The 288358-nt window shown below is 38.0% G+C and overlaps 1 long non-coding RNA gene across 5 annotated transcripts; it reads left to right on the forward strand.

The window, feature by feature from the left end:
- Positions 1 to 45670: 45670 nt before the first annotated feature.
- On the forward strand, positions 45671 to 157331 carry LOC148213692 (uncharacterized). 5 transcript variants are annotated; one of them, XR_015794017.1, is made up of 6 exons: positions 47333 to 47413; positions 104879 to 105031; positions 109945 to 110003; positions 110427 to 110458; positions 118873 to 119030; positions 155275 to 157331. It is a non-coding gene; the product is annotated as an uncharacterized LOC148213692 (long non-coding RNA). The 5 variants fall into 5 exon arrangements; XR_015794018.1 differs by lacking the exons at positions 47333 to 47413; positions 109945 to 110003; positions 110427 to 110458 and adding an exon at positions 45686 to 45790; XR_015794016.1 differs by lacking the exons at positions 109945 to 110003; positions 110427 to 110458.
- Positions 157332 to 288358: the final 131027 nt, after the last annotated feature.

The raw sequence follows: 288358 nt of genomic DNA on the forward strand, positions 1-288358 counted from the left end.
CTGTGTAGCTCCTTGGTATATGTCTCTGCTGGGCATAATACAGTAAATTGGGAGATGGTTAGAACAGAAAGAGAGAAAGAGAGAAAGAGAGAAAGAGAGAGAGAAAGAGAGAAAGAAAGAGAAAGAAAGAAAGAAAGAAAGAAAGAAAGAAAGAAAGAAAGAAAGAAAGAAAGAAAGAAAGAGAAAAAGAAAGAAAGAAGTTCAGTCTGAACATAAAACAAGAGCTCATGATTAAACCTATTCTGTAGCAGTGATGGCAGGAAAGCAGTACTTTTCAATCACCACATTGATCTTCAGTGAACCTTTTCTGTGTTTTGGATGTCTTGAAAGAAATGAAGAATTCCGTAATAGTGTGCTGTAGTATGTTTGCCATACACTTCAAAGGTATGTTGGCTTTATTGGCCTTCAGGCTGCATTTCCACACACAGCTATGAGAGCTACAGGGTCATGACTGGTCTAATAGAATGACAGGAGGAGGGTAATCCCTAGGTGGCTCTTGATATTGCTGATGACAGTGTTGTGTGCTTGGATGGAAGTTCAGCTTTGCAGTGCTTCTGCTCCCATGTTTCTGCTTCTGCTCCCATATTTCCAGGTCATGTTGTAGCACCTTCCCTATGGAACAACCTCCTACCTGAGATATGGAAGACCCTGACCCTTCTGGCCTTCCAGACATCTGTGAAGACCTGGCTTACTCCCTGGATGCTGGGCTGGGGTGCTAGATGATATAGGCATGGCTTCTATGGTTTTCAGATACACATCTTATCAACTCATATGTTGAAACATTTTCACTAGTTGCTGGTTGTTTTTTGACTCAGTTCAGGATGCTCATTATGGTATATAAAACCACTTATAACTTAATTCAAAGCAATTTAACATGACTTAAGTCCTGTATCATCTGTCCTGCACTCTTAGTTCAATTGGGAACCTATCATATATTCCACCAAAACGATGTTTGATATCAATAGTTCTGCTTTCTTCATAGCAAGCCTATATTAAAGTACAAATGTCACTACAGTTGAAACAACCTCCCTCTTTATTATCTATCTGTCTGTCTGTCTATCATGGTTTAGGATATGTCTAGAAACATTCAATCAGGTCCTTTAACTTTTTAATGTTTCAAACTTAAGTGTTTATTGCCTTAGATTTTAGTGTATATTGCTTTTAATGACAATCTAATTATTGTTTTATTGTATTTTTGTAAGTGTCCCAGAGCTGTTAAAGGAATTTTCTAAATAGTTTTTGAAATATATATAGTTTTGATCTTAGCTATCAATTGATATCAATTCAAATTCTGTAGTCTTAACTAGTAGATAAATTGATTGTATCCTCAAATGTCCCTCTGTGAATTGTAGATTGGGCTAGAAGTGTTTATTAAAAAAAATGTTGATGAGATCTTGGCTGGCTTGAAAGAATCCTTGAGGTGTGTCCTTTATTTTTCAATGAAATGATCTGGAAAAGTCCCATACTTCCTCTAATGGCTGTGGACAAGGTCTTTCACCTGAATGATAACCATAATATTATTTATCCAAAAGCTGAATGAGAAAGAACAACCTAAAATTTAATCTGTGTAAGTTTCCGTGATTTTTCAGAACCTACAGATCTCGATGGGGATGTATACAGTTTGAGAGTACTCATAGATACATATTGTCTGATAAGTCTCAGGAATGCTTTTAGGAACTTTAGTTTGTATTCTGGAGGTGCATTAATTACTTCCAAATGCAAGTTCTGCAATGGATGTTATATGAGACTGCCCATAAAGGTGGTCCAGAAGCTACAACTGGCACAAAATGCAGGTGCTAGGATGCTTGTACTATCCAGGAAATACGAAAACTTAAGTCTCACTTTGCACCAGCTATATTGATTATAAAAGATTCCAACTGTATCCACCATCCTTAATATTTACATCTTAAAGTAGCTGAAGACTGATATTTGAAGAACTGTTTTCATCCATATAATATTATCTATATGTTCTTAATATTAAGATTATTTAGTTGTACAGATTGTAAGTTTCTAAACCCTCCCAGCAGCCACCAATGTCATGGAGTGTATCATCACTAACTGATAGCCCTAATAATTCCACTGCTGTTCCATGTTGCAAACATGGTAGGCAATTTTCATGAATGAGGCTAATTTATAAAACAAGACCATTTTAGAAGCTATAAAGTCAGTACAGAGTCTGTGTAATGAGAGATGAGGGACTATTTCCACTGTCAGCTCCAAGAATTGACTATGTGTGAATGATGTTCAAGTTAGCATTTTCTTAGGGAAGAATGGGTTGTCTCCAGCCTGACCTATGTACAGTTCTTCAGTTCAAAGATCTGAAGACTGAGCAGGCCTATGTTTTTCCAATAAATATGCATAAGCGACAGAACTTGTGATCAGAATCCTGCTGTCTCCTTTTACAGATGTCCAATTAATTTGAATTGAACATCTGTGAAGCTCTCATTGCTTTATATGTTGAGCATCAATCCTAATAATAGAAACATAAATATTTTCATCAGGAATAAAATATATGGTGACAAATAACTTTGAGAGAGAAGGGAAACAACTCTGAAATATTTATGTGGTGATTTATAGATCTAGTAATTGGTTTCAAATGTAATGAACTAAAAATAAAACTTCTGACTGTTTGATAGCTCTAAAATGAATTAATGGAAAATTAATTGGAGCTGTAGGCCCTAAACTAAAATGTTTAGAACCTTGTGGGCATTACTTGTTTACTGATGGATAATGCTACTCTTTGTGAATTAATGGCTAGTTCTAATTATAGGCCATTTATTTGACTTATAAGTTATGCAGTGGACAGTCATAATTCTCTCTTCTTTGGCAGCTGCAATCAGACCTACCAATGCAATAATTAGAGATGATCACTTGGATTTTGATACACTTATGAATCACTATTTCCCAACAGCTGAATAGACAGCTATAGTAAATATCCTTCCATCCATCCATCTGTTTTGATGTGGGTTTAGAAATTTAATAGAGCCACTGCCAGAAAAAGTATCCATATTATTCCACATCCATTTTAGAAAGATTATATCAAAGACAGATAAGAAAATAACAAAAAAAGTGTATTTGTATATATGTGTGTGTATGTTTTTTGAGTTTTGGAGTCTGTAGTTGTGTTAAGAATGATATTAGTGAAATTGTAACAACACAAAATCCTTATCCTAATAAAAAAATACTTTCATATTTTTCAGTGGCAATATTACCTTGGTATATTGTTTCTTACTAATATTTTCCCTAACATCTTGTACTCTTTGTTTATTCTGTCTTGCTGTTTTTCTCTCATCACTTCTATTTTAAGTAAAAATAGGAGAAGACCTTGGTAATATTACAGGAGGAATAGAGGAATGGGTGATAATAATGTCATTGGTGATGCACCATCCTTTTTCCTGCCCATTTGCTGTTGGCCTGAGGAAGACAATAACAGATGGTGGTACCATAACTAGCTTTAGCTCCTGACATTTCCCAGCTAAGTGCCAATAGAGGAGAATTGCCTCGGCTGTCATAGGTAGCTTAAAACCTTGAAGAGCTTAAAACCTTTCGTCTGCGTAGGCATTCCCAATCAATCTGAATCTATAATCTGATTCAAGAGCTGTATTTATTTAGAAAAAGTGTATTGTTACAAAGATGATTTTCATTCTATTCTATGTCTATTATAAGGCAACACGGCCATAAATTATTTGAAATCTCAGTGATTATAAGTGAGACACTTGGGTATTTAGATTTGCCATGGTATATTAATTATACCTTTAAAATGCAGTGTTTCTATACTATATTAAGTTAAGTTTTTAAAGCCAGCATATTGAAATGATTATACTTTAACTCAGGATTTTCCATATAATGAGTCTTCTACAGGGGCTTACCAGGCTGCTTAAAATTCAGCTTGGTGTCTTAGGCAATACATTTTTTATTCAGGAAATTCAATTAAATTAGATCTACACTTCTTTGCTCTGACAAACTACCTCAGTTCACATCTTTCTCTCTGTAATTACCTTAATGGTTTAGCTGCCTACTATTATCCAAGGCAAACTAAAAGTGCTTTAGCAGGTTTATCTTGAAAAGCTTCTAGCAGCAAAGGCTTGTTAACCCAGTGTCAAGGCTCATTGAAATTTCAGTTAGACACTAATAACGCAAAAGAAGAGAGGGAAAAAATTACAAGAAATAAGATTTGTATTGTCATTACTATGGAGATATATGTTTCAGAAAGAGATCTGAGCCATTGACAATTTGTATAATGATTTTTAATCTATGCTACAAATAGACCTTGTTTATGAAAAACACCTGGCAAAATTCCATGTTTTCTTCATACGTTAAGAGCAGAGCTACCAGAACTGGGCCTCAAATCTCAGATGATCACAAGATGGCAGGAACTCTCTTTGTTGCTATCCTATGGTCATATGGATTTTTGCAATCCAAATTTGATAGTCCTATGTAAGAATTTAGAAGGATTGATAATGAAGCTCAAGCTCAGATACTTCGGTCACCTAATGCGAAGAGAGGACTCTTTGGAAAAGACCCTGATGCTGGGAAAGATTGAAGGCAAAAGGAGAAGAGGACGGCAGAGGATGAGATGGTTAGATAGCATCACTGAAGCAATGAGCATGAAACTGAGCAAACTCAGGGAGGCAGTGAAGGACAGGAAGGCCTGGTGCAATATGGTTCATGGGGTCACGAAGAGTCGGACACGACTTAATGACTGAACAACAACAACAATGTAAGAACTTAAAGGGGACACCTGATTTATATATCACAATGGCCTGTATAATCAGAATATATAAATAATCCTGTATAATATAATAAGATAAAATCTTAGTAGTTCTTTTTATCATAAGAAATAGAATAGGCATTAATAATAATAACAATATTCATTGATCATAAGGACAATTACTTGGTAGAGCTACTAGGTCTGGGTTGCAAGAATTTTCTCTACTGCTTTGCTGCTAACTACTGGATTTGTGTGTCATGGATTTGGTAGCCCCAGCAAGGGGCTAGCAAGAAGCAAGGGGCAACTTCTTTAGCCACAGATAGCCACAGATAGCCAGGCTACCAGAAATGGGCATCCTTTTCTGTTGTGATGGAAAAGGATGTAGGGTGGAATTTCTTTACAGGGGTCAGCAGCTCAGAAAATGAGAGAGAAGAGCACAGTTGTGGGTGGAGGTGCTGAGGGAAATAAAGAGAAACTTTCCCCAACCAGTCTTAATTAACTATCAGGTAGGAAACATTCTCCCTTAATTCAAAGTTTGTATTTCTGATCTCTTGTGATACCTCCAGGGCTGAGATGTTTGCTTTTTAAATTCTACTCCTTCAATTGTGTAGTTGTTCTCTGGTGTCTTTTCTTCCTTTTCTCTTGCCACTCCTTAGTTAGCATGCTTTCTCACAACATCTGTTTAGGCTACAGCAGTTTGGTGTTACAGCTGTTTCCTCCAGACCCCTTCTCAAAACAAGCCATATCCTTGAGGCGTTCACTTAACCCACTAATTTGTTACCCTAAGGAGCCTCATTTTGTTATACTTGTCCCTACTGAGCTTCCTCCCTGCCTTTCACACTTAGACTGAAGATTGTTTATGATATTCTGTGCGGTGGCATTTACATGAAAAACAGATGGATAAACTCCAAGGGGAGATCCAAAGCAGATATCCAGTGTTCTTTATTTATCTCTTTAAGGAAGAACATTGAAAACAGTTTTTTTTCCCTACACACAGAGCAACAGGGCTATTCACTCTCTTTCCAATCAAATGAAATACTGTCTTCTGAAGAACTGATTTCCCTTTTAAGAATACTTACAATAGGCAGTTTTGCAACTGATGTATTTCACTTCCTAAATTTGTATATAATATGTTTGCTGGCTTTAGCTGCCACCTTGTGGTAGGTTAGCTTTATCTCAGGCACAAACCTCCAACCCCCCCCCCCTGCAAAAAACCTCCATATTTGATATATTTTCCATCTCCCCCACAAAGTACCAGTTAGTTTTGAAGTGATTTTACTTCTATGAGCCTTTGTGTAAAACAAATAAATTTGCCTGTAGTATCTACTCATTGATATAAAGTAAAAATAAATCTGTAAAACCAGTCAACTGCAATAGCTGCTCTAATTCTTTGGGTAACAGAGTTGTTCAAAGAAGTCTATACCATATATATAATGAAATATGCATGTTAACCATGTAGAATTATCCATCTGGTGGATATTTATAATATTAATGGTAGTATCTTGGTAAATATTTTTTCCTATTTCAGTCTATATGAGCTCAATCAAAGATTACAATTTTGGTTTATTTGGTTTATTTATTTGGTTTGTTTATTGCATTTATTTCCTATCTTTTCTATGAGATAACAAGACGGCTTAGAAAAAGAATTTTTCAGTCCCCCACCCCACCCCACACACACACTATCAGTCTTTTGAATTAGGTTGGACTAGGACACAGTGAGTTTCATTGGCCCAAAGACACCAGTGAGTTTCATTAGGAACTTGAACCTGGGTTTCCAGTTTAAGTCCAGCTCCTTGATCACTCAGTTCCATAAGTTTAGTTCACTTATCAGATATCTGATGGAGAGAAGAACAGTGAAGTGTTTACCCATATACCTACCATATGCCTACCTGGAAATTCTGGGAAATTGGAGGAAAATCTAACATGTTTTCCTCCAGTGAGCAGGATACCCTAGTAAACAAGAAATGTATATGGGCACTGGTAGTGAAAGTCAGTGAAATTGCTCTGTTAAGAATAAGTGAATATAGACGGGCTAAATAAAGGTAGGATATAAATCTAATAATAAAAGGAAATTAATTAAAAATGAACAGCTCTCTGTGAAATGATGTGTCAAATCAGCTGAGAAACGGAAGGGAGGGAATATATTTCTATATAAACAAGCAAAAGCACCAGGAGATTTGGGACCAATCATTGGAATTGTGTTTGGTTCAAAATAGATCTTACCAAAAGTCATGTATTGTTTCTTTTGAAGTGTGACTTTTCTCCAGGAAAATAGCTGAATGAGCAGTAATGTGTTCCAGTAGAGATAAAAACAAAAATTCTACTTCAGTAGTATTCAGAAGTGAGTTGCATTAATGTTAGGATGTTCCATGTGTGGACTGTTCTATGCTGATTTTGCACGATCCATGCTCAAACTAAAACAGGTGTACTTGGGGTATTTTGGTCCTTACACAAAACAAACAGGATAGTTTTGTTCTGAATATGGACCAAAAGTGGCTGTTCTGCATAGGAATGGCTGGAGTGAGTAACAGTGGGAAAAAACTAAGGCTGAGGGGTTCCCAGTTGACAGCATGTACAGGTAGTCCTCGTTTAGCAACCACAATTGGGACCAGCAACTTAGTTGCTAAGTGAAGCGGTCACTAAGTGAAACTGCAACTGTGTTTATGATCTTAGTTCAGCTTTCCTCTCCTTTACAAACCTGTGAAGGTCATAAATGTGAAGAATGGTCACAAAGTTGCTTTTTCATCAGTGTTGTAACTGTGAATGGTCTCTGTAAGAGGCAGTCACTAAACAAGGACTACCTGTACAGACACTGGGAGGATGAAGAGGAAAAGAGAGAGAAAATACAACATGCACCACCCTTGCCTTACTTAACCAGACAAATTCTGGGATCTTTCTGGATTGTCTTTGTTCAAAAATTAGAGCAATCAAAATGTTCCACGTTTTGTTTTCATCCAACCCTGACTAACCTGAAACAATTTGACAGAACTTCTAGAATGTGATGTTTGTTTCATGTTTGAAACAAAATGTATTTGCTGCTTTATGTGCAACCTTAGGCTAAAATGAGATTACATTACACTTTTTTTTTTTTCCCCAGACAGGCATAACTAAATTTGCCTGTTTCCCTGTTTTCTTCTCTCATTTCAAAACTGTTGTGTTTAATTCAAATATGATCACTTGACTTTACTAACTGGAAGGAGAAAAGGATGGGAAGTTCTTTAACATCCTTGTAGCATACTGGGAGGACTTTCAATTTTTTAAATAAGGAAAAAAAAAAGAAAAGAAACATTCTTCTCCTACATATGCAAGGCAACTATCTACAGAAGAAAGCCTCTGCTATTGTTGGAGTCACTTTCAGAGATTTTAGAATGACATAAAATTAGGATTATAAGATGTCAAGGACAGACAAGATACTGTCATCTGCAGCCATTTATTGTCTCTCATAGAGAATAGTGTGACAGCATGTCATAGCCCACGGCTGTCTGCCATCATGTCACGTGAGCTGGCAAGCATACATACATATATTAGTTAATAGCAGAAGCTGGGAGCAGAAGAGATAACAAACTTTATCACAGATATAAGAATTTTCTCATAGGAATTGTGGGTTCTATTGGGCTGGCAAAGGGAAAGAAGAAAACTAGAGATTTAAAGAGAGATTTCTGGGAAGGAGGAAAAAAGAAAAGGTGCCTATTGATCCTGGGATAAACCAGGCAGTTTTGAACTGCTGAAAATATGTTGGTTTAAAGGTAGGTACTGGAGAAGACTACTGAAGAGTTGTCTTCAGTTATGGCCTGAACAGAGGAGGAGGAGGAGGAGGCGGCAGCACTGAGGGATATTTTTATTCCATCAGAAGCTGAAGAGAGTGAAAAGCCCTATCCTCTTAGCCCAAGAGAGAATGCCAACTAGTGATATTAACTATAAGAAGGAAGGGAATCTATAAATGCACACATTTGGTCAATACTATAGGTTGCCCATGTATCCAGTAGAGAAGGAGTACATTTCAAAATGCTTGGCCATAAATCAAGCCTTTGTATTAATTCTTTACAGTCCCTTATCAGAGAGATTGTAGGAAGGGAGGAAAGTGGGGGGAAAGAATCCAGCTCAGTTGCCTGAACTCTTTACCTGCCCGAAAATGAAAGGAAGAACTTGTTTTGCCTTGCTTTGTTAATTAAAAAAAAAAAAAGGAGGGGGGATCACAAGAAGGTACTGTGTGCTGTACCAATTCTGAGTCAATTTCCATGAATCCACAAAGCTCTCGAGATAGTAGAAAAATGGTGAGGGAGGTGACCGGAGAGGAGGGAAGGACTAGCGTGCTTGTCCTCATGCCCTCCTCTCCCAGGGAAAGCTCATACCCAAGGATAAGGTTGGAGGAACTTGTGTTTTTTCCTTTTTTATTATTGTGAGCCGCCCAGAGTCACCCGTTGGGGGAGATGGACGGCATACAAGTTTGATAATAAATAAATAAAATAAGGACTGAAGAGGTCTAAGGACTACTACCAAATGGTTCAGATTCATAGTTCTTTCATCATGGGCTGGGGGAGGGATGAAAATGAGCGGACTATTGCATTTCGTCATTTAGTACAAATCCTCCATTTCTGCTTCTCGTCAGTTACATTCTGCTAGCCATAAACAGGCCATGGCTGCTGTTGGTCACACTTAAATAAATAAAAGAAATAGCTCTAATGCAAATAAAAAAGGAGAGATGTATTTTATGATAATTTCTTTATATAGCACCTACATTTTATGAAGCTGATACTTGGTACGGCTTTTTTGTTTTTTGATGCCTTTGAGTCAGTGCTGACTCCAGGCAACTGCCTGGACAAGTCCCTGCAGTTTTCTTGGCCAGGTGTTTGGGAGTGGTTTGCCATTGCCATCATCTTAGGGGTGACGGACCCAAAGTCACCCAACTGGCTTTGCGCCTAAGGCAGGACTAGAACTCACAGGTTTCTAGCCTGGTGCCTTAAACCACTACACCAAACTGGTTCTCTATGTGTGAGTATTAATATCTTTTTTTTTTTTTTTTTAGTTATTACCAGTCACAGATGTAAGTGTAAAACAATACTTGGAGTTGACAGCTGAATGTTACTGATTTTAAAAAGATCATTTAAAACTCTTCTAGATGCTTTCATTTTAGGAATTTATTTAACATACCACTCACGTAATAATTAATTTTTATTGAATATTTGGAAGTTTTGGAACTTCTAAATTCAGGCATAATTTATTCAAAATCAAACCATTTATATGTCCATAAATTTCTGACAGAACTGGAAGAAGGCGGGATAGATAACACAACCATAAAATAAGATGCTGCATAAGCATTATTGTAAACTATTAGAACATTTGGTAACCTTTTAAAGCAAGGAAGTCCTTTTATATCTGTGTGCACAAAACAACAGACAAGATTTTGTTAATTAGTTTAATGGGAAATTATCTTTTAATGAATATGTGAAAGAATGCTCTTCTGGGCATACACAATTATTTTAAAGTGGAGATTCAATTTTGGGAAAACAGAATTCAGCTCAGTTGTTTAATTCAGCTCAAGGCAAAGTTGAATCAAACCTTTCCTTTATTTAAATTTTAATGAAGCCCCAAACTATTGGTCTCAGGTATTAGAGGCATGAATAAGTGTTGGATTGTTTTCATTAAAAAACAAAAAAAAAAGTCACTGAACAGCTCATTTGTTTTTGTTTTGTTTTCTGTTTTGCTTTGCAGATTTGTAAAACCTGGCCAGCAACTGATTTTTCTAGATGGCCATGTTATGCTAGATTTAAAAAATGTCTTTTTTTTTTAATGTTAAGACCAACCACTTCTTAACATAGTTGTGTCAAAAGTGGCATGACAGGGAGACAAGGGAGACAAGTCCACAAGAATTCTTCAGATAATAGGTGAGACCAGGAGGGCACTGAGAAGGATATGACCAGTCGATGGTTCTCTTCTTCAAGGCCAGAAATGAGAAAAGGTCAGAGAATACTTGTAATACAGTGAAATTTCTCATCTCCATTGTTCAAAATAGCAAGAAAAATGATGCATCCTCTCCTCAAATTCTACTAATAAAATGAAGAAAGTGTGAAATGGCATGGATTGGTTGATTTATATTTATCTATAAATCACATTTATAAGACAACCAACTTGTAACAACTCTGGGCGGCATAGAAGTAAAAAATAATATTAAATACAATAAAAACTAAAATAATGTGAAAACCCAGGGACTAAAACAGTGATGCATTGATAAAATCCACCCCCGCCCAGGCACATACTACCTAACCCTGCACTTGAGGAAACAGCCAAGTCTTCAAGGCTTGTTTAAAAAACAGGAGGGTCAGGATAACTGATCCTCTGGAGGAATGCTGTTTCAGGCAGCAGGTGCTACAACAGAGAAAGCACGCTACCTAGGTCCCATCAGATAGCACTGTTTTAAGGATGGGACCTGGGCATGCCCACTCTGTCCAATCTTACTAGAAGGGCAGAAACAACAGAAGAAAGGCAGTCCCTCAAATAGCCCAGCCCTATGCCATGAATAGATTTATAGGTCAAAACCATCACCTTGAATTACACCTGTATGTTTACTAGTAACTAATGTAGTTTGCATAGCAGAAGTGTTACATAGGCATACCAAGGTGTGCCCATAACTTCCCAAGGTGTCACACGCTGGACCATCTGCAACTTCTGAGTGATCTTCAAAGGCAGCCTCATGTTGAACACATTGCAGTTGTCCACATGTGAGGTGCCATAAGAAATGAGTGACTCTGAGATGTGATTCCTGGTCCAGGAAGGGCACATTTCACACATCAGACAAATTTGGGCAAAGGCTACCCCTAGCCACAGCTGGCAGCTGTTCTTCAAGCTGAATCTGTGAGTCCAGGAGGATCATCAATTCCGTCCAGGAGAGTGCTACCACATTCAGAACTAAAGGTGGAAAATCCATGTAACTAGAAGACCCAAAAACACACAACCATTCAGGCTTGTCAGGGTTAAGCTTGAATCTGTTCCTCACCATCAAGACCCCAACAGCCTTCAGGCACTGGGACAAGTTTTCAGCAGCATCACTTGGCTGGCCCAGGTTTCAAATGAATAACTGGATTTCATCAGTATATTGATGATACCTAGCCCTGTGTCAGCAGGTGACCACATCCAGTGGCTTTATGTAGTTGCTGAACAGAAGGGTGAAGAGTGTTGAGCACTATGACACTCCAGAAATCAGGGGTCTATAGCCTGACCTCACCACTCTTAACATCAATTGGAATTAGCCATGAAGAAAAGAGGAGAACCACTGAAGCTTGGCCCTTCCCACTCCCAATTCCCAGAAATGATCCAGAAGGATACCATGATGGACAGTATTGAAAGCTGCTGCATGATCAGGGACAATCAAGACAGCTACACCACCTTCAACATAGGCCAGGAAGAACAAGAACATAAGCCAGGAACAACAAGAAAAACAAGAAATACTAGAACTCTATTTTGTTGATACAGGATATTATAAAAGAATTTTGAAAGACTAACTAAAGAGTCAAGGCAGGATTATCTTGAGTTTATTTCTCACTCTTTCCTGTTTTTATGGGCTGAATTCATTTTTTTAACAGCTGCTGCATATCTTCTTCAAGGCTATCTTGATATTCTTCTACACCCAGTTCTGCCATAGGTCATTGACAAGTGTAAAGAATGCTGTCTCCATACTATGTCCTGACCTGAAGGCCAACTGAAAACGGTCCAGATAATCTACTCCAATGAGGGTCCTCTGAACCTACTACCTAATCACCTTTCCTAGCAACTTTTCCTAAAAAGGGAAGGTAGGAAATGGATGAAAATTGTCAAGCATCATTGGGTCCAGCAATGGTTTTTGAGCACTATTGCTTCCTTCAGGGCAGGCAGAACCAGCCCCTCAGTCAAAGATGCATTCACCACTGCATGGCCCCAGCTTCATATCGTTTCCTGGGCAGCCTTAACTAACCAGGAAGGAGAAGCATCTAAAAGATAGGTGGCTAGGTTAGCATTCCCAATAATCCTGTCCATTATTTTCATGAATTAGGATCTCCATTCAGTTCACATAGTCAGAAGAAAAATGCCTACAAGTGGATAAATATGGAAGATGTCCATTGAAAATCACACTGCTATCCTTTTTTTTTTTTCCATGCAAGATATTACCAAGTTTATTTGGAGACTGAAGTGAAAATGTAAATATATGTGTGGCTGATAAGACAAAGCCTCTGAGAATGTGACATTCTGTAGGTCAGTCACATTCAGTGCAACTACATTTCCAACACATCCCTTTATCTCTCCACTCTTATCAAGTCTGAATGCCTGCACAAGGATCGGTGCATGTCTTTTGTTCCAAGATGAAGTCAGTGGATCTCTAGTTAAAAAAAGAACCTGCTAATCTGTATTCTGTCCTTGCCATAGGTAATCCAATGTAAGGAAATCAAAGTAGAGATCTGAGTGGAAAGGCAACTTCTCAAGCAAAGAGTGTGCAAGAGCTGTGAGGTCTGCACTGTGGATACTAGTTTCAGGCTGCGATTGTAAATTCGAGAGACAAGGAGATTTTTAAAACTCTCATAATAACTTTTTTGTCATTCTTTATTTTTCAGAAGGCTAACTCACAGCAGCATTTGGATGAAGGAATTGCAAATCATAGAACTGTACCTCCCTCTAAACTGAATAATATAATTATTATTATATAATTTTTAAAAATTAAATAATATAATTAACTGCTTGCCAATGACTTAAATGTATTGAGTATTTCTTAGGATCTTTTCCATTATGCTTGGTGTATTGTAAAAGGTTAACTCTGTAGTGAGATGGGTGGTGACAAATTTGAATAATCAATCAATCAATCAATCAATCAATAAAACGAAGATATTTAATAGATTACCAGTGTGGCTTCTGATTAGATATTCCACCATAATGTATTATTTCTCTTCTGTAATTATTTAACTGCTGCTATTGTCTTGCATTTGGGGATTCTTGTAAATTTAGGATTTTCAACTTTGAATATATGAAACTGTCATTATTTACCCCTCTCAGATTAATGAGAAGGGTGAAGCATTTGGTTAAGCATTATCCTTCTGGTATCAAACATCTCTGGTGCAAGACATCTTCCAGATTTTTTAAAAATGCATATTTTCAGAAAGAATAGGTTTAGAAAATTATTCTAAGACAAAGTAATTTCAGATATCCATATTTAAGTATCTGAGGGAAAAAATAGGATATATGAAACAGAAAAAAAATGGAGTATAAATGAATACATATGAAGGTAACACAAACAGGAAATAAGCTTATTAAAAGTGAATAAAATATTGTTATTTCAACAGTTTGTGTGTATAAATAAGTGAAATGGCTTTGCAGTGTTGATGTAAGAACATTTTTCAGTGACAAAATGGTTTTCAACAAGTATTTCCAAGAAGACACACAGGAATTTCCTTCCTTCCTTCCTATAAATATTCTTAGCAGCAATTTGAATTTTTTCTTTTCAATATTTTTATGTTGAATCAAACTGACCCAGCATAGATTCCCTAGTTCAGCCAACAACAGAATGATACCAGATTATTATCCATATATTGCAATTAAGATGATAAAACCAGAAGTCTAAAAATTCAGCACAAATTAGATAGTCAAATTCAGTACATTTCGTATTTCATCAAGAAAACAAAAGATCCTCAAGAAAAGTAGATTTCGGGGTAAAAAAGAAATTGTAACAACTCTCAGAGTCTGTCTGTCTTTCTCTCTCTCTCTCTCTCTCTCACACACACACACACTCACACCTATGCAGACATCTAATGTGACCTGATCCAAAATAATCAGAAAAATGCAGTGACTTGACAAATATATATATATTTATATTTTCCTGGTAACCCTTAAGTCCCTTTCCCCTGAATACAGAGGAATGTTCTACAGTTTAAGAATGAGTTCCATTCCCAAGGTCTGTCCTTAAGACAAATTTTATGTAAGCCAGAACAGTATTATTGTATAAGTAGTATTGTGTAATTAACTTGAACCATTGTGTATTTAATTCAAATCATTGTGTATTAAACTTGAATTTTGCTATAATAGGCTGTGTTCTTAACTATGGGTTGTCCTTAAACTGGACGTTCTTAACCTGGGGACTATCAGTACTTCTTTGAATTATACAGTCCTTCTTAATGACGTATCTTACCAATGTCTTACTCCCTCTTAAATACATAAATGGTGTAGAAATAAACAACATCAACCATGGAAATCAAACTCTGGTTCCTCTAGTTCATTACTGACTATACTGATTAGCCGCTAAAGTCCTCCAACTTCCTGCCCACATGCTTCCAAAATCTTTCCATTTCCAGCTAATTGGTATTGCAACAAGATAGTTTTTATGTACTGTGTGTAATTTGGTATACCTGATACAATGGAGTATAAATATCAACTCAATTCCTAGGTCCAATAATCAGAATGATCTTTTGCTTCTGCAAATGTTACCACATAAATGTCAGGGTGCAGAAATTAGTGTCAAGAAACATTTCCTTGGATCAAAAATTTTTCTTCCTTCCTCTTTGCTTAGTTTTTAGTTCTGTGTCATTATATTTATTTATTTGTCTATTTATTTATGCATTTATTTTAGTGCTTGAACAAACAACTCAGATCGTTCATGGTTTTGAAGAAGTATGGACTTACTCTACTTCATAGGGCTTTTTGTTTTCCATTTGAATGACAGTAATGCGTCATGACCAGTTTCAACCGCAACGTGTTTGTTTCCTTTTCTTCTTGTTAAAATACCATACTTCTGAATAGCCACAAAGCCATGTTTCTGCTGGCTAAACACAGTGGGCTAAAATGGGGGAAAAAAAAGGAATTGTAAAAACATACTCATGCTTCCAACACGCCAATATTAAATATTATCCTGACCTAGTTCTTAGCTTTATAATTTGTAAGCCATTTCTTCTATATCCTCATTTGGATTTCTCAGGAGGGTTTAAGCCCAGCTGAAAATGTAAAGCATGACCTCAAACATAAAAGTGCAAAAATAACTATGGAACCAAGCAGTTAAGCTATGAACCAAACAACTTAATAGGAGACATTTTGTTTTGTTTTGTTTTTGTTTTTTGTTTTTCCTCTTGAATAAATACATGAAAACTCCAATTATCAAATTAGAGAAACTTCCTACTTTTTTAAAAGGATTGATATTGATTTGTTTGAAGGACATGTCCTTTGGTGCCTGAAAATACCAAACCTGGAGGACAAACTGCTTTATATAGTACTTCTCTAATCTTCAGTAAGCAGAACATATCTGGGACCATAGTGTGTTTTCTGCCTTGAACATGCCATTTATCAACTTAAATTTTATAAGAAGAAGGTTAAGTAGTCAGACATTCCTATTATTCAACATAATTTTCCATTATTTAATGCCAGTTTCAATACTTCTTAAAGCAGGTATACAAGTGAGCCTATATTGATGCTAGGGATTGTGATGATAATCATCAAACCATCTGGGAATGAATTTGGGCATTATGCTACTTCCTGATGATCATTAATGGGATTTTGGCTTCTAAGAGGCATGAAGCTTGGTTGACATTCTTCCCATGCTATGTCTTCATGTCAGACAGAATCTGCATATTCACAAGGCACTTTTCGTGTAGGCACAGAGAGATATCCCCAGATTTCCTTCATTGTAAGATGGGGAGAAAGTTAGTCCTTTTAAAATCAGGCAGAAATATGTAAACTCTGGATTGGGGCACAGAAAAGAAGGGACTCACATCACTACCCAAATTAGAGCTGGACATGCCAGCAACCTTGAGATATCTAGGTAATCAAGACAGACGAAATATCTGTTTCAAGGGAATTCTAGTTCTAGAATAATAGATAAGAGTTTTAGGTAGAAATTTATTTTACAATGTGGTGTAAAGTCTCCTGTCCTTATTTCTCTGTATAAATTATAGAACTGGCTGTTTAACTGGATACTCAGTCCATATCAATTATTCAGGCTGAGCATAAAGGTAATAATTTTATCTTCCTGTAATCCATAAAAAAATTCTCAAAGCCTCTCCTGTCTCTACTTTATAAAAATTGTGGTGAGGAGGAGGAAGAGGAGGAAAACCTGTTATAGCAGAGTGCAGCATATATTTGACTTCTGTATCTTTTCCTCTCCACCCCCCTCCACTGATTGGTAAAGTATATCATTGTGATTTGAACAATTCTGTCACTTAGCTCCTATATATGTGAATGTTTGTCTTTAATTCTTTAAACATTAAAAAGAGGTCTTATATTGCATAATTTCTTTAATAAAGTTTGGTTTTACTTATCTCTTGTGTAATTGGCCTGTCTACCAAAAAGAGGAAAGCCTGAATCCTCTAAGCTACACCACCAGGAGTTTGCATTATAGAATTATTTCATTATCCACCCCTTCATATTTATCATAATGTCTAGAATGGCAGCACAGATGGTGAGAACACTACATCTCTCACACATACTAGGGTTAGGGGAAGGATAGCAACAGAGGTGACACCTGAAAAATAGGTGGAAGCAACAGTAAATGCCAGGATGATGGAGCAAGAGAGTGGAGCCACAATGTGAAGATCTAGAGGATATCTAGAAAACCCAATCTAAGGGTTCAGCCACTGCAAAACCACTTGTTATATTTAGATGTATAAAACTGCCCCTTCCTGCCATGGCGAGTTGAAGTTCTTCATTCAGGGTCTACATCGCCATTTGTGCTCTGATCATTTCAGGAAACTGCAGGAAAACCAGCCTATTATACAGAAAGTCATATTTGCTGCTGTGAGAATGGAGAACATTTTTATAATTAAAGACAAAAAATTACACAAGAAACTTGAGTCATAAATCTAAAAAAAAAAAAAATTTTTTTTCCCCCTTGCTCCCCACTACTAAATGATATGGAAAGTTTCCCTTACGGTTCTTAAACTAAAAACTAGAAGGGGGGAGGAAGGAAGGCAGGCAGGCAGGCAGGCAGGCAGGCAGGCCTGATTGGAAGTTCTCACCGAAATGGGCAGATAAGCCAAGGAATATCCTAGTCCACTCATCCTTATTTGGAGTACTGAGTTCCTTGTAGAAAGACATACAGTGAGTGCTATTGCAGTATTATTTGCAAAGATTTATTTCTGAAATAACTGTGTGAGAGCATTGTGATATTAGAAGAGCTGTTTGCAGAAGATTATACTGGCTACAAATATAACAAAGTAATAACTGATAAGTGGACCCCTTTAAATAAAAAGTAATTTTATTTTATTGGGAGAAACTCCTCCAAAATTAGCATTTGCATGAATAATCCTCTTTCATTGGGGATGATTTTTTCACATCAGGTCTGGTCTACATGAATGTTCCACATGCATTATTCACCCTTGTCCATTCTATCCTCATTCTGCAATAATCTGCATCTCTTGCCTGTATGGGAACAGTCATGTAAATATTTGTGCATCGTGAAATATATTTTCTTTCAAAATATTTATTTTTAATCATATTTTATTCCAAAGTTTGGGATGGGATAAATTCATTTGATTCATATGTTAATGCAAAGTTACCAGATATTGTTATTATATTTTATATACATAACTGCAAACTGTGTCCCTGTTCTATATATCATATAGAAAATGTATTGGAGATAAGTGCAAATAAAAATTGACAAACTCTAGAAAATATAAACAGATACAGAAATTAGAAGTTTGTAAAAGTAAGAAACAGAGTAATGTTGAACTTGACAGGCTCATATTATTAGACAAAAGGTACATTTCAAAATGTAATTTAATGCACATTTTAAATCAGAACTTTAAAGAAGTGCAAAAACTAATACTCAGTTCTTATTCATATATTAGTCTGAAAGATGTAGAACATGTCATCAATTATATAAGGATCCCTACTTAATATCAACATTGCCAGTAGTTGTCTTACCACAAGATATGTCTAATGGCAGGTGAGCCATGGATACAATTTGTGTATCCAAATTGGCATAACTGATTCAGAAAAGGCTTAAAAAAGGGCATTAATCATTGGTATCCTTGCTTTGATATCAAAAGTGGAAGGCATGTTGATATTCATTATTATTATTATTATTATTAGTGGTGGTGGTGGTGGTGGTGGTAATAATGATAGTAATAGAGAGCCAATGTGTGGCTATGGAAGCTCACTGGATGACTTTGGGCCAATCATTCTGTCTCAGCCTCACCCATTACATGGATTTGTTGTGGGGAGCAATAGGAAGATGGAATGCTATGTCACCACTCTGATCTCCTCAAAAAAAGATGGGATGTTAAAATATATTACTTTAAGGCCATTATAGGCCATTGGCCTTCTGAGCTAAGACTTTGGAGATTTAGGTTCAAATCTCTACTCAGCCAGAGTAACCTTTGAAGGAAATGGGTCACCATCAATCAATCAATCAATCAATCAGTCAATCAATCAGTCCTGACAAATCCACTGACAATTCAAGATAATTAATTTGGTATATCTGCAGTGTGACAAAAGTAGAAATGGCTTTCTTCTCACACACACATGCACACACACACGCACACACAGACTTACCTGAAGAGCAACTATAAATCATGCATCACATTGATAAGGTTCCAGCAAAGTGTTCTCTCAAAGTTGCTTTATGAAGCAAGCAGATGTCTTGTTTCTAAGAGAAAAACGAATTTACCCATTACTTAGCTTTGTCAGCCTAGTAATGCTATGCCCACTGAGGCAGGTAAAGCACCTGAGCAAATCAAAGCAAATTATGTCACCAGTTTTGCTAAAAAAGAAAAAAGAAAAGGAAAAAGAAAAGAAAAAAGAAAAAGAGAGTTCTTTGTTGAGGCAAACCCAAGTTGCTTTGCACAAACCTATTTTTTAAAATAGATGTTTTTCAGGATAGCTATAAATTTCATCCTAAAATTCTCCAAATGCTGCTCATAATGAACAAAGATGCATCTGCAAAAGGTGATGTTTAAACATGATCTGTGCCAGTCACGGGATCTTAGCAAATATTGGAACATGAGTCTCTGGAGCTGCCCCTGCTTTGCTGAACTTTGTGAAAGTGGGAATATTTCCTTTGACAGTGAGATGATTCAGATGAAATACTGGTTACAGACATCTCTGCAATTAACTTTGACAAGAGTGCTTTAAGTTCACTCTCACAGAAATGACTGCCAGTTCTACTGCTGGATTCCTTTGGGTACCATGTTCTGGGGATAATTTACTTGGTAAGATAAATGATATGGTAAGTTTATTATAAACTGAGCTCCTCAATATCTTGGAGAAAGGGAGAAATAGATGACTGACAAGTGGAATAAGGAGTTGGAATTGTATTCAGTGAATTCATTTATAATAGCCTGTTGGTTTAACAAATCATTTTAAAGCATATTGATATCAGGCCAAATTAGGAACCTGACATCTGCAACAGTCGTTATTTTACATAATAAAGGTGTGTGTGTGTGTGACCTCATTCAATGGGAAGTAAATGTTTTGGAATTCACAGAGGTATGAAAGTCTTACTTTGGTTCGTCTTTTTTAAAGAGAGCCTAGAAGTGGCATAGCTACAGATTTCTTATTTTGTCATATTTCACTGTTTGCAAGAGTGATGAAGGAAAATGAGATGCCCTGAAACTTATGTCTTAGAAGTGTGCATGAATGCCTTTTTAAATAAGATAAAAACAGGTTGACTTCTGCTCCCCTGAATTCTAATTGATACTCAGGAGATGGGAGAGGAAGTCAACCTATCTTTGTTTTCTTTAAAAGGCATGTTTGCACACTTAATAATGCAATCCAGTCTGCCTGCCTGCCTGCCTGCCTGCCTTCCTTCCTCTTACCTGACTAAGCAATGGTAGTCACATCCCATTTTTGTCTCCTTTAGGAAGGCTATTATATATTTGGATAAGGTTATTATATATTTTGTTCTGCTTCCTGTTAAGAAGAAAAAGGACAAGTGTCAAGTCATCTTCACTCTGAATTTCTGTCAGACTTAAACTGTCTTTCTGTTTGCTTCATTTTGAAGTGGACCTTTTAGATTATAGGTTGGCAAAAGCCACACTTAAGCTTAGGGAAGAGAAGGATCATAGAGGGCAGTAGAGCTGTATTACATACTTGAGGAAATTAAGATTCATTCTTTCCTCCTGAAGCTTTGAGTAGTGGGGATTTGGGAAATTTTGGATTTTTTTACTGAGAAAGGGTTTCAGAAGTCACAAGAACAAAAATTTTAAAAATGGCTCAGGACTGCCAATTGCCCACCCAGGTCTTCCTTCCTTGCTTGCAGCTCAGTAATACAAGGGTAGGTTGACCCTTATTGTTTATCCACCTGAGTGGCTATGATCAACTACTGAAGGACAAATACTTGATTCTACAAACTGTGGTATAACTGTAATATATTTAATTATAATGACTGAGAATCTATAACATATAATTGGTATACCTGTCTAGGCATGTGTGATGAGCAGACAGTGTTCCTAGATGTCTTAAGGTATCCAAAATACACCGGGAATTGTATATTGGCCATGGCTAGTGACCCCAAGCGCTATTCCTCAAATCCTACCTTGAAATCAGGGAGGAGGATAAATCCTTTTGAACAGGCCAGTGACTGCTTACTTGTCAATGCCTGGGGGTAGAAAGAATATAATATGAGAATTGTTCATTTACTGTGGCAAAGGAAGGTTCTAAGAGTGGTGTCCCTGCCACTGGTGAGGCAGGAACTAGCATCTCCCAGACTAGAAAGAGCATTATGTCAGTATAGATCAGGTACCTTTCAAGGCCACTGAAGGGATGACCAAATATCCATTGATTTGGAAAAGTGAGAAGAAAAGGCCCAAAATCCAAATCTAGAACCACAGACTTAAAGAAAGGGTTTGATTTCTATGTATTGCAGTGGACGCTTCTGTGTGTAAATGGCTTCATTTTTGTCCACAGTAAGGATACTAAATTGCCAAATAAGTACATTTCCACATAAAGGGTTAAGTATCAAGAGTGCTGACATTTATAGCTTTAACTGCATGAAGCTGACTGGCATGAAAAAAGAGTCCAGTAATTCAACTGGGAATGATTACAGATAATCACCTTTATTGTAGAAAGCAAGTTTGTAAAAGCGAGGGCTGGATACCTCACTTAACATTTTTGGGTGAGTCATATATATTACACACTTCAGAAAATATTTAAAGAAGGGTAACCTTCAATTCCCTCGCTACTGGATATATAGAGAGAGAATTAGAACATTCACTCACATAGATGGGTTTGTCTCATTATTGCCATAATTTGAGTTGAAATCAGGATTATTAATAAATGGATATTAAGGATGCATATATTCATCTTGGTTACATCTGCAGTATTTAGAATCGATCTCATTAATAATGGTGGATTCAGCACATATAGGAAATAATAATAATAATAATAATAATAATAATAATAATAATAATACCTGGAGACAGCAGAATAGAAGCAAAAGAACTGGAGAAAATCACAAAATATAAAGACCTGTAAATAGAAGTAGAATGACTATGGCAAAAGAAAGCAAAGATAGTACCAATAGTTATAGGCACCTTAGGTGCAATCCCAAAATACTGTATCTGGAGCACCACTTGAACACCATTGGCATTGACCACCATCAGTCAATTGCAAAAGGCAGCTTTACTGGGAACATCCTATATCCTGTGACAATACCTTTAACACCATCAAACAACAACATCTACCTATCCTAGGTCCTTGGGAAGGACTCGATAGGTGGATAAAAATGCCAAATCCACTCTAAACATCTGACTGTGCAACCAACCATAATAATAATAATAATAATAATAATAATAATAATAATAATAATGATGCTGTAATATCAAATATAAGCACCAGCTCATGGCAAGAAACAAACCAACTGATGTACAGCATGGCTGCAGTTATAACTGAATACCTTGGATGCAAAATCAACAAACAAGAAAAAAAGCCACAGTGCACCACCAAAATGGAAGATCAGTTTTGATCTTCCAAAATGGAAGATCAGCATGCTAAGATCAGATGCAAGCAAGCTAGAACAGATGAAAGAAAAGAAGCTGAAGAACAAAAAGACCAAAGAATACCTGATCAAGAAATATCACCTAGAAACAAGGAAGATCATGGAAGGACTGGAAATAATAAAACAGAGAACAACAGCCATAGCCAAGAAGATTACCAGATATGAAGCTTGAATTGCACATTACAGGTAGAACCTCCCATTTTAGTCGAATCACAAACATTTCTACATTTCTACATCATCAATGGAGAGACTGGAATGAACAAGTCAAAACCTGACAAAGATGAAACAGTGCAGTTCTGGGCGCAGCTGTGGAAGTACCCAAAGAAATACAACAAGAATGCAGCTTGGATAAAGGAGGTAGATAAGAATAAAAAAGAAGCTGAAATTAAATGGAGAAAAGGGAAAAGAAGATCAAGAATTGGTCAGCACCAGGTGAAGATGAACTGCATGGTATTTGGTTGAAATATCTGACTACTCTGCACAGTCTCATTGCCAAGCACTTTAACAACATAGTGCAATTGCAAAAGGCAGCTTTACTTGGAAGAGCTGACATCCTACAACAGTATCTTTAACACCATGAAACAACAACATCTGCCTATCCCAGGTCCTTAGGAAGGACTCGATAGATGGATAAAAATGCCAAATCCAGTCTAAACAACTGGCTGATTGTGTGACCAACAATAATAATCTGGATTTGATTTGTAGCAATTAATTACTGATATGAGTAGTGTGCCAACCTGCGAATATTCCATTGTTATCCAATACATTCACACACTTGGGTTGGTTTGTTTGATATAATAAAATAATAATAAAGATATTTTTGGAGATGTTGGGGAAGAAGTTCATTGGAAGATTATGAAAATGGCTCTGTCATACAGTATAGGTGTATAGTACAAGAATTTCTGGCTTTCACAGCCAGTACTTTTTGGGCAGTGTTATAGTTGCAAGCTGGTTGCCAAGTGCCCAAATTGCAATCACGTGACTTTGGGGATGCGATGGCCACAAGTACAAAGACCCGTCGTAAGTACTCGTTATTCAGTACCATCATAATTTTGAACAAAAAATTCGAGAGAGAGAGATAATTAATGAAAGCAAGAAAAAGGCAAAGCACATTTCAACCATTAAATCCTTTCCAATATCACTTCATTTTTAATGGATTCTTGTGGGTGGGGGAGTTGACATAATCTGATGCCATTTCCTTGAGCTCCATCTGATCACCACCCTCTGAAAGCCTTTCTCTCTGAAGGCAGAATTAGTTTTTTGGAAGGGTGTTGTGCCTGTTCTTACTTAATTTGGATAATATCCTCAGTTTCTATGGCCCTCTATCTAGTGTTTATATACTCCCCTGGTTATTCCCAGAAGCCATAAGGATATATAGGAAGAAACTTGTGGTCATTGGGATCTCCTTACTATTTCCACAGAAAGTTGAGAAGAGAACATGACATGTACTACTTTTGCCCTCTTAGGATCTTTATGCTCTGCTGAAGACATGCATGTCATTAACCTAATTAATCTAAAGATGGTCAGTATTAATATTCCTTGATAATGGATTTGAGGTAGTGAAGAAGTGGCAACAATTCTAAAACATGGAAGTGTGTGTGTTTAAACTCATTTAAACAAGTATTTTGTGGAGTCTCGCTCTACAATTTGAGCACAATGCTAGTAACCTTATCATACTGAGCTATATTTTTAGCTCTGATGTCTTCAAAAGACAAGGTCAATTGCATGTTTCCTCTCATCTGGCTATTAAACTAGATCACAACTATAACCTTTGTAGCTGCTTTTATCCAGGATTGTCTACCCAAGAACTTCCCCTGCTGTCTGGAGCTAACAAGCCATGGCTGTTGAACTTCATGTCATTGCTGTTCTTTTGCAACCAACAATCTTTGTTCCTGACCTCACACATTTCTTTTTATTTCCTCTCTGCCATTGTTTCCAAATGTGTGATAGTCTGAGAAACTTAAAGGGGTAGTAGGCTTTTTAAGAAAGCAGAATTTGGCTCGTTGAGTTTTTCTGTTCTTCCTTTTCCATGACTTTCTCTTCTGGAGACAATTCTATGTCAGGCCTACCCATTTTTTCTTCATCTTCTTGCTTTATCACCCCATCTTTTAGAAGCATTTTACCGAGTTTTTGTATCCTGTATGGAACCTCTTTACAGTTTAATATATTACAATGTTTGTTATACATGATGGTGCAAATTTTTGAAAGAATACTTCCCTTCTATTAAAATGAACCTCTACTTTGAGCCACTCTACCAAGCACATGCATGCCCAACTTTTAAAGTTAAAAGTGGAGTTCCTGCTGTAAATGTCTTCACCTGTTAAAAGTGAAGTGGGAAAAAATTATATATTCCATGGCTTTTACTCATCAGCAAAGATTACTCTAAATGCATAGAGACAGCCAATCAAATGAGATTGGCCATGCTTTGTATTTTCTGGAGGCAGGATATCCATAAGGCAATGCACTAGTGGAAATACAACAGGGAAATACGGCCAACCAAGTTTCCTGGTTATGTTTTCTCAAGATCTAGATAACATTACGTGCTGGAAATTTCACTACTATTACAGAAAATATGATTGCTATGTTTCATGCAATGTGGCTTTTGTGGATAGACCTCCTATTTGAAGTTCTTTTAACAATAGAGAGACTGCTTGTTAAAAGTATGGGTAGTCCTCAGTTAATGACTGCCCTGTTTAGCAACCATTCCAAGTTATGATGGCATTGAAATAGTAACTTTATGACCAGTCCTTGAACTTAACGACAATTGCAATATCCCCATGGTCATGTGATCTACATTTGGGCACTTTGCAAACAGACGCATTTACAACCATTGCAGCATTCCACAGTCATGTGATTAACATCCAAGTACTGTACGTCACAACCGGCGTGCATTTTTGCTTGCGATGAGCAGAGTGAATACCTGTATAGTACTATATTACAGTATTAAGTTCTATAGTTCTTCTAAATACAAATGGAATCATTCTAAAGGTATGCATTTCAACTTTTTGAGAGTTAAGTTTGTATTTTTATTTTATTTTATTTTCATTTTGTTTTAACTTTTTGAGACTTTTGAGAGTAATCTAGATTATTTAAAACAAACATGCATTTGGCTGAATGCTCTTGCATAGTACTGTAGATACTGCATTCAGTGATATCTGCCTATGAGTTTGCAATTGTTCAGGAAGAATCATGTAAATCCATTTTACTTTCAGAACATTTTACTGCCATTTATCTGATATGAAGGTTGGGGAGGTTAATGAAGCAGGGAATGTCAGTTTGTAAAGTGATGATTACTGTATGCATGTGTTTTTTCACTTAGTGACTGCTTCATTTCACTTAATGACCAAGGGCAAAATACCGCAAAATCACAAGCCCAGTCACAGTTCACTTAATGACTGCAGTGATTTGCTTAACAACCATGGTGAAGAGCAATGTTGTAAATTGGGCACAATCATGTGATGTCTCACTTAATGACCACATTGCTTAATGATGGAGTTTCCAGTCCCAATTATGGTCGTTAAAGGAGGATTATGTGGTTTAGTGATATGACTTGTGGAGATTGTTTGGGCATAGAGAATGAATAGAGTATCTCTTTGTTGGAAGGGGCAAAAGAGAATGACTGAAGTGAGGAACTGGAGGATGGAGAGAAATGTGGGTGTGACACACTTAGGAATGTATGTGCAGACCCTCAAAGGACATCTTATCCATGCCCCTTAAATTTGGCAATGTTGTTTTTACCAAGGCTATTACTATCACCCATAGTGCTATCTCCTAAGTTAAAGTGGAAATAAGAACACTTTTATTCATATATGTCTTTAACAATAATTTGAATTGTAAAATCAGTTTGTGATGGTTTATAGCATGGAAATAAGTATCATGTCCCTGTTAACTTCTGCTGATGAATGAAACTATTTTTAAAAAGTTGAAATATATGCCTTGTTTTCCTCTTGTATCACTTTAGAATTACAGTGCATTTCATAATACCTTGCCTTATCCCCAAAACGTATTAATATTCTAAATATTTTGATTTTGAACCTAAACAGAATGAGAGACCCTACTACAAATAATAGAAACATGTCTTGTAGTTAAATGTTCATACCTTTCCAGTCAGAACTTATGCAACAAATGTGGTCCAATTGATATGGAAATAGCGAGATTTCTTATTTATATGACAGTGGTCCTCTTAATTCCATCATCACAGCTATTCCCTATGCATGGGAAAAATAATTTCATGGAGGAACTAGAGGGGAACCAAATTTCCAAAGACTTTGTTGCATCAATGAACCATCCCCCAAAGCAAAACAATGGAGTGGCTCTAACGTCTAAGTAATGGTTGTCCCACTTTGCGTTAATCACTCTAATGGTTTCTGCACATGAACAGCACATGAACAGTTTTATTTGACATACAACCACTAGTTTAGACAGTAACCCTTCTGTGATGCTCACTTTGCAAAACCTTATTATATGCATCACTCATTTTGCAATGGTGCATGGAATTAGGCGTACAAATGCTCCCTGAGTGCACTCAGTCTGATTGAGGGCCATTCAGAGCTGTATAAAGACAGAACAATGGGCCAAGAAACCAGTAAAGTGCTAACATTAGAAAAGAATTGGAATAGCTAAGTGCACAGTGTGAAGAGAAAGCATTAAAATAATCACTGTCGCTTGCGTACATCAGCTCCAGCACACTGAGAGGGATTATCAACTGGTGGAAGAATTTATGATTGAGCAAAATTGTATGAGATGTAAAAGACATGAAAAGTATGCTGACAGCGCCCTGACCAAGTGCCCACTTGACGGGACCATGCTCAATTGCAGCACATGTATGGAACTGAATGCACATTTTACATTTTTTGTGTGTATATTTGTGGGGAAGGGGAATTATCCACTGCCTAAAAACCTGTAATTGTGAGAAAAGAGCCAAATGTGCATGCAAATGAGTATGTGTAACAATCCTGATCTATGTGATATGCTATATTAAAATAAAACTAATTGGATTAAAAAAACACAAAAACAGGATGCAGTACTTTCCATATTTTGCACATTATTTTCCTTTTTAATCTTATAAATGTCTTTTCACCATTGCTATGTTGTATATAACATTTAGAGAATGAAAATAAGGGTTTGAGGATGTATATGTGAAAGATTTCATTATTGTGATTATTGTGGGGGTGTTTGTGTGTATACACCACTTCTTTTGCAAGTTCAGTGCCCATACTGTGTGTTCTTTCCCATGACAATTTTAGCTAATTAGGATCGTGTAGCCAACATGATTTAAACTGGGGTTGAAAAAAATTAAACATTCAGCATGAGGGAAGGAGAGATTGGCTTCCTGACAGTTCCATGGCACGATTCAGGTTTGACACGTGAATGAATGCCACCTTTCTGCACTCACTTCACGCTGAATGAGTGGATACTTTGAGTTCATTTTTGCAGAGATCTTCAAGAAAATACCCAAGTAGAGATTTTTCTGATGGAAGAGTAAGAAATTGTTCTTAGTTTTGGTATAATTTTAAGAAACAAATCAAATTGTCTGCCACAGAGCCCCTGGAATCTGTACATATTAGAAATTGTGCTGATTTCCACACCCTAGCCTACCCATCCACTGTATGCTATTCTTCATGATCTTACTCAGTAGGAATGTCTACTTCTGTTCTGACAGAGTTCCTCAGGGTTTAAAGCAGTGATTCTCAACCTTTTTGAAGCTGCCGCCCCCCTAAGGAGCAGAAAATTTTTCAACACCACCCTTTGTGAAAATCCTGTAATTTAGGGTATGGGGGGGGGGGGAGTTACTGAATTATAAAAGGCAAAACTTTTAAGTAATTTAATTCAAACAAATCTGAACTTCAAGTACGTGGAACTGTATTGACGACACTTCTTTTTATTAACCGACATCGTTGGTGGCTGCAAAATATGATGAGGGAAAGATAACTATTTCTCAAAATTAATAATTCACGACCACGATAAAGAACTAATAAGCGCACTTACCTAGCCGACTGGCCAAATAAACAATGAAAGTAAATCGAAACTGAGGGGAAAAAACAGAAATGAAGCGAACAAAAAGCAACTCAAGAAACATGGGTCAAATCAAACATTCATATTGAAAGGACGCTCAACGCACGCACTGCGATTAATCGCGCGGGAAGACAGCTGACGCACGCGCTGTGCTGGTTGGGATCGGAGAAGAATCGTAGTGCCGAGTTCTTCAAGGTCAGCCTACCTAGAATACAAATTCGTCTCATCATTCTTAGAAGTGCGTGAGGGCAGCCGTCGCGTAAGTTCGTTTTATTGCTGGTACAAATGGTGTAAACCATTTGTTTGATAATCGATTTAATAATTTTTTTGGGGAGTTTTAAAATTAAGTTCGAATGCCAAAACATGCTCATTGCCCCTCTACCACCCAAAGCATGCCCACCGCCCCCCTACCGCCCAAAACAAGTTCACCGCCCCTCAGCATCCTCCCACTGCCCCCCGGGGGGCGGTACCGCCCCCGTTGAGAACCAATGGTTTAAAGTCTCTGAGTCATATCAGAATTGTAGCAAGTTCATGTTATTCTGAGATACTGCATAAGATGACATACTTTGTTTATCATATTCATTTCTTTGCCTTTTATCAAGTCATTTATAGGAAGATTCTATTTCTTTTACTATCTTTTTAGTGAATTGCTAATCATTTATGCACACCATATATATAGTTACAGATAAGCCTTCGTAATACTGTCATTTTAGACACCGTCATCGGTATCTTCCTCATCTTCATCTTCAGCACTGGCATCTGCTCTGTCCTCTTCATATGTTGTATCATCTTCTCTTCCATACATGGCATTGTTGATGCCACACTTCAGAAATGAATAGCAAGTCATACCCCCCAAAATATCTTTCCCTGCCTAATTTACTCATTTTGCTACCACCTCTGTATCTCGTTTCTTTAAATTGCCCCCCTTTGTTCATTCAACCACAGCAGATATCATCCATTCCTGCCACATTTTTCTGACTCTGTCTTTAAATGGCTTGTTCAAACATATGTCAAGATACCAACCAGGGTCATCTTTAATGATTTCGCTTTATTCTTTATATTGCCCGTGTTGTGTGCTCTGAACATGAGAAGTGAAGGTTTCTTCTTGAGGGCAGCACCAGATCATTTGTCCCAAACATCCCCAAGTAGTCTTGTACTATCCTTGTCCATCCAGCCCTTTTCACGGCAATGCACAATCACCCTCCTTGGAAATTTTGCTTGCTTTGGGATCTTTTTCTGCTTAAAAATAACTGGACGTAACTTAGTTCTGTTCACTAAACATGAAAAAATCATAGTAAAGTGATTTTTTTCATTCTCTGTCAATCATATGAAAGCTGTTTTTTTCGCCAATACTTGTCACAGTTTGACTGTATGGTACATCAAATGTCATCAGAGTTTCACACATATTTCCAACATCAACAAGTTTGTACCTATACAGATTATGTTGTTTAATAATAAATTTTTGAGAAGAAAAAATCTTTTCTTCAAGATTTTGGGTAGCACTTGAGAATTTTTAGTTTACTGTCTTTAGCAAAGTCCATACACCAGCCAACAGAGGCACAAAAATTTGCTATGGCCTCAGCCTGATACTTTTCAGACTTTGCCATCTGAAGTGCACACAGATGAATATTAGCTCTGGTAACAGCATTGCCATTTTGCTGACATTCCATTACTCAGCTGTACAAGTCATTTTCTAGAGCTGGGAACAAAGACCATCCAAAAACTTCTTCCATTTTTGCATACCTTCTCAACTAGCTTTCCTTTTCTCCTTTTCACGAACTCGTTTTTCATTGATCTTGAATTCTCTGGCAGCAATCAAATTGTTTGTCTCTTCCACTCTCCTAATAATTTTTAGCTTGAAAGCTGCATCACGCGATAACTATTGGTGATTTCCAGACATGGTGATTACCTATCTACTGGAAATGTGTGCAGCAACAGGTGGGAAACTGCATATTGTTATGTCATCATTTACAGCACTGCACAGTTTTAAATATGGTAAATGTGCTGAGACTAATTCAGTTGGAAGACCATTTCCATGGTGTAAAATAGAAGATTTAAAACCAAGTAAGTATATCCATTCATAGATGTTAATGATTCCATCAGCTGATTTTACTGTCTGAGGATACAAACACATTTACAGTAAATAATCCTATAACTCATATATCTTTGCCTTAGGTTTGTCTTTTGTTCTTCCTAAGAACAAAACTGTACATGGCCTTTTCTGGCCATTGCATGTACAGTTGGCCATGATGGTCTTTAAAAAAATAGCTGAGTTCTAGTTTGCAGATAGGCCAAATCCAATTTTGGGGTTGTATTTTGGAGCCTAAAATTCTCAGCTTATCCACATGTATATACAGTATATTTTTGCTGTTAGAGTCTTAGAATTGCTTCCTTGACTTCTACTGCGTCTATGCAGTTTGATAAGCCAGGAAGATTAATGTCTTAAGTGGATTCAGAATAACTGTTTGGACAAACACAGACATCTTTCTTTTTATACCATGTTTAAAATCTTTCTCATTATATAAAGCCAGATCATCTCATTTTGCTGGGTAAATTTAACTTTTCCATACCTGTGCTCCTAACTTTTTGCTTCACAAGTATCTCTGTGTGAGGGAGTATGGTCTGGTGGCTGCTGCTAGAGACCCCACCCCCTCAAAAAAACAAAAACAAAACTGGAGCAGCCTAGATATGCCAAGGAACATGGTAGCTGTTGATACCAACCCTCCCAACCTTGTGGCAAAGCTGCATTGGAGCAATCTGACTGACCAAGCCTCACCTTACCTGGTTCCATGCAGGTCACCATCATTGGCTATATCCCACCTTCCAGGGAATGTGACTCTACCCATAGTCATATTGTTTGCCCCCACCTCACCCCAATCAAGCCTTGATAGTAGAAGGAAGGGCTATTTGGGAAGAAGGTGAATTTGATTAGGGGGAAGTGGATATGACATTGGAGCAGCAGCAACAAGGTCTATCCCAATAACAGCAGGGGCAAAACTGCAGGAGGCAAAAGAGTTATAAACCACAACCCACTGTATCCCTAGCCCAGAGAAGAGAGGGAATCCAGAAATGAAAGTGGATAGTTTCCCCCATTCCAAGTTTGGGAAGCCTGGCAGCAGCTTTTTTGAGCTCAGACTGAAGCTTGGGAGCAATTCAGCTTTGCAACTTCACAGCAGGAAATGTCCTCAAGGAATAATAACCACCAAAGGCAGGAGTAAAAACTGCACCAGGCCAGGAGAAGACTAAGTAAGGCCTGGAGCCGTGGCCAAGGGACAATGATAATCAGTTAAGTTGACTAATGGTAGTTGGGAGGGTGATAATAATCCTACCAAAAATAAACTGCACTCATAGGGGTAGTGGGAGAAAGAAACCAGGAAGCTGTATTTGAGAAGCATTAGTCTGCCAAAAGTCTAGAAAAGCAAGTCCTCAGCCTATTTGTGTGTGCTTCCAGTCATTCTCCAAACAATCCACGCATTTTGATACAACTGGCTTCTGTAGGCTTCTGAACCGCTCCAGAATCAAATTAACTGATATAACAGTAACACAAATTTATGCACCATTTCTAAAGATGTTTCTTTTAAACCTCCTTCAATTCTATAAAACAACCCCCTTCAGCCCAAATAATCAAAGTTCAAATAATGAACAGGATTATTCATTGGAGGTTTTGTTGTGACATTGCTGGTATTTGTTCTGGCAGAGTTCCTGTATTTTTAAGTGTTCCATGACATGCAGAATGCAGTTTTTCTTAGCAGAACATTAATGTCATAAATAGGTTACACAGATGTTACACAAAGTTACACACTTCGACAGAATTGCCTTCCTTAGCAGCATGTTAGTGGCAAAATGTCCCTTTAAGAATTCAAATAAACAAAACAAAACACCCTGCTCCTCCTTCAAAATATTGTAAGGACTCTCAAACACAATAAAGGGAATATTTTACCACATTTTATCAGAAAAACATGATCCTAGAGAACCTAACTTCCTCCTGCTATACTTCTGAAACCTGTTAGGTTGCTCAATTTATATAATGTAGTAATTGACATTATAAATTTTTATAAAGCTCTGACTTCATTGCCACAAAATTCTAGCAAAGTGAATCACAAATAGGTACAATGTGGACAAAAATAAACCCTAATTAGTTCACTATGGCTAACTTTCAGCTAAGCATGCATAGTGCAGAAGAACATAAGCAGTGCCCTGCTGGATTGGACCCCTGGTCCACCATCTAGTCCAGCAGTCTGTTCTCACAGGGCCAACCAACTGCACGAGGAAGCCCACCAGCCTCCCAGCAGAAGGCCTTCAGAGGCAGCTATAGCCATTGATCCCCATGACCTCCATGAATTGGTCCAGTCAGCCAAGCTGGTAGCCAGCACCACATCTCATGGTAGCAAATTCCAGTTTAATTATGCCTTGTATTTCCTTTTGTCTGTCCTAATTCTTCCAGGATTCAATTTCACTGGGTGACCTCTGGTTCTGTTATTTTGGGAAGAGGAAGATAGCTTTTCCTTGCAAACTTCATCTACACTATGCATAATTTTGTACAGCTCAATCATGTCCCTTCTCATTCGCCTCCTTTCTAGACTAAAAAACTCTAAATATCACAACCTTTCCTCATAGGGAAGCTGCTTCAGCCCCTTGATCATCTTAATTGCCCTTAGTATTGGGTCTTAGAGCAGATTTTCTTATTATATAACCTTGTATTGAAGAAATATTTTGTATTGTACAGTATCCAGAGTTGTTATACTCTTTTCAGCCCATATCATATTTAAATCATTTTCAAAAGAGTTCCCAATAAAGTCCTGCAATTGTGATTTCTTGATAACATGGAAGTCCCATCTACCTCACAATGGTTATGCAAGATTCCCAGGTTGTCATCCTTCCAGGTTTTGCCAGATTCAAACTTCAGTTCTGCATGGTTTCTGCATCACCAGCTGGATTAAAAACATTTACCCTATAAACTGTATGCACCTCCACAGCCTCCTTTACATAATCCCTTCCAGAATCACCCACCAAGTTTTGAATGCAGCCTGCTGAAAACTCCGACCTTTCCTTTCCAGAAATGTCACCATATCACTGCTACACCAAATGATATCCAATCATTTTCTTATTTATTTTCTTAAAATCAGTCAATGCAATGAATTTTGTAGTTTTAAAATCAAAACCATTACTATAAAACTTCTTTTTCCTTTTCTACCTTATTTTGCAAGATATGTTCAAATATAACTTTGAATGTTAATGCTATTCTCTTGGTAAGCTTTCTGGTTTCAGTTTTTCAAGGAAGAGAAATACAGTGGGGCAAAAAAGTATTTAGTCAGCCACCAATTGTGCAAGTTCTCCCACTTAAAAAGATGAGAGAGGTATACCTCAACTATGAGAGACAAAATGGGGGGAAAAATCCAGAAAATCACATTGTCTGATTTTTAAAGAATTTATTTGCAAATCATGGTGGAAAATAAGTATTTGGTCACCTACAAACAAGCAAGATGTCTGGCTCTCACAGACCTGTAACTACTTCTTTAAGAAGCTCCTCTGTCCTCCACTCGTTACCTGTAGTAATGGCACCTGATTGACCTTGTTATCAGTATAAAAAACACCTGTCCACAACCTCAAACAATCACACTCCAAACTCCACTATGGCCAAGACTAAAGAGCTGTTGAAGGACACCAGAAACAAAATTGTAAACCTGCACCAGGCTGGGAAGACTGAATCTGCAATAGGCAAGCAGCTTGGTGTGAAGAAATCAACTGTGGGAGCAATAATTAGAAAATGGAAGACATAACAAGACCACTGATAATCTCCCTTGATCTGGGGCTCCACACAAGATCTTACCCTGTGGGGTCAAAATGATCACAAGAATGGTGAGCAAAAATCCCAGAACCACACGGGGGGACCTAGTGAATGACCTGCAGAGAGCTGGGACCAAAGTAACAAAGGCTACCATCAGTAACACACTATGCCACCAGGGACTCAAATCCTGCAGTGCCAGACGTGTCCCTCTGCTTAAGCCAGTACATGTCTGGGCCCGTCTGAAGTTTGCTAGAGAGCATTTGGATGATCCAGAAGAGGATTGGGAGAATGTCATATGGTCAGATGAAACCAAAGTAGAACGTTTTGGTCTAAACTCAACTTGTGTTTGGAGGAGAGAGAATGCTGAGTTGCATCCAAAGAACACCATACCTACTGTGAAGCATGGGGGTGGAAACATCATGCTTTGGGGCTGTTTTTCTGCAAAGGGACCAGGATGACTGATCCGTGTAAAGGAAAGAATGGGGCCATGTACCGTGAGATTTTGAGTGAACACCTCCTTCCATCAGCAAGGGCATTGAAGATGAAACGTGGCTGGGTCTTTCAGCATGACAATGATCCCAAACACACCACCCGGGCAACGAAGGAGTGGCTTTGTAAGAAGCATTTCAAGTTCCTGGAGGGGCCTAGCCAGTCTCCAGATCTCAACCCCATGGAAAACCTTTGGAGGGAGTTGAAAGTCCGTGTTGCCCAGTGACAGCCCCAAAACATCACTGCTCTAGAGGAGATCTGCATGGAGGAATGGGCCAAAATGCCAGCAACAGTGTGTGAAAACCTTGTGAAGACTTACAGAAAATGTTTGACCTCTGTCATTGCCAACAAAGGATATATAACAAAGTATTGAGATGAACTTTTGATATTGACCAAATACTTATTTTCCACCATGATTTGCAAGTAAATTCTTTAAAAATCAGACAATGTGATTTTCTGGATTTTTTTCCCCATTTTGTCTCTCATAGTTGAGGTATACCTATGATGAAAATTACAGGCCTCTCTCATCTTTTTAAGTGGGAGAACTTGCACAATTGGAGGTTGACTAAATACTTTTTTGCCCCACTGTATTATGATTGCTTTAAATACTGAAATGCCCTTCACATTTTTAATTTGCATCACAGTGATTAACAGCCTTTCAGAATTGAAAAAGGAACTGTAGGCTGATACTTGAGAACTTAACCCTTTCCAGACCAATAATGATTGTAAGGGGAATAATGTTTTTTTTTTGGTAACTAGCTTTCTTAGAAGATATTTTTGAGAACATTTTTGCAGGTTTTCACCATCCTGCAATAAGACTATTTTGCAGAATTTTCTCCAGATGTCATTGATTCTCTTTCTTCCCTTTCCTCCTCTTCCTCCTCCTCCCTATTAGCTGACATTTTTTCCAGCAATGTTGTCAGCCTCAGGTTGACAACAGATGTCCAGGATTGACTGTCTGATATTGTAGGAGATATAAAATAGATGTTGGGATGGCAACATTGTAGCAGCAACAACTTTTACTGCTGGAAACTTAAAGAAAAGAAATATGTCTTCCCAACTATGAATATTTACAGTAGTGAGCTCTACTCCTGAAAAACTACTGGAGAATTTTCCTTCACTGACAAAATTCAGAGAAGTGGTTCCTTAAATTTCTCTTACCACTAATGCAATGGAGTGTTTGAGAAGACCATTATTACCCAGCTACAGACTAGTTACTCTTCTCTTAGGCAATGCTTTCTGCTCCTCGTTTAATAATGTCTAAGAAACTATGGATGGGCTCACATATCTCTTTAAGCTAAACCAAGCAAACCTATAGCTTGGGGAAAAAACCCAAATATATAACCAAAAGTCAAAAGATCTGTCTTTGTTCAATTAAAGCAATTGCCTGAAACATAAATCTATAGAACATAATGAACTTTTCAAGATGTGAATATTGGATCTTGTTAATGTTATTTTGGATTGATTTTGGAGTCCCCCTTTAAATAGAATAACTAACAGGAAGTACAATTGTAAATCTCAGCAAGTTCTATGGAACTTAATCTAGGAATGTAGAATCCATGCTATAGATTTAATCCATCACATTGGACCATGCTATTCTGACTTTGTTTGGGTAATGGTTTTACCATTTATAAATGCTCAAGACAGCAGAATGTTGGCTTTTGAGGTTGTTAGCTCATACCCATTTGTGGAATGAAATTTACTTCCCCAGATGAATTGAGCCATGTTGCAGTAGAGCTGAAAACAGGTTTAATTTTATCTGGGAGAACAAGCTATAGGTTTCTGGGTGCAACCACCAAAGAACAGCCTGAAGTTATTTTAGAGATTGATGTGGCAAGTGCTACTCAATGTGTACTTGCTTCTACTTGTTCTATCTGATATTACTTGATATTACCAAAAACAAACAAATGAAAGCAAAATATCACAGTTCTCGATTAACCTGTCTATGTAGAGCCGTTGATTTTATAAAAATCACTTCTTTCTGCTGGGGAAGAACACTAAATATTTCCGTCAAAGAAACTGAACCTTCATTATGTATGTCCATAATGAAAATAATCAATATTCTTATTGATCAGGATCTCCTAATTTCACATAATAAAAAATGAATTTGCATTTATTAAAGAATGTAGCTTGGTACTACTATGTCTAACCCCAATTTTTTTTTAAAAAAAATTGAAGTTCAAAAAATCAAGAGCAACAAAACTGGAGCTCTTACTGAGCTTGTGAATTAATTTCCTAAATCTCTTCATGCTGATATTAACATAGCAGAAGCCTGAACTAAGATGAAATGTTTCTCATATACTTTAAGACTATTACAGATTCACTAAGACAGATAAATTACTAGAAGAAAATGTTTACCTTTCCTTGGCTGATTCATTATCAGATTTAATGTTACAGATGCAATCTATTATATTTCTTTCTCAAAGAAAGCTTCAGTATATTTATTTTACTATGACTGTACTGTACCTTAATTTTACTGTACATTTATATCATGGCAAGTGATATAAAGTTTAGATACTGCTGGCAAATAAATGATACTACTACACTTTTTTTACAAACTCAATAATGGGTACTGATGGAGAATTTCATATAAGGTAGAGAGAACTGTTTAATTTCTGATTTGTGATAAATTTGTATTTTATAGTCTTATTTTTTATATCTAAAATTCTGGAGACTTGTTATTTGGAGATGATAGATAGATAGATAGATTTCAAGCTGGCATCAAACTTTAAAAAATCTGGGCATGATGGGAATTGTTTATTTCCTTTTCTGTTTATTGATTAAAGATAATCCTTAAACAAGTTTACTAAGTTTTTTTAAGCTAGGAGAGTTTGTATTTGTAAATTTTATATTTAACATTGTCACTGTTAAGAAAAACCCCTGAGAGGGAGTTACTTCTGAGCAAACACACATACAAAGGTTGAATTAAAAGTAATGCCTTAAATATTTAATGTCACCAACAAGGGCAATACTGATGAAGCTCAGATTTGTTATTTAGCATCTGTTGTTTCACTTCATTTGGTGGAGGTTGCTGTGAGAATATGTGTTGCTACTATTTGTAAATGGAAGTCTTCAGTGAGTACTTGTCAGTGTGCTTTTAAGCAATGCACCATAAGTGAATTTTTGACTACTGAAGGATTCCCTCCAACTGAAATTCACCACTAAATGCAGGTTGTTTATGATGATAACTATGTTGATGTTAGCACTGTGCATCACTGGGCTAAAAAATGTAAAACCTTTGAACCTGGAAAAGCTGATTTGTGTAATCAAGAATAAACTGGACAGCCTGTGATAGCAACCAACACGTTTCACACAGAAAGGTTGATGAACTGAGTAAGGGTAATTGGTGGATCACTCAAAGAGGGAATTTGCTGTCAAGCTTTCACAGGAACATGTGAGTCACACTGATATTCTTCAGTATCAGAAGGTTTGTACAAAATAGGTTTCCCCTAGGCTGTCATCACAGATGGAAGCTCTAAGAGGTTAAAGTTGCCTGCAATTGTTGTCACTCTGAGAATAAAGATGAGGAATTTCTTCACAGTATCAGGACAGCTGAAGAAACATGGGCTCATCATTATGATCCAGACAGTCCATGGAATAACACTAAAAAGCTTCATTTGCAAAAACAAAATAAAACCCAGACTTCAGCAGGGACACTCACTGTTACTGTTTTTTTTTTTTTTGACATGCAGATAGTGTTATTCACATGGATCTCCTTGTAAATGACACCACTACTTTGAAACAGCAATTAAGCAGAGGAAAGAAATTTTGTTGCAACATAACAATGTTAGGCCTCACACCTCACAAGCCACTAAAGAGGCAATTGCAAAGTTGAATTTCACTGTCTTGTCCAATCTGCCATACAGTCCAGACCTGCCACTGTGTAACTTCCACGTTAGCCCAAAACTGAAAGAATACATTTGTGGCCAACTGTTTGACTCAAATGAACAGGCAGAAAGGATTGTCAAGAACTGGTTGTGAAGGGCAAAGTGGAGTTCTTTCATGATGGCTTTTTTTAAAAAAGAACAAAGAACTCTTTTGGAGTATAATTTTCCTGTTTCATTTATTAAAATAGCCCTATTTAAACTAAAATTATGGAGATATGGAGATAGAGGCATTACTTTTCATTCAACCCTCATAAAACAGTATGTTGTACTTACAGTTTCATTACATGTTTAATTATGGACAAGCATAGTACAATAAGCAACAAATGAATTATTTGCATATTTATAACTCTTCCCAAACCATATTTAGAGTGTGTGTGAGTGGGGGTTGTGGGGGGAGGAAGCCTGTCTGCTGGTTCCTTGTGATTGGTTGTTAGGCTTTTTAAACATTCATGTTGGGATCTTAATGTACAATTCCTGTTGGCTGATATTACAAGCAAGTGAGTTCTTAAAAACTCTTTTCAGGGCTAAAAAAGGCCTGGTAAAATCTTAAATGTTGGCGACAAGGTATTTAATTCCACGAACTTAAAGTAAAGTGAGTAAAAGATTGGTAGGAACCTGTTTCCTGCAACCTGCTGGAATTTTCTTAATATTTCATTTCAGATCCCTCCATCATAATGGAGCACATATGTACTGTTGACTGACAGACTGCTTCCCTGAGTTATGTGCAAGTGACTCACAATGCAAGAGGACAACCTTGCAAGGGGGCAGCTTCATGAATGGATTATGTAAAAAATTTTTCCCTTTAAAGAAGTATAACATTTTGTGAGATACTTAAATGGGGACCCAGAGTTTACTAGACTAGAGGTACCGTATCTGGGTTGTAAACCACTAGAGAGCAGCAAAGATTTAAAATTTTCTGTTCCTCTTTGCTGCCTTCTTGTGGTCATCTGGATTTCTGCTGTCCAGACCTGGTAGCCCTATCTCAACTGAAATACTACTGGCTCCACATACTTATGTGCAAGTATTAAAAAAAGGGGGCTGTTTTAATGAATAGCAAAGAGGGGCTATGTTCACACGGAGTCTGGAGTACTTCTTCCTAATCATTTTTAAAATGTGCATATCTCTCCTAAACTTTCAAAACATACAATTGATGGAGAACTGTTTTTCCCATTATGAAATGGAGTGTGTCTTCTAAAGTTAGAGTGAGTAATGAAGTACACCCTCTCCTTGTTTAGCTATTGCAATTAGTTCCCTAAATGGGAAGCAAATTGGTTGTTAAGCAATATGGTCGCTAAGCAAACCATGTGACTGAGAGAGAGAGCTAAGCAAACCATGTGACTGAGATCGCTGATTGCTGCCATCCCATTTAGATAAAATTCTGTTGTACAGCTATGCCAGCATTAGTCTCACTCTGGTATACATTGTTGTCAGGTGGAGAAATTTGATCGTAAGTGCATGCATTGGTCAGAAAATGATTTTTTTAAAATTTATTACTACCATCATTATTTTCAAAGGATCACCAAACAAGGTGATCAAGGAGTGGCTGTATCACAAGATCATTGAAGACAATTGAAATTTGTTTTTTAAGAAGAGTCCTGCAAATAACCAGTAAGAAAAGAAAAGTACAACTAGAGTTTAAAAGTACAACTGGATGTGACCTTTAAACAATTATTAAGAAGAAAAACCATTTCCTGAAGAGATATAATCCTATGCATCAGCAGGCTAGTTGCATTCATTTATCTCCCAGTTGTAGGCCTTCACAGGAAAATGACATTGCAGAAAGTGAAGAACTAAAGTGGGATCAGGAAGAAGATTGCAAAGAGCACATCAAGATGACTAACCAAAGTTAGCTGACCTGTGAAAATGTAGGGAACTTTGAAAGAGTAACACAGTTTGGAACTGGTCATAGCAACATGATTAGCTATGGACAATATGGGCCGCTTCTTGTTTTATGTCTGTAGAAATCTCTCTTTTTCTCTGATTGCAGAGAACAAATTGATCCAATATTGCCAAAATAAAAAATATGGAAAATTCTGGGAAGAACAAGATTGTAGGGTTGTGGGAAGAAAAATAAACAAAACATGGTTCCTTTTCTTGACTCAAGCAGCTGTGGATAGAGAAAAGCAAGTGAAGAATCTTTCATACTTTTTATAATATTTTTATTATACTTAAAGATGCGGGACCCTACCAGTGATAGAAGATTATTGTTTTGCAGGTTGATTTCAATTTGTATGATTCCAACTAGCTACACCTGATCAAATCTGAATGGATTAAACCCTATGGAAAAAAAGAACAACAAAAACTATCTATGCATATCACCTGTATGTCAGTTTGAAATATATAAAAATTTCAAATTAGATGGATCATTTTTTTATTCGTTTTATTTATTGTTATTTGTTATTGATTATGTTGTTTTAAATTTTTATTTCTAGTTTGCTTTTGTAAGTTTTTATAGTCAGTCTGAGTTTTTGTGTATGGGTATGTTTATTTAAAAAAAACTTGTAATAATATAAATAAGTAATTTTAAAAAAAATAAAGCATCTAGGGAAGGAAATGGAGTTATAGCAGAGTGACTGAGTTAGACTTGATCGCTTTGAATCCATTTCTGCTGTCTGGCCCTTCAAATCAATTAAAAATATAATAATAAAAAAGTAAGAAGAAGTAAGAAGTAAAATGGGCCCTTTTAATAGTTTCATATAGGATTGTCTCTGTGGTACAGCAGTATGAAGTAGCCTGCTTTAGGAGATATCATAGGAATGGAGGAGAGAAAGATAGATGTAGGAAGGAATTGATTTCTGTATAGCATACCTTTTGGGAATTTGGGCCATAATGGTGTAGTGCCATTTAGAATCTGCTTCAAGGCAACAACAGGTCTGAGATTCCCTTGGATGACCAATCTATAGCTTTGGTGCTTCTTAATAAGCTCATAGCTCTTATTTGGGCAATTCAAGACATTTGTAACCAAGAATGACCACTGGGCAGCCAAGTTAAATTAAGAACATGCACTTGAAAGGATAATGTTATGACCAAATAGACCTTGTCCTGATGTCCTGCTTTGCTTTCTGCACAGATAATTGCCTGTCTGTAAAAGTGACAAGGATAAATGTCATTAGCACCATGATCTTGAGCATGTCAAGCTGAAAGATAATTTTAGCCAGAGCTGAAGTCCTGTAGATGTCTTTGTGCTGCCCTTGTCTCCAAGAAGTGTTATTGAGGCAAACAACTAGGCAAATAAGTTGACTCTTATGAAAAATTTAAATAAGGGAGCAAATTTCATGGCCTTTCTAATGAAGTAATAGAATTATTTGAGATATAGCCATGGTAAAATTAAAACTCTGCTTATAAGGGACATAAATAGAGCTTTCCTTCTGTTGGCTAAATAAGGAAAATGAACAAAAACCATAGTGATGTTGTCTTCTTTATTACAGCCAAAGGCCAGCATTGATAACCTGGAAAACAAAAACAAGCAAACAAAAAAACAGTAATACAGGGCACAGTAAAAATGAAAAGCAACAAAAAGGCACCAGAAAATTATGTGCTTAACTTCTATAGAGTCCATATTTGTTTGATAGGAACAGCCAAGTTAGTTGACTGATATGTTTTCAGTTTGTTAATCAAATGGAAGAGAGTTGTATTAAAGGCATAATGGTAATGCCAGATTGGTTAATAATAATATTGTAGCTATCCAGGACTTGATCCTGGATGAAGAAATCACATGGTTGTACATTAGCATTATGGGATTAGATGAAGCAGGTGGGATCATCAAATCTTTATTACAGTCAAAGGCCAGCATAAGAAGGGTGGGGTACAGTCAATAAAAAAGCATAGAAAATACATCAGAATCTAAATAATAAAAAGTTTAAAGATATAAAATAGAAAGTATATATCTAAAAGGAATCTAAAAGGAGGAGTAGGAACATTAGGTGGGTGTAGGGGAGCATAAAGGCTAGTATATGGCAGACTATATCAAATTACGGAGCATTCTAATATGACGAACTAGATGCTCATTAAGACTAGTTTAAGGCACAGGTCATCATCTGATGAATTTTAATTGCTGCTGCGCAGAACCTGGCAACATTATACATTGTAGCAGGGTTGGTATCTGAAAGCAGCAGAGAGGTGTAGAATTGTCCTGTGCGCCCTGGGTATTTATGCAATAATGGTGAGATGGGTCTAGAACGAATGTCTCTGTAATGCAGGCACTGGAGAAGCACATGCTCTGTTCTTTCTGCATGTCCAGTTACAGGGGCATTGTCTCTTTGGGTAAGGAATCTTCCTGTATTGGCCTTCAAGGACAGCTGAGGGTTGGGCATGACATTGTGCCAGAGTAAAGGTCCTCCAGTGGTTAGGTACTTTGAGTTTAAGTATGTCACAGGGGAGACAGAGTATCTGTTGGATTCACTGTTAATAAAGGTTAGGGACCTGGCTAGATCCAATTGGTGCTCTGTGCCTGCTACACACTGTTTGATGAGTGCTTTGGTCTGGTCATATCCCATGCTAAGTAGAAGGCCTGGAGAAAAGCCCAAGGATGAGATTTTAGTTGCTACTGCCTGTTTCCATGTGGACTGAAAATCATCCTTCATAGTTAATAGGGCATGGCCAAGGGGAAAAAAGGAGAGTCTGAGCCAATAGTTGAGTATGGTCACCCACACTCTAGCCTCCACTTTCATGAAGCATGTTTCTAATCTCAGGGTAGCATTAGAGACACATTTTGGGATTTGAAGCGCCAATCTTAGAAATTTGGATTATACAAGTTCTAATGGTACAAAATTGGAGAAGGGGCCCAGCTGGACACCATAAAGAAATTGTGCTATTGGCTTGGCTTCAAATAATTTGAGTGCTGCAGAAATATTTATTTTTTATTTTTATTTATTTTATATTATTTTATTTATATTTCAGATTTAGACACTGCCCATCTTACAAGGAAGTGACTCTGGGCAGTTGCCAAACCATCTGCCATTAAACCATTAAACCACTCTTACATGTCTTTTTTGTGTTTATAGTGGCCACCTCTTGTCTTGAGGAATTTAAGGATGACAGATGAGCTCCTCTGTGCATTTTTAGCAATGTAGTCCCCATGGGCTTTCCTACTGGTGGCAGAATGAAGGACTATTCTCAGGTATTTGAAACAGGAGACCTGCTTAATCTTGTGGCCATCTATGCTCCCTGAGTAGCTCTTGGGCCTTATGGCAAATGCCACAATTTTAGTTTTCTGATAATTGAGTTCTAATTGGTATTCCTTGCAGTACTGTGTTAGTGCTCTGAGTGCTGTTTTAAGGCCAGTAGGTGCTCTTGAAAGAATTGCTGCATCGCCTGCATAGAGTAGAACAGAGATGTGTCTTCCACAAGTTTTGGGGAGTGAAAGTTCATGTTGAGGAGATGGCCCACCATGGAGTTGATATAGAAATTGAATAAGAGTGGGACCAATATGCAGCCTTGCTTGATGCCTTTCTCAGTTCCAGTAGTGCTGGTGAGATGGCCCTGGGGGTTACATCTTACTCTGAGTGAGGTCCCTTCATGAAGCATACATATTAGGTGAAGTAAACGTCAGTCCATTGAGGAGGTCTCCAGTTTTTCCCACAGTTTAGCTCAGAATATGGAATCAAAAGCTGCTTTGAAGTCTATGAAAGTGGCATAAAGGGAGATTGTGTTGTGGGAGGATTATTTTTCAATGAGATGTTGGAGTACTAGGCACTGATCAATGGTGGATCAGCCTTCCCTAAAGCTGGCTTGCTCCTCTGCAAGTATGTTTTCTTGTTTCAGCCAGCCCTGGAATTTCCATTGTAGGTGTCTTGCATAGAGTTTTCTGATTGTGTTGAGGAGGCTGATCAGTCTATAATTGCTGATCATCCTTTCCCCCCTTTTTATATATACAGACAATGATTGCAAGCCTCCAGTCCTTGAGGACTCAGCCATAGGTGTCAATGCAGGTGAAGAGTGAGGCCAGCATGGTGGCCCAGAAGCCAAGTTGTTTTTAATGGCCTCTGGAGGGATTAGGTCTTCTCCTGGGGCCTTCCCTGATCTTAGTTGAACAACAAGATTCTTGATCTCTGTCACTGTCACTGGTGCCCACACTGGCAGATTTTCTATAGTTTGGCTAGGGCATACACTTCCAACAGAGCTGTCCATGTAGAGTTCCTGAAAGTATGCCTCCCAGGTCCCATGGTGACAGTCCACCATGGATGGGCCATTGCTCTGGGAACTTGATGTGATATGCCAGAAAGAGGCTGAGCCATTGGATTTGACTGCTTGAATGAATTGTGTCCAGTTGTTTTTCGTGGCTTCCTTTTTCTTGTGTGCCAGCATTGTTTGTAGCATCTCTTCTGCTGGAGGAGGTCCAGTGCAGCTGTCAGTGTAGTATTGGATGCATAAGCCTGGTAAGTGGTAGCAAGAGCTTTTTTGGCATTAACACAGTCCTTGTCAAACCATGGCTTGGAGTGGTGTTGTTGCTGCTTCAAGGGTGAACTGTTACTACAAACTAGATGCTGGTGAAGCTCTTTGGTAAGGGAGTTATAGTTCTCCAAGAGTGCATCAGGAGAATCAGTTGATGTCAGGGCAGACTGTGTAGGTGATCTGTAGGCCAGTAGCTCAGTTATCATTTGATTTAGATTGGAGGGGTGGGGGTGCACTTGGCTCAGCAGTAAGTTTTTCCTGCTGGCATTAAAAAGGGTTGGTAACAGTCCCTAGTAGGTGTTTCTTGAGTGAAGACATTTAACTGGAGCAGGATTGGGAAATTATCACTGTCAAATTTAGGCATAACTTCTAGGGCCTTGGCAGAAGGGAGAAGTTCCCTAGAGACAATTATATAGTCAATAGCACTAATTCTGCAACCAGATAGGTAGATGAATTCAGCTCGATGGTCACTTTCAAGAGCACCATTTAGAATATGGAGGTTTAACCTGAAGGCTGTTTGAGCCAGGCAGAGACCTGCAAAATTTGATTTCTGATCTTTTGAGCAACAGGTGAGGAGGAATCCATCATCTTCAGGATTGGGAGGGGGACATTTGTGCCTTGCATAGAGGGTGTGGTCATTGGGACCCAATCTGGCATTGAGGTCCCCTCCCAGGATTACAAATGCACTTGAATTCAGCAGTATAAGGTCAGCAGCATAAGTTTTTAATTTAGCCCACAAGGCTCTGATCTGGGGTTTCTGCCTGACTGGGGCATATAAGCATTTATTATCAACAGGGCACAGTGATTGAAATGGATTAACACTCCCATGGCATATGCATTGAATGGGGGGAGGGGGCTTGATATGGCATGTAGTGGAGTGGATACTAGGACTCCCAGGGCCCCTTTTGCTCTTCTCTGCTTTACTCCTGGTTGTGCCTCAACTGAGAATGAATGAAATCCATTCAATAGTAGTTTGTCAGCAGTCCATGTTTCCTGAATCAATATGATGTCATGGTGGGAGAGGAAGTCAGTAAAACAAGGATCTTTGGTGGATACAAACCATCCAGCCAGATTCCAGGTTAGAAGGGTGACCTTATGCTGGTCACTTGGATGTCAAAGGGATGCACAGTGAACCAGGGGCTGGGTGGGTAATTTTGGCAGGGGCAATAGCTTCATGCTAGTTGTTGGTTCAGATGGTTGTAATTGTGTCTCCCTCTGTGGGGAGGAGGGTGGGGTACCATCAAGTTCCTGCTCTCCCTTCTCTGCCATCTGCTTGTCCATCAAGCCTCCCTTCTTGTGAGGGTGCAGGGGACCTTGTAGTTCTGGCAAGGAGACCTGAAGGATCAATGCAGCATGGGCAGCAAAATGTGGATCATTGGCAAGCAGAGATCCCAACTCTTTAGTAGGGGGAGCATCCTTTGGCTTGTCCAGTGAAAGAGGAGGGGAGGGGAGCTGTTTCTCCTTTGTCAGGTTCCTGCAGGGCCAGGGCAGGCCCCTCAGATTTGGAAGCAGATGAAGGTATACCTCCAGATTGGGTTTCTTACTGCTTGGCTGAGGTTTGTTTTGTTTGCAAGGTGGTTTCTTTTGGGTGTCAGCTGCTTGGGGTTGGTTGCATGACTATTGCTGGTGTAGAGCTCTCTGAAGAGTCAGTGTCAGTGTCATTTTCACTGTTCTTGGTGAGGAAGTCAGAGTCCTGTGCTGACAGCATTCTGCATGTGCAAGTCAGAGTGTGTGAGAGACAGTGGTGTGAGATGATTTAGAAGATGAACAGCTCAATGGGGCAGATGTGTTAAGTTGGTGCTGGACTTCCATATCATTACCAGCACTAGGAGAGTATCTCAGAATTGTTTTGATGTCTGCTAGTTTTGTTTTTTTGTTTTTTTTTTCCAGATTAATGAGTTCTGTGTTTATAGATTTAGCTCCCTCCCTTGAAGTGTGCTTAGGCTCTTCGCTCTTGGCGTGGCTGGCAGATTTACTGCATTTGGAGCATAGGTTTTTATGGCTCTTATCTGCAGGGTCATGGCCATTTATCACTTTCCCAGTGATGAGGTCACAGACTAACACGTCCTTAAAGACTCTGACAGTTTGGATGCAATGAGTCTGCCATAGGAATTTGCTCATTTCTGTGAGTCTGGTGGGGAGAGATGGCTGGTTGAAACTCAGGTGTATGCATTTAACATTTCTTAGACTGGGTAAGTAGTGAAAGTCTTTCAAATCAATGGTTCTATTTTGGCAGTTTAGGAGCTGAGTTAGGGTGGTCACAATAGTCTTGCAGCTATTTCATCTGTGGGCATTCTGATGGATTTCTAGGAGGAGTTGCTTTTTCCGTAGCACACAATGGTAGTTGGCTATGCCAACTGCTTCCGGATGCCCTGTTGATGTCATAGGACAGGCTACTGGAATGCCGACATGGCCAACTTCTGCTGGAATTTTAACCCCCTGATTGCCATGGAGGATTTGCCGATCAAGAGCTTTTGTTGACAACATTTTTTGTTGTCTCTGAGTTGGGGAGGTAGGAGTCAATCCTCATCTGTTTCTCTGCTTTATTGGATTTGTGGGCCCCAATATCATTACTGGGGCTGGTCCAGGTTCTTTTCTTGTCTCTGGATGGCAATTTTGGGCTGTAGGACCAAGCCAGAAGGGGTAAGGCCAGTCACAACCTGGGAGCTTATTTCAGGAACTGCTAGTTTGTCACCTTCTTGGCTCCACCCGAAGTAGGTAGGATGAATTTCTCCCAGCTTTGTCCACCAGGATTCAAAGTCTGGCAAAAGCTAAGACTCAAGAGGCTACAAGTTAGGCTTGTATGATAATATCTACATAGTGCATTACCTTATCTAATTGCCCAGTTCAAGAATCACAAAGATTTACCATAATCACCATGAACATTGATATCAGAGTACAAAATCGAACTGTAGTTCTGTTGGTATGCTAACCACCCTATCTTCCATCAGCCTCCATGCCTACATTGTTTGGGTTGGCTATGCAAACTCCATGTCATACAGATGCATAATTAGAGGAATTGGGACTGTTCCAAATTGTAGAGTAAATATAAAACTCTTAACAGGGAAAACCATTATGACTGTATATGTTTATATTAAATTAAAATATAGGATTTGTGCTGGCACCTCCCATGAATTTGACCTGCTTCTCCCATGTATTTGACCTAGAGTTGTGCCATAGAGAGCCAATGTGTGTTGGCTGGAAAAAAATTACACAACCATTTGATTGTTGATATTGAAGGAATTTAATGTCCATGCTGTGAACCCACTAGGAAGATATAGCTCAGAATTTCATGGCTGGTGTGGCAAATGTGAGTCTGTCTTAATATTTGCAACCAATCTATGTGTAATTCATGAAAGTTAAAATCACTTTGCTCAAAAATAAGGATCAGATTAAAAAGCACCAAGACATCCATTAGTGAAGCTAACTGTTCCTAGCCCCATTTTTGTGGTTCGTAAAATGCCGCAGGATGGTACTACCAAAATTTGGAAGCAAAATGGCAATTTTCTTTTTTATATTAAATATAAAGTAGTAGGTATAAAGTAGCTGAATTAAACTTCTGCTAAGATTTAATCATTCAATTTGCCTTATTCACTTTGCCAGCTCCCCAGAAGTAAAGCACCATCCCTTCCTGGGAATACCGTCATGTAACCACTTTGTCTTTTGGAGGCTATGAAATTACCAAAGGAACAGATGTGGCCCATGGATAAGGAAATATATTCCTTATCCTTTGGGTAAACAAATCCCTGAACAATGAAAAATAGTCCTAGGTTATGAACTATCATTACATCATTCAGCACATTCCAGAAAATATATGATCTTTCACTTTTCAAATTCATTTCACAATATCTTCAGAGATGGCTGGGAAATAATCCATCTTAAAATACTGAAAGTTACTGCCAATTAATATAGAAGAGCTTTCCCCAATGTGATATCCTCCTAGTATTTGGACTTTGGGTCCCATAATTGTCCAGACTGACTAGGAATTCTGAGAGCTGTAGGTCCCATGTATACAGAGGGCACAATGTTGAGGAATGCTGCTATCAATAATAGTCAGCTAGATGAACCAAAAAAACCCCTATGAGCTTCATTTTTTTTTTTTGAAGAAGTGTTTAGTTTCCTCTTTCCTTTTTCCTATATAACATCAGTGTATCCCATAATACAGAATTAAATGCTGTTGAGGGAAACGTTTGGACCAAAATGTGAATTTACTTTTGACCTTCTCATAGCTGCAAATTAACTGGCTTAATTTCCCTAAAACTTGCACATTCACAAGTTTCATCCCGCTGCTTGACAATAATGCAATAACTAATTCTGGCTGTCTAATCTCTAGGGCCCAGAATCTTTGCTTCTTCCTCAGCCTCTGTGGTATTAAAGCTGCAATTCAGATTGAAACCTCTAAATGAAATGTATGTGATTTAAATCTGTGCTTGTGCTGGGTCGCCACCTGCTATCCAGTCTATCCTTTTCAGCTTTCCTCTCCTGTAGCAAGGCATTTTGCAAAGCATCAGAGTTCATCAGTTCTTCATCATTATTTGGTTACTACATCCCCATATATTACTTTTACAGGGAAGAAGAAGAAAAAAGAGCGGTAATGTTTGCCCTTTCAATATCATGTTTTGTGTACAAAGGATAGCAGGATGTGTAGGAGTGCTATTACCTTTCCTGGTTTGTTTCTTCTGCTATTTGCCTTCTCAATATAAAATGTAAGGATTTATTTCCTTCACTCTTCCCTGTTCTTTCATTTAGCATTATTTTTTGGGATGGTATAAACAAATAAACAGGCTGCTTTCTTTTCTCTGTAGACATTAAGAGCACCTTATTTGCAGAAATGCTTTGTGATATTGCTAAAGTAAGCCCTTAGCAGTAAATTATTTATATATATATACACACACACACACACACACACACACACACATACATACACACACACATACATACATACATATACATATATACCTACATACATACACATATACGTACACACACACACACACACACACACAGAAGATATAAAAGAATCTTGTAGTGTCTGGATATGATCCAACTCTCTAATTCCAACCCATAGGTACACAGAATCAGCACAGAATTTTTCTGCTTCCTAGCTGATTTCGTCTCAGATATGCACAAATGGTGCATGGGACAATATTTTCACTGGGAAACTTGTACATCTCAAGGATTCATACAGCAATAAATATAAGCCAGGTTGTTGCTTCAGGTACAGACAGTTCTAGAACATCTATCTCAGCTATGTAAAAGTCTGGAGATACTGTAGCTATTACTTGCATTTTTGGAGTCTGAGTGAATGCAGACTCATCTGTCTCCATCAACTGACCAATCATGGATAGAATGGTGAAATGGAATTAGAAGAGAAATGATAGAATATGGTATCCTAGTTAGTTTCGGTAATTCAAAATTCATCTCATACCTATACACCTGGGAGTTAGTTATACTAAAGTCAGTGGGTTTTATTTCAGAATGAATATTACAGCTGGGCAAATCTCTGTGAGAATCTTGCTTCAATGATGCTTCAAGCAAAGCATCACTTTGAAGAAGCTTTGCAAAGCAAACAGCAGAAGAGTCTTCTGGCTATTTGGAAGCCTCTTCCAGCAGTGTCTTATCAGGAGAATTGCATCACCCTTGCAGCACAGAACACCTCACCAGGGCAAAACGAAACCACCTCCCATGGAATGGGAGTTAGGAAACTCATAAAAGAATTTATGATCATTGTGCTATTATCATATGACACTGTGTAGCATAACGTCTAAGGAGGGGAGCAGTAGTGCATTGTCTAGGGAAGAATCTGTCGTATCCACCTAGCCCCAAGACCAGCCTAAACACTGTTGCCTGATCAAGTAACAAGCTGGCATCTTCTTTGGCCATGTAGAAAAAGTGACTGGTGTGAACCACTGGATGATGGAGCAATATTCTCCTCTGCACCAGAAATTAGCAGACAACCTGTGTAGTGACGGATACACCAGCTATGTCTTTCAATCAGCATCTGTTGCTTGAGGTGATTGCCTTATTATGTCTAATAATGGAGTTTGCCCTGCCTATTTATCTCTCTTCTTCCCAATGATTCCAGCATGTGGATCCTGCATTCTATATGGGTGCACATGTGTGTGCACAGAAATTTGGCATTTGACAAAAATATTTTTTTGGAATTTTGAGCTTCTTCCAAACTTTTGGCCTTTGCACAATAGATTTGTCTGTTAATTTCTCTATGCTTATGTCCATACCTTATACCCACTCCAGTAATAGAATGGTGGGGGGGGGGACCCTTTCTAGAATATAGTCTTTTGGAGAGGGTGGCCATAATAAATTTTAAAAATAATAATAATAATAGTTATCCAAGTCTAAAAAATTATAATCTTTAACATTTCAAAGTAAACCCTATTTTTCTTCCAAGACTAAAAAACTGTAATCTTTAACATTTCAAAGTAAGTCCTATTTTTCTTACTCAATTTGATGCCCACCAGATCTGTTGAAACTCCATAATCCCCAGTGAAAATGCATCTGGCGTTTGACTGGAGGGCACTTGGTTGGGGAAGTTTGCAGTACATGTTCATCTCAATCAATCACATTCTCCGAAAGATTTCAGACTTGGAAACCAATTAGAGTATGAATGAAATGATTGCTAGTAGTGTATTAACATGTGCCATTCAATCAAAACTAGATTTCTATTTGGAAATGTATCATAAACTCAAAAGGACTGAAGGAGAACAACATTTGATGCTCTCATTCTCTCAGTTAATGATGTGAGAAGAAAACACAGAGCAAACAACTGTGCATCATTTGGAAATATGCATTAAATTATCTAGGTTTCTATGAATAACACATTTGAATGGACTAAATATCATAGAGCAAGGCCATAGGAGTCATCATATACAGCTTGTTTCTGGTGTTATAGATCGGATCCTGCATGAGGTTAAAAAAGATCAAGGGTCTTGTTGGGCTGAAATCCAGTGTATACTTAGGTTGCTATGGCTCAGTGAATTAACTGGGATTTAAGCAGTCTGTGTGACGGACTATAGCCTGAAGCATTTTCCATTCCCTGACTTGGTTTCAGTAACTTTATCAAGTTGCTGGCTGTAGTTTTGCAAGTAGTTTGAATTGTTTACTGCCATTGGCTTGGCAACTACTAGAGCCACTATGCATAACCTAAAACAAACTTGAGTGTGCAGATGCCATTCTGTTCATATGAAACATTTGCAGGAAGTTCAAAAGACATTGACAATAGAGTTCATGCTTTATAGAAGGACCCAGTTCCAGGTATAACTGATTGTAGAATTTGGGGAACATTTGAAAGATCTACAAAATCAAGATAGAGATGGGGGACTAGATGGATAAATAGTCTGATCTGGTAAAAAGGAGGCATCTTTTGAGAGAAAGACTATAGCTTAGTGGTACAGTAGAACAAATAGAGAACATCACTGATTCTGAGCTGATCTTCATGTCTCACATAGACTTGTCTTAAAAAAAAAAACAGAACTAGTGGTTGTTTATATGCCTACTTTTATATGTGTATATTATGTGTGTGTATTCACAAAGAGGAGAAATTGATCACAGAAATTGAGCAAAGCCTAGAGAATTTAGATTTGGAGAGGACAAAACATTGTTCTCAGCCAACCTTGCTCCCTAAATCACTTGCTTGTTCTCCTTTCTGTTGGGGCTCATCTCTGGGGTCGCCTTGTGGCATGAGCCATTCTCTGTTCTCTTCCTCCTTTCTAACTTCAGTTGCAGGCAGCAGGAACAAATTTTAAAAAATTAAAAAAGGAAGAAAAAAAATAAGCAAATGGAGCTCTACAGAGTTCTCCTGGATACAAAGAAGAGATGAATCTGTCTCTCCCTCACTCACAAAATAGCATTATTCCAGAATAGTGTTAAACTGTATCTAAAAGCAGCCTGAAGGACACACACACAAAATTGCAGCTGTACAAAACACTTTCACAGAACGAGAACAAGGTTTGACAGATGGCCAAACCTCCTCAGAAGTCACTTTCTCTCCAGTCCAAATCCACAAGGAGACAGATGGATGGATGTTTTTCCCACCAGTTCATGACATTTGGTAGGAGAGCAAATTAAGCCTGGGGAATCCACCATTTCACGGAACCTGTCCTGCATTAAAACTATAAGAGCATCCTTGTTACTGAAGCATAAGAGGATTCAGCAAAGATGGCAGCTGAAAATAGTCTGGCATCTCAAGGACTGAAGGAAAGCACATTAAGAGGAGGAGCTCTCAGTCTTTGACATTTCCAGATAAAGCTGAAGGAATTCCAGCTTTAGAGCTTGAAATTCACTGCTGGCAATGCTGGATTTGAGAGGCAATGTCCGACTCAGTACAGGATAGTGCTCTAGGTCCCTTACGGTTGCTTGTTTTCTGTTTGTATTTATAAGAGAGTAAACTGCATAAAGTACAGTATACTATGCATCCACTTAGAATTTGCAGTGAATTGAGAAATCTGAAATGGAACAAATAGCAGAGACTTGTAGTCTTACAAATACAGTCCAATTTCTGCATCATTTTGAGATATTTTTGATCCTTAAAAAGCAAATATTTATTCTATTCTATGCATCTATGCTATGTGCCCAATCTATGCATCTTAAAATTCATATACACATACAACATGCAATTGCAAGTTATTTTCCCTTATTTATTTATCTACACGATATGCTGCTCAGCTCCCAAGAGTTCAGGCAGTTTACAATATTGCTAAAAGCAAATATACTTAAATGAGACATCACTCAATAAAAACAGTAGCCAAAATGCCATTCATTCATAACAGCAATGCTAAAATCAGCAAATGCTGGCTACAATAAAACCATTTTTTACAGCTCTGTAGAAAGCAAATAAGGAGACTGCCTTATCCAGGAGTAAGGTTTTCCATTGCAAGGGAGCCACTCCAGAGAAAGACTGCCTTTGTGTCCATGTCTCTTTGATCTTTCACAGGGGCAGAACCCTGAGCATCCCCCCTTCACTTGCATAAACAGGCTGTGCAAATTCCACCTGGAAGAGATGATACCTCAGACATACATAGTCTTGGTGTAAAGCCATACAACAATTTATAGGTCAAAAAACAGCACTTTCAATTGGACTTGGATGCCTGTTGATAAATATGAGTTTTTGTGCAGTTTCCCCTAATATACATATTTAAAAAGACACTTTCTTCTAAGGTAAATGTTTGTACGCATATAATCATTTTTCAGGGACAAATTGCATAGTAAAATTCTAAAAAAAGCGAAGAGTTCAATTTGGATGTGTGTATTGACAGTTTTGTGCCGTCTGAACTGGGTAGCTTTTCATCACATTGTGAACTGGATAAATATCTTCTTCCTTCCCTAAGGGGAGAAAATGATGCACTGGTTTTATTACTAAATGATGCAAAAACACATTTTCCTTAAATAACTGCTATTTCATTTTCTTATGTTTCTTCCTGATTACTTTATTTTGTGCATACATGGACACACACCGATACACAGGAAGAGAAACAGTCTCACTGTTGTCAGCCAGAATTAACTTTGATTAACATGAATCAATTAAAGGTGTCTGTTAAAAGATTCTGCCTTTTCATGCTATTGGAATTATTATTGATATTTTAAAGCAGTTTATTTGATGCCTTTTGAACCTTCATGGAATGAAAGTCTGACTTAAAAAAAAAAATAACAGCATGGCTTTGATCTGTTATTTTGCCCAAGGAAATCAAAGCCCTTTAAGATATTATTCTGCCTTTCAACATTTCTTTTGAGGAAGGTTACAGAAATCCCTGAAGGCTGAATACATGACAAGGTAAATTCATTTCGTATTCATCTCTGCAGTATTTTTTCCATTGGTATTCTAATGAATTATAATTAGGGGAAGAACTAGAACTCCTCTTCAGAAAGAGAAAAGTGTAACTGAAGGATGGATCTAAAGCATCGGGGACCATCTGGCCATTAAGAGCCCACAGATGCCACCTTCTTCTCCAGCTGTGAGAAACTCTGGACATCCGTTGCTGGGGAAACCATTAATTTGAAGGAGATGTGGTAACTTGTGTCTATCCTGAGGCCTGTTTTGCCCAGCACATTAAACCATATTTTGATTTGCTTTTAGAGGTTTAGTGTGTTGAGTGAACCATGGTTTATGATTTGGTGTGATAAGTGAGAGCTTCCAACAGGGTTTATTCAATAAACAGTGGTTAAACAAACCTTAGTGCAATATGTCAACTAAGTGTGAATGGTCACTAAAATTGAGATGCTCTTCTTGCATCTACCTCTTTCTTTACCGATGACATCTGGAGGAGATATGGCCTTTTCAAAATAGGAAGGCCCTGTCCATGGATACCATTCCTTTGTCATTTATTTTTTTAATACATTCATTACTCGCATTTTTACCACTTCCCAGATTTTCCTGCTTAATCTTTACTCTTTCTTTTTATGCCTTGTACTCCTCCTCCCCTTCCACTTTTCCTGTCCTCAACTGGAAGAAATAGAGAGAATATGATTTGTGGCCAAGGATGACATAATTTTTAAGATCGGGAAGATGCAGGTACAGATAGATTTCCTGATGGACCTATCACTAAGGAATACTTTGGCTTTTTTTTTACATTGCAACCTGTTATTTTGCAAAACTGGTATCTTTTCCATTACAGATGAGCTAGCAGAACTCTGTTACAGGGATAAGCAAACACAGTCATGAGATTACTGCTAGGTTAGAGGTAAATTGTTCAAATGTTTGGACAGAAAATAGTCAGAATATTTCTTAAAAGAATTTCTTCTGAGATATTTTGGTGTGATTAATATTGAATGAAGCCCCATTACTTTCTTCAAGAATATTAAAATGTATTGGCATATGACTCTTCTGTACATCCTGCTTATGTGGACAGCTCACATATTATTTCTGGAGGACAGGAATATGTGACATCATCCTTATCATGTCTCAGCCTGTTGAGAACCTCCACACATCTTTTCTTCCGCATCACAAAGTGTGCAAGTGGTCTGCCTACTGTACTTTACTTTATCATAGACAAATGCTCCCATTTCAGTTGGCTAGTGTGTGCTGTGGGAGGCCCTCCCTCTGGTCAATGATCACTGTCCTCCATTGCTGTTTCATACTAGTCTGACTTCCCTCTTCCAGAGTGGTCTTCCTATGTAAAGGGGTCTTTCTCATGCTTCAGGCAAGTGATAGCTGGTAAGGAAGCACAAGTAAACTGCAGGACCTTCCCACATATACCAATAGAACCATGAAATTGTGAACCTTTTCTTTTTTTAACTCAGTTCACTGGTAAACCAGTGAAACAGTAGAATGTTGAAGCAGCAGAATCATAAACTCCTTTTTTTAACTAGTTCACAGATGGACAAGTAAAATGATGGAATGTTAAAATACCTTTTCCCCCTCCAACTGTGGATGAAGATCTGTCAGTTTCCTCTTCTTGCTCAAGTAACAGCAGCAATAGTAAAAATGTCTACAGTCTTCTGCTAGACTGCTAAACAGAGGAGGCACTCATGGAATTGTTGTGCAAGTGCAAGCCACATGTTCTCAAAAACTGCCCACAGAAAGGAACATAATAAGTGCTTACTTTCCTGAAACAGGTAGGAAGAGAAAGAAGCATGGAAATTGACCATTTGGGGCCCACAGTAAGCACCATCTGGACATAAAGTCTAGCAGGCATAATTGCCAAAGTTGAGGAATGGATTACAATTCAGCCATTTCTTAAACCTATAACATCTTCTAGTCTGTCAACTGTCCTGCTTTCACTCCTTTTGTAATTACCAAAGATAATGTTATGGGGAAAATGCCCACTTAATTAAGAACCAAAGCATCTGGAGATAAATGCAACAAAGGATCCTTTATTGGCATGCACAAACCTACAAAGCAATGCCAAAGAACCCTGATGTGTACAAGGTTACATATTATATACCCCAAGGAGAGGAGACAAAGAATTACAAGGTAATATAAATTATTATAGCACCCCTAAGTCAAGAATGCTACATCAGATAAGAGGAGGAGGTGACCTTACAATTGAGGCCACTCTGACCCCTTCAAAGTCTACATTTTCATAGATGGCTGTTCATCCATCCTCCCTTCCTGATGCTAACTTTAATTAACATAAATGTTTGTTCTTTCTTATGCTCATTTTATTGGCCCTTTTCATATTTAACACAAAATACAACAGCCTGCTTTGTATTATCATTCCCTTTTTCCCTTTAGGGTCATCCATCCCATAATTTTGGTGTTACCTGTTCACTCAGATCATTGTATAATGGTCATTTTACAAAAGGAACTTCTTTATCCTCCTCAGATAAGTATTTTCATTTTTGGTTATATCAGTATGGCTAAATATCTTCTCAACGGTAAGCAACATTTTATTTGATTTTATAAATGTATAGGGACAGGAATTTTCGAGACAGATATACACGCTTCTCCTTTAATTAGCCTAATATTTAACATATACAGTGGCCTTAGCCTAACTAGCTGTGCATATATGTTCTGCACAGACAATGTCAAATGTAGTCTCTTATCTGTTTCATGCCTTCCTCATTCATGGAGCATCTTTTTGTGCTTTAATTTCTGTGGTTTCTTCTATCTCAGGGAGGAGAAGAGGAAGAGTGAAAAACAACTCTTCTCTGGGATCTTGACAATCATTGCCAAGTTGTCCTTGTGGACCTCTGGTCTGTTCTCTGAAAATCATAGTCCTTTCCACCAACCAGTTCACTCAGAGAATCTCCCTCACTTGCATCCTGCTTGCCTCTGTTGGGTCTCTAACTACAGATTCCTCCTCCTTGATACACACAGTATCACCAGTCCACATTGCACAAAAAGCCCTCCAGAAGTACCCAGCAACCTTCCCCTCCATTGCTTCTGCTCTTTTATATGTTCATAGCCACAAGGCAGGTGTTTGAATCAGGCACAAAGTTTCCCAGGATCTGCATGAGGCTGAGACTGATTTTGGCTTTCGGGGGTGGGGTGGGAAAACCATTGCATCACCCCATGTCCATTGGTAACTCAGTCTGCCACAGTAACTCAAATAATTCTCACATATTTGATAACGTGTTGCATATTTTACCCATTGCTTTGTTTAGAACCTTTGTATTTCTGTTTGCTGCATTGACTGATAACAACAACAAGAATAGAGTTCAGCACAGGAGACATGCAACTTAAAGTTGCTATATTGATGAGTCCTGAGATCCATGGCTGTACCTTAAATTATCTGCCCAATTTAGTGTGTTTCACCAAATATCCTCTATTCCCTAATGGACATATTTATGTATTATTTTTTAAATAATATTAGCATTTTAGTGCACACTTGTAGTATATACTAATGGGCACATATTTTGTGACTGGAGAAATGTGCTACGAAATATAGAAAATATATATTTTTAAATTTTTATTGTACTGTGTTGGGTTTAATGTACATGATCTTGAAATGACAGAGTTAAAATCTTTCCTTTTGATAAACTTGTTTTCTGGGATTGTGAAAAAGCCTGTTCACTGTCACTCGTGGTAAAAAGAAATATCTGTGTGACTATTAAGGTTGTATGGAGCTTTCAAAATCTCTTTTTCTTGATATTTGTGCAAAATGCCTTTTCCAAATGACATTCACTTCTAATCAAGCAAAGTGGAACCGCAGTACCACACTGAGGTAGATCAGACTTGCCTTAGTTCTTCATTGTTTCAATTCTTCATTGAGTTGAGAAGCTCATTTCCATGAGGCATTTCACCATGTCATGTCGATCGGAATTGGCCCACAGAAGTCTAATGATTTGTACTAAACCATTGTTGCTGTTTTCACTGCACTATTAAATTGGAACTCTGTTTATACAGCTATTTGTCATCTATGCCTAAGAATATCTGAAGGACTTGTGGCATGTCAACTAAGGATGGTTCAAATGTCCTGTCCTATTCAACAAAATAATGTGAAAAGGAGTTATAGGACATGTAGCCTTGTCATGATTCAACACACCCTGTTTGAGGCAGTATAATATAATAATTAATAGGGTAGACTTCAAAGAATCTAGCTTCCAAGCCCCTACTTTACCATGATGCTCACTGCATGATTTTAGGGCAGTGACTCTTTCTACCCTACCTATCTCATAGGGTTGTTGTGTGGGGTTATAATGAGTGGGGAAGTTTCTTGTACTCATTTACTTCTCTAGCCTTGGCAGCCAATGAGCTGTTGCCTTTGAATCATGTAGCCAATGATGATGGCCAATTTCTTCAGCTCACAGCTAAGATAGGAGGAAACTCTTCTTTAAAATGGTGCACACATACATAGCTGCTGGTCTGGGGAAGAGGAGCCAAGATAAGGGGACAAGAATTTTGATAGCACACAGCAGAATACTATGAATCTGGGGATGCCACATTATGAACATGTGCTATACACTAGGATTTTACATTTCCATTTCTTGTGAAAAAGAGCAATAAACAAAGCAATTTGAGGTTTCATCTGTTTTTTTTTTTAATAAAAGAGATAAAAACAAAATCAAAGGTATTTGCTTTCCTCAATATCATTGCAAACAGTTATAAGAGTAAAGTGAACAAGTGTTTACTTCTACTTGTATAAATCCTTTTATAACCCTGGATTTTCAAAATAAAAATTCTTAATTAGAACCTTTCTCTATTACCCAGTTCAGATGGTCATATTGTCCAAAAAGCTATTTTCAGTGTTGAATGACATTTACTAAACCTGTTTTTGGGGTCATTTTGACTCAAATTGCATCTGTGACTGTTTATATGTAACCTGCACCTTCACCACAGGAGGTGTCTAGATTTAATGGCACAATTCAGTCAAGGACCTTTAAATGAACCCTTTTCTCTATTTGCAGAAAGGTCTTTGCAAAAACTGTGGTTCAGTTTTGCCCTCAGGCATCTTGTAACCAGCCAGACCTGGGTGATAGAAAGGTAGATCTACAATATATGGTATTATAATGTGAGGTGGAACACAGTGTAACTGGCCTTCTTAAATAAAATAAAACAAAATAATTTTGAAAGCCCACAGTTCACCCCTGTGCACAACTCTTGGGTTACTTTGTGCAATACTTAGTTTAAGGCTGTTCAGACTAGACTAAAATGTCCAATAAGGCACTAGTCACCATGTGAATAGTTGAAGTACTGCATTAAATTCTAGCTCTGTTCTGATACTGAAATATTTATATATTTATGGCACTGAAATATTTACTTATGGCACTGATATGCATCTCTGGGGAAGGGAGAAGTTTCCATAAGAGCTCAACATCTAGGCCAGACAATAGTGAATGGACTAAGAGCTTATTTATAGAGTTCAGGACAAACTTAGCAACTGACAACTTTTGCACTGCTATAGCCAGAGAATTAGTTAAGAAAAGCCTTACTTTCTCTGGCACATTGGGAAATAGAAACAAAATGTTCCCCTGAGTTCCTTGCTCAGAAAAGTGTCAACAGCATCATCACTGGCTTTCAAGAAGATTTGACATTTGTAAGTTACGTGCCAGAAAAAGGAAGCATCATAATTCTTTTTTTCAACAAATAAAGATCCAGTAGTCACAGACAGCAAATCCAAATCTGGGAGCATTCTTTATTATCATAAAGCTAAAAATGGGGTTAATACCTGTGACAAATGATCATCTTCACATATATGCACATGATTAAGTGGTAATTAATATTGTTGCCCCCCCCCCCAAATATATTGGACCTGGCCAGTTTAAATGGCCGCATTATTTGGAAGCTAAACAGTCCATGATGGAATGGCAGCCCCAAAGAATGTCCCTTGCTGCTGGACCCTGATCAAGCCCTGAAATGAGTCAAGCCAGCTTGCTTGGAACATAGAGAAAGGCAGGTTCAGCCCTAGTAGAAGCTAAGACCAAGAGAAAAGGTAAATGCAAGAATAAAACAAAGCAGGAGAAAAATGCTTCATGTACCTGTGCTGTCATCTGTCCAGCTCATGCTGTTGTGACATATGGTAACCAAGCATTTGTGTAGTTTCTCTTAGGCTTGTGAGTTTGCAATATTGGTAGCTTTTATAAAACATTCAGAATTTGTCATGATTGCACTGCTATACCATTTTTGTTAGTTATGTCACTAATACAATATCCTGCTTCAAAAATAGCAGGGCCAATTAGACCCTGCACGTATCTTGTAAGGATTTGTGCAGGATACAAGTATTAGATCTCTGCAAGAATTACAATCCTTTACTGAAACAAATAATGCTTATTTGCACATATAGTCTTGCTTCCTTTTACTCAAGTGTATTATTTTTATCTTTTTGACCTCAAACCAATTTGATGTGGTAATTTCCCACAGATTGAGGTTGATTGCCACTTGGAATTTCATTTGGAATTTCTAACAAGGCTGATGAAAAAATTATTCCTGGTTGTGGTGGCCTTGGTGGACTCTTATTTCCTGGAGAAAAATGGTTCACTTCTTTCTAGGCACGACTCCCTGAATATGCTCAGAATTGAGCGCTATTTGCAATTTTCCTCCTGGCTATACTCATGCTGGTGACAGCTGCCACCTCTATTTTGGTCTGAAATTTCTTCATTTGGACACACATGTATATACATGTGTTATTCAAAAAAAAAAAAAATCTATGTGTCTCTTGCTTTTACATAGGCTCTCAGCCATATTTCTACCAAAACAGATCATAGATTTTTATGTGTATTTCACTTTTATGGTAGTAGCGTTTTTCTCCTGCATGTTTCCAGAGTGGGCAGAATAAACATTCCCTGATTGATTTCAATAAAACTATATTGTAAATTTGTATTTGAGGCTTCTCTGAAATAGCCCTTTTCTCTATTTTTCATGTTTTGGCTTCCATCACAATACTTTTATCCAGCTTTAGTTCCAGCATTCCAAGAGTCTCCATATGTGTTCCTATAACTGAAACAACTAGCATATTTTACCTTAGATAAGATAAAGATGATGATGACTGGATATGAGCCAGAAATGCATTTTTGGATATTATTAGTAAATCTTATAAACCAGTCAGACTTCCTTAAGCAAGTGAATTGCATTGGATTGGCGAGGACATGAGGCTCAGAGACAAGCTGTTTCTCATCAATAAGTCTGCAATCCCTTGCTAAGAAGCTTTACTCTTGAAACTCTCTTAGGTTTACTAAATTAATTTAAAGCAATATATACTCCAAATCCCATAACAGAATTCACACGTAAGCCAAATACACTAGAAAAATTATGTTACTTGTGAAAGACAAATTCAAATGAATAAAAAGGGAGGGGAGTGCATGTATGGATGCTCTGTTTCATGAGGAGTAAGATCCAGATATGAATTCTACATTTACTGGTACCTAAGCATGATGATGTCAGCACTCCATTTGCTTAATTTGTCATAGAAGATGGCCATTGACTGGATCAAAGAACAGTTTACTTTGGGTACAGTGATAAATTGGTCTACCTTTGATTCCTGCTTACCATCACTCATGAGAAGTTCTCTTTTTTTATTGAAATTCTAGACAGGAAAATAGTGTGGTCTCCAAAATGTGGATTAGTAGCTTGACTCCAGGAATCGATTGGATTGCTCCTTGGCAGCTTGTCTCCATTCTTTAGAGTACTGCAACTCCCAAATTTAGACAAGGATTTTATCACTGAAAGCATGTAAATAAAATATATGAACACTGTTGACAGAAAACTTTCTGAAGGCATGTGGCAATCATAGTGAAACAGTATTTTTCGGAAAGGTGAATGGTGAGTTCCAAATTTGGAATGAAATCTACAGCATTTCAAACCACCTGTTGTGTCTTTTCTTCTACGGTTATGCAGATCCTAAAAAAAATCTATCCAGTTCTGTTTTTCTGAAGCAGTTTTCTGCTCTGGCATATTTTTGATGGATTTTTTTTTTTTAAACAACAAAAACACAAATCTGTAGAAAAAAATGCCAGACTGAACAGGCAGATGGGGTTTGAATATTTTCAACATTTCTTTAAATGTGCAAGGTGGTTGAGGGATCCCTTTAAACTTTATTTTTTTAAAAAAAGTTTAGCATGTTTTTTGTGGGGAGGCTTTTTCCCTGTGTTTGGTGCTTTTTGGAATGACCATAGTTCTGTTCAGACATTACACATCCAGAGGATCCTATTTTAGCATTCCAAGCCCTGCCTGCCACTGACATTGCTCTCTAACGATGTCAGCTTCCTTGTGGGTATTGATGTGTTCAGCATGAATGTTTGCATGAGAGGAGCCATATTGATTTCCCAGCCAGTGAGAACCCAGATAATGAAAGCTTGCAGGAAAGTCAGTGTATGTACGATGATACATATGTAGCTTTTGGTTCTGAAGATGTTACCTGAATGAGAGTGGGGTTGCATAAAAATTATGCAGACTGCTCACGTGGATTTTCTTATTAATTTCTTTGGAGGAAAAGCTAAACACTAGCTAGACTTGGCCTACAACAACTAGCATTCATTCTACCATGAATTCATCTGAGGAGGAAATTGGCATATCTAACTCTTGGAGAAATTCATGGTGGATTATTACTGTTCTTGGTGTTGCTATTATTATTTATCACTGTCATCCATATTTTGTTATCTTTATGATATATAGTGGTTGTTGTTTTTGTTATTATTATCATTTTATTCTTGTTGCATGCCACCTAGGTGGGCAGTCTTAGAAATACTTTAAACAAACACACACATTTTCTCCCCCTACTTTTTTTTATTCCATTTTTTCTCCTATTATTAGTTTCATTTGTGGTACAAAATGATGTGCCCTGCATTCTGAATTTTATTCCATATGTTCAAGCATCCAATACCATCTCCCAGATCCCAAGAATCTTCCCATTTGACAGATATAACTTTCACACCTCCTTTGTTCTTACTCTGATTCCCATTTCTAAATATTTTTATAACTATTGGGTCTAAAAGAATTGTGCACGTCTCCATTTTGAATAAAAGTCACAAGTATTTGACTATGTATATAGAATAACAGTAATAAAGCATTTTTAAATTTCACTCTTCACGTGTGTTCAATCTATATATATTACTAAAACTCTCCTGTCTGTCTGTCTGTTTGTAACCTTCAATTGGGTGAAACGGTGCATCATAGGACAACAATTTTTTGATCAAGGCATTTATTTATTTATTTACTTACTTATTAAATTTGTATGCTGCCCATCTTCCCCGGAGGGTGACTCAAATGGGCTAACTTAAAGAATGCATCCAAAATCCAGTACCCATGACTGCCATGGAATTGAAATTTCAAGGATCTTCACACTAGTTGCATTTGCAAAGTTGTGGCCACAAGGTCTAATGGGCAAGCAGCGATTGGCTGCTTTGGAACTGAGGCTGAAAACTGAATTCTCTTAACTGGGGTGCAGTTTTCCTCATGGTCTGTGGCTCCCTTTGTTCCCCCTCACCCCAGCAAACTGGCAGGCAGTTGAGAAGGAGGAGGAGGAGGAGGAGGAGGAGGAGGAGGAGACTTAACCGGGGCTCTTCTGAGGATCATGAGGGGAGGGGAAACAGGGCAACCTATATTATATGTGGAAAGACGGATGACCCAATGGGTCATGGGTTGTCTAGTAACTGTATTCCTTTAATATTTAGTGCAATTTCCTAAGTCCAAGATCAACTGCTTATACAAGTTGTTTCATTGTACATGTATACTTTCCCCATTTATCATGTCATTTTGCTGCTTATAAAGAAGGATTTTTATCATAATTGAACGGCCACTGAGGGCACTTTTCTGTATGAACTTGGTGTGTGGCTGAGTAGGATGATGAGTGGCATGAACATGAGAAATGTAAATTTTACCAAAGCATTAATAGAGCTTTAGAGCTTGGATTGATTGATTGATTGATTGATTGATTGATTGATACCCTACCTGTCCTTCAGGAATTTAAGTCTTTTACTGTGATCTTTTTATCATTTCTTTGTCTGTAAATAATCAGTTCAAGGTTTACCATCAAAGATCATTTCCTTAACTTATGTAACAAGAGTTTATGGGATATGGTGATGCCATTGGGAAAAAAATAATGAACCAAACATAACTGAGTATATTATAATCTGCACAAATCAGCCATGTACTTAAAATGTGTTACAACTGCAATGCTTTCTTCTGCTTTTGTTCATGTCTTTTGGGAAGAAGGGAGCACTTGGGATGTTGTAAAGCTGTAAAAATCAGAAAGAAGGGGACATGGGGGATGTATACACAAGTGATACATACATTGGCCAGCCTCATATTTTCAGATGTGTTGAACTACAAATTCCATCAAAACCTGAATAAAGTATTAGCAGAAAATGAAAATAAAAGTGTGGAACTAAAATTAACACATTTGTGTGGGAGAAGATATATATTCATACATACAGCCACTCACACTATTTCAGTCAAAATAGCACCACCTACTCTCAAAAGCAGCAATGTCTGGGGAATGGTAAAAGATGTCAAGATGGTGGTTGTATCAGGACAACTGAAGCCCAGCACCTTGCACATGAGTGCATAAACACACATGCAAATGGAAGTAGAGCTTTGATTGCACCAATGCAACTGCCATCTTCACTTTATCAACTCCTCCTAGAGATGTCACTGCACAAAAGGGAGGGATCACCCTATCTTCATTGTGAAATGTTTGACAATGGAATTAAATGAAATTAGCAGAATTTCCTCTTCCTTTTGTTGCCATGGGAATTGAAAGTGTATTGCAAAACTCTCAAGCCATTACTTGTTTCACAGACTTTCCCTGGCATTCTTGTTTTGTATACTTGTCTCTCTCTCACCCTCTTCCACTATAAAGCAACTCTCTGTACCTCTATGTAGAAGCATGCATTCAATGCTATGAGCATCAATAGAGAGGATTTTCTGTAACTGGCTCATCCACGTAGAAAGTTTGGTGAACTTCTGCCAGTCTAAAAGTTGTTGAAAGATAAAACTCAGAACACCCAACTAGCCTGGCCATTGAGGAAGAATGGAATGCTGAGAACTGAACTTGAGTAACTTCTGGAGGCGAGCAGGCTTCCTACTCTGTGTATTAATACAACATGACATTGTAGATCAGATGCTATTCTAAAATATTTAAATGAAGATGCTATATATTTATTTAATAAATGAAGTAACCAAAGGGTTTGAGAAATGCATTGGGATAGATGAGATATTACAAAGAGTTAGCAACTAGTAAAGCTAATGGTACTGAATGTAGGAAGCCATGTTTCTCCACCTTTAGGAACATGTTCAATTGTATGCAAAGTGCACATAGTCACCTGTGAAGAAGTTGCCTTCTTCTGATCTTCATGTGTGCTTTGATTATTCTAAACTCTCGAGGTCAACTGGCAAATTGTGTTTAGTTATGGGACCTGTAAGAAGATTAAAGTCTCTCAGCTAATATTCCTTACTGTCAATCTGAAAGAGAAAAGACTGATGCTGCACAGCTTATCTGACCTTGTAGACAGGTGACGTTTCAACCTACAGCAAGTCTGAAACTGTCCCAGAACTTCCATGTCTCATTTGGATGTGTGAATGCTAGGTCAGGGTTACATGCTTTATGGTGGTTTCTTTCTTTGGTGATGTATGGACCTTGCAGCATGATGTATGAATTGCAGATTATTTCCTTAATCAAGGCAAACTTCAGGGGGATGAAAATAGATGAGAAAACACAGTTTTTTTGACCTCAGTGGAAGTCCTACGGTTTTTGTTTGGCTTTGTTTTTATATTCATGAGTTCATGGAACAGAGGGGTTAAAATAAAAATTCTCATATAAAAATGTGAGACTGAATCAGAATGCAATATATTTTCATCCTGAATAGCTATGGGTTTTAGTTTAACATGCTACAAAAATGCAGGTAATGGAATTGACAATGAAAAACAATTTATCTGAAGACCAAATGGTTCCTCTAGCTCTGATTTATTTCTAGTAGATTTCAGATGCTCTGCATGTAAGTCACCTTTTTGCAAACGCTGTACATAATACACTATTTTTCTGTTTATTCTTCCATAATCTTTTGAAATAAAAATATAAACAGTATGATTATGGTAACTGATGTGTACCCACAAGCCAAGTGAGATGTGCTGCTAAATGACACCATTTGAAAACATTTTCATTTGTTTTCATTTTAAATACCAGCTGCCCAAGGTAGGTTACTAGGAATTTAGCTAGACTACACAGCCTAGTTTAGGTGGGGAAGTGGGGAGAGAAATGATGTAAACATCTCTAGCTGTGATAATGACCAAAACTAATCTGAAATGTTTGGCCCAACCTGCCAAGGGATCAAAGCTATATTTCTGGAGCAATCCATCCCAGAAGAAAAATCTGTGTATACTTATTAGAGGATAACTGCCATTTCTGAAGAAATAAGCATAACATGCTATCACTAAACCATTGAGATTCACTGGCAATTTATCATAATTATTTCAAGTTTTGACTGGAATTTGCATTGTACTCCATTGGAAATATCAAGTTTCCATCTATCAGAATGCTTATATCTTACAAATGGGTAGTATTCCAACCCCAAACAAGCCACAATTCAAATAGAACATTGATTTTTAAGATTTCAAAACTAATCTTGAATTGGGGAATAGATACTGATGGTGGCAACTAAGCTAACAAAAAATAAATTGTTAAGTGTGTCTTCTATATAATTTGTATGACCTCCATGTTATTAACCATTCAGTTGTTCAGGTATCAAGGACTTCTAAAGCCTTTGCTCATATCTGGCATATTCCTTATAGCAGAGGTAGCAGTTCACATAAATATGCATATGAATTAATATACCACCTGTTTAATCCAGATATTTTGGACTACAGCTCTCACAGTCTGCTGCTACATTGGTTGAAGCTAATGACAATTGAAGCACAAAATGTCTGAAAGGCACACATTTATTTACCACTGCCATGCAGTTTGAGAACGTGTGGAATCACAATATACCATGTGAATTGCTATAATTTCCTAGTGCTGCGTACAGCATAATAGATGTTGGTATGAACATGGATGCTATTAGAGAAACAAGATGTATGCCTACAAACGATTGGAATACAAAGCTCCCACATTCTCACTAGTGAACTTTGAGGGATTTCCTGCTGTTTGTTGCTGTTTTCACCCAAGTAAGTGATTTATAAACTGTCCCAAGAAGAAAAACAAGTTCACTAGCTCTAATTATTCTATGTAGCTGTGGACATCACAAGGCATTTTCCTTCCTTCCTTCCTTCCTTCCTTCCTTCCTTCCTTCCTGCCTGCCTGCCTGCCTGCCTGCCTCCCTCCTTCCTTCCTTCCTTCCTTCCTTCCTTCCTTCCTTCCTTCCTTCCTTCCTTCCTTCCTTCCTTCCTTCCTTCCTTCCTTTCTTTCTTTCTTTCTTTCTTTCTTTCTTTCTTTCTTTCTTTCTTTCTTCCTCCCTCCCTCCCTTGCCTGCCTGCCTGCCTGCCTGCCTGCCTGCCTGCTTGCTTGCTTGCTTGCTTGCTTTTTCTTTCTTTCTTTCTTTCTTTCTTTCTTTCTTTCTTTCTTTCTTTCTTTCTTTCTTTCTTTCTTTCTTTCTCCCCTCCCCTCCCCTCCCCTCCCTCCCTCCCTCCCTCTGTGCCATCTTTCATTTGCGCCACAGAAAATGAGTAGATGGAGAAGAATGCCAGCCAATTTCAATCATACAGTGTAAACCTATTATTCACAAGCATATCCACTCTGTTAAAAAATGTCTAGATGTGAAGACTAGCCTGTTCTTTGTATTTTGAAATATCTCCCATTTAAATATTTGCACTAATCAGATTTTAATAGTTTTCTTTTTGTACACCTGTTATGTTTTCATAGGCAGATGGATTAAAACTACTGTATGTTTGCTGTGTGGGTGAATATAAGAAAGAAAAATATTCTGGTTGGCTACTTAAAAATAAAAACATATTGGAGTAATTACTGTACACCTTGTTTGCAGGAAAGAAGATTAAAGCTTTAGTAAAGCTTCCAACTATTTTGTTCTGTCATAGCCAACTTCATCTGTCACCAGTACAATATATTCTGTTGGAAATTACGTAGATTTGGATGCAAGGTTCCAGCCCATGAAAACACTAGTGCTGCTATAATGGCTGTTACTTCCTGCTGATTAAATTCTAAAAATCAAATGCATGTTTATCCTACTTTGTGTAATGTATTGTGTAGAGCCCAGTTTGAGATTATGCTATTAGTAATTTACAGCACTGAAAGGGATTAATTGCACCTTTGGTTGAGTAGTCATATAGGTCCCCAGTGGCTAAAATGTTCCCTTGTTATGACAGTTGTAATCCAAACATATTTGAGGGCCATCTTTGGTAGCAATTGCTAATCATGGAACCATTCACTGCATTGCTTACATGAGGACTTCGCTAGCAATTATGCTCCCTATGATTAGCTATAGCACCTTGGAAAGATCATAGACCAAAGGATCAGCTGGATAAAGCAGTAGGCTAAAGCAGTCACACAGGAATTGAAGAGAAGCCCCATGGCTCATTTATAGAGGCTTATGACTAAATTGACAAAATGGAGGAAAGAAAATGGTCAGCGAGATTACTATATGCACAAAGATGGAAAGATTCAGGACTACCCACCACGGAGGAATGGTTGATGAAATTGATAGAACTTGCTGAGATGGATAAACTGACTTCTTTGATTAGAGAAAAGACAATATTTACATTTACTGCTGACTGGAAACCCCTTATGGACTTTTTGTGTAAAAAAAGAAAAAAAATGAACTTGTGATTTATGGTTTTGATTATTAGACAGGATAGATTATAGAAAGAAGAGAATCATGATGTAACTTTAGAGAGAGAGGTTAAAATATAATTGTACGTATAACTGCTGTGAAGAATATCGGAAGCTACTCCTTTATACTTTATATTTTTCTTTATATCTTTTTTCCTACTTTCTTCTATTTTCTTTTTTATTGCACTTTTAGCTTCTCTGTTATTTCTCTATTTTTCATTTTTTCTGTTCTAATTTAGTTTGTATTAGTTCTTATTATTGTTCTTAAATTTTTTAATAAAAATTAGATTTTAAAAAATGGAAGAAAAGAGTTTTGCTGTCATTTTATGCAGAATGGTATTGAAACAAGGCTGAAAAGGAAATTATGTACACATTCAGATAGTTTTGCTATAAATTTAGCCTTTGTCTATGTCATCTTTCCCCAACTTGGCATACTTTTGGTGGGACTGCAACTCCCAGAATGACCAACCAATAAGCTTCCCAGAATTGTGATGGAGTTGGGTGGCCTAGAAATCTCATAAATTTTCAAGGGTCATAGCCCCAATGATGAAATCAGACTCTGAATGGCAGGTATTTACAGCATCCCCTTTTAAATCACAATGAGCTTAATTTTACTGATATCAGAATAATAAAAGCTATTTCTATTGCATTTGGATGCCCTCATGTTCAGTGGAGCCCAGGACTTTTTCTTGAAAGTCCTGCCCTGATGGCACCACTGGATGGCAGCAAAATATTGTGGGCTAGCACTGCAACCTAGAATATGATGGTTTTTATTTCTTTTTAAATCACTCAATAATGTATCTTCTTATTCACATTTAAAAGATGGAATTTTACCACTAGCTTATCTCTGTGGCAGAACACTGGACAGTCTCTTAAGATCCATTCAAGTGATAATTATAGCTGTCGCTTGCTAATGTGAACATGTGAACCACCAACATCAGTTATCCTGTGATCAATCATCATGGATCATTTGGCTCAGGCAATTATTTCATGCTAGAAGGTCATAAATCTACCTTGGGGTAGCTATTACCCAACTCGTATTAGCTATCATTCAACTGAATGTATCTATTAATCCCTTTTCATTGTAGCTATTAAATTGATAGCCCAACACCCCTTTTACTCAATCACTTTTCCATAGAATTGTATATGTAGTGTAGTAATTGTACTTGAGTTCAGTCCACATTATAATGCTGTGGCTCTACCTGCCTTCTGGATGAAATATAACCGGCAGAAGGAATAAGGAAGCCATGGGAAGCGGGTTTGAAAATCAGGGTGCCATCACAGAAAAAGCCCAATCCAAGTCCTAGTTGATCACAAGGGTGAAATAGATCAAGGCCACAAGCAAAAGGACATGAAATATCTGGCAGTTCTAAGATGAGCATCATGTCTGAACTGTGTCTTTAGAATTTTATAGCATGCATGTGCAGAGATTCAGTTTCTGAGGGTAAAATGGAGTACGTTTGCAAACATGGCACCTGTTGGGAACATCTTAAAGCAGCTGTGTTCTGGCTCACATAGGTATTCTCTACAGATGGCACATAATCCTGGGAAAAGATACATTTGGTTTTAGCTGTTCCTCACAGGTGCTCAATGCATTCCCACATACACTCTGAATCACATTTTGCATTTCAGATTGGAAAATATATGCTCCTATTCTATAGTTCCCACCCCAATCTACATCCTTTTTGTTTCAGCTCTTAGTTCATTCATCCAGTTTCCAGATCATTTTGCATTTATTTAAAATGTACATTTATGCTTATACAGAGTTTTCCCTAAAATAGTTTGGATTCATCTTCCTTTAACATAAAATTTCCTGTGCACAACTGTCCCTAATATGCCTCTTTTAATGTTATTTCAGAGCTGAGAGTTGCATCACAAAATCCAGAAAAGTGAATTGTCTTAAAAAATATATTATTATTTACAATTTGCATATTGGTCAAGGAAGCAAGGAAGAGGCAGTTTGGTGTAGTGGTTAAGGCATCAGGCTAGATACTGTGAGTTCTAGTCCTGCCTTAGGCGCAAAGCCAGCTAGATGACCATGGGCCAGTCACTCTCTCCCAGCCCTAGAAAGTAGGCAAGGGAAAACCACTTCTGAAATCTTGCCAAGAAAATCACAGGGACTTGTCTGGGAAGTTGCCAGGAGTCAAGACTGTCTTGGTGGCACACGCGCACACACACGCACATACACAAACAAAATTTGGTCAGCTCAAGAATCTTTCAGCTTTCTACTGCTGTCCCAGTGCAAGAACTGTTTAATGTTTGTGAAAACCAAGATGGAATATGCAGCATTCTCTACTTTTCATTCTATTAGCATCTTTCCTTTTCATTCTGCTTGTAGGTTTTTATTCTAATGCCAATCAATCAAACTGAGAGAAAAGTAATAATTCAATCAAGCATCTTGTACATTTACTTCAGAGTTATTAAAAATACTCCAAAGATTTCATTTTTAAAAAGTGCTTTTATCTTAGATATTAAGATTTACATTTGTGGGCAATCCATTGAGACTTTTGGGTCATTTATTTCCTTCAATTTGTAACAAAACATTAGGAGAAAAGTTTTACTCTCACTATAAAGGATGAAAGAACTATACAGCCATCAATTTAAAAATGATTGCCCAGAAATAGATAAGGAATGTATTAGCTAACATTGGAGGAGATTGTATTTAAAGTAATTGTACTAGGTATTATGCATGCTTATTTATGAATTTTTAAGCATTACTTTTCATTAAAAAAAATCAGAGTAGCGCTTAAAATAATTAATTATTCATATTGATGGAAATGGCGAAGTTGGCAAAGCACTCTTTTGACCTTTAATTGAAGCCAAACTATGAAGCAGCTCAACAGCAGCATACATTTATTCCACTGCTAACACAGTAAGTAGCAAAGGTTTGGGTTATGCAACACTAAAATATAAAAAGGAACCCAAAAGGTATAAACAGGCCACAACTATGCCACTGCTGGAAAAGTGCAAAACAAGTTCCCAAATGCAAGATCCAGACAATATTAGCTGTGTTTTTAAAGGAAATAAATGTTTAGCTCATATGATTGCAAAGATATGCTTGAAAGTGCCTGGGCTAGCCACATTTCAGCAATCCAGAAATAATCTAAGGAGACGGTCTAGGTGTTAGGGAATAGATTTCCATTCTCCAATTAGCTGAATGACTGGTGCAGAAATGAATACATAAAGCCGCGTGAGGGAATTGTTTATTTAATTTACCAAAGGAACCAGCATTTCCTCAAGCCATATATATTCTAAATTTTTAGAACATTATATTCTAAAATTTTCCATGTCACCAGTTTAATCTATACTGAGAAATGTGCTGAGTCTCAGGACTGGGAGAAACTTACTTGATTCATGTTTCAATTTGAATTTAACTAATTCACATTTATTAAACCAATATGCATCCCAAAACACTTCTCTATATTTTGTGAAGCAGTTCTTTAATAAGCAGAAAATTCACATAAACAGGAAAATGTACACCATTGATGTATAGTAATAGAAATGATTTAATACAACATGGCAGGGGAAGCAGCTCGCAATTTCCCATGTTGAAAGCAAACAAAATACACATAGTAGTAGTTTAGGAGGAATATACACCCAAACAAGCAAAAAAACAAAACAAAAAACAAAACAAAACACTTTTGTGTGTGTGTGTGTGAATATTTAAGTTTCAAATATAGAAATAGGATGACAAGATTTAAGATTGAAAAATGAGGAAAATCAAACAGCAGATTGCCCCAAGTCTGCAGAATAATCAGGCACTGAATCTATGTATTTCAATATTTGTTGTCATCTTTGGAACAGATTGTTTAAAGAGCTTTTCTTTCTCCTTCCTCCTTTATGTGCCTCTCTAGAATTGAATTGACTTATAACTTGTTACTGAATTTAATGCAGTATTTTGTAGATGATGACATAAGGATGGTAGAAGAGTTAATCAGATTTTCCAGATTTATAAATTAGTGGGATAATGAACTGATAAATCAGTTATGAACCTATTCTATAGAGAAATGACATTTTCGGCTCTCTTCATTAAGATTTGTATCTCTGGGAGGCAGAAAGATTTTCTTAGACTAAGCCCTCTAGAAATCACTATGACCTAGTTTTGAGAACAAAATTCTGAAAGATAAACTTCTTTATTTGAAATATTAAGGCACCGCAGAGGGAAAAAATGTCTGACAGAATTAAAATGAATAGTTGGTGGTGGCTGAAGCAATAGCATGCAAACTAGGGTGATGTGAAGTTTGGAGGAAAATTTAGACTGAACTTTAGGTGCCTCTGAATCCTTCAAGAGAGATTCAAAGAGGGTTGAGAGATTCAGGGAAAATTTTGGCTTTGCAGAGTCTTAAACATTGTTGCTGCTTTTCTTCCATGTGTGAACAAAGCCAGAATGGAACTGAGTGGTGTGATGAGCTCTCTCTCATATTGACATACAGGAGCTCAGCTAGGGTTAGAGCGCTTGAGTATCTACTGTGCCATTTCCTTTTCTCACTATTCTGCTTGAAGATATTTAGGCAGGTTCAGCTGAGGAAAAAGAATGTGACAGAGTTACTTATATTTATTTTGCTTATCTTTTCTATCTTTCTTGGGTGAACTACCACTTTTCCCAAAATCCATAATCTTTTATCATCATCCTTCCTGAATTCTCAAACTTTTTGTTTGGTTTTTAATACAGATTCTTTCATTCTCTGTGTAAAGACTGTCTATAGTTCTTCAGTTCATTTAGCCCTATTCCCTCCTCTCTCATTAATCTTCCACTCACACACCCTTGTCTCTGTCTTATATTGAGTAAGACTTCTTTATTGAATGAGTGAGTCTGGATGAGATGTGTCCTGCTAAACAGTTGGATATAATATAGAGGTTCCCCCCCCCAAAAAAACTTGAATGCATTATAAATGCAACAGTAATAACACCTGCACTCTCAGACTTTTTTTTTATATGTTGCACAAGCAGCATATAATAAATCATTCTCTGGAAGATCAACCATGCCACCAAACCTGACAGTCAAGAAAAGTGAATGGTCAGAGTATGGTAGATTCGGTTATGTTACTGTTTAATAGAAGCTGAATGTTGAAACACTTTTTACATTAGTTCAGTGCAATTTCTCTATAAGCTTTTTACCAGTGAATTTGGAGGCTGCTGAGATGTTCTTCCTCATTCCAGCTAACTGTGTCTTTAAGGAGGATAAACAATTTGGTTGAAATTTTGAAGGGTTAATGTTCTCTAAAGAGTCTATAATTGCCTCTATTTTTCACTTCATTGCAAAAAAAAAGCCCCTTGAATCAACTGAAAGTATTTTGAGGGTCACCCATGAATCTTTTTATCAAATGGAAACTTGAAATGTTAAACTCGCCATCCTTGAACAGTGAGAGGGTGACCGTATTGTACACTCCTAATATTGGCTACTTGACTTAAAGGTGGGAAGGAGTTTGAACATTATTGGAGACAGCTAAAAATAATGTTTGCTAAAAGCTGCAATCCCTTACAAACATGTAGAAATAAGTCCAATTAAGCCTTTATTTTGACTTCTTTGGTTACTTATCTACTTCTCTCTTTTTCATATGAAACCAGCATCATATCATTTTACAGTACAGCATACACACAGAATGATGAGATAAAAATCCTTTAAATGCTTTTACAAATAAACATGTTGCCAACTGATCAGAAGGAAATCATTTTGGCAAGCTTAAATGTCTTTAACAAAAACTTGGTCACCAGAAATTCAGAAAGAAAGGATGTTTCCATGTAAATTCTGTCCTTGCCATATCATTCAAATGAAACTAGTCATCAGAACTGTGATATCAGGACTGATGCTCATGTGTCTCTGACCACGGCACAGATCATTCGTTGGTCATCACTGTTATATGGTACCCACTCATGACATTGTCTTCATCTCATCCCCAGCCCAAAGGCACCTTAAAGTTATCTGATCTCAGTTTTGAAGTAGTGTTTTATCTCTTCTCCTGAGACAGTTTTGACTGTGGACATTATCTAGACCACTTCATCAACTATGTAGTGGATAACACAGTCAGTGTTGGAGTTTATCCAGTTCCTAGTGGCAGCCTGAGGCTGCTTCAGGCCCAGCTTCTCTCCTGCAGACACTGGGCACAATCCTCCATGGCCATTTTGGAAACCAGGCATCAGGCTTCCACAGAGGCATCTGCCAGTGTAATACCTGAATGGTGTTTTACAAAGCACTTGTCAGATATGATTTGGTTCCTTAGTATAATCACTTCTAATGCTCTTTTCAAAGAGTGCTAGATCTGTGTGAAAAGAAACAGGACTAGTACCCCCTTGAAAAAGCACTAGCTCTGCACAGAAGGTCAATTTAATTGTACGTTTTCTGCTGCTTCTGCATGGCCTCAATCAATGAGTGTGGAGAGGAGAAGAACCTTAAAGCTCTCACTTTCCATCCCTCTCATCAGATCTGGAAACATTGCCTTGGGAAATAGAACATGTTAGGCAGAGTGGTATGTCAACTACAAGAGGCTTATTGATAAGAACTAGCCACATTCAGAGACAATTCAAAGTTCAAGGAAAATAACTTTATCTGGTTCAGCATCATTTCATAAATTATACAGAGATTATTTAAATAGATCTTTTTGATAGAACAAGACACCAGAGAGCTGTTTATAAGAGCTGAGAGACATTTCCATTGTAATACCTATTCCTCAGAGCAGAAGAAGGCTGACCTTGCGTTTTTTTCCCCTCTCATGAACATAGGAATTAACTTCTTTTAGTTTCAGGACATTCTTGAGCCAACTGCTGTCATCATTCCAATCAAGGAGAACCATGATTTAGCTCTCTTGGAGCACTACTTTGGATTGTTATTGTTGTTGTGGCAATCCCACTGCAACTTTCCTGTGGTCTGCTATGGGGATGGGGGAATGAAACTGGAATCCTATTTTTCCCATTGTATTCAGAACCCCAGCACAGGAATCTAAGGTGACCACCATCAGATTGGATCCACTGAGGAAGAAGGAGGCAATGTTTCATTCTGACTGAACATTCACATTCTTGTGTGTCACTCCAATTCTTCTCCTGCTGCCCACTCTAATTTTCAGGGAACGTAGAAGCTCCCATATTAATAAAGATGATACTCAGGCCTAGTGTTTTAGTTATAGCATGTTTATTATATAACTATACTACATAACTGAATACTGTATATTCAATTAAATAAGCTTTCCATTTATTTATTTGATTGAAAGAGTCAGAGGGGACAGGAAGTCATGCAGGCATGTTTGGAGATATTCCATAAAGATCCATATTCCTGATCTTTATAGCTTATAGGACTTAGAAGAATAAAATCATAGAGCTGGAATGGGCCCCTGGGCAATCAAGTCCAACTTCCTTTTCAGTGTAGGAATCTAAATTAAAGCATCCCAAGCTAATGGCTGAACATATCAGTTGAAGAGGAACTCATCATCTCTCTGGGTAATTGGTTCCACTGTTGAACTCATCTTACTGTTAAGACTTTTCTTCTAACATTCAGCCAGAATCTGCCTTCCTGTAACTTAAATTCATTATTCCAGTCCTGCTGCCTAGAATAATTATGGAAAAAATGTCTTGAGTTTTTATATGATACACTTTAGGTATCTCTTTTCACAGGACTTAATTTCTAGTCCTTGGATCATTCTCATTGCCCTTCTCTGAATCTGACCTATTTTCTCTGAATCCTTTTTAAAGTGGGGTGGCTAGAACTGTTTACACAACTATAGCTCTGTTGATACAGCTTAACATTGCAGTTGGCTTTTTTTTTTGGCAGCCACATCACTCTGCTGACACATATTCACATTGCAATCAACTACTATTTCAACAACTTTTTTCACAAGTACTATGACTAAGAAAGGTATCTGGCATCCAGGAGTGTCCACAGTGATGATCACTGGCTTCAAAATGGCAGCTGTGACTGGGTGAGCTGTCCCCACCCCATCTATGTACATGAAATATATGCAATACATGTTTTAAAAGAGGGAGCTTTGATTGCCCTGTCACACCCACCACTGTAAAACCAGTGACTATTGCTACAGATGTCCCTGCTGCCTTCCAATATTTGTGCAATTGATTTTTGCTTCATAAGTGAAAAATTGTGCACTTGTTTCCAGTTCCATTCTATTATTTTCATCTCATTTTTATAAACTATCAAGATAATTTTGAATTTATTTCTGTTTTCTAAGGTATAAAATAACCCAACCAATTGTGTAGAAATAAGCATTGTTTAATTTAAAAAAAAGTGGGTAAAAATGAGATAGTTAATCAGTTTTGAAAGATTACAAAAGGAATATAATTTACAAAAATAGCTGAATGACAATATTAATAGTTAAAGATTCTGTAATGTTCCTTCTTTGGTCTGGGTGCTTTGCCATCATCAGAAACTCTAGTAGTTTTGAATATATTAGAGTTTTTGTTTTAATAGACATTAAAGCAAAGTCCAATATTTGGCCATGTCCATTGATAGATCTTTGGGATTAAACCTTATTATTATGGTTATAATGGTCTTTGGGAAAAAATTAATCTGTCATTCAATTGTATTTCCAACATTTGGAACTTGTTTATTTAGTAAGAGCTTTGGATATGTCATATCTGGACTGTTGCAGAAAAAGGTGACTGTGTATTCTTGAAAGGATGTGTGAGTACCAGTTCTAAAGGCTGGCTTACCAAAATTTATCATCTCTCAGCTCTGGGACTGGTCCTATATTGACAGAAAGAAAAGATTGGATAATATGGTTTCATGTAGTCAAAGTTAAATTTCTTGTTCAAAAACTGAGTTTTTAAACTTATCTGTACATAAAGATGTGGCTACCATTCTTGTACTATAGAAAAAACAAAGTTTAGCTTTGGGGGTTTGTTATTTTTCTTTCTTTTTTATTGTATTCCTTTTTCACATTTGTTAGCTCTTTTTCTAGATAGATTTTTATTTATAGTCTTGGTTGAACTGTGTGATTTGTATTGACAAGCTTTGTATTTTTTACTGTTTGTTTATAGTTTTTTTTAAAAAAAATAAAATTGTTATTTAAAAAAAGATGCTATGTTTGTATCCCTGTATACTATGAAGCATCTTTTTGGAACATCTTTTGGAAAAACCCACTTTTTTATGTCCAAGAGACATGTTATATTATGTTATTTTAATTTAAAATCAAGAACACATACACTTTCTTTGGTCTCTTTCCTCCATAGGTAATACCTGTTATTTCTCCCTGTTCACTTAATAAGAGACTTAGTCTTGAATCTTCCATACTGCACATGCCATCATCAGATGGAAATAAAGTGTTGCTGAAATGTATTATGGAATAATTTGAATTGGTTGAGAAAGGCTGACTATTTTTATCAGGGTAACAACAATCAAACAGAGAATGTTTTGTAAGTTCTGACTGCTAAATTAGACTAAGTGGAAAAACTGGCCAGAGGGAAGAGATGAATGGAAACAAGCCTTGACATGAATTGGCCTAACAGTCAAGGATCAGAATTGTTCTCATTGTTAAGTTACAATTTTTATTTTATTTTAATGCTTTCTTCTTCTCTCTAAAATATAATGTGTGAGGGTAAATAAAATGCAAACAAAAGCACAATACATTCAATTAGAACTATATTTTTTTAAAAAAAACAGGAGATTGAAATAAAACACTTTAAAATGCCACATACTATCAGAAAACAAGAAAATTAACAAAATAAAAAAGTAACAAAGACTTTTGGTGGTAGAGAAAGGACAACAGGGTGGGCACATGGGGAATCATAACTGGGGGTGCCAATGAAAATTCTGTTCTTAAACCCTAACCCAAAATCAGACTTTATAAACCACTCAGTTTATAAACTCAGATTATAAACTCTAAGAATTATCTAAGGGCTCAAGTAGGGAATATACATATATGGGAAGAAGCACTACTTCAAATGTGATGGTCTAAACTATGACCATGGACCAATATGATATGACAAAAGTCAACTGCTGATGACTTTGGGGGGACTTAGAAGTGCCTGATGTTTTGTTTTCTTTCTGTGAAAGGCCCATAGTTCAGTTGGTAGAACAGTTGCTTTGCCTATTCATTTACCTATTGGAAAGTGGCTTCACTAAATGGTAACCCCATTTGTGCTCAAGGTTGGATGTAAGTCACTAACATCTCAGTATAATTGTCCATTGTTTCACTGCTACAAAAAGTGCTTACATCTACTCTTTAACCATTAAAAGCTACTCATTATTTTACATAGCTGTAAATTCTAAAATGAATATATAAGCTGGCATGCCTTACTTCCTAGAACCTAATTTCCATTCCTTCCTTTCTGTTAATGAATGGATTGGGTCACTCAAAAGTCCCCTTTGAGTTCTCTTGCCTTTCTGACAATAACAGGGGAAAATGTGAAAGCCATTGGATATAGTTTCACTTCCTGCCTTGAAAATGACAGATTTACATCATTATTAGCATGGCACTCATTAATTAGCTCATTGACTCATCTGCACTTTTATCATCATGACTAGTTAATAGAGTTACTTTTTTAAACGCTCTCTCATATAGTGGCCCATTGTTCTTTACCTGTCCCACTATGTATCTTCTCTTCTACCTTACTATTCCCATGGACAATCCAAAGTGCGCACACTTGGCAATTTCTTTTGTAGTCTTGTAATTATTTCTGTATTCTTCCTCCAAACCAAATTGTGCTGAGAAGGATATGAAATCAGCCTATATTTTTTGCCAAGGGCAAAAGTGACCTTTTAGCCATGCACACAGTTGTCATTTGTCCGCAGCCAATGTCATCTCAGTTAAGAAAGCTGTCAGCACTCCAATCATTTTATTTCTTGATATGCATGGTTACCTTTTAGCGTCTCCAGCGCAATAATTTTAAAAAGGCAGAGCTTCTGGATTCTGAAATGTCACTTTCATCACTTTTACAGATTTTGTTTGTCCTATCATTCCTTTATTTTTATCATAAAAAACATTGTATGGCTATAACTATATTCTTCAGCTTTCTTCCATGGGAGTAAAATAGTGGTGCTTATTATGAGTAAGCATGAATGCTAAAGTCTTATGCATTGTAAGGAGGGGAAGGTCACTGAGTCAGGTTTGTGAATTGGATTTTTTTTCATCAGCACACAATTTGTTAAAGGGAGATAACTTTTTTCCTTTATGAATGAGAGATATATTTCAGAAAACAATAAAGACATAACAGCCAATTTTTGGGTTTCAATATAAAGTAGTCCATAATTTCTTTTTCTGAATTTAGTGAACTGAAATACATATTCTGAATGAAAGTAATTTTCTACAGTCATGTTGCTTTGCAGTTCTATGTTATAAACTATGAGAGCAAATGAATGAATGAATTCAGACTATGAGAACAAGAATAGAATTCTGGAATTTTGATCATCTACGCTTAGTTATCAATCTGTGATAGAGATTGCCTTGGCCTCTTTTGGTTTAAACCTTAACTTTATGCCTTAATATCTGAAGGGACTATTGTTTCAGAAATATACATTCTTATATTAAGAGTGGTTAAGAGGTTAAGAGAAAGCAAAGTTACACACTAAAAGTTACACACTAAGTTGATCTGAGGGCTGAATCCCTGCTGCTGTGTAATCCAAAATGAGATTAAGATTGCCTATGTTTGAGTGAAAATTACCATTATGGTTAATTACTGAAGGTGTTGTTGTTGCTTTTATTAAAAATTCCCCTCTCACCCCTATGGGTGTTATGCATCTTCCTCAATCTCGGGTCCTCTACCAGAGGCCTGGGAGTTTGAGGGTTCTGCGCAGCATCTTAGCTGTTCCTAGCCCTGCACTCTTCTGGACAGAGTGCTCTTATTTGTTCCTGGGGTCTGTTGGAGCCACTCTCCCAGCTTAGGGGTCACAGCCCCGAGTGCTCCTACCACTGCTGGGACCACTTTGGCCTTGACTTTCCACATCCTCTCTATTTCCTCCTTCAGGCCTTGATACTTCTCCAGCTTCTTGTGCTCCTTCTTCCTGATGTTGCTGTCACTTGGCACTGCTACATCTATCACTACCGCTGCCTTCTGGTCTTTGTCTACTACCACGATGTCTGGTTGATTGGCCAAAAACAATTGGAAATACAGCTAAACAAACAGTACATTTAAAATGCCCATGCAAACAAAGGAGTTCTAAGGTGGCAAATGAAAAATTGCAATTTCAGTGTGCCACTTGTAAAGGAGAAGATGTTTGGCAATCAGGGTATCAGAGTCACCAAGGCTGTCTTCCCTGTTCCCTTATATTAGCCATGTTTTTATGATATGTGAAACTTCGCTTAGCACAGACGGATTTAACCATGAATGCTATGTGAGATGATATACAATCTACAGCTAGCTGTGGTTGGCTAGTCATCATTACTAAAGCCAACTCTGCATTAACCAGATGACATTTCCAAATAGATTTCTTTTTCATATTTGGGAGGGAAAATAAGGAACCCTTTGGTTGCCCAATTAACACCAAACGCTTCAGAAAGCTTACTTCTCTACCTGTGTGCAATGATCTCAATACAAATCAGACACAGGAATTAACCATAAGTTGTTATAAGAAAACAAAAACCTGTAGTGTAAACTGTGGCTATTGTCTTCTACTTTAAAACAATATCAGCTATGGTTCAGCTTTGGCTATCATATTAAACTTAATCATGCCATGACTTGACTTAACATGTGTACCAGATCAATGGACAAAAGTCTCCCCCCCCCCCATGTATACACATACATAGTTTACCAAATGAAGATATAGGCAGCTTGCTTGACAGATTAGCAACTCTAATGCTTGAGTGGGGCATGGAGTAAATATACACCAATTCATTTCTTTCAGAGTCAGGCTATGCAAACCCATGGGGCCATACCAAGTAAAATTGGGCAGCTACATTTTGCTCTAGACAGAGAAATCTGTAAACAATTGTGACGAGACCCCCCAAAAATAGGGTCTAGCTGAGAAAAGTCTCCCATCCTAAAAGGAGCTTGTTGCAATTATTGCCAGCAAGTGTACATTATCCAGATTGCTGCAGATGGAACTGAATAAAATCTCAGTAGCTTCCACTGATAGCTGGCAAGGCAAAAGACAGCTAACTGTATGTGCAGCATTGTTATTTGGTTTATAACTAAGTCCCCCTAACCCATTACTTGAAATTTACACTGAGCAAGATGCAAACTCAGTAATTTTCACCAAGTTAATCAGCAAGTTAAGACAGTAGATCTCAATAGGAGGAGTCAAAGAATTAGATCTTAAGAACACTTAAGCAATGCATTACATTAAATTGTTTTTAACTCAACTGAGGAATGGTATATTACTAACAGACCTGGTCTGTCACTGGGTTCTAAGCTGGGAAATGAAAAGTGCCGCCTGGCTTTCCACTTAGACACACCCTGAAGAGGGAATATATCTTCAGATGTTTCTAGAGCATTCAGACATTGAAAGGAAGTGTGTCAGTAAAATATATTTAATGACATTGGCATTTGGAATAAAAGAAAACCTTGATGCGGAAAGCGACATCCACACACCAACAAATATTTTTCTTGCTGTTGTTGAATGGAATGTTGTTAAATGGTATAAAGAACATATTAAACTGTAAGCATTCACTTTTTACATCTTAATGTACTTTGTTCTGACATATTGCAAGGAGTGACACCCAGAAAGGAAATTTGGAACTTGTAATTAAAACAATCAGAGCTCTGAAGGCATCTACAGTATGTAGAATGTGCAGTTAAAAAGTATGCAAATTCCCTGTACTATGTGTGACTTCAAACACTTAGTCTATTTATGAACATAAATTCTCCATTCTCTACTTTAGACCTTCAGGGAATTACAAATCACAACAGAAGCGGAAGAGTGCCAAGAAGAATGAAAGCAAGGTCTTTGAAAATATAAACATCACAAACATAAAAATCATGTTACTTGGGAGTATTCATTATTGTTACAGTATTTGCTGTAAAGAATTGGAATACTCTTTACACTTATTTGCTTACTTATAGTAACAAATTCAGTGCTCCCATGTAAGATGTTCCTCTCAAAACAAATGGGAAGGCATCTGTATGAAATAGTTAGGGAAATTCCAGAAAATCAGCTTTGTCATCTCCTAGATCCTTCTGATTCTAAATTATCAGGGCATGATGAATACATTTTCCCCACTCTTTGCATTCAAAACAAAGCTATACCTTTTGCTGATTATTTTCAGTGGAATTATGATAATAGCTTTGCATCAGGACTCTTTGATCCAAATAAATCAACATGCTAGCATAATGGAACACTGAAACCTGGAAGTGGAATGAGCCAATACTCCTCCAGTGGGAATGGAGATCACTCACTGAATAAACACCTTAATGCCTTCTACCTAAAAATGGCTTTTCTCCATGTATGGAAATAAAGGGGACATCAGAACTTTCTGAAGTTACAAGAATCTAGTTACAATATTATTTGATCACCAGATCAGTTGATGCCAGGGCTGGTCTGGAAGATAAGTATGACAAGATATTGATAGGACAGGTCATTTATGCAAGATTCAAGTTTCCAAAATTGTAGGATAAGTTGGTAACAGTATTACATTACAGAATGGCTGAAATGTGCCTTGAAATTTAAAAGCACCATGTTGGCTAAATCTAGAGTGGAGTAGAATGATCCCATGTGCTTGGGAAGAAAAAGTTTATATTTTCTCTACCTGTGTGCATTAAGTAATCTTAATTACTTACAGTAGCTTCAGGGGGAACAACAGCTGTGCATATTCTACATATCATATTGTTTAGCCCTTAGTTAACAAATGATATGGGCAAGATGCCTAGTTGTAGGCTATCATGTGTAGAATGATATCTGCCCACTCTTTGTAAAACTAATCAAGAAAACCTTTCTCTGTGCTGAATGAAAGAATACTGTCAAAATCTCTTTATAGGAAATGTGTTGACAGCTGTTCTTCCTTTGGGGCAGAAGCTTCCAATTGAAATCTTTAGGGATGAATTTTTATGAAACAGAGATAGATGTTGACTTAATGGTAGCAAAGAAACAGTTTTCACAAGTGTTTCCTAAATAGAGCAGCCTCACTTCTCACCCCTAAACATCAGCCAAAGGGATCACTTCCATGCTTCCAAATTGTCGTGGAAGTATCTTTTTCTCTTTGAACATAGGGAAAAACAAAATCTTATTTAAGTGAAAATCCACAAATATATACGGGAAAACATTTAAACAGAGTATGTAAGGCCAGCCATGAAATAATCATTACCATTTTAAAACATAGCGTAACAATGAATGTATAACTTGAAACAAGGGTTGTATGATCAAGGGAACTCCATTAGAGAATGTCCATCAAAAGTAAACAAAATGGTTAGCTTTCATTCTATCTGGGACTAAAAGAGGAGGACAATTATCTATCCAACTTCACCGTCTCACATAAACTATATAGATATAATTAAAAAGTTGCTTACACACAGGAATAGGCTATGCCTAATGGCATGTAGAAATTGAAAGCTTCTGTTTTCCCTCCAGCTCTTTTTAGACTAATGAGAATAAAACAACAATCATCTGAAGCAGGCAAGTTTAGTGACTGAAGTATTGGTATCCTGAGAAGTAATATATATAATCCCATTGCCCTGTACTAGCACAAACACTTTCATCTCAGCTCTATTAGATCATACCATAGTTTGTAATATGTTAGTATATGGCTAGCCATCATGGAAGGCTGAACTTCTCTTATGGCAATATTTTTATATTATTATTATGGTTGGTTGCACAGCCAGCCAGATGTTTAGAGTGGATTTGGCATTTTTGTGTACCTATAGAGTCCTTCTCATGGACTTGGGATAGGCAGATGTTGTTGTTTGATGGTGTTAAAGGTATCATCACAGGATATAAGCTGTTCCAAGTAAAGCTGCCTTTTGCTATTGACTGTTGGTGATTTTGTCAATGCCGATGGTGTTCAGGTGGTACTCCAGATGTTTTGGGATTGCACTGACGGTGCCTATTACTATTGGTACTATCTTTGCTTTCTTTTTCCACAGTCATTCTATTTTTGTTTCCAGGTCTTTGTATTTTGTGATTTTCTCCAGTTCTTTCTCTTCTATTCTGCCGTCTTCAGGTATTGCAATGTCCACTGTCCAGACTTTTTTGTCTTTCTTATCAACAATTATTAAGTCTGGGGTGTTGTGTGGCAGGTGCTTGTCTGTTTGAATTCTAAAGTCCCAGAGCACTTTAGCTTCTTCATTTTCTAGGGCTTTGTCTGTTTTGTGGTCCCACCAGTTCTTGCTTGCAGGCAAATGGTATTTCTTGCAGATATTCCAATGTTCCATTGTTGCTACTTTGTCATGCTGTTGTTTGTAGCCAGTCTGTGCAATCTTCTTGCAGCAGCTAACTAGGTAGTCCACTGTTTCTTCAGCTTCTTTGCAGAGGTGACATTTGCTGTCTGTTGCTGTCTTCTCAATTCTGGCTTTCTATGCATTTGTTCTTAAGGCTTGGTCTTGTGCAAGCAGAATTAGCCCCTCTGTCTCTTTCATCAAGTTTCCTGCTATTAGCCATTGCCAGTTTTTGCTGTTATATGCCAGTTTGGTCTCTTTGGTATTCAGTAAGCCTTCATGGTGTAGCTTCAGTGCAACTTCTTCACTATCCTTCAGATATTCTTCCAATGCCCTTTTTTCTTCTTCAACTGTCTGGTGTACTTGCAACATTCCACGCCCACCAATGCTCCTTAGTAAGCAGGGTCTGTCAACGTCGCTGCATGGATGAAGGGCATGATTTAGTGTCATTATTTTTTCTGGTCTTCCTCTCCAGGGCTTTTTATTCACCTTGAGTCCAGTCCACTATTCCAGCTGTATATCTAATGATTGGCATTGCCCAGGTGTTAGTTGCCTTGATGGTATTTCTGCCACTGAGTTTGGACTTTAAGATCTTCTTCACTCTTCTGATGTATTCATTACTAATCTTCTTCTTGACTTCAGTGTGCTTGATGTTGTCAGCCTGAAGGTCGCCCAGGTATTTGTAGCGATCTTCTTCATCTAGACTCTTGATGTTATTTCTGTTGGGCATGTTTATTCCTTCAGTTTTCACAATTTTCCCCCTGTTGATAGCAAGAGTGGTACATTTGTCCAGTCCAAACTCCATTGCAATATCTTGGCTGTATATCTGTACAGTGTTGAGCAGTGATTCCATTTCAGATGGTGTTTTTCCATACGGCTTCAGATTGTCCATGTAAAGGAGGTGGGATTATTTATTTATTTATTAAATCTACATGCCGCCCATCTCCCCCAAAGGGTGACTCCGGGCAGCTCACAATTAAAATCCAAAACAATAAAAACAATAAAATATATAAATATCCATATTAAGATCAGCTACAACAATTCTATATAAAAATACTATATACAATTCAAGATGATGGAAGGGAGTAGTAATGATTATCCTGCCAGCTAATTCCAGCAATGCAAGGCCCTATCAGCAGGAGGAGGAGGAGGAGGAGGAGGAGGAGGAGGAGGAGGAGGAGGAGGAGGATCATCATCATCATCATCATTCCAGATCAGCACCTTCCAAAAAAAGTGACACTATGAATGGATGTTTAGTGTTACAATGTTACATATATACTTGGAAGTAAATTCCATTTAATTCACACATAGTGCTTAACATTAGTATTTATTTTTAGTTTTAGCCATCTCAGGCTAAAGCTAGATTATCTCTGGAAATATATATATATATATATATATATATATATATATATATACACACATACATACATACACACACACATACAGTGGTACCTCGGGTTATGAATTTAATCCGTTCCGTGACTCTGGTCGCAACCCGATTTGTTCGCAACCCGAAGCAAATTTTCCCATAAGGTTCAATGTAATCCACGGACCACGCATCAAGGGCGGAAAAACGGCCGCGGACCGCGTGGCACGGGCGGAAAAACGGCCGCGGACCACGTGGCAGGGCGGAAAAAGGCCGCGGATCCGGTTCATACCCCGAGGCAGAGTTCGCAAACCGAGGTAAATTTTTGCAGCCGGAGCTGGTCACAACCCGAAAAGTTCGTAAGCAGAGGCGTTCGTAACCCGAGGTACCACTGTACATGACAGTGCCTAAAAGACCACTTAAAGAAGAACTGATAGCAAAATAGGATGCCCCTTCAGTTTCCATCAGTAGATGGGACTCTGAAGGAATCCATTGCAAGCTGATTCAGAAATAATTTCCTACTATAAGATTAAGGTCATCTATGAAGTAGCATTTTGGTCCATTGCCCAAGGTAGGTGTGGCTGAAGGGAGGTGGAATCCAGTCACATCTGGAAGCTCACAGGTTTTACATGCATCCTGCTCTTTTCAATTGCAATAACTTCTGAGGAAGTGTGTTTAAGGTTATAGCATAATGGATGTATGGTTTTGAATGCATTCAAGCTTCCACTCCCCTCCATCCCTGAAGATATATAAAGCAATGGGGAACCCTTGTTATTTTATTTATAACGGACTTTTAGAGGAAAGCTTAGAAAGTCCATACCTGAGAAGCTGCTCAGTTTTCAACATCTGCTTGTCTCCAATGTTCCCCGGATTCTACACCTTTTAAAAGTTGAAGGAGTGGTAAAGGTATCATATGGAGAAAGGGCTGCCAAAGGGACATATTTAGCTTTCTATAGCAAAAACTGTAATGGAGTCCTCTCAATACTGGTTCAGCAAGAAATCAAACTGCTACAAAACTTCTCTCAAAATGTTAGACAACATTTCAGGTACTTGAAAAGTCCATCTTCTTATCCTAAGCTCAAACATTCTCTATTTCCTTGCTCTCTCTTAAAAGTCTAGCTAGTTTAGTTTAGTTTTCCATTGGAAAAATCTTTGAAACATTTTTTTTTTTTTTGGAATCCAGCCAAATTTTATCTGACCAGCTTTCTGTATGGAACCTGAAAATGTAGGATAAAAATCAAATTAATAAATAAGAACAATAACTATGATAAAATATCAGAGGTGGAATCCAGGTGACAGATAGATTTGTTTACTATCTCTGACAGAAGCCCTAGTTTTAAACTGCAAATCCAATACAACATTTGTCACATGAAAGGAAGATCTGGGATTTCCTTCTAGATTCAACCTCATTGGTATGCCATTGGAAACTGACACTTGTGGAATATGGGTAGGACAGCTCCATTTGGGATGGTTAATATCAGGCTGGCCCCCCATCATTTTTTTTTAAAATAATGGTGAGAGTGTATTAGAAACTAACTTCTCTGGCATTGCATAGAATCATGGGTTGGAAGCAGTATCTACAGAAAACTGTAACAATGTTTGATAACCAAAATGATAACCTCTGCACACAATGACATCATCACACAAATGCTGCAACTTACATACTTATGTCAGGGGTCAAAACACAGGTAAGTAAATTGTGACTTAATGACACAGTCACACACATATTGTCATTTGTTCCCCTGTGGACATTAGATTCTCAAGCCTATGCCATGTTCCAAACAGGAATTCAAATTAAAGTTTCCGTAAGAGATGATTGTCTATCTTCTGTTTAAACCAACTTGTAAACCATGACCAACCACTGCTGAACTACAGTGGAACCTCGAGTTACGAATTTAATCCATTCTGTGACTCTGGTTGCAACTCTAATTGATCGCAACACGAGGCAAATTTTCCCATAAGGTTCAATGTAATTACCATTAATCTGTTCCGGCGTCCGTGGACCACGCGTCAGGGGCGGAAAAACGGCCGCGGACCACGTGTCAGGGGCGGAAAAACGGCTGCGGACCACGTGGAACGGGCAGAAAAATGGCTGCAGACCATGTGAAACGGGCGGAAAAATGGCTGCGGACCACGTGGAATGGGCGGAAAATGGCCATGAACCACGTGGCACGGGCAGAAAAATGGCCCCGGACCACGTGGACGGGCGGAAAATGGCCGCAGACCATGTGGAACGGGCGGAAAATGGCCGCGGATCCGGTTCATAAGTCGAGGCGAGTTCACAAGTCAAGGTAAATTTTTGGGGCCCGAGCTGGTCATATCTCGAAAAATTCGTAAGTAGGGGTGTTCGTAACTAGAGGTACCACTGTATTTCTATTACTATATATGAAGCATTTCTTGACAGCCAGAATCTGTTTTCCTGTAACTAAGCCCATTATGATATAGAATAGGTCATGGTTTGGACCTCATGTCAGGTACTTGAAAAGTGCCCTTCCCCATTTTCAAATCTTAAGCCAAAACATTCTCTATTCCTTTGCTTTCTCTTAAAAGGGGAGGTTATATCAGTGCAGAACTGAGTGGACAATTTCTTCTGTTACTTAGAAACTATAGTTTTGTTGGGGCCACATCATGGTGCTGGTTATGTGTGTGTGTGTGTCTCCAAGTCAATCCTGACTCCTGGTGACTACATGGAGAAGTCCATGCAGTTTTCCTGGTAAGGTTTTTGGAAGCAGTTTGCCATTGCCTTCTTACTGCCTTTGTGCCTAAGGCAGGTCTAGAACTCATGGTCTCCTGGTTTCTTGCTCAGCGCCTTTAACCACCAAACCAAAGCGGCTCTTCTTTAATATTTACCTTGTGATAAGCATTTGCAGGCTGTTTTCAGAAGCTTTATTCCCAAGTCATAGGCTTTTCCCTTCTCCCCCAAGCAGAGATGTAGATTTAATTTAGACTCCTGCCACAAGGCAGCTTTCCACTTCCGACCTCCCTCACCAAACTGGGTAGGGGGTAGAAGTTCTTCTCTTCCCCTCAAACAAATAATATTGGATGAAGCTCAATTGCTAGGCTAGAAATAAATGGGCATGTTTGGAAGGGGGAAAAAAAGTATGCTTGAGAATGAGATATTTCATTCTCTCCTTTGTGCTTTTTGACTGATGTGTAACATAGCATCATTATAAGTGGAACTGAAGAGCATAGGTTGGGAAGTAGTCAGGAAGCGTGAACACATGGGAAATACACAGAGTGAAAGAAAGATTGCCAGGAAGCATTACTTGTCAGACACAGAAACAAAACTGAAAGTGTAGATAGGTGACAGAGGCATGTACAGATTAAATTAGATAATACAGTAAACTGACCTGAGCTTTTTTTCTCTGAGTGAAAGTATATGCTACTTGAAACATATATGTGTATATGCTACCTAGACTCCATTCCCGTCTTATAGTTGGAATATCAGCTTTTTAAAATTAGACAGATAGATAGATAGATAGATAGATAGATAGATAGATAGATAGATAGATAGATAGATAGATAGATACCCTGGATGTTGAACAATTGGATGGAAAATTTTGTACATAGTTCCCCAATGTCTGTTTAATGCACACTCAGCCTCTGTCAATTTGGGCACTCAACACTGCAGTCTTATTTGGTAAGTTTTCAGGGAGGCTAACATGTTTTACTTTAGCAATGCATAACCCATAGAGTTGTTTTTTGAGCTGGGCAGCCATACAAATCTTTTAAATAAATAAATATAAGAAAGATAGTTTAATTTACAGAACATGCTCAGTTTAAAATCAAACAGCATCTTTCTCTTTCTGAAAAGAGATATTTCTGTACCACAAGCTTCTTCTATAAACTTGGTAACAAAAAGCAAACTTTAGCACAAAATATGTGTCTTTCTTCTTTCTAAGGTTATTGTGTGTATGTGTATGTATAATGATTTTTTTTTTTAAATTAGAACATTATTTTTGTACTGTCGATGTTTCAAAACTTGTTACATTTTAAGGGGTTTTTTTTTTGCAACTTGTGTGAGAAGTCTCCTTGATTTCTGGATAAGTTTGTGTGATTCAATAATTTCTACTGCTTGTCTTCCTGTGTGTCTGTCTGTAGTATATTCCCCATAGTTTTATTTGTTGCTGAAGCAAAGAGAGAGTATTATAATTTTTGATATGCCAAGGACATATAAAGAAATGCCAAGGATATGCAGAAATATTCCTGTGCTCAGGGGGTCTTTCACATAAAAAAGTGGGCAAATGATTGCAAACATCAAAGCAGAGGAAGAAAGGTGGAACTAAATTCAAGGCTGACATCTATAAAAAGTGCATGAACAAAAGATCTCTCTCTCTGTCTCTCACTCACACATACACACACACTACACATATACAAACACACAAACCTAGAATTGAAGCTACCCAAGGTAAGATCTGTGGATAACCTTGGAATGGCCAAGATATCTGAAATCATTAATATTGACCTCACAGCAGCAAGAGATACTCCCTCAAATCTGTTTTTCTTGTCTGTGCAATCATAAGCTATAAAAGGAGCAATTCTTAAATCATGTTTACTATACACAGTTCCTTGGAGCTGATTAGGAGAAATTGAAGTCTGTATCAGCTTGCTGGGGAAATTAGCACATAAATTATATTTCAATCAAGTAATTAATATAACACTACAGAAAAGTATTTCTGTATATATTATATGATGTAAGATTTGTGGAATCAACGTACTACAGATTCATGCTGCCAGGGCCTTGTAATCATTTCCAAGGCCTTTTAAACTTTCTTTGAAATTTCAAGTTAGATTTCGATAAATTGTTTTTAAGTGGTATGTTGCTACAGTAATTATTGTTACCCTATTATCTTCAGAAACATTGTCACAAGAAGTCATTACTAGACCCCTCCATTCTGGACAATTATTGTCCATTCTCCAATCTTCCCTTTGTGGGGAAGTTGTAGAGAAGGTGGTTGGACTGCCACTACATAGGATCTTGGGGGAAACTGTTTATCTGGACCCATTTCAGTCAGATTTCAGGCCAGGGTATAGTACGAGACACAGCATCGGTCACACTTGTCAATGACCTTTGGGGGAGCTAGCATAGGGGTGGTGGATCCATCCTTGTGCTACTTGATCTCTCAGCAGCTTTCATTACTGAACCACAGTACCCTTCTGTGGGTTGGGAGTGGGAAGCACTGTGTTATAGTGGTTTGACTCCTTCCTTGGTGGTTGGTCCCAGTCGGTGTTGATGAGGGAGAAAGATCGCACCTGTTTCCCCTTCACTTGCAGGGTGCCACAGGGCCTAACACTTTCCCCTCTCCTATTTAACCTCTGCATGATACTGCTAGGTGAGTTCATCCATCAATCCAGTGTCATCAGTATGGTGAAGATACCCAACTTTATCACAACCCCTGACTGAGGAGGTGGAGCTACCGACCAGTGGAGGCTGCTCAGATCTGGATGGGGCAGAACAGACTTCTGGTCAATCCTGACAAGACTGTTTTTCTGTGGCTGTTTGACCACCATGGATCAGGGATGTTTTCACTGTTGGTCTTGGATGGGGTAGCACTGCACCATTTGAGACAGGGGTGCAACGTGGGAGTCTTCTGGACTCATAGCTACTCCTCAAAGAGCAGATGGTAACTGTGGCCAGGAGGAACTTTGCACAGGTTCATCATGTGACCAGTTTAGCCCATCCCTTGACCAGGAGGTTCTTCAAATGGTTACTCACACCCTGGTCACCTCACAATTGGACTACTGAAATGTGCTGTACATGGGGCTGTCCTTAAAGACCATCCAGAAGCTACAGCTGGTTCAAAATGCAGCAGCTCAAGCAGTGCTTTTGTTATGCCCATGTGTCAGAAGCGTCATTGGATTCCAGTCAGCTTCTGGGTGCAGTTCAAACTGTTGGTTGTCACCTATAAAGCCCTTCATGGCTTAGGGCCTGGATATTTGAGGCACCATCTATCTCCAATTCTTTCTGCCCACCTGGCACATTCTGGCAGAGTAGAAAGGACTATAGGTACTTTCTATTAGACATTGTCATCCGGAAGGACCAAGGAAGAAGCCCCCCCCCCCCCAGCATGCCGATTCTGGAAAGCTTATCATTGTTGTTGTTGTTGTTGTTGTTGTAGTTTACACAGTCAGCCAAATGATTAAACTGGATTTGGCATTTTTATCCACCTATCAAGTCCTTCCGAAGGACCTGGGATAGGCAGATGTTGCTGTTTGATGGCATTAGAGGCATCTTCATAGAATGTAAGCGGTTCCAAGTAAAGCTGCCTTTTGCAACTGACTGATGGTGATTTTGTCAATGCAGATGGTGATCAAGTGGTACTCCAGATGTTTGGGATTACACCCAAGGTGCCTATTACTATTGGTACTATCTTTGCTTTCTTTTGCAGTAGTCATTCTATTTGCAGGTTGTTATATTTTGTATTTTCTCCAGTTCTCTCTCTTCTCTTCTGCTGTTTCCAGGTATTGCTATGTCCACTATCCAGACTTTTTTGTCTTCCTTATCAACAATTGTTAAGTCTGGGGTGTCGTGTGGCAGGTGCTGGTCTGTTTGAATTCTAAAGTCCCAGAGCACTTTGTTGTTGTTGTTTAGTCGTTAAGTCGTGTCCGACTCTTCGTGACCCCATGAACCATATTGCACCAGGCCTTCCTGTCCTTCACTGCCTCCCTGAGTTTGCTCAGTTTCATGCTCATTGCTTCAGTGATGCTATCTAACCATCTCATCCTCTGCCGTCCTCTTCTCCTTTTGCCTTCAATCTTTCCCAGCATCAGGGTCTTCACCAAAGAGATCTCTCTTCGCATTAGGTGGCCAAAATATCTGAGCTTGAGCTTCATTATCGATCCTTCCAATGAGCAATCAGGGTTGATTTCCTTTAAGATTGACTGGTTTGACCTCCTAGCAGTCCAGGGGACTCTCAAGAGTCTTCTCCAGCACCACAGTTCAAAGGCATCAATTCTTCGGCGCTCGGCCTTTTTTATGGTCCAGCTCTCACAGCCATACATTACTACTGGAAAAACCATAGCTTTGACTATGCGGATCTTTGTCAGCAAGGTGACGTCTCTGCTTTTTAATATGCTATCTAGGCTTGCCATAGCTTTCCTCCCAAGGAGCAAGCGTCTTTTAATTTCATGGCTGCAGTCTCCGTCTGTGGTGATCTTGGAGCCCAAATAAATGAAGTCTGTTACTGCTTCCATTTCTACCCCTTCTATTTGCCAGGAATTGATGGGTCCAGATGCCATGATCTTAGTTTTTTTAATGTTGAGTTTCAAGCCAGCTTTTGCACTCTCCTCTTTCACCCTCATCAAGAGGCTCTTTAGTTCTTCTTCACTTTCTGCCATTAGGGTGGTATCGTCCGCATATCTGAGGTTGTTGATGATTCTCCCTGCAATCTTAATTCCGGCTTGTGATTCTTCCAGCCTGGCATTTCTCATGATGTACTCTGCATATAGGTTAAATAAGCAGGGTGACAGTATACAGCCTTGTCGTACACCTTTCCCTATTTTGAACCAATCGGTTGTTCCATGACCGGTTCTAACTGTTGCTTCTTGGCCCGCATACAGATTTCTCAGGAGACAGGTAAGGTGGTCTGGTATTCCCATCTCTTTAAGAATTTGCCACAGTTTGTTGTGATCCACACAATCAAAGGCTTTTGCATAGTCAATGAAGCAGAAGTAGATATTTTTCTGGAACTCTCGTGCTTTCTCCATGATCCAGCAAATGTTGGCGATTTGATCTCTAGTTCCTCTGCCTCTTCGAAACCCAGCTTGTACATCCGGTAGTTCTCGGTTCATGTATTGCTGAAGCCTAGCTTGTAGGATTTTGAGCATAACCTTGCTAGCATGTGAAATGAGTGCAATTGTGCGATAGTTTGAGCATTCTTTGGCGTTGCCCTTCTTTGGAATTGGAACGTAAACTGACCTTTTCCAATCCCGTGGCCACTGTTGCGTTTTCCAAACTTGCTGGCATATTGAGTGCAGCACTTTAACAGCATCATCTTTTAGTATTTTAAATAACTCAGCTGGAATACTGTCATCTCCACTAGCTTTGTTGTTAGCAATGCTTCCTAAGGCCCACTTGACTTCACTCTCTAGGATGTCTGGCTCAAGGTCAGTGATCACACCAGCGTGGACATCAGGGACATTAAGATATTTCTTGTATAGTTCTTCTGTGTATTCTTGCCAGCTCTTCTTAATCTCTTCTGCTTCTGTTAGGTCCCTGCCTTTTTTGTCCTTTATCATGCCCATCTTTGCACTAAACGTTCCTTTCATATCTCCAATCTTCTTGTAGAGATCTCTAGTCTTCCCCATTCTATTGTTTTCCTCAATTTCTTTGCATTGTTCATTTAAGAAGGCCTTCTTATCTCTCCTGGCTATTCTCTGGAAATCTGCATTCAGTTGCTTATATCTTTCCCTTTCACCCTTGCTTTTCGCATTCCTTCTTTCCATAGCTATTTGTAAAGCCTCATCAGACAGCCATTTTGCTTTCTTGCATTTCTTTTTCTTTGGGATGGTTTTAGTTGCTGCCTCCTGTACAATGTTACGGACCTCCGTCCATAGTTCTTCAGGCACTCTGTCTACCAAATCTAATCTTCTAAATCTATTCATCACCTTCACTGTGTACTCACAAGGAATGTGATCTAAGTCATACCTGAGTGGTCTAGTGGTTTTCCCTACCTTCTTCAATTTAAGCCTAAATTTTGCAGTAAGAAGCTCATGATCTGAGCCACAGTCAGCTCCTGGTCTTGTTTTTGCTGTCTGTATAGAGCTTCTCCATCTTTGGCTGCAAAGTATATAATCAATCTGGTTTCGGTATTGACCATCTGGTGATGTCCATGTGTAGAGTCGTCTCTTGTGTTGTTGGAAAAGAGTGTTTGCTATGACTAGCTTGTTCTCTTGACAGAACTCTATTAGCCTTTGCCCTGCTTCATTTTGTACTCCAAGGCCAAATTTGCCTGTTATTCCGATTACTCCTTGACTTCCTACTTTAGCATTCCAATCCCCTATGATGAAAAGGACATCTTTTTTTGGTGCTAGTTCTAGAAGGTGTTGTAGGTCTTCATAGAAGCGGTCAACTTCAGCTTCTTCAGCATCAGTGGTTGGGGCATAGACTTGGATGACTGTGATATTGAATGGTTTGCCTTGGATACGCACTGAGATCATTCTGTCATTTTTGAGGTTGTACCCCATTACTGCCTTTCCCACTCTCTTATTCACTATGAGTGCAACTCCATTTCTTCTAAGGGTTTCTTGCCCACAGTAGTAGATATAATGGTCACCCGAATTAAATTCACCCATTCCCGTCTATTTCAGTTCGCTGATTCCCAAGATGTCAACGTTCAATCTTGTCATCTCATGTTTGACCACATCCAGCTTGCCTTGGTTCATAGATCTTACATTCCAGGTACCTATACAATATTGTTCTTTACAGCATCGGACCTTCTTTTCGCTTCCAGATACATCCACAGCTGAACGTCCTTTCGGCTTTGGCCCAGCCGCTTCACTCTTTCTGGAGCTACTTGGAATTGCCCTCCGCTCTTCCCCAGTAGCATATTGGACACCTTCCGACCTGAGGGGCTCATCTTCCGGCATCATATCTTTTAGCCTTTTAACATTGTCCATGGGGTTTTCTTGGCAAGGATACTGGAGTGGGTTGCCATTTCCTTCTCCAGTGGACCACATTTTGTCAGAACTCTCTGTCATGACCTGTCCGTCTTGGGTGGCCCTGCACGGTATAGCTCATGGCTTCACTGAGTTACGCAAGCCCCTTCGCCACGACAAGGCAGTGATCCATGAAGGGGCAGAGCACTTTAGCTTCTTCATTTTCCAGGACTTTGTCTGTTTTGTGGTCCCACCAGTTTTTGCTTGGAGGCAAATGGTATTTCTTGCTGCTGCTGCTGCTGCTGCTGCTGCTGTTATTCTGCCCATCTCCCAGTGACTCTGGGCAGTTTACAATTATCAAAACCTTTAAAAACAAAGAACAATACAAAAACACAAAAACAGCACAAAGCAAAAGAGAAATGATGGCAAAGAGGTAAATAAATAAACCTAGAGGGAAACAGAAAGGAAGAAAGGGGCATGAATTGTTCTCTCCAAAGGCCTGGGTGGAGAGCCAGGTCTTTCAGGCCCTTTGAAATCCCAGTAGGGTGGGAGCCATTCAAATGTCTGGGAGAACCTCATTCCAGAGGGCAGGCGCTGCTACAGAGAAGGCGTGTCTCCAGGGTCCCAACAGGTGAGATTGTTTAATAGATGGAAACCAGAGTGGCCCAACCCTGCCAGATCAAACCAGTCAGGCAGATACTATGGGAGACAGGTACTCCCTCAAGTAACCAGGCCCCATGCCATATAGGGTTTTATAGGTAGTGACCAGCAACTTGAATCACACCTGGAAGCAAACTGGCAACCAGTGCAGCTCATGAAGCAAAGGTGTTACATGGGCATACCGAGGCATCCCCATCACTGCCCGAGCTGCTATATTCTGGACCATCTGAAGCTTCCAAGTGGTCTTCAAGAGTAGCACCACATAGAGTGCATTGCAGTAGTCAAGGTGCGAGGAGACCAGGGCATGAGTGACTGTCTGAAAGGCCCCCCAGTCTAGGAAACAGTACACCTGGTACACCAGATGAAGCTGGGCAAAAGCCTTCCTGGCCACAGCTACCACCTGCTCATTGGGCAGGAGCTGTGTGTTCAGGAAGACCCCCAAATTGTGCACCATCCTTGAATGGGAAAGTTCAATCCCATCCAAGGCCAAAGTTGGAATATCCCCAGATCTGGGCAGTCTAGACACCCACAGTCACTCTGTCTTAGTAGGACTGAGTCAGAGCACCTGGCTTTGGTCCCAAGCCTGGGTTGAATGTGTATGTTAGGGCCCTGTTGTGGTTTCCTGTTACTGTTATTGGTATTTCTTGCTGCTGCTGCTGTTTCAGTCCAGCCTGTCTGTGTTGTTTTATGTTTTTAACTTTTTTTGCTGCTTTTGAATTTTGTAAGCCACCCAAACTCTGCTGGAGTGGTATGCCATAACAAATCACCACCACCACCACTTTTTTTAGCAAAGTTAAGCATCAACAATTAAGTATAAGCCCAAGATCTTCAAGTATTGGGGATTTCTCAGGGGAAGCCTACCATTATATCCATGATCTACATTAAAATTAGTACTTACTTCTTGATTTGTAAATTAAAAACACATCAGTGAGCCATGGAAATTCTATTTTTTTTTAATAAAACATTTTTTAAAGTTAACCATCAAGAGTGGTCCTTTACTTCCTACAATACAATATTTTACAAAAGATATCAATTATTGTTTCTTTATTGTGTATGATGAACTTTCCTTCTGCTATTTGAAATTTTCTTTGCAGACTAGGGTTTCCAGATGTGGCTGCGAATAGCTAAAAGACAACCAGATGGCAGCAAATAATTAGTTTTGTATCTCTTTGTTGCCATCTAGTGGTTACCTGAATTTTTGAAACCCAGGTCTCATTTCAGGCACTATTTCAGTTACTTTTAGTGCAATCTATAGATATTCAATTCAATGAGGTTTTTCCCAGAACTTAATGGAAACTTTGAAAACCACACTGATGGTTAATAATAGGATGAAATGAGACTTAGATATCAAACATTTATACACGGGAACTGTATTTCATACAAAGAAAAATGATTGTATATAAAGAAAATCTTTAAATTTCTTAAGTTTCCTGCATACTTTCAATTTCTTTTACCAAGGTTAGAGACTTTCTGAGATTTCTTTTCCAGAGCTCTGAGAAAAAAAAATGTCATAATCTCCCAATCATTTTTTTTAATGCTCTTCTATAAGAATTTAATGTTTTCTGCCTCTAAAGAAAATATAAAGTATCACTGCACAATTTTCCAAAGGCACAGTATTTAAGTGACAGTCCTGAAAGTTTAGAAGCTTTGGAGTAGCTAGTTAATGTAATCTTAGCTTTATAGCAATTCTTCAGATATTAACCAGAATGCATGAATAGATTCTCCCCTTTAGCATCTAAGTAAAATTCAAAAAGGAGATGGAGGGAAACTCTGATTGTTTATGCAGACACAGTTCTGAACAGAGTAACTTCTAAAGTATAGTGAATGCAAGTGGTGCTTAACCTAGATATATTCTAATGACAATTTCCATAAAACCATAACAATAATAACAACAATCTCCAACTCATCTCAGAGTGCTGAGGGACCCTGTGTGCCTCAGTTGTACCAGGAGCTATGGTGGTGATAGGTTAACTACAGGCAGGTTCATAGTGAAGAGATGTTGGTGGAGAAGTCAGACAAAGTATGACCCAAACCTATGCTCGATAGTGAGCATAGAAAATAAAAGAAAAATTACATCCTGGATTGGTCATCACTGGGTCAATCAGGACCACATCTGGTGCTTTGTCTTCTGGAATGATTAAAGAAACAAGCAAAGAAGATTAAGAACCAGAGTGCTCCAGGAAAAGATGAAGTACATAGATTTTGGTTTAAACATCTGTTGACTTTCCATGAAAGATTGGCCACTCAATTAAATGAAATTGGAAAAGTTGAAGAATGGGTGACAACTGGTAGAACATTTTTAATAACTAAAAAAAAAAAAGACAGAAACAAGGGTCAGTTATAAGAAATTATAGAACAATTATTTGCTTATCAACAATGTTTAAGCTGCTGTCTGGTACATTAACAAGAGCAATTTTGAGTTAAATATTTTAAACATTAATTGTATCTACTTGAACTCAAAGGTAATTGCCAAAAATGATACTAAAAACACCAAGGAAGAAAAATTTACAAATGTCTTGGATTGATTGCAAATATTATTTGATTCTTTTCCAGCCAATTGGTTACAAAAATGTTTGAAAATATTTGACATTAGTGCAAACATCCAGAATTTTGTAAATGAAGCTATTAAAAAAAAGAAAAGAAAAACAACTTAGATGGTAAATAGAAGAAACTGGAAATGTAAATATCAGGAGAGGAATTTTTCAAGGGGATTCATTCTCATCATTGCTGTTTATATCTTAATGATATCCCTCACTTGGATATGAACTGTCAAAATAAAGTGGAAAAAAAAAATCCCACTTGTTGTAGATGGGTGATTTGAAGTTATAAGGAAAATCAAAACCTGAAATTGAATCCTTAATACTGTAAGGATAAATCATGATGTGATGGTATCAACATGGAATTTGGATTTGATAAATGTGTGATATTTGCATAAAGAAAGGAAAAATTGTTGTAATTTAATTTAATTTAATTTAATTTAATTTAATTGTTGTACGCCACCCAGAGTCACCTTGTGTGAGATGGGCGGCTATGTAAATATGATAGATAGATAGATAGATAGATAGATAGATAGATAGATAGATAGATAGATAGATAATTGAACAACATGAAGATGTACAACTGGAGGACAAGCTGTCCTATCATCAGCATAATCGTCTTCAGTATCTATTTTGTCCCAATTTTTATTTCTGAATAGAGTTACATAGGACTGTGCGGTAAATTAAGAGTCCAAACTGGTGAACATGCTGATGGATCAGATAATTCTAGACACCCATTTCCAGTATCATTCTGCTAAACCAGTTCTAACATATTTAGAGTTTATCATCGTACACATTTGTTAGAGCAAATGTTTTATCCCTAAGAAAACTACCAAATTATGTCTACTGCTTTATCAAACATTTGAAATGTTCAGAGCATTTAATTAATTCTTTCTGTAATTCAATCTATTGAAAAATTTAAATTAAGAAAACTGTGTTTCAAGATAAATTATTGCATTGGTTTTGCCTATGAGATTTCATTTGCTGGAGAGCTTTTATTGAACATTTGTTTAAATTAATTTATGAAGAAAATTTGTCACAGTAAAGATGCTTTCCTTGGAAAGATATAAGGAAGATTTTGGAGAAGTTCCCCTTCCCCTATTAAATGTATACATACATACATAGATACGTGTGTGTGTGTGTATTTCTTTCCCTCACAGATTTATTCCAGAGTAGTCACATTAAATAATTTCATTCCACTTTACCAGTCTTTGTGCCAGTAATATTTGTATAGAAGAGTATGCAAAATCTAGTTATTATCTATGAAGCCCTTCATGGCATAGGACCTCATTATCTAAAGGACTGCCTGGCCATCTGCCTGGCCTATATGAATGTGCAGAGTTGGCCTGCTCCAAGTCCCATTGTTCTCTGTTGCAGTATCTGCCTGATGATGATGATGATGATGATGATGATGATGATGATGATGATGATGATGTATTAAATTTGTATGCCACCTGACTCTCAATGACTGGGCAGCTCACAACAATCAAACAAAGAAATTACAATAAAATCAACGAAACATAAAAAAGAAAGAGAAAAGATGGCAAGCACAATGAAGCATGGGGTCTTACCCTTCCTCGCCAAAGACCTGGGTGGAGTAGATACCATCTGGATCTCAAGGGAACCTTGTTCCAGAGGACAGGCAGTGCTACAGAGAAGGCATGCTTCCGGGGTCCGGATAGATGACATTGTTTAATTGAAGGAACCTGGAGCATGCCTTGATTAGAGTATTGTTTTCTGCCTGAGTATATGAGTAAATTGCAAATACACGTAATGGCAACAGGCTAAAATGCGGCATTCTTTGTGCTCCTTGAGCTTGGTTGTTTGCTTCCAGACATTTCATTACCCAGCTAGGTAACATCATCAGTGCTAATAAGAGTGGGATTTGCTGGGTAATGAAATGTCTGCAAGCAAACAACCAAGCTCAAGGAGCACAAAGAATGCCGCATTTTAGCCTGTTGCCATTACGTGTATTTGCAATTTACTCATATACTCACTTTGTGGTACACAAATCGGTACTTGGTTTGGGGAAAAGCTGTACAGAACAATTTTTTTCTGCCCACAGCATGTCAGAAATTAGAACACTGCCTACAACCAGCGGTGTCTGCAGAGGGTATCAAATGATGAAAGCAGGACCAGCATTATGTTCAGAAGGGGTGGAGTTTGCAGCATGACAGTGTAATACACCCAGAACTGGTGGATGCCCATGCACACCACTAGGAGAATATGCGACTGTGTATAGGTATTTGTGTGAGTGTGCGTATGTACAATAAATGCACATGTAAACATATTTTTTTACCATTGTACTGAAACGTCCCTAATTTATAACCATTTCTTCCATTTGACAGAAAGGAAATAGCTTCTATAATTTTTTTTCAGAGGAAATAACTGTTGTGGGTGAAATGTTCCTGCAGTAAATTTGCCCTTGTCATTAATATAAGAGTGATGCTATGCATGTCTACTCCAAAGTATGCCCCACTGATTACATGATTTCAGCCTACATGGCTGAAAGTGGGTGTGACTGTCCTGCCTTTCAATGTACAAAAGAATCATCATTAATCTTTGGTCTCTTTCAATTAAATACCAGAGATGTCAGGAGGTAGCTTATTTTCTTTCTTTCTTTCTTTCTTTCTTTCTTTCTTTCTTTCTTTCTTTCTTTCTTTCTTTCTTTCTTTCTTTCTTTCTCTCTCTCTCTCTCTCTCTCTCTCTCTCTCTTTCTCTCTTTCTTTTTCTGTTCCTTTTCCAAATCAAAAAGCATAGGCAGTGTGATGGAAAGATGTATAATTACATGAAACAATCATATAGCAACCTCTACCTTCTTATTATAATAAGGTAAGAGTAAAAACATCATCCCCAAAAATTAAAATCTTAAATTGCTCTGAGGATGAAGTATAAACACAGAAACTTCTCTGATAGGAGAAGACAACTTTTAGAAAAATGGGAGGACAGATTTAAGTAAAGTACGTGCATGGATGCCTCTCTCTCTAAGCGATATATTCTTATTATTCTGATTGTTGTCCTAAAATGATTTGGTTTTAAGTTTTTAAATTATTGAATTGTTTGACTATTTCCATAGTAGGTTGCATTATTTTTAATACTAACATTCCCATCCTGACTGACTATTCAGGTTTGGATTGCTTTTTCATATAATTAATTATCAAAAGTACTATCGAAGACACCCAAGCGATCTTGTTACTGGCTCAGAATGATAGAAAGCATTCCATATTGTTATTCAAATCAGTTTCATGCTGGCTTTCAAGACTGGGATGACATGTGCATGAACTTTCATTCAATCCAGAAGAAGGGTTCTATTGTTTAATTTTGTTTTAATTTTCACTGAATATGGTTTCATTGTCACTGAAAATAAGATAATTGAACTTTTCTCATGAAATGAGATGGTGACTTGCATTCAGGCAGGCACGATTCATTTGAAGAAACTTCAAGTACCAGATTTTCATTCTTTTTTACTTTGCTCTGCCAACTTTAACCTTTCTTCTCTTGTGACATTTAGTAAAGTTGCTTTGCATCTATTAAATTTTCCTAGCAGTATAACAAGGCATATTAAATCATTCCTGGAACTCATACAAAAAGTTTCAAATAGCTGTCTGGAAAGGCAAATGATGCTGTATCCTGAAATGTCACTGCCATTTTGTACCCCCTTTTAAAGATGCTTGAATAAATTCTATTTTATCAGATCAAATAGCATTTAATACTGTCTGCCAAAATAATTTTAAACTAAAAATAATAATAATAATAATAATAATAAATCCTGAACTGACAGATGATGATGGAGGTGTGGTAGTTATCCCAAGCCTTTAAGGAATTTAATACTTTCATAAAAGTGCTTTTTATTAGATGCCTAAGAGTTTTTTTCCCCCCATGAATGCTTTGTAAATAGTTCTATTAACTCTATTTTAGTATGTAATTCCTTAAACTATACCTGATTCAAAATAGTTATTGGTTTTTTTCCTTGTCACTCAATGAAACATCTAGCCAATTTTTAAATGTCCAAATTCAATTCCTTTATAAAAGCCAGAGTGGCAACTGTTGCTCTGTAGAGTAAGTATACCTATTGTCCCACACTTCGTTTTTCATTTTTCTTCCCCTTTCAAAATCTAGTTAACATTTTGTAGTCAATAAGCATGCTGATTCTCACTGAGTTGTTTGACAAGGCCCATCCCATGGATTGGATATGGATATGGATATGTACAGAGAGTCTCAGTGTACTGCAGTGATTAAGGTGCTGTTCTAGTGTGGAGACACCCAGGTTCTAGTCTTTCCTTAGGCATGGAAACTGACTAGGTAACTTTAAGCCAGTAACTGTCTGTCAGCCATAGACTGGGAAGTTGAAAAATATCTATTTACCAATCTGCACTGGACCAGTGTGGTAGATTCTAGTCCATAAACTTCAGTGAAGAAGCCTTCATTAGACTAATTTGAGCTGATATCTGTCTGTCTGTCTGTCTGTCTGTCTGTCTGTCTGTAAATTATTTCGGGTTCTCCAAACTCTAAGATCTCCCTATTGAATTATGTGACCTAAATTTGGCTCACTTTCATTTTTCAGAGGAATTCACAAATCTTTGATTAACTTTCCAGTGATGGTCTGTCATCTGTTCTTACCAAAATTATTTCATATTCTTTCAGCAATGACTTTGGATTGGGTTGGAGAAATTTTGCTTCAAATGCCTGCTCTGTTTTACAACTGATCAGTTGACTTTGGATTGTCTGTCTTAGCCTGTTCTGCCACATCAACTTATTGTGAGAGGCAATAAGACCACTGAGTTTCCTGGAAATAAGGTAGAAGTATATCCATACTTATTGCAATGGGAAAAAAAGTAAACCACTGTATAATTTTATTTAAGGAACTGGAGATCCTGAAACCTCATAATATACAATATAGCACATTTCTGAATGTCTATAATGCAGGAAATATAACTAGAACATCCACTCCATCAGACTACTAGTGCTGTCCTTTCTATAGAAAGCTGATATATACAAGTGATGGCATATGGAAATTAAATGTGGGTTCAGCAGTCTTGTGAAACTCTAGAATTATAGAGGAGTGCCAGACTCCTGTCAAAGTGCCAACTGTGGCAATTACATCCTCAGAGTTCTTTTTAGTCTTCTGATCTATAATATTTAGTTGCCATATATCACAGTTGATGTTGTTTTGGAGAATTTGTAACAATTATCAGAAATAAAAGCATAATAATAACAACAGCAGCAACAACAACATTGACAAAATCACCATCAGTCAATTGCTGCAGTTTTACTTGGAACAGCTTACATCCTGCAAGTATACCTTTAACACCATCAAACAACAACATCGGCCTATTCCAAGTCCCTGGCAAGGACTCGATAGGTGGATAAAAATGCCAAATTCAGTCTAAATATTTGGCTGACTGGGTGACCAACAATAATAAAATTAAACCTGTATGTCACCCAACTTATAACCCAGGTATTAAATGAGGGAAGAAAGGTAGTGCATGATAGTAGTTAAAAGGATGGGTTCTGACAGGAATCATGGACGTTCACTAGGCAACATTAATCCTGTCATTCTGCCTCAATCCAATGTATAACTCAAGTTTATTGCTGTGAGGAAGAATGGAGGAGGGAGTCCTCCAGGCATTGCCTTAAACTCCTAGAGAAAAGGTGAAATGTAAACCTGACACAAAAAGGCAAATTCTCTTTGCATTTTCCTCAAACAGGGATGAATTTGTTCCAATGCCATTTTCCTTTGAAAACACAAAAGCTGTATGTTTTTGTGTATGTTGGAAAGCTTTAACATATGTTAGTCATTAACTATTAGGTACCCTAGCAAGTTGGCTGTCTGGCTAGTAAAGCAAACATCAAGTCAAATGAAGTAATGGAATATTGTTATTTCTGAATTTTGTTATAAAATCACAGTGTAGAAGGACCAGATGGTGAGGGAAATGAGAATTCCCATGCTACAAATACCATCTGACATGAAGAAATAAAACCACCTGTTATGGTGTGCAAAAACAATGTTTAGTCATCTAAACAAGTCAAATGAAGCTGTGCCTCTCTTGATTTTTTGATAAGTCTGTGTAGGCTTATTATTCCATCCCTGCATTTTATTAGGGGAATTTACTGGTACCCAAAATGCACAATTTACTTAATATAGAATGTTTGCTTTTTTGGTGGAGGGATTAAATACCATATCTGTTTCTTTTAGTCATTCTTTTGTTTCCACATTTTTAAAATCATAGTCTATCAGTTAGTTTAGAAACTTTTTACTTCTTTTTAAAAGATACATACAGAAGAAACCTCTCTAACATTCACAATTGCTTGGGAATTATTAATAGCTCTCCTGAGAGCACTTGTCTTATTACATATTGCCACTTTATCAAAAGGTCGTGTTAATTAGAGGACCCTTGCTGAGAATACATCAGTGTGTCATTCAGAAGGACCCACAATGATGCTTTCAGTTGGGAGATACACAGCCAGACTTACACCAATATACATATACACATATACAGAGCATAGGGGGAAAAACTGGCAAGACAAACATAAAGAACAAATAGGCATTGTGTATTCATAAAATCACAGAGTGACCTTGGAGGCTTTCTAATCCAACCACTTGCCCAGAACAGGAATCTTCATAACATCCCAGACAAATAGTTTCCAACCTTTGCTTGAAAACCTCCAGTGATGGAGCACCTATGACTTCAGCAGACAGGCTGTTCCACTATTTAACAGCTTTCATGGTTAGGAAATACCTCTTTAGTTTGAGTTTGAATCTCTTTCTGTGAAGTTTTCACCTGTTGATTCCCTCAGGGGCTATGGAGAATAAATCCACACTCCCTTCCCTATGACTGCCCTTAAAGTATTTGAAAACTCTTTATCATACTCTTACCATAAGAGAAGGTTTCTCTTCTTTAGGCTAAACAAAGTTCATGTAACCATTCTTCATAGGAGTTATTTCCAAGCCTCTCACCATCTTTGCTGCTCTCCTCTGCATCCTTTATAGTTTCTCAGCAACCTTCTTGTATCATGGTCACCAGAACTAAACCCAGTATTCCAGATATAATCTAGTGTAGCATACAGCAGAACTATAATTTCCTGTGATGTTGACACTACAGCTTTATTGATGCAGCCCCAAGTTGAATTAGCTCTTTTTTTGGGCAGCTGCACATACTGCTGGCTCGTACTTAATCTGTGGTTTACTAGGACATTCAGATGCTTTTCACAAGTAATACTGCTGAGCCAAGGGCTATCTAGCTAGTACCTGTGATTCTGGTTTTCCTTCCCAAGTGTAGAAACCTAGATTTTTCATCACTAAACTGTATTTTGGTTGATTGAGCCCAATGCTCAAGTCTATTAAGATTCTTTTGAACCTTTAGCCTGTCTTCTGAGGTGTTAGCAATACTTCCCCCATGCCAGCTTTGTGCCTTCTGCAAATATTTTTTTAAATATATTTATTAAAGTTTATATATATAAAAACAAATGTAGAATTAAAAAACCTATAAACAAAAAAAAAAGAAAGAACAGAGAAAAGAGAAAGAAAGAAAGAAAGAAAGAAAGAAAGAAAGAAAGAAAGAAAGAAAGAAAGGATGACTTCCCCCTCCCTCCAGACAAGTATATGTATTATCAGTAATTTAACACCTTCTCTATTATTACTAAAAAAAAAAAAACTCTTCATCCCCTTGCTCATCCCCAAACAATAACCTAATTATAAAAAAATATTCAACAATCAATGTAATCAGCAAAAGCATTAAGAGTGCCAGTAATAATAAACTATAGATTTTAAGCTTAAACAAATACTGTAGGTCTATTTTACATTTTAGCTTCTAAGTTTTTTCTGAGAGGTGAAACCTGAAAGATCTCTCCCCTTAAGTATACAAAAGACCAATAATAATCAAATATATGTTTCAAACTAAACCAAATAAATCACTTTTACAAGTATAAATCATTTTCTGACAGTCCTGATCAGAAAAAGAAAGTTCAGTCTTAACAATCCAAGATCAAAAACATGGACAATTTAACCTTGATCTGATAAATCCACTTTGAATTCCTTTCTCTTCTTTTTGAAGAGCTCAGTCTTCAGTCTCTTCTCCAAATAAAACCCCAAATAACAATCTCTTATCATTCTCTTACTATCTATTTTCAGAAAAGGTTTCAGAGATTTGGTATTTCCCTTCTGTAAAATAGAAGGGAATGTCCAAAATAGGATAATTCTCCACGTCACTCTTCCAGTCCATTACAGCTTCTTTTTCCATATCATTCTCATAATCAAACAACGTTTGTGGATCTTCAGATCCACAGCAACTTTTTCCATATCTTCCATGTCTCCCTTATAATCTGGCATTTCTTTAAAGTCCATTTTTGAATCCTTATTCAAGTCATCCTCCATTGCTATTTTATCCAGTAAAATCTTTTCTTCTTCTACAACCTGTTAGTCACAATTTTACAAATAGTTCCTGGACACACTGATTCCAACAGCTAAAAATTCTTTGAAAGAAGGGTAGTCCTCCATTAGGTTAAAATGTCATTCAACAAGATGGGCAGTGACAAATTTGATATATAAATAAATATAAATTAAAAATTAAAAAAAGATAAAAAAGAGATATATTGTTAATCTCTGTTCCTTTTGATCTTGAAAGTTCAATCTTATTTTGTGTTTTTTTTCAGAAGCAAAACTTTCCCAGGGCAGATTTTCTTGCAATTAAATCCAAATTCACTTACTGTATTTTCTTAAACATTTAAAACAATTCTTTAAGAAGTTTGAAAAGTTTCAAATCCATCTAGCCTCTTAACTGTACCCAATCAACATTCTTAATTCCCTTTCATTGTTTCCAAACATTAAAGTATTTATTTTTGATCTTTAAATTTACTTTGGTCTTCTTTCTCCCAGAATGGTAGGAAATTCTCCCAGTGTACAGCAACTTGTCTTTCAGGAGGTTTTTAATTGCCAAATAAGTCACAAATAGGCAATTTACGATGTTAGTTAAAAGAGGAAGTAAAGCAAATCGAGTGTCCATTTGAAGGTTCCGCACCACAGCTTGGGCTCAATGTTCCCAGCGACTCCCAGAGCACTCCACCCAGGAAATCTCTGTAAGGAATACCTGTGGGTGATGCTGTCAATCTCTTTTATCTAGAGATGATTCTGAAGAGCTGGACCAAGGCCAGCTCCTCTAATTGCTGTGGGCATCAGCTCCACAAAGAACGGAGCTGTGTTCAATCAGCCATTTCTTCCCCGGAAGCCGTGACTTCTGCAAATATGATAAGCATCAATTCTGTCTCCTCTGTTGTGGGAAAAATGCCCATTTAAAGTAGGAATGAAAGTGACTGGTGTTAGATGCAACGAAGTTTCTTTTATTGACATGTACAATTACAGTGGTCACTGGACTCCTTATTAAAGGATCATAGGACAGCCCCAGGCCCGCAAGGTTATAGGTTATATAGCCCCTGGAAATGATATATAGGACTTACAAAAGAAGTGTAAATTATGACATGGCCTTCACTACAAGAATGTAGGATCTGATAGCAACATGGGATGACCTTACTATGGGATGACCCAACACCTCTACATTCTGCTCTTTTAAAGAGGCTTCAGGCCCACCTTTTCTACTGATGCTAGAAACTTCTAGTATAAGCAGTGTCCTTTGTTGTGCCCATATATTAACTCCCTTCACACCAAGGAAAAAGACAACAATCTGATTTTCATTACCTATCTCCTTCCCTTCCAGGATCACCAAGCAGCTTCAGTTTGCCTACTCTGCTTAATATGGACTTCAGCCTTGTATATGTAAGGAGAATATTATTTGTCTTCCACAACACATACTATTTCAAAATGATGAAGAGCACTGGGCCAGGACAGAACCCTTGGGTCTCCCACTGGATACCTCCATCCATGTTGATATGGAACCATTAAGGACCACATGTTGGGAATAGTTTTTCCACTTGCTGAGAATCCATCTGGTAGTAGGACCATCCAATCCACGTTCTTCCATTTTATCAAAAGGAAAGCTATGGCCAACTTTATCAAATGCCTTACCAAGTCTAAGAACACTATACCCACAGCATTCCCTTAGACTACTAATCTGGTCAGTTTGTCAAATAAGCAATAAGGTCTATCTGGCATTACTGTCTTAAAAACCCCTTGCTGGTTTCTAGTAATCACTTTGATCCTTTCTAAGCACTTGTAAATCTGTCGTTTGATCTTTTCTAGAATTTTCCCAGGTACCGGTGTCAAGCTGACAGGTTTGTATTTTCTTGGGCCCAATTTTTCTCCATGTTTAAAGTTATAACATTAACTTTTCCAGTCTTATGGCATTTCCTCTGTATTCAGGGAGTTGTCCAAGATTACAGTCAGTGTTTCTGAAGTGACACCCTCCAGTTCCTTTAGCACCTTGAGATGTAATCCATCTGGTCCTGGGGACCTACATTCATTCAAGGTTTTAAAAGATCATTAAACTGTTCTTAATGGTTTGTCCTCTGTTTGGTCTAGAAACTAACTGCACAGTTTTTGTTATCTTTCAGATTTCTGCCCCTAATAATCCAGGTTGTTGAAAATAATATTCAGCGTGCTTTCAGTATATGAACCTAAATGATGAAAGACTGTTTAGCTAGGCAAGCAACTGAGGACAATTGAATCTGCTGCTTACAAATATGCAAATGGATGCCAATTCACTGCAGAGTTCAGTTCACACTAACAATTTCCCATGGCATCAAGGTTCAACTCTTATTGTTTTAAATAGATTGTTATAGCCAACCACCATTAATTGAGGAGAAATAATCAAGCCTTATTGAGTTAAATGGATAATTATGATGGGGTGCTCTAAACTGAAAAGGAACAATTTAGCCTATATCAAATGTTCACTAGAGCTGGTATAAAAGGATTGCTTACAAGGCCCCCAATTAGTTACAATGAAAACATGAATTGGATTCAGTATTTCCACTGAAATCACTGGGACAGACCATTCATGATAAATTGATTACAGTGGTTTTACTTTAAGCATCACTAAATATGGATCAAAATTATTGCATTTACAGTGCTTACACTGTTATTATTTCTTAGTTAGGCCTTCTCTTTTATTATCTCATTCTAGTAACCCAAACATAATTTAAATAAAGAAGACGAAGTCACAAATTTATACAGCCAGTCAGACTGGATATATATTAAAATGTCTAAAGACAAATAAAATAAAATAAAATAACATTTGAGGGATATACTTCCTAACAATATAAAGAATTTTCTTATTAACATCTGAATGATGCTTCCAAATAGAATAATGAGGACAGATGAAATCATTAAGACTGATATTTCCTGAAAAATTGAATAATATTGTTCCTGTTCATAACAATTCTCAAAAGGCCATCAAAATTGCAATTCTTTTTGATGCCAATAGTAACTAGACTGAAACATCCTTAATGTACCACATTCTTCATTCAGTAGTAGCAACGTATTAAATCTAAGGGCAATTAAAACTGAGCTGATTCCCCTAAGCATCATTTTTCAAACTCATGAGGAATCCTGAAGGAAGATATGGCTGCTTTAAAAGGTGCTGCACTTGTATTATGAAGTTCCACTTCTGAATCATTTTTGATGCAAGCACAGGCTTAGTATATAATTATGAAAAGACACTTGTCAAGCTCTATTCCTGGAGTACATGAGCACAAACACATAGTTTACTTGGCAATAGTATGGAAGTGACAAGGCATTTATTTGGGATAGGGTGTTGGGAATTTGGATTTTGTGCGCAATAGTTGGGGTGGGGAAAAATATTTACATTTAATGAAATCTTATCCAATTCATACTTTCTGAAACCATGTGCCAAAGTTTTTTGAACGCTGTGATGCAGCCCATAAAGATTTAGAGAAAATGGCACGTGTTAGGAAAAAGTACATACACTTTGAGAAAAAACAGCTTGCAAAAATAAGTTATGATAAGCAAACCTTATACGAGAATATATGTATTAGAAGGAAGTGCAGGAAACTGGGTTCAGATTTTTTGTGGCTAAATTATAAACGAATGTATTCCATAACCTTAAAGGGATAGTACGATAGTATATATTTATGTATCTATGTGTAAACTAATTTGGAAACAGAATAGAGCAAACTATAGGTTGGAAAAAGTGAAATAAAAATTAAGAGATTTTCCATTTAAAAGAAATGATAAAAGAAAACACAACATCCACTATAAATATTATCTTTACTATTCCCTCCCTTTTCCATATTAATTAACACTTTTACAACCCTTAAATTCAGGTGTATTATGTTGATTCAAAGGATTCTGAGTCACGTAATACATAAACATTCTTATACAGAAAACTGTATTAATCACTGTATTACAAGAAGATTTGATTGAGGTTTAATTTATGTGCTAATTTTCCCAGCAAGTTAATGCAAGGTTCAATTTCTTCTCATCAGCTGCAAGCAACAGTGTACTGTAAACATGATTTAGGCATTTTCCTTTTTAGAGTGTTTCATTGCAATGGAAAGAAATAGCTTGAATAGCTGGTCTTCTGCTACAGACAGCTTAATGTATTAATTTAGGATTCCAAGCCAAAGAGACTATGTGAACCTTTGGGCTTAGTCTATAGCTGACATCAAGGAAAGATAGATGCAGCTTGCTGATCATGTAATGCTTGTCAAGCAGATGCTTGACAACGTCCTATTTCTGCATTCTTGGGGTTGCAGCAAGTAAGCAGTACTGAACAGATGGTTGACTGCCATATGTGTCAGACTGACTTCTGCTAGGCTGGTTGGGGCATAAGTCATAAAGGCCTTTTCACTTCCATGAGCTATCTATGGCCTTGCCTTAACATTTTCCTGCTGAATGCAACAATAGTATCTGAGATTTAAAAATACTGTAAGTGTTGAGGTATGCCACGCCACTTGTTTTTCAACAGTATGTTACTATTTGCTTTTGTTTCATTTTGTTGGTTTTTTAAATAGCACTTTTCAGCACAGGGACCTAAAGGTTTTTAAGAAGAGGCTAATTAATGTATTATAATGTAATCCAAAGATCACAACAGGTGGCAGGATCTAGCTGACTTTGATTGATCTTGAAAAAAGTAAGCAAGGTTGGAACTAGTTAGTTCTTGGTTGAGAAACCACAGGAAATCCCAGGCTGTAAGCTAGCTGGGAAGTAAATATATACTGGAAGAAGACATTATCAAACAATTTCCGGATTATGGCCAAGAAAACTAAATAGAGATGTCCATATAGTCACCAGGAATCAGTTCCATGGAGTCTTTAGGGAGAGCTGTTTTGCTGTTTGTCTCACCTTTCTCCTAGAATTTATTTAGGCAGGTTCACTTGGAGAGAGAAAAATTAATTCTGCTGCTTTGATCTCATTTAGACAATCTCATATTTACCTTTTGGAAAATCTTTACCTATTTATCTTTACCTATTCTTAACTCTCAATTTATCTGATGAGTAGTATTATCCCTGGTGATTTCTGTCCAACCTGTTCACAGTTCTTCAGCTCCTTTAGTTCTCTATTTCATTACTTTTTCATTCACCTCAATATTCTTTTTTAATGCTACTTACCTATCTTCTCTTGTAGTCTCCTTCTTCATTGTGTGAGAGGGGCTGAGATGGTGTGCTTGCTGTTAGATTATACATGTAAAAGAGAGTATTTATTTCTATTAAAGTGTATTGTACTGCATACAAATAGTGGTGTCATACATTCATTTCTCAGACTTAAAAAAAAAAAAGCAATTTTCACACAGCACTTGAAGTGTCATTCCCAGAAGACAAATGGCAATGAGATGTGCCAACAAGCCTACCAGCCCAGAAAAGGAAGTGGTTAGAAATTGGTGTACTCTTATTTCTGGGTGAGTCATGGATAACTGAAGGCATCTTTGAACAGCAAAGACAATGACTGCTGTGAAGAACAAAGGATCAGCGAGTAAACCAGTCCTTCGGAATCTCTACAGAGAAGGGAGATAATGGGAGATCAGGTACAAGCACCCTGAATGGCAGTTCCTTGCAAGGGGACCATAAAACAGTAGTCTCCTGTGGGTTTGAGTGCCAGGAGCCAAGGGAGATGACATTTTTGCTCTTAGCAGTGGCAGAGCAGGACATTAAACCAACTAAGCTCACCTTCTAATCACCTTCAGAAATGTTCAATTTAACTACTTTATGAATATTATAGACCTTCAAAACAGCAAACTTAACTTGACACCTGGTGAGTGTTACCTTCTTCTTTGGATTTAAGGGATTTTAAACAGACACTGAAGAGTTTAAATAATATACAACTGGCAAAAACCAAAAAAAAAAAAAAAATTGATTTAAAGAACATTTTAAATGGACTGGGAGACCAAAGAGATTTGAGATATTGTTACTTTTGCTGTAAGATTTGAAAAACAAGCATATAGTTAAATAATACACCTGTGGGAAATAATTGAAACAGAACTAAACCCATATTAGGAACTGAGGCTTGATGAAGGTTGCAAATGGACACTAGAGGGAACTAAAGGACCAAGCAGAAAAGAGTTAAACTATGTAAGCTGGCTGTAACTTTTACTTGTCTCAAAGAATCCTTTAAAATGTGGACTGAGATATTAATAACTAATATCTCAGAAATGATACAGATTTCAAAGATGATGAGAATTTTTTTTAAAAAAACAACAGCAACAACTCTTACCTGATGCAGGATTTGAAGGCATGAAAGAGAACAAAATTGAGATTACCAAAATGGGAATACAAAAGACACATCAAGAAAAGGATCTGGACACAGAACACCTGTGACAAGAAATCCTGGATGCTGCTGCTTTATGGGATTTACAAAGCTGGTGAAAACTTTGAAGACTCCTCTTGAATGCCAAAGATTGATGAAATATCATATCCTGTGATGCCGTTGGAGTGACTTAAAGTTCAAGATTGTGAAGAGCAAAAACAAGGAATATAAAGTTGGACTATTTGATCAGGGATAAACTATATGTTTGATATTTCTGGTAACTCCTAATGGACTTTGCTGAACGATGGTGATTTGTGGACAGTGCAAACTGTGGCTATGGGAAGAAGAAGAAGAAGATGATGATGATGATGATGATGATGATGATGATGATGATGATTTGTAATTTTAAAAGAGGGTGAAAAGGTTATTATATTAGCTTATGCTTGGTGTGATAAAGATTGGAAGCCACTTGTTTATTTTCTTTGTTTCTTTTTCTTTTCTTTTATCTTCTACTTTTCTCTTTTTTCTTTTCCCCTTTCCTTGCACCTTCTGAACTTTTCTTTTTCTTTTTCCTTCTTATTTAGTTTGTATTAGTTTTTACTATGTTTACTTAAAACTTCAATAAAATTATTTTTTTAAAAAAAGAAGTTGGTATACTCTCTATTAAGAGCTTGCTTTATAAACAGCATTTGAAAATGTCTGTTTTAAGTCATGGTAGGAGACTTTATACATTGGTTATGCACAACTTTTCTCTTTTCTGGATAATTTGGAAAGGGATGTGCTGCCATTTTCATCCCTGCTATGCCTGTCTTAAAGGAGGTACAGAGGGAATATTTCAAATATATATTTCTGTGAAACCCTTAAAGGGATCTAACTGAAACTTAGCAAGTTAATGTCCTCTAAAACTAGGGTTTTCAAACTTTTTCAGGCTATGCAAACTATTATTTCAAAAAGAAAAAAAAATTGCAGAACCTCTGATCAAAAGGTAAGTAAAGAGAAAAATATATTCAGGTGACTTAAAAAAATGCCCTTAGGCTCTCACAGAACCCTATCAAATTGAACACAGTCTGAAAAACCCTGCTTTAAAGGATCTTCCATCCCATTCATACATACATTCCCATCACACTAATCCCTTTCAGGGTAAGCAGTATTATGCAGAGCACAGAAAAGGAGTAAGAAAGAATAACCCAAAGAATTTAAAGTTATGAGATCAGAAAAAGGAAACATAGCTAAAATTAGTTTAAAACAACATTATTCACTATATCAGCGGTATCCGCATGAAATGATTAAAACAGTTAAGATGGCATCTGTGACAGTGTGATTGAACCTCTGCCAGTTTTTTATGTGCACTGATTATACAACACACAAAAAAAACCAGGTGAACTTTGATCACACTGTTATGGCTGTCATCTTGATTTTTTTTTTTTTTTTTACTATACCCTGTGGCTATACCACTCCAATTTTGCCATCTTTGAATCTTGAAACTCAAATATTGAATCACTTCTTGGCTGATATGCCTACCCTTTATATCTAGAAAGTCAAGGGTTAACAAGGGTTGTATAAAACTCTCACTTTTAAGTCTTAGTTTTGCCATTGTAGCTGCCTGAATAGAGTTAGATTTCTTCTGATTATTTCAGGATTCTTTTTCTGTCCTCACAATATGCTTTTTATTTCTTCATCTACAGTATGATTCCACTGCTTGTTCTGCTTCTTCATCTAGCCACTTGACTTAAACCAAATACCAGTCTTTCCAATCTACTGCCTTCTAGATGTCTAGGCACTCAACATCAAGAAATCCCAGAAAGCTGAGTCCAAACTGCACATTTTTCCATAGCGTTTCTGATTTACTGTTTGATCATTATAAATAATTTTTACCAACTTTCATTTTTTTTTAAAAAAAAAGCAACTCTGGAATGGTTAATATAATGATGAATAAGAGAAAATTTTCTGCTAGTAATGAACAACCATAATAAATAACCACATGTAAGGATATCAATGTATTGAAAGCTAAATAAGGATAATCAGTAGGGATAAATTAGTATGTTGGACTATGACCAATTTTCTAAGAGTCAGTAGCCATGGATAGAATTATCCTGTTAAAACAGGAAAATCTGTCGAGTCAAGAGGACGACAAAGTGTGTGCCAGGTGGACCTTTCTAAGGATGATATTTCATCCAGTTTTAAAAACTCTATGACTAACATTGAAGCATATTTTAGTACTCAGTCAGTCCTTTGTTATGGTCAATGACCAGAATTGATATTTTAGTAGATGTACACTCTTCACTAGGCCCTACAACTTCATCTGTGATATGATGAAACTACATTGCTAGGAGACATGTTCTAGCCTTCTGTTACATAGTTGTTTTTATGTTTTAGCATATAATAATGAAATAGTTTCATTATTTTTTAAGGAAAAAATTAGCATGCATCCAGGATATAGTTTAAGATCAGAAACTACACATTGTTCAAGATTTGCATTTGGAAACTCATGGCTAGCCAGAGTAGATAAGATAAATTACTATGTACTTTAAAGCATTTTTCTTATATTCTGGTTAATTTGATATAAGTTATTGTCAAAGAAATTAATCAGTGTGGCTAATGAGGTATTCTTTTTAATTATTACAATTTTCTAAGGAAAGGAAAATTATTCAAATGGAAATGAGATTTCCACTTAATGAACAAAGGCACACTACCAGTCTTGGGTGCAAAGAGTGTGTAGGGTGGGGGAGGGGAGAGATATTTGTTTTGTGTTTCTAACTGATAAAAATGATATATTTGCTTCTTTACCATCCTTGGTTGGTTACATGTATGAATAAATAAGAAAAGCTGAAATAGAAGAAGGAAATAACTTTGGGGCATACAATATTACAGTGGGGCAAAAGATACAATTTCACCTTGCCAAGCCTGCTGATCCTTTTTAACCATAGGGCAATTATGCTTTTGTATGGCTTAAGAGAAAATCTTACAACTTGTGGAGAAATGTTTGGGGCTCTGTCCTTCAGGAATAGGCAAAGGTAAAATTCTTTGGACCACCCTTTCAACCCTTTAATTAGTAGAGATATTCTTTGGTTTCTGACTTGCTCATAGAAGGGGCAGCTTAGAGGAATATGAGCCACTGATTCTGTTTCTCTCTTTCCACATTGGCAGACTATTTCTGTGTATGGAATATAATATCTGCCTCCCTCAACTTTTTTTTCCCTCTCTCATTTCATAGAAATAAAATTTCAAGCAGATTGTTATTTAAAGATGAGCCTAAACTACAATATATTCAAATACCGAATAGTTAAAAAATAACTATTCTGGCCAATAGCCAAACAATGCAATCCTACATGTATATTCAGGAAAAAAATCCCACTAAGTTCAGTGGGGCTTGTTCCAAAGAAAACAGATATCAAGTTGTAGCCTAAGAGTATAATCAGAAGGTCCATGGAATGAAGTCCCAAAAGTCAGTTAGATGGTGCAGATTTCTTCGTCTATTGGCAGAGAAGGAAGTCCATCCACAAGGTCAAGCTTCACACTACAGGCAGGACTGAAACTTAGGCAGGCTCAGAAGAAATCCAAGGACTCCTGCTAAGTAATATTTATTGAAGAAAGTTAGGAAGCCATAATCAAAAAATGTAAGCAGAAAGTCCTATATACAGAAACAGAATTCACAACTTGTGTATCTTTCTCCTTCCTTCACTACTTAGTTCCCTCCTTTGAGTCAGTTAGCCTGTGTTTTTGCAACTGACAGATTTGCTTTTTTATTAACTTCCTGGGAACTAACTCTTACACACATTTAAATAGGTCACAGATGGAAACTATCCCATCTTGCCCACAAGAGAATCACTTGCAGCATGGAAAAAAGAGTTGCAAGAATTTAACACTGATTGCAGTGTAAACATAACACTCATTTGATACCTAGCACTCCCAGGAATTCTTTCAGAATGGCTTCTCAGCTTTTCTACAATAAATCGAAGTTCTTGTGTGCTTGTTTATCTCTTTCCAGTTCTGCCTGACAGGAAAAAGCTATACAGCTACCAGCTGAACTCCAGTGCTTCATTGTGAGCACTTCTGGGCATCAGCAAAAAGGAAGAAGAAGAAGGAGAAGGAGAAGAGGAGGAGGAGGAGGAGGAGGAATCATCATCATCTTGTGACCACTACCTGGTGAGAATAGAGATTTGGAGTAGCAGCTGTGGGAAGAAAAGGAAGAAGCTAGAGCGGAAGAGGGGAGCCGAAGAGCTGGAAACTGAGTAGGACAGATTTGGAAATTACTCACATGGAAGAGAGGGAATTGGGATGAAGACGGCTAGGAAAAGCTGTAGGAAACAACAAGAGAATGGGGAAGCAGAGAAAGCAGGAAGGGATCAGTTCTTTTGGGTGTGTAATATATGTAAGAAGTGTAAGGTCAGGATGATCCTGAAAGAGAGAACAAACAAATAAACAAACAAACCAGTAGGGCAAGTTGATCTTCTGAACTGAGATTGTGGACACAAAAGGAAAGGGAGAACTGTAGGTCCAAATAACAGATATTACAATTATTCTGGCTTTGGTATAGGTTTCTGGTCTATTTAGCTTCATCTTTCTTTGTGTAACTTGCCTTCTACACCTTGTTAACCATTTTATGAAAGGACCCTCTGCATGACAGCCAGTTCCTCAACATTCCTAATATGCCCATCCCTCCAAAACATTTGAGTATCCCCGGCCTAGCAGAAAATGGCTGCTAATGCAGTTACCCATATTAGATCTTTTTGTACTTTGGAAATGAAGACAAAGTTTTTAAACCTAAGGTTTCACAAAAGATATAGGTTTTGAAAAGTGCTTAGATATTGCCTAAATGTTCTGTGTGGGAATTACAGACTTAATGCCTGGCAAAGGATTGTGGGAAACCTTCTAGTAGTACATGAGATCTTTCAAAATACCCATTGACAACTTTAAACATTAGGATATACCTTATTTTACAATACTTTAGGGCAAATCTGGTAATAACCCCTTCTTTTGCATGATTTGTTTTTCATTATTCTTGCTTAGCCAACCAGAACAGTCAGAAGGTTAAAAACTGCTAAAATACAAATAGTCTGATCCATTGTCTTTGTCTGTTGCAGAGATAGAGTGCACTGGAAGCAAGTTTACATATTCAAATCCTTGAAATTATTTACTGCAATGCAACTGTAAATATATTATTTGCTTCAGCAGATAGTTAGAGGAAGGCATTTGAGTATTTCAGTGTATATACCCAAGAGAAGCTTACATAAAGTAAAGGGGAAGTGGTCCAATCATGTATCTGACAAAACCTACTGAAGGAGCATCAAGTATGTATTTTTTGAAGCCTGTAATTTACACAATGTCTAACAAATTGCTTAAGTGCCTTAATCTATTATAGTTTACAATTGAATGCTTTAAAAGATACCCCAAAATGCTCTGCATTTCATAACTGTTTAATATCAAAGCAGTGACAAATCTATTCAGATTTTCCCAGCAGACCAAGTATTTGTAGATGTTGTGCTTCTAAATTACATCCTGGTATAGCTTTGCAAATATTGAGATCAAATACAATTGGTTACATATTTGTAGGGCCAAACATCCTCCACTGATATGCATAGTAATAATTATAATAATACAATAATGGATGAATATTAATTAACAATATAAACAGTCTTATAATAAATACTTATAAATATAAATAATAAATATTTATTATACATGCAATTTATTCAGACAATGCATTATTCTATTCTATCGTATTCCCAAAGGCTTTCCAAAGCAACCCAGTTTAACAATCTTTTGGAAAATCATTGGGGAAAGAGCCACTCTTGTCTCTGGGAGCAAGCTGTTCCAAGGCACAGAAGGGCCTACAGAGAATGCCCACTTCCATATCCTTTTCTGTCAACTATCTCAATAAGAGAACCTCCACAGGCTATCTCTTCTTGGATGCAATGAGGGGGCATATTCTATGTGAAACAGGCAATCTTAAAGATAATCTGCACCTTAAATTGTACCCGAAAACATACCGCTAGTCAAAGCAGTCCCTACAATATAGAAAGGAGGCAACATGCTATTCATATTTGTAAGTACTATAACAATTTGTTGCTGGTATTAGCTTCTGCAAGACAGATCCAGTGATTGGAACTGAATAAACTTTTTCTCGTTACCAATTACTCATTGGGCATGGAATCATTTTTTGGTAACAGAAAAAAGATCTGATGAATTATGTTATAAATAGAACCACACCACAAACATTGACTGTTTTGCTTCATTGCCCCTGGCAATGAAACTGGCCAAAATATAAAATGGTTAGTTATATTCTAAAGGAAAGAAGGGCCATGGGACTCTGATAATAGGGATCAATTCCCTATTCCCTTGTCCATGTTTGCCGATTTCGTATGAGCAAACAGAAGTTTGGGACTGCATAGTGAATGGGCAGGCAAGCCCCACCCCTTGGTCACCCTTGCAGGTCATCTGCCAGGCCCTCAGATCAAATGACAAGGTGCCAGTTCAGGTATTTGAATCATCATCTTCCCACAAGCATGTACTTTAACACACACCAAAAAGAAATTCTCTAACCCCTTCTTTTCCCTGTGGAAGAACTTTTGTTCTTTAAAAAGCTGCAGTTTGAACTTCAGGTAGAAAGGAGCAAGGAGGGTGAGGCAAGGGCAGGAAGAGGGCAGGAATCTCTTTAGCCTCTGAGAAAAAGGAAAGAAAAATATCAAGAAGATGGGGATCTTCACACCAGAAAAGTAAGCAAGGGGACTTTTGCTTTGGTCATCCTAAAGAATACGTACTACATTTCAACAGAAGTATTGTGTTAGATTAGTTGTTTTAATTTTAACTGCATGTACCATACCAGTCAAATATATGTTCAGCGGCATTTATGTTCTCTGTACATGCTCGGTGAATTGTGTGCTTAAATGAAACTTGGAACCCTTTTCTTGTATCTTCACAGAATCTTACATTGTCCTTTATAGTTTTTGAATGTGAGATCCATGAATATTATAATCTGTTATTTGAACTCTATGTTTTTATCTCCTTTGCCAAGGTATGTTTTACACGTGAATATTGAGGCTGAAAAGGATGTTTACATTTTTTCCTTTCCTTCTTTTAATACAGCCTGATTCTCTTTATCTCTTGTGATTGATTTGTCTTCAACGGAGGTGAATATATGTAGCTCAAGGCTGAACTGTGGAGTCCTTGGGGTTCTCTGAGCTTGGTTCTTTTCTTGCAAACGTTTCATTACCTGGCTAGATTACATCTTCAGGGCTAAAATGGGATGGGGTTTGCTCTCTGTTTATATACTGTGGCCTGCCTTGCCAGTGTTGGTGGGGGTGGGGGTTTTGTTTTGCTCCTCTGGTAGTTCCTTGATTAACATCTGTTGACTGCTTGATTATGTGCGTAGTGGTAACCTCTGCTTATCTGGGTGATGACTGCTGGTGAGGCGATCTTCTGGTCTTTTGTCTCTTTTGTCTCTTTTGAATAGTATGTAGATACTGTTTATCTCTATGTGTCTGTGATTTATCTTCCAAAGGAGGAGGGTCTGGTTTAGCTAGTTGCAAACCTCAGCACGCAGGGCCTAGAGGTGGTGATGTAGAATTTATCTCCCCTTTCTCCTTTTATTTTTTCTTCTTACTTGCCAGTAAGGTATATAGGCCATGGTTATGAGCTGGTGCCAGCTAAGTCATCTCCTTAGAAGACACTGTAGGTGGTTGCAGCAGAAACTACCAAGCCACCACATTCAGACAGGAGGCAGAGCTAGGGAATTGAGACCCAGATGGCTTTTGAGACAGGAAATTGAGACCTCTAACTTTTTACCCTCTGGGGTCAGCCTGGCTGCTACAGAATGAGCTGGGACAGAATTTGGATCAGAACCATGTTCTAGATTAGAGCTAAATGGTCAGTTGAAGCTTTCTAAAATGTGAATAAACATATCACTATACCATTACTGATCTTTCACTGTAAATCTATCACTCAGCTTGATTCTGCATGTATTCCCCTATTCGGCATTGAATGTTTGAGTTACTTTACTTACTTTCTCTTCTATTTAACTAAAAGCATATTTTCTTGAACAAACTTCCCAAACATTATATTTTTAATGATAGAGCTCACTACTTAGCATCACACTGAAATAGCTGTACTGACTTTGAGAGCATCCAATTACTTTAAATTGGTATTAGGGGAATATACTGTGCTCTTAAAAAGGGAAACAGTACAACTTGGGGAGTGAATCTTAATGTCAATGATCACTTTGCTTAAGTTTATATTCCAGTTAAAGAATAAAGATTCCTCTCTTGAATGAGATTCATAATGTTTTATTTACAGTTCAAAATATCTGCATTTATACATCACACTTACAGCAAACTATAATTGGATATATATTTCCAACACTGAACTTCTCAATAACACTTAAAAATTATGCTGACTCCTTTTCTTATTTACTTTTATAGTTTCTTTTTAAAACAAATCAGAGGAATTTTTTTTTTAAAAAAACTCACAACTATACCATACTGTGGAAATAACATGATTGGACCCTATCCATTCTAAAATTATAAATAAGGATCATGATGCAAAAATAAACTTTGAATTGGCTAAGTATTATCAGCTGTAATTAATCCACTGCAGGAAGAAGGCCCCTTTATTCCCCCATCTCATGTCCTAATCAGTATTGGAAACTCATATGGCTGATGGGGTTGGGGGAAGGAGAAGAAAGAAATGGAGGAAGGAAACAGCTGTATGCCCCTGTGTTAAAAAGTGAATTTTGTGACACCTTATGGAGTATAATCCTGAAGAATTTCACTGAATCTTGAAATTATAGAGTTTGAATAAGGTACTTTTGGAGGTCATCAAGTCCAATCTCTTGCCTATGTAAGATCTGCAGAGCAGGATACAATTACACCCTTGATAGATGGCCATTTAGCATTTGCTGTCAGTCTTCTACTACCTTTTAAAGCAAACTGATCCACTAGCAAACATTTTTACCTATCAAGGCATTTCTCCTAATGTTGGATTGAAATCTGTCTCCTTGCAATCTTCAGCTTTTGATTAAAATTTTTCCATTTAGATAAATATCTGCATGGCAGCCCTTCAGACATGTGTGAACCATTACATTGTCTCTCTTTAATTTTCTGCTGTCCAAGATAAATATACCAAACTTTTTCATCTGTTCTTAGGATGAAATAGAATAGGAGTGTATTCTACTTACCTCTATATTCTGACCACCTTCCCTTTGGATGAACTCAGTTTGTCAATGTTCTCTTTATTGTGGCATCCATGACTGAACAATGTAATCCAGATACAATCAGACTATTCTGGGGAAACAGCTTAATCCTGAAAAATTATTTTCTGGCAACTATCAATCAAATCTTTATTGCGGTCAAAGACCAGCAATTAAGTATTAATAAATCTATTAGAGGATTTATAAGAGGACAATACTTGGACAATAATTTATCCAATTTATTATTAGGACAATAATTTATCTAGGAAAATAATTCTAATAAATAGGCATGAATGGAGAAAGTGCTGCAATTAGCAGTTAAAGCTGGTTTTGTGGGTTGCCTATTCTTTAAATTCCATATCCACAAGACAGCAGCATTAACCAGCCAAAAAAAAAAAAAAAAGATTTCTGCATATCTTACTAAAAAGCAGAATTATTCAAGGCCTTACAGTGGTAAAGCTGGTGGATAGGAGAGGGAAAAAAGCAATAAAAGAATCTCCTTATATGCCACATTTCTGGATTTTTTTCCTAATAAATGTAAATCCTTGTGCTAATGCACTAAACACTAAGCATGAATTAAATTCACCCATTACGATAATTAATACTAAAATTTGGCCTGATGGAACACTTTCCAACATAATATCTCAAACAGCTTAGCTAAAACTAATGAATGAAGCCTCCCCATGATGACCCAATTCAACAGAGATGAACATGCAGAGAGAAAGAGAGGTCCTGCAGACAAAACAAAAAACTTGTAAAGTTACAGACCTGGGGAAACAACAGATTTTGGCTGTGAGAGTTGAACCATTTGGTCCAACCCTTCCATAGACTGGAACTTGATTCTACTGGTTGTCACAGTGTAAATCAAAGCTCATACCTGTTAGCACATCAGAATAAGAAATAAAGATATATTTTGTGCATACAAAACTGTATTTTTTTGGAAACAGGCAGTGGTGTCCATAGGGAAGTTCAAAAGAGGCAACATGGAGGTTGAAGCATTCCAGTCAGAGCCTTGGCCCTTTCTATTTGCATGCAATATCAGTTTATAAAAGATCAGGATGCCATGACCAGCATCTTGCCTGTTTTGACCCCCCTGCCCCCCCCCCACACACACATGCTGCTGGAAGCAGTTTTTCCCTTAAGCCCAGTCAGTGGTATCCATCAAGGTGGTTGGACTTTGTGCATCAGTATTTATATTTCTTAGCTATTTCATTGTCTGAAAACTTTTTGCTTATCAATTTCCTGAATTTCTTTCGAAGCATATTCCAAACTATGTTTCAGCAAAAACATTCCTGAAAATGTAGTTCTGTGTTTAATGCTCTGACAGTGGGTTTATGCATTAAATTAACTGCTCATTAACATTTAGGAGCATTTATCATATGCTTGAATTTGTTTACTTGTATATCATTTACGTCATGAATCCACATGAGATATTCAGAAGTTAGAGACACGTTTTACAAAAAGCTTGTGTTTCTTTTTCCAAATCAATAACTTTATAAGACCCTTGCCCTCTGCAGTATATGAGGAAGTGAATCTAATTTCATTATGCTTTTGTTTGAATTACTGTTTGAACACAGTGCAACAATAATATTTTGAGAATAAGATCCTGTTTTGGATAATAAAAACAGCTTTATTTCATGAATCTTGGACCTAAAATATTGTTTTGGATAAGAAATGCCCTTCTTATGAGCAATCTGGAAATTAAAACATTGTTCTTGGCCTCTGATGTGTCCAAAAAATAGACTCCAATGAATATACTCAACCCTCATGGCTGACAGTTGTGATCAATATATGTGTTGATCACTCCCATCCACCCCATCTCTGCAGATAATGCTCTCCAGAGTCAAGTGCCAAGAGAGTGTCTTGTCACGTGTATGTGCTCAGGGAATGCAGTACCGCCAGACAACGAGGGAGCACTGTCTCAGATGCACTTTCACTCCTCTCCATCACAGTGTTCATGTTCCAGCTCTTTCCTCTGTGATGCCTGCTTTTGCATTCCCAGTTATTTCCACCTCCAAGACCACACACCAATTCTGTCCTATCTGCTGGATGATACGCCAACACTCTCCCCTTTGAACCAACTCTATCTTCTGTGCCATCAGAAAGCAGGATTTAGAAAGATGGGTTTTTTAGGAGTGGGTTCTCCAGAAATGGGAGAACTTGCCCATTCAAACAACAAAAAAGACACAGAGAGAACTGCTCCTGACTGTGCTCCTGCACTCTGAAGATGCCAGTCACAGGTGCTGGCGAAACGTTAGGAAACAAAACTTCAAGAACACGGCCACACAGCCCGGAAGACCCACACCAGCCAACAAAAAAGACAATTTAAATCAAACTGGGTGAACTCTTAGGAAATACAAAACTGGAATGAATTGCTTTATTATTTATGGAATCATAACCTGAAATAACTCCAGGTTTGACAGTGTTTTGCTGAAAATATATTCATTGATTTGACTATCCTCATTCAAATTACATTTTTCCCAAAGAAGGAAGTAATAGTAGTGAAATTAACTTGGATAGGATGTGGGAATTTTGCACCTGTCTTAGTTGTGAGGTAGCCAAGAGACATGTGGGAAGGTACTTTCCTTAACTGCATAATAATCTCTTTCAAGAACAGATTTAAACATAATGCTATCAAATAACCAATAAAAGACAAAAAGATGTTTCTGAAAGATAAGATATATTAGAAAAAATATGTTGTCTTTAGATTCTATTTACTAATAGTGTGCTGCTTTTTGATTTCTCAAACATTTCCATGAGAAAGGCTTATTTTTTCTCTCAGTTTTGCAGAGTGAGCTCTGCTTGTTGGAGGTAGCAGAAGGAAGCATTGTTGATGTGTTCTGTTACATATTTTTCTTTCACTCTACAGCTTTCCTACCCACAAATAAGCCCAAATGCAAAGCCTTTCCTCATGATATCTCTTTTGGTTTAACTGAAGTGTGGGAAACTAATGAACTTGCAAATGGCTGAAGAAATGATTGTGCAATGAAAGACAGGAATTCACATGCATTTTGGGGGCCATCTGATAACTAAAGAAATATCAAAATACTTTCAAATGGACCATTTCTGTCCTTTTACATAACTAATTCTTTCTTTTCATCTAAGACACAACCACTTGGTGGTTCTAATCTTGCCTTCTGAAGCCTGTCATATAGCTTGCTTAATGCCAACCAAGAGTTCTTCTGAGAAACAGAATTTCCAGCTATGAGAGAGGAGATTATGAAGAGAGATGAAAATATGCCAGGGAGAAAAGGAAGGGGGGGACCCCTTTTCACTCTCCTCTATTCTAATTGCAGGGGATCCAAGCGATAATGGAGAAAGGGCATAATAACTATTTAAAATGATCCTCTGGTTTGCCACTGACTCACAGCGCAGACTGCATTTGTTCCATGGCTTTATATATTACATTCATTGCAGCCTCCCAGAAAATGTTCTTGCCCTTATTATTTCCTCTTTGGTCAGATGCCACTAATGAGGTCATTAATTTTTCAGTCCTGTGGTTACCCAGAGGTTGTTCTCTACCAGAGCTGAGTAAATGATTTGGGGAGACTTTCTTCCATAGTGCTCCAAAGGGGAGGGGTCTGTAGATCCTGCTACAGTACAGTGCTGAATAATATCTAGGCTAATACAACACCATGCATTTCTGCGTTATCTATAGCAAGATCTTTAATGCCTGCAGGTCAAAGTGTTTGACTTTTATTTAGGGTGCATAATTTGGGTTAAATAAGTTTGGGTGGTTAAGTCTGAGGAGAAGAATTAATTTATCAGGCCTAGGTAAAACATTTTAGAGGGGGATTATTGGGGAAAGTGAGGAGCAGGGTATTTTTATAAACATACTGTGGAAGAAAATAATCCAGGCAGGTGCATCCTCTATGAGAATTAATATTTTGGACACACAAAGCTTACAAGAGCTATATTTGTGTTACTGAAACCAATTCTATTAATGTAAAAAAAGGTATTATTTATGTGTACATTTCATTTACTGCCTGGGTTTCAGCTTAAGGAATGTCTAAACTGTTGCATATTTTCCCCTCCCTTTAAACTTAAAATGTACTTGTCTATACTTACCCACACTCTTTATTAATATATTTATATTTATATGCAGTTTTATTAATATATACTGTTCATATTTGTAATGTTACTGTTTTCCCTTTAAAATGTATTATATTAGGGAAACCTGTTGGCATAAACATTAAGAAAAATGTATACCAAAGCTGATATATTAGGAAAATGTTATACAAACGGAAGTGGATCAGTTTAGGGTTGCATTCATTAATTTTTAGAGGGGAGAACAAGATTTCAGTCAACATTGCCCTGCATTGTGCAGAATTATTCCCTCTTGTCAAAGAGAAGGCTTTGATAACTATCTAAACATTACAGTGATTGCTGAGAAGTACATTGCTTTCTTTCTCTGATCTGCTTGCCTACGTTGGCCATGATCCACAGGAACTGTACTGCCAGCAAAATGCCTTGGGATAAAATGGCAAATCATCTTATGAATAAAGGGTACAAACTTGGTGGTTCAGCAAAATGACTGACAGAACAGCACAGATGTGCACTCTTGCTAAATGCTTCCCGTAAAGTGGTGCTGGGCCAATTTATGATTCTTTTTGAAATAACAGGTATTTTCACCCTGTTCGGTGGGTTAATTAAGCCCTAAGTCATACTTCTGAATTTTCTCAGATTAATTAATTACAGAACAGTTATAAAATCAATATGGGGGAAGGAAGAAACAGAATAGTAAGAGAAAATTTGCTTTGTGAGAGAGACAGATACTACTGTGAGAGGATAAAAAGCTTGGGTTAATTGCCTTCAGTAATTGCTTTTGGTGTGGAATGGCTATGAGTTCCATTCAGTTCTGATACTCAACACAAATTCCTGAGTCAGTCCTTATTTTCACGTTTGGCACCAGATTGTGGTTTGTTGTGGTTTGGGGGGTGAGTGAGGGTGGGAAGAAACTAAAGGAGGTCTCTCAAGCTTGAAATTTGTAGCCTACCACTGAAAATTACAAATATAGCCTATGGCTTAAGTATATACTCTGACAGTAAATGTGCACTTGAGAACAGGAAAACCTTGACTGGAGACTGTCTTGGCAACAATCCGAAGGGGTTTTCAGTTAGTGAGAATAAAACACTGTTGAGATTTCAAATCCAGATTTTGGAGGAGATAAATAAACCCCATTTTTATAATTTCCGTAATCAGACTCTGCTTCTTTCTTCTTCTCAATCCACTGTATGTGTTGATTGGTTTCTGTGCAATGTCATAAACAATTATTTTATTAAGGCAATTAAGAAACAGTTGCAACAGCCAAATATTAGACCAAAACAGAGGTCTGCAGGTTGGTTAATAAAAGTTATTGAACATAATCTGACCAAAGAAAAGAGTAAAATGTAATCTTCAACTGTAATGTTTGTGTTATTTATATAACATATGCCAAATACAATTTAATTTAATCTAATTTAATTTGGTCAGAATGAATGTAGAATATCTGGTATCTGATACAATGTTTTGCTTATTCACCTGGGAATGAGCATCATTGGACTCAAAAGGAAGTTAGTTTTGAATAGACAAATGTAGGATTGCATTGTTTGGCTCATTTTTATTTATATTGTAGGCAGCTCAGAATATAAATCATGTATTTCAGAAATGCAATCTAATTCAGTAAATATTTATTTAGAAATAAATCTCACAGTGCTAACTTTCCAGAAAGGGCTGGATTGCATTTTATGCTTTTAATGCTAGGAAAGTACCTCAACTGAACCTGCCCTTACTTTCAAATGAATACATTTCAAATGTGAATATTAGTAATGGGTACAATTTCAAGATTCAATATGCTGTATGGAGATGTGAATGAACTCACTTTTTACTTCTGAGCTATTTAGTTTCATTTGTATTTGTATAAAATGTCCCCAACTGGTGAGATTTGATTTTCTTCAGACAAGAGATATCCAAAGAGATCTTAGGATAGCTGATTTGTTGTTTGTTTAATATTGGAGTTTATTCACAAATACACATATTATGTAGCGTAAGCATTTGTATTACACCCACTCCTCAGTTAGCGACTGCAATTCATTCCATTGAAATGGTTGCTCAGTGAAGTGATCTCTAAGTGAACATGTGACTGAGAGAGAGAGAGAGAGAGAGAGAGAGGTTGCAAAGATCACTAGTTGCTGCCAGTTCTGTCATGCAATAACGCCAGCGTTACTCTCAGTGCAGCATGTGTTATTGTCAGACACATGAAATTTGGTCATAAATGTGTGCATTGGTCAGAAAATGATTTTTTTATTACCATTTATTATCATTATATTTGCAAATGGTTGCTATCCAAGGTAGTTGCTAAATGAGGAGTGGATGTAAAAGAAATAATCAAATTCATTGCTTCACAGCAGATTTCCAGTTTTCTCACTATTCCACAGCTTACTTCTAAGCCTGCCTGCCTGCCTGCCTGCCTGCCTGCCTGCCTGCCTGCCTGCCCACAGACACAGAGAGGGGAAAGAAACAGAGAGAGAGCAAGAGAGACTAGAGTGAGACTTTTCTGAGAGGAAGTGATACTTGCTCCATGTAATCCCTTATTTGAACAATTGCTGCTAGTTTCATTGCCATTACTATCAATCAAATAATTTATTATTTTGACCGCCAATCATAACAAATAAGATAAAACCTGTACAAAAGTGGTCAAATGTTAATAAAATACATTAAAGTGTACATACATCAGTAAAACATTAAAACAGAGTTATTACAGCAAATAAAATATTAGAAAACATTAGGAACTTTTGATAAAATATTACTATCAGCAAAAATCAGGGTCTCCCCCTTCACCAAACTGGAGCTAATAATTCTGCCCAATTACTTGCAAGTTGGTGCTTTCCCAAAGGTTACGCTAATAGGTTCAACTTCAGGGTTTTGTTGGTTGAGGGCGAAAGATCATCCATAATCCACCAGCTCCAAACTTTCATGGGTTTTTAATGGCTATATTTGTGCAACCTGCAGATTCAAATAGCAAAATATTTCCTAAGTTGAACCACTTAACCTATTTCCACATCTTCATCATTTTCAGTTGCTCAGAAGCAGTTTCACGTTGATCTGCTGCTACTTTCAAAACCTGCCAACCTCATAATGCTGAGAAAAGGGAACAAAAATTCCCGTCAGGCTCCTGCCACACAAAAGGGAATAGAATTGCTTGCACCTATGTTTTTATTAATGTTGAGTGTGTTTAATTAGTCTTATACAAAAAGATCCTAGTAGTTTCTAGAAAGGGAACCTTTCCCCTTAAAAGACTTGAATCCCAGGAATCATAGTGAGGCAGGAAATCCTGCACATGGAGGAGATTGAGCTTCATAGAGCTGCAGCTTTTCCAACAATAACAGTAGTTGACTGTGTTTTAAATACACCAGAAATGACACACATGACATACCTGAACTCAGAGAGATGCAAAACTGCTTTCAGTAGCTCAGAGTCTTTGTGTAGAAGAACCTTTAGGTGGACACCTTTGTATCCTAAGTAATGCAATAGGTCAGTGTTGTCCAAACTTGGCCACTTTAAGATGAGTGGACTTCAACTCCCAGAATTCCCCAGCCAGCCATGCTGGCTGGGGAGTTCTGGGAGTTGAAGTCCACTCATCTTAAAGTGGCCAAGTTTGGACAACACTGCAATAGGTAGACCAGCAGCTATGTTTTGTTACAATCAGACATACTTGAGGGATTTGTTTTTGTAAACTCTACTGTAAATTGACTTGATCTGTCCTTTCTGTATCAAGGTGTATTTTAGAATAGAATTATTCTCTGATTTTCATACTTCTGTGCATTTTATGATGCAATTATTTTCTAATGAAATAATTTCATAAATGTCTATTTTGTAGGAAATTATGTTCAAAATGATGTATCAAAATGTGTAATACTTTGTATACATGAATGCTGAAACTGCACATAAATGTTGAAGAAGATGAAATGTTTTAAGAATGAATATCTGCAAAATTGGCCTGGATTGGAAAAAGCTTAGTTTGGCCATCCGTTCTTAAAGCATAGCTGCTTTAACTGCTAACACAATTAGCTGAATTTGAGGTGTGTGTTTGAGTTTCTGTAAGCATTCCAAGCATGTTGGAGATTCTCACTGAAATTTGGTCCTTCTAATCTATCAGATCTATCTATCTATCTGGAATAAATATATATAATATATTTATATATTTAGTTCTATTCCAAAATACACCTTGATACAGAAATATTCAGTATGAAGAATATTTGCAGCTTCCTGGTTACTGCATTACCCTTTGTCACACTGCATTTAAATTGCTAGGTCACTAAATAGTCAGTGTATAAAACTGGGAATGAAAGAAAAAGATGGGTTTTATTCAGGCATAATACAGAGATAAAATGTAAATTTTATTTTATTCTTTTAAAAAAGGGGGAAGCAAGCCTTGAGAGGAACAATTAGCAAAAAACCAATTTTACCACAATTATTTCTTACAACCATCTTCTTCTTCTATATGGCACTCAAGAACCACTTCAAACATTCAAGTAGAATGCTTGTGGTTACAAGTGCAAATGATTGTTAACCAGGTGTGCTATTTAAAGTTAATTAGTCAACACCAGGTAATGCCAGAGGCTTAAAGCAACATCAACTTACAGATGCATGATCAGTTAGAAAGAGTCAGAGATAGAAAGAGGAAAAGGAAGAAGAAACAAAGGCATAAAGAGTTTTTTTATAAATGAGTCTAACTGAATTGTCATTGTGTCTCCAAATGGATATACAGAAAATCACATCCTGTGTAAGAAAGACATTTAAGATGTCTCTGACCCAAGTCATGAGCAAAATCATCCTCTGAGTATCTTGTCCAAATTGGATCAGGTAGCAATATTACATTGTAGTGATTATGTGGTAACAGAGGATTAGATCTAAGGACAGATCTCTCTTTATACATGCCTTACCCAGTTTCTCACTAACGCATGCTACTTTATAGTGGGATTATTGCTATCACTGAGGCAACAAATAAAGACATGTGTATGCATGTATATATGAGTGCACATACATATATATACATACATATGCATACAGATATGCACACACAAAGATACATACTTATCCTTAAGTTTGTGTTGAGTCTTAGCAGCCCCATAAGTAGATTTTCTCCAGCAATATATATCTCCAATAGATACATTTCTCAATGCAGTTTTTGAATTGAAGGCTATATTGAGACTTTCTCCATGTAGGTACTTTTGTGTGCAATATTGAACTGAAAATTGTATTGCAAAACTCAGAAAAGTGCAAAATGCAAAAGATAAACATTTTCCAATCATATTAATCCATGGCATGTAAATTATATCTGTTTGCTTAAAAATGAATAGCAGATGGCATTTTCCTAATACGTTGCAAGCTTCAATGATTTATCTTGCATATATTTAAAATTATCTTACAAGAAAGGAAAGGAAAGGAAAGGAAAGGAAAGGAAAGGAAAGGAAAGGAAAGGAAAGGAAAGGAAAGGAAAGGAAAGGAAGAGGAGTCTATGGACAAATTGTCCAGGTAAATAACTATTGATTTAGGTTCCTAAACTGACTCTTTCACTCCTCCCTAAACCATCATCATTTCAGTCCAAAAGATCTGACAAACATACTGACTGCTGTAGTGTGGTTTATAAGCACTGTTGAGAAGCTGCACGTAAAATACAGTTGGTAGCTGTTTCACAGGATAAGCTTTAGGAAACTAGAAATGTAGAACTTATTTTCATAATGGGGCTACCCTTGAAGAGTATTCGGAAGCTTCAGCTGGTCCAGAGTGCGGCCGCGCGAGCAATTTTTGGGGCCCGAAGAAGGACCCATATAACACCTTTGCTCCGTGAGCTGCATTGGGTACCAGTTTGCTTCCGGGTCCAATTCAAGGTGTTGGTTATCATCTTTAAAGCCCTACATGGCATGGGACCAGGTTACCTGAAGGACCGCCTCGCCCCCATGATTTCAACCCGTCCCACCCGATCTCACAGGGCATGCTCCGGATCCCCGCAGTAAAAGAACTTTGATTAGCAGGGTCCAGAAGGCGGGCCTTCTCTGCTGTAGCCCCCGCCCTTTGGAACATCTTGCCCCCGGGGGTGAGACAGGCCCCCTCACTCCAGGCCTTTCGGGGGGATTTGAAGACCTGGCTCTGCCATCTGGCCTGGGGCGGGGAGGGAGGATATCAAAAATGGGGTTGGCTGGCCCCTTAGCAGCCTGGTGTGGCCTCTATCGGCCTCTTGGATTTTTTAGTTTTTTTGTCTTTCTCTTTGTACTTTGGTTTTATAATCTTTTAATTATGTATTGTCGATTTTAGTTTGTTGTAAGCCACCCAGAGTCCCCCGTTGTGGAGAGATGGGCGGGGACAAATCAAATAAATAATAATAATAATAATAATAAAAATAATCCCGTTCATTTTTATAATTTAAATATCTTCTACCTCCTTTGGTTTTCACTTATTAAATCACATGCAACTCTCATTGTTCCACCCTCCCCCATGTCTTCTATACATTTGTTGTTTTACTGTTGTTTTTGCATACTGTGGATTCACTTCTTGGATTTTCTGATTTTTGTCTTTAACAGGATTCTTCCAAAGGAATAACTCTAGGGCATGCCCATAAAAATGGTTATTGCTTCCTCCTCCAGCTAAGGCTGACAAAGAATCTAGGGCATTCTGGGAAAATAAAATAATGAGCAGTAGATGATGGCTCCACCAAAGATAGCTGTTGCCATCAGAAGAAAAAAATAATAACTAGGCCATTTAGACCAAATGAGTAAACAATTGGGAAATTTAGGATTATATATATATTTATTTTGGTTAATTATAGTAGTTATTCTGCAATAAATAAATATTAACTGAATTTGTTTTAGTTTTTCATTCATTATATATACTGTTATCATGAATCTTCCTGAGTTATTATTACTCATTCATTGCTTATTTGCTTTTGGACTTAGTTCACAGTGATGATGATTTCTCTTCAAGCCTTAACCCAAGGATGCCTAACTTGTAACTTAGGTACACATGGCCCCAAAAGCTTTCTGGGGCACCCAGTTGTTCTCAATTAGTAAATTAAAATTAAAGAGATTAAAGTGGGTAGATGCTATGGGAAATTAAGAACATGTAGCCATCAACAAAACCCACCTGTCTCTCTCTAACCCTCACTCACCTCTATGGCCTATATAGTCTGTTTGTGTGTTTTAAGACACACCTCCTTCCAATTATTCTGCTTTGCCTCTGATCTATCAGCTGAAGCATGAATCTTGCCTCAGATTCTCCTGAACTAGCACGAGCAATCCCATTTAAACCTCATTTTTCTTAGAAATCATTGTTGGTGGTCTCAAAATACATCATACTTTCTTTAAAATAATTTAGCTGTTTTATTCAAGGGAAACCCACCTTTGATTTGTCTAAAAAAATTTTTTAGACAAAATTAGGTGATAATTCCATATTGACATTGGTATATACCCCATTACATTTATTTGATTTTCTGTTATCAGAAATAATCAGGTATGTAATAATTCACGCAAGAATCTCCTGTTCAAGGAAACCATCCCCCCACTTAATATTGTTTCCCAAATACATAGCTATAATACATTTTTCCTTAATGGTGACATTATAAAGACCCACAGACCAAGAGAGATGATTTCAGTAATTCTACTCCCAGGAAGTCCTTCAATATAAATTGGTTATCTTACCTCTATTTGTAAGGTGGCAATATTTTCAACAGCCATACTAAACACATATAATTTGTGGTGACAAAATGTTAACAAGAGAGAAATCTCTCAACTGGAAATTGAAAGCTTCAGTCCTCTCTGAAAGGCCCTCCTCTTTACATTAGCTTAGGAATCTTCAAGCCCTCACTAGTTCGTCACTGGGAACTTATACTAGTTTTTTCTTCAAGTATGAAAGACGGTTTTTTGCCTGCGGCACATTTAATTAAGAGAACAGCTGGATATTCAATTTTGGCATAGAAAGAAAAGGGAGTGGAAAACATTGTTAACACTCTGCAAAGTGCAGTGGAAGAGAAGTTGAGCTAGTACAAAAAGGAAAAGTGAAATCTGTCAACAGTACCATAAACATTCTAAAAAGATTTGATGGCTATGTCTCATGGCTATTCTATTCAAAGGATGCCTGAAGCATGCAAAAGAAGCAAACAGGTCACTATAAAATGGTCAAAGTGCGCACCCTATTCTGAATCATAACTGTGTAACTCTTAACACATCAAACATGTCTCTCCCAGGGAAAAGGATGAATCAACAACGCTTACAGCTGGATGGTGATCAGAGTTAAAATTCAAGTGTGAAGTCCAGAGAACCCACCATGCTGGAGAAGGAGGACCCAAGCAGAGATTGTCTTGGGCTTTGGCTCAACCCCCCCCCCAAAAAAAGTCACTCAAGAGTAAATAAAATTTGCCAGAACACTCCGTTCCTTATAAGATCCTATTCTATATTCCCCAAGCTCTAGGAGGAATGGCCATCTATGGGAAAGAAAGGTTGGCAATTTCACCAGACTGAAATTTCTTCTCCCGGGAGGTCCATTGGTCAATGTTTCCATTTGCAGTGATAAAGTCCTTACAATTTTGGAAAGCATTTGAGAAATATAGCAACTAAACTACCTACTAAGAACATATTTAATTTGTCTATGTAATTTCATTTATTGATTTTACCCTATTTGCTATTTTTTTGAATTCTTTTGAAGATCATGGTTTTCTTTTACTTCTTTTTTTTACATTTTCATTTCATTAGCTGCCTTAGAAAACAATATTGTTAAACATCATTAAATTCCATTATTCAGTTAATTTATACAGCATTAAACACAGTTTGAGAAATTTCTAACTTTTTAACACCTGACCTAGGCAAAGGCAGGCCCTGCCCCCCCCCCCCCCCCGCTTTTTCTGTGTTGCTTAGTATACCTAAATTAAAGAACTGCTACCATAGAAGGCTGCAAAACACTACCAGGCTACCTAGTGAGCTGACTGCTTGTTGGGATATGAGTAAGGAAAATTGCTATTCTGGCTTTGTACCAAGATGTATATTGCTTGTTTTCTGAGGAGTAAGGGAGATACATGCCTATTTGAAAAGGAAGTAAATTTAGAAATGCACATTCAGGGAAAATGTGTGTTAAGAATCTATATATGAACTATATATATAACTATATATGAATTTTTAGGCAGATTATCTTAAATGTAAATTTAGATTGAGGTAGAAAAATTATGAGTGGAAATATGCAAGAATGACATTAGAAATACATGGATTAATCAGCCCCTAATCACACCTTGTGCGATTTTGACTTGAATGTACATCCCTCAAACTCAGTGGTGTAAGGGTGTTGGACACATGAAATGGCTGTTCTGTACAATAGAAAGCAATTAGAGTGAGGATATCATTACAGATGGTACCACTACATGATAGTAAGGTATGAGTTCAGTGGTGAAAACAAAATATTGTGGATGTTGGCTTGAACCGCATGAATGTGTTGTAATAATTCTATGTTAGAGAAAATCATGTTGTCTTCTTAATTAGCTCTCTGTATCGAGCTTTAAATGGAGAAGGCAAACTGTATCTAAAAATAAATCTTTCAGAATATGTATTTTAATTTTGTCTTCTAAGCACTGCAATATAGTTCAGATCTGTTACATAGAAATAAGACTTTTGAAGTTGTTAACTTAGATTCCAGGTCAATGTTTCAAGGGCTGGGTATATGTAGGTTCCTGGTTAGAAAGTAATTCTAACAAAACCCTAGTTTAATGTTGTTGTGGTGATAAAGAGGAGGAGGACTTCCAATATCGTAGACAGATTTTTATCAGAGTGTTAGCCCAATCCATTCCCAATGTCAGATTCAGCATCATGCAGGCTGAACATAAATTGATTTTTTATTGATTTTTTTTTTTAAGATATACCTCCAGAAAACATTTACTAAATTTTGAGAAGATTATGGATTCCTCTAGCAAAACTTAAAGCAACAAGTTTGTAGCAAAAGCTTCATGTTCTTTGTAACTCCTAAAGAAGTTTGCCTGAAAAAGTAAAAGTTTTGCTCCTTTTAAAGGTATGCTTAGAAACTCCTCGGCAGAAGAAAACAACAACAACAAAAATTCTTCATAAAACAGTATCAAAACCTTTGATCTTCTACGTAGGTCTCCTGTGTTTTTGATTCAATTTTCTGTTTTATCATATGGTCAGGAAAAGTAAGGGTTGAAGAGTGGGAGGAATCTATCTGAATCTGAGCTTGTCAGGAATAAATATTTTTCTGATTGTCATCAAAGACAGCATATTAAAATAACTCCTGTGTCTGAAGGACATGCTTTATAGAGAGTGGTTTGCAAGCGTGCTTACAGCAGCAAAAATAAAAGCAACATTGGTGGATTTAACTGCAGGAACTAATTGATCAAATGGGATATAAATGAAACACTTCAGTTTTTACATTTTTTTCCCCCGAATCCTGGACTGGAAAAAGTTCAGTAGCAGCTAAAAGTAATAATGTGCAGGCTGGGCTACAGCCAAAGCAGTAAATAGCTGAGATGATTTGGTGTGCATGCTTAGGTTGTAGAAAAAGAAATGTTAGAACTCAGATTAGTTTGAAATCATCACTGGGTTCCAACACAAATGAAAACTTGGCTCTAGTTTACCCCACATACCCTAGTGCAGGAGTGGGCTATCTATGGCTTCCATTCTTAGAAAATAATTTTTTAAAAAATGTAGAGATCTGTAGTTTAATATTTTTAGAGGGACATGGAGAAAAAATGTTAACTGAAGGGATTATATCTTGGGAGGAATATGCAAGAAGATTAGAGAAGGCAGAAAGATAAAATACATGTTTGCCTTCTGTTACATAGGTGGCTGGTAATATCCACAAGGAAAGCTATTTTATGAATGGGCAAATCTGCCTCTCCACAGTGATCTGTGAAGTTGCTCATGACATGTTCTCAGAATTCCAAATTTGCCAGTTCAAAAAGATAATTTCTAAGGCTTCCTTAGAAATTCCACAATAATTGAAACCTCTGCCAGTTCAACATTCAAACTGAGAACTAATTATATGATTAAGGAGATGTATGACTAGTCTCAGCCTAGCTTTCCAATATTGTTCTCCATGGCCTTCTTAAATTACACACACATTGTGTGCTAAGTTTCATTTATGAAGGATATACATTTCTGCCTTAGCAGATTTAACTGAATAACCCAAGTTATGAAGCCTAAAATAGATCTCGGTTATCCTAAGAGGATCTCGGTTTTCCTTGATGTGTGAGGGTTTTTGTTTTTTTGTTTTCATTAATCAGATTTGCATGACTTGAGGGGATCTTGTATCTCATAACTATTAACTGTTATCATGAAACATTTTGAACATTTATTCTAGCTTCACTCATTTTAATGGAAGTTGGAAGCCATATTATACAGACTGTTCCCATGGGTGACAAACTTTTTTCTTACATCTCAAAATGCTTCCTCCACTCAATACCTGAATACAAAACTATACCTGAGGAAGTTTTACCCAGAAATGTGCATATTTGGTGGACTTGTGTATGATTTTGCTGTTATTTACAAGGCATAGAACAGATCAGATGAAGAATACAAATGCCTAAAATGCTAACCTGAAAGTTACCAATCTTAACAAGAGTATAATAAAAATAACCCCACAGAACCCACTAGTCAAATAAGTTGGTGTTTAAACCTTTTTAAAAGATTCTCAGCATTTCACAGATGTTAAAGGAAGGAGAGAGATGATTCCAGAGTTGGGGGGCAGGGGATGTTCCTAAAAGTCTGGAATCTGGAGCCTGTCACCTACAGCAGGGAGCAGAAAGAAGGCTCTACCCTGGGTTGTAGCGAGAAATGATGGCAGGAGGATCCTGAGGAGGTCATGTTTGGAGAGCTGTAAGCAGAAGTTTGAGCTGGGCTGTGGCTCAGATAAGAAGCCAGTGAAGAATCCTGCAGTGTTTAGGAACTTGGGAATAGCTTGGAAGGTCCATAACAGTTTAAATGGCATAGTTCTGAGTTAGGATCAGGAGTTGAAGAGAGGAATCAGGAATGCTTACCAGGGGACTATTGCAGTAATCTAAATATGAAACAACCAATGTGTGCATCAATAAAACTATACTGTAGTCTCCTTCATTAAAACATGTGGAAAATCTGTGACCCTTGCTGTCAAATCAATAAACAGGCATATAGTCAAGATCGTATAACTGTGGGCTGTTGAAGTTACTTGTTTCTACATTTGCAGGCTGATGCAGAACTTTGAATGGAGCAGAATAACATTGGAATCCATGTGATAGTAACACAGCCCAGATATAGTCTTTTTCTTACATCTCAGTTTGCAATTGCCACTGATCACTCTTTTCTCTGGAGCCTGTGGTATGTACAGAAAAGTTTGTTTGTTTTTTTCCCTGCCTTTGAAAAAGCCTAGTGGGGAAAATCCTTTCCTCCCTGAATTCTAAATGAAACATGAAGAACTTGGAACAGAGGGATGAAAAGAAGTTCTTTAACTTAAAAAAACCAACAACCTTACAGTACTGTTCAACATTTTCATATTGGCACAAGTATCTCAAATCTTAAAAGCACCAACTTCTGGGATTCCAGGATTTATTAAAAATAAAAAATAACCAGAGAGAGATATTGTGTAGATATGTTTTATTGTAGGTTCTTCCTTTAACTGGCAAATAAAGACCCTATTTTCATCACCAGAGCTTAATTGGGAAACATAAATAGCCTCTCAGAGAAATGAAGCTTTCTCATCAAAGGTGCAACTCTTCCTAATTGCCCTCCAAAAGCTCTGCAATATCCTCATATAAAATGATTTTTTTTTTCCATCAGTAAACTCACTTTTATAGGTATCCTGAGCAGTTAGCTCATAATCACACAAATCTTTCCAAATCTCAGGAAGTAATTAGGAAAAATAAATGCTCAGCTACTCTGAGTAACTGCTGATTCCCAGACTTTGAGTAGTACAGGACTGGCAGCAGGGCAAGCTAAGACAAGATCAGATCCAGAAACATTCTTATAGGTTTGATTATTTATATGGTTGAATGTCTAGCTGTTGATCACAAGGCACTCCAAGAAAAGAACACATTCACTCTCTCATCCATTCAGCTTTTCAGTGCCTCATCTGGATAACTTTCTAACCCATTTCACCATCCTCATAATTGTGAGGACATATTGAAAATTCTAGATGAATTTCCTGCAGCAAGCTCTTAAGCCAAAGAACTTACAAAAAAATTTTAGTGCCCTTTCCCAAAATGGGAAAATCAGAACAAACTATGAAAATAATGATAAAAGAAGAAGTATGCAAAATAACTGCAAAATCACTCTTATGTTTAGTTGGCAGAACCTAATACCAGTTGAAAATGGATCTTTTAGTTATTTATTGGATTGCCTTGGCTCAACATTTCTTTTTTAAAGAAATGCTATTGTTTAGACTACACACAGCCATGATTATTATGATAGAAAGCACTTGACATTATGCTTTATTGCTTATCAATGCCAACCCAAAGCTTTAATCTTCTCTGCAGTGATAATGCCTGCATTAAGCTCTATCTCCTTGTGATTTGTCAAATTAAATAAATAGGTGTGATGCATTCTGGACAAGTACTTTTAACAACTCATCTGGAAAATAGGGCATCATAATTTCTTCTCAAAATAATGTGTGCTTAAAACTGCTGCTGTGCATGTAACATCTGAAATATGCCTCCTTTTCTGATTAACTCTTTCATTGACCTGAAGAACCCAGTTCCCTTTGATGATTTCTCTGCGCATTGGGGAATCTTGGTCACGCCTTCTTAGCTTGTTTTCATGGCTCAGTTAGAAATCAACCAAGAGAAAATAGTGGGGACCTGAAGTTCCTGGAAAATTATCTTAGCAGTTTTGGGGATTAGGCATCTCCTGGGGGGGAATTGCAGTTTCATGCCTGAAGCATATTGGTTAGGGCTGTGAAGGACTTCAGATTAAAAGGCTGAAAGATAGAGATAGTGATGTGGTTCCAAGAAAAGATGTACAGTATATGCTATGCTTATTTATTTATTTATTTATTTACTTACTTACTTAGTTTTCTAGCCTTGTCTCGTGTTCCAATTATGTCTGACTCTGAGTGGCTTGTAGAACTCCAACACAGTTATGATTAAAATGAAACAAAATAGTATATGCACTTTCTGAGCAACAATTTAATATATTTTCCAACAACACTTAAAAAAATAAGATTTTTGCAAGAGTCCAATTTAAGTCTGCTATGATTCACTTACTTCTTATTTATTTTACAAAGCTTGTACATAACTCCAGTCATATCTGACTCTTAGCAGCTTATCCACCTCCCAAACAGTACTATGGCTAAAATGAAAGATAAAAATATGAAGAAAAGCATATAATAAGTTAGCAGTGTAATAAGTAAAACTCAGGTGCCAAGGAACAACCATAACGTCATCCTCACTGGGAGAGTCTGAAATAATTCCCTTCTGTTCCTGGAGGCTTACTGATGCAGCCAAGTCTTAATGGAATGTTGTCCAAACTTGGCCACTTTAAGATGAGTGGATTTCAACTCCCAGAATTCTCCAGCCAGCAGTTGAAGTCCACTCATCTGAAAGTGGCCAAGTTTGGACAACACTGTCTTAATGGTTTTGTGAAAAGCTAACAGGTTTTTGATATCAGGGTGAACAGAAAAGGATACAGTGAGTGAGAAGGCCTGATCCTGGGAAACCTGCAGATGACAGTCACTAAAGAATGGGACTTGGAGGGAACCTTTTCTTCTGGAGCTCAGTGGACAGGCAGTGTCTGCTGAGAAAATGTGGCACCTCTGCAAACTCCAAAGCATACACCTTATCCATATATATGGATTTTAATTACAGTATCTAATACAAACTAAAAGAAAGAAAGAAGAATAGAAAGAAAGAGTGAAAGGTACAAAGGGGAAGGGAAAAAAATGTAAAAAATAGGAAGGAAGGAAGGAAGGAAGGAAGGAAGGAAGGAAGGAAGGAAGGAAGGAAGGAAGGAAGGAAGGAAGGAAACCATATAGTAAAGAAAGAGAAAATAAATATATAAAGAAGTTACTTCCAACCTTTACCACAAATATAAACAATTTTTATAACTCTTCATCCCCTCTTAGTTTATAACCAATGATCTCTTCATCCCATATCCCATCTCTTATCTATAGACAAATCCATAAAGCATCATCTTTTCAGTTTTAGTGTCAGCAGAAAGTCCATTAATGGTTACCGGAAATAACAACATCTTATTTTAATGTTGATCAAATAAACCAATGTTATATTCCTTTCTTTTACTTCTAACAGTCTTAATCTTTAGTCCATTCAAATAATGTCATAGAATTTGATTTCTTTTCATTTCTTCTTTGTCCCTTCTCACAAGATTCTTCAAACCTTTAACAAGCCTCTTTTATAAATCCAATATTTAAAAAAATATATATCCAGGTCACTCTCTTGGTTATTTATTTGTATTTCCCTTTTGGTTTTTGAAACATCAACTGGTTTCTTTTGTATGTCCAGTGAGACGACGTTTTCCATATCATTCTCATAGCCTGTCATTTGTAGATCCACTTTTGTGTCTTGTTAAATAAAACTTGTTCCTCATCCACCATTTCTTCCATAACATCTTTCTGACAAAGTCTATCCATAAAAGCAAACATTGCTATTGACACTGTTGATATTAACTTCTGATTCCATTTTTCAAAAGTGTCCTTCAGTATTTTCAATGTTAAAATGTTTTATAAATCCCACTTAATTAGCTTTAATCAGGGTTGTGTATTTCTCCTTCTTTAACTAAAATTTTTAGTTCCTTCTAGTGTCCAATTTTTAAAATTACTTATCTTTATTGTGTCTTGCAAAAGTCCAAGCAAATTATTTCCCACAGGAAGGGTTCTTTGTAATTAATTCCAAAACCTTATTCCAAATTTATTTGAACTCTTAATCAGTTTATAACTTTCTAAGATCAAGGCCTTGTTTATCTTTGTGCCATTTATTTCAATTTTTTAAAAATTGCTAAATGAATTTTCTTTCATTAAGGATTGAAGGCAGACTCACCTAGTGCTTTCAGATTTGTCAGTCTGAAGGTCTCTAATAGCTTAAAAGAAGTTAATTTCTGAACATGATTACAAAAGTAAGTTTGCAAACTTTGTGTCCTTTCAAAGGTGCTGATCACGGTTACGAGCAAGACAGCTATTCCTATCGTCTCCCAGTGCTCAGAACCCACCAGGGATCACTATCTTGCAGTCTCCTTCCAACAACTGTTCAAAGCACATGTGGGAGATCTCCCATCTTTTCCTTGTTTAGAGAGGTTCCAAATAACTGGTCTACTCACCAGTTCTTCATTCTTTGCTGAAGTTGTTGGCTCTGCTTTTTGCAGAGGTGACTTCAGTCTGCCATTTCTTCCCCCAGAAGTCCCAAAGCATTTTTTTCTCCACTGAATCCTATGGCTCTTTTGGCAATATTTTGTGCCATGGATTGACTTGCTAGGAGTGTGTTGCTAGAAATACAACAATAAATAAAAATAATAACAATAACAACATCATTTATTAAGAGTCAAAGATCTAAGGAAATAAAATCATGGCAATATATTAAATCGACTGTTCTGTTTGGATCCTTGTGAGGACCTCAAACTGAGCCAAATATTCTCACCCATTTTTCTGGAGGAATGGTGATTTTCCTTTTCTATACAGGTAGTCCTCGACTTACAATTGCAATTGGGACTGGAATTTCCATCACTAAGCAATGTGGTTGTAAAGCAAGATGCATCGCTTAGTGATGGCAATCCCAGCACTCCCTATTGCTGTTGTTAAGCAAATTCCACTGGGTGTTAGCTGAGGACCCACCCCAAGCCAAGTCATTCTGGGCTTGTTCCCTCATAGCTTTGAGCTTCAATAAGGTAAGGGATTACTTCCAACTCCCCCCACCCACCTATCTCCCCCCACATCTCTGCCCTTTTGGCCATTCTGCACCCTGCTTTGTGGGATAGCAAGCTGCCCCAGAACTTCATGGCTCTGGGGCTGCTTGCCACGTTGTGGCTTAGGGGCTTCTCAGATCTCCTTCCCTCATTCATACCAGTACCCTCCTTCCCCCTTCACTTGCATGCACCAGTGCCCTCCTTCCCCCATGATCACTCACATGCACACACTGTGCCATCCTTTCCCTTCAATCACTTGCATGCACCAGCACCCTCCTTCCCTTCTTCGTTTGCTCCTATGCACCAATTCCCTCTTTCCCCTTCCCTCACTCACATGCAGATACTGTACCCTCCTTCCCTCCTTTGCTTGCTCAAGGACTCTCCAGGGGCAGTTCCGGCACTGAAGGGGTGCTCTAGGGGTGCTTCTGGACACTGAAGGACTCTCCAGGGATGCTTCTGATGCACGCTCTGCATCTCATGTTGGAAGCTGCTGGCTGTTCATGAGGCTTCTTCCTTCCTCCTGTAAAGCATTCCTCTTGCAAAGCCCCAGAGCTGCAGCTCAGCGTGAAGGGGGTGCAATGCATGCCAGTAAGCAAAGGGGAAGGAGAGTGCTGGTGCATGCGAATGAGGGAAAGAGGGTGTGGTGCGTGCGAGTGAGCAAAGGGGGAAGGAGGGTGTGGTGCATGTGAGCAAGCAAAGATAGGATCGAGTGGGTGGGGGAGACTTGCAACAATCCCTGCCAGCTTTCCCATTGACTTTGCTTGTGGGAAGATGGCAGGAAAGGTTGCAAATGGCAATCATGTGATCCGGGATGCTTGGCAACCAGTCATAAGTGTGAAGGGGTTCCCAAGCTCCCAGATCGTGATCATGTGACTGTGCGGGTGCTGCAAAGGATATAACTTTGGGAACTCATCATAAGTCCATTTTTTCAGCACCATTGTAACTTTGAACGGTCACTGAATGAATGATCATAACTTGAGGACTACCTATATTCCTGAAGAAGAAAAGCCAAATTGCAGAATTTTCTCTGAGCACTGTCCACTACTACTTTTTTTTTTTTAAGTAGCTCTATAATGATTCTCAACTTCAAATTGTGAAGGATATTTCATTCAATGTATTTATGTAATATATTTGTACAATACTTTTCATTTTGTGAGAAAGATATAGGAAAAGGCATTCCTCTAAAGAAATTCAGTGAAATGATTTCTCTAATATGTTATATTCCAACTTGGCTAGAAAGTTTGGAGGAGCCAATAGTACAGAAATCTACATTTATAATGAGAGATAGTAGTTTAAGGCATCGGGCTGGATACCAGGAGATCTAGTTCTAGTCTCGCTTTAGGCATGAAACTACCTGGGTGACTTTGAGCCAGTCACTCTCTCTCTCAACCCTAAGAAGCAGGCAACAGCAAACCACTTCCAAAAATGTTGCCAAGAAAACTGTGTGGACTCATCCAGGCAGTTGCCAGGAGTCAAGACTGAGTTGAAGACACACACAGACACACCTCTGGTCTTTTTCACATAGTCTAATAATCCACAGAATAAGGGAGGAGGCATTTGCAATGACAGCCATACCTCTCCATTCCAGACTGGGAACTAGATTTTGGGTATTGCTCAAAGCGAGTGTTATACTAGGAGGCTATGACTTTAGGAGAAGTGTTCTGCTGAGGCCAGATTGCTCAGGACCCCTGGTCTGGTCTGGTCTGGTCTGGTCTGTCCAGTCTTCTTGTTGTTGTTTTTTTAAATTTTGCCAGAAGAAAACAACCTCAGCTCATAAGAAAGCAGAGCCAAAAGTGAGGTTAAAAAGCCATGGAATAGAATGGAGACATCCCCAGAAACTCAATGTACTGAAAAAGCCATCCCAAAGAATATAAGACCTCAGGATATTAGCATATGCAGTGGAGGAAGGCAATTGAATTTCTTTAATTGCCTTTTGAACTTGCACTTTGCTGATAAATCAGCATGACCAAGGTGGATAATTATTCCAAGCTGGTTATACATAGCACAAGGACTTTGAACAAGTGGGAAATAAAATGACTGCTTTTGCAGTAGCTGACAATTATATTTTGTGGATATGAGCCCTCATTCAGAGGATGATGGTGATAAATGTTGTTTCATCTGTTAATGAAAAGTTTGCTTGATTTTTGACTGGAAAGCTGTTAGAGTACAACCACAAAGACCTTGCACGTCTTTTTGGTATTCTGTAACCTCAGTGGTTCCCTGTATTTGGGGATAAAGAAAGGTGGAGGAATAAAGGCCATTTTATGGGGGCAGCAATAGATGCAATTGCTCTTGGTCCCACAAATCAGGAGGACCCAATGAAAGCATATTTCAACATTTCAAATCACCCAGTGGCCCAATACTTTTCATTCAAAACTGATCAGCAAAACCAATCAATTAAACTACAATCCCATAAATATTAGGCTTGTGAAAATCAGCTCTGTTTCGATTCAAATTGGAAACTGAAGATTTAAAGAAGACTTCATTTGATTTGATTTAAGATTATACATTTGATAGCAATCTGATTCAGTTCAATCAAGATTAAATATTCAGTTCAGAAGAAGCTCTGTCCATAATCTATAATGGGGAAGTTTCAAAGTACCGGAAGCTGTCTGTTTTTTGGCAAAATTAGATGAAAGTAACATGGATGGGGATGAAACCATTATGGGATATTTACCCTACCAAGTTTCAGTGGAAACATTCAAAGTTTCACCACTACTTCTTCTTAGGGCAGAAGGAGCAGGACTGAGCAAAGGAAAACACAACAAACCTCCTCCACGACATTTGGAATAAAGAATTGGAATCTCCCATGTTGATAAATAATAGTTAATTTGTGATATAAAGATGAATTCAAGAAAAAGTTCTTTTGCCTGCTCATTGGAAACCACAAGGAATGTTTAGAAAAGTGTGACTGTCAGTATCATTAGGTTGAAAGTATAAAATGAAGGAGGAGACTTGAGCTTGTCCCACTCCTGTCCTGTTTTGGTTTAATATCTGTAACTTTATTAATATGATTTTGGAGAAGATGATACAATGTAGTAGGTGACAACTGCCCTCATTCAGAGATAACAACCTATTCACAGCTCCAACCCCAATAATACCTATTTGGGAAAAGCCCTTTTGTTAGGTTTCTGTGCTTGCCCATTAAATTTGCTTTGACTTCAGGTTTAAGCCTGTCCCAGACCAAAAGGCAGGCACTCTGAGATCAATGGCTTGTGTGTGAGCAGGGAGGCAGTTTCGAATGGTCCCTTGAGATAATTCAGTTCTCACAGTTTCCAAAACCAAGATTTTAAAGGCTGTTTAGATGAAGGAGTAGAACAAGTTTGTGGGGCTGCTAAATGAGAGCAAAGATATTATGTTTCTTATATCTTTAAACAAAGAGATAAGGTAAGCCATGATCTCTATCTCAGTGGGCTACCAAATTTGTCTGAGCTGCAAAAATCCGTACAATTGCTAGATGGCAAGAAAGAGATATTTCTTTGATACCATCTAGTGGTCTGGATTTCTGCACCCAAGATATGGTAGCCCTAATTCTTAGAAGGAAAACAATAACAACAATAATAATAATTTATTAAACTTGCACGCCACCTGACTCACAATGTCTCTGGACAGCTCACAAAATTCAACCGAAGAAATTACAATAAAATCAGTAAAAGATCAAGATAAAAGATGGCAAACACAATGAAATGAAGGGTCTCACTTTCTTTCGCCAAAGGCCTGGGTGAATAGCCATGTCTTCACAGCTCTTCTGAACAACAGTAGAGCAGGGCCCATCCATGGCCTCTATTCTAGTTCTAAACATTATTGATTTTGTTTAACAGCAACAATACACATTTGGAACCAATCCACTCTAGGCATTCACTTAGTACCAAGAATTTTATAGCCTGTCCAAGGCAAATCAAGGAATTTCTTTCTCTTCTACTTCTATCTTTAACTTTTAAAAAGATTGTTGGACCTCTTTTTGCAAACTCAACCAAAGAGAACATTAATTTGACAAGTACTAAATTAATTTTCCCACCTGCTCATTCCCAGAAGGAGTGACCTTTGTGAACCAAGACTCCCTCACTCAGTTCATGAATTTGAGTTCAGAGATTGTTTGATGAAGTCTGAGTTAAATTGTGTGACAAAGATTTCATAACAGTTTGTACCTGAAACTATGTACCTTGCAAACTTCTGTGAACAGGTGAAAAGCAAGACAAACTGACATACTCATCTTCACAAAAACAGTGCAGCATGCAAGAGAATAATGGGGTCACTCATTCTTCCTGAAGATCCATCTTATGGTATCAAAACAGTAGGAAGATGCCTTTAAAAGCACAACTGCTGGGACTTCAGGGAAAGCAATGATGGTCTGAAGAAGGCTCTGCAGAGAGTTGAACCAACAACTGTGACAGAAAGAGGAGCCAAAGAATGGATTGGCTCCTCGGAACTCCTTTCTGGATCAAGGAGAGGACTAGGATTACCCACAAGTTTGCTCCATGCAGAGGCTTCCCACAAAGAGATCATAAAATAATGGTCTCTGGCAGGTTTTAGAGCTTAGGGAGCTGGGTGGAAATCATCTTGCCTAAGCCGTGGTTTGTCACTTTCAAAAGGACACTGGGTTCACCCACTTCCTCTCTTAGTCACCTTGGGAAATTGCTTGTCATTGACTTTTTGGATGTTAAGGACCTTCAGAAGGGCAAGTTTCACTACACGGGGGAGTTTCCCTCTATCCTTGATGAAAGAAGTTCATGAAAGGGACATATAAATAATAAATCAGAAGAGTGACTTGGATAGCTTTCTTATCTTGGATTTACAAAAGAGATGTGTTAAACTAATGAAGGAGTTTCTGAGAGAAGACAAAGAGAAAATGATAAGAAATCAACTTGTGGAACATTATTTGAAGGGATTACTTTTTAAAAGTAAATGGAAGGAATATGAAGTTGATTTATTTGATCAGGGTTAAAATATACATATTGTGGTTTCTGGTAGCTCTTAATGGAACTTTTTTTGACCAGGACTGAATGACAAGGCTTTAAAGATTTGTTTATGGATAACAGATAAGATATTAGGAGAGATTTGTTTTGCTTTATTTAGAGAAAGTGATAAGTTGGAATATAAAATGGATTTATTTGATTAAGGTTAAAATATATATGTTATTATTTCTGGTTTCTAGCTAATAATGGACTTTTGCTGATTAGGACTGATGAGTTTTTACAATTTGCTTACTGATAAGAGATATGGGAAGATTTTTTTTTATTGAAATATTAGAGAAGGTGTTAAGTTACTGGAGTTGTTTGTACTTGTCTGGAGGGAGGGGGAGTCATTTCTTTATGCATGTATGTATGTATGTATGTATGTATGTATGTATCCTTATTTTCTTTTCATTTTTCTTATTTTTTTCTCTGCATTTTTATATTTTTCTTAGTTTGTATTAGTTTTTTATCTTTGCATTTGTAAGCTTTATTCTATAGCTATATCCATATCCATATCTATATCTATATCTATCTATCTTACAATTGCTGAACCAACTCATGATCAATGGGATGGGATGGGATGGGATGGGATGGGATGGGATGGGATGGGATGGGATGGGATGGGATGGGATATCACAACACTGCCTGCCCTGCTAAACACTCTCTTGCTTGGAATTCTGATTAGTGGTCAGTCATGTTCCTCTCCTGGGTAGCCATGGCTAAGTCATACCAGATGCAACTTTGAACTGAGAACAAAATGATTTATGTGTCCCCTTCTTCTGCCAGGATGTCTCTCTTTCACTCCATTTCTCCTATCTCCCTTTCCTCGTTAGAAAGCTTCTCTCTCTCTCTCTCTCTCTCTCTCTCTCTCTCTCTCCCTCCCTCCCTCCCTCCCTCCCTCCACCCACCACAGTATTAGTGGTGCCTACTAACACAGGAGGAGCTGTCATTCTGCTACTCCCACCTGATAAAATGAGGAGAGAACAGGGAGTGGTAGACTAACTTGATGGTTTCAAACTTAGTCTACCGCTCATCTCTGTTTTTCTATTCCCTGCATGCCTAATACAATAAAAAATGTCTGAGCTATATGAGTGCTTGTCTGTATTCTATGCACAGTAGTCTAAGTTGAACACAAACTCAGACCCCCACCCCACCTCCACTCAAGACTCATGCTTATACTCATGCCCAAGATAGATAGGCAATAAGTAGGCAAACAACAGAGGAATGTGTTTTTGGCTTTTTAAAAATGAGTGAATGAAAGGAAATCAGTAGGGGAACCAAAAGAACTAAGCAGTAGGAAAAAACAGACACAAATGGGATTTCAATAATATGGATTTGGAGGAAGATAGAATTACACACAAGAACAGTGAATTCCCTGATTTGCTGCTCCTTTCCTAAGGAGTACCTCCCTAACTGGACTCAGATTTGTGTAGTCAGAAAGACAAAAATGCTGTTGGCAGCAAAGAGCTTATTCTTATAGTGAAACCGGTATCCTTATGCCCAAGAGAAGACAACTCTAGTTGGCTGGCAAAGGACTCCAGTCTAGGAACAAACTGGTGTACTTTTGGAGACTCTTTCATGATCCCCTGGGCTCAGGAAATTCTGGTAGGAACTGGGAACAAAATGATATTAAACTGACCCAAGATTTATCTTTTCAAGCAGCATTAGGACTACAAGGCTGGACAAAAATATCTTAAGCCTTTCCCCCTTTACATTGCTGATCTTAAAGATTCAGCAGCTGCCTTACAAATGCCACCGGCCCATCTGTGGAATCTTTTTGGTAAGCAAAAGAAAGAACTTGGAAATCCTTTCAGGCTACCAATCTCTTTAATCATACTTCTGTTCATGCCTGGGAGAAAGGCCATGAGGCAACCCAAAACTTTAGACCACTGTTTCTCCCTCCATCCTTCTCCTGACTCTTTTCCTTAGGGCCTGCCATGCCCCTCTCTCTGAAGATGGGCTTGTTTGTATTAACTATCCTTCAGCTTCAATTCCCCTATAAGAGTAATATTCCTGAACATAAAAGCAAAGAAAAGAAAGTGATTGGGATACACTGCTACTGTCCTTTGTTTTGCTGTGGATTCTCCCCACTGTGAGAGAGTGCGAAGGGGCTAAGGAAGTGACTTACCTGCCCGTCCTAAGCAAAGGGGGATTAGCTGGAATTTCTAGATAAGGAGGTAGAGAGATTAGGGAGATAGGGAGATGAGTGTGTACCAAAGTCATTGTGCTGGGGGGGGGGGGCTCCAGAACAATGAGTGGATAATTAGATCACTAGACACAGGCAGCGTAGGCTTGACATGTCATGTGAGTGAGGGTGTTGTGTATTCAAAAAGACTTGGAAGGAAGAATGTGAGCCAAGCCCGTTAAGGGGGAGGACAGAGAGAGTATAAAAGGAATTGATGAATGTGGATTGGGGTTCTACCTTGCCGGGTGGAACCCGCCTTTGCAAATGCGTCAATAAACCTTCTGCCTGCTTATTGCAACTGAACCTTGTCAGCGTGTTTTCTGACAAATTTGGCGAGCCAGCCAGGAGCCCCTCCTCGTTGCCGGCGGGACTTTGCGGTATCGGCCCGTGCTCGTGCGGCTGCCTTCCGTTTGGGAAGAAGAGGGCGGGGTGCCATCGCTTGATCTTCTCGGCATTGGGGACGAGGGCTTCAACCAAGACGCTGAGCTTGCAGAAGGAAGAAGTGGCTGGTTGGCGAGGATCAGCTGGGCGAGCCCGTGGAGGTGAGTGGTCCTGCGCTGTAGTAACGAGGGGAACTTTGACGTTGGACGTCGGAAGGAGTTAGGCGCAGAGGTCTAACTGGGTGGGATACGGTGCTGGTGGTAATATGGGCAAGGGACAGTCCAAAAGGAATGTGGGAGAGCGAGTCAAGGCTCTATCCTGTCCGCGGATTCCTCCGGACTCTCCATTGGGGCAGTTGCTGCAGCAGTGGGGAACGAGTTGGTTATCCCCCTATACTCATGAGTTGAAGAAGGAACACATGCTGCGTTTCTGTGTGAAAGATTGGCCACATAACCCTCTGGTAGACCCAGAATATCCATATTTCTGGAATCCGGAAGGGGAGGTAGATCCTTATTGGATTACCAAAGAGAAGGAGTTTTTGGAGCAGCATGGGTTAGCTCCACAGATTCCGTATATTAATGTTTGGTATCATGTAAGATGGGAAGGACCCGTGCCCCCCCTGGAGGGGAGACCAGTGAGACAATATGTGCAAAATGTAAAAGAAGATACCATTGCTTTGTTAAACTGGCTGGCAGAAGAAGGGTTAAAGGTGTCAAAGGAAAAGCTTCAGTTTGTGCAATCAGAGGTGAAGTATTTGGGACACGTGCTGAGTCAAGGGAGAAAGGCAATTGATCCAGAAAGAATAAGTGGAATCTTAACCCTTGCACCTCCAAGAACAAAGACGGAGGTGCGGAAGTTTTTGGGATTGGTGGGATATTGTAGGTTGTGGATAGATGGATACATGGAGAAGGTAAAGTTCTTGTATGATAAGTTGCCTTTGGAGAAGGGTGAACCCGTGGAGTGGGACAGCGAGGATCCGAGGAAATGGGAGGAATTGAGAAATAGTTTAATAACTGCGCCGGTGTTGGCTCTGCCTAATCTGAAGTTGCCCTTCCACTTGTATGTGACTGTGGCGGATGGGGTGGCAACAGGGGTATTGGCCCAAAAGAGAGCTGGGAAATACCAACCGGTGGCATTTTTGAGTAAGATATTAGAAGCAGTAGTGAGAGGATGACTGAGAGCAAGAAATTGACGTTTGGGGGTCCGATAGTCATTAGCAGCCCTCATCAGATTTTGAGCATACTCAGCCAGCAGGCAGCTACTTGGATGACAGAGGGATGAATGTTAAAATATGAGACCATATTGAGGGTGCAAACTGATGTGATTATTGGGGTAGATCGTAATCTTAATCCAGCAGAATTTCTGGTAGGAGAGAGGAAGGAATGGGATCGGGAATGTTCACATGACTGTAGCACCATTTTAGAACTACAAACCAAGGTGCGTCTGGATCTGAATGAACTCCCATTGGAAGAAGGGGAACAATGGTTTTTGGATGGATCAAGTCGAGTGGAAGAGGGAGAACGATTGTCTGGCTTTGCTATTGTAACCACTGAAGGGGAAGTGATTGAGAGTGGAGCTTTGCCTAGAGATTGGTCAGCCCAGACTTGTGAATTGTACGCTTTAATTTAAAGAGGGGGTTGGAGTTAGGCAAGGGGCTCGCTGTGACTTTATTTCTGGACTCCCAATATGCTTGGGTGGTGGTGCACTCCTTTGGGAAGATTTGGAAGGAACGGGGATTGTTGACCTCAGGAGGAAAAGAGGTTAAAACTCACAAGCTGGTGTTAGAGGTGTTGGAAGCTCTCCTTGGACCGGCGAAGATTGTGGTGGTACATGTAAAAGGACATCAAAAAGGGGACAGTTTGGAAGCCCGAGGCAATCGGTGGGCAGATGTGAAAGCCAAACAGGCAGCAAAAGGGCAGCCCCTGACTGTTTATTTGTCAATTCCAATGATAGAGGATCCACCCCCGTGGGTTCCAGGAGAGTTAGAGCGAATACTGCTGGAACGAGAAGGGTGTGTACAAAATGAGGAAGGAATTTGGGAGACTCAAGAAGGAGTGAGAGTGATTGCCAGGGCTGCTATGCGGGGAATCTTGGAAAAATTACATGAGGGATCTCATTGGGGAGTGCAAGCTTTGGTAGACATAGTCAAGACTTTGTATTGGAGCCTGGGGATGTGGACTGAAGCTCAGGCTGTGTGCTGGAAGTGTCTAATTTGTCAAAAGACCAACAAACGGGCAATGAGAAAAAAAGCCTGGGGGGGGCGCCCATTGGCAGTCTGGCCGTTTCAAAGAATGCAGGCAGATTTCACTGAAGTTCTGATGGTGGGAGGTTGGAAGTATTTGCTGGTATTGAAAGACCATTTGACCGGATGGGTGGAGGCGATACCATGTTGGCGACCAACTACCCAGGTGGTCAGTAAAATAATTTTGGAACAAATAGTTCCCAGATATGGGATTATGGAAACTTTGAATTCCGACAGAGGGACGCACTTCACCCATAAGGTTTTACAGGAAGTGATGAAAACTTTGGGGGTGAAATGGGAGCTACACACCCCCTGGCACCCAGAGTCAAGTGGAAAAGTGGAGAGAGCAAATGGGGAATTGAAGAAGCACTTGACTAAGCTGGGAATGGAGACGGGGTTACCCTGGACTAAGAACCTACCCGTAGCACTTCTGAGGATGCGAACGTGTCCAAGGAAAGATGTGGGAGTGTCTCCTTTTGAAATGCTAATGGGGCGACCTTATGTAGCCACTCTGGGGATGCCAATCCCGGAACTTAAAGATGCCTTCTTGAGAAAGTATTTGCTGTCACTGTCCCAATCTCTTATGTCTTTAAGGAAACAAGGACTGTTGGCGCAGAGACCTCCCTTGGGAGAGGAGCAACACCCCCATAAACCAGGTGATTGGGTCTTAATCAAGAGTTGGAAGGAGGACAAACTGAAACCTAACTGGACTGGCCCATATCAGGTGCTGCTAACCACTGAGTCTGCTGTGCGAACCCGAGAGGGTGGATGGACCCACTATCATCGAGTGAAACGAGCTCCAGAGCCAGAGTGGACGTGTACGCAACATCCAGGGAACCTGAAGCTGACCCTGCGAAAGACTGGAAAGGACTCATAGTTAAACATGCTTTGCTTTTGTGTATGGGTGGGGGAGTAGGTTTGCTGGTATTAGGGTAATTGCTGTTGTGGGTAATTCACCGGTGCTTGAAGACTCAAGATGAAGAACCTGGTAATAATCATTCTGATAATTGCACCCCTGACGTGGTCATATCTAGCTTGGAAACAAAATGAATGGATCAAGATGATTGAGGGCCATAGCAGGCAGCTGAATTTGAGTGACTGCTGGATTTGTGGTAAGATAGCGCCCACTAATAAAGGGGTTCCTTGGGAAGCATGGCCGGTGAATGAAACTGAGTGGACCCTAGTGGAACCTAAAAACACCATCCAACTATATTATGAAAATCAAAATAATACTGTTACCCTGGTAGGGACCCGAGAGGTAGCCTCAGCAGTCTTGTGCCTGAAAGGGAATAAGACGAATGAGATGGCCAGTTTGAATATGGGAGAGTATCCCAAGTGCAATCTGACTTGGCAGGTGGATCCTACAGGGGAAGGTACTTGGGAAGAGTGGCAATGCAGAAAGAAATTTGGAACATATAATAACACCTTGAGAGAAAGCCCGATGTGTAAGACCCTGGGCGTTATGGCAACTATTCAATACCAAGGGGTGGAGGCAAAAGGGAAGGTGAATCAGGGATATGTTTATCTGCCACAAGGGCTTTGGTTCCTCTGTGGGGACCGAGCATATAAAGGATTACCACCTAAGTGGCATGGAACTTGCACCATTGGTAGAGTTGCTCCTGCCCTTAGGATTCTGCAGAATGTCCCATTGCAAGCCCGGGCCCGAAACAGGTGAGAAGCCTCAGGGTTGACGGCCTCCACTGGAACAGCTATTGGAAGGAGCATAATCCCTGCCATAGGGGTTTTTCTTAATTATAAAGACATACATACCTTACGTAATTGGACAGAATACATGTTCAATTTGTCTATAAAGAACATGAAGGATTTGAATCAGGAAGTTGGAGAAATGAGACATGTGGTCTTACAGAACCGACAAGTGTTAGACCAGATGTTGGCCGCTACAGGGGGAGTTTGTGCCCTGCTGCGTGAGTATTGTTGTGTGTACATTTCAGATCAGCAGGTAAATATTACACACACGATTAAAGCAATGGAAAGAGGAATCCAAGAACATCATGAGATGGGGACTGAAGTTGGACTAGATGACTGGTCATGGTTGACTAGTTGGCTTCCTGGGTGGGGCTGGATACGAGGACTATGTATACTGGCCATAGCATTTGTAGGAATTTTAATTTTGATTTGTTGTGTAATACATTTAAGCCCTGTGTTTGGAGAGTATTGTAAAGGTTGGGTTCGAAGGGACCCTCTGGAAATGCGACTCTTGCGTGACTTTGAGGCACATCAAGGAAGAAGAGAAAAAGGGGGGATTGTGAGAGAGTGCAAAGGGGCTAAGGAAGTGACTTACCTGCCCGTCCTAAGCAAAGGGGGATTAACTGGAATTTCTAGATAAGGAGGTAGAGATATTAGGGAGATAGGGAGATGAGTGTGTACCAAAGTCATTGTGCTGGGGGGGGGGGGCGCCAGAACAATGAGTGGATAGTTAGATCACTAGACACAGGCAGCGTAGGCTTGACATGTCATGTGAGTGAGGGTGTTGTTTATTCAAAAAGATTTGGAAGGAAGAATGTGAGCCAAGCCCGTTAAGGGGGAGGACAGAGAGGGTATAAAAGGAATTGATGAATGTGGATTGGGGTTCTACCTTGCCAGGTGGAACCCGCCTTTGCAAATGCGTCAATAAACCTTCTGCCTGCTTATTGCAACTGAACCTTGTCAGCGTGTTTTCTGACACCACCATCACTGACCCACTTTTAGGATAATTTCTTATATCAGCAATACCATTTTATTCACCCCTTCCCAGAAATCCTTGTTCCCCTTTCTCTTCAAGAATGGAATTACTCTTCTCTTTCCCCAGCTACACTATGCCTACTTAAACTGTCCTCCTTTAGGATAGTCTCTGTGTATAAGAGAGAGTGAGGTGAGTATAAGTTGTACATTTGTAAACCTCCTGCCTTGTAAGAGGCTGCCTATTATTTCAACCTTGCCTTCTGGCCTTAGTTAGGGTTGCCAGATATCCAGCACGTATCCTCCTTTTTCTCATGTCTTCTTCCAGCAGGCATAGCCTTAAAATCAAATATTGTCTGGCTTTTTGAATGTCTTGGTGGGTTTTTATTTTTTGTTTTTTGGGTTTTTTTGGACTGTTTTCACAACAGTAGTCATTCAAACTTTCATGTATTGTGACCTTGTAAATTGTCTGCTTCTTTCTTTCCCTGTCTATCAACAGACTCAACCGCCTAGATTTATGTTATTTAATTTATTTTCTGATTCCAGCAATTGGCTTCAATCTAGCCCCTTCAAATCTATGATCACTCTAATCCAGGGGTCCACAAATTCTTCAACTCATTGGCCCCTTCATGAAATTTCATATTGTTCAACCCTCAAACATTTGTTATATGAAAATAATTTAATAAATACTACTTTAACTAATAGTACTGCTAGAATGCAAACTTACGAGGTTCAACTCAGCTGGGAATAAACACACAGGCGGTTCCTTGAAGGACAGAGAACCCTTTATTTCCCAGAGCCAGATACATAAGACAGTCAGCTGTTGGGCAGCCACATGGGGGCTTCCAGGAATCTCCTTTTATAGGGAAGATCCTTAAAAGGTGCAAAGAGAAACCCGCCCTCTAGGATTTCTTAGAAAAGGTAATTAGCCAGGATTCCAGGAGAGAGCACTGGCCAGTGAAATTAACTATGGAGCAATTGACTAGGGAGCATTCTAAGGTCAGGCACCCTACTGCCTGGGGTTTCCTGTGTTTGCCTTATCTGATATTGTCTAATTGGAATGTAGATCTCTTCTGGAAGAAATCTTTTTATTATTCGATTTTTTGGGGTTAAGGAATGTTGGCCCTTCCTAGTTTTCTGAAGTCATTCAGCCTGGAAGAAAACTAGAAAAACCAGGTCTTTCGTTATTTAATTTTGGGCTAGGGTGGCGGACTCTTGTTTTTTTCTCTTACCTCTTAATCTTTTTAGGTGAGCCCAGTCTTACTATAATTTAGTCATATGCCTTGATTGCTGTTAAGATAAACAATGGTAGGGTGAGACAGATGGGAAGCTTTGACTTCCTGCTGACATGGGGAGGGGGGGAGAATTTTATTTCCTTCTAACAGTACTACATATAATAATGATGATACTGTGGAGTCCTTGGGGTTCTCTGAGCTTGATTGTTTTCTTGCAAATGTTCCATTACCCGGCTAGGTTACATCTTCAGTTCTAGAATGGAGTGGAGTTTGCTCTCTGTTTATATACAGTGGCTTTCCCTGCCAGTGTTGGTGGAGGGGATGGTGGTTTATTTTTATTTTTTCTTCTCCTGGTAATTCCTTCATTAGGGTATTCTTTTTTTTTTTTTATATAAATGTTTTTTTTATTTTTACAACAAACACAAAACATACATGAACAAACAAAAACATAAAAAGGCATAAAAAAAGCATCTTCCATTTTATACCGTGTGTCAACCAGTTACCAACTCGTTGGTGCCCCTTTCATAATCTTAAATTCTCATATCATCTATTCAAAATATACTTGTATACTTATCAATAAACAATTATTAATCATTCATAGCTAATCTATAGAATCATTTATTACAAGAAATTTTAACTTTCAATAGGATTAGTAATACATTTTCATCTATCGATTATATGTGTATATATATAATAGTTAATATCAAATTTCTATTATAAAATTTCCTAATCCATTACATTACTATATTTTCTCATCTAATCATTAATAAAAACAAATCCTGTGTCATATAAAATTACTTATCTTCTTACTCTAATATCAAATCTCAATTTAACTCATCTCTGCACATTCCATAATTTTCAATAACTTCCTCCTGCATAAGTACTTTTTAATTTTTCCAATTCTTAAAAGTTACAGTTCTAACCAGTATCAGTTACAGTATCAGTTACAGTTCTAACCAGGTTACAGTTCTAACCAGATTCTTCACTACATGTTTCAACAAAAATGTCTCTAGTTTAAAATCTATATGTTACTATATTCAACCATGTATAAATTTTAGTCTAATCTCTTAAGACATTTACAATCAAATACAATTTTTAACTATACATCTCAGATTTATACTTTATTCCAGCGCTTGCATAATTTTGAGTTCACCCTTTTCATTCAATATCCCAAAATATCTAGCTGTTTATTCCTTTTTCTATATTATTGGATAAGAGAAAGCAATAATAAATGTCCTTTCAAACATTCTGCTTTTTAAAGCTTCTGTCAGTTCCATCATTGTTGTATTCCCCTCGTTTTTTCTTTAAACATCTGAAGTAGTTTCTTTCAATATTGTTTTACTTCTTCTTTTTGTGCATTCTCTTAGTACGATTTTCCATTATGATCTTGTATAATCTTTTTCTCACCCTCAGTGCCAAGAACAAATCTGTCTCTCTTCATTTATCAGTTGATTAACCCTTTTAATTCTCAGTTTATAGGCCTCACAATAATTCTGTTTAATGTTTCTGATTTCTTGTACTATTTCTTCCTTTTCCATTGATCCCGTTTTATGTTTAATTAAGTCCATTTTAGCTTTAATATCTTTTTTTCTTTTTTTTTTGCGGGAATTTCTGCAGCTCTTCTTCCAGTTTTTTATAGTCATCCTCGATAGTTTAAAGATCTTTTTCTGCATTGTGTTTCTCGTATAGTCTATTATCTTGATAAACCTTCATTGAGTCAAAGGATTCTTTATCTTTGTTCTTGCCAAAAATAAGAGAAAAAAAGAAGCAAAAGGAGAAAAATAAAAGAAGAAAGAAAAAAAAAAGGAGAGGAGGGGAGAGACTAAGTCTCTTTAAAAAAAATCCAACTGGGAGGGGGGAATGGAGAGCAAAGCAGAGCTTCTAGCAGAAAAAAGAGCTACTGCCACTAATCAAGGCTCTTGTGACTAGCTCAAACTTTCCATCTTGATATTTTCAAAATCGCTTTCAACTCCACTTTCTTGTTTATAGTTACGGATGGCACCTGTATAAACATGCACATCCCACTATCTTTTTAGAAAGCACAGAGTCCTTGAGCATGCGTCACAATGGAAGGAAAAAAGCACTAAGTCGCGCCTCTAGATGGCAGTGCAACTTTCTTTCATTTACTTTCTCTTAACTCCACTTTCCCCATTTCAAAATAAAAAAATATAAATTTCTTATAACAATAAAGAAATCTTAGTAAAAAAAAAAGGCTTAAGATAAAGAGTTATTGAGTATTAAAAAGAAAAAGCCAATCCAGTTAAAGATATATTTTTTTAAAAGAAAAACATCTTGCCAATTCCACTAAAAAGGGAAAGTTGAAAAGAAAATTTTTTTTTCCCCCTTCTTTTTTTTATAAGGTTCAATCTCGCCGCTTAATCCACTTTTCTTCACTTTTAAAAATCTCTTTAAGTTACTTAAGGTGTTCTCTAAGAATAGTTGAATAGTGAAAGTCCATCTCACCCAGTTGACACCCCTCTCTTCCTTCTTCCTTTGGAGCTGTCCCGGCTTTCGCAGCCATTTTTGGCTGCCTCTCCTCCGCCGGCTTCAAGAGCTTCTCCCGGGATCGATCTGGGACTTGCGGCGTCCCTGAGATCCGCGGGACGCGCCCTTTGCGATCACCATCTCTTCGGGACGGCTTAGGTCCATCGGGACCGTCCGGGGGAGGAGATATCAGCTGCGATCCTGGGAGCCCAGGATCGCCCGCCGTATCGCCGCGACGCCAGCTCCACCCTCCCATTAGGGTATTCTTTACTGCTTGATTGTCTGGTGATAATCTTGGTATTAATCTCTGCTTATCTGGGTGATGATTGCTGGTGAGAAGTTCTGGTCTTTTGTTTTCCTTTTATTGTCTCTTTTGAATAGTGTGATGTTGTTGTTTATCTCTATGTGCCTGTTGATGGCTGCTTTGTCTGAATACCAAGCTTCCAGGAATTCCCTCACATTTTTGGATTTAGCTTGGTCTAAGATGCTGACAGTTTCCCAGTTGAAACTATGGTTAAGTCTGTCCATGTGTTGTGAGATTAAGGAGTTTTCATCGAGTCTTCTGACTGCTAGTTGGTTGTTCATGGATGTGCTCTGCTAGCCTTCTGCCGGTCTGTCCTACATAGTGGTTGTTACAGTCCTTACATTGTATGTTGTAGATGACTCCTGTTTTTTCTTCTTGGGCTACTGGGTCTTTTGGTTTACTTAAGATATTTTGGAGGGCTTTAGTTGGTTTGTGTGCTACAGAGATGCCATGATATTGACCACTTTGGGAAACCCTGCTCTAGTCTGTAGATCACATCATACAGTATGTTTCAATGGTGAAAAGCATGTCTTTGTCGATTCTATATATTGCTAGCATATTTCTTGAAAATAAAGATTTGTTGGAAAAATATTTCAGTTGAAAAAAGCCAGTCTTTCTGATGCTGGAAAAAGTAATTTCAGATACATGTAGGCCTAAATACTTTTTTTTGTTGTTGTTTTGTTTTTTGCTGTAATTTTTGTGCAGGTGCCAAGAAAGTTAAACAATCAGTGTGTCTTCCCACCTCCCACAATTGTCCTCCTTTTCTGTTGTCCATGTCCTCCTTTGCATATTCTGATATCTGGTAACCTAGGCCTTGGTGAGATTTACAATATCTTTTGTCTCAATTTTTCTGCTTCCTCCTTCTATAGCTGAACTCTGTATATGTTTCATTAAAGTGAATCAGCACTCAAAATCCACCACTTCCCATTTTTCTTTTTGCTCATGTTTCTGCCCTGGGATTAAATGTACACAGACTGCTTAAAATTGTTATGTTATCTGTAGACTTTCAAACACCCAAGATTCTGGGTTAACCTATACATTGTTGATTGGAATAACTGACTACTGTTATTGTTTGATTGACTTGAATGTTATAACTTAAAATATTATTTAATACATTGCATAGATAAATTATAGTTTATTAACAATTATATTAACTTCCAGAATACCTAAGACTGTTTAATAATTTTAGTGTTCATCACTGATGGAATTGGTGCTGTGAGAGGTCCCAGTTTGTTACACAAGCAAAGGACTTTTTATTCTCTCTCTCTCTCCCCCCTCCCCCTCCCCCTCCCCCCAAATGGATTTGAGCTTCTACAGCAAGCAAATCCTAACAGATGAAGCAAAGAAAAACAAGGCATCAGAGACAGAAAATCAAAATTATGTCTGGCTCATAGGAGCTCTGATTGGCAGAATTTACTGAGGTGATAAACTGTGTTGGCCAGCTGTTCATGTCAATGTCAGGGATCCCATCATACAACTCGCCCTCTCCCACCACCTCAGATTTTTCCAATATATAAATTGTTGCAATACTGCAAAGTATGTGTTGGAATCTCATAAATTGGGGTGGGGTGGTCAGCAATAAAATCTGCAGATTAGTTTTAAAAGAACTGGATAGATACAGAGGCATCTAATTTGATCCATTGATGGATCCAGGCACAGTTTCAGTTCGTGAATCTGATTCAGATGACTGACTCAAATGGATCTTCATTGGATCAACTTTATTTATTTATTTTATATATATTTCAAATTTAGGTACCACCCATCTCACAAAAAGTGACTCTAAATCCAACCTCTGAATCCAGTTTTTGCACAGCCCTAATATATATACGCCCTCCAGGTATGTGGATTTCAATTCCCAGAATTCTTAGCAATAATCAAGCTGACTAGGCAATTCTGGGAAGATCTCAACTTGGGAAAGAGTACTGTAGAATTCTGTCATACTAAGGAAGTTTATTCAAACCAACTGTTATTGTTGAGAGCAGGTTTGCCCATAACATTGATTTATTCCAGCTTTGTCTGCTGACATGTCTTTCAGATTCATCTCAGCTTTTAGTATATACCTGAAGGAGCTGTCCAGAACTTCTCTTTGAAGGAGTTCTTGGTTGAGTTGCGCTCCTTTGTGGTATGGAGTTCCTCCACATATATTGTTGTTCACTCTTTCTGACATAGTTTGAATGTACAGGTGATCAGGTAGAGTCAGAGACAAGGCTCTCTCACATGGTTCCATATCATTCTTCATGCTTCACGCTGCAAAAAGTGACACACGATTTTTAATAGTCTCCAGTCCAGGCAAACTGCATTTGTTCAACAATTCAGTTTAAAAATTGTTTTCCATCATAAACATTATAAGAAACTTTTTGGAGCTTGTCAGTAGAGTCTATCGATAAGAAAGAGCCCTTTATCCTATTATCTATAGAAAGTTTGTGACACAGTCAAGATATACTTAAATTCATTTGTCTCCCAACTCCCGTGTCTTGAAATGCCACAATCCTTGACATTTCAGGCACACACTGAATATTTTATGATTCTATCCACTATGGTAAGTGTAAACATTCACGAAACATAGCTCTGGGAATAATAGAGGACTAATTATGTCACACCTTGTTTGGCTATTCTGGCATTCTGTCATGAACTGCTAAAGACAGTGGCGTGCTCTACAGGAATGCAGAAGCCATTGTTCTGTGCATGGGAGAGAATCATTTTCAGTTTATTCATATTCCTGTGGCTCCTTTGTTTATCATGTCTCTGGGTGCTGCACAAAAGAAATGTAGTGCTTTAAATATATATGTGCCTATTTTCCATCTGTGACAGCAGGAAGAGTACTGTGGATCGATGATCTTGTCCACATTCCAGTTTTCCACAGATTTTCCAGAAGACATTCATTTATGTTTTTTTATTAAATTTATATGTGCCACAATCAACCAGACTCTCAGCAGGATTTTGATTAGTTACTGGTAAGGAGTTACATTGATTGAATGTCTCCAACAAACACCTCTTTAAAAAGGAAGGAACTTTGCCTTTCCTGCTTGCTAAAAAGTCTGGCCTGAGCAGAGGCAATCAAGTGACAACCATAGCCATATTTATTCTGCCTCAACACTCTGGGATCTTAGACCAGATACCTTATTCAGCAGCATGCTGAAGGGTTGATCTATAGTCTGTCTTCTTATTGCACTGGAACACCAGGTCTGGAAGTGGACAGGGGACAGTATTTTAATTACCAACCAAACAGAAGTCAGGTGAGACAAAGAGCCAATTGCATCCCACTAAAAACCTAAAAATCTACCAATCTCTGATCCAGGTCTTCAGTCTGAGCATCTCTTGGACTGTCAGTCATATTGATGATAGTAAGTCTTACTTCCAAGTAAGGAAGCTTAGGACTTGAAGCACATGCATCCAGAATAAATATTGTACTGAGGAAAAGATTTAAGAAACCCCCAACCTTTGCTCTTCTCGTTTATAACTAGACAATGGCTTTTTTCCCCAGACTCTTTTGTTAAACTCATCTTCAGCTCCATGTTTGCAGAATTCTCCTACAATTGGTTTGTGATGGTTTGAAGTACTATCAATCATCAAAATAGATTATGCATGTTGTTAGGATTGCAGTAAGAAAATGGTGATCAAAACATGATGATAATGTCATTTGTATGATAAAAATAATTATAAAACAGGATGAAGTAATAAGGCAGCGTTATAGTGCTGTTGAAACTACAGATGCTGGTATGCAGTGCCTTTCAGCCACAATTCACTCAGTATTGGCCTGCCTTTATTTCTGCCCACAATTGTGTTTGTTCCTTACATTCTTTAAAGCACAGCCTTTTTCTGTTTTTCTCTACAACATTCTCATTTTCAGGGATCTGGCTCCATCACTCTGTTGATAATCATTAACTGAGTCAGAAGGCCTGGTTTCTCTTCACAGTTCCTCTCTGAACTGCTTCTTTGTCCTTTTTTTTTTTTTTTTTTTGTCCTTTGTCTTGTCTGGGTAACAAATCAAATAAATAAATAAATAAATAAATAAATAAATAAATAAATAAATAAATAAGTAAGTAAGTGTTCAGTCTAAGAAAAATAAGACTGATGGGAAACATAACATCCATGTTCAGTTACATAAAAGGGTGCCATAGGGAAGGTGGTCAAGAATTATTTTCTATTGCCATAGAAACTAGGGCCAGAAATAAAGGGTATAAATTGCAGCTGATTTCTTTAAATATATGCAACACTTTCTGTACAACACTGCACAGTCCACCTGTGGAGGTTGTGGTTTTTCCATCTCTGGAGGTTTTTAAAAAGAGGCTAGATGGTTTAAATGGTTTTCTGCACATTGCAGAGGCTGGACTAGATGATCATTGTAGTCCCTTCCAACTCCCTAATATATCATGCCAAGTTTTCTTTTGTATTCCCTCCAAATCTCTCATGTCTCCTTCTATTTGTCTTCTCATAATCATATATTAAAACTTATATTCAGAAAATGGAAAGGGTTGGGGTTATTTTTAGGTACAGTTAATTTATTACTATGCCAGGAAGTAGTGTTTACTAGTTCTTTATGTGTACTAGGCCTATCATATCCAGGTTGCAAAAATTAGATGACGACTAGATGGAGACAAAGAGATGTAAACAGTCTTACCTCTGGTGGGCAACAAAATTTTTGCAGCCCAGATGGGATAGGCCTAACTTTAATAGGAGAACCAGTTTGGTGTGGTGGATAAGGGCACTGGCCTAGAAACCAGGAGACTGTGAGTTTTAGTCCTGGCTTAGACATGAAGTTAGCTGGATAACATTAGGCCAGTGGTTCTCTCTCAGACCTAGGAAGAATGCAGTTGCTAATCATATTACATGTTGTTCTATACCTGTTGATCTATAAGGATTGTAATAGACTGGTTTAATCAAATCTCCAAATCAAATTGACTTTTTTTTTACCACAAAGCACCATCTCCCCCCCACCATAACCCCTTAATACAGCATTTCAAATGCCTTTAATGTAATTTCACAAAGCTCACCTAGACAAATTATTAGCATTCAGACTAAAGTAATACCACTGAAACACCCTTCCAAGTAAATCAGTATATGCATAGAATCAAGTTTTAACATCCACTAGTTTTTTTAAACAACTACATAATTGTTTAAAATATGTATAATCCCTTCCTTCCTTCCTTCCTTCCTTCCTTCCTTCCTTCCTTCCTTCCTTCCTTCCTTCCTTCCTTCCTTCCTTCCTTCCTTCCCTTAAATGATATTTATATTGGTTGATGTCAAATGTATGGAAAAGGAGCTGCCTGTATGTGTATGTGTGGTATCAGTAAATGGTACAATAAAAGCAACTTCAGGTTTTAAAAGATAAGAGAATCTCTAACTAAATCCTTCTTATAACATAATTGTAAGACTGCAGTAGAAGAGGGTAGATAGGAAACAATGAACTACAATTCCCCATAAGCAGTGTAAATATATGGACTAAGCAAAGCCACAGGGAAAATAGTTTAAATAAGACTGTTTTAATGAGATAAGCTAAATGAATATGATCAGGAACTGTTCTTTGGATTCAGTAGTAAAACAGAAAATTAGGAAATATTAGATACAGCTGCATTGAAATATCTTTCTCCTAGGACAATGTGCAAAGCAGGAAAAGGTTTTTTTTTTCCCCCGATCTCAGAACAAAACAGTCCCCTTCAGAATGTTTCATCGGAATAAGAGCCCTCAGAATGTTTTGAGAATCAGAGAGTACATTGAAAACTTTAAACAAGTCCTCACTTTCTTATTTTGAAGGCTAAAACCACAAAGGGAGTTTTTGCTTATATTGTCTCTCTGGAATTTTTAAAAAAGATTAAAAAAATTTTTTAAACTTTTTAAAAAATAAAAATAAGTTATCTGTTTTGCAATTTTTTATATGTTAAATGATAGTTAGTAGCATAGACTACTATCCCACCTACTTTTATGGCTTTCTTCTTTCATATGATAGAACATTTAAAACAATATGCCATAAAACAATCTAGTCTGCCCCGAATTCAGGATTTGTTTTATTCTGGTTTTTTTCCTAAGCTTTAACTATTTATATATTCCCATTTTCCCCCTCATTTTTTTCCCCTCCTCTTCCTTATCCTTATGCCTCTTGTAACAGCCATTATACTTGGCTAGAGAAAGATTTGTTTTTTTCTGATACACAGCTACACTGTATGAAAACATTCAACTACTGTATTATATTTACGTCAGGTGACTGGTAACTGCACATTGGCATAAGTGCAATTATACAGATTACTCAGAATCTCACCATCAGTAATTTTATGGTCTGGGCTCAAGAGGTTGGTTTGAACAGAGGAAGCTTTTCTCCTTGGGAAACTTTTGTCTGTTCCTCAATTAGAAGTAAGTGATGCTGTGGCTGCCCTTTCCAGGTGCCTGGAGGCTGTGGGGGTCTGGATGGGGAACCACAGGCTTCAGCTGAACCCGGGCAAGACAGAGTGGCTGTGGGTTAATGGCTCCTCAGTCCCTAGGAATTTGCCATCTTTGGTTCTGGATAGGGTTGCACTGCCTCAGACAGATCCAGTGCGTAACTTGGGGGTCCTCTTGGACTCACGACTCCTGCTCGAAGAGCAGATGGCAGTCGTGGCCAGGAGGGCCTTTGCACAACTTCATGTTGTCTGCCAGTTACGCCCTTTCCTGGACCAAGAGGCCCTTTGAACAGTCACTCATGCCCTGGTCATCTCCCATATAGACTATTGTAATGCGCTCTACATGGGGCTACCCTTGAAGAGTATCTGGAAGCTTCAACTGATCCAGAATGTGGCCGTGCAGGCGATTTTAGGTGCTTCAAGGTCAGCACATATAACACCTTTGCTCCGTGAGCTGCACTGGGTGCCACTTTGCTTCCGGGTCCAATTCAAGGTGTTGGTTATCACCTTTAAAGCCCTACATGGCATGGGACCAGGGTACCTGAAGGACTGTCTCATCCCCGCCACATCAACCCATCCCACCCAGTCATGCAGAGAGGGCATGCTACGGACCCCGTCTGTAAGGGAATTTCATCTGACGGGGTCCAGGAGGTGAGTCTTCTCTGCAGTAGCCCCTGCCCTTTGGAACACCCTTCTCCCAGAAGTGAGGTTGGCCCCCTCCCTTTTAGACTTCAGAAAAAAACTGAAGACCTGGTTTTGTCATCATGCATGGGGTGGGGATGGGAATAGTCAGTTTTGGGGATGGCTGGTTTCCTAGTCTTACCTTTGACTGATATTATCTGGTCACAGGCTGAAATAATATCACCATCTCTTGGATTTTATTGTATTTAATAATTGTATTTTATATTTGTATTATTTATGTTTTTACTGATTTTAAATTGTCTTGTGAACTGCCCAGAGTCCCTCCTTGTGGGGGAGTTGGGCGGTGATATAAATTTGATATATAAATAAATAAAATAAAAATAATCTATCCATAGAAGCAGACATTGTCATTGATATTGTTGATATTGGGGCTGCTAATTTCTGACCCTATTCTTCAAAGATCTCCTTTAATATTTCAAATGTTATAGCATTTTGTCAATTTATAAATCCCAATACTGATCAAAACTAAAAGCAGGTTTACATTTCCATTTCTCTTTTTGCCTGGAATCTTAAGTCCCCTCTAGTGTCAAACTGAAATCACAAAGTCTCTAATCTCTGTTACGACTTACAGTAGACAAAATAATTTTGGTTCCCACGAACAGCTGTTTATTTTATATCTAGTTAGTTCCAAAATCTTATAGTAAAAGTTTCAATGTTTCAGATTTGTCTGGACCCTTAATTTGTTTATAACTTTCTTAGTTCAAAATCTTATTTAGCTTTTTGCCATTTATTTCAAATTCTTTGAGTTCTTAAACTTACAATTTGTTGTTGTTGTTGTTGTTGTTGTTGTTCAGAAATAAAAATAGACTAACCAGGTAGTTTTCCCAACTTCTTGTTCCAAAGATCTCTAGTAGTTTTAAAATGATTAGATAAGCAATTTCCAAAAGTGGTTAGAAAGTGAGGTTAGTGAGCTTAATGTCCTTTAAAAGATTCCACCACAGCTGTGAACTTGATAACTGATCCCTTCATCTCCTGGCACTCAGATCCATGGGAGACCACTGTCCTGTGATCTCCTCATAAGGATCAGCCATCTGGGGCACATGTAGGCAATCTCCTCTTCTTCTCTGGAGTGGTTCTGAAGAACTGGTCTAGTCATCAGCTCTTCGGTTCTTTGCTGCGGTTGTTATCTCCATTCTCCTGGAGATATGTTTAGCTCACCATGCCTCCCCCAGAACTCCATACTTTCCCTTAGTTCTCAATGAAAGATGAAAGAAACATTGCAGGAACAAGGACAAGGAAAAGTGGGTTGAAAGCTGGCATCTTTTTATTGAATTATTTATTTCAAACACTTGCACACTGCCTACATATAGATTGTAGGTGGTTCACAATCAGTTGCCTAAAACTGTGTAATAAACTAATTCTTAAAACATAATTGAATCTAAATCAAACAAACTATAGTAAAATTAAAAATGGTTGCACACAGCAATGGTCTTCAAGCTCCTAAAGTTTGCCAGAAAATCCATGTCTTCATCGTTTTCTGGAATATGCCTAGGCTGGAGGCCATCTGGACCTTGGATTTCTCTCGATCTGAGAAAGTTAGGTTCCAGGCTTCCCTGCCCAGTAGCTTCCCAAAGCAAGGCTACCTGTAGCATCTGCTCCTGGGCTGCACACAGGATGGACAGATTCTGCTTGAAGAAAATGGTGCTATAGGAACCTTGGGATCCAGCCATGTATAACAGTGTGTTGAAATGTTGATCATTGTGCATTACCTGCCTTCCTAAATGGTCCTTAATCAAAAGTAAGAATGAGGGATACTGAACTTTTAATGAATGAAGTATTTCATGTTGATTGAAAAAGGATTGAAAGCAGACTGCTGCTATGACATTGAGACTAAGCCAGTTAGTCATGACCAGATGATGAATTCAAATATTAGCATTATTCTTAAATTTGATACTCACAGATTGCAGTCTCAGATCTATATCCACCCAACCAAGCTGGTAGATAAATCCCTTCCTGCATATTTTGCTGTTCCCTGCATAGGCAAAACAGCAGGATTTTCAGCAGAATGTTTGCTCTTGTCCCTTGTAAAAGAATGTTCTTTGCTCCTGATGATATTGACTATAGAATTGCAATATGGCATTGTGGCTTCCAGCAGTATGGTGAACAATCATACCTTTTGTTGCTCTTCTGTGTATAACTCCTAAAACTGTCTCATAAATTTATCTTCTAGTTCTTCATCTAATGATCCTTTAAGTTTAACATTATAAATTAAACATGAAATCTGACCTTAGTTTCTGTGGTCTAATTTCAAATAAAAAAGAGTTTTGGATAACAACTGTTGTTACCCTTTATTGCATGTGCTGTAGTAAATGTAGCTCCAGATTGCCTTTTGCACAGTGTATATGTGTTTTTTTCTCTCTTTTTTAATCAACAAAACTTTCCATGTGAACCTTTGTACCTGAAGGATAATTATAAAACAAGACATTGGAGCTTTTGATGGCAATTATGATGTCCTCCTACACAAGTGAAAATGTTTTGGTTGGAGGGAGCAACAATATATATACATATAATTGTTTGATTACACATCATATACTTGCAGCATTCTTCATTTTTTCAATACAAGTTATTTCACACGTTTATGTAAGCTGCTGAATAGAAATTAATATTCCATTTGTCTGCTGAATTTTATTTGTTTTATCCTTTAGTTATTTTGAATTTGAGACCTTTTGAGAGAACATTTTTAATTCAGTATCACTTTATTTTAAAGTATTTTACTCAACATTTACTATGCTGCAGACTGTTTTTCATAACATAAGCTGATGTGATGTTTTAATTTTTTTTCCCCATTATAAAATCAATAAACAGAGTTAAGTACAACACTCAAATTTGGTGCAATCTATGTGAAGTGGCTCCCCCCCCCCTTTGAAAATTCTTATGTGTCTATTTACTTTATCCCCTGTCTTTCTGCTCAGATAAACAATCAAAGGGGTTAATGAAATTTCAAAAGCAAAATACAAAACCAAGCTAAAAACACAACGTTACATAATAAAATTGGTTACAGTTAAGTGACATGTTATGGATCAACTAAATATTGAGAAGTGGGACTCAAGTCCCCAGAACAGGAATTCCATAGTTGGGAAGAACACAGGAGAAGGCATCTCTTGGATGCCAGACAGACGAGTCTCTGATACCGAGGTCAGAGTCTCAGACCTCTCCAGCAAGGTCTTTTCCACAAATGGCCAACAGGTTTGTAATAGGAGAGGCCATTGCTCAGGTCCTCAGCCATTTAAAGATCAAAACCACAACTTTTAATTGTGCCTGGTAAGCAACTGGCAACCACTGCAGATTCTCTCCCTTACCTCAGTTAGCAGACTAACAGTTGCATATTGCATCAGTTGCAACTTCCAGAAAATGTCAAGGGAACTGTACTTAGATGCACTGCAATAGTCAAGACAAGATGTGACCAAGGTCTGGAGAACTGTCGCCAAATTTAAATGGCTCGGCAGTGGTCACCAGTGGTATGCTAACCATAGTATAGACATGGTCTCTATCACAGCCATCACAGCAAAACTAATGACAACTCAGTATCAAGGAGCTACCAGAGTCTGCAGGTCTGCACTTTCTGGAAAATTGCATGTCATCCAAGACAGTCCTCCAAATTAGTTTCCTATTTAACAACTATCTGTACCTATTCTAGTCTGTATTTAATTCCAGCTTGTTTTCTTTCATTGAGTTCATTATCAAACTTAGACAATGTTCAAAGCTATTAATTGCTTCCTCTGAGTTGGATGGTTATAGAGCAATACTGCTGGGAATCATCAAGCTTGACAAAGTTGAGTGTTTCCCAGAACGTTCCTAATCTCAGGTCTTCGAGGGAGATACCACAACACCTTGTGTTTTTATGTTATCTCCTGAATCTAGTGAAAAGGGACACAAAGCTCACGCAGTTTCCTTCTAATTCAGCCATTTCCAAAAGATAACTCAAGCAGCATTTTACATATTTGACTGTATCCTTGAGATGGTATTTTATTTTATTTATAAAAGAAGCTCAACCACTTTTTATTCATAAAAAACAATTTCAGTGTGGCCTTTCAACAAAGTAAAACATACACAGAGTGAATTAGAATCACTTAATATGAAAGCAGTTTACAGTGATTATTACCCTGCCATTCTCTTTTATGGGGACGCGGTGGTGCAGCGGCTTAATGACACTGAAAGTTGCCGGCCAGAAATGGTCGATGCTTCAGCGGTTCGAGTCCAGCCTTCACGGTAACAGGGTGAGCTCCTGTTTCCTCCCCAGTTCCTGTCAACCCAACAGGTCGAAAACTCACGTGAGTAGACAAATGGGTACTCTCACTCTGGTGGGAGGAAAAATGCTGGCGGCGCCTTGCAAAAAGGAGTTGGGAGCAGTTGCCGGTAAGCGCGAAAAACCGTGCGTGCCCAAAAAGGGCGTGAAGCAACGGAAACCCCACCTCCTGCGCGCGCCAGCTGGGCTCTGCTCTAGGAAGGAGGCTCTGGCAAACCACTTCCGAAAAACAATTGCCTTGAAAACTGCAAAGGACTCGTCCAAGCAGTCACTGCAGGGTCAGCAATGACTGAGCGCAGACAAAAAAAAAAAAAAAATTCTCTTTTATTCTTCCCCTATATTTATTCCATGTTCAAGCTTGCAAAAAGTCCAGCCTTGTCTTCTAGATGTGTGCACACCATCTACAAGCATGTGACCTTCCCTGGCTACTTATTCCTCCTCTTCAGCTTCTCCTGGCTGATTCTAGTAGTGATACTAGAATGCAGAGAGGGATTCAAGGATGCAGACCTCTGATGAGTAAGTTTATTGCAAGAACGATAGAAACCATTCAGAAAGAATTCCAGCAACTGCCTATTATAAAATACAAGTATATTTATAGGGGATTCAAAGTTTAATCTTTGCATCTCTTTCTCTGATGCAAGGGGCTAAGGTGTGGGTGTGAGGAAGGATTTCCACCTATCTCTTGATATGTAATGGACTAGTAGGACTTCACGGTATTTGCTTTGGACCCTGACACAGATAGCTTTCACAGCTGGCCTTGTTTATAACCTCTTGGGCTCCCAAGACATCCCCCACTTCCCTTGCCACTGTGAGCTCTGGTAAAGGCTGTGGGTAAAGGCACAAAACATCCACAGTGCACTCAGCTCACCACCACATTATACCTGCAATGGTCATTACAAAGTGAATAATCCTAAAATTTGTTAGTAAATTCATGTTCTGTTGCTTCAATTCGAGCTATAATTTTGCCTCCTTTCTTTGATCTGTTTTCCTCTTGATCAAGTGTACCGAAGAACCCTAACTCAAAGGCTTGCAGTCTCTAGGATAATTAAGGGGCAAAAAAAATCTGAAAAACTGGAAAGATACTTGCAGTGCCTAGATACCTTTTACAACATGCAACTCTCAGCACAAGCCCTACACTTTTTAATGTTAGTGCTGCTGATTATAGTTGTATAATGCTCACTGTATTTGGAGGTCCAGGCATCCTATTGTTCACTGTTACAAATGTGTATTAGCTCACAATGCTAGAAGTAGTCTGAGGTTATCAAACCCAACTTCACTATACCTATACAGCTGTTCCAAAGCAAATTTATCTAAACATTACCATTCTGTTGATTAAGGCAGCCAGGGTAAAATGTACTACAAATAAAAAGCAGTGTCTCCATAAGCAATGTCTAAACATCATTCCAGTGATGTGAATTTCTATACCATGGGGAAGAAAAAGGAGGGTTGTGGTGACTTTACAGTAGTATCAGGCATTAGTTCAGTGGTTTTCAGTTATCTTCGTTTATTCAGAAGTAAGTCTACTGGATTCAGTCAGATATGGGGCTAGATAAGCAAAGATTGTAGCCTGCCAGGTATACTGATTTCAACGCTCCATTCTGAATATTTAGAACAACTATACTTTTGTGTGTCCCTTTTTGTGCAAAGGGTGATGAACATTTCCTAGGGATTTCATCTATATATTTCAAGAGAGTGAAATGCATGTTTCTGTTCATTTGGTTTTATTTTGACCCTCCATTTTATGAACAGCTATCACTAATAACATAAAGGTAGATATTGGGGACTTGGCTGAAAAATATAGTTACATTTCCTTTAAAAATGAATTTCGGGGGTGGGGGTAGAGGAGGCGAGTATTCAAGTGAACTGATATAGATGCTTTACCTTTTTTTTTTTTAAAGAAAAGAGAGGAAGTGCAGTAGTGTGAGTCTGATGCCCAGGTCTGTGAATGAAAGAATATGATACCGACTTAGCTCAGTAACCTGCTTCTCTGAACTGATTTCTCATGTCTGATGAAATGCCATGACACATGGAACATGAATTAGAAACTCTATATCTTGATATTACCACATATACAGTGATACCATAAGAATGCAAACCAATTAAACCTTTTCTCCCATTCTTTAATTATTCTGGCATATGTCAGGCAAAAATGGAGGAACCTGCTGTGTGCTAATAGTTTGCCTTGAAAAAAGTTCCTATTGTAGAAAACGTACCTTACAGGGGAGAGGATCTCCTTGAGTGTTTGAGGTGATCCAAGAATTGGAAAACTTGAGAAGTATAATGATTAAAAAAAAAAAAAACCTGGGGAAAACACATGAAGATGCCAAGGGTCTCAGTTTATATTAATTTGAGGGAACTCTTGCTGAATGTTTGTGTGAATAAAATCCTGTCATTTTAAAAGACATACAAAGTATATATACGGAAATAGATTGTAATTTTTTTTTCTTTCTGTCTGCACTAACACTGTAGTAGCAGGAACTGCTTAAAATGTTGGGAATTGTGTCAGCATAATTCCACAGGGATATTTGTGTAAGAAGTGACTGTGAATAGATGGTGGTTCTACTGAGTTTCTCCTTGTATAGTTACTATGAAAAAATGGAAATGTGGGAGTTTGCTAACTCTTGCACAAAATTTTAGGCACAAATTAATCAGGGACATTTCTCAAGTGATTGGGAAACTCCATCTCTTCAGAATCCACCTGGATGCATCCCTTTCCAATCCAAGGTTGACCTTAAGACTAATGCACTCAATGCAGATCCCTAATTTATAACCTCATTTAATATACAAGACTCAATAAAGCATTTAAAGCTTATGTTATGAGGAATATTAAGCTCTTGATCCTAATTTCTAATTTCCTGGGGGTTTTGATGCATGAGTGGAAATTGTGATGGTGTTAATACTCTCACCTCAAGCTAAAGATTTTTTAAATTATTACTAAACGTATCTTCCTTGGTGCTGAAACTTACAAGTCTTGGTACCACCTACAACCAAACAGGAAGTCAATTCCACAGTCAGAATATTTGTTCTGAGAATTCTACCACCGGAGCACGGATTGTTATACAAAAGTGAATGCCAGCATCCAGCCTCTTATTTCAGTTCTGAAAGGATATAATGCATTGTATCATATATTGTATTTGCATCCTCTTATTGAAAAACAGTCTTTGTTTACAATATTTTAGACTGCCCAAGTTGTGAAATTAATGGATTTTACGTGTTGTGTTTATTGTTGTTATTATTGGTGAAAATGATTTTTATTTTGCTGATTTTCACTGTTGCGGTTTGTATTGTTCCATTTTGTGATATATGCTTTGAGTTGTACTTACACAAGTGCCATAAATGTGTTGTTTAAAAGTAAAATAGGTAAGTGCATAAATCTTTGTATAAGTAAATACATAATACTACCAGAGCATTGAGAAATCATTCCGTGAAATATCATGAAAATCAGTGCTGAGGATGAATTGAGATCTTTGAATAGTGGACTAAGAGCCACACTCCAAAAATGGATGAATGTGGCCAGAATGAAAACTAAATTTAATGTAGTTTCTAATTAAACTGATTAATAGAATTACTTACCACTCACTAATTATATCATTTCCCTTAAATCATATTAAAAATATTCAGTTTAGCAATAGCTTTTCTGTGTCTGAGTTTGGCATACAAGACTGTTGGGGTGGTGAGGCGTCTAGGCATGTGGGTTGAACAAGTTGCCACACCTTAGCATTCTCCAGAGTATGTTAGCATACTTCACATAAACCCAAGACACAAAGGAGGTTTTAGAAAAAAATCCCTCCCATGTTCAAAGTATGAATGAGGGGTCCATAGGGCCTTGTTGATTCCTGAAAGGGGAGAAGACACTGCATATATTTTTCATATAAGATATCCTCTCATGCTTGCTAAGTATGTGACTGGCAAGAGATGTGCCTGAAGATTTTCTATTTGAATATTACAGGAGGCAGTGTTGAAATAAAGATTAATAGGTAGAAGAAGCAGTGATGGTTAAATTTGCATACATAGCTGGAGGAAACTTCAAGAAATCACAAGATCAGATCGGCATTATAAGATGTGCAGATATGTTCATAATTATACCTTTATTTATTGGATCCAGACTTTGTTACTGATTTCAACAGACTGTCCGAAGAATGACTAGAACTGTGTGTGAATCTATAACTCCTGGTGGTAAGGCTCTGTGCAAAATATTTAGTACTCTTTAGTATCAGCATATGATAATTCAAACTTGTTCAGAGTTGATTTTAGTACCATCAACTTTGCAGAGACAGCAGAATAATACCTAATGAGTAGCAAAAATCAAAAGTATGAGGAGAAGGGTATGGTAGATGAGTGAAATGAGGCAAGTGTTTCTCCAGATTTAGCTCCAACCCAATTAGAAAAGATTTTTTTTTAAGCCTTCCTTTTGTAATAGCAGCAGATTATGGGGAAATTTACTGTTGCTAGTCGAAAGATTTGTCTAAGTAGATTGTAGATTGCTGAATTTGTGGAGATACACAGTAGAAAAGACACTTCTATAAGTCTATAAAAAAGGCTGTTCTGTGCCCCTTAACATTAGACTGAATTTGAAGGACCAGAGATATATCCAGAAGGTTATAAACCCCTTGGAGGAACAATCCCCTGAAGATGAAACTGCTGAATGAGTGGCATGATCCAGCCAAACTGAGCCATTAATGATGGAGATGGTTGAAGGCTCAGAAGCAGGACTGGCTCACCTGCATAGAAAAACGCCTTGGATCTATGGTACACATGAATAAATCCTTACTTCCTTCTTGCTAGCTAATTTAAAAGTCTAAGCATCAGCAGCTGAGTCTGAGAGGTGATCTGAAGGCCGGCACAGAATTCACTTTGTAGTAGACCAATATCAACCAAGAGAGAAGCTATCTTGCCATTGGTTGTTGATTTGTCAGCTTCCTGGATCCTTCCATGACTTTAAAGTCTTTAAACCTTCCAGACTGCAATTCCAGAAATATAATACATACTGTTCCTGCTTCCTTTCGTTTGCTGGTATTTGTGCTTATTCTTCTTATTCTTAATGATTCCTGTCTACAGCTTGATACATAGCTATGGAATGTGGCCTTTTCTTTGCAGCTAAGTGATGAACTTGCAAGAAAGATAAGAATTTGGAAGAAGGGTGTATATAAGGATTCCAGATTGAAAATGTTACTACCCTAGATCAAATATTTCTGAGTCCATTCCTGGTGACTGCACAAACAAATGCTCACCATCTTGACCTCTTCCCAGCAACAAATCTCACCTCCCTTTGATCTCATTCACCTACCTAATCCATTGTCTTCTACATCTGCTTCCTTCATGATCATTTGAATTATTCCACCATTCACTTGTATCACATACCCGACATATCAGTGCCTGCTGGCTGATCATTAGCATCAGAGTCAATGGAGTTGTGCAGTGTTCTGAAGGGTTGAGTCCATGACAGCGCTTCACTCCAGTTATGCAGATTCATAAACTGATTCAAAGAAGCAAATCAAAGCAGGACTTGATCTGAAGCAATAGTGCAGTATTTAATAGCCTTGCAGAGGACTTTGCAGATTCTGTGATTGTTCTACTGCTTTCGAGATTCTAACATATGCTACAGTAAACCCTGGATTTAATGGATGAAGGAGGGAAGGCAGTTAAATGTCTGTTAAATGAAAGATACATGCTAACTTAACTCCAACAGCAAGTAGGGTTAGACTGCTGAGTAGAGCAATACTGGTGTGTATCAACATCTTCCCTCAGCAATTCCCAGCACAGTATATCTCACCTATTTGCCTTCAGATCTGAAGTTCTGCACAAGCCTATAAAACAGGTAGAGAAACAATATGCATCCTTGTCTCATAATATGAACTATATTCTTTTTCCAGATTCGGTTCTTAGGGTAGTTTCTTGTTTGTTGTAAAGATTCCTCAGATTAATCAGGGGTCATCACATTAGCATATTCCACAATACAGCATGATCTAGAAGTCCAAGGCTTAGCTGTACTCAGTGAAGCAAAGACATACCGCCGTCTTGTATTATTTTACATTTCCCCTTATCCATTTTGTGATCTCATGTCCCTCTGCCTTTTCTTTCTTTTTTTAATATATACATTTTGTTAAGTTTTCCACAAAAGTTAAAATACAGAAAAATCAAGAAAAAAAGGGAGGAAAAAGGGGAAGAGGAAGGAAAAAAGGGGACATAAGAAAGAAAGAGTAGCTTCCAACTTTCCTTGGTACAGGTATAGATAGAAAATTTATTTACCTCTTACTCTAGTATCTAGAAATTTACATAGTAAAAATAGTTTTTAATCTAATATTCAGAAAGATTCCTAAAAATTATTCTATTGTCCCTCTGCCTTTTCTGAAGTCTGTCTGTTTGCTTGGCTTTTTTCACTTCAGATATGACTCTATTCTTCTTTGTAAGATGTGAAGCAAAACTCTGCTTACAGGGCGAATTAGTGCAATGGATAATTCTATTTCATTTCGCTTCTTTGGTAACAGGGGTGCTGGCAGTGATTATCAGTGGTATCAGAATGGTGGGTGGGACCAGGTGATCAGAGCCTTGCCCCTTTTTACATGCATGCAGTGTATGGGGTTTCAATTTCCCAGTCCCAGTTTTGATTTCCCTTTGCTGTGGACTCTCACTTGGGTATATATGCTAATTCTCTCCAATCTCTAAACAATAAAGTCTTGTTCCATAGTTGTTGATATGAAGCTGCTAACTGTTAGCACTTTCATTGCCACTTCTCCTACAACTTTAAACAGATCAGTGGCTACTTCATCTGCCTCAGGTATTTTCCTATTTGGCAGCCTGTCATTCCTCATTTTCTGGTGGAATTGGTTCCTGCACATACCCTCTTTCCACAGATGTTCCTATCATTCTATGATCCTGTTTATAAGGGCTCCAACACAGACTTTCCTTTAGCTTCATTTCTCTATATCAGATGTCTTTCATTATTATTCTTGAATATTCCTATGTTAATTGCAAATTTTCTTATGATTTCTCCAATCTTGAAAAGTTCTCTTTATTTTCTGCTAGTTGTTCACATTTTTGATTGACTTATTACTCCTTCTCCTTTCTTAGCTGAACATGGCAATCTTCATTCACTTATCATATATCCTTTTACTAACCAAGACTTTCCTCCTTCATTTTTCCTTTATTATCTCAATAGTTTGTTCTGGAAGCCAGATGGATCTTTTCCTCTTTGAAATTTCCCCCCAGCTTTTGTTTTCACATAAATTAAGTGTACTGGAACTGTTTCTTACACTGAAGTTATATTCTGACTGCATCTTCTCTAGCTAGAGCACACTAAGCAATAAAATGAGCAATTACTGTTCAAAATTATACTGTTAAGTGTTGCTCATATGTTTTAAATGTTACTCCATTAACCAAAAGTTATATTTTAAAGTGAGGTTAGCATAGATGTATCTAGTTTTCTATGCTGAAGGATACACATAGGTGGAAGAATATTTCATGATATGAGCCACTCATCTGTATGTATGTATGTATGTATGTATGTATGTATGTATGTATGTATGTATGTATTTATTTCCTAAACCACTTTATATAGTCACCCATCTCACCACAGGTGACTCTGGGCAGGGTACAACAAAGCTAAAAATAATCAATAAATACATTAAAAATATAAAAATCAAAATAGAGCAGAGATGTTAAAAATAAGGGAGCCACCTCACTAATTCCCCCATCTCCTAGGGTTCCCAGGCCTGCCGGCATAACCGGGTCCTAAGGGACCTCCGGAAGCTCAACAATGACAAGGCCAACCTCACCCCAGGGGGGAGAAGATTCTACAGTGCAGGTGCCACAGCAGAAAAGGCCCACCGCCTAGGACCTGCTGAATGTAACTCCCTAGGTGACAGAGCCCATAACATACCCTCTCTGCTGGATCTGGTAGGATGGACAGATGAAACCCAGGAGAGTCGGTCCCTCAGATGGCCCAGCCCCATGTAATGGTGTCAGACATGGCTCTAAACATGCTAGTAAGAATATTTATTGTCATACTATTCTTTTCGGGGCTAAGCAAAGCTAGCCCCCAAAACAGAGAAAAAAGGTAAAAAATGGCAAGTCAAAGAAATAAAGATATGAGATAAGAACATGAAATATAGCCAAATCTGTTTTCACTGCTTTCACCATGCCCGTACACCATTCACATGCTGTCTTGTTTAAACTTGTCACTTTATGCTTTTTGAGGATCTCATCAACTCTATCCAACCACAGTTTCTAAATCTTCCCCTTCCTCTTGGCTCATTCACTCTTCCTTCATTTTTATTTTATGATTTGATTCTTGTTAATTCTCTTTATTTAACAAAGCCATCTCCATGTACTTCTTTCAGACTGGTCACTCATTTTGTATGTAATCCACATTCATTCAGCATCCATTCATTCTTAATAATCTTTTTTTACTACCCTTATTTGTTAAATATTCATTCCCATTGTATTACATTGTTATTTTATATTTGTTTAACTTAATTTAAATTTAGTTAAACATTAAAACATTAAAATTTAATTAATCAAATTAATAATTAATAATTTTAATGTTTAATAATTAATTAAAAATTAAAATGTTTCCTGATATACCCAACTCTAACTTTCATATAAGAAAGAGGGATCTCATCTTTTTAATTCTACTCTTCAACATATTACTGCTATTCCCATACAAGCTGCTAAAATACTTCTTTCAGTATATTACTTGTTTAGCCCTCTTCACCCACTTGCAAAACTATTTTCTATTTCTTTCAAAATATCTGCATTTTCTCTTAACCTTAATTGTTTCTTGTTCTCTTAGGCCACATTATTTACTACGATCTTTTTCTTTCTATACAGTATCTTTCTTTCATCCTCATTTTTGCAGCAAGCATTCTCCTTTCTTCTTATCCACAGATTCTTTCACTTCATCATTCTATCAAACAACTTTTTTTCATATTTCCATTAGCAAATTCCATATATCTCTATGGTACTCTGTACCATGACTCTTTTACTCTGTTCAAGCACTTCCCATACTTTCTTTGTTCCACTTTCTGTTCATTTTTGGGGGAGACTGACATCAAATACTTTTTCATATAGGATTCATACTTTCTACTAATTCTCCTTTCATTTACTTCTTTCTTTTTCCTCCATGTCTATTTTTGCCCAAGATCCACTCCTGACACTACCAAAAATTGGCTTACTCAACATTCAGCACCTGTCTTTCACTAAGTCTATCAATACCTCATCATAAAGAATCAGACCAATCTGATTTAGGATTATATTCATTCTTTTGTCACATGTATATATGAATACACTTATGCTTAAATTAAATTTGAAAAAAACGGAACTTGATCTAAGCAGTATTTACTAAACAGTCATCGTTGCCATGCATTGCTGGGTTTCAAAATGGCCCTGTCACTTTTTATATACCTTTCATCTCATTCATCTCACCTAATGAATTCTTCCTCTCCCCCATCACATTGATTCAGAATGTTCCAGCACAATTTCTGAAAATTTTCCCACAAGAACATCCCACCCATCAACTCCACAAGATCACCCCACTTTTTTTTACTTTTCGATTAGTTTATGAAACACACACAAATATTTATTTTTTTATTGTATTTCATTTGTTAATTTGTTCCTCCTATATTCTAAGACACAGCTTTCCATATGCATGGACATTACTAGATGAGCCCATAGATACTGATTTCTTTCCCCAAGATGACATTGATCCATTAATGTTTTCATACAACTTTATTTATTTACATATTTAATAAAATTTATATATGTTCAGTTTAACAAGATACAAAGCAACTTACAACAGGAAAAAATAATAACATTAAAAGAGAAACCATAATAAGCAAAACAAAACAAGGCAAAACTTAAAGAACAACCACAACATCTAGTCTCTAGCTGGAGGATCCCACTCATCACTTATCTATTCTGAGCCTCTCTGGAAAACCCGGGTTTTAATGGATTTCTGAAAGACCAATAAGGTGGTCAACCTGATCTCAGAAGGTATGTTGCTTCAATGAAGCAATAACATTAGTAATATAGAGAAAAGTACACCAGATTACCAGTCTTAATGCTACATGCCTCATTCCCTGGTCAGTTCTAACCATTGATTGCCACAGCCACGATCAAAGCACAGTTTTATTTCAAGCATGTTTATGCTGTCCTATGCAAGCTAGGATCTCTGAGCTAGAAACTATTTTGCCAAGTCCTCATCCCCCATCTCAGAGACATATGCAATTTACTGACAGATGCTCAAGATGCTTAACAGTTATCACCAATTTATATAATTTTTCAACAAGAGTCTTGTAATGACTGGTTCATCCATATAAACTTAGTAGTTGCAACTTGAGGCAATGCCGTATATGTCCATCATAAGTACAATGTCCAGATCAGTTGTGAACCAAACACAAGAAGCTGGCAGTAGTTTTTTACTGAAGAATTTGCAATCAAAGACCAAAAAGAAAGCAAAATTAAGATGCAAAATACCCAAAATAAAAGCCTTCTTACAGCAGAAGCTGAGTATGCCTGGGTTATGTTCAGAAACTGGCATATTTTGAACAATTCTGTGAATAGTTTAAGCCTTTTCCTTATGTCATATGTACTTATGGCACAGAACATCAGTACAATGATAATATGCATAAGTGTATTACATTTTTATTACATACATCTTTGCCAGTACAAAAATTTAATTGCCACATCTCTCTAATTCAGAGAGAGAGAGAACCCACTGTAGAAATTATAAAGGCAGACCATGTTAAGTTGGCAATGTGTTTGCAAACTCTGTTCCTGTGTTATCTATAGCCAATATGGATCCAATATCTACACAGACAGAAATACTAAAATAGTAGTTTCATTGTATTCCTTCAATGAGACTTTTAAGAGAGAGAGAAGGAGATATATTTAACTGGATTAATATTCATGAGCTCCCCTATTAGCTCCATAATGCTACAGCTGTGGTGGGTTACTTGAACACTAGTTTTTAAGTGTCCAAAACATTTCTGAAAAATTTAAATAAAAGAATATTTTATAATAGGAAAATTATCTCTGCTTGTGCTTGTTTAATAAGGATGACAGTTATGCTTCTCTATTCCTAGTCCTAGATTATATCACTGTAGCTCTATCTTCATGGTCTATATCAAGGTTCCTCAACTTTGGCAACTTTAAGATGGATGGACTTCAACTCCCAGAATTCCCCAGCCAGCCTTGCTGGCTGGGGAATTATGGAAGTTGAAGTCCACCCATCTTAAAGTTGCCAAGGTTGAGGAACCCTGGTCTATAGTAGCTCTGTCCATTGAACATTCCTCCTTAAATCAAGAACTGAAAGGATTCCTTGGCATTCATTAAACTCTCTACATAATCTTAATTTAGTAAAATTATTTGAATTAATGAAAAAGCATGGATGTAACCTGAAGCCCCTGTTTATTTGTTATCTCCAGAACACCTTGTAGGTGCTATTTATTGCCCTTTCATGCTTTTAGGTGCTCTTTCTGCCATTCTGAGGTAGGAAATGCACAACAAAATTTTGTTTAAGCCAGAAAGTTAAATATATATATTTGAAAAGAAATAAAAATACTGAAATTCCATCCCAAAATTCAAGGGAAAAAACTAAAATCTCAACCCTATCTACATAGCATAGCCTTCCCGAATTTGCATCATTATCACATGCCACCAAAAATATCGTCTATCAGTTCCATAAAGGAAGATGCTAACTTCCAGGATAATCTCTAATTCCAGGAATGTCTCTTGATTATGTAGATCTCATAGACATACTTAATTATGTGCTATGAAGTAAGGGCCAACTTTTTGTGACCACACAGATAGACTTTCTCCAGGGAGATCTGACTTGAACCTAAGCTTTCAGGTTTTCCAATGTTGCACCCATCAGTGCTGTAATCAGGTCTATCAACTTGCAGCTAGTTATCCTCTTATTCTCTTTCTTTTCACTTTTCCCAGCATTACTGGCTTCTTAAGAAAGATATTGTGTGCCCAGTATATTATAATTTGAGTCTCATTATTTGTATGTCAAATGAGAACTCTGGATTGATTTGTTCTATGATCCATTTGTTAGTTTTCTTTGCTGTGCATGGTATTGTCAGGAGACTTTTCCAAAGCCACAGTCCAAAAGCTTCAATACTCTTTCTATCCTGATTCTTGAAAGTCCAACTCTCACATAGCATATCACAGGGAAAACCATTGCCTGCAAAATTCTGATCTTTGTAGATATAGACATGTCACGGCATTGAAATATCCTTTCCAAGGCGTCCATTGCTACCCTACTGTATAAACGTTTAGTGTATCCTTCATCTTTGTTTGATCTTCTTTGAATCAGCTACTATCTGCCCATTGGCATCCTTTAGCATATCAATTTGTGGTTGGAAACTTCTTCTCAAAGGAGATCTTTTGGAAAACTTTCCTTGCCTTTCCATGTCTGTTTCCTTCTTTGATGTCTTTACATATGTTGTTGTAATACTACATCTTGCCTCTTCAAACAGGTCTCTGAAATTTTTGTTAGGTTCTGTCCTGAGATCTTTGGCTTTCTTGATTCTGGCTTTTCTTCTCTTTTGGCAATTTCTACTGTTGTTCTGACATCCAGTTAGCTTTCTTCTGTTTTTTGGTCTTTGGCAGTGTCTTTTCATATTAATCATTAACAACTTCTTTGATATCATTCCACTATTCCTCTGGTTCCCTATCAATGAGGTTCAAGTCTTCAAATGATTCCTGATGTTCTTTTTTAAAATGGTGGTTATATATTTAAGATCATATTGTAGAAACTGGTTGGCTTTGCCCTTCCAGTTTAGCTCGACATGAAACTTTCACATGAGCAGTTTATAATCTGTTCCAAAATTAGTTCCTTTACACATCTTTGCTAACTGAGTGTTTCCACCTCCTTTTACCAGTAATATAGTAATTTGATTTCTGTATTCACCGTTTAATGATGTCTATATATATATGCATCTTTTTGGTGGTTTGAAGAATGTATTAACAATGAAGAAATCATTTTGATTGGCAGAACTTGATAAGTCATTATTCTGCCTCATTTCTCTTTCCTAAGGCAGACAGTCCAACTACATTTTCCTCCTTACTATTGCCAACTTGGCATTCCAGACTTCAGCTACAAGTAGCACATCTTGCTTGCATGTTCTGTCAATTCCAGACTGAATTTGGCCACAAAACATATCAGCTTCCTCTTCTTCTGCATCAGTGATTGAAGCATAAACTTGGATAACCATCATTTAAAGGATTGTTTGTGAAGTCTAATTGTTATTATTCAGTCATTTACTGCACTGTACCAAAGGATTGTCTTTGGTGTATCCTTCTTAATTATGAAAGCAACATCATTCCTTTGTTTGTTTATTTTTGATGTCCTAAGTAGTAAATAGTATGATCTTCTGATTGAAAGTGTCCAATTCTAGTCCATATCGATTGATGCCAATATATCAATGTGTAGACAATGCATTTCTCTTTCACTGTGTTGAGGTTTCCCATGTTCAGGTTTCTTATGTTCCATATTCCCCCTGTTATTCTGTCTTTTCATATTTAGATTTTCCTTTCCCACATAGTAGTATCAGCCACTAGATGTCTTGAAGGTTTAATCAAGCTGCCTCATAAATACATTAGTTATCTGAAAGATTCTCAGCTCTTCATCAGTAGCATGTTGAGTGCTATCCAAACTGAGGGGCCCATAATCTGGTACTATACCATCATATCACTTTATCTTTTCTATCCATGTGATCTTCTTGGTAAAATATAGGAGTGGTTTACAATGCCTCCTTCTGTGTAGTATGAAATGATGCCTTTGCCATTATTAGTAAAGTGATCATCCACTCCAGCTTAGTCCTATATTGGTGCTGCCTCACACTGGTATCTGCATGTTTTACATGTGCAGCTAGGATGGCTTTCACACCTTGGTGACCCTCATAGTGGGACTCAAGGGGGACAAACATACTTAAAAAATAAAAGTAGTCAGTGTATTGTTTGGGATGTTGTTCACTTCAAAGATGAGACAGTCTGGGAAATAGAAAGCATCCTGGAAAGCCAGAGAGGATGGTAGCAGGACATCCGTTCAGTTTAGTTCTACTAAATGGGCATTTGTGTCTGTCCACACCCATTATGACAGCTATTTTGGTGAATATATATCATACTATATCTTATCATATACATCGTCAGCATTATAAATATGTTCACCTACCTGAATGATTGTCCATCCCCCAAATCTCCAAGCATTTTTTTCAAGTAAATAATTGAGATTACAGTTATGAGAATGAAGAGAGGTCTATGCATGGGGAACTGAATGAGACGAGGGGGCATATGAAAAGAAATCATTTTATTTCATGGAGAAATAAGCATACAGAAAGGTCTCTGCAAAGACAGGAAGTGTGCTATGAATGCAGAGGGAAAAGCTAGTCAATAGAGAGATGTTCAAAGGATCAGATGATTGGATGGCAAGAGACCAAAGATGATGCAGAAAAAAAGGAGGGCCTAGCTCTGTATACCTGTTGTAAATGAATGCAGGGGAAGTTGGAGGCTGTGCCTAGGGATGTAAAAGAAATTTGTCTGATATGTATCTTGAAATATTGTGATCTGCAGAAGAGAATTCATGGCAGGAAAGTTTGCATAGAATAAAAGTGTGCATGAAGAGTAGTTGTGTGGAAAAAGTGTATGTCGCATAACATAATATATAAATTGTGTGCAACTCCTTAAATCAAGCATGGCTTTTCCTAGGATCATGCAGCTGGTTTAAAAGGTTGGAGATAAGTCTGTTTGCTACATGGGAGTCCCCATGCACTCTGAAGAGGTGCATGGGAGTCCCCGTGCACCTTTTTGCACTCAAATCTGAAGTGCTGCACAAATCTATTAAACAGGTATGAGGACAATTGGTATCCTTCCCTATTCCCTTTCTCATACTGAACTACTCTGAACTCAGTTGTTATAGTAGCTTGTTAGTCATTATAAAGGCTCATCAGAAGAATAATCAGGTGTTCTGACATACACATTAGATTTAATATGTTCGAGACAATGAAAGGTCTTGCTGTTGTCAGTAACACAAAGGTAACTCCTTTCATTCTCTTACTCTGTCCATTTTAATATTACCTATCTGATTTCTTGCCTTTTCTGAACCCTTTTCTGAACCCTGTCTGAACAAGCAGATGGATCCTTAACCCTTTTCTTCTGTACATTAGAGAGCCTTACGTAGAGTCTAGGTGCTACTTTAGCCTGTGTTAACATATGATGTTTTTGCAAGCCTGGAACAATGGAGCTTTCTAACTTAATTGTGATCATCCGTCCCACCTTTGCATCTTCAGCTATCAGCACAGCACAGCACAGCTTATTGATGTTTCTTCCTCCAATTTTAATTTTAAAATTATGCTCATCTTCTTCCAATCTAGTTTCCCTCAATATATATTCTGTATATACATAGGTTGGATAAATAAGGAGAGAGTATAAAGCCTTGTCTCATTCTTTTGCCAACCTGGAACCAGTCTGTTTTGAAATGTTCCTGACAGAACACTTAGACATAAGATAATGCCATTAGGAAGAGAAACTGCAACTTCTGGTTCAGAAGAAATAAAATTGCATCTTGCAATTGACTTGAATTTCAAATGATATTCAGATTCTTCTGACTTGCAAAGATACGTTGAATTATCAGGCGATATCCATGTAAACCAAGGGAGGTTAATGGGCAGAATAACAAATATTATACCACTTTGTTATTAGCATTTAAAAAGAAACTGTACAACTGAGAAGCAGAAAGCCCTTAAGAAAGGCTGTGAAAGCCTCATCTCATTCAAATATGAATCTGGAGAATTTTAATAATAATAAAAAAAACCTTTTCCAGCTGTTTCCTTCTTTGCAAAATCAATGCAATGAATTTTAGAATATTTCCACCAGATGGAGAAAATGCCCACATTTCCAAAACTGTTAATGTAATTTAGATAGAGTGAAGTTCTGAACCATACGTTAGGAAAAACAAAACATGCATCTACAGATTTTTTTTAACAGCTCTTCAAGAACCATCTGTCACCATGAACTCAAATGCAAAACGTAAGAGATTCCCCTTGCATGAAAACACCCCTGCCTCGCTGTTTCACTCCTCCTCTCTCTCTCTCTCTCTCTCTCTCTCTCTCTCTCTCTCACACACACACACACACACACACACACACACACACATACACACTGGTACCAAAGATATAGATATGATTTTGTTGATTTATATGGCTATCCTGCTTGGCACACAACTCAGGGCTGCGTAAAACATCAGTAACAGTAATGAAGACCACATAATAAAACATTTAAAAAGCTACAGCCCAAAACAACAACATACAGAGAGAGAAAGAAAGAGAGAGAGACAGAGAGAGAAAGAGATTATATAGGTATACAGTAGTCATAGATAGATCACATACACACAAAGATACACACCTCTGCAAAAAGAAAAAGGATATTTTATATGTAAAGATGTTTTATATGTATATGTAAATCATTTATATCTCAATGATTATGGGCACAATCCAGCCATAGCTAAACTCTTTGCAGTGCCATTGTTTACAAGGAGAGATGTTTAAATAAGTGTATAAAGCTGTCCTTGTCACGAGAGGAGCCTACAATTACTCAGTTCTACCTAGGTCTCACTTATATGATTTTTAATAGTTCCAAAGTCTCATTTAATGCTACATACAGATGCTCTTTGACTGGTAAAGACATCTGCTACCATTTAAATTTTCTTTTAATAACCTCCTGGCATACCAATCTGGTCTTCTAAAATAATTGTCAAACAACTATAGAGTCTAGAGATTGCATTTCCCCAAAGGTTGTTCTGATGGGCCTTCAGCCTTGGGGCACAGTTAAGGAAGCTGAGGCAGGATAGTCATTGTCAATGACCTACTGATGGATATTGAGGTGCATGGGTCAAAAAGTTCTATTTCCTATCCACTCTTCTTTGCTAACTGCCTTTTTCACTGAATAGGACCCTATAAATGATGTTAAAATTCAGTCCAGTTATTTAAGACTCACCTCTTTATCTTCAGCTTTGCATACAAAAACACTTCTTGTGATTCATGTCATGTCCTTCATGGGAGAAAAATAAGAATTTTGACAGGAATGAATGGATAAGTTTCATATAAATTTTATATGAATTTACCATGTAATCTTGTAGAATGTATGTCTACAGAAGTATACAGCTTCAGAAGTTCTGTGATAAAATTATTTCCCCTCAAGTCTGATAATAATGAATATATATTCCAGGTTCCTTGGAAAATGTGTGTGTGTGTGTAAATGTATCAAAGATATACATGTTTTGGGGAAAAGATTCATAAAAATATTTGTGAATTTTTAAACAAATCTTCAGGCACATTTTTTCAGTTGCAAAACTGATAAATAAATAAAACCAAATGTGACAGATTTGCCTACCCCTACTTAGGAAGCTCTGTCACATTATGTTGGCCTAATTCTGTCTTCAAAGATCTGCAATCGGCAAGCTGATATACGTACGTATATGTGCAGGTTCCCTGTATTTGCTGTAGACCCTGATACAGGTCATAGATCAGCCTTCTCCATCCTAGACATCCTTCACATATATAGACTCCCAGAACTGCCCAGCCAGCATGACCAACTTGGATGCTGCCCCCAATCTGGGCATCACCCAAATTGGGGAGAACATGTCAAAACAGCATGTACAGCTGGGACCTGAGATCTTCTATGCAAGATTCCGGCCACCCAGCCATGTTGTTTTCCAAGCCATTCCATTCAGTTCCATTCCTCATTCTTTTCGTTTTTCTAATTTTCTTCTGCAAACAGCCCGCCTGTTCAAGATTTGAATTCAGGAGGGACTCTTGTTAGATGATGTGCATATGCAGAGTGCTAAAAGAATACCAAGTAATTAAGCAGCAGAAAATCCCATTAAAAATGAATGTTCATAATATAGTTGCTTGGATACAGAGTGTAGGCTTAGCTACCAATGAATATTAAGAGATATTCATTATATTTGATACAAAAGTTAGAGTTATTAAGGAATGCATAAGATAGAAAACTCTCGCTTCTATCTAAGCTTCTCTTCTATTGAAGAGAGGAAAGTACAAGAGAGAGGGGGGAGAGGGAGGGAGAAGTTCCACTTTTCTCTTAAACACAGAGACTCATTTAACTAGCATAGGCCAGGTGAGAGAGACAGGCACGCATTGTGAAGACCCTTACTCTCATCTAATTCTCACTATCTGCCCTTGTGGTCAAAAGGCTTTAAAGTGCAAAGATTACAGAGGTCCAACACAACAAAAGTCATAGCCACTGTGTATTCTCAGTCCTCATTGGAATGATTTGAGGTTTCATTCTCAGGTTTCTTTTACTGTCCCCGCTTGTCCTTTGGCAAAGCTTGTTATCTTCTCTTGGCATTCTTTTGGTTACATGAGGAAATGCTTGCCATTTGTATATAGGATACTAAATGGAGAACCATATCTTTACTCTCTCTGGATCAGAGTTGCTAGTGTTTATCTGTTGGGCTTTAACAATTGCTAACTTTCATCACCAAATGTCTCCGTGAAAAAAAATAAAAGGAAAATGTAGCACCATGCTATTCTCAGGCACCAGAAAAATAGATGATGTAGTTGTGTTGGGTCAAATGAAGGCTCAGTCTTGATCAATTAATCTGAGCAAAGGTGGTTTGCTTTGAAGGAAAGTCTTTTCAGCCTTTTATCTGTTCCAGGTGGGATTCTGGAAAGTTAATAAAATCAGTCTACTCTGGCTCATTTAGTCTTACCTAATAACATATATGTACCGTGAATGTGATCTATATGACTCTAGGGCCTGATTAGAGCATTTATGGCTCTCATGAAGTAGATCCTCATAGATGGCTCATTAGTCTCTGTCTCATACACACACACGCACACACAAACACACCACCCCCCCCCCACCAATAATAATAAAAAAAAAGAGTTCATTTTTGTATGAGACGTCAGGCATACTTCTCAGTGAAGGAGTTAAATGGAGCTATTCAGCCAGTGCCTGGAATTGTGTGTGCTCTCCTCAGATGTTACATAGTGCTGATCAATCAAAATCTGAGGCAGAGTGGAGCAGAAAATACTGATAAAAATTATGGTGCATTAAACTGTCTGATTTAAGCAAACAAAATGGTTACAAGTAGGCTGGAGCAAAAGATGCTAATCAAGCTCATTGAGTTTGAGATTGAAAATGAGCCTTAAGGGCTTATAAATCTCTTCTGGAAGAAGAGGCAGATTTTATGAACCCTAAATTCTGTTCTGACTCAGCTTAACATGTAAGCTAGAGAAGAATTCCTGGTTTCTTTTCCATTCTCCATGCCAGGTCTCACTGAATTTCTTCCATCTACCCTGCCACATTGCTCAATTGCTTCTTACTATTTTTATTATTTATTTATGGCCCCAGACCAATAAAACACAGTACATAATTTATAATACAGGAAAACCAAAACTGAAACAATTAATAACAAAAAGAAGGCATGAACCAAGTTCTGCAAGGCATAGCTATTGCTAGAAACCTGGCCACCTTTATAGTGGTTGTCCAAGTTAAGTCTGCAGGAGGAGGATTGTAACCTGTTGATTAGAAAGGCAACTAACATTTCTGACAATCAGGTTGATGGGTGCCAGTTGCCATGAGAGTCCCATAGGCAGTGTAACAATACCTGGTTTACTGACTCAACCTCTGTATCTGTCAGCCCTTCAAGGCAATTCAGACTAGGAAACCACTGTCACATAGGCCAGTATTAATTTTATTGTAAAGTTATAGCAACAGAATCTTGCAAGTCTGAATGGGCTTCCCCCCTCCCTCCTTCCCTATATCTTCATGTGAACTAGGGAGGGGCTTGTCTGAGATGTTTATGGACGTTACATTCTTGCCCTGGACTCAGCTGCCTTTTATCTGACCATTGCCTTGGCAGCAGCTCTTATTCCTGTCCCTCAAGGCCATTCCCTCTTCCCTATACAGTATCTTAGCATGTATTTATTTATTTAAAGGATTTATATGGCTGCCCATCTCACAATAGTGAGTTACACATACAGTCATTGTATGGGACACTACTGTATTTGTCTATAGTCTTCATAATAGGAAGTGCACCAATCTGAGCCAAGTTAAAAATTCTCCTCTGTGAAACATGTAAGATGTTATAGAGATAACTAGGAATTGTCCATGGAGAATCTGCAATTACACTCTTTTGTAGATTTAAATCCCAAATCCTCTGTTTAAGTTTGTTTAACTTTGTCTGGGCTGACTGACAATATTGCCAGAAATGAGAAGCCATAATATGTTCAGATGTGGCAGCCAGAGCAGGTGCTGCTTGATAGAAGGGAGATAGAGAAATGGATGCTTTCTCCTCTTCTCTGCATGGACAAACGTCCCAGTAACCCACAGTAAATGAACTTCAGTTACACTAATTTCCCATTAAACATTTACCTGGTTTTCAAGACCAAATCTGCTGTCGTTGTATATTCTTTGGCTCTGAGGAATATTGAAAAGTTTGATGACCTTTCATCCCAATGGGCTGCAGATTTATGGGTCTGGATCTTATGTGAGAATTATATGCCTGTGTATTGCCATGTGGACCTTACTGGTGATTGTATGACAGCAGTTTTCCAACTCTCTTCTGGAGACCCCTGATGTTTTTCAGAAATACTCTTCAGTGCTCCTTCTCATTTCCTCCATCCCAGAGGCATCCCAAGCCATTTTCCATATTGTACCTTTATGATGAGTTTCAACAACTGCCAGCTGCTTTATAAATTAATCTTCTTGAAAAGCTCACAAATGACATGCCACTGAAGAAGAAATGATTTACTTACTCTCCTGTATGCAGGTCCAGCCCTAGATATTTAATTCCCTGAGAGAAATGGCAAAATGGCACCTTCCCCCTCCCCATTCAACATACATAAACTGATTAAATTTGAAGTTAAATCTTACTGAAGATGGAAAAACATTCTGTGCTGCAGGAAAGGGAGGTACAGGTAGTATAATCCAAACGTTCTCAGCGAGATTTTACTTCTTATCCTCCAGTATTTTGCCTGACGGTAAGGTCAACCCTCGTAATATTTATGTTAGAGTTGCATGTGTCTTTTCTCCAAGAGCTTAAGGCAACTTACACAGAGGACTCCCTTCATTTTATGTCCTATGCAAAATGAAAAATGAGAGAGAGAATGATTACTCTAAAATCACCTGGTGAGCTTCCATGGATAACAGTGAACTTGAATTTGAATGTCTCTCACCCTAGTCCACCTCTTAACCATAAACCACATGAGCTTTGGAAGTCCAATCATATCTGAAAGTCATATATAATGCTGAGGGTTTGGGAGGTCTGAATGTTTTGATTTTTTTGGCAGATAAATCAATTGGAATTTGTGTTGCTTAAAGCTAGGAAGCTGGAAAATGTACAAGTTATCAATGATAACTCAATAGTAGCAGTAGGGCCGGAGTAAGGTATTATCAAAATTAGGCAACAGCTACTTCTGTTATTAATTCATTTATTTGATTTGACTTTAATAATTTGGGGGAAGGGGCTCATAGAGGAAGTAGCTAACTTACCTTTTTAGTTTTGATTTTGGAGGGAAGATTTATTTGTGATATTTGATCTGTGCCACAGTTTCAGGGCGATCAAAAGGAGTGAAGATTGTGGATATTGTTGTTTTTGTTATTATTTCCCCAATATTAAGCACTGTCATTGTCATGGTTATTACTTCTGTTCTTATGAACCTTATCCTTGCCACTGACTTCACTGGAATAATTCTTCCAACTATTAAAAATCAGATTAATGTTCTCCATTAGTTTGACCCTTAGAAATATCACAGTGTTATCTACCACATCTTCTAGACCTCCCTCCTGCAGGACTATATTATTCTGACTTATCTTGTCCTTTTTATAAATAATTACCAGGTTGCAGCTGCCCATTTTTATTTTCTACAAAGCATATATGGATTATTTTGGGACCCAAAGGTATATATGTATCTATAGATGATGCTTATAGTGCTTCTTCTGTCTGTCTGTCTGTCTGTCTGTCTGTCTGTCTGTCTATCTATCTATCTATCTATCTATCTATCTATCTATCTATCATCTATCTATCTATCTATCTATCTATCTATCTATCTATCTATCTATCTATCTATCTATCTATCTATCTATTCATATTAGGGAGCCAAGCACTAAGCCATATTAAGCCATATTTGCATTATGCATAGTGTGTTGTATGAACCCGGCCTACTATGGTTCATTCAGTACATGATGGTTAAAGAAACATGATTTAGCATGATATGTGAACCCAGTCATAATTAATGCTTATGGTGCCTATCCATATGAAGGTATAATGTTTACCACATACTGTATATTTGTTTGCATTAGCTCCACTTAAAGGCATGGGATTTCAGGAGATCCCTGCCATTGTTTCTGGAAGCCTCCTTGACAATATAATGAATTTCAGGGTGGCTGAGATGTATCCTTCAACCACATTGAGGTACAGTTCATAATCTTATCAGTTCTGAATATGAAATTATGTATATCTTAGAATTAAAAAACAAATTCTAGGCTAAAGGAATTTGGAGTAACATTTCAATGCAGTAGTAAAACAAGCAGTTCACACACACCAGTTGGAATCAGCTGATAATATTCTGAGTGGAAAGAAGTCAACATTTAGTCTAAGGCACTTCTGCATGAATTTGATTCAAAGTTTGTAATAGTTTGATTGTGGTGGTGGTGGTGGTGGTGGTGGTGGTGATGATGATGATGATGATGATGATGATTGTGATAATCATCATCACTTTTTGCCCCATTGCTATTATCTTGCTAGTCTTGGCTGATTAAAAAAAAAAAAAAAGAGCTACATCCTAAGCCATCAATAAAAATGAATGATTGCAGACACAGTCCTGAAGTAGAAATTTTGACCACGAGGACATCACAACCAAGAAGACCTTAAGTTGAGTTATGGCCCCTAGACATTGCCCATAAGCATCATGATGAACAGAATCTTTTAAATATCTCAAAATGTCAACTGGTATTTGCTAAGAAAAACTTCTTTAAAAAGCCTTCATCAATTGTGCAGAGATTTTTTTTTTTTTTCATTACTTTAAAAACAAACCCTATTCCAGGGACAAGGCAAAGATTGTCTTTGGAAAACAGGGAACATTGGAATATAAGTTTTCCTAAGGTAGATTTAAGGATATAACTACTTTCCTATATTTTTGTTATTTTTTATTTTAGTGAATGTGTTGCTAATATAAGTTGAAATTTAATGCTTTCTGTAGAAATTCTGGGAGTTTTTCCAACATTCTTAACCCCCATCAAAGAAGGCACTGAATTAGTTAAGGAATGCATGCCCATCCCTCCCAAGCTAGTGACATTACAAGATGACTAGATTCAGAAAAACAAAGTATACCAATAAACTACCATTTGAAAAGTACCCAGGATTTAAGTACTGATTAAATCAGAATTCTTTCATTAAAGCAGAAATAAGCAGTGGAGGTGATTAATATAAGTAGACATTTTGAAGCCTTCCTGTTTAATGAGGAAGATCTAAAGAAATTGTCCAGGCCAACACTTCAAAGAGATTAAATGGACTTTTAAAAAGGATGCAGTTCATAGCCATTTCTGAAATTCTTCTTGAACATCAAGATAATTCCTGAGTACACATGCGAGTTTACAGACATTTCAAGGCAGACTCCAGGATTCAGACCACGTCTTACAAGAGAACAGAGCTGCTGATACATCATATATATTCCCTTTCCTTCCTTCATAATATTTAGTAAACATAAGGTAGAATTAAAGTTCACTATAATATGTGATGTTGCAGCCCCACTTCACAGCCATGGATTATTCCAGCATCTATGTTGGCATAATCTGTAACATTGTAACAGAATCCATTTTACTATGTGTAAAAGAGTAGAGCAAGAGCCCGTTGGAAAACTTAAATATCTTCAAAATGAATGGGATGCAATCTCTTAGATATGCCACCATAAGCATTTCCAGTATTTTGAGCCAAAATGTGGATGGCAGATCAGTTTGTGGGTCCTTATACTTTTCCATGTGCTCATTCAGAAGTCTATTCTGGCTCATTTCCACACCACTCTACAGTTTAGAAAAACAGCTGAAGTTCATATTTAAATATATATTTTAAAATATATAAATCTCTCTCTCTCTTTTTAAAATAGGCTTGTTAATTTTTATTTTTATTTTTTTGAGGTGGTGTAGATTTTTTCCAAATGTGTGAGAAGATCAAAAGCTAAATTGAATTCTGGTTCAGTTTCAAATTGCACTTGCAAGAACAATAATCCCAAAATGCTTTCTTCTGCTGCCCTTTATACCCTGTGACATTCCTCCAAACCGCTTCTCTAAACTCCAGTCAAACCACAGTTACCTTCCAAGGCTTTTGTTAAAAAAAAAAAAAATTAGTTCACATTCTGCAACTTCAGGGAAGCTAAGTATTGTAACTGCATCAATCCTGCTGTTTCATTTATTTTCTTTCCCTTCCCCTTCCCTCCACTCAAGCTGTAAATATCTTGGAGTAGTAGAGCCTTGTCTTTACTTTGTAAACCATATATTAATGGTGCCTCACTGGTAAATGTAGCAGTGGAGGAAAGCAGTGTTTCAGATGCTATATAACAGAATGCACAGACCGATATAAATCCTTCCTCTTATGCTGTCCATGTTAGTAGGACAGTATTCTAGTCCACTGGTTTTTTCTTACGGTTTTTTTGTTTCCTTGTTTGGTTGGTTGTTCTTTTTTGAGGATACCTGGAAAAACCTCTCACTAGCTAGCAGAAGAGGTGTTTTTAGATGTATGGTTCACAGTGTGTTTGTCCATGGCTGGGTACATTTTCTACTGGGGAAAGAGGATTGCTAGTACTGTAAACTTTGCCCAATGCTCCCATTTGCGCTATAGATTTGACAAAATTTTATTTGACAAAATTTGCAGATCTAACAAAATTTGCAGATCTGCTTCCATAAAAAAATCATAGCCAATATAATTCTAGTAGATCTTTCTCCCTACCTTAAAAACACACATTGAGGCTCTAGAGGTCAGCAAACTATAGCCTAGGCCATGTTTTTATGTGGCCCATGAGCTAAGAATGGATGGGCGAGCAGGCACCAGATTGCCAGGTGAAAGCTTCACCTGAGCTCCTGGGGCAAGGAGCAGGGTGAGGGCCAGGGGTGAGGTGACCCGGGCAATGGTACACCTCCTTTCTGGTAGACCAGCACAGTCCAATGGTTGCAGCACTCCTCGACAAAACTAAGCATTTGACTTTCATACTCCTACAACTTGGGCTGAGTTAGTTTAACCCTTTACAAAACCAGGTCTGTTTTGGATTTACTTTAACCTCCAGCAGGTAGGTTGACTGAGTAAACTGCTCCCTTTCTGTGTCAGCACAGCACAGGAGCCCTGATCTTTTGCTCATGGGAAATGACCATAAGTCTTTGGTTTGTAGACTCAACAATGGGTTTGCAAAGAAGTTGAAGTTTTAATAAAATCCTGGCTCAGATTTATGTTTTGGGAAATATAAGATGGTGAATATTCAGCTTCAATGGCAAAAGTTTCCTGCCATCAGTTCTTTGTGAGTTACATTGGATCATAGAAATTATCTATCATGCATGGCAGCTATTTTCTACTTTCTTAATAAAGGTCTCTGGGACAATCACAGATTTAGGGATAGGACAGGAGAGAGATATTGTATTAAGACCCTGTTCTATATTATTTTCTTAGGTACAGCAAGTACATTTATTTCAAAAACTCTTGTTTTATATCACAGAAGCCAGAGGACACGTGCCTTCTTATTTGAGTGAAATACATTCTGAAAATATGTTTTTATAATGTTAGGTGATGTGATTATAACATTTAATTATAGCTTGTACTGTTGCTGGCATTTTTTTAATGTAGACGTTTTCATTTTTTTTGTAGAGCTTTTTTTTTAAATATGTTGCAAGAGAATATAAAGTCTTTTATACTGCCTTCCTCTCCAAAGCAAAATAAAGACATTGATTTACCAGGGAGGAGGAGGAGAAGAAGGAGAAGGAGAAGGAGCTTACCCAAGTTTTGGTTTGTTTTAAGAAACAAAACAAAATAAAAAAAATTCAGACCAAAACAGGTTGGCTAAAATAAAAATAAACTAAAATAACTATTTCCTTAAAATGGTTATTCTGAAGTATGATGATACAACTATAAAATATGGTATATAGGCAGTGAATACTAGCACTTAGAAAAATAATTCTCTCAAGGTACAGTGCATCATGATTTTTGTTGCTATAAGAAAAATTCCTTTGGCGCTAGTGATACAGTGATAGTTTATTCCATCCACACTGTTCCCATTTGTAATGCCAGCTTGCTCACTTCCCCTTAGGACTGTGCAGTGTTTCAGTAATAGAGTTGCAAGCTTCCCATAGCAAAGAGAAATATGCTAAAAAATAGGAAAACAAAAAGTGTCAAAGTAGTCCCCACTAGAAGTTAAACACTAGTTTTTATTTTCCTCTTCTTTTTGGCATGAAAAGGGTGGAACAAGATAACAGGAACCCATGAGCATTTTGAAAATTCCAAGTACACTATGTTTGCAAGGTGGTAATTAAGCATTTCAAACACATTTGAATGAAGGCTTAGGTTGTCATAATCATGGCTAGCTTGCTTATCTTACAAATGTTATAAGGGCCTGGGAACCTGGCATTGCCGCTTGGCTGTACTTGCCTGACCCAGTTCGATGGACAACAAAACGACCAGGCTTATATTTTTCATGCCCTCTCCCCTAAATGAAAGGAAGAAGATAAAAATAAGGAAGAAGTATGGGAAATCAGCACAGTGCTTTAGCTTTACTGTGCCATCTGCTGCCTTTGGTTCTTGTTCCATGGCTGGAAATAAAACTGGTTTTTGTTTTGTTATTTATTTATTTTTTTTTACAATGGACAGATTGGTTTATTTTGAAAATTTCCTTGCTGCAGGCTAAGTTATACTAATTTTCAGAAACTCTGGCAATGTTTCTCAGTAAGGATGTAGAATAAGGGAATCATTGATCCAAATGACAGATCTACTACATCAGAGATTCAGAAACCATTGTTCTAACTCTGAAGTCACTATATTTGCTCTTAGTGATATCATAATATGGTTTCAATGGTGGATCTAGCCTGCAGTGTGGTGGCTAGGAAGAAGACCTTCTTGGCGGCAGTAACCAATCATGGACTCAGTAAGAACAACTCCAGGACCAGAGTGCCTTTTAAAATGAACTCTGTATTAAATTTTTGTACTTTTATTATTTGTATTGTTTCATATTACGGCAAGCCGTTTTATTTTATCAAATGTTTTACTGAAGGTCATTTCACTGTTTGTTTTGTACATTATTCTGGGATAGTTTAAGAGGAAGAACAGTTAACAGTGATGATGGAGGTGATGATGATGGTGGAAGAGGAGGGAAAGAAGAAGAGGTGAATGGTTTCAGGATCCTTAGAATACTTAAAGTAAAAAATATAACTGTACAAATAAAAAGAAGTCCCTTATTAAGTGGCATTTTAAAAATTATGCACATTTATATGTTCTGAAATGCATTCATTTTATTTATGCAGTTTAGCTATCATCTCAGTCCAGATGGACTCTAGGTAGTCTACAGATAGAAATAATGCATGAAACAACAAACGATGCACAATTACATATTCTAAAAAGATAATGCTTAAAAAATTGCACGTATCAAATTATAAAATGTAATACCAAAAAAACCCCCAAAAGCTAAATTTTCACTATCAGATATTTTGAAAATAAAATTATAATATTGTATGTGTTATATTGAAAACATTAACAGGGTACCTCCACATTTTGACTTGGTTGATATAGAGAAAACCTCAGCAGGGTTAGACCTGGGTAATACTTGGATGGGATTTATTAGGAAATTCCAGGATGTAGGCAAAATTAGAAAGTTTTTTTTTAAAAAAAAATCCCTGTATTGCTTATCTATGTAGTTACCAGGAATTCAGCTCAAGTTGAAGGTCAACCTTTATATTGTAAGTTGATTTGTTGCTTAAATTCTCCTTGTTGTATAGTTTGTTCCTCTCTTCATTTCTCCTAGGCATCCACCATTAACCATGGTGACAAGAAGATGAGGAAATGAACTTCATGAAGTTCATAGCACAAACCCCGCTCTTACGTACTTGCATCCTGATCACAGAGAGAAATATATGTCACAAGATTTGTGTTGGGATATCAAAATGTATCATCACTTGCCACTCTGTGGATGCCTATAGATCCCTGTAGTATTGGTTTCCTTCTGTTCTGGAGGGAACATCCATGCAAGCAAATGTTGTTATGGTTTGAGTAGAAACTGGTCATAGCACACATCATGAAGTTTGGCAATGCCCCTGCATTGTTCCATATTTTATCTGCACAGGATTCTTCAAGGATCTGTTACATCAAACACAACATGGGAAGTATACTCCCTATCTGTGGATGCACAGGGCAAGGAAGTACTTTTAAGGAAAGGGATCAGGGCGCTTAACAAACCATTAGTCACTCCACTGGCTACATGGACCTGTACATGATTAACATTGCTCACTAGCTTGCAGACTCTCCAGCAGGTAAGACTGAGATTTATATCCACTGGAGAGGGTGGGTTGGGAATTTTCCTACATGCAAAGCTATACTGTATCTTGGGAATTCTTAGCACTCACAAAAACATTCTTAGTGATGGACTCATTCTATCTTCCAACTCCTTTTCAGAGGACAATGTTGCGGAAGAGCTACAGGAGTCAGCAGAAGGGGAAGATGAATTGATTCTCTTACCCATTTCCATCTATCTTGAAACAAAGGAAATGTTTGATATAGTGTGAGAGGAAGTGTGGTGCATGGTGTCATAATGGAGTTATACAAATTGTCATATATTTGCATATAGTATCCATATACTAAGACTAGAATTACAAGGATAGAAGCCAGGATCTGGACTGTCATCTTTAATTACTGGGTAAAATTACTCTTTAACCCAACAGGCCTGACATCCCACATTAACAGGGATAACTTCCAATCTACTTGGAAGGTATCCATTAGAGAAAAACTGGCAGCCTATGGCTTTTCTAATGAGGCAGTACAAAGGATGGGATACGACCAAGCAAAAAGGTCACTTAAAGAGAGGACCTTTGATATAGGATGGCAACATGACATTAGCAGCAAGGCTACATAAGTTTTGGAGACTGTCATTTACCATCAAATCAGCTGATTACTGTCAATCTCTAATAATCAGTAGACATCACAGATCATTTGCTCTGGCCAGATTCAACACACTCCCTTCAGCAGTTATTGATGGTCAATATCAAAAATTTCCACAAACAACTTTGCCACTGTGACTCCCACGCCATAGAAGATACTCAGCATGTCCTGTTGTACTGTAATTTTTATTTGAATCTGCATGAGGTATTAATCCAGCCACTCATAAAGGAATTCCCAGGGAGAGACAACCAATGGTACATCTCCTATCTTTTAGCCAACCATAAAAGCACACTATCACCCACAGTGTTGCTATAAGAGTGAGGCAACAAACATTGTCCAACAAAACTGCATTTCTTTGATATCTTTAAACTCCTTCCCCTACCTTTCCTTTCTTCCTCTTTTACTCATACAACTTATTTCAATAGCCATCTTTAATGTATATTTTATGTATTTTATACTGTATGTGTGTGTGTGTGTATACACGCACAGACACACAGACACACATGTTGGTCAAAGGCCATAATAAAAGTTTACCTTAACTATGTTGTATTCATATATAATTCAAATAATTGATAAATGCTTTTCACTAGTTAAGTGTTGATCCCAATAATATAATATTAATGTAAATTATGAAGAGTAAAAGGAAACAATCTTAATTTTTTATTTCTTTTAATTTTTTTTCCTCTTAGGTTTTTACAATTCTGTTTCTTATTCAAATCCATATTTTCAACTGCACAAAAACTCTAGTTCCAAGTGCACCTTTTTTTCCAACAGCACAAAATGTGTCCAGCTTATGTTGAAATAAACTCATGGATCTGGTCTTGTCTCAGAATTGAGCTGTACCATGAAATGTTCCAATCACTCAAAATAGAGTGACTACATAGTTTGTGAGAACTATGTAATCCCATTAGACAATCAGGAGGAATTGGGTTTATTTTTCTATTGCACATACTAATTGAGTATTTGGTTTGGTAGCAACGACTCTCTATATGTGCCACATTTAAAAAAAAAATACTGCATGCCTTTGTTTTCTGATATTTGAAGAATTTCTAGAAGCAGCATCAGTAAAGACAAGCAGTTGAAAAGTGCAATTCAACAACAGTTATTCAGACAGCAGGGCATATTATTGTCAGAAAAAATAAATAAATCAGACAGGAACATCTGGCCACTATGGAAGACATCAGGAATCATATGCACATACATTTGAAAATATTATCTAGATATTTGTTCAAGTTATTCTTTAGTGGGGATGCCAATTTGCATTCTGGCATTTGTTATAAGAAGATTTGTCATTTTTAAGCTCTTGCTCTCTCTCTCTCTTAACCAAATTTGAGATTGATGATGTACAAAGTTCACGGATTCATCAACGTTCCAACACCCCACAACAAACAGAGGGTAGATGTGCCTGAATGGGCAGCTAATCTTCTATCATAACATTTTCCATTTTCTCATTACAAAAACTGGCTTCAACTTTCTGGCTTGAGAAAGAGAGAGGCCTAATCATAGTCATCCTGCCCTGAGGGGCTATTGAACAGGACCAGCAACTGCCACAGATTTGCCAGCAGTGATAGCAGCTAGTTTAGCAACAGCTGCCTGACTTTGTAGCCTCCTCTTGGATATAAGTTTGAGCTGTGCTGGGAACCCGCTTGTAATGTTTAGCCTCTACATGGCATGCTGGACATAATTACATTATTTTTTGTACTGAACAATAAAGATGCTTGTCTTCACAGTGCCTGAACTGGTAATTCACGTCTACATTCTAAATGACAGACGGGCTTCTGAGTCTGTCAGCCTTCCCAGGTAGACCAGACAGGAAACATGACCAGATGAGCTAATTCTACTTTATAGTAAGGCTACATTAACAGAATCTTGCAAGTCTGAAAGTGCAAATCTCCTGCCATCTCCTTTACAGCCTAAGAAGCTAGGGAGGGTCTCTTCTGAGCCTCTCACCCTGCCCACTGTCCAGCTGCAGGTTATGCCCTCTCTTATCTGACTGTTACCTAGGCAGCATCTTTTCGCCCCATCTCCCAAGGTCCTTCCCTCATACCATTGCACTCTATGAGATGGCTATCCTCAAAGCCCACTGTGAACACTAGGTTTGCCAGCTGAGTTTATGTGCTGGCCATGGTATATGTCTGCTTCTATTTCATTTGCTATTTATGTAAGACTGAGTCACATCACTGCCTCACCCTCTATGTCCGCTTATCTTCGCAATGTCTGCTGATTCTTTATCTCTCTGTGTCGGACTCTGTGCTTTGGTGCTTCTTTAATCCCCAATGTGCATGCTATCGGCATGATGCAATCCCTAAGCCATGTCCTATATGGAATCTTAGAAGTTGATTTATAAATTAACAAGGAGCTTTCATAAGCAGCAAAACACTGATTCCATCTTGAAATTATACTGATCATGATACATTAGCAGTTGATGAGAACTAAGAGGAGCACTGGTCTTTATTTATTTGCATGTTAGTTTATTCAAGGCACTTTTCATAATATTCCTCCCCATTAAAAGTAATTTACAAGTAATGCATGATGGTCCTTTCCACGTTTGCACCTAACCATGGCATAACATGTTCTGGCCATATATTATTATTATTACTATTACTATGTTTCTGCTGCGTCCCCATCATCTTGCCTTTGACTCATTGTGAGACAGCCATATGTCATCCATAGTTACACCAGTGTGGTGCAAAATAAACACAATGTTGTTTTTCCATTTATTTCAGCTCTCTGCAATAACTCAGAATTGATGGCCATGTTTAAACCCAATATATCCCAAATGTGTATGGATGAAAATGATCCATGACAGAGAATGTGTTTGAATGTATCTTTAAGCCCAAGTGACTCTTGCATACCTATGTTTAAAAAGTGGTATTTCACTAAAATATAGTTTTCAGTGAAAAGAGATTTAGCTATAAGGACAAAAATTATAACCAATGATTTGCAAACAGCTTTTCATTTTATTGAAAAAGTAAATTTATTCTATTTCTATTAATGAAGTGAGAGTGGGAATTTTTCAGTTATTTCTCGCTCCCCCGATGCACGTGCTATATTTTTCATCTCAACTTTTCGCTCTAGAATAAGTTTATAGTCTATCACAGGCTATTTCCTTGAAATAGCCCAGCAGTTCTTCATGCCATAGGCCCTTTAATGCATATATTTTCAACACATTCCATTTTTGTTATTAAGAGGATTGCCCTTGAACTATTTAATCCACTCAGTCTTGGAACATGATTTCAGAGCACTTTATCTTTAAAAAAAAGAAGAAGACAAGCTAATTGAACTCCCAGGTGTGGAATTATGACAAATTATGAAACATGCCTGCTGTAGTGTATTATCATTGTGCATCACCATTGAGTGCAGATTCACAGATAGTCCATTCTCCATCCAAACCATGTTGTGCATATTTTTCTTTGTAAGTCCATTCTGTTCTTTTTTTTCATCAGTCCATAAATTATTATTTAATTTGTTATAATTTATAATGAATTCAATGCATTTATTATTTGTTATCTATTTTTAAAAATAAATACATTTTAAATTTATATTTTTACACATTTTCCCTAAATGAGCATGTGTTTCCCCCTTCAGCTTATATTCTTTGATCAGTAAACGGCATCACCGAATTTGGAGAATTGCAAATCCCAAAGGACATCTGAATTCTAATCCATGTTTTAGTCCAGTAATAAATCAGCCTTGCTCATTTTAAAATTTGGGCTACATTAAACATTACTGCAATTCCAAGTTTTGAACATAAAGCATGAGCTCGAATACTGTCTTTTATAAGATTCTGCTGCTTCTTCTTTTTACAATAATTGCCTCATGCTAAAGTTATCTTTTCATATTGTAAGGCTATATAACAACTCCACTTATGTGAAATATATTTGTAGGATTTTGAGAGACTTTTATAGAATTTTTTTGTGTTGTTTAAATCTCAGGGTTTGCTAAAGGACTTCCTATATCTCTAAGACTATATATTGTATGTGGTGATTCTGGTCAGAGTGCTTCCATTTTGTCTTATCATCCTTCAACACTGATACAATTTAAAATGGTGCCAAATCATGTTTGTGTTCTTCCCAACCAGTGATCGCTTCCAGTCCAAATCAGATGTTGATTATGTGATGGCAGCAAAAGTCTGTTAAAAAAAAATAATAATAATCAGAAAGATGAGGCTGTAGAGAACCTGTTCCCATGGCAGTTAAAGCTTAAATTTATCCTAAAGCAACAGTAGTGACAAAGGTAGTGCTTACATGCTTCCTTTTTAAAGAATTTTTAAAATGAATGTTAAAAATCTGAAGGAAATTCCATATAATTTCAGCAAAATTTAGGGGGGGGGGGTGCACAGTTTTACCTCAACAGCTTTTAACATGTAACATGCTAAAATATTTATTTACTCCTCCAAAAGTATCTCATATTTTGCTTTGCATTTATCTATAACATAAAGTACCATGCTGAATCTATAGAAGTAGTTAGAATTTGGAAGCATTATATTACTTGTTTAGCCTCTCCTTGTCTATTCATAAGTAGTATGCAATCCTACTGAAAGGAGGCTGGATATTATCCATTTCATCAAAACGCTTTCTGCATCCATTGAAATTCCTCAGAAGTTTTCCTCGTCAAGAATCATGAAATTTAACTGAGAACTTAGTTTAACCAAATTGATTGAATTCAGCAGTTGTATTAACCTTTACCTCAAAAGTTAATTTAACTCAAAATTGAGAGCTTCAGGCACACAATGCCACCTAGCAGGGCTCGGGAAGTGGGCCTTCTCTATCGTAGCACCAGCTCTCTGGAACAGCATTCCCTGGAGATGTGCATGACTAGCCTTTAAAAAAGTATTAAAAACACGGCTCTTCCCCCAGAACTTAGCGTAGGATGACTAGGGGCCCTTTTCCCCCTGTTTTTATATCTCCTGGTATGGTTGAGAGTTGGTTGTTGTTTCCTCTGGATTAAGCATTATTATTATTATTATTATTATTATTATTATTATTATTATTATTATTTATATATGATGCTGTCCAGGTTTGGTAGAATTGGGCAGCCTCAAAATTTTAAATAAAAATAATAGTACCCTATTGCTGGATAAGAATGGCAAATGAGGTTTCCCCCTGTTCTCTGTATAACTTCAAAACAATTATATAAGAGAGGTTAGGGTTGGGAGACAGTTACCGGCTCAAATTGACATCAAGATCTCAACTCAGGCCTCTGACACAAACCTAATATTCTAGTTATTAGATATCAGTGTTATAAGGGCTTAAGCAAGTAAGCTGTTTGATGGTTCAAGTTATTAGCTTGCCCATTCTTGTAGAGCTCTTGTGTTTCTTCACCCACAAATTTCTAAGAAAATACTTAACACTGGTGAATGACAGATGAGGCGAACATCTTAGCTAGCACTGTGCACTAATTATATTATATGCATCCCGCTTCCCTGAGTTGGGACCCTGAGCTGTGAAATCCTTAGGAGTGGATGTAGACAGGAGATCCCTTGGAAAGCAATTTGGACAGATCTTGAACTGGCTAATCAGTTTTCTTCTGAATGTATGCAAGTACGTATAATAGGGAACAGCAATTCACAATTTCAAAGAGGAAAACACGGATACTAGGAGCTGGAAACTATATGTTACACATACTGTTTTATCTTCAGATTTTCTTTGGTTCTGCTTGGACAACATATTTGCCTGGGTCACAGGCAAGGTTAATAAGTTGTTCCACTTAACCCAGTTAGCTCTGGGGTTAGACAGGGGAGGTTTTAACTCCAATCAGCCAGTGTCTTGAGAACACAACAACCCGTGTAATGAAGGCCTCCCCCAATTTGAACCCCATCACCTTCAGCCTGTCTTGAGAGACTCTTACCCCTGAAATCCATATTGCAACGTTTAGGTTAATACAAGAGAATAAGCCTGGCAGGTATGGGGGGAAATCTGTGGTTACTACAGTGCAATAGTTCTCAGGAAACTCCCTTCTCTTTCTCTCCTCACACTTGTAACCGTACCTTTGTTTGGCTTTCATGCCAGCGGTACCTATAAGGATAACACATTGTGGGGAGAGGGAACAAGCATAGGCTACTAAATGTACAGAGGCTTGCTGTGGTCCTTCACTGAGCTGGATTTGTTAATTCAATCCCAAGAGGTTGTGGTGTCTTCCAGGAGCTGAAATTAACCCCTCCAGTATGTTGCCTCATTAGACCCTCTCTAGAAGCCCAGCCTTCCTGAGCTTCTGCAGTAGCCCTGATGAGCTGGGTTTTACAGCCTGGAAGAGCTTCGCCTAATCAGGTAGATCCAGATCAGATCGGAGCTGTATACCAGTGCATAGCACTAGTCTTGTCACCTTAATCTATCTAGAAATACAGGCGCGAGGACAAAGTGACTGAAAAAGACAGGTTCTCCATTATACAACTCCTCTAGAGTCCTATGTTCCATGGATAGCAGTGTGCTTTCCTTACATTGACTGGCTGCAGGAACTGGCAAGCTATCTCCTTTTCCCTCATGTCAGTGGAAGATAGTCCTGTCAGCTGTTACAGCAATGACTCTAAATGAGAAAAAATACTCAGAGGAACGTCTTATGGCTTACCTCTGAAAACTTCCATTGCACTCACCATTGCAATTCAGAGCATTTCTTTTGCGCTCAGAAAAATGATGGCACTGGGGGTGTCTAGTGTCCACTGGTGTATTTTCCAGTCACTTTCACTCCAGGGCAGAACTGACTGAGCCGGAAGGGAATTTGCTACATCCTCAGATTCACAGCACTGGTCAGGGAGCTGAAATTACTAAAGGTAAGGCAGCCGGGAGGACCCAAATTTCATAAGGCAACAGCAGAATGATGTCAGATGAGGCTGACCAGGGACCAGAAGGGAGCAAGTACCTTGAACACATAAGCCTTGAACAGCCAATAAGCAGCTAGCTGATCCCATCTACTATTGATCATTTGACTTGGCACCCAAAAAATGGGAGCAAAACACATTTAACTTTACATATTTGTCAACTGTTGCTGGATGCTGTCAGCCCCCTGCCACCAATCGCCAGGCAAAGTCCCTGCTGCCACTCCCCCTCCCCAAGAATCTATATTAGTATGTCATTGCTTTATTATGGACCTCCTTGTTTAGCTAATCTGAATGGGCCTGCTCTGCTTGTTCAGGAACACGCCTTTTTCTTACAGCAACAGGGCAAGCATTTATACCCTGTTGTGGGAAAAATGCTCAATTTAAATAAAGAACCAAAACATTTGGAGATAGATTCAATAAGTTATGTTTTATTGGCCTGTACAACTACAGTGATCCCTGGGCTCCTCACCAAAAGGCCCAAAATCCTACAGGGTTACAGGTTATATACCCTCTGAAATGATACATGAGAAATACAAAGTCAATGTGAATTATAGCATGACCTTTAGGACCAGAATGTAGCATTTGAAAAGAACATGGGTTGATCTTACTATGGGCTGCCTTGGTACCTCTAAGTAAGTTCTATTTTACTAAGAAGGCTGTATCTTTTATATTAAAAAGGTAATATTTTAAATAAGTAATCTATTGATACCAGCACCTTTTAATATTAACAGTGCACTTTATTGTATCCTTATATTGACCCCTTTCACACCAAGAAAAGACAACAACCTGGTTTTTGCTATCTGTCTTCTTCCCCTCCAAGGTCATCAGCAGTTTCAGTTTGTCTACTGCTTCTGCTGTGCAATTCAAAATCCCAAAAATCATGTACGTAAGGTTGGGATATTGTTCATCCCCCACATTCTGCAAAGCTAAGATTACAATTGTACATCATGTGGATACTCATGTCCACATTTTGCTCCAGGCAATTGGGGAGGGGGAGGAAATCCTTGTGACAAGCTCAGCTAACAAGTGTGAAGGAAATGTGCCGACCCACTTGCGCTGTTTCTTGAAAGCAAATTTATGTTACTTTTCTTTCCCTCCTCCATTTTTGATAGATACTGTTGTACCTTTTCATGTTACAAATAGGTTGCAAATTATGAACAGACTAAGCTAGTTTCTAGTGAGGCAAACTGTTGATCCATGTAGTTCAATGCTCTCCCTCTTCCCCCCACCCCATGTAGAAAATAAGGAAGATGACTGACAGATGCAGGATCTATTTTCTGGGCAAAAGGGACTGAAGCAGTTTGTAACTCCAGAACAAGGAGGAAGAGGTAAAGTACAATCACACTTGCGAGATTCTGTTCTTCTAGCCAAGCTCCATAAAAGTAGTAGGGTTTTGGACACAAATCAATCCCAACTTTACCTGGAAAATGAATGTAGGACCTTTTTTTGTTGCAGAATCATGTGGTCTTCTATTTAGTTACAGTTCGTAACATTACTAACGTCTTATAGTGGGTAAGAGATTGAATTGTAAACTCATAAATCTCTATAATCTTTTTTTTTTTTTTTTAGTGGCTGGTTCTGGTTACCCTCATCAAAACACTCTCTCTCAGCTTTAGGCATCCATCAATAATACAGATGATCAGGATAATGGTTTAGTATCAAAGTAACATGAAGTAATTTAAACCCTGTGAAACATGAAAATATTTGAATTGTTTTGCCCCAGCAGCATTTAATGTGGCAGGAATGACTCAGAGAGGATGAGGGAGCTGAAGTAAACTATACGTCACCCATGTTGTGTTTGGAATAAATTGGAATAAAGAGATTTAAAATAGCTGCATTTTTCCTAGTCTTCTCTAGCCGAATGAACTAGATTACTTCTGGAGTGGCAGGACTAGCTGCTTCCTATGCCATGATTCTGTTCTGCAACTTGGCATGTTTCTGGCATTCCAACCCCCAAGCTAGTCTGGAGCTTTGCTGGTCATCCTATGGATCCTTATGGGCTTCCCATTGCTGGTTCATGAGATACTGTAACTCACACCCAAATACGTACCTTATTAGAAATAGATCTAATTTACTTCTTCTGCACGTTGTGGTGTAGAATGCCTATACTTGCAGAAGTGTGAAATGTCCTATCCCTGTTCATACTTATTTTGATCTGAGAAGGTATGGGCTGTCTCACTACCAGACTGTTCATTCAACTTGCCCAGTATTGTCAACAATTTTCCGAGGTCTATCACCTGATATCTGATCCTGTTTTAATTGGAGATGACAGGACTAACCCTTGGACCTTCTACTTGCAAAGTATGTGTTCTCTTACTGAGTTATAAGAACCAGTGAGGTCACTGGTTATTCTTTTCCACTCTCCTGATTTCTCTTCAATATATGATTAGATTACCTTTGCATGATCCATTTTAGCTAAGATTAGCTCTGTAAGCCCTGCAGATATTGCTGAATTATAGATACCACTAATGGTCAGTGCTAAGAAATGCTGGGAGTTGTAATTTAGCAAGACCTTGAGAGTCACGAGCTGCTTCTCCTGATTTCATCCAGTTTACAGAGAAACAAATGGTGATTGCTACAGTCTTCCAGTTGATTCTTATTTAGCATATAAGCATTTCTCTATGTATTGTTTTTTATGATCAAAACGAATCTCTCCATCAAATAAATGGTGTGGTAAGAGTAATATTTTGGCTATAGGCATTTGATCGTTTCTGTACCTTTAGCTATATCTGACAGCAATTCAAGGGTATCAATATTTATGCTGGTCTGTTGCCATCTCCATGATTCGCTTGGCTTCTAATGATTTCTTTAATTACTTTGCTGACATGGTTTAATGATCTTTATCTAGTAATGCCTTCCCACTTTAAAATTATTGGCCTTTTGTGACTGAGTTTGGTTCTTCAGCATTCTGCTCCCTGCATTTTATTAGCACGTAACTCTTTTTGACTTCAAAAAGCTGTGTAATTAAATGATTGTTGTATTACATTAAACTGCCGTGAGGTAAGACGATGGATCTTTTAGTGTATTGCTCAGTGAATGACAGGGTTTTTTTTCTCTCTCTCTCCCCTTGAGAAAACAGTTATTTCTTTCATAAAAGCAAAAATGTATTAGCTAATTTTTCTAAAAAGATTAGCACAACTGCAATGCATGCATCTCTGTGTTGTGTTATTTAAACTACCCAGTGTTACAAAATATGCAGCTCTAAGTTGATGAAAGTACTAATTGATGCTTGGGAATCTGATAATAAAAAGGGCATTCTGAAGCAGAAAATCCTGAGGCCCAACTAGTCTTTTTGCTAAATATGTGACTTTTTAATATTTATTATCTATTTAGTTAAACCTCTTGCCAACTTTTCTTTTTCTTTACAAAATCATGTGGGTTATGCTACCTTAAATTGGATAATAAATAATTACATAGCACCGGAGTATGAGAGTGAGCTTCCGGCACCCAAGAATGGTTGTTTATTCATGATAGTGGCATGGATAAGAACTATTCTGCATTCCAGAGATAAATAGACTAAAACAGAACATTGTGCTAGTCAGATCAAAAGAAGATCTGCGTGTTCAGTAATCTGTAAACCCTAATATATTCTCAACATATTTAAAATGGGCGGGGGGGTTAAAAGGTTCCAAAATTGCTATTTATTAAGGTCAAATGTTTATTAGTGATCAGGGAAACTGAAGGCTTCTAAACCTCAAAACACTGAAGATAGCATCTGCAGCAGCATGCTGGGTGGTGAATTCTGGGAGCTGAAGTCCATACATCTTAAATTGCCATGTTTGACAAACACTGGTCTAGATGCTTTGGGGGGGAAATGGCTCCCCTTTTAAACCTGTATTTGGTAGTATCTAATCCAGTTACTTCCATCCTTACCAACATTAATTTGTAGTACAGGCTTTATAGCTGTGGATAGTGTACCAATTTTGTAAAGCTGATTTTATTTTGTAATATTATTTTATATTCCTGATTTGTGTACTAAAGCAATACTTAGCATGACTATTGGACTTCTGTGAGTTATTTTATAGTAAGGACAATGATGCTTCAGGCTGCAGATTCTCCTCTTTGCCTTGCTCCTTCTTTATGTCATGAGTGCACTTCCTCAAAGCCTTCACTGCTACCAAAGATTTTAAAAAGAGTCATTGCTGCAAAAGATGTGTTTTCATGGAATGGTAACTGGGGGTGGGGGGGGGGGAGGACTAATTCTCTCCTATCTGTACATTGCTCCTGCTCCAGAATCATACAGCAATTATGCTTTTTAAAAGCTTCCATTGATACCAATGAAGGATGGAAAAAGATCAGAAAAGGAAAAAAAGAAGAGACAAGGAGAGAGTCTTGTGCAGTGAAAACAGTCTAGGCTAGCAGGTGTCTGCTAGATGATGTTATGACAACATCTATATCTTCCTAAGCTGGAAGATATAAAAGAAAAGCTGAGAACCTCCCTATTTGGAAGCTGACCTGTTGAACAGTGAATATTGAGTCAGCTATGCACAACGGACATACTTCTCCCTAAGAATCCATTAGCACAAGTGTATGCAAGTATGACTTCAGTAACGAATCTTTAGCGATTTTTTTTTAATGTAACGTCAATAATGGATTCAAACTGGAACAATTTGGTAGCAATAAAGCAGTGTTGTATCACATTTAGTGTTGGTCTTGTGGTGTCTTCTGCCAATTTCACAGAACAGACTTGATCACTCTGTTTTGTTTTGGGAATAAAACCAGTTATAAAAAGCTGTGTGCCTTTCCCAGGATAGAGCTGAACAGATGGATGGGGAATATTATGTTTGCATGTGGGAGAGAATGGGATGATACACTGGCATTGGATCTGCCCACTTTTGGCACTATAATTGACTAGGTCTGGCATGAACATTTCCCGTGAGGCTATTTGGACTTCTCCTTGGAAAAAAGAATTTTGCCCCTCATTTATGATGATACTGATAATAAATATGATAACAGTATTCTTAATTAATCAACAGATTATATATGAGCCTGACGTAGTACATGATAGATGTTTTCTCCTTGCACTTACTTCTGGCTCGGTAAAGACATGGTGCAAATCAGCTTGTAACAGTGAAAAAAAAAAAACCCTCTATTTAATTAACATAAACTGCATTTGGTCTTGGCAAAGATAAAGTATATAGGTTTTTCTTACAAAAATAAATGCCAAGAAATTATTGGATGTAAAACCAGAACTGGAAGGGAGGGAGGGAGGGAGAATTTAACAAAGGATAATATAAAATCCAAATTATGGTTGCCAATGCTCTTATTAAATCATCCTTTCCTGCCCCTGTTTGGGGATTTATTTTTCTTCCTTTACACATTAACTTGTATATTATGGAAGGCTGAAGGCAGAAACATAATTATCCTTCAATTTCTCTTCAGTGAAAATAGGATGCCCAAATTTAGAATCAGATTTTCACATTAAAACACATGCGCATGCACGCGCACACACACACACTGTGATTATTATGTATGGTTTTCTTCCTGAGCAAACATTCAAGGATGAGTGTCCTAGCTACTGGAGTATGTACCCAAATAATGAGGACTGGGATAATGTTCAACGTCCTCAGGCATTGCCAGGCGTGGGGGACCATGATGTATGTGTCCAAGAAATGTGACTTTTGCAGTTCTGTTTCAATGGAAGCAGTCAAAGTGAAGGTGCAGCTTTTAGGATTTATTTAACTGCAACCTGAGCACCTTCTTTCAAACATGATCCAGTGTCTTGTACCTGTGGTTACATGGGGAAACAAAGAGAATAATCTGTCAGAAAGAATCTCAAGTATTCTGATACTGTAGGGCCACGTAAGCTGATATCCTTTGTGTTCTCAGAGTCCCTTGTCAAGGTCATATATAAGTTGCCTTCAGAATATTCTTTTTAAGTAGATTATGTGCTAAAATATAGTAAAAGAGATAGGATGGATAAACAGGTTAATTTTGTAATAATAATAGTAATTTCTACTAACAATATAATAGTGATCTAATATTGTATTGCATTCTTAAGTATCAAGGTAAACAGATGTACAGAATAGAGTCTTGTTTCTGATATGTTAGTTCTTTTTGCCTAGGGTTCTTTTTTTTTTTTTTTTTGCCTTTTCAAAACTAGCAGGATGGGAAAAGGGTTAGCATCTGAAAGAATCAGTGAGATGGCTAATTAACTTATAAGAATATAATGGGGAACCCTGCTTTATCCAGTAATGGATGTCATGATCCAGGCTATCCTCTTTCTTCTCATCTTCTCAATCTGAGTATGTTTTGAGGATGGAAAGGAAAATAACCACTTTGAATAGGGTGGGTGGGTTGGTGGGTTGGTTAGTTGTGCTAATCCAGCCAGATGGTTATTCTATGGACTGAGATAGGGTGTGCAACCAGAAAATGGGGTGATTCAGAAACCAAGTTGGTAGTCTTATGCCATCAGAACCTAACATGGCCAAATGGCTCTGGCTTTTATCTGTAACTGTGTAGATGCCTCTGGTTTTTAACTTTTAAATTTCAGACACACAGAGACAAAGAGCATAATCTTCCAAACAAAAGGTTAGTGTTTTTATAAATATATTCTGCTGACATCTATGGAATCTACAAGTGCTTGCATTTGGGAGTGGGCAACCTTTTGATAGGCTTACCAGATGTGCGCTTCAAGAATCCAGAGGATTACTGGATGGCTTTAAAGAGATACAGAAAACTACTCTATTTTTTGCGTCCAAGAGCAGCCCTTAACCTTGAGGAAGAAAAGGCTGCAGTGAGGAACACAATGATTCAAAATGGGTTTAGCTGTGTCAGATGTGTGCCCAGATCAAACTTTGTGTGTGTGTGGTTCCCCCCCTCCAGGCTTGTGGAAGATGTTTTGCAGCTTTTCTTTTTTGTTTTTAATTATGTTGACCATATTTTAAAACACATACTACTGTTTTTGTACTTTTCCCACATCAGAATGAGTGAAGCTGTGCTTCTGATTTTTGGTAATTACAGTTAAATCTCTGCAGACATTAAAAGGATTTCAGGAATCTCAGAACAGTATTTCTGTTCCCATACATGTTAATCTTGATTTTTTTACTAGTGCCTGTGAACCTAAATTGTCTAGCAAATACCCCATGAGGTGATGAAGTACCTTCTAATGTACATGTTTTTAATAAGAATATCAGTTATCATTTCCTTGATAAAAAATACTGGTTTTCCTTGAAATATAGCCAGTTTCCCCTTTGCACTGAGCAACTGCAAGGAAATCCTGGCTTATTCCTGCTTTCCAGGTCACATTCTCACTTACTGGACAACACCAAGCCCACTGAGTTATAAGTGAGATGCTGTGATGGTGTGTCCATGACACAATCAGGCATGCTAAGCAGGAGTGTCTGCAGGATATAGTAAAAAAAAGTCAAGATGGCAGTCCCAACAGTGTGACCGAAGCTCTGTGTGTGCAACACAGATAAAAACAGAGCTTCGGTTGTACGTTGTGCCTGGCATCCTGACTTTTGTCAACAATACCCTGCAGACATTCCTGATGCTGAGCTTCAGTGACAAATATAATGAAGGGAGAAAAAGAGAGAGTTAGTGTCAGTTAAAACACGAGTCTGTTAAATTCAGTAATGGCCATACTGATTGGCACAATTCTTTAGGATTTCAGACAATCTTATTCAATTTATCTACCTACCTTTATCTGGAGATTAAAGTCAACTAATCCAGGAGCACTAGAGATGTACACAGGAATAAAAAATGTTCTGTTTAAAACAGTCAATACTGTCATGGTTTTCAAGAGTATTCACTTACTTTTATAGGAAAGAAAATAAAAATGTTATAAAGAATAAATTAAATGCTTTAAACACTTTGAATATTCCTTCTTTTAAGCACACATAGCACATGAACAAGAATTTTTCAGAAGATATTTAATACTGTATTTGTCCAAATAAAAGCTCACACTTTCACCTTGAAACATAATCAGGTTGTGAAGAAGAAAAGCAGAATATGGTGCAGGTTTGCAGTTGGTGAAGATGGGAACATATTACTCTCAGTGTTCCAGATCTGATTCTTAAATTGCTCGCACAGAATTGTACCTCTTAGCTGTCATAAATCAGAGCAAATGAGTTTAATGAACAATCCTCCAGACGAGAAAATGCTTACATATCACAAAATGGGGATCAGATTTATTTGAAAAGCAGGCTGTAACCATATGCATATCAGAGAAAGCAAAATGGATTTCCAGATCTTCAGTAACTGCTACTGGGCCCATAGCTGCATAAATTGAATTCTGGATTGCCATTCCTACCAGAGGCTTGCTGTATTCCATTTACCCCTTTGGCAGTGAGTATGATTAATATTGATTCAGTTTTACAAGCAATTAAATTGGAAAATGTAAACAGCCTTTTTATTGGCTTTTTATGAGATAGAAATAAACATCTGGATTTTTCCACTCTTCCTGTGACATATTAATATCATAGCAGCCAAAAACATATATAAAGGTCATGCAATTTATAGGAATCCTATTGCATTGATCAATGCAATTAATATTGATAAATAGATAGATAGAAATATACAGCTATATATTGATGAGACAGTCACATTTTATATTAACCACTTGAGTTAAATCTACTTAAGCATGGGTTTAAGTTGCTATTGTTATTATTAATAATGATAACAATAATATAATGTATTAAAATTATTATTATTATTATTATTATTATTATTGTTATTATTATTTCTTCTCTAACCTGATTCTTCTTTGTTCTGATAAGATAAAGTGATTTCAAGTTGTAGAAGTGTGAGTGGGTATATCATTAATTTTTGAGATGCCTTTCTGCTCTAAAAATACCCCCCCTCTATCTAAAGAATTTTCATTCTTAGGGCAGCTCACATAAAACTTCAATTTAAAATATAATAAAAGCAAGCAGAACCTTATTAAAACCAATAAAATACCAGAGAGCAAATGATAACAAAAAGGAAGTACAGGGGCAGCCAATGTAATACAATTTCTATCTAGCCCTCTCCAAGGAACTACAACATAAAAGCATCATTTGGTATTTGGGAAGGGAAAATTCCCATAACTTGATGCCAGATTTCATTAAACTTCTCTTCCGCCTTCTTCAGTGTTGCCATTATCCAATCTAAGGGTATTACCAGGGATGAGAATAGTGCTCAGCCAGATGAATTAATGAAAATTAATTCCAATGAAATTTCAATTTCATAGGAATAACAGTGAAAAGGTGCACATATCCAAAAACAAATTCATGTGCAATTAATGTTGGTAGGATTTGGATAAGCTGATCATCTGGAAAGCCACAGTGCCTTTTACCTAGAAATGTCTACCTTTTAATAGCATTTTCTTTTAGGTTTATTAGAAGCAATACATTAATTCAGGAGCTAGGGCAGGGGTCACCTGGCTCCTGCAGAATTCTTTAGGGGCAACACAAGAACATGGGACTGGAAAATGGGATCCAAGTTACAACATATGCACACATAGTTACCTTCACAGTCCCACACAGATCCATTCATACACACATCCTCTTGCTTCTCACCTCTTCTTTCCCCCTTAAGATGGCTGGGAGGCTAAAGAGACTTTAACCTTGTCTTAATCCCCATTCAGCCATTCTTATCCAAGGTAATTGCTTCTATAATGTTCTTCACAGCTGGGAAACAATATCTGTTCCTCAACTCTCAGTTCAACAGTGAGGAAAACAGGCAGGTTTCTGGCATGCCACAAGGAAAGCAGCAGAAGGCTGTTCTGTGGGTCCCAGCTGACTCGTAAGTATGCTAGGTCACAGGTGTGCTACTGAATGTATGTCAGATATAAAGTTCTGTAACTTCTGAACTTGGCCAGTTGTTTGAGCTATTTATTGCAAGCTTCAGAAGTAGTTATGCCTCCATAACTGAAATACGGTGCATGAAATTGCTTGTGTGTGCCATGCCTAGGCGGGAGGAACACCCTCATTTTCATACTTGTCAGTATTCTAGCACCTGTAAAGGCTGTGGGGGTGGGTGAATGGGAAATGTGAAGCAACATGTTTTCCCTGTTGAAAATCTTGGTGCTATTCTGGAAATTACTACACACCCAGAATGCTTTTCCTGCAGAACCAGATTCATCATGTGCAAAATATGCAAATCATAAACATTTGCAGCAGCTTTCCTTCCTCTTTTGTGAGCAGCTGGAGTTACTTCTATTGTGTAGAAGGTATTCAGTCAAACACCTTTAAGTATCACCCACCTAAGAAAGATACTTCCTGATTCATATGCAATATATGTATGCACCACCAGAATTCAAATAGATAGTGTGAGACCTCTTCTGTTAAGCTGCCATACAGGAGAGCAGATCTTTCTGGTTAATACAATTGCTTAGTTCACAACTTGCTTTTTATGAAGACTGACACTGGGACTGTCAGCTAAAATTAAATTAGACTTCTTTGCTTTATCTAGCATCACGTTCTCCTTCTGGAATGACCATTAAGGCACCACCAATTGCTTCTAACAAATAAAAAGCAGGTTGACAATGAAGCTTATCTGGTTGGCTGTTAACAGCTTTCATACACTTGCCTTATTAAGTGATCACCATTTGAAAGCTTCTGCCCATCCCTGCACTGTATAACTGATTAAAAATTATCCTGACTTTGCCTTTCACAGTAATTTAGATTTATGAGCGTGCCAACTTAAGGAATAGGACTCTCTCATCAAACTTGAGAAATATGAGTTCCTTTGCCCCCCACCCTCCAGAATAAGATGTTTTATTCATTGGCAAAATTCCCAGTCCAACAATATGATGGGAATAAATTATGTACGTTTGCATGGCACTTTTGTAAGTTCCTAATTAAGAAATGGCACCACATCATCTGAAAGTATGCATTTTATTTAGTGACTAATGGGACAAATTCATTAACCCCTATAATTCTTAGATCTAGCAGGATGGATGGATTTATGATTGCTGTTAATTTTTCCCCATTGTGCTAGAAAACCTTTCACCTTACAATATTGATTAAGAGCAGAGAGTGCATAAATCATGGTAGCATTACAGATACAGCTGCCAGTGTGACAATCTCAGCAGTGCATGATTAAGCTTTGGGCTGGTTTATTTTAGCATTTTTAACAATTGCAGAATGGTAGATTCAGTTCACATATGTTCCATCCTCACATTCAAGGAAACCAAGAAAACTGCATCTATTAATGCCATGTTTGATAGAACTTATGATTGAGGGGAGTGTAGGTAGAATGTATGTGGCATACTACTGCAAGTGAACTTACTATCTAATACCTACTAAAATCTAATCTGAACATATCATCAGTCGCATTACTGATGACATTACTGCAACAGCATATAACAAAAGCTGAATAGCTGCCAACATTAACACACCCTTTTCTTCATCTATATATTCCTGGTTTGGGCTGTGCCTCTGGACTGAACAATTTTTTTTAAGGTATGTTTTCTACTCACAATCCAAAACCACAATATCCCTGAAGTATATCCACCAGAAATGTTCTGGACTGTAGCCCATTAAAACTAATCAACTTTTGCATTCTTTGGATCTGAAGGCATCAGTTCCCCTTCAGATACCTTTTGTTTCTTTGTTTACTTGTTTTAAATTACAGCAAGTTGCAAACCTTAAAAAAAAAGCCTCCACTACTTTATAATAATATATGTAGTTGATGTAATTTATTTTATACTGCAGCTTAATAGGAAAATCTATGTGAAATAGTAGGGTTCTAATAGGGCAGAGTCCCAGATCATATGGAGAGTCATAATGGATTTCCCCTTCTGACATTTAGGTGAAAGGGCAAAGGTCACAGGAAGCAGGCTGACTCTTTGTCTACATACTTTGGAGCCATCTACATGCATATCTGAATGTCTAAAGAGGGATAAGGACAAGATAAAGACACGGAGATGGATTGAGACCACTGCCCATGGCTCTAGCTCTAAGCATTCAGATAAAAATATGTGTATGGAATATATACTGATTCTTTCTGTAGCTCCATTCAAGTATTATAAAAAAGATCTTAGATCTATACAAATGTTTTTCTTGATGCTGTCACTCTGTCCTGGACATTATTATCTATCTATTTATCTAATAAACGTACAATACATTAGAAAATGAGTTGGTTTCTTGACTGCCAAAAGCTGTTAGTAGCACCTTCAGGTTTTTATGAGTTTGGGGGCAAGGTGTCTTCCCTACCACACTATAGTTATAGCTACCCATTTGCTTGTCCCTTCTTCTGGGGCTAACCTCTACTTTCTCCACTGTACATTTGTACAACTGGAACATGATTGATCAAATTTGTGTATTCCAAAACTGGATATGCAAATTCTTACCAAAACAGCCCTTTGACATTTCTCTCTGTCTTTAGATGCATTAGCAATTTCAAAGGGTACAATATGTCTAGAATTTCATAGATATTTATGGCATTTGTTAACAGGTAGTCCTGAACCTGTTGAAATATGAAAGGAGAAATAGAATTTTCAAAATTGTGGGTGGTTACTTTTGCTAAAAATTCTGGGAGTTGAAGTCCACACATCTCAAAGTTGCCCAGGTTGGGAAATGCTGCTTGTAGAGTTCTTTCACTAACAGGAAACCAAGAAAAGAAAATGGCTTTGCACAGCATTACTCCAGTGATGGTTTTCCTCCTCAAAAGAATAAATATATTCTAATTGAACCTTAAATTCCAGTTTCACCCTGAGATCCTGCCATTTCCAGTAATGAAAGGATTTTCTCTCTGAAAAATGCAGAGGAATTTTAAAATGGCAAGAAGTCACCCAACACAAATTCAGATGAGAAACAAACACACCAACTAAGCTGAAGATGAAAACATAATCTTTTGTGCTTATTAATGCAAGCTGTCATGGCACCAGATTGGTGTTGCCCCCCTCCCCCAGAGAATTTTCTAAATCAAAGGTAAGCAAATAATTCATTATTCAATGACAAGCTCTCTGGCAGCTAAGTCTCAATAAACTATCAAAATGTTTATTAAGGATTTTATTATGAAGAAAAGGTCAAATACATAATTTGAGCTGATTTTCTATTCACAAATAATACCTGACATATGATACCTCCTCCCCAAATGACCTACAAATGAGGAAGAGATGGTAAAAACAAATAAACAAGAAAATAAATATTGCTTTCCATATTGATTGCAACATCTACTATGTGCTAACGAATATGAAGAATGGCATGACAAGTATGGTCTCTCTACCATTCTAAGTCAATCTTGTATAGAAACTACAGTGTAGCTAATGAAATATAAGTCAAGTTAGAAATGAGATGGAAGGTCCATGATTGGTTTAATTTAAAATAACTACAGCAGGCCCAGCATGGAATGGGGCTGTGATTCTGGAAAGCTGTATGAATACTTTTTCATGAAGCTATAGTTTGTGGCAGGGGGTAGACAGATACAATTGTGCCCTATGAGGAAGGGATTTGCACATGCTTTATCTTCTGGTTGCAACAGCAATTCTTAACAGTAGATTTATATTGAGACATTAGCATGGGGAAAAAGGATTCACTTCTCTCATGCCTGCACCCAAATTTCTATCCACAAAAAATTATGGTGGTGATAGGGGTACAGCAACAGTAGTGGGTCATCCTAGTAAGAAGGTACAAGCAGGTATAATATCTCCTTAGTGTCTTAAAATATAAGATCAGGGATCACCCAAGGAGCTCTGTTTTCCCACTGTCTAGCAATTGAAGCTAAGGAAAGGGCTAACATTTTCTGTTCTGTATATATATAGTGTGTGGTCTCCAGATGTGAAATGTAACCTATGTTAGTAACTGGTTACTTTGTGGCATCCATATGTCACCACCAGAGATGGTTTACTTAATGAAATTCCAAACTCCAGGGGCTCTGCAAACTCTGGAAATGAGGTTATTTTTCTTGAGGCCATTTCTGTGTTAAGAAGAATATAGATGCAAGCGTGTTTCTTAGATTTCACTTTGGGATGGAGAGTGTGACTCCCTATCATCCTCTTTGCCTCCCAGCAAGCTCAGCAAACCTTTGGGGAAATCACTACAGAGGAATTTAATCCTCCACTGGGAAAAGCTTGCAGGAGCTTGCAAATCCAGTGGGCTGTGCTGTGGCAAGGCTCCATGGGGCTGTATATATTGTTAGTTACTTGTAATCCTGCTCCTGATCTGGGCTGCCAAGGACTCTCTTGAAAAATTACTCCATTAAATTATTATCTCTTGAATCATATCAGCATATTTTATTTCTAAACAACATAATGTTGATCAAATTCTTAATTCTTAATTCTTTTTCTGCAGACAACCTACTAACAGCTGTAATCTTTGGATTTGAGTCAGGATCCTTGTTTTTAGATGGCAGAAGACCACAAGCTGAAATCTGTATTCTTTCTTTTGCAGTTCCTAAGCAATTTACAGGCTTGTTATGTGGAAAAGGAAAGCTAATTACATGGGCACTGTAAGGATATAATAAGTAACCAGTTCCCACTGTTCACCAGATCCACATGCTATTCTTGAAGCTGCCTACTAGCTAGTTAATTGGCCATGTAGATTTAAAAAAAAAAAAAATCCAGCCGTGCCTATGGTTTCTGTGTGCAAGGACATGTTCCCTCAGTAGGATTTTAGCCTAAGTTCTCAAGGTAAACACTTTGCACTGCAGTCTAGAGAAAGTTAGTCATGTTACTGATCTACTGAAACCCAATGAGCTGATATTTTATGGACCACTGTGGAACAACATTGGATGACCACACAGATTTTATGCAACACATGCCTCACATATTTCCACACCAAATTGTGAGGACAGTAGCAATATATAAACCACATTGCAGCAGTTATGACAGATCTGATTAAAGTCAGAATGACCCCAAAATAGGAAATGTCATCCAGCGACCCATTCTCTGTTATGCCAGGATCATTCAGGCCATAGAATATTGTTTCAATGGAGCTCTTTGACTTAGCTCTTTGACATAGTGGGTACCACTAATGCAATTTCTAACATCCTGTGCCGTAGCACCCAATATGCCTTACAAGAACCAACACCTTCCTGGAGGGGTGCTTGTTTCATTAAGGTATACTGACTGCTCCACACACAAATGTTAAAAATTGCATTGGTGCCCTCTAAGGCCAAGAGTTTCCCAACCAGAGGGAAATTGACTGTCTACATTTACTGCTAATAACCCCGGTCTTCTTGGAGGGACTGAGGTTTTTAGCAGTAAGTGAAGACCAGCCAGTTTCAATAAAGCCTCTGAAGGCTTTAACTTGTTGCTAAAATAACAACTCTCCCTGAATAAATTCTTATCAACATTTACCAAAATTACCTGTTTAAAACCTTCCTTTGCTTTCCCATGTCTTGTAGCTTGAAATGGCCAGTGATGACTCTTCCCTATTAGCCATGATTTAATACTGCTACTGCAGGTCAGTTTCCTTTGGATTTTTAAAACTACATTATATGAAATAATGAGCAACTGAGCTGTGATGAATAGAATAAGGAGATAGAATACATGTGGAGACGTAATTGTTATAAATGCTTCCTAAAAGTTGCTGCATGTGGTACATTAGTCAGATGTCCTCTACTTCGTAAAAAAAATTAAAACAGCTAATTGTCTAGACTAGAATGTCTCTTTGCATTGCTAAACCTTTCTTTCTACTTAATATTGGCTCCACATTTCAGTGGTATGTTCTTGAGGAATTCCTGGGGCACCCAAAGAGCATGGGCTAAGATCACTTACCACCTCTCCCCGTTACAAACCATGGGTAACACCATAAAATGTGTAATTGTTTCATGTGGAATTTGTACCACATATACTGTACATATAGCTCACCCATGCATAGTATTAGTATCACCTACCAGAGCTGTATATTGCTGAAATTACATTAAATAGAAATGAGGCTAGCTCATGATACAAGTGCTTTTTAACATGAAAGAAAACATGTGAAATGATTACCAAATTAGGCTTTATTTATAATGGGCCAATGGTTGAGAAATGCCCATTGACACAGTAAAATGCACTCCCCCCCTCCCCGCAACATACACAAAAAAGGCTCAGGCTGAACATAAAAAGGATGATTCCATTGTCATGCTAGTGTAACTCTACTCCTTCCCTTTCTTTGAAGGTTGTATTTTAAACTCATGATACATATGAAAATGCCAAAATTGAATATTTCAAATGGATAACAGAACCATTTTCTGGTAAGCAGGAAAAAATAATAGAGACAGTATTTTCATATACTTTGTATATTCCTCCCCAACACATTCCTTTGGTTTACATTATAAAATGTCCTTTAGTAAAATAAAAGCTTCCTGCATGCCACTGTGTGTACTTTAGCGGCTAAAATTATGAGAGATCTTTAAGACCCAAGTCTTTATATGTCATTTATAAAACTGTTATGAAATGAAAACAGTCTTCCATCTATGGAAACCTATAAAGTGAAAAAGGTGGTAACTGCTGGTACTGTTACATGAAAATCAGAACCACCTATACCTTGTATGTATCAATACCTGATAGAGTTGGATTTTGCACACATAATGGTATGGTGCATGGAACATTCTAATGTGGAAAGGCCATCCTATTTTAAACAGAATGACTGGAGTTAATAAAGAAGAGACCAAAAATAATCAAGGCAAGACTATCACATATTGGTACCTCAGCTAAAATATTCAAATTATGCTCCCACAGTGGTTAAATACATAATCAACTAACCAGTATAATCAATGGGGGGGGGCTATGGGAAGAAGTGAACCATGTATATAATTTCACAGGGGGTGGGGAACTGTTAATTTGCCTGTACTTGTTGCAAGGAAGATTGGGAGTCGCTTCTTTAAATATTTTTTTTTCCAATCCCCTTTCATTTCTCTTTTTTCTTTTTTCTTTTTTCTTTTTTCTTTTTCTTTTTCTTTTTTCTTTTTCTTTTTCTTTCTTTTTTCTTTTTTTTCTTTTTGTACTTTGTATTTCTTTTCTTTCTATTATTTTATTTTTTAACTGATTTCAGTTTCTTTTATCTTTTAGTATTGCAAAACTCCTTAATAAATAGTATTTCTTAAAAATATATATACCTATTGTTTCAAAATTATACTTGACTGATCTAGAAATAGCTTCCTTGGTGATGATGGTAGTGATAGTAGTAAGAGTAATAATTGTAATTAATGATAGATAGATGATAGATAGATAGATAGATAGATAGATAGATAGATAGATAGATAGATAGATAGATAGAAGATGATAGACTGTTTATTCATTCATTCATTCCTCAGAAGTGCAGTGTAAAAGAAATATACCCATGTGGGTATTGATGGATTGGACAAGATAAGTTTAATTTCTTTCATTCCTGAGTTCCACATGCCCCACCAAATCTATATTAATTGTAGCACTTTAACCCAAGGTTCAAGCTTCTATTTTTACCTCATTCCACCTGAATGTGTTAGTGTAGCAGAAAAGCTTATCCACTAAAATATGCTTGGCTTTTTGTTGCTATTGTTGTTTTTAATCAGTAAATTAAAATAGGCATTAGCCAGAAATCTAATGCTTAGAATCCAAATCTAAACATAGTTACTCAGAAGCAACTCCCATTGTATTCCATAGAGTTATTCATTAGTAAATATATTCAGAATCATGGTCTTCTTTCCTTTTATTGAGCATTTATTGATACATTATACCATTATATTGATGCTTGTTTAGAAGTGGCGATTGAGACCAATTTCATTTTTCAACAGTATTGATTAGTGGACACTGTGAAAATAGGTGGTGCAAGTACCTACATTAGGATCCATATTTAGCCATAAACTTTGAAACAAAATGATTATTATTTGCAGCAATGTTTTAAAGTTTAAAAGTGTAATGCTATGCATATCTGCTGGAATGCAAGTCTTATTCAGTGAGATTTGCTCCTCATTAAGTATATATAGCATTGCTGTCACAAGGTGCTAAGTATCACATATTTGTTACAGTTCTAAAACCAGCGAATGGATCACAGGCTAAAGCAAAGCTTTGCTAATTGGAGAACATCACACATTCTCTTACCTACACTTTGTGCACCAAATTAAATAGCATGTTGCTGATTTGTCCTACAGTGTGGCTGCAAGCAATGTATGGTGGAAGAGGTGGGGAGGAAGAGACTGTATACTGAAAATAAATATGTGCAAATACTCATATGAAACCATTAATATGAAACGAAATATATTTAAGAAATCAACCACATTGTTCAAAAATATTGTTGGGGGTATATATTATATATAATATAATATTGGGTATGTATGTGTATATGTATGAGTGTGTGTGCATGTGTGCGTGTGTATAATTGTATATATGTATGTATATATGTGATTGACAGGCACATCTTCAGATCACACAAAGTCTTTTCATCAAACATCAGCCATCCCAATTAGAGTGGCCCTTGGTCCCTTCAACTGTCAATTAAGGAGTTGCCACTGAGACTAGAAATGTACAATCCAAAGAACAGAACTCTAAGAAATCAGATTAATAATATTTATTAGAAGAAAAATTAAGATTACAATGCAAGAATTCCAGTGAATACCTTAATTTCAAATGAGACACCTACATATAGGCTATTTGGGATGGCAGAATTATTTTCTGTTTCCTCTTGCTTTTTCTATTGAAGAAGATCAAAAGACATGGCAGGCTGCATCTGTTCCCGTTTTGGTAACTATCATTCCTCTCAGTGGGAGAAGTAACTCTTACACTCATCCCAGTGTCCTGAGAGAAACAAAATTCTCTTAAATGGGGCAGAAATTCCTAAATTTACCATGCATTTTACCTCATTATTTCCCTTTTCACATTCTTAGCAGCTACAGTACTGTATATCAGGGTTCCTCAACCTTGGCAACTTTAAGACGGGTGGACTTCAACTCCCAGAATTCCCTAGCCAGCAAGGGAGGGAAATTCTGGGAGTTGAAGTCCACCCATCTTAAAGTTGCCAAGGTTGAGGAACCCTGCTGTATATGATTATGTTTCTGAGTTGCCTTACCTACCCAACTGCACTGCTTTGTTTTCTAGCACAGGTTATTTCCCAGCTTTCATTCCATTCACAATCTTCAAACAATCATGGGGGGAGGGGGCGGTGGCTAGCCACTGACAAGGATGGCGTGCTGAGCTCTTCCTTCTCCCTCAACCCAGCTATTTTCTCTAATATATCCAGTTTACCTTACTAAATATTTTATCAAGCAGTAAGATAATTTAAGCAGGATGTTAAGGAAGGAGAATCTGTGCAAGGAAAAGGGGATCAAAGCTTATTTGGACAACCTGAAGGGAGGTGCCCCTTCCCAGCAGCGAAGAAGAAGCAATGGAGGACGAAAGCACTGCCCACAGGCATCTGATATGGATGTAATTGGACAACTAATAAAACAATTTTAAAAAGAATTGAAGACAGAATGGGATAAACACGCTGTGGGACTAACTAAAGACTTGGCGGGTATGTCTGAGCGAATGAATAAATTTGAGGAAATGTCACTGCAAATAACAGATATAACTCAGGTAGCCAGCAAAGCTTATAATATAGCTCCAATACTCTAGAGATAAACAAGGCTCAAAAGAGTATTTCTGAAATAAAGACCGTGTTGGCAGATTTACAGAATCATAACAGGAGAAATAATGTAAGGATCAAAGGATTGTCAGAGAAAACCGGAACAACCAATTTGACTACTTATCTCATTTCTAAAATTAATGAGCTGAGCTCTGCTTTCAACCTAACAGATAAAGATATCGAACATGCTCACCGGGTTTACTCTCCTAGGAACACACAGAAACCTAGAGACATTTTGGTCAGATTTGTAAAACTTATGCAGGACAAGATGCATTACAAGTGGGGATTTCCTTTGAAGTTAGTTGTTTTTATGTCACAAGGAAGAAAAGTTATTTCAGCTTTGACTGAAGCTTGTTGGCAGAGCTTTCTAACAAGAGATGAAGGAGGCTGTCTATGACTTGTGCTTGGAGCTGTGGAAAACAGGCTCAACTACAAGCTGAAGATTAGGTTATGAACAGTGAAAAAAAACCACAAACAATTTTATAATATTGACGCATTAAAACCTCAGACTGGGATGCATAAGAGATTTCAAAATTTAATGCATAGTCATGGATTCATAAATACATGGACAGTTATGAATCCTGCAATAAAAGCACTTTATTCAGGTAGACATAAATCCCACTCTAGGATAGACTACATATGGATATCTAGAACTTTTTCAATCTTTTTGCAACAAGTTGAAATTGTACCAAGACTTATATCAGATCACTCTCCAGTGACTATTACGCTCAAATTAGAAGAGATTATTTCATTTTCTTATAATTGGCATTTTAATCCCATAACACTGTACAATGCAGCAGCAAAGCAACAACTAACTCAAACTTTGAGAAACCTTTCTCAAGAAAATAATATAAACGAAGCATCAGTAAGAATGAGGTGGAACGCTGTGAAGGCAGTATTAAGAGGAGAGTGTATAAATCAAATGAGCACAATTTAAAAAAAAATCTTCCCAAAACATCATCACAAAATAAAGTAAGCTTTATTCAGAAATTAACAATTTATTCACAAAATAGAACTAGATCAGCTAGTAGATAAAAATAGATAATAAATAAAAGGAGATAGTTAGATGATTTGGAGACAGATAAAATCTCCTCTCAAATTATTTTTGCCAATCAAAGATACTATGAACATGATAATAAAAATTCTAGAATACTGGCAAATAAATTGAAAAAAGCTAAGGAAAAAATGTACTAGTGCAATTAAAAACAGCAATGGCCAAATAGTGACTAAAACCAAAGATATAAGTAAAAAATGCAAACTTTTTTCAGCAATTATATTCCTCAAATAATCCATCACCAATAAAAAATAATCAGTATAAGTAGATTAACATTTCCTGAATTAGCTCCAAAAGATACACAATTTATGGAGTCTCCTTTTGCTATTTCAGAAATCTCTGAAGTCTTTAATTCTATTTAAAGTGGAAAATGTCCTGGCTCTGATGGACTGGCAGGGGAATTTTATAAAGAATTTAAAGAGATCTCAATACCTGAATTTCTATTTTTATGGAATACTTTGCACCAAGGGGGCCCCTTACCAGAGTCTTGGAAACAGTCTAAGATAATTTTGATCCTTAAAGCGGGTAAAAATTCCCAGGAATTGGCATCTTATAGGCCCATCTCACTTCTCAATGTGGACTATAAACTATGCACTAAATTGTTAGTTAACCAATTAAAGGTCATTATAAGTAAAATTATTCATATAGATCAATCTGGTTTTATTCCAAATCAAAATATATCTACCTCTAAAGGAATTTATTAAATATTATACAAATTAGTAACAATAATAAATCTTCACTAGTCATATGTTCTTTAGATATATTTAAAGTCTTTGATTCTCTGGAACTATCATTTTTAAAACAAACATTAAATACATTTACATTTGGGGCTAACTTTTGTAAGATGATTGAACATACTGTATATATGGACCGACTAAAGCTCAGATAAGACTTAACAGTTATGATTCAGATTCTATCACAATTTTAAGAGGTACCAAGCAGGGTTGTCCCTTATCACCTTTATTATTCACCCTGGCTATAGAAGCACTGGCAATAACACTTAGATCCAACAATCAGATTTACGGAATAGAATTGGGAGACAAGGCATATCTATTTGCTGATGATATAGTTCTGACCTGCTCAAATGCTTCCCATTCAGCTAACTATATTAAGAAGGTGTTAGAGGAATTTGGAGAGGTGTCAGGACTAACAGTTAATTTTGACAAATCACATCTGATGTTTTTTTCATATACCCCCAAAAATTCAAAAGGAATTTTCTACAGTTTTAGGGATTCTAATAGTATATAAATCTTTAAAATATTTAGGCATCACTATGACTAAGAATAATTTTTTTTACTAATAATTATATACCAGCATGGAACAAATTAAATAAGGAAATGAAAAACTGGGCTTTGACACATTTTAACATTTTAGGGTGAATTGCAGTGATAAAAATGAAAATCCTTGCACAGCTCAATTTTCTATTTCAGTGCCTCCCAGTGGAAATTCCAGAACCGGTTTTAAGACATTGGCAAAAAAAAAAAAAAAGAAAGAAAGAAAGCTTCTGCTTTCAAGCAAAAAAAAAAAAAATTGAGAATAAATAAAAGGATTTTATATAGACCTCAAAAACAGGGAGGCTGGAACATGCTCAATTTGATAATATATTACCAAGCAGCATGGTTAGGGCATATGATTCCATTTATTATGGAAGACTCTTCTAAACAATGAATCCAAACTGAAACTATATTAGAGCAAATAATCTGATAAATCAATGGTTTTTTTTCACCCAAAATATTTTTCTATAATAAAACAGATGTTTTTATTAAAAGAACACTTCACATTTAGAAGACTAAATACATAGCTTTGATAAAGGATACTTCTCTTTTAACTCCTTTAATTATACACACACAGACATACCTTTGGCTTCAAACCAGCATCAATTCTTACACTTGCACATTTTGTACACTTGTACAAAGTCAGGGATCTTGTAGGATTAGAGTCAGGTGTACTATTAACCAATTATACCAAACAGGTGCTAATGATCATCAATTTCATATGCAGGTTGAAACACAGTCATTAACTGAAACAGAAACAGCTGTGTAGGAGGCTTAAAAGTGGGTGAGGAACAGCCAAACTCTGCTACTAAGGTGAGGTTGTGGAAGACAGTTTCATGTTATAGATCATACCCATGGCAAGATTGAGCACAGCAACAAGACACAAGGTAGTTAGACTGCATCAGTAAGGTCTCTCTCAGGCAAAAATTTCAAAGCAGACTGGGGTTTCAAGATGTGCTGTTCAAGCTTTTTTGAAGAAGCACAAAGAAACAGGCAATGTTGTGGACTTTAGATGCAGCGGTCAGCCAAGGAAACTTAATGCAGCAGATAGAAGACACATCATGCTTATTTCCCTTCAACATCAGAAGATGTCCAGCAGTGCTGCCAGCATAGAACTTGTGGAAACCAGTGGGACCCAGGTACACCCCTCTACTGTCTGAAAAGTCTGGCCAGAAGCCATACCTCTGATGTGGAAACAAGGCTAAGCAACTCAACTATGCAAGAAAACATAGCAACTGGGGTGCAGAAAAATGGCAGCAGGTGCTCTGGACTGATGAGTCCAAATTTGAAATATTTGGCTGTAGCAGGAGGCAGTTTGTTTGCCGAAGGGCTGGACAACAGTACAATAATGTGTCTGCAGGCAACAGTGAAGCATGGTGTGGGTTCCTTGTAAGTTTGGGGCTGCATTTCTGCAAATGGAGTTGGAGATTTGGTCAGGATCAATGGTGTCCTCAGTGCTGAGAAATGCAAGCAGATACTTATCCATCATGCCATAGCATCAGGGAGGTGTGTGATTGGCCCCAAATTTATTCCGCCGCAGGACAATGACCCCAAACATACAGCCAATGTAATTAAGAACTATCTTCAGCGTAAAGAACAAGGAGTCCTGGAAGTGATGGTTTGGCCCCCACAGAGCCCTGATTTCAACATCATCGAGTCTGTCTGGGATTACATGGAGAGACAGAAGGATTTGAGGCAGCCTACATCCACAGGAGATCTGTGGTTAGTTCTCCAAGACGTTTAGAACAACCTACCTGCCGAGTTCCTTCACAAACTGTGTGCAAGTGTACCTAGAAGAATTGATGCTGTTTTGAAGGCAAAGGGTGGTCACACCAAATATTGATTTGATTTGGGTTTTTCTTCTGTTTGCTCACTTTACATTTTGTAAATTGATAAACATAAACAATTAGAATATATATTTTTGAAAGCATTCTTACTTTGCAGCATTTTATTCACACCTGCCTAAAAGTTTTGCACAATACTGTATACACACACACACCAGGATAATCATTATGGTTTGGCTAAAATGAAATTTTTGAGATAAAACAATCTTTATAAACTAAAGGATTTTTATAGTAATAGGGAACCTCTCAATAAAGATCAGCTAAAGCAATGAATAGGTGATAAATTAGGCTCTTTTAGCATCAACTCAAATTTCTTTTGGGAGATAGAAATATTAGAGCTTAAGCAGCATGGCCTTATACCAATTTTGAGAATTTAATGCCTCACTATTCAGAACACCAAAAGGAACAATCTCAAACATGTATAGGTTATTACTGCAATTAGAAATAGGAGATCCACCATATGGCTTAAAGGAAGCTTGGGATATAGATCTCAGTAATCCCATACAGGAGATAAATGGCAGAAATTATGCACACTGGTGGATTCATTTCAGCTTCAATGCAAGAATTGTAGTGGAAGATTATACATCACTGGCATTTGACTCCCATTAGATAATATTTATATTATTATTCCAAATGTTGAAGAGATTGTAAAACAAAAAAAATCTTTTTTTTTTTTTTGTTTATGGTGGTCGTGATAAAGCTGTACCCCTTTGGTGTTAAATTTTTTGTGAGATAAGTGACACCACTAAACAAAGAATTGAATACTCTCCAGAGTTAGGCTTACTGCATTTATTTACAGGACCAACCCCCAAGCTTAAAAATAAAGAACTTATTATCCATTTAATTTTAGCAGCCAAAATAATAATTGTGCAACATTGGGAAACTCTAGACAATGTAACATTTGAGATGTGGATTAACAAGGTCTCTTCAATTCCCATATTAGAAAATATCACAGATAAAATTGAAACAATGACACATCAGAGCCAGCAATCAGAATTTCATCAAATTTGGATGGATTTTATGATTTACCTCAATAGAAATATAATATGGTATACTTTACATATGCGGTAAATTTGTACATATGCAGTACCTGTCTCTTTATTTACATTGTAGTAGTTCTTTTTGGTGTTTTCCTTTTTTTTTCTTCTTTTTCTTTATGTGCTTCTTGGATTTATGTTAATGCAGTTACCTGATATTGTTCGTTAATCATACTTCAGTAAAAACAGTGGAAAAAAATTAACAGTATTTTTGTAATTATTGTTTTTATGGTTTTATTGTATGCCACCCAGAGCCATGTTTCTGTGAGATGGGTGGCATGTAAATACGATGAATACATAAATAAATAAAGTTGATCACCAAAAATCACCAAACTATCGTGTGCATTAAATGCAGCTTTGATTATTGCTACTGTCCCTTCCTTTTGCACAAACCCTCCTCAATGACAATATTTACCGGGCTAGGAATCAGTTTGTTACAAATGTCATCACATTTTGTCTCAAAAGGAAACAAAAATGAATGGACACTTAAAAATCAGATTTTAAAATGAATTTAGACAAACACCGGAGTTTTTCTGTGAAGTTTGTCTGGAATTTGATTTAGCTTTTTTCCTAAAATTCCATCATTTTCTGGTGAAATGGAAAGAAATTTATTAGGGACTAACACAGAATATTACCACCCCCACCACTTTCGACTATATATTTTATGAATGAGTACAACTGAATGCAGACTGAATGCATGTGACTCTGGGTGTGCGACTAATTCTCATCTCTGGAAATTAGAGAGACCTTGACCAAAAGTGTGCACTCAGTTCAACTAAGTACGTATAAAAAAGCTGTTATCACAGAGTTCCTCAACCTCAGCAACTCAGTAGAATATCTCTATCACTATCTTTATCATCAATACATGCATGCAAGTAAACACACACCAAATAGTACCATAAATGTCAATATGCCTTCATTATAATCTTGTTGCCCTCAGTCTAGCAAGCATATGTAGCATGAATGCATTTGCTTATGCAGGTAAATGTCCTTTGCAGCTTGGAATGATTTTTTTTTTCCTTGTAAAAAAATAAACACTTGCCTCTCTAATTTGTATATCAGTTTAAGAGTCCCATTTCCTCCAATGCAGTGCTGAAATAGCTGAGTTGTAGAATGCTTAATTGTAGAATTTTTCTCTCCCCTCTTTTTTTTTTTTTTACTTTGCCTTTAATTTGTTTAATTATGGATGTAAAGGCATAGTTAGGGAAAAGATTGTTTTTGTCAAGCCTTGTACAATAATTAGCATTGATTATTCAAGTGCCTTTTAAAATAAATGCTTAGTGAAATAAAACTTTTTAAACTTGAGTGATAATCTAGTTTTTTTACTGTCACCAACCATTTCTCTGTTAATTTGCATAATGCATTTCTAAGGGATTATGTTTCTATAAAGAGCCAGTATGAAAACGAACAGCAAAGATGTCCTAACTTCAGATAAGAGAAATGTTTTCTTTCCATACTTCTTATGCCTACCTCATCTTTTATTTCGTGAGTATGCTTTTGCGTGCATGTGTGTGTGTGTATACTCCTCTTGATCTCCATTCTAAGTTTGTACAGATCCAAAAATTAATGAAATATTTACATAGACCCACAATAACAAAGGGCAGTTGTGGGCCTGGACTGACGTGGAAAGCTAGCCAGTGATCCCAGTTCAGATAACACACTAACAGTGACTAGTGTAATCATACCATGACTTCCATGTCATTATACAAAGTTTGTATTTCTGGCTCTTGGAGATGGGAAGTGACAAAAGGAAGCACTAACAAAAACCCCACTCCATCTCAGAGATATATGCATCTGAAGTCAGGAAATAAAAATGTTGGTGGGGAGTCTAATGCAGACCAGACAGTGTGGGAGGAAGACCTCCTGTCTTTTTCAACTACCTTGGTACTGTTTATTGGGACCAATTATTTTATTTTTTTAAGGCAACGGTGTTATATGAATGCCTGCGTTTGGTCATCCCTGCTTTATTAATTTTTCCCCAGGGAGGTGGGCTAGAAAAAGAAAAGAACATTTGAAGGTAGGTCAAGGCTGAAAGCAACAGTGCATTATTAGAAATGATTATGGAAGGCCATTTCAAAAAGTAATATTTCCAATTGCATACATGATATTGCCATTTGCCATACTTTAGGTGTGATTAAACTTTGCCATGTGTAAAAATATTCTTCCCAAGACTCTTAAGCGTAGAAAAAGCAGCTAGTGTGTTTATCAGGAAACCAAATGTCAAAAATCAATAATGCTATTCATCACACCTCATGACTTTCACCTTGTCCCTACAGTGAACTGAGAGACAGAATTATCCAGAAAAATATCCAGCCTATTCTTTCATGTTTTAAACAGGAATGAGAAAGAAGTTGAGGCTTTAGGGCCTTTTTTTTTTTTTTAATTACTTGTTTAGGTCTGACAGCTGTATATCTGCAGTTTAAAACCAAATGTGCTCCAAAGCTCTACCATATTGATCCAGAGGAAATGAGCATTTTAAAATGAAAATAGCAAATCAAACACTATGTGTGTTCATACACTCACACTGCATAAACACATAGACACACAGACACACAAACTGACACACACATAAGCATTCCCACGAGGAAGCGGGGGAAATAACAAAATGTGCTTTACAATATCATGATGCAGACTTTGCCCCTTATGCACCTACATGTGACAGCATGATACAAGTATGAAAGGGCAGAACTCAAATTGTGATCTCACAACCCACATTTCATCATTTTGGTGTATTCATGAAACTAACAATCATTTTTAACTTAATTTGTCTTTTATTAAAAACTAATATAAATTTCCTATTTTTTCCCCAAATTCATTTCTTCTGTCTTTTCTGACATCAGTAGTGATTTTTTTTAAAAAAGCCAATACATTTTTATGCATCTTTCTGAAAAAATGTATGTATTTGGGTAGGGATGTTCCTTAATATGCAACTTTTTTTTTTTTTTCTAATACACAACCAGCTTTGTGGATTACCTGGAATAGACACCATCCTGTCTAATATTTCCTAATACATTCATTTTTTAAGACATTATATTTTTCCCCCAACTGCCAATAACTATGGATGCCTATGTTCTGTTCATGCATATGACTGAAAACTTTGAGTTAGGCAGCTCATGGGATGTGTGTACAGGTTCAGGGACCTTGACTGAATGAGACAGTACAAATAGTACTCCAGGTTTTTTCCCCTTTTTATGCAAGCTTCTGATAGCATGTAGCAGAAGTAGTTTTGGTTCCAGCTAAGCTTCCCAACTACAATTTACAGCCAACTAATTGCCCAACATTCCATCGTGTACACTGTCTCCCTTCTTTTCTCCTGATGAGTCTGCCTCCTGCTGCTAGTGCTGTAACTATTTGTTTTCTCTGAATGCCAACTTTCAGACCTATAGGAATTATAAGTGTGTGTGCGTGTGTGTGTGTGTGTCCAAATTATTATAGAAGTTTAGCATATGTGTACTGCTCTAGTCTTAATCCTTCCTAGGTCCTAATTTTAGAGTGAAAGGAAGGACTTATCAAGATATAAGGGTAATTCCCTCTCTCTCTGTCTCTTCCCTGTTTGGCAGCTCATTGTCTGTTTGATTTTCTCTGGAAGATAAACTTTTGATTTTTGTTTTTTTTTAATTTTCTGATCTTCTATTATCTTCTGGCACCTCCACTCTTCCCTCTGTGTTGTTTTGTAATTGTCCTACCACCTTCCTCTGGTCTTCAACATGCTTCTTTGGATAGTGCCGAACAGTTCTTTCCATCAGTACAAATACTGCCCAGTCTAACTCAGATTTGCCAGTCCTTACTGTTTTTTACTGCATTCAACTAACCATGTTCAACAATCATTTGCTGTCTACATCCATCTTAGTTGTCAGTCATCAGCTCCCAGGTCAGTTCCCAAGTTTCTCCTCGCCTGATGGCTGGCTGGCTGGCTGGCTGGCTGGCTGGCTGGCTGATTTATTTATTTATTGATTGATTGATTGATTGATTGATTTAAGTGCCTTATAAAAAACAATAGGAAAACAGAAAACAAAAAATGAAACAAAATATAATACATTGTTTTAACAGTTAAGTTACAATTTTATACTGTATATACTTATCTAATCTAAATATTATTCAAATGTGTATATATTTATTTCTAATACACTTATATAACTATCATTCTTCTTTTTTTTTAACCTACTGTATTTTGTATAAATGAGTCCCATATTTCATTATACTTGACCATACAAAGTCTATGTCTATAGGCAATCTGCTCATAAGTGGCAAGTGCAATCAGGTCTTCAATCCATTTGGTAAATGGGGTCATACATTTATCTTTCCAATGCTGCAGTATTAGTCTTTTGGCCATAGTAAGGGCACAGAGAATCAATTTACATTGTCCAGTTCTCAAATTCCATGTAGTAGGTATATAATTCAAGAGAATGTTATCCTCTGAAAATTTTAACTTTTGTAGCAAAGTCATATTTATATAGTCCACTAACTTTCTCCCAAAACTTAGTAAGTATAGGACATTGTAAAAATATATGTTTTAAAGAAGCATTATCCTTATTACATCTTCAACAGAATGCTGTCTTCGCCAGTCCTTTTCTATACAAACATAGTGGAGTCCAATAAATTCTAAATATTATTTTTTTGTTGTATAAGTTGTAGTCTGAGGTCCATTGACACTCTTGCTATAGAAATTAAGATGCTCTCCCATTGTCTAGGCAAAATGGAAACCTCTAATGCTTTATTCCACTCATTTCTAAATTGATTTATTGATAACAAATATCTATAAAAACAAATAGGTTTTTTAGTTGTAAAATAATTAACAAATTGTTCTAGTATCTCTGGTGTCTCAGAAGCTGAAAATGCTGCTGGTCCAAACAACGTTATTAATAAATGTTGTAGCTGTAAATACTGGCATTGGGTTACATCTGACAGATAAAACAGTGTATGTTAAAAATTCATCTTCATCATCTATCAGCTGGCCCAAAGTCAATATCCTTGCTTCCATCCAATTTTCCCATATCACCATCTTTCTCCCAATTTCTAAAATTGGGTTTCCCCATAAAGTCAATTTAGCATTTAGAAAAGGTGCCAAATCCTTTATTAGACATAATTCCATAATGTTCTAATTGACATAATTGTTTCCAGAGATACTAGAGTTCTAACGTATTTTAATCCTAATACTGTCCATCCAACCAAAGGTACTCTATATGTATATTCCAAAATTGCCCAAGTCAGAAAATTGGCACCAATTGTTGGCTTCCAGGATTTAATACTTGACAATAGGTAATCATGATGGTATAGCTCCAGATTCGGAAAACTAAATCCTCCCTCATTAATTCATAGTTGCATTTTCTATAAAGATATTCTCGGAATCAAAGAATCCCATAGAAATTTTCTAAATGAAGACTTTATTTTCTGAAAATATTTTCCAGATATATTCCTCTCAGAATATAAATTAATCTGGGAATAATATTCATTTTGAGAGTGCTCACCTTTCCGCAAAGGGTGAGGTTTAATGACTCCCATCTATTGATATCTGAAGAAACCTCTCTATTTATGTTATTTATATTATATGCTACTGAGTTATATCTTTTGGTATGCACATACCTAGATATTTAATGGATTCAATACAAATATGAAATTGATATTTCTTAAATGAATGGGTGTACAAATTTTCACCTATTTTGATTTGGATCAGTTAATAGAATATCCTGTTATTTTACTAATGGCATCTATCACTTGCATCAACATTGGGATAGTAGTGTGAGGTTTAGAAATAAACAGAAGAATGTCATCTGCAATTTGTGTTCAACTAAGTTATGTACTATTTCATAAATCTTCCTGTGTTATCTAATAGCACAACCCAAGGGTTCCATGCATATATTAAAAAGCAAGGATGAAAGTGGACATCCTTGTCTAGCTGGCTTTTAAAACTCCACTCCTGATGCCAGTGTAGCATCTGATACAGCTTATCTGTTGCCCCTCTATTCCTGTAAGCAGTATGTCCTATGAGAAATGAGAATCTAAACCAACACCAACTCTCAACTCCTTAGTAGCAAAGCAAGTGCAGGCTGTTTGTGTTGGGTGTCTGCATGGCTGAAGGGAGGCCCATCACATGATAGATCAGCATTAAGAAGGGAATGAGTCATTTTCCCCATCTTTTCTGTGGATATCTACCAATAACTTCAATATAATTGTTTGTATAGCTACTCAGAGGTATTTTTGTTTTAATGGGACTCATTAACCTGATAGACTGAAGTGTGGACAATCCAAGGGTCATATGCACCCTGCAATCCTATTTTGTACCTCCAAGCATCCTACTCATGTTGCTGAAACTGGGCAGCAAAACTGCTGTTTTTGACTTTATTTTTATGTTTTTAAGATTCCCTCCAATTCAGCATAACTGTGTTAACTCCTGCAAGGCTTAACACCCACATTTTGTCCCTTAAAATATTTTCAAATTAGAAAGGCAGACAGAAAAGGCAAATGTTTTTCAGTTTTCCACCTTTTAACAGAAGCTTATCATCACCCATGATACTTGCAGAACTTGGAAGCTAACTTTCTTGAAAATTAAAATACTACCCCAACTCCTCAGAAAGGATCTACCTACCTACCTACCTACCTACCTACCTACCTCCTGATTAAGAATATATTTAGTCTCTTATCAACAATTTTTCTGGCTGATGGCCTCAGATATTAATCAAATGTTCAAATACAACATTAGATAGATATCAATATCGATATTGATATAGATATCAATATAGATATAGATATATAGATATAGATATTTCCCTGCTGTTCTCTATCTCAGAATTTGTGGTGTGTCCTCAGAGCATGATAGTGACAGAGAGCAAGACAGGCTTATATTCAAAGAGGCCAAAGTGAGATGGTCTTTGAGTGGAATGAAACCTATCAGGGCTGAAACCTATCTAATAGTTGGTATGTGAAGTTAAAGGGATAATAGTTGCTGAATACTTACTGGTTTGGTATACTGTTCTTTCTAGTTAATTGATTCAATTGCCCAAAGTGCTGATGTTTCAGTTAATGACTAAAGCAGAAACTTCTTGAACTTGTAAAATGAAATTTATAAACCCCTTGGTTATTGATTAAAAAAAAAAAGTTGCTGTTCAGGTATGCTCTATGTTTGTACTATATAGCTCAGTAGATTCCTTCTTCAATTTATGCATGAAATAGATTATTGTAATTACAGCTATAATTCAGAATTTCTACAGGGTGCCAGTAGATATTTAAGTGAAGTATTCCTGACAGAAGCATGCACAGTTGTAATCCAGAGTTCTTTGAAACTCACATTGAGTGCTATTGTTTAGTGATATGATGCTTCCAAAAGCTGACTGTATTAATGTATTCTACAATGTCTACTTATGCACAGTTCATTGAATTGTGACATCATTGTCCTTAACAAGAGCAGTGCACATTTAATTCCTGAAGATTTGACCAACTGGCAAAAGGCCTTGCTCAGTAGCCGAAATAATTAAATCCTAACTCATGATTCCATGGGATAGAAGGTGTTAATAAGAAAGGAAGTCTTATTAACTTAGTGCTTGCTAACATCTTAGGTCTATTTTTGTCTTTCCTATAGGCAAAATTAGCATATGCTAGCCACCGTCTTTTGAATGGACTAAATAAGTTCTTCCTACCATCTGGTCAATAGACCTTCAGATCTCCAGAAAGGTCCCAAGTCTGTCTGTCTCATTGTTCCAATCAAATCAAACATCACAGCTCAGCCCTTGAATGAGTTTTGAGACAACTCAAAGGTGGAGAACATTCAACAGTGACCACAGGAAAACCTATTAGAAGAACAATCCAATAAATTCTTGACAGCTTTTTATCTTTAAGACTGGGGCCCTGCACCCAGAAAGACCCAGTCATTTGTCATGACTAGGCCTTTCAAAGCCACTTGTGTGGGCTTTGCCATCTTTTTCTTGCCTTCTGGGCCTTGTCTTTTCTGTTTTACAGTAACCAAATGATGGTTGGTCTTGTGTCCAGGTGCATCTGTGGAGGGAATCAAAAAAGTCAAGGTAGCAGCTGCAACCACATGACCAAAGCCTACCCTTTTTATGTGCAGCACATTGCAAGGCACATAAAGGAAGGCAGAGCTTCAATTTCAGAGTTCTGGATACCATATTGATTTTTTCTTACCCCCCACCCTCATCCCTGTGGATGTCCTTGCTCGTTTCTAATATAATAGTTGCATACTACCTTTGCCATCAACTGTTTATTGAACTATTCATTAATTCTGGTCTGTGATCTTTCTAATTACTCCCCATCTGGAGGTCTTGATCTTTCCATGGTATAATTTTAATTAAAGAACCAAGTATATGGTCTATACTGATCACATTATAGTTATCTTTACAAGGTTATATGGAAACAAAGGGACCACTCCATAGTTATTGCTACCCCAATCAAGCTATCCCTCAGCTTGCAGCCACTGGATAATAAAAACCAAAATAAGCATTTCTGATGTTGCTATCATGTGGGATCATGCAGATTATTGAAAGTTTTAAAAAGTTTACCTCTTCTTCCCCAGACCACAACATATTTTTGCTCTTTTACCTTCACTTCACATAAGGAATCTAAATCTTCTGAAGAATCAAAAGATATCTACAGTGTAAGATTGATTTGCACATGTTAATACAAAGGTGCCTTCATTTGCTCCCTTCTCCTTTTATTGTTAATAAATATTAGTTTGAAGACTTTTGGTAGTGAAGCATAAGCTTTATCTATTACCTTCATATTTTATTCAAAGAGCTAAATGAGAACCCTTTGGTGATGAAATACAGACAAAAATGTAGCACTGTGTACCTCTGACTTTACTAAGTCTCTAAAGACATCTACCAGACTAGATAAAACAAACTACGTTTTTAATTTAGTTTGAATCTTGAGAGACCTAACATTGCAGTTTTGTTTCCTTCTTGCTCAAGCTCATAATAAGCAAAAGGATAACCAGATGGCATAATTTTTATCAAGTTCTCAAGGTCCTGCATATTAAAGATAGCTGACTCTGTCAGGAGGTGCATAATTCTCACCTCCTGTGCAGTGGCTGGCACATATATTATCTCCACACAATAGAATCAGAGACTCATAGAATTATAGAATTGAAAGAGACTACAAAGATCATAAGGTCCAAACTGTGCAATGTGGAAACAGGAAAACTGGTGAAACCATTCTTAAGAGGTTATTGTCTAGCCTCCTCTTAAAAACCTCCAAAGATGCAGAATCCGCAACTTTTGTAAGTCGGCTGTTCCAGTGTTGTACAGATCTTATTGTCAAGAAACTTTTCCTTATATTTAAATGTATTCAAGGTAGCTGCAACTTGTATTCAATATTACTGAATGAAAAAAGAGAAACTTTTAAAATAGAATGTATTCAAGTGTAATATTATCTTCCAAATTAGATTTTGACAAGATTTCTATCACACTCTCTTCTCTTTCACACATACATTCAATAAAAAGCAAACACCTTGTGATTAGTGACTTCAAGCTCATTTTTATTTTTTCTCTGAATCTGAGAAAACTTACTGGAATTTCTTTTTGTTAAAGAAAGGATACCATTGCCTTTAGGTTTGCTATAAATGGTGATGGAAACTACAGACACAAGTTCAATTATTATATGACAAACTCATATCTTGAGTAATTTCAAATCTTACATTTTAAGGCTTAATGCTTGATCCCAGGCATGTTTGTTCAGAAACAAGTTTCATTGGTTTCAGCAAGACTTACTTTCAAGCAAATACACTTAGGATTACAGTGAATATCAAAATATTAATGGATCAAGCAATAAATTAGGGAAGCCATACAAAAAATGTCAACCCACTAATTGCTCACAGAAAGGTAGATCAATATAAATAATCTAAGAAAGTGCTTTTGAATATTAAAGCTGCTATCTACAGAAGACTGTAGGCATCTGTAAAGGTGGATGGAAAAGTGAGGCAAGTGGCAAAATGTATGTCTTGATGTTGTAATGCAAACCCCTCCCCTTTTGTATTTGGATACAATGTTGTGACACAAATAGAAAAGTGTGGAGATTATGTTTTGGCATTTTAGTATTGTAGTGACAATGACTGAGAACACAACTGGGAGGTTTCACCCTCCCAGATATCTTCTGGGTTTTACACACTGTGACCCACCTTCCTGCCTTGGTTGCAACTGCTTGATATTTTTATGGTTTTCACACCAATCTTTGGAGGGAGGGAAAGCCCTGACCTGGCTTCTTCCCCCATAACAATGCTTTGTGAGAAAGCTGAGGCATTTCACAGCCTGAACATTTACTTCTGGGAAACTGGGAACAAGAGTGAGGATGAAGATGTAGATGAAGAAGGACAATTAAGCTCTGTAGCATCACCTCTTGGCCCTTGTAGATTTGAAGTGTGTGGCCACAGGAAGAGCAGATGTCACCTCCTCCCTTTTCTTCTGGAAAAAAGAAAGTATATGTGAAAAATCAATTTCATTAAAAATTTTAAAAAGGAACCCTTTAAGTAGTCACATACATAACCAGATAAAGATGGATTAAATAAGGCCTACAGGACTACAGCAATGAGAAGTTCAGAAACAGTACCTTCACCATCAATTTCCCATAAAGTTCCACTGGGAGACTGGGCACAGTTCCATGGTAGGCTTAAAGATTGGGATGGGAAGAACTGTGTTTACACAAGTACAAAACACTTCATATAGACAAATTACTAGAGACAATTACTAGAAACAATCAGGCAGAGCAGCCCACGGAAATAACATCCAGATTGTGTGTCTTAGAATACTGATCCCTGTTATTCTGTGATTCAGATGAGCATTGCTTCTCACAGATTTCCAACTTATTAGGACGAATTCAACTGTATACATTTATCTTTTTGGAAGCTTCTGGAACTTGATTCAGAGTCCCTCACTCACATTTATTTTCCAGAGAAATCAGCTTAGTTCTTTTTACTATGCATCTATACAATTTACATCTCATAGACTGGAGAACTGTATGTTTTTTTAACCTCTGTCTTTCTCTGTTGATTTCTTAGAGGCTTCAGGATCCCAATCCCGCCCGCTCTATGGAACATCTTGCTGCCTGAGGTACGGTGTGCCCCCTCCCTCATGGCCTTCAGGAAAGAGATCAAATCCTGGCTCTGCCAAAAGGCTTGGGGGCCAGAGGGGGGCCCGCACCTATGGAGATGGCTGGTGGGGTGAGGGGTTGTCCCCCCCCAGCATCTTACAGGTCTTTTAGGGCCAAATTATAGGAGGTTTTTAGGCCATTTTTATATATGTTTTTAACTATTTATAGATTATGTCTATGGCTGGAGAGTCCTGTGTTTTTTATTATTATTGTGAGCCGCCCAGAGTCACCCATTGGGGGAGATGGGCAGCATACAAATTTGAAAAATAAATAAATAAATAAATAAATAAATAAATTCCAGAGTTTCCTCCCTTGTCTCTATTCTTCATTATCTTTTTTACATTATATTTCCCAGCATTCTCATTCTCATTCTCTCATCTCATCTCATCTCATCTCATCTCATCTCATCTCATCTCATCTCTCTCTATCTCAAGACCTTTAACCAGAAAGGATGGGACTGGGGAAATTCCTTTTGTGCTTGTTTGGGCAAGCCTTACTCCTTCCCATCTAGTAGCTAGCATAGAGTTGCTGAGAGTTGGGTGGCATATAAATTTAATCATTGTTGTTGTTATTCCAACTCAACTAACCTGGTGTCCCTATTATCAGGAATGTTCTACTCAGAAACCAAAGCTGAAGATTCCTGATAGATTGTGTACTGCCTATCTGTGGCGAATGTGGAGGTGATGGTGGCTGGTCTGCCTTGCCCAAATGTAGTAGATTTTGGACCAAATGTGGCTTATCCATTCACTACAAGTGTTGCCATAGTTAGGAACAGGTATTTATACATAAGACTTAAGGTTAATCCTGAGCATTTTTATTCAGAAATAAATTTCATTGATTTCAGTGGGACATACTTTCAAGAAACTAATGAAACATCCTAATCAGAACAGTATTTAGTGGTGTCAAAGGTGTGTTTGTAAAAACAGGTGGGATGGTAGACACAGAATCACGATGCAAACCCGACCCCTTTTGTGTGTGTGTGCTTATGTCACATACGCATATAAAAGAGGTGGGTCTTGCATAAAATGCTACATCTGCCATTTGTCTGTCCTGCACACCCCTACCCACCACTGATGACAGCATTTATGCATGTTGTCTGTTTTTAAACATGACTTTCATCATAGTTTGTCCATTAGTCAGTGTCTGGATGTCCAAATATCTAGTATTCAAGTCTCAGCTGAACAAGGCAAAAAAGTCATGTTTTAATCAGTTTAATTCAGCTTAAAATAGTGCAAAGTATACAGGGGAAACATTTTTTTCTGTCTCTCTTAGAGTCAGTTTAGAAGGACAGACATTACATAAGATTATTTACTTAATACTTAATATCACTTGTCATAATATACATCACATTGTGTTCTGAGTTAACAGGAAAATGTACATTATGTGAAGAAAGCTAACTGTGCTTCAACTATTATGGCATTTGACTTTGTTATCTCCATCCTGCTAAAAGGTTTTTCTGTAGGATGCATCAGCAAGACATAGTAGAAAGCTATGATAAGAAAACTGATCTTCAGATCTTGTATCAGCTGAAAACAATAAAGAACAAAACTGAAAACAGCTTGGCAAACAGCCATTGGAGTAGAGAGGGTAGTTATGATTATCAGTCCTAACAAATCTAAGCAAACTATTTGTTTTTTCTAGTTTAAGCCCTTATTAGTAGATATTCACTTCCAGAATATCTTTATAACACTTCCACAGAATATCTTTATGTGCTCTTCAAACAGTTGCCATCTATTCAGATGCCCTAATAGACTGAATTTTTCCTAGCATGTCAGGGCAAAGTTCACCTAGTCCAATATGATGCTTTCAACAATGGTAAGTCTAAACTCATTTAACATTTAATGGAGATTGTGTGGGCTGTAATGGGCAGGGCAATGGTGTGAATTGGGTGGAACCACATCATGTCTGGGAAATTAGATTTTTATTTTTCCCCCTTGTTAGAGCTTTCTCTGTGTGTGTTTTAAGAAAAACTATGTACCATGTGCTGTTCATGGGTGGTGGCTGTGGTGTTATCAGATTATGTCCTAGTCTTATGCATGGCAGCATATTTGCTTTATTAGTGCAATACACCCATCAGGCCAATTCATTGTAAATCACATTCATGTTCAGAACACCAAAGTAAGCTCATGAAGGATCCAGCCATTTAATGGAGTAAATTAAATAAGAAATCAAGAGATGACTCAAAGTCAAATACCAAGGATTTTCTTATGGCAAGGATTCTGTCAAACCAGGAATCAAGGATGACTTTCACAAATCAATATTGCTTCAGCAGTTTTGCTATGCTCTGGTTCTTCCCTATAATTGAATCCACTGACCCCAGCTATGCCTGGTCAGACCTAGTTTCCCTTAACAGGTTACTTACTTCCAAGTTGCCCTGTCTGATTCAGCTGTTTCTCAGTCTAACTGAGGGTTTCTATGCTGCACCATCTTCTTTCTACTCCCAGGGACTGAGTGAAGGATGCTGTTGAACTAGGGTGGAATCTGCTGGATCCAGGGCAAAGATGATAGTGTCTGTTGTTGCTCAATGTTGTTGCTGGAGCTTGGAAGCACTTGGCATCTTGGACTGCATCTTCCTCTTCTTCTAAGCATGGTTCTGAAAACAGACCTATGGCAGATTACTGACTCCAAAGAGTAGAAGGGGCTATGAACCTGGGATCTTTTCCATGTAAAGCAGGTGCTCTATTATTCCCAGTGTGCTCTAGTCTTCAAAAGATTTTCCTACTGATCTAGTGCCATTCTCCTACTGGATAGTTGAATAAAACATTTGGGTAGACTTACATACTTCCAAAAAGCCTAGTTCTTTGAGTATAATCGCAGGGACATAATAGATGTCAAAAATATGTCATGCTATATTTTAACATCATGTCCCAGACTTGACATAAACCACCAAATCGCTAACATCAATGTCCCTACTCATTAAAAAGGATTCAAGGTCCATCTCAACAATGTGAACAGTGTTTAAGGTTACTTGAAACATGACTATGTTTCAAAAGGATTGTGATGTTGATTACTAGGACAGACACAGAGAAAAAATGGGGGATTTTCCAGATAAGGGCAATGCTACATCCCCCGCCCCCCAAGTTCTGTTCTTATGCCTTTACTGCCAGCTTGACTTTGGAGAGAAAACTTTATACTTTTTTTGGAGGGGAGTATGGAAGAAATAAAATGATGGAGCAATCTTCATTTTACCATGTATATGTTTATGCACATTTTTATGTGGGTATTTAGAAGAAAAGCAGCTATAACAATTTGCTTTGTTGCAGAAAAACAGGTTGGGAGTAGGGTGATTTTCAGCAAACATTTTCTCTATCAGCTGTACTTGTCCCCCACTCCCAATTTAAGGATTAAACCCTTGGAGGAGGTTGAAGTAAAAGAGCAAAGGGTATGGATGGGAAAACAACCACAGGCCTGTCAGGCTTTTTTTCAGCAAAGAAGCAAGCTATCAGTGTTTTATGACCTGTGATTAAATGATTACATTTGGTCTCAAGATTGCTATTAAAAGCAAAGGAGCAGGATTGCTCAGTATAAAACTGATAATTCAAAGTATGGTTCATTGTTTGAAATGATCAGATGGATCAATATTTTCCATTCAGAGTGATAAAACTCAACTGTCAAAATACATATAAACACAAAAGTTATGTCAGGCTTCCCTATACACTCCCATTTACTGGACCATTGATCTTAATGGACAAAACACAGTGGAGGAAAAAAAATACGCTGCTTTAGGATGCAGTGAAAAGAAAAGTGGTGGTGGTGGTGTGGTGGTGGTGGTGTCAAATGAACATTTTGCCTTCAGGCCTCTTCAGAATTTAAAAAGGCCCTGGATAGCTGTGCACATATCTTGGAGGGAAATCACCATTCTGTTGTAAAAAGTAAGAATTTATGCTGAAAGTACAAGTAATAAAAACACCATCTATAACAGTGTACAAGTCCAGCCATCTATGCTCTGACTCTAATGAATGTGGAGGAGGAGGAGTAAAGGAATGCTACAGGCAAGCAGTTTCAACCCCAGTAGATCTCAAATCAGTCCAGAGATGAATACTAGGTCTACTTAAGGCTGTGTCTTAAGGTAATGCTTCCTTGATTCTGTCCTCTGCTGGGCAGGTCATCTTGTGTCCTACTTGTCACCGGAGGTGATGGGTTAGAGAGAGAGACCATCTCTGCTTCATGTCTAATTGCACTGGCTGAGAGATTTAAAGTCCCATATCTAGAACAAGAAGTGACACACTTGCATGCCAGTCCCAAGCCCAGGTGAACAGGGATGGTTGAGGAAAGACCTGGGGACCTCACCAAGAAAATGTTATGGAAAGGCTCTCAAATGGTAGGACTCCCCAGGCCAGAAGGTATCCAACAAGCTACTGGGAACGGCAAGGACCTGCACTGAGTAGTCAAGGCATTAATGATGCACCTAGGTCAAATCCAGCAGGAATCCCAGCTGTTGATACAGCCATTGGTGAAAGCAAGGGTCTATACTGCACAAAGACACACCAGAAAGCAACGAAGAATGTCTGAGAAATGAGCCAGTGTAAATTGGATATCATCAAATGCAAGATGGTCAGGTTGAAAATCGATCCTGGCATCAGTAAGCTACCCTGGATAGACAATGGCTATTTCCAGTCTGAGGAATTCACTATCTATTACTTGGAACATGACACCAGGAAAACAAATAGAGTGGCATTTATCACAAGCAAGAAACTCTCCCAAGCACTGGAAAGTTTCTCAACAGTAAATGATCGCATTATAACTATCCAAATCTGTGCTAAGCCCCTCAAAATCACAGTTGTCCATGTCTACAGCCCCAACAAGTGATGCAACTGAGCTTAAACTAGAGGGTTTCTATGCCAGCATCGAAAAAAAATTAAAGCAAGTGCCCCCAAAAGACATTGTTTACATATTGGCTGAGTTTAATGCAAAAGTCAGCAGCCAAGCAGAAACAGGCATCACTGGCAGCTTTGGACTTGGGGAGAGGAATGATTCAGGCGATTGTTTGGTACAGTTTTTCCATGAAAATCGATTTTGAACCATGAATAACTGGTTCAAACACCACAAGCGTTGCTTATACACTTGGACCTCACCAAATAAGCTGCACTGTAATCAGGTCAACCATGTCCTATGCAGCCATTATGGACCAGTTCAGTCCTCAATGTCAAGACATATCTGGGTGCCAATTGTGGTTCAGATCATGAATTGTTGGTGGCTAAGATCAAATTATGCAATGTTAAAAAGACAGCATCACCAAAGAAATTTGACATCACCAAAATCCCTTCCGTGTACGTAACTGAGGCAAAAAACAGGCTTGAACTGCTGGACACTGCTGAGAAGATGCCGGATGCATTGTGGCAGGAAATTAAAGCAGCCATCATTGAAACAGCAGCTGAACACATACCATACAAGAAGCCAGAGAAAAAGTGCAAGTGGCTCTCAGATGAAACCATCAGAATAGCCGAGCAAAGAAAAGCAGCCAAACCAACAGGCAAACAGGAGGAAGCAAGGAGATTGAATGCAGATTTCCAAAGAGCAGCAAGGAAAGACAACAACATTTACTGGGACCAGTGTTGTAAGCAGCTAGAAGAGAACTGCATGAAGGGCACACCAAGAATGCATTATGCAAGTCAAGAGGATTCGAACACCATTTACTGCTCTTAAAAGCATCACTAGAAACAAGCAAGGGAAAGAACTGTCTGACCAACAAGTGTCACGAACCGATGGCGAGAATATACAGAAGAGCTATATGCCAGCAGCAAAGAGGCCCAGCCTCCTCAGGATGATGAGGAAAGGGAAGCAGAAATAGAACCAGCCGTCCTTCAGGAAGAAGTCGTGTGGGCAATGAGCCAACTGCCAAACAACAAGGCCCCAGTGTTGATACCATCCCCACAGAATTGCTGTGGCCTCTACCTCCCACAACCATCACAACCTCGTGCCAGAAAGTTTGGGAAATGAACACATGGCCACAGGATTGGAAATGATCATTATTCATTCCATTGCCAAAAAAGGGTGACTCCAAGGACTGCTCCAACTACTGCACAACTGGCCTCATCCCTCCCACTAGCCAGAGTCTCCTTAACATCATACAACAACATCTGGCACTCACCATCAAAAGGGAATTACCAGATGTTCAAGCTGACTTCAGAGCAGGTTGTGGCACTCGTGACCATACTGCAAATCTATGCTGGATCATGGAAAAATCTCAAGAATTTCAAAAGAACATCTACATCTGCTTTCTTGATTACAAGAAAGCCTTTGATTTTGTAAATCATGACAAGGTGTGAAGAGCCCTAGAAGACCTGGGCATGCTAAAACATCTGGTCAAGTTGGTGTAGTCACTGTACACAAATCAGGAAGCCACTGTGCGAACACCAAATGAAGCACTGATTGCTTCAAGATAGAGAAAGGAGTGTGGCAAGGTTGTGTTCTTTCACTTTTCTTATTCAACCTATATGCTGAAGTGATCATAAACTGGAACTTGAAGAATCAACAATTGGAGTAAAGATTGGAGGAGGGAACATCAATAATCTTCAATATGCCGATGTAGCAATTGCAAACAATTGTCCTTTCAGAAAGCAAAGAAAGCCTGAAACATCTGATCAAAAGGGTTAAAGAAAAAAGAAATTTGGCCTCTTCTTGAACATCAAAAAGACCAAGCTCATGACCAACTGTGAGGAATGGAAATGACAAAATAGCATTTGACGGTAAAGAGATTGAATGCGTGGAAGAATTCACTTTCCCAGGATCACAGAGTGATCAAACAGTGAATACAGCCCAGAAATAAAGCATCAAATTGCAGTAGGTTGCACAGTAATGATGAGCATGAATCAAATATGTAAAAGCAAGGACATCAGCCTAGCAACTAAATGCAGATTAGTCTGTACTATCGTGTTTCCCATAGCTACCTACGGTTGCAAAAGTTGGACCATGAAAAAATTAGACAGGAGGAAAATCAACTCATTTGAGGTATGGTGTTAGAGAAGGCTCTTGCACATTCCTTGGACAGCAAAGGTGACAAACAAGCAAGTTCTGGAACATATAAACTCAGACATATTGCTGGAAGGCAAAATCACAAAATTCTGCCTTACTTATTTCGGCCATGTCATGCAATCAAACTCACCAAAAAAAGGCAGTTTTGCTCAGAATGGTCAGCAGTAAAAGGAAACGAGGCTGCCAAAACACACGGCTAGACACCATCAAAGCTGACACCAACCAGAGCCCAGAACAACTGAAAGAAGCCATACAAGATCAGAAAATGTGGAGAGAGCTGGTCCATAGAATCACTGAGAATCTAACAAGATTGAATGGATAACATCAACATCATCATCTAGTAGGAGGAGGCAGTGCAAACCAAGTTCTTGCCATGTCACCAAAGATGAGCATTGCATGGCCTGAATATAAAAATCCATTCTTTGGATTTATATCTTTTTAGGCCTTTGGTAACAATGGTAGATTTTTAAATGTCACAGCTTAATGTAAGGCATGCATTATAAACACATTGCTTGGGAAAACACTCTTCATGATAATAGGATGTTGTTGTTGTTTTTCCCCTTCCATTTTACTAAAAGAATCACTTCTAACTTCCCTGTTGGGTCTCTGTTCCTCACAATGGAAATCATTTCTGCGTTTATTTTCTGAATTGCTGTGCTGGAACCAATATAGAGATAAGAAGGGGCAACTGTGCAAGGACATTCTCAGCCATAGAAATGTATCAGCAATGAATCTGTAAGCTATTACCAAGAACTGCTTTCAAACAGATGACTAAAAAAAAACAGTGACATGTGTTTTATTGTTTGGTGGTATTTCCAATCACTTATTTTATTGAAACTACATCTTAAACATGCTGTACACATCTGCTGACCCCAATTCTCATCAGTCAGATCCAATCAATTTCACCTTGATATTAAAGGCAGAGGAATAGAACTGGAAAAAAATAAAACCTACGCTTGAAAGTGACAGCACCTTAGGTACAGTCTGTTTTATGGTGCAGTAAATATTCATGCTGCATAAGAATAATAACATGTTTTCCCTTCTGTAAATGATGATTTAGGACATGCACGTGTAGACATCATGCTCTATTTTGTTTTTGCTCCTTTTTCTTAGAATCCTAAGGATCAGAAATTTGAGCGTGCTTCCAGAAAGGTAGCTGGGAAGAAATATCCCCCCAGAATTAAAAACACCTCAAGCAATTCCTCAGCTGAAAAGTAATGTTTTCATTATTAGAAATGAACCCTTGGTAATTTCACATATAGACACATGCAAATCCATTCTTGGTTCTGGAAAAAGAAAAAAGAAACTTTCATACAGTATAAGTAAACTTATTTATTTATTTATTTATTTTTCAAATTTGGTCACCGCCCATCTCACGAGGAAGTGACTCTGGCTGGTTTACAATAAACTATGTAGCTCCTCTTTTAACACAGAAACTTTCTGAGTTTGAGAAGCTGGCTCCCTTAGAGATCTCCTGGCAGGATCCCTTTGAGCTATTTTACTGTTTACTTTAAGCATCCCTGCTGCCAAGGAAGGGGCTCTAAGGAGCAATTTCTCCTTCCCTTCTGGAGTATCCAACAGGAGAATCCTGCTATTATGAACAGACAATAACAACTTTACTACTTGCATTAAAAAAATGAAAACCACACACTCTTGGAGGTTGAAGCATTCTGTATGAGCGTTCCTGAGAGTGGGAATCTGACCTGAGCAATGATTAATGAAGGTGGTTTAATAACAGAAAGGAGATTTATATACAGGAAATATATTACAGGGATTTGAAAAGCCTAGAACTAGCTAGATATATCCCATCAGGAAGAGAGTCAAAAAACCATGTGTTCTCTGTGTGTCCCTGAGGAAGAAATGGAGAAGAAATCTTGTAGCAATTTTATAAAGAAAGAGGAGATAGGATGGTAGGTAAGGAGGGGACAGAGAGTGAATCCTTTACTTTCTATCTATACCCTAGTGTCTCTTTATGGTCAGTAGCTCATAAGATGTTGGACAATTAGTGCCATTGGATTTGAACCTCCAACACAGACAATGTCATATTGGTATAGGAATGATGTTAAACAGTCTTTATTTTATTTATTTAAGCAATTTATATGGACGCCCAACTCACTCACGGTGACTCTGGGCGGCTTACAGGAATAAAAATCCCAAACACAAAACCCACTACACCCCCCACCCCCTGGCAACAGCAATACTAGCCACTTGATGGGCTTCAGGTCAACCTGGGATCCCCAGGCCTGCTTCAGGGCCATGCAGAAGAGCATCAAGGTAGGGGCCAGTCTTATCCCTGTGGGAATGATGTTCCACAGGGAGGGAGCCAGCACAGAGAAGACTCTTCTTCTCAGTCCCATTAGATGGACCTCCTTAATAGGGGGGACCCGTAACATACCCTGCCTCCCCAATCTGGTGGGTTGGGCAGATGAAACTGGGAAAAGGTGGTCCTTCAAGTACAGGTTTTATTTGACAAGACAGGGATGGCATTGAAAATGGATCTACAAATGACAAGCTATGAGAATGACATGGAAAAGGATGTCTCACTGGGCATACAAAAGAAATTGGTTGATGTGTTAAAAATCAAAAGGTAAATGCAAATAATAAATCAATGGCATGATCTGGATCTTTTATGTATTACAAAAGAAGCTTGTCAAAGCTTTGAAGAGTCTTGTGAGAAGGGACAAAGAAGAAATAAAAAGAAATCAAATTCTATAATATTATTTGAATGGACTAAAGCAGTGTTTCTCAACCTTGCCAAATTTAAGACTTGTGGACTTCAACTCCCAGAATTCCCCAGCCAGCATGGCTGGCTGTGGAATTCTGGGAGCTGAAGTCCACACGTTTTAAACTTGCCAAGGTTGAGAAACACTGGACTAAAGAGTAAGACTGTTAGAAGTAAAAGAAAGGAATATAAAATTGGTTTATTTGATCAAGGTTAAAATAAGATTTGCTGTTATTTCTGGTAATCCTTAATGGACTTTCTGCTGACACTAGGACTGAAAAGATGATGCTTTATGGATTTGTCTATAAATAAGAGATGGGACTTGGGATGAAGAGATCATTGGTTGTAAATGAAGAGGGGGTGAAGAATTACAAAAATTGTTTATACTTGTGATGAAGGTTGGGAATCACTTCTTTATATATTTTATTCTTTCTTTACTATATTCTTACTTTTCTTTTTTTCTTTCTATTTTCTATGTTTTTTTCTTCCCCTTTGCACCTTTCACTCTTTCTTTCTATTCTTCCTTCCTTTCTTTTACTTTGTATTAGATTTTACTATTGTAATTAAAATCCTGTATGTGTATGTATATATGTATGTGTGTATGTGTGTCTATGTATGTATACATATACAGTAATACCTTGGTTCACGAACAATTTGGTTCGCGAAGAGCAGTGTTCACAAAATTTTGCTTCTGTTCGCGAACTCTGCATCAGGTGATGAACATGACCTGTGGCCATCTTCCCTGCTCTGACATGTGGTCGTGGCTTCCTCTAGGTGAGATCACGGTCGCAGACAGACACTTGCTGTAAAGCTTTTTAGTGTCGCCTCAAGCAAGGTTAGTGTTCTCTCTCTTCATACTGTACTGTACTGTACTTTGTTTCATATTTTTGTGGTTAAAAAAAATACATATGGTTCAGAACGGATTAACCTTATTTACATTGAACCTTATGGGAAAATTTGATTCGGTTGGCAACCAATTCAGTTGGCGACCACATTCGTAGGGGTCAGAACAGATTAACCTTATTTACATTGAACCTTATGGGGATATTTGATTCGGTTCATGACCAGAATTGTGGAACAAATTAAGTTTGTGAACCGAGGCACCACTGTATACATATATGCACATATACATACAAACATACATACATGTACAACTAGTACAAAGCTATTGTACTCAGCTAGTTGAATCTCCTAGTAACCTGTAAAGAAGCTAGGTCATAGCTAGCAGTTCACACCCAACAGACTGAGCAGTCTCTTAAACATTTAAACAATCCAACTCACCTCCTTCCCTTGAAAAATGCCAACATCAACAGCTGTGTTTGTAAAAATCTCATATAGATGTTTCCTCTCATATAGATGCTTGTTCCCACTTCCTGACTTGGATCCCATCCATCTTAACCCATCTCCAGTCTGCTTCTTCTCTCAGTTCTTCAAAGCTTGATCCTTCCCCACTGGATTTCCTGGACAGTTATTGAACTGGTGCAATCTGCCAGCTTCTCTATCTCTGCATTGGTTATTATTCCTCAATCTGATGCACAAATTGTTCTTTTACCCTTGTCATGATTTTCCCTTTTTATCTGTTCCTAAACATGAGTAGGCTCTTTCTGTGCTTTGATACTTTGTCTCTTATTACTTTCTTCTCTTTTTGTTGTTCCTGTCTAGGTTAATCTTTCCTTTCCTTTTTACTCTTTTTCCTATCTATTAAATTGTTCCAGGCTACACCTCTTCTGCTTCTTTCCTTTATCCATCCCTTTGTGTGAATGTGTGTTGTACTCACAACTTTTTATGTCTTTTCCTAACTGTTCTAAGTTTCAGTTCTTCCCTTTCTACTCTTTGAGACAAACACCCTTCCTTGTAGATATGCCCAGTTCAGAATTCCTTATGGACTCCATGCTGTCTACCAGAAATATTTTTATCATTTTCCTTAACTCTTACTTCTTTTTTTTACCTTAGCAACTCTGAGGAATTTATTCCCTCTGCTTTTGACTTCTACTTACAGTCCTGTGAAACCAGATTCTTAGCACCCAAGCTAACTTTTTTACTTCTAGCAAACTCCTACAAGTTTGCACCGGATTTTGTTCCCTTTTTTTCTCAATTCTACTGAAGCCAACCAGATTACACTTGGAAGGGAGAAAACATTTGGCTTTGTTAAACTAAGGGAAATTTGAAACCATCAGTGATTTACTACAAACTATCTGAAGATACACTATTAGATCATAATCAACCTTATCTTCATCTGTCAAGAATTAATCTAAGATTTCAGAATTAAATCCATGATGATACCAGTGGTACTTCAAAGTACATAACTTTGAGCTGGAATGTATTCTTTTAGGATGAGGTCTTGCTCAAGATTTCTAAGAGCCATGCTGGATCTTCTGACAGCAATCATTACAGTTATTTAGAGAAGATAACATGGGACCTGAAGGCTTTTTCTTTGCCTGAAGCATCTGGTATTCAGGAAGAATTGCTAAGATTTTGAATGTCCATTTTGCCATCTTGGCTTCTATACTCATCAGATTATTATTCAGAGAGAAAATATTAGGTGTGGTCCTCCAATTGTTGTAAACCTACAACTCCTGAAATTCCTATACCATTGGCAGTGCTCTCATTGGAGCTTCTGGGAAAAGTGATATAGCAGTATCTGGATGCCAACAGATACTTTAATTTAATGGATTCCCCACCCATTAAACCTGCCGCCAGAGAAAAGTAGGGTGTGTTATAAGAAACTGAGAAGAGTCCTGAAAGCAGATTCAGTCTGAGAAGTTATAACGAACCTTGAGTAGTTTTCTGAATTAAACTGACTTGCATTAGCTGTGACTCCAAAAGCTCCCAGGAAGATCTTTCAGGAGCCTTCTGACACCTTTAGACAAGGTGATTTTTGCAACTGGGCAGCATACATACTGCCAGCCTGAGTGCTTCCCAGAAAATGAGAGATACTGACTCTCGATCCAGGCTGAGAAGGGAGGAAAACAAGATAATAGATTTTTCCTTCTAGCAACTATATTCGTTTCCTTTTTGTATCATCCAACAAAGCACCAGCTCCACCAAAATCACTCCATCAAAGTGACATGAACAAGGAATCTTAACTATTGAATGGTAGGTCATGTAAATAAATCAATAATAAATAATGGAACTCAATCCTCTTCAGAAGATCTTTATTTTTACAAGTAGGACTGCTTAAGAGAGTTCAGTTCTTTTTCAAACAGAGCTGGAGGTTGAAGCCTTGGCTGAGCTAGCTCAACACTAGACTGAGCTAAAATTGGAGGAAGTAATCTAGCTTCTTTTGAAGGTGAGAATTTCAGTGTGAGAACTCTGTCATTTTCTTAGTGTGTTATATCACCTATGGATTAATTGGAGGTTGAGTCATGGCAACTGGACTTCTTTTCTTCTGGTTTGACACGTTTCGCTGCTTGTCCAAGTGGCTTCTTCAGTCTAGAAAGTTGGTTAGGGGGGACCCCATAATGTCTTCCAGGTTTCTCACTGACATGACGGGCTGTTGAAGGGACAATAGGAGAGATTAGTAGAGTCTTTGGGATGTGGATGTCTTACTCCTAATCCCTCACTCATCCCCAAGTGGGTCGTTAAGTGCGGCCTCCCTGGTGAACTTGTGAAGTGGTCTTAATCTTCCTGGGGACTGATAAAAGAGCAGCATGAAAAATGGGAGACAAGTTGTGTCTGAGGCCTCCACCTCTATTGAGGGAAGGATTTTCCACTTTGGCATAAATGGATTCCTTCACTCCTCTCTCAAACCACCTATCTTCTCTGTCCAAAATGTGAACATTATTGTCCTGAAATGAGTGTTCTTTTTTCCTTTAGATGAAGGTAAACTGCTGATTCTGGTCCTGTGTTGTTGCTCTTCCTGTGCTGGGTCATCCTCTTGTGTAAAGGCTGTCTGGTTTCTCCAGTGGAGCTCTGAAGACTCCTCACTGCACTGGATTGCATATACTACATTGCTCTTCTTATGTTTCAGCATTTGATCTTTAGGATGTACCAGCCTCTATCTCAGTGTGTTAGTGGGTTTGAAAAACACAGGTATGTAGTGTTTTCCAAATATCCATTTTATCTTCTCTGACACACCAGCCATGTATGGAATGACAAGATTCTTCCATTGACTCTGGGTCTTAACTAATGGCAGACAGAGCTGGTTTGTGCAATTATGAATACAACAGTGTGTTTTGTTAACCAAATATTGGGATTTACGGCATATTTATGAACTGATCCACTCCAAATATTTTTCATTGGTGAGTTTACCAAGTTCCTTTCTGTTGTGCTTCAAGACCTGTATAAATGGCCTGCTGGGCAAATGTGGTTCCTCTCATCTTCATGAAAAACTTAATCTGCTAATTTTGCATAGAGCAGGCTTTTCCCATATTTTGTCATTGTGCTGGAAAAAGCTTTGACTAGTTTGGCAGCAGTTGAGCAATCCCAATTAGATACAGTGGATCTTGTTTTTAATTAAAGATGCCCACAATTGTCCTGTTGATTTCTGTACAACAGAATTCCTATTTTTTGTTTTTGTTTTGAAGCTGACAATCCTATATGGATGCTTTACCTCACTGTGGTTTGGATGGTTTTCCCTATACAATTCCCAGCTATTTCTATCAGTATAGGAAATAAAAATGAAACTGTCCAATCCTTGTAGAGAATGTCATTGTACACCAGATGTACAATATACAGATGTACTTTGTGCAGGGCAGTTTACATTATGCTTCAGAGCCCATTTACTTAGATATGAGCCACTGAGTTTAAGCGAGCTTCTTAATAAATGACTTTGGAACTACAACTAGCTCCTTCACGTGATGAATTAGACCCTAGAAACACAGTTCTCTTTTTCTTTCTGAAATGTTAACAATTCTTCTTGCAATGTTATTGAACATTATCTCTGGATGCAAATAATATCCTACCTTGCCCAATAGGAGCACTTTCCAAAAGGGTGAACTTCAACTCTCAACATTCTCAGCAATGGCCATGCTGCTTGGAGAATTCAGAAGCTGAAGCCCACACATCTGGAGGGTGCCCAGGTTGAAGGAATGTATTTATTCCTAGCCTCCTAGGAAGAAGACACATTTCATAGGGAAGGCTGAATTATATGGTTGAATTATCCATCCTTTCAAGTTTAGAAATATTTAACCTCAGAGAGGTTACACTCTCGCACTGTTACCAACCTCTTGTTCAATACCACAGACAAGACTAAAGCCTGGAAGATATCAATAGCACAAAAGTGTACTGGTTTGTGCCAGGTTATGATTGTGATGTATGAAGTAGTGGTTAAAGCATTGGAGTAGGACTGTGGAGACCCATATACAAGTTGACCCTAAACCATAGAAGCTCACTGAACATCCCTGATTGACTATTATGCTTTTGTATATTTATGACACTTCTTATTGTGAGAAGGCAGGGAGAAGTGAGGGCCTCAAACGAACCATGTTTGCTAGAGGAAAGCGCTGTGCACCATGGGGCAGCCTTGGGGGGGGGCGGCAGGAGGGAGGATGGGCAGAAGGCACGTTTGCACCAGAGTGAAGAGGGACGGCAGGAGGGAGGAAAGACTGCAGGCAAAAGGCACGTTCGCACCAGAGTGAAGAGAAACGGCAGGGGGCGGCTGTTGGGTCAAGTGGGTATTAGAATGTGTATTGCGCTGATTGGATTCGGAAAGTGGAATGTCTGTGGTTTTGCGGTTAATTAGCGGCGCTCCGGGGCGGTAAAAAAGGTGAGATTGTGAGCCAAGCCCTCGTAGGAGGGGGAGGACAGATAGGGGGTATAAAAACCTGTCAGACCTTGTTTCGGGGTTCCTCCATTGCTGCGGGAGGGACCCACCTTTGCAAATGTGCCCAATAAAAACTTCTGTCTACTGGACAACCGAACCCGTGTCTGTCGTTTTCTGACAAAATTGGCGAGCCAGCCAGGAGTCCTCGACATGGACCGGACTGTGGGGAACCGGTGAGTAATCGGCCGTAACACCCCGTTGAGGTGTCTCCCGTTTTCCCTGGAGTCGGGTCCGGGACGGGACTCCAATCGCCAGTCAGACAGCAGTAAAGAGGAAGTCGGCCAACGAGGGGACCTCTGGGAGGTCTGGTGAGTACAACCTACCCATAATCTCGGGGAGATTAGCGTGGTTACGAGGCTTTGGACGCCGCAAGGGGACAGAAGAGTCCGGGACCTTCTGTAAGGTGGGAAACGTAGTCAGGAAGGATGGGTAAGGCGCAGAGTAAGAGTGTAAGGCCAGGGGCCAGTGGGAAAAACACAGTAGGGGGAATCCCCACGGATTCTCCATTAGGACAATTGTTGCAACAATGGGAGACACCCTGGTTGTGTCCATTCACCAGGGGTCTGGAAAAACCGACCATGATAACTTTGTGCACTAAAGAATGGCCAAAATATCCACTAGTGGACCCCGAATTCCCCTACCATTGGGATACTCTTGGAATCCCCAGTAATTACTGGGTGACCCAACTAAAAAACTACATTGTGGAACATAAAATGTTAACATAGGAACCCTATGTGGAAGTCTGGTTCCATGTTCATTGGGAGGGGCCTCGACCCAAGTTAGCCAAAATTTGTGTCCAAAAAGAACAGGAGGATGAGGAGGACCTCTGGCTGTCTGGACCCCAATGGGGGCCGCCACCTCCTCCTCCTCCTCCTCTTCCTACCGCTCCCCCTCCTGCGCCTCCACCCTATCCCGGGCTGCGGAAAGAGCTGGACCAGCTGAACCAAGACATTCAGAACTTGCCCTTTATTCTAAGGTCGGCCAGTGCCTTCCCCGTCCGGGAGGTCCCGAACGGAACAAACGCACAGGGGGTGGCCGTCACCAGTTATGTAACAGTTCCCATCAAACCCAGTGAGTTGAGGGAATTAAAAAAGACCCTCCCTCGTATGCAAGAGAACGTCCATACCGCCGCCGAACAATTGGAACTTTTTCTCGGCCCGGTGGAATACTCCTGGGGGGAACTGAATTACATTTTAGCCCACCTCTATACGCCAGAAGAGAGGGGCCAGATTCGGCGAGCTGCGCTCGGGGCTTGGGAGCGAAGGAATGCAAATGTCCCAAATGCCCTGGCCGCAGATACTAAATTCCCTCTGGCAGACCCAAATTGGGATCCCAATAATGCCGCACACCGGCAGAACATGAGAGACATGAAAGAGATGATTTTGGAGGGCATCCGAACAGCAGTGCCCCAGGGGAAGAATTTGACCAAGGCTTTTGAGGTAACCCAGGGGAAGGATGAATCGCCCGGAGATTTTTGTGAGAGGATCCGGGTTGGCCTGACCAAATTCTTGGGCGTGACTCCGGACACCCCAGCCTTTGAGACCTTGTTAAAAATGCAGTTCGTCACCAAAGCATGGCCAGACATTCAGAAGAAGATACAAAAACAGGAGGGTTGGACCAAACAGGGGATAGGGGAACTCCTAAGGATTGCTCAACAGACCTATGTGGGGAGGGAGGAGGCGAAGACCAGGCAGAAAACTCAAATGATGATGGCAGCCGTTCAGGCGGCGGCCAAGAATGAGGCGAAGGGGGAGGGACTGAGGGAGGCGCGACCTTCTCCCCATCTGGTCCGGGAACCTTGGCCCCGGAGAGGTGGCATCGACCCCAGAAGGGAGAGGCAAGGTTGTTTCCGCTGCGGGTGGGTAGGACACTTTGCTCGGGACTGCCAGGTGGATCGCCCCACGGGTGAGAGGAGTTTCCCCCTGTACGACTAGGGGGGTCATGGTTCCCCAACCGGGACCCATGGGGAACCCTTGGTAAACATCACGGTGGGTCCCACCGGTGAGGAACGGCAGTTCCTCGTGGATACCGGAGCCTCTCGAACATCGCTGTGCCAACCGATCCCAGGGATTGCGAAATCCCGGGGCGCGTCGGTATCGGTGATGGGGGTGGGAGGCTCTCCGGTCAAGGCAGACGTACTGGAGGGAGTGAGACTGGAGTGGAATGGGAAGGAGGTAACTGCAGATGTGTTACTGATCCCACAGGCAGGAGTGAACTTGCTGGGAAGGGATCTAATGGGTAGTCTAGGAGTGGAGTTGTGGAATGTGGAACAGGCAGAAAGGATGTGTTTGTTGCGGGAGGCGGACGTGGAGGTTGTGAACCCTGAGGTATGGGCAGGAGAAGGGGGGGCGGGTCGGTTTTGCATCGCCCCAATTAGCATCCCCTTGAAACCGGGGGTGACGGGTTTGCGGCAAGCCCAATACCCGCTGTCCCGGGATGGGAGGCGTGGGCTGAAGCCCATCATAGATGGGCTGAGGCGGCAAGGGCTGTTGGAACCAGCTATGTCCCCCTTCAACTCCCCTATCTTAGTTGTGAAGAAGAAGGACAATAGTTACAGGCTGGTGCAGGATCTGAGGAGGGTCAACGATTTGGTCTTGGCCCGGACCCCGATAGTGCCTGACCCCTACACTTTGATGGGGAAGATCCCTCCCGGGAATCGGTGGTTCACGGTGATAGACTTGAAGGATGCTTTTTGGTCATGCCCTCTGGCAGAGGAAAGTAGGGATCTGTTCGCTTTTGAGTGGGAAGATCCGGAGACTGGGAGGAAGCAACAACTGAGATGGACGGTGCTGCCCCAGGGGTACACCAAGAGCCCCCTCTTGTTTGGACAGGCATTGGAAGAGAAACTCCAGGGGTTCTGGGCCCCTGGGGGTTCTCGGGTGCTGCAGTATGTGGATGATTTGTTGGTGTCTGGAGAGAAGGAAGTAAAGGTGAGAGAAGACACAGTGGCTTTATTGAACTGGTTGGCTGAGGAAGGATTGAAGGTGTCAAAAGGGAAGGTCCAATTTGTGGAAAGGGAGGTCAAGTATTTAGGACATGTACTCCGGAAGGGCGAGAAGTTGATTGATCCTTCTCGGATACAGGGGATAATGCAGTTGAAGCCCCCTCATACTAAAACGGAGGTGCGGCGGTTTCTGGGTCTAGTAGGATATTGCCGGCTATGGATAGATGAGTACATGAGCAAGGCTCAGTTTCTGTATGAGAAGTTGAAAGGATCATCTGACAGGGTAGAATGGACGGACGGGGACACAGAGAAGTGGGGAGAATTACGAAGGAGTCTGGTGATGGCCCCGGCTCTGGCTCTACCGAACCTGGCCCTCCCCTTTCACCTGTACGTTACAGCCCATGGGGGAACCGCCATTGGAGTGCTGACTCAGAGACGGGCTGGGAAATATCAACCAGTGGCCTCCCTGAGCAAAGCCCTAGAACTGGTGGTGAGGGGATGGCCGACTTGTGTGCAGGCAGTGGCTGCTGCTGCTGTGTTAGTGACAGAAGGGAAAAAACTCACTTTTGGGAGCCCCGTGATTGTCCATTCACCCCATCAGATCTTAAGTGTGCTTAGTCAGCAGGCGGCTGCTTGGATGACAGAAGGGAGGATGTTGAAATATGAGACAGTTCTCCGGATAAGTCCTGATGTGGTGGTAGGAACAGACAGGAATTTGAACCCAGCGGAGTTTCTTGCGGGGGAGCGGAAAGAATGGGAGCCGGCGGAGCATGAGTGCTCCACCCTGTTGCAGCTGCAAACAAAGACCCGGGAGGACCTGCAGGAGGTCCCGCTGGAGGAGGGTGAGGTCTGATTTGTGGATGGGTCTAGCCGAGTAGAGCAGGGACAAAGGAAGTCAGGATATGCGATAGTGATGGCGGAGGGAGAGACAATAGAGAAGAGGGCACTACCAGCGGACTGGTCGGCTCAGCTGTGTGAAGTGCACGCTTTGAAACGGGCACTAGAGTTGGGAAAGGGAGTGTCCCTCACCGTCTACACAGACTCGCGATACGCCTGGGGAGTAGTGCACACTTTCGGGAAAATTTGGCTGGAACGGGGTTTACTTACAACTGCCGGGAAGGAGGTGAAAGCTCGGCAACTGATAGAGGGGATGATGGAAGCTCTTCAAGAACCCGACAGGATTGCAGTGGTGCATGTAATGGGACATCAGAAGGGGGACTCGAGGGAGGCAAGAGGGAACCGACTTGCTGATCAAGTAGCAAAGGAGGCAGCGGAGGGTGTCCCCATTGCCATCATGATTGCAATCCCCCAGATAGAAGAACCTCCGGCTTGGGCGCCGGGGAAGTTGGACAAGGTGCTGCTGGAAAGGGAAGGTTGCAGGGAGGAAGCAGGTCGTTGGGTTACAATTGAGGGGACCCCAGTAGTGAGCCGTGCTGACATGAGGGGGATGTTGGAGAAACTGCACGAAGGGTCTCACTGGGGGGTGCAGGCTTTGATAGACACTGTAAAGCCATGGTACTGGAGCCTGGGGATGTGGACAGAGGCGCAGGCTGTGTGCTGGAAATGCCTGATTTGTCAGAAAACCAATCGCAAAGCCATGAGGAGAAGGGAGAGGGGAGGAAGGCCCTTGGCAGTGTGGCCCTTTCAGCGAGTCCAGGTGGACTTTACGGAACTCCCTCCTGTGGCTGGGTTGAAGTACCTGTTGGTACTCAAAGATCACCTCACTGGCTGGGTGGAAGCGGTGCCCAGCCGGAGGGCGACTGCACAGGTAGTAGCAAAAGTTCTCCTGGAACAGATCATCCCCCGGTATGGGATAGTAGAGAGTCTGGATTCCGACAGGGGGACCCACTTCACCCACAAGGTGCTGCAGGAGGTCATGCAAAGCCTGGGGGTTCAATGGGAACTCCACACCCCTTGGCATCCTGAATCCAGTGGGAAAGTGGAAAGGGCTAACGGGGTATTGAAGCAACATCTCACCAAACTGGGATTGGAAACAGGGCTACCTTGGACAAAGACACTTCCGGTTGCCCTGCTTCGAATGTGGACAGCCCCTCGCAAGGATGTGGGGGTCTCCCCATTCAAGCTGATGATGGGAAGACCTTTCCTGGCTCCAATGGGAGAGCCTATCCCCGAGCTAAAGGATGCCTTCCTGAGAAAGTATCTCCTGATACTGTCACAATCTCTCTTATCTTTAAGAAAACAGGGACTCCTCGCTCAACGGCCCCCCTTGCTGGAAGACCAACACCCCCACAAGCCAGGGGATTGGGTCCTGATAAAGACGTGGAAGGATGAGAAGCTGAAGCCGTCTTGGGAGGGACCATACCAAGTTCTCCTGACAACTGAATCAGCGGTTCGGACCCGACAGGGGGGTTGGACCCACTACCATCGGGTTAAGCGAGTTCCCGACCCCCGACCGTGGACTGCCCAACTGGGAGACGGACTCAAAGTAAAATTTAAAAGGAATTGAACTAAGGCAGGGGAGGAGATGACCAATATAAAGGCTTCCATCCAGGTTATTCTGTTATGTCACTGCTTAGATGCTTTACAGCACAGCTCTAACAACAATTTTTTTGTAGAATTGGCACAGACAGCTTTGAACAGCACAACTTTTTGTGTGGGGCAACTCTTGACTGTGAATGGTGTCACTTCCACCTGTTTCTTTGGAATGCCCATCAGCTTGGAAGCACTGAAGAATGTTACTCAGATAGCGAATATTGATATCACTGGGGATGATCCCCCGTGGGGGGGGGGATGTTCTATCATTTTGGGTCTTCTCCCACACCAAGACCCTGGACTAATCAAAGGCAAATGGCTCTAAATCTCTTGGGGATAACCAATGCAACTCAATGTGTATATTTCAACAATACCCAGAACCGTACCCACCCACTGCCCTCAAAAGGTCCTGCTTTCACTTGTGGAGGGGTCTATAATATCCCTTACGCTTCAACCCCTCTATACCTACCTAAAGGTTTCTTTTTGTTGTGTGGACATGAAGCTTATACCTATGTTCCAGCCTATAGTTCAGGGGGCCCTTGTGCCGTAGGGCGCCTGACCTCTCTATATGCCCTGCCTCCGATGCAAGCGCACCCATCAAAAGAAAAAAGAAAAAGGGAGCTGCCATCTGATTGTGAGAGTGATGTGACACTCTTGTCTGAAACAGAAGCCATGGCTCTGGCCCTCTCCTTAGTAGGGGTTCCTGCACTAAGTGGAAGAACTTATCTGGACCTAAGGAAGGTGGCCTGCCTCCTGGCTAAAAGTGTCAACCTTACATCGTCTCTCATTGCAGCTCTCACTGAAGAAGTCACTGAGATCAGGAGGGTGGTCATTCAAAATCGGATAGCTATAGACTACCTCCTATTAAGGGCAGGACAAGGCTGTGAATCTTTTCAAGGTCTTTGTTGCTTAACCTAACCAACAATGAGAATTATATTGAAGCAAAACTAGCCAAGTTGAAGACCTTAGCCTCTCGCATATCCGAGGATCCAGAGGGATGGAATTGGTCGTGGCTCACTAGTTGGTTACCTAACTTAAAACAACTTTCTGTGCTAGCTATTGGCTTCATTGCCTTACTGGTCCTAGTATGTTGCTTAATGCAATGCCTCCCTGCTTGTGGGAATTACCTGTCCCAGTGTGTGAAGCCCCGGGTCCGGGACGAGGGAGCAATCCTGTTAGCCAGGTTTGAGGCCCAACAGAGGCGTGAAAAGAAAAAGGGGGGATTGTGAGAAGGCAGGGAGAAGTGAGGGCCTCAAACGAACCATGTTTGCTAGAGGAAAGCGCTGTGCACCATGGGGCAGCCTTGGGGGGGGCGGCAGGAGGGAGGATGGGCAGAAGGCACGTTCGCACCAGAGTGAAGAGGGATGGCAGGAGGGAGGAAAGACTGCAGGCAAGAGGCACGTTCGCACCAGAGTGAAGAGAAACGGCAGGGGGCAGCTGTTGAGTCAAGTGGGTATTGGAATGTGTATTGCGCTGATTGGATTCGGAAAGTGGAATGTCTGCGGTTTTGCGGTTAATTAGCGGCGCTCCGGGGCGGTAAAAAAGGTGAGATTGTGAGCCAAGCCCTCGTAGGAGCGGGAGGACAGATAGGGGGTATAAAAACCTGTCAGACCTTGCTTCGGGGTTCCTCCATTGCTGCGGGAGGGACCCACCTTTGCAAACGTGCCCAATAAAAACTTCTGTCTACTGGACAACCGAACCCGTGTCTGTCGTTTTCTGACATTATGGTGATTACACTTGTGCTGAAAGTTTTCTTCATATACGGTTTTTCAAGTGTTCCTGTTCAGTTTAAAATAAAAGATGTTACTCTCAGGAATAAAAGGGAATGAGAGAAAGAGGTTTTGGCAAAATCCTCATGGGTAGATAAGACGCTTTGTACTTATCTTAATTATGAGGCAAGAGAGGGGTGTGTGTGAATGTCCAATTCTTCATTGTACAATCATCTCACCAGCAGTGAAGAGGTTTGTAATAGTGTAATATATAAATGTTTGGGTATGTAGATAGCAAAGCAAGCTCAGAGCTGTACTAATATCAGATTGTGTGGGAAGGAATTGCAGAGTAAAAATAAAAATAATCTGAGCCTCAGGGTTCAGATGATGGAATCCATATTATGTGCATCTTTACACTACTTGATTAAACACCCAATGTCTCCTCTGCTGGTGAGTTGTTACCACAATGGTAACCAGTTCCATTTTTTGTAAATGTCAATCACTGAAATGTTAGCACTTCAAATCTATATCTTGGTTAAGTGGGGGATACTTGACATTTGTTTCCTATGGTGCCACATGCAAGGCCTGGCTAGTTATACATAAGGCGGTGAACTGCTAAAGAACATGAAAATATTATATAATTCTGTATAAATTATACAGCTTAGGGATGTAGCAGCAGTGCCAGAAAATATTTTTTTCTATAAGCTATTAATTGCCACCATAGAAAATCTTTTAAAGATCAGTAAAATATCTGTGGTTTTTAGAGAGCCGTAAACCTCTGGTCATATTTTATATGGAAAGCCACAATATTCTCTTTCGCAAGAAACTGGGTTCACACATCATGTGATGGCATGGTTTGCTTTACTACAGTTTTTCTAAATAAACCAGATTTTTTAAAATAAATCATAGTTGTGCTTGTACAACATGCTGAGGCATAAAGGCACATTTAAAACAAAAACAGAACATGCCAAGTCTAAACTAAAACACTGCATATTATAGATATTGGACAGGTAGACAAACAACTTGTACTCAATAGTACATAGCAGACACATGTTGTTATTGACGTAATCATTGCCTGTATGTATGTAGGTATGTATGTATGTATATTTTCCTCAGCAACTGATCATATCTTGTTTAGATTCTGAATCTAAGCAGAGCCACCACAAGCTGAGCCCAACTTGGACTAGACTTTATTTGTTAGGGCTTTTCAAGTTTTTCATGCCATCATCTAATTCCCTCCATTTGAAGTTGTGAAGGAGAAAATGCATTCTCCAAATAATGCTATATTAAAAAATAAATCACAGTTAATAATGCTGCAGTCAAAGCTATCGTCAGTTGTCTGTCCTCCTTATAGAAGGGAATCTTATGAAAGATTTGTGTGTGTGTTTGGGATTGATGGACAAACAGTTGGAAAAAAGTCATGGAACTTTGTTTTGATACATGATAACTGCAGCAAAATTATTGTATGCACAAAGATGGAAAGATTTGGCACTACCCCCAATGGAGGAATGGTTGGTGAAGATAACGGTGCTGAATTGGCTAAATTGACTTCTTTGATCAGAGTAAAGACAATATCTATGTTTATTGCTGCCTGTAAACCCTTTATAGACTTTTTGTGTGAAATAGAAAAAAATGAACTTATGATTTATGGTTTAATGATTAGCAGAATAGATTATAGAAAGAAGAGAGGTATGTTGCACCATAGAGGAAGAGGTAACTTTATAATTGTATTTATAACTGCTTTAAAGAAGATCAGAAACTACTTTTTTGTATCTTTCCTTTCCTTTCTATTTTTCTTTTACCTTCTTTTCCTTTCTTGCACTTTTAGCTTTCTTTTTGATTTCTTTCTTCTTAATTTCTTTTTCTCACTTTATATTAGTTTGTATTTTTAAAAAATGTTTAATAAAATTATATATAATTTTTGTGTTTGTGTGTGAGAATCGCATGTCTGTGTTTGCTATCAGACTTTAAAAAGTAGAGCAGATAAGACTTTTTACTCAAATCTGCATTTCATTTATCATTATATTTAAACATTTACTTTGCTGTATTGATGTTTGTATTAGATGATCAGACATGAAAAGAACATCTTCTGCACCAAAGAACTGAAAAAGGTTTGAACATTGCAAGTGAATTTGATAGGATTTTGTTGTTCTTTCAGTTTTAGGACTGAAGCTTTAGACATAGCTCCTGCTGTCATACAGATTAAAAAACAACAGATTACATGTTTATTTCCTTTTCCCCTCCCAGCTAAGGAAATAACAGCCATGAGACATCAAGCAGTAAGAAGGAAAGGGGATACTCAAAGGAGCATTTTTGCCCACAGCACAGTTTCAGTGAATTGGAAATAAATGCAATGGCAATGTGACACAGCTGGTGCTAGAGGCAGGGGAAGACAGACGCTCTCACGCTTACTGGTGACTTCTGCTGTTGTTAATAAGGGAGTCAAGCATGAACCCAGAAAGCACCACCCAGTTTCACTTCTGCCTTTCTGCTTCTAGTGGCATGAGTAAAGGATTGCACAATTTGAATATGTGAGAGTTCCCTATGGAAGAGAAATTATTCCAGGCTGGACAATTTCAGGGTTACATGCCCCAAGTCCTCGGATCAGTTTCTAGCTTCATTAGATGAGGTAGAAAAATTCTGGCTTGAAAGTTGGAAAAGTTCTACCTAGACCTGTTCTGTAACACTGAAATAGATTTCTCAAGAAGACAAATTCCCTAGTGCAACAGGTATCTATCCAATTGCTGTTACTGCCTTCTCAGGTAAGGTTCCAGCATGATAGAATGAGAGAACCACACTCCCTGTCCTCCACCTGGTTTCTTACCATGCATCCTTCAAAAGACTTTCCAAATTAGATAAATACTGTACATATATTCATTTTTATAAGATTGAGGGCTGCAGTCTGTTCAGTTCATTAACTATTCTAGTCTCTACTCTTTCACTGTTTCACTATTTTGTTTTAACGTAAAATCAAATTGATTTTTTAGCTTTGAGATGTGAAGAGTATCAGAAGCCAAAACTAAGCAACTGATTGTTTGGAACCAAAATCATCATTCTCACAATTCTTTGACTTCAGCCGCTCAACTTAATAATAACTGAATACCAAACCATAAGAGAACACCAGGCTCTCTATCCCAGGTATAAGGAAAAGTAGGGGTATAATCATTGTTTCATCAGATGTTAAACTTTAATGACAGCAAGAGGTTTTGTTTTGGCATTCAGAAAAGAGCATGAAGGCTTTTCTTTATGATTAACTTGAGCTTACTTGTTATCTAGTGCTGCCTTGAAGTTATAAGCATACACGTTGTTCTTTGGAATAGGCTAAAACTTCATATTCAGTTTTTCACTATCTGTGTCAGTGTGAGGTCTACTAAAGAGAAATGTATTGAGATTTGAAGTTAAGGATCATAATACCCAGCTGCTATTTTTGTACCTCCTGTTCTTTTGTAGCATTTCTAAGTAAAACAGAGGTGTTGCAGATATACAGGGCACGAGGAACAGCATGAGTTGGATAGGAAAATGTCAGTGGAATGCCAGCCAAAGATGATGGTGATGGGTGTGCTATTTATATGGAATCAGGAGGTCACAGAAATAGAGTTACATTAATTAACTGTCAATGCTTTATAGAATATTATTGGCTCCTGGAGTGGAGTTTCATTTGTATGAAATGAAGTTTGTAAGCTTATAGTTCCTATAATTGTTAGGAAAGGTGACATGCCAATTTGGCTAAATATCTGCATGAATTTTCTTTAGTCATTTATGAGCCTAACAGTAGTAGTAGTGTGTAGTATTTAGCTTTTGGGATAGAAAGCATAAGAAGGAAGAACCAACACTTTACAGTGTGATTCAATGCTAGAAGAGGAAGAGGGCTTGTCACCAAGCTCATTTTTTGTATTTCTGAAGCATCTCTATCTTTTCCAGTGTAGCATCAGTGCTAGAATCTCATTAGTTTGTGTAGAATATATATACTAAAAAGTAACATCTGGTTTTATTTGCTTATCCCAAAAGTACAAAGTTAATTCCTTAGATATTACATTTTATAAACTGTATATCATTTTATCAATTTAGGAAGAGTGATTGCCATTCTAGAATAGAGAGCTTCCATCGAGTAAGATGGATACAACCTGCAATGCATTTGAGATAAATCAAACACATACTTGCCTTGTATTGGGATTGGAAATATACTTCACTACAGGATGTTTCTGTCTGCAAATATCCCTTTTCTTTCTTAGGGGTTGTTCCTTGTGAAGGAGAGAATGCTGGGCTTTCTGACATGAGGCAGTTAGTGAAAAAAAAATGCTCGCTGTGCTCAGCTGGGATGGTTTAGCATTCAGTAACCTGGAGTGTTAACAAGTATCTTAATGTGCACGTGAATGGGCAGATGAGAAACTGAAGAGCTGTTTTCTAAAGCTGCAGCACATATCCAGTAGACTTACATGTTGCTCTTAATTAGGTGATGAATATTTTCTTTTAAGACAGACATTTTGGTGTAATGGTAAAAGGCACGAGACTAGAAACTGGGAGACTGTGAGTTCTAGGCCTCCCTTAGGCACAAAGCCAGCTTCAGTAAAGGGAACCATATTATAATATGGAAGCCTGCCCCAGCCTCTCTTCATAACTCATCCCCAAGAAAGATGTCTTTTAGGATCTATATTTCAATCCTGGAACAAGCTAGGCTGAGTTTCTATTGAGTAAAACAACATTCATTTTGATCTTCCATCAAATCAAAACAGGTGTTATCAATATACATAATAATAATAATAATAATAATAATAATAATACTTCTAATTTGCTGTTTTTTAATAGTCATATGCCATATGATGCATGCTTCATCTCATAGGAAGAGATGATTTTTATCAGGACAGGATTTTACACCTCCTTATGAGTAGATATTCTCTAAATTAACTAATGATCTCTTTAATTTATGACTAATTAAAGAGATCATTAGTTATTTATGACTAATTATGTATGACTAATGAGAAGAATAAACCAGCTCTAGCAACCACACATGTGTTTGTTTACCACCCTTAGAATAATAAAACATAGTGATGAACGCTCTGCTTTTCTCTTACTCATTCAGTGAGTTCTCTCTGTCACTCATTCAGTGTCCAACTCTTGCCCTTGGAGAAATGATCTACAGGAAAGTTCTCAGCATGAATAAGCTCTGATTTGGGCATTAACTATAACTGGATTCACATATCCCATTACATCTGACATTTCCTTCTACTGACTGTAGGAGTAACTTAATATTTTAAACTGAATATAACTTTGCTAGAACCCTGATATTAAAACCAAGCATTTCAAGGTAACAGCCTGTAAAAACATAAATTCAAATTACTATGTGTGTGCAGCTTTCTACTTTTCTGAGGAATAGATTGCTTTTGTAACTGATTGAAGCACATCCATTCATTTGTCACTCAGTAATAACAATAATGAGCAGAACCTGCATTCTGTTAAAATGATTGGCTTAAATCCCATTAAAATTTCATTATTTTTGTATATAAGTGCAAAGAAAACTACAGGTTTAGAAAAAAAGTAAAAGGAAAAAAAAAAGTGATGTACTGAAGTTTACATTTTACATTTTAGAGATCCTGACCTTAATATAGCAATAACAATCCACTTTTTCCAGTCCTATTATTACCAAGTTAAAAAAAATGAATGAAAAATATTCCATTTTGGGTATTTCAAAACTGAAAAGAACTTAGTCCAAGTTTTAGAAGAGTATAATATCTTGTATTTATAAAGGCTAGCTGGCTTTTCATAGCATCTGGCATTTTCTTTTAGTATTACTATTTCTAATATAATTATTTATTTTTTTTTGTCTGCGCTCAGTCATTGCTGACCCTGCAGTGACTGCTTGGACGAGTCCTTGCAGTTTTCAAGGCAATTGTTTTTTGGAAGTGGTTTGCCAGAGCCTCCTTCCTAGAGCAGAGCCCAGCTGGTGAGCGCAGGAGGCGGGGTTTCCGTTGCTTCGCACCCTTTTCGGGCGCGCGCGGTTTTTCGCGCTTACCGGCAACTGCTCCCGACTCCTTTTTGCAAGGCGCCGCCAGCATTTTTCCTCCCACCGGAGTGAGAGTACCCATTTATCTACTCACGTGAGTTTTCGACCTGTTGGGTTGACAGGAACTGGGGAGGAAACAGGAGCTCACCCTGTTTAACGCGAAGGCTGGACTCGAACCGCTGAAGTAATGCCATAATTATATTTACTTTCTATGTCATGTCACTCTTATTGGAAGAACTTTTACACTGTGTTCAAGAGCTTGTAAACAAATTGTTACATGTTCCCATCTGTGCTGGCAATGTCAAAATGGTTATTCATTTTGATCAAACATTTTGACAAACCTGGAAAAAATTATACAATAAATTAATATTAGTATGGCTTTACTATCTATTCTTCCCCTGGTTTTATAAAATTGTGTAACTTAAGAAATAATTTCAAGTTTTGCTGTTAGTTGTCAGATTTAGTGTAACAGAACACGGACAAACTAAGCTACTTATTCCTTTGGATCAGCGGTATCTAAAAGTGTGGGAAATAGCTTGGGATGAAAAATTAACACAAGAAAGAGTCCTAAAGAAATCTTTCATTAAGGCTTATGTCTCCATTCTGTAAGGTTTGGAAACCTGAATCTTAGGGAATCTGATGGCAAGAATTCAGGCAGAGGCTCACAAAAAAAAAAAAAGAGCTCTTTATTTGGCCAGATTAATCAGCTGGGTGGGCAGCAGTCCCAAAACACCACCAGCAGAAGGTGGTGGGAAGCTCCACACCCCAACAAGATTTCAAACCCAGTTTTTATAGCATTGCAAGGACAATAGATTGCAACTAATAAAGCAGTTTAAGGCAGTTGGAACCAATGTCCCCCCTTTACCCTCAAGACCTGTTCCCTGCGCTCCCCCCCCCCCCCCAAGGTCTTCTGTGTACATGTCCTTTCTCCCTAGTGCAAGCAAAAAAAATACAGAAGCAAGATAGCGAGAGCTAGGCTAAAAAATTCCCCCCCCCTCCTCCCCTTTCCCCTTCAATTCCTTAGTTACATTAACAAAGTAATGTAAAATTCCTAAAAGTTTACCTACTTCTGAACAAAAGTGTTTTAGACAGAAATGTCTCACTCCTTAAGATTAGAATTGTAGTTTCATAGATTCTAAAGTAATGCAGTTATGAGATCCTGCATAATTTTAGTTTGTTTTTATTCTGTTCTGGTTTTTTTTTTAGAATGTTGTTGCTACTTTTAAATAAAATTGTTTTAAAAATTATATATAAATATAATTAGTATTTTTCCTTGTCTAGCAGATTGTCCAAACTGATTTCCACATTTGCTTTCTTAAAATGTAATGGTACTAGGCTACACCCAACATTATTTCTATAAAATTCCCTGTTGTGCAAAGAATTCAGGGTGTTGGATATTAATTATATAATCAGATCATATTAGCAATCTATTTTAAAATAATTTCAAAAAGGATGAAATTAAAGGAACTGACAGCAAACCTTCACCTCTAATGCATATTAAAAGTCATGCACATGACAATAAACGATCTAAGAAGTTCAGGAAGTTTTACATGAAAACCAGAAAAGTCAAAGAGAAATCTTTATGCTGAATCCACCAAAGCCCCAATGGCCTTATCTTTTATTGCCTTCAATTACTGTAAGTAATCTTTAGCTTAAGGTTGGATTGGTTCTTGTAGGACTTTTGAAAAGCCAGTTCTCCCCATATTTGTGTAAACTAAAAGAAAAACCCTTTTTTTATTGGTCATTCAGGATCACATTTCGAATTTGATGGACATGGTGATGTGGCCAATCACAAAACATCTGTTTTCTAGAAGTAAATAAGTGAGGTTGCTTCCTGACACTAGCACGCAGATAAACAAAGCCAGAGTCTTCTATGACGCTTCCCCCCCCCCCTCCCCCCATGTATCACCAATCAGAATGGCAGATTTGTGGCCAGGATGCTTTATAGTAGTAGGGGCATCAGCATATTCTTGCATTCCTTGCAATTTTATGATAATGAGAACTTTAATTGCCACTTCTGGAATCAGAAATAGTTCATCATCTCTTCTGTTACTGGAGAGAGTGTACTGTATGTGCTAGTTGTTTGCCTCATTGTATCTAATGAAGTTTTATCACTACAACTACTTCTGAACCAATGTTATCAGTCATATATGAGCCAATGCTGCCTGCATCTTTTTATATACATATGTGTGTATGTGTGCTTGGGTGTGTGTACCTATTTCCTCTCTAATGGATACACAGGCATGCACACACACACACTTTTTAAAACACCTGATTTCTAGATCAGCATCAAAGACTGATCTCCTTGAACATTATGAAGAGAATGCTTTGAGTTTCCTCTAAGATGTATGCTGCTGAAATGGCACTAGACAGCTCATAATACCTTATAAGACTGTGATCTGTGCTGCTGTGTGTGGGTTTTTTAACACGATGTTTAAACCTCCAAAGTTGTAAATCTGTCTGTTTTCACAGGCACTACATTCACTCAAAATAATTTTCCAGAGTAGCAAATAAAAATAAGTGCCCATTTAAACAAGATTGAAACATTTGCTGCACCTGCTCGACATGGAGCCCCATCAACGTTGTTGCTAACAACCGAACATCAATCACAGCACACTTGAAATAGGGCATGTCATAACAGACTGAGCCTGTCACACCTGGGTTCAACTTTTTCTGAATTATAGGAGCAACCAGGTTCTGAATCTCTGCAAGGGGAACTTTACTAATCGGATTCCACTTTGAAAAATGACATCATGCCAATAATTCTCAAAGTTTTGTGTCTGGATTTTAGAATCCCTCTTTTGTCTGGATTTTAAATTTAATTTAAAATCACAGCCACATTTAATTTCTTGCTTTTTGTTGGTTTCTTTCTTTAAAGCTTCTTTAAAATACTCCCAACATTAAGAGCAACAATGAAGAACAAGTCATTTTCTATTCTTTAGAACAATAGTGTGTGTTCATACCACAATTATTTCAGTTGTTCTGATGTTATGCAGAAATTCCAATGGGATTTTAACATAAAAGTCAAGCTACAATGAAACTTGTTTCTGGCTCTTGTTTGTCAGTCCATTTGAGCAACCTATTTAAGAATTAAAATACCAATGAGGGAGGACAGAAATAATGAGTCTTCTATCTCTACCCCCTCTAAATTCTTATTACCTTTCTCAGATCAGGGGAAATTTCTACACCGGGGTAGATGAGCTGTGGCACTCTGAATCTTGCTGTCCTACAACTTCCTGCAGCCCCAACTAGCATGGCCAATGGCAAGGGAGGCCTGGAACTGGTCACATGGTGGCTACCTCCTGATGGTTGATGTGACTGAAAACAACCCACAGGCAAACACTGTGTAACAATAGGGCATTTTTGGGGGTGCATTACATTGTCTATACCTCTTCTAGATCTTCTGCAACCCCAAATAACCTCTGGCTTTCCAGGATTTCATATCACACACAGATAGAAGCTTCTATGTTTCTACTAGTTCACCCTGAAATAGTGCTAAATGACATCTTTCAGCTTTATTATTTTATATTCTAAATACAAGGAAATTGAGAAGGACTGCAAAGCCAGGGTGATTCTCTTTCCTTTAAAAAAAAAAAAAAACACCAGGGCTCGGTTGCCTTTTGGAGCTACACCTAATACTTCTTAGGAATGTGAATATTCCAGTGGGTAGGATGATGGCACAAAGGGAGTAAGATCAAGAGTTTTGGGAGAGAATTTGAGAAGAAATCCTTGGTTTGGTTTGGCTTTTATAAAAATGATATTGCTAAAATAATATTTAAGGTGTGCCTTACAGTTTTTGTGTGCTGACTGTCAGCAAATTGCCATTGAAGGGGGCTCTGGAAGCAATGAAAAGGACGATCAGAGGCTGCATGTGGCCTTTTGGGTTCCATGTTGCCCATCTCTACTCTGATCCTTAAACTAAATAGAGATACTATGCAAATTTGTATTGGCAACTGCATGGTTATAGTTCTGTATTCAAACTCACAGAGGTTGTTAGTCTGTGAAACATTTGTCTGATAAAGAGGGATTTTTTAAAAAAAAAATCATCCTCCCCCCCACTAAAAGTATTTTGCTTGACATTGTTCCACTGCAAAGGGGCAACTCTTGGTAGTAGAACTCTTTCTGGGTAGAGCTAATATCTGTCCCATCTCCTTATTTCACACTGTATTTCTTCAAGGTTTCCAAATGCATTAGAGCTACCCGTGCCACAGAGTTGGGTGAACAGATTCATCACCATTGATCAGAGTTGACTTTGAAGGTGTCCTTCAGGTGTGTCAGCTTGTGATTTGAAACAAGTGCCACTTTCTGGATGTCTTATGTTTTTTATGACTCCTAGTGCACATCAATAATATGAATTCCATTTTAATTCTTCTGTAAGGGATTTTATTTATAGAGCAATTTCCATTGCAGTGTCTTGTCCCTGTGAAATGATTGCCAACTCAGGCTGCAGTTAAAGTTTACAGCGTAGGTCTTCTTTCAAGGTACAATATGAATATAACTTTTTTTTTCCTCCAAAAATGTAATTTAAAATACAAAGCAGTGGGCACGCACTAACTGCTTGAAAGCATATCCATTCAGGGCTGAGTACTCTGTGTAAGAGAAGGATGATGTCATTTGCAAATTTGCCAAGAAGGGTGTATCTCTGTGTTTGGTACATCAACAGTCATGCACGTAGCAGGTGTATGAAGAAGGAAAGCTATATAAATCTGCTTTTTTTCAGAATCAAAGCCATCCAGGCTGTTTTTTCCAAGAATGTCCAGTCTACTCTTATATAAAACAAGAAGTTTGAGAATGCCATGATATGACATGTATGCATATTTGATAGCTTGCCAAATGCTAAAAAATAGCAACGTATTTTCATATAAAAATAAGAAAAATAAAATACACAAGCTTAACAATTAATAAGAAAGTTTTAACACAGAAATTCACTAAACTACAACAGAAGTATAATTAAAATATACTGTTTTGTGCAAGTCTAACTTAATCTAATAAATCTCAAATAATGAAGAGTAATCAAGCCTATACTGGAGGACTGAGAGAAAAGGAGATGTTTGGAGCAATCCAGACATAAGAGTACTGATTTGAGATAGTTGATTGTTCACTTTCTATGTGCCATATTTTGGTCAAGATATAAAGTCTACAGAGCCTTATTTGGTTAAGGTTATTTATACCTTAAATGGTATAAAATTTAAAGCATGAGCAAAGTTTCTTATAAACCTAAGAATTCTTAAATAGTCATTCCTATTAATTAATTCAATTGCTCAAACGTTTATACTTACAGGGCTAATTTGGATGGCTAATCCAGAATGAGCTTGAGGCAGGGCAGAGAAAATAAGCTTGCCATGTACAGTCTCACGGTTGCAGAATGAGTCTTCTCTGTTTTTTCAAAGCTGTTTAGGGAATTCCAAGCAAGACCAATATGTCTATACATAGAATTGACTCTAGTGGTGTGGATATCAACAAGGGGCAGAAATTTGGTGGGGGATAAGTGTTCATTCTGGGTAGAAATCTCACCACCAACATCATGCATTTCTCTCATTTTTGAAGAAGTGGGTGCAGTGATGCCTATATAACTGATGGAAACCCCACTCCCTCTTTTTTTATATAATAGTTTTATTAAAGATTATATTGTACAAACTACATAGTATAAAATATCAAAAAAAGAAAAAAAGATATTTTTTTAAAAAGGTGCATAAAAAAAAAAGTGCCTCTTTTCTCAAAATCCTTGGCATTGTTATCAAGCCCTTTTTGTAATTCCAGTAGAAAAAAATTATCCACATCACTGTTCATATTCTCACTGTCTCTTCTCAGAAAATCTTTGGCAGCTTCCACAAATCCCTTTCATAAATCCAATGTAGAGAAATTATCCACATCACTTTCTGCTTTAATATTTGTATGTCTTTTTTAATTATTAAATCATCATCCAGTTTCATTTGTAAATTCATTATTTCCAACTCTTTCTTATAGGCTATCATTTTTGAATCCACCTTCAAATCAATTTCATTTTTAATCAATGGGACTTGTTCCTTTTCAGTAACATCTTCTAATTTTTCTGTAATAGTAACTAACTTTATAACTTCCTGAATCCATTCATTGTAGATTTCTCTTAAAGTAGCCACTGATGCATTTATTTCCTTCTAGTCCCCTCTAGTGTCCAATCTTCAAAGTTGTCTTATGAGTTGTTTCCAAATATAAACATAGACATTTTCCCACAGGAAGGATTCTTTCAATTAACTTCAAAGTCTTAAATCAAAGTCTTAAATCAAGTCCACCTGAGCACTTAATCCATTTAAAACTTTGTAAAGCCAACACTAATCATCCTTTTGCTGTACATTGAAAAAAAAAATTAATCTTTAAACTTGTTTTTAAAACTTCTCTTTTAAGGGATTGAAGAAAACTCACCCAGTAATTTCAATAAGACTTGCTGATCTGAAGGTTCTCAATCTTTTAGAAGCAGCAAATAAATAAATAAATAAATAAATAATAAATAAATAAATAAATAAATAAAATCCAAAGTGATTAAGAGGTAAGCCTTGATCGAACCTAGAGTCAATATAGGCCACATTAGCGGCTATAAGCTTGGTGAATCCCCACAATTGCCAATCGCAAGCAGACCGCAAAAACACAGTTCCTGTTGTCTACTCACAAAAAAACAAAAAAACAAAAAAAAAAACCCAGCTGTCTCGAGTACATGCAGCTAATCTTAGATCACTCCTTACTCCAGAGAGATGTTGGCAACCTGAATCCAGCATTCAGACACCATTTTTGGATGCAATGCTGTCCCTCTAATCTAGGGATGTCAGTTCGCCATGGCACTCACCAGAAGTCTTCCAAAACCCCACTCCCTCTTCAAGAAATGGAAAGCAGGTGACAAGTAGTGTTTCTTTATGTGATCAATATCATCAACACCACCATCATTACTGATGTTGTTAGAATAGTTAAATAATTTAACTTTAGCACCTGATTCTGTCCCTGAACCTGCCAGAAAGCTCTGAAAATCCACACCTGGGCCCCCATATTTAAAAGTAGAAGTAAATGAGATGTGGTTTTCAGTATGCTATTTGTAATCTCCTCTGTTATTTGCATTTTATGCAAACAAGTCTAGTTTCATAGCTGGTTTTTAACTAAATTCATATTATTTCAGTTTAATTAGAAAATTCATGGCACCACTGACTTCTAATATTGTCTACTTGGGAAGTAATACCAGAGCTGAATATAAGAAATACACAGACACTTGACATTTAGAATATCGGGTGGGCGGTAGGCAGGTTGAATGAGAACATTACGCAAAAAAGTAAAGAGAACCTCACAGAGACTTGATGTGGAAATTAACCTTTGTGTATAATCTCAACAGTTCACTAGCAGTACAAATTGGATCAACAAGGAATTTATTTATTAGGGTGTAATTTCTTCTCAAGCAGCACAGAAGGTAACATTTTTCTCCGGTTTTGTATTAATTGGAGTATGTTGCCTGCTTTCTTTTAGTACTGATGCAAAGAAAATTGGGCAGAAGGCGCAAGGTCTGATGTCAAAGATCATCTTAAGAATCTGAAAGGTTATACAATGGCCCCAAATAAGTCAGGATCATAATTTGTCATAATTTAATAGATCACCAGAAGTAACTGTAGCCTTGGATGTCCAATTAGCAAACACCTGTTTTAAAATACTGGACAGAATCCAATGTTCCCTGAGCAGGTGCTAAGATAGGGGTGCATTATTCAATAAAAGCATGTTTTGGCCTCATGTCACACACTATAGCTTAAATATGCATAGCCTCCTGGATGGAGAGATGTGCCTGTTTTCTACAAAGGGCCAAAGAGCAGCTTTGGGAGGAGAATTTTCAGGGAGAATATAGTTCAGTACTTTCCCTACCAACTCAGACATAATCAGAGGCCCAATCTCTTTATTAAAAAGTAGAAAGACGTGGAATTGGCTACATTGTCTAATTTAGAATTTAGGAACAGTTTTTGGTTTCACGTTTACCTCATGACTTTAAGATCAATCAAGAGCAGCTTCTGTTTGGACCTGATCAGTGCCAAACATTGTTAGAAATTTGGGGGAGGATTGTTCTGAAACTGAAAGCTTTTATTTTCTTGTTGTGTGTGTGTTGTTCTTTTTTTTTTTTTAAAAAAAAATCATAATTGAAGAGGAAGAGGTCTCCCATGCAGTTACAGAAGGCAGGTTTCTCAGGTTTGGTTTCAGTTTCAGTCAGTCAAGACTTGCAAGTCTGCCAAGTTTAGTTCTATTGAGTTTCCTTTTTGTGAATATGTCAGATTTGATTTTGCACATACATACACGTGCAGAGAGAGAGAGAGACAGAGGGAATCTATGCATTTTGGAGTAGTTTTATCAACACATAGGCATTTTGTTTGTCAATTCTGCACCATTTTTGTAAACTATTCTCCTTCATACCGTGCCTTTTGTGTATTATTTTCAGGAACATTTGCATGTATTTATTTATTTGTGATTTAAATTTCTAGGGCTGCCCAGTCATTCGCATCTCTGGGCAGCATACAAAGATTAAAACTGGGAGCCAATACTTTATAAGCCCCAATCAAAAGACATGCATGCCAGGGGGAAAAAACCACAAGCATTGAATCAGATAAAGTGCCATCTACTTTATTTTCTCTAATTGTTGGCAAACCTACTGCAAAATTTGGAAAACAGCACCCATCAAATGATAGCTAAGGTTTGGTTTGTATAATGGTTCCTCAATGCAAACTAAACAATTTTTTTCCCATTCTGCTTTATAAGGTTTGACTTGAATTCTAGTATGTGAGTAGATGTGTGTGCACGAGAGACAGAGAGAAAAAGAGAGCGAGAGAGAGAGACAACATATAGTTTGTTTGCAAGAATTCCACAGTTGTTACCAGCCTCACAGGATTCAATTAAATAGAAAGCAAGACCTGTATACTTTTTTTGGAATGAAGTGCAATGGATTCAGCGGAACTTTCTCCAACGTTTGAGTTGTATGTTGTAAACTTAGGAACAGGGTGTCATCTGAGTTAAGTCCTTTTGTTTATATTTTTTGCATAGGCACATCCCTTTTCTTAAAATGTAACTTTTTTCTTTGGGAAGTACTTTCTCTGGGATGGAACAGAAGTGATAGAAATGGAAATTAATGGTATTTCAGCTGGGCATTATTTTCTGAATCTGAGTTTTATCTTAGATTGTTAATCCAATGGAATTACTAGGGAAACAGCCAGTGAGCAGAATGCAACTTGAAATGCAGGTAACCATGGAAAATATCAGACTCCACTGGTGAAACCTAATACTTTATATACGATGCATGTATCAACCTATTTCAGATTAAGCACTTTTGAATCCCCTCCATTTCAAAAAGATAGTTACATATGAGTTTGACTCATATATATATAAGGACATGCACCTGCTCCCATTCATATTTGCTTGAAAATCATTTCCCCTCAAGACTTACACTGCAGCTTTAACCATAACTGCCAGGGAGTAAGCCCCCAGGTGGATTTTCAGTAACATTAGTAGTCTGGACACTAGTACCCTAAGAACTTTCTAAATATTGACTAAATCACCCCTAAAGTTTAGAATGGTTGCTTTCCAAGTAAAGAGTCATCACAACCCAAACTTGTTTTCCAGAGCAATTTTCCTGGCCTCAGGAATATGCTTCACTAAATTGAGAACTTACTTCTGAGGAAACCTTTTTAAGACTGTGCTATATGTCAACTTTCAGCATCCATAGTTCTGCCACAAATGAAAGAGAGATTGAGAGAGAGAGAGAAAGGTTTCTATTGTGGGTTGAAAAGAGAGAGATCCCCATGTCTTTGTTCACAAGTAATTGGTGACTTGCTACTTCTTGACCCTTTAGTTTTACTGAAATGTCAGTTATTCAACAGCTGCATAATGCATTGGCACTTATGTGTCATCTTTTCAACATATCAATTATTATGACTGATCTGTTTATTTTTCATAATTCCACTTGGCACTGGAATGGAGATCCCCCACCCCCACCATTTATATATGCAAACAAACCTTGCTCATTGTTTTCATTTTTTGCTACTGCTTTTAAAGAGAGTGACATTAGAGAGCATCAAAAAATAGGAGTGGGCAGAATTAATCTGTTCACAGATGAATAAGCAACCTTTTATCAAAAATGTCCTAAGAGGGAGGCATCTGTGGAATTTTATTACCTATTATGAATCCTCTAGTAAAGAAAGCTTTGGCTGTCTTTGAAATGAAGTGCAGAATTACCTTGACATCTGAGCCCTAAACAGGCAATAGAATGAAGGCAAACATTCCAAGTTGGGTACTACAGTCCAACCTCCTGAATTAATTAGGACACTGTTTGTAGACACAATAATAACTTTTCATTAAATCTGTATAAAGCAAAACTCCTATCAACAGCTACCTTGGAGTAAATTTCAATAAACTCAGCAGAATGTACATCTGAGTGGGTACATATAGGTGAATTAATTGGGCCCAAAAGGAGAAGCACACCATTTCACATGAAGACTTTCTCTTTTTCCTTGCTCCATCCCTTCTCAAAAGAATGTCCACTACAGTGGAAATGAATGTAGTTTAATGGTCAGAGAAGAATGAATTAAGATGGTTTACATCTTTGTTCAAATCCTTTCTCAACCATGAACATTTACGGTTCCAATGTGAACAAATATCTGGGTTTTGGTATGGCATCTAAACCCTCTGGTGAATTGAACCAATGCTGAGAGGCCTGAATAAAATAGAATTCAGCTTTTATTTCCTCCAAACACCTCCTCAATGCAATTTCATTTGTACAATGGCACAACTGGTGACATTTTTATAATTTCACCAAGAGCTGTGAAGGTGGCTTTCACTATTAGATAATTTCTGATTGATTGGCTAAACCCAAAACATCAGAGAGAGAGCATTTTCCTTGACTGAGCAAAGCAACATTCTCCCCAAATGGGCTTGTTCCACTTCTACTTTACCTTCTATAAAACTGAGGTGACACCAGAATAGAAAATAAGTTGACTGACCAATGAACATCTAAATAGAAAGCTCTGATGATCTATCTCCAGGCATTCTCTGCAACGAAGGTTGAACCTGTGCAGAAACCCAAGTTCTTCTTCAAGTATTAGATTTACAAAGTCTGCCTGTACTGATTTTATTTGGAATTCTGTATGTCTGATTTCTTCCTCATTTTTCAACAAGGAAAGGCAACAACTTCTGTGTATATCTAAAGATGTGGCTTCATGGGCTTAATAAGATTAGTCTCATCAAAACATTCCCCATGTGCAAGATAGTATAATGCAGAGCTACCTCTTGTGCTCTGAAAGAGGCACAAAGTTTAGTAAGTTTTGTATTTCAGGGCTTTTGGCAGGAAGATCCAAAGTATCATTCTTTTTTTTTTATTTCCCTAGATATGAACTGAATGGAAATGTCCCTGGTACGAGGACTGAGAACTTCTGAACAAGACAGATGTTAGTGTGTCAGGTGGTTTAGCCTGAATAATGACAGCTTATCATACATAACATGTTGGGTAAAATTCTTGGAAGAAGAGAGCTGCCAGCTAGGCTTGACAAGATTTCCCCCACCCAGTTTGTTAGAATCAACTTGCCTCAATCACACTCTAGGATTTTCTCCCCTTCTGAGATGAAGTGCTATCCACCATCCTTGATAGGATTATTGTTAGGATATAAGTCTCTTGTTTTTTTAAAAAAATGTATAAACTGATCCTGTTGGGAGTGACTTGAATGTTTGGTTCTTAACAAATGTTGCATGGATAAAGGTTTATTCCATGAAGTTCCCCCAAAAGAGGGAAGTATCTTGATGAAAAAATCTGGGTTGCTCTGAGCTACCCATAACATGGAAAGTATTTTTTAATTTCATTTTTTTAAGAAAACCAGTGTGGTTAAATAATGGTTGAAATGTTGGACCAGGACCAGAAAGACCCTGGTGGAAGCCCACCGTGAACCATGGAAGTTCACCAAGTGTCTTCAGGCTGGTTACTGTTGTGGATTTTTTTTTTCTAGTAGATTAATAGCATGTAAAAATAATGGCTCCAATAACCCTTCTCAGGTTGGTGGAATGGAACATTCCTAAAAGTCTAGAGATAAGATAAAGGGGGACTGAAGGAAAACTGAAATTGAAAAAGGGGGACCTGAAGCTTGTTGTATATGTTTGGCTTACAGAAACTATGCTTATAGTGTAATTACTGAATTATAATGGGAACTCTGTAAACCTATAAAAAACAGTGTTAATTATTTTTATGGGATTCTTTAACAAGGGTAAACCTTTGCCTAGAGAGGAACCCTATTGTACAAGAATCCTACTGAATAAAATTACCTTGCTTTATTCTCTAAGTCTGGTTTATTGGTGAATACAGTTAGAAACCAACTCCTTCTGCAAGTGGACGTTTCTATAACAGTGCTGTCTCACAACCTAACCTACCTTACAAGTTGCTGCTCTAGGGGTAAAATAAAGGGAGATCCCTGAGTAAGCAACGTTGGTCTACTGGAGAAAACAGGATCCAAATTTAATTCATTAATTCATAATAAGTCCATCAACTTTTTGCCATTTAAAACTACTACTGTAGGGAAAACACCAGAGCTGAAATCTGTCTCCCCAAAGTAGTCAGATAAACCTTAGAGGGGACAAAGTCAGAAAAGATAAAAGCAAAACTTGCTATGGTTTGGATGCTGTCTATAATTGCCAGCCTAGTCTAGAAGAGTTTGGAGAAATTAATATATAGACAGGGAAGTTGTTGAGTAAATTGTACAGGAAAATATAAACAAAATCCATTTGATAGAAACTGTCAAGGACTTTTAAAAAGGGATTCACTGAGAAATTAGATTAAGGATACGTGCAGCACATCTGTCCTCATTCCCAAAGTATATATTTGCTAAAACAAAGGCATTAACCAATCAGCACTAAACACAGTCAGATTTCCTAAGAACATACAGAACTGGATTATTATTTTTTACTGGACTGGACATCATGTAAAGGTACTTCCAGACTAGTCCCATTGCTCCAGGAATGTCCTCATCAAATTCACTTTACTGAGAAAAGATAAAGTACACTTCTCTCTCTCTCTCTCTCTTCTTGGCGCCTTTGAGTCAGTGTTGACTCCCCATGGCTGCCTGGACAAGTCACTCTAGTTTTCTTGGCAAGATTTCAGAAGTGGTTGGCCATGGCCTTCTTCCTAGGGCTGAGAGACAGTGACTAGTTGCTTCTGGCCATAGCTATACTTTCCTACTTTACATATTACATTATTCAATGAATAGATGACTGTGGATAACATCTTCTTCATGTGTGACTATACTAAAAAGTTATCAGTGGCCTTCATCATGAATGCAAGTGTGTCACTTGCCTCATATTTCTTCCCCACTACAATTTATACATTTATATTGCTTATAAATTTAGCTTATACATTTATATTGCTTATAAATTTAGCAATAACAGCTACCATGAAACTAAAATGAAGTCATGATCAAAATTGTTGCTTTTTGTTGTGTCTATCCAGCAGGTATACTTCTAATTTTATTATATAAGAAACAACTGGAGAGGCAGTGTGAGATAGTAGTTAAGATGTTAGACTAGGGTTGGAAGGAGAAGGAGAAGGAGGAGGAGGAGGAGGAGGAGGGAGCGGGAGGAGGAGGAGGAGGAGGAGGAGGGAGCGGGAGGGGAAGGGGAAGGGGGAGGGGGGAAGAATCCATTGACAATACTATACCAGTATGTCCAATTGCAGATTGATTGTAGAACAGGAAGCTAGACTAAATGATGTTCAAAATACTTTCCAGTCCAATTCCATTTATTTTTTATTTTTTCTAATATAAAGGAAGCCCTTCAAGGTATATTTTTGTCTACAAACTAATACATTTGTTCTCAAGGCTTCTGATGCCAAAGTTAGCAATTTCTGTCCCTCTCCTCCCATCCCTTCTCTCTCTCTCTCTCTACACACACACACACACACACACATGCGCATGGAAAGAGAAAAAGTGGAAGACACAGAATGTTACTTTAATAGCTGATAATATGGATGGGTGAATCAGGATTCAACCACCATTGCTCCACACACGGTTCATCTGAAGGCACAACAAGGCCTATACATTCATTTACCTTTATTTTCTTGCTTATTTGACAATAAAGTGGAATACCTTTACATAAATTATTCTAAAAACTCTAATAAAACAATCTCATCATTTATGAGTGACGGTAAAACAAATTAGTATTCATATTTGGGCATATTTCTTACATTATCTGAAAAATATTTGGCCTTCCAGATGTTGAATTACAGTTTCCAGCTGTTCCAATTATTGTGGTCACTGGAGAAGGTGCTAGGAGCTGTAGTTTGACAGTATCTGGATGCTTACAACCAGATTTTCCTTAAATGATCGTTTTTGCTTTTAGCCTCCCTTGTTTGGATACATTTTTCTGGAATTAAAGTTGGAACTCGCAAAAGGAATAAAATTCTGTTGCCATTTAGTTAAATGAAACAGATTTTTTTTAATGCATTCTGAAAATCACTGCAAAGGTTCATCGCCATTCTGCACAACATCTCCTACCCTTTAATTTGCTCTGGAAATCTCATTTGCATGATTGCTTGTTATATCCTTTGTCTCAAAATATGTTAAGTGTTACTGTCGATTGGGAAAAAAAAGATTGTTGTAGAGGCACAATTTCCCTCAAGTGCCATGCTATGCAATCATAGATGCCAATTTCATATGCCTATAGCTTTCCTCATTCTTTGCTGATGGAAATTATGTTAACAATAAACATGAGGACTTGCAGCTTGGTAATTTACCTCTTTCCAGGTGCATCAGCAAATTGTCCAGACTGTGTTTTATACTGCAGCTTTGAGCATGCAAATATCATCTCCAACTGCCATTGAGAAAAGGGGTAAACACCAACTATGGTATTGGCCACGTTGGCAATTCTAGTTCCATATACCCAGGATTCCCATTAGGATTACACTTCTTTTTGGGATGGGTGGGGTCAAAGAGCCAGGAAACCTTTGGACTCAATGAATAAAATGGACTTTAATTTAACTAAATGCATTTTAGTTAACTGGGATACTGAAGAGGTAATGAATATACCTATAAACTAACTGTAAAGAAGAACATCATATCCATGCCATGGGGACAATGTCATGCTTCAAAAAGAATCAAGGTGAGCATATATTATTTATTTATGTATTAGATTTTTATCCCATCTTTATTATTTTTTATAAATAGCACAAGATGGTGAACATAATAACACTCCTTCCTCCTCCTTTGGCTTCCAGAAATTTCAGAAACTATCCCTAAATATTTAAAGGTCTTAACCTGCTCAATGGTGCATCCACCTAACTTCCAGATTCACTGTTTCAGGCATTTGGA

This window comes from Python bivittatus, unplaced genomic scaffold (assembly GCF_059951505.1).
Source record: "Python bivittatus isolate LINGU-HERP-01145 unplaced genomic scaffold, Pbiv_v1 ctg000840_np1212, whole genome shotgun sequence".
NCBI lineage: Eukaryota > Metazoa > Chordata > Lepidosauria > Squamata > Pythonidae > Python > Python bivittatus.